The sequence below is a fragment of the Balaenoptera acutorostrata genome, chromosome 1 (assembly GCF_949987535.1).
Source record: "Balaenoptera acutorostrata chromosome 1, mBalAcu1.1, whole genome shotgun sequence".
NCBI lineage: Eukaryota > Metazoa > Chordata > Mammalia > Artiodactyla > Balaenopteridae > Balaenoptera > Balaenoptera acutorostrata.
In genome coordinates, this window is record NC_080064.1 from 58,838,877 (window position 1) to 59,127,234 (window position 288,358).

At 42.6% G+C, this 288,358-nt stretch overlaps 2 protein-coding genes across 8 annotated transcripts; one reads left to right on the forward strand and one right to left on the reverse strand.

Annotated features, from left to right (window-relative positions):
• The first annotated feature begins 18,654 nt into the window (after positions 1-18,654).
• Positions 18,655-21,828, forward strand: GADD45A (growth arrest and DNA damage inducible alpha). Of its 3 annotated transcripts, none has more exons than XM_057533439.1 (4): positions 18,655-18,918; positions 19,449-19,550; positions 19,777-20,126; positions 21,144-21,828. In XM_057533439.1, the coding sequence occupies exons 1-3, from the start codon at positions 18,875-18,877 to the stop codon at positions 20,096-20,098; spliced, it is 468 nt and encodes a 155-aa protein (XP_057389422.1). In that variant the 5' UTR covers positions 18,655-18,874; the 3' UTR covers positions 20,099-20,126; positions 21,144-21,828. The 3 variants fall into 3 exon arrangements, with proteins under 3 accessions (XP_057389422.1, XP_007171717.1, XP_007171718.1); XM_007171655.2 differs by having other exon boundaries at positions 19,777-20,032; XM_007171656.2 differs by having other exon boundaries at positions 19,795-20,032.
• Positions 21,829-36,285: 14,457 nt separating this feature from the next.
• On the reverse strand, positions 36,286-159,915 carry GNG12 (G protein subunit gamma 12). Of its 5 annotated transcripts, none has more exons than XM_057554312.1 (4): positions 159,499-159,915; positions 110,377-110,429; positions 42,438-42,555; positions 36,286-40,294 (listed from the first exon to the last, which is right to left on the reverse strand). In XM_057554312.1, exons 3-4 carry the CDS (start codon positions 42,528-42,530, stop codon positions 40,169-40,171), a joined length of 219 nt encoding a protein of 72 aa, XP_057410295.1. In that variant the 5' UTR covers positions 42,531-42,555; positions 110,377-110,429; positions 159,499-159,915; the 3' UTR covers positions 36,286-40,168. The 5 variants fall into 5 exon arrangements, with proteins under 5 accessions (XP_057410295.1, XP_057410289.1, XP_057410279.1 ...); XM_057554306.1 differs by having other exon boundaries at positions 159,475-159,915; XM_057554296.1 differs by having other exon boundaries at positions 159,503-159,913.
• Positions 159,916-288,358: the final 128,443 nt, after the last annotated feature.

The window sequence follows — 288,358 nt, forward strand, 5'->3', positions numbered from 1 at the left end:
CCACTTTAATCCTCTGTTTGAAACTACAGTGTGAACCAGACTGTTTTACTGTGTAAACCACACCATAGGAGCACGTTAAGCACCTTTAGATGCTGCTCTAATTCTTTCAGCACTTAGCACAGTGCCTCCGAGCGCGATCAGCTCAGTTATACATGTTTTATTTGCTGGGTTCCAATCATTTCAGTGCATTTGATCCACTAAATCATTAATAAGTGAAGTGGGGCTCGTAGTCAGTTCAATTCAACAAGCATTTATGGAACACCTATTATGTAATCCGATCATGTCACTCTCATACTTAAAATCTTGCAATTATTCCCTATGGTTTTCAGGATAAAAGTCAACCTCCTAATACAGCATATGAGGCCCTACCTAATCTATCAACAATGGCAGATATGTGATATGCAGACTCCCACTCCCCTCGTCTGCTCCCATAACCCATGGAGCTACTGTATCCCATCACTCTTTCCCACAGAGATTGGGCATGGCTTCAGAATCCTTCTTAATACAATGTTCCAGGCAGCCACTACCAATAGACCAGAGTTGAACTCTATTTGCTAGTCCCACCAATCTATCCCTCTAGTCTCCCAAAATGTCACCAAACACCATTTGCTTCAGCCACATTGCATGACATGTAGTTCCTTAAACATGTGAGACTTCCACACTTGGGTGCCTTTGCGTGTGCTATTCCCTCTCCCTAGAATAATCTTCTCTTTTTCAGTGTTTGCTAACTCCTACCCATTCTGCACAATTCAGATCAAGCTTCACGTCAAGATCTGGATGCCTTTCTTCTGTGCTCTTAAAGTAACTTTCACCTAGGATTTTATCATGTTGGACCATGATTGTTAATTGCTTGTGTCTCTCCCTGACTAAAATTAAATTCTTTGAGAGCAGAGGTCATGTTTTATTGCACTTTGTATCTCAGGCAGCCAGCACAGAACCTGGTGCCTGGTGCACGCTAGGTATTCAATAACTGTTCAAGGAACAAATATTCTAGCCACTGTACCAGGTTCCAGGAACACAGAAGAGAATAAGGTATAAGAATAGAAACATTTATTGAGTATTATGATACGCCAGGTCCTGTTTCAAGCACTTTACGTGGATTATCTTATTCAAACTTCACAGCAACAACACTTCAAGGTAGGTATTATGAGTATCCTCCTTTTGTGAAATGAGGAAACTAAGACACAGAGAAGCCAGCTGACCTCTCCAAGGTGATCCCCAGCCAGAGAGTCTGATTCCAGAGTTCCTAACCATTATGTTCCACTGCCTGGGCCCTTCATGGACCCTGTCCTCAAGGAGTTCAAAGACTGGTAGAGAGACAGGCAGATAGGTGACTCATCACCATATAGCTTGGAAGGATTATAATCGACGTTCGTGTAACACAAAGGGGTAGCACAGAGGAGGGAGGGGTTAATGTGGCCAGGGTAGAGGGACAGGTGTTCAGGGAAGGTTTCACTAAAGAAGTGGTATTCAAACTAGCTTTGAAAGACTAAGAAGAGCACAGGAGATGGAGATGAAGGGAAGGATATGCTAGGCAGAGAGAAGAGTACATGCAACACCCAGAGGAGGGAAGCAATGTGATGTTTGGGCACCGGGACCAGCTATGTAATTTGCTGAGCCCAGAGCAAAATGGAAATGCAGGACCCCTCGTTCACAAATTATTAAGAATTTCAAAATGGTATAGCAGAGCATTAAATCAAACAGCCCTTGTAAGTGCAGGGCACAGGTTGTCTGTCCATGAAGCCAGACTGCTGGGCACCATAAATGCTTCAACCTTGCTGCCAACAAGAAGTACCTGGGGCAGAAGTACTTTATGAGGCAGGAAATGACACTGCTGAGGTCAGCAGAGGTCAGATGGTATGCCCTGCTAAGCACCCTGGACTTTGCCCCATAATTAACAAGAGGCCGGAGAAGGCTTCTCAGCACTGATGCAACCTGATTGGATTCATTTGCAAAAAGATACTTCTGGCCCTCCTATTGGGAGCATATGGAGGCTGAGAGGAAAAGCATGGCAACAGTAGCAAGTATACCGGGCCAGAGAGGCTCAGGTCTTGAACTTTGCCTTTCCAGTGGGGATGTCTGAGAAAGGTAGATCTGAGAGATGAGTAGGAGGCACAGCTGGCTGGAGTTAACACTTGGGGTGCACAAGGAGCCTGTAAGGAAATAAGAGTGGATCAAAGGCTCAACAAAGTGTGTGGGGTTCAAGAGAACACATCACTGCTGTGCTTGGGCCTACCAGACCCATTGAAAGCCGTGCTTGATATAATTATTTTGCATCATTTATATCAGGGACACCCCCAATCCTTGTACAAACTGTAAGAAATGAAATCCTTGTGCAGATTTCCATTTCTGCAACTCCCACAAGCAAAGAGGCACATGAAGAGTCCATTTATTTGTTTCTTGATCTCCTTCCAAAAAACCATGGCTTTTTTGAGTCACTCAAGTTTTTCCCATGGAATACTAAAAGAAATGATCCTTAAACCCTTCTGATGTGATTTCTCAACTGCCAAACTGTTCCCAAAATCTTGCTGAGTTCTCTTTGGTTTTCTGGCACTATTTGAATGTGATCTCCAATACAATAAGGATAAAATTAAATAACACATTAGTATTTGGAAATAGAAGGTCAATGTAAACACAGCAATATCAGTTTCATTTACGTGAAGACAGTAAACACCCAGATCCTGGGATGGTGACGATGCTCCACAGAACTAATGTGTTCACACTACTTCTCCTCAATCCTCTGATGCTCTTTTCTTTTATTCAGTTTTTCAGCCCATTTGTAGAAATTCTCCTAACCATGTTAACTTCCCTTTCACCCCTTTGCTGATAAAACTTAGCGAACCATAATATCAGCAGACACAAACTGAAATAGTCAAAGCATGGACCTGCTCACGAGTCATAATCATCTTTGTTAAATAACAATTTTTTAAAATGGGAACATTGCAGATTGTACTTGGGTTTACTCTCTAGTTCCAGGACCGTCACTTAAAATTTTTCTTTAATGATCTAAGTGCCCCTAGAGAGGACAGCAATCATCTGACAATACGCCAACAATTGGGGAGCTTGGTGTAGCTGAAAGGTCATGGGCTTTCATGGGACAAGGGGTTGGTACAGGTGTGATCTTAGACAGGTTATTTAATCTCCCTGACCCTGGGTGTTACCCGGGGTGTGAAGTGGAGTTTATATTTGCATTGCAAGGTTAATAGAGGACTGAGTGATCTCATGGAGGTATAAATCAGTTGTCCCAAAGCAGACCTTCAATAAAGTGAGGTTCCTGAGTGGCCTGTATGTGTGTTTGGTAAGGGAAATTAAGTGATATTTAATATCTCTTTATTCTCTACCCAATTTTATTTATTTTTTAAAAAATGTATTCCTTTCTTTTTGGCTGTGCCCCATGGCTTGTGGGATCTCAGTTCCCCGACCAGGGATTAACCCTGGGTCACGGCAGTAAAAGCCCGGAATCCTAACCACTAGGCCACTAGGGAACTCCCTCTCTACCCAATTTTAATTGATTGGTTCTGAGGATACCTGAGTAGGTTTCTTCCCTTTGGGTGTAACCAAGTGGGAAGATCCTTACAGATCCCAGCTTCAGAACACCAACAAGTCACCAAGGCTGGCATACACTCTGCCAGGGTGGAACCTGAGACAACCCACCAGCAGCACTGGGAAACTCAGAATCTTTATCCTCCAAACAGCTGGGAGCTCTTCTTTTTCCTTACTAGGAACTGCTTTTTAGCCTTCACATTCAGTGCTCATTAATTTCCCCAGAAGTCTCCCCCGACCTCCCTGACCTCTCTACTGCATCAGATCCCCTGCTATAAGCTCGCCTGGCAACCTGTAATTGGTTATCTGTAGAACTTAGCACAATTATAATGGAGCAATTAATCCTGTAATTAGTTGTTTCATGTGCATTTCCTTCAACAGCACGTGGATTCCACTGGAACTCTGTCTTGTTCATCACTTGTGGGCCTGCTCCCAGTGCACCCTCTTGCACATAGTAGGTGCTTAACAACCACGTATAACTAAATGAATGAGTGAGTGTTGGGTCCTTGTTAACTGATAAACACAAATAGTATTCATAGTTATACATGATATGGGTTAGTTTGCTTGATTCGTATGTGTACACTTTGAACAGAGGACTAGGCTTCATACCTAAGGACGTTTGTGATCGGCAGCCAGTACAGTGCACTTATTGAATTGTTTTTCTCATGATGGGGATGTATTTGTGCAGTTCCAGCCATACTCTCCCCCTTAATAACTGTAGTGTCCAGTGGCTTACACTTACAAGTTGATGAGACAAATGACTATCTCACAAATCTGGCGTGTCCTCATGTAATGGGCAAGTGAGGAGGGGAATAGAAATGAGAGAAAGACCTTCCAAATCCACTGTGGTGGCACCTTTAAGCTTGCCTATTAAAATTGAGTACCCCGGAGAGTGACTTCCTGATGGTTCCCAGCAATGGAGCCAATGAGTGGGTGGTGGAGGAAAGCAATTAAGAGTGAGAAATTGCCATGTAGAAGACACTGAATCCACTGACATTGATATTATCCCCCAATTACAGTTGAAGAGACTGAGGGTCAGAGATCTTAAGTAAACTTTCCAAAGACACAGAGCTAGGATCTAAAATAAAGACAACTGCTAGACAGAGAGTGCAAAGAAAATACGGGAAAAGGACAAGGAAGAAAATAATAGGGGAAATAGAAATAGGATGGGCCCGGCCTACACAGGCTAAGGGCAGCCTCGTTTTTCTAAGAAATTACAATTGCAACAGCTGACACTGTGACCCGTCCGATCTCCCTATTATCCACCCCACTACTCTTATAAGGCAAAAACTCAAGGTATGTGGGGTTTAAGAGGTGGTACAAAGGCAGCCCACCCTAGAGCCACAATTATCAGCAATCACCCTAGCAGGGATGAATTATCAGATACCTGAAAAGGATATGAGGATTGGTAAAAGAAAAGGAGGAATGTGGACAAGATCAAGAAAAGGTACCCAAGAGAACAGGTTGTGGGCATCAAAATCCTTCCACCATCACCATTTTGCCCCGCACCAGCCATTCCAAATCACTACTTGTGCACCTCAGGTCTGCAATGGACACATTTTAGATGCATGGTCTGAGCTCTGCTCAACAGAGGTCTGACCCTCACCATGGTGAATCCATGAGCTTGGCATCTTTTGCATAATGATCCGAGAGAAAAAAAGTAAATGGTTCCACCATCAACCAAGATGGTGCTCATACCAGGACCTGGAGTCACTCTTGACACCTCTACTCACTTATTCATCACAGCCAATCACTTGTTAAGGCTCAGTTTTGTCTCTGAATAGGCCTTCACTCCATTTCTTTTCACTTCCTCTGCTGCCACCCTCCCCAAGGCCCTCAACTCCCTTTTACAACATTATGACAGCCTCTTGATCGTCTACTGTTGCCTCTGTCCAAGCTATCCTCTCTCTGTCCAAGATCCAGAGTAATATAGTTTTTAAAGATTTAATTTAATTTTTTATTTGTGGCTGCATTGGGTCTTCGTTGCTGCGCACGGGCTTTCTCCAGTTGCGGTGAGCGGGGACTACACTCTTCGTTGCAGTGCGCAGGCTTCTCCTTACGGTGGCTTCTCTTGTTGCGGAGCATGGGCTCTAGGCGTGCAGGCTTCAGTTGTTATGGCACGTGGGCTCAGTAGTTGTGGCACATGAGCTCAGTAGTTGTGGCTCATGGGCTCTAGAGCGCAGGCTCAGTAGCTGTGGCGCACGGGCTTAGTTGCTCCACGGCACGTGGGATCTTCCCAGATCAGGGATCGAACCCATGTCCCGTGCATTGGCAGGCGTATTCTCATCCACTGCACCAACAAGGAAGTCCCCAGAATAATATTTTAAAACACAAAATCGATCATGTCCATCCCCTGATTAAAATCCTTCAATGGCTCCCTGTTGCTCCTGGGATAAAATCCCCAATCCATCTGACAACCAGCAAGGTCCTATCTGTATCATCTTGTCCTTGGCTAACTCTGCAGCCCCACCTCCTGCCTCCTCACCCCTCACTGTACTGGCCTTCTCTCAGTCTCCAGGCTTACCAAGCTCCTTCTTTTCTAATCCCTCACTCGTGCCATTTTCTCTGCCTCTAAAACTCTGTTAATATCAGTCTTCCTGACAAGACACATTGTAAGCTCTGTGAAGTTAGGGACCATCTCTACCATTTTTAAGGGCCATTGTCTACCGTTCTATCTCCAGAGCTTAGCACAATCCATGACACATAGCAAGAGGTCAATAAATATTTGTTGGAAGAGTAAGTAAATATTTGTTGACTAACTAATAGTATCCACTTATTCAGCCCACAGATATTTCTTGAGTCAGTAGCTCTGCCAGGTAATGTGTAAGGCAGTGAGGATACACGAAACAAAATAAATATAGTCCCTGACCTCTTAGAGCTTATAGTCCAGTAGACTTTCTCCCTTTTTCTACTTGAATGAAATAATGGATCTAAGATCTTATAAAATCTTATACAATCTTGCTCTTCTCTGAGTTTTCTTGAGCTACATGATTTCACTCTTAAATTCTCTCTCCTAAGCTCTCGCTCTATTATTTTTCTTATCTCCTCACTGACAAGGTAGGGGACAGTGTCAATTTTTCTTGGGGTCCTATCTCAGTTTATACAGAAGTTTCTTTAAAAAACAGAAACAAAAATAATTATGCTGTTTGTTTAATTTAAAAGTGACATGTACATCTATGATGATAGAAATCAGAACAGTGGTTGCTTATGGGATGCAGAGATTGACTGGAAGGGGGTTAGAAGGGAGCTTTCTGGGGCAATGGAAATGTTACCTATCTTGACTGGGGTTATATCTTGATTGGACTTTATATGTTGCTTGGGCTGTATGAGTGTGTACGTTTGCCAAAACTCATCAAGTTGTATGATCTGTGTCTTTCACTGAAGGTAAATTTTACTTCTATTAAAAATACTTTTAAAAAGTAACACATGCTTATTATATGAAACATTATCACATAAAAGTAAGCAGGGGCTTCCCTGGTGGCGCAGTGGTTGAGAATCTGCCTGCTAATGCAGGGGACACGGGTTCGAGCCCTGGTCTGGGAAGATCCCACATGCCACGGAGCGACTAGGCCCGTGAGCCACAATTGCTGAGCCTGCGCGTCTGGAGCCTGTGCCCCGCGACGGGAGGGGCCGCGATAGAGAAAGGCCCGCGCACCGCGATGAAGAGCGGTCCCCGCACCGCGATGAAGAGTGGCCCCCGCTTGCCGCAACTGGAGAAAGCCCTCGCACGAACCGAAGACCCAACACAGCCAAAAATAAATAAATAAATAAATAAAATCAAGTAAAACTTTAAAAAAAAAAAAAAGTAAGCAAAAATAAGAAAATCAAAATGACCTGTAATCGTATCACTCAAAGAGGAACAGTGTTTACATTGTGATATATGTCCTTCCAAATTATTTCATTTTTTACACATCAACACACAAGATGGATTCATACAGAATGTAGTGCCTCCTAATTTTTTTTTTTAATGAACAGTATACTGAGAACAAACATAAAAGATTCTTTATATTTACTTCTTACAGAATTAATTTGCTAAACTAAGTAAAAATCAGGATCCTAAATTTGTTTTCAAAACTTTTAAAGCCTATGATACTCCATCATCAACACCACCAACAACACTTACTGAATGTGAAAGGCCATCCCTAAAGAGGTTTCTTGACCAAGAATGTTCTTCAGGCTGTGGTGCTAAGATTGCTAAATCTTAGCTGCTAGACGATCACTAACAGTAAATATTTAAGCTGGGTCCAAATTTATGATCAGCTTTAACTAAGAACAGTCTAGTAACTAAGTACATTAAACATCACCTCAGGATCCATTCTTCTATCCTCCTCAGATTATTAAGCTGTTACAAGATCCAATTTATGGCATGTTACTCTCATATCTATTGTTTAATTTGTGTAGATTCTAATCCAATACAGGGACCCATATAATTGTATGGCTAGACTGTTGTGATCTACAGCTCCATAAAATTTACCACAGCATGAGATCATACACACAAACTTCACATTTATATCAGAAATTCAAACCACATCAAACTTAAGACATAATATCTGAAGTCAACAAAGCCACAGCCCACCTCTAACACTTCCTAAAAAATCTATTACTAAATCTCGTTCACCAAGAAGACATCTGGGTAAATATTCTGGTGTGTCCTTTGTTAGTTTCCTGATGGTGGTGCATAGTAGACAGAAGGAGAATTATTTGGAACTACCCAGAAAATTAGAAAAGTAAGGACTAGAAGCAAAGATCTGTGAGAAAGAGAAATGTCGTTAGCGTTACACTTTTGGCAAGCGATAAAAGGCAGCTTTAGTGACAGCAGCCAGATGGAGATCAAATGACAACTGTGAGTTCATAATGGTCTCCAGCGTCCTGGCAAGCACAGGGGCAGTAGGGGAAGTGGGAGGGATCAGCTTTACTGGTACTACAAGTCAATCTGGTGCACATCAGCGTTATCTGACGTCAACTAAAACCAGTTCTGAGGCACTACATCAGGACCAGCTGCTAGATACTGAAAGCACCCTGGCCTGCCTCTGTGTGCTCCCCGAGCTCCCGCTCATAACATTTGCAGGACGCTACCAGTTAATTTATGTTCCCTGCAGCAGGAAGGGCCCAGATGTTGAGGCTGCACTTGCTGATTTGAAAGGAGTTCACAAATACAGGAAGCTCTCAGAGGATAAAAGAAACATTAAGAGTATTCTATAGTTTGAGGAACTCATTGTTCTGTATTAAAACACACACACGCACACACATACACACGAGGAGGGTTTTGAATAACATCAAGCCCTATTCCTTAGCACGCAGAAATACATCATTCAGGCTATCAAAACTGCATAAAGATCTAAAGTGCACAAACGGGGAAAGTTTGCTTCCTCTGTAGTTAGAGAGGAACACGTATGTTGGATTCATCTGTGACTGTATTACAATAAAATTCAGTGAAATTTTTCACAGCATTAGTTGAAGATTGGGAAGCCCAGTACTTTTACTATCAGCAAGGATGCCCCAAAGTTTAGAGAAAATGAAAATACAACATTTTACTTTAATGAAGGAATTGGAAAATGGATGGCAAATAATGAACACTTATGGCATTCTATGTGCCGCGCACTATAAGTGCTGTGCCTATATTATCTCACTTAATCATCATAATAAACTCATGAGATAGGTACTATTATTACTCAGGAAAGAGACAAAACAGGTTAGGTGATTTGCCCAAGCCTAACTCGAGAGTCTGCATTCTGAATACCATACTCTGATGCTGACAGCTGTTCTAGAGGAAGATGATCCGCTGCTAAAGAGGTGAGATCTGGAGTCTCGCAGACGTGCATTTGCATCCTGACTCTGCCCCTTAGCTGTGGGTCCTCTAAGCTAGTAACTAGCTTAACTCTCCTCCAATAGGCCACAGCTTCTTCAGCAATAACATAAAGATGACAGTATCCACCTCAAAGATGGTCGTGAGAGTCAAGTGATAGCATATAAATAAAAAGTGCCAAGCATATGATAAGCATTTAACGAAGCAGCTCTTTTTATTAATAAATCACAAGTCTAGTTAGAAATCTTCTGAAACATCCCTGGAAGCCAACTTGCTGTCACATACAGAGTTTAGGAGAAATTCTAAAGCATTGCACATGGGTTGAAATCTTGACGTCTCAGATTGTTGGAAATTCTTGCTAATGAGTGTTTTAGGTTAAGAGGAAGTTCTTTTTCTCAATAAACACTTAGAAAAGAGTAAAGGGATATTTATCCATGTCACGAATGACCAGAAGGCATTTGAGAAAAAGTTAATTACAGAGTACTGCCAAAGGCCTGCGTTTAAGAGCTCCTCACAGCTAGACCCAAAGACTTTAGGATTTACATTGTGGTTGGATTTAGGGCAAGTATAGCTTCAGGATCACAGATGGACGTGTTTTGATAGTTTATGTAAAAGATATAAACCCAAACTTATAAAATGGAGTAGAGGGTCCAGTTGCTAGGGATAATGAGAGACACGCCAAATTAACCAAACTTAATTTAGATGGTCATTAAACAATGACCCCACCTGGTTTTCAGTCGTTTTACCATCTGCTGTAGCTGTTTCTTCTCAGATGGGAGAGTTCCCACTAGCTCCCAGGTGCGACCTGTTTATTAAGACACAGTGCCAAATCATACTCCATTTGGTTAGTTAGCATTTGGTAACTGGGCAATATATTAAGGTTAATAAGGCAAGCTGTAACATAATCTCGACTAACCTATTGAAATGAATTGAGATTTTAAAAAATTGACATCACAGCAGAGGGATATGAATGTGTTTTTAATTCTTTAGACAGATCATCTGGTGACTAAGCTTTTAAGGTCCAGAAAAATAACGTGTTTTTGTGTGGTAAAATAAGATATTAAACGTTTTTTGGTGGCTGCTGAAAATTATAGAATGATTATTAGAATAACAAAATTATTAAGCAAAAAATGTCAGAGTTGGAAGGGTCTTATAGAACAAAGTTTTCAGTTTCCAACCGTGACCAATGTGTGTCTCCAAGGCTGTGAGTTGAGCTGGGGTGTTGGGGCCTTGGGAAGAGGAGGCCTAAACTTGCAGACTTCTGTCCCTCAGCCCCACCCCCATCTGGCCATGTCAGCCAGAACACTTCTGCTTTTATTTATCTATGTGTGGGATTATACCTACTACTTTGGGGAAAGGGGAGTTCTCTTCCAAAAAAATATTTGGTATATGAGGAAACTGAGGTACAAAAAGGGTAAACAACCTGCCTAAGATCATGCAGCATTCAATCCACATTCTTAGAAGGACATCAAGTTAGATTTATCATGCTGGCTATGCATGCAAAGTAGCCACATAGATCTTAATTTTATAGCATCACTTCAAAACATCCCTAAGATACAGACATAAAATATAAACAATCAAATGAATCTATAGACAGGGCTTATATCTGATGGTGACACTTCCCTAAAATAGGGAGGATGGCTTGCCAAGGGTGATATTCCAGCTGAGAAAGCAAAATCCCTGACACATTTCTGCTTAGTGGCCAGTGATACGAATAGGGCCTCCCCCTCCTCTATCTTAAAGGGGATGAGCTATAACATATGGCAAAAATCCTTATAGGTCAACAACAGAATGTTAAACACAATCCATCACTTTGCCACAAACTGATATGGTCCATGAAGCACAAGAGTAAAGTGTTCATAATGGACAGTCAGATAACAGTGTGCTTACTGCATTCTTTGGTTACTAAAAATGAGGCTACTTTGGACCTTTAGAATATAAAGTCAAACAGTAGCCAGACAGAGTACTGTCAGACAACCTCCAGACCAGCCATCAGAAATAGGTGTTTCAAAGGACTGTGTCCTGTACCCTCTGCAAAAGATCACAGCCTTATAGGGTTTAATTGTAAATTATCCTTTTTTAATATTTAATATCTTCCAGACCTGGAGACTGACATTTCATTGCCAAAGTAAAGGAGGACCAAAGCAAAATATAAGAATGCATATTATTCACAGAATAGATCTTACAAGCAATTTCAGAGTATAAGCTCTCCTGGCAGAAATTTCCAGTGAACAGAGATTAAATGCTTATAAGCACTAAAGCCAGAGAAAGAGGTAAAAGTTCAAATACTAGTAAAGAAGGCTTTTATTTTCCTTTGTGCCTTATTTCTTTTGTTTGCAGTATCCTAAATATTACTCAGTGTTTTCAATTTCATCTCCATTTGTGTTTCTTATATGTTGCTTCTATAACAAAACACCCCACCTCTGCTCTTTTAAATCTCCCACTTCAAAACTCACCTTCATAAAAACCTTTCAAGGTTGTTTTCCTCATCATTATAATCTTTTTATGCTACATTGAAAGAACAAGACTTGAAGCTTGGCAATTAAGCACCTTTTCATCTGTTGGGTTTTATAGGTGTATACAATACAGACTGGTAGAGGTCACGAATCCGTAGTTACACAATGGGCCATTTTATAGCTCCTGAAAATAATATATAAAAAATCATTGGGGTGGGTGTGAAAGGTGTACAAAGAAGAATATAATATGTAGATAAGGGTGTATAACCCTCTGTAATTAAAAAAGTACAACCAACAAAACTAGGATTCAATCAAAAATGGTTTCTATATAATGGTTTCTATTCTCTTCTATATAAGAAGAGACCAGAAGATGTACAGTTTTATGTTCTAGTTCATTAATTACATCTCTAAATCTGTACAACTTATTCGTTCAATAATATCTGACTCAGTAAATATTTATTGAGGGTCTACCCTGTGCAGGGCACCCTTCTAACTAGTGGGGATCAACCAGTGACCAAAACAAATCCTACTCCATTGAACTTATACTTGGGGAGTAGAGTGGGTAGGATAGCGGAGCCAGATAATGCAGACTATATATATATATATATATATATATATAAAATATGTATGTTAGAAAGTTTTTTAAAAAGAGAGAGAACAGGGTTTAGGGGAACAGTAATGCCAGGAGTAGGCAGGGTAGGCCTCACTGAGAAGGGAACTTGAAGGGAGCGAGCAATGTGGTGATCAGGAGAAAGAATATTTCTGGCTTTCAGTCAGTAAAAAGGCCCAGAGGCAAAAGGAAGGCCAATGTGGCTTGAGAGTAATGCGCATGGCGGAGGATAGTAAAAGAAGAGATTGGATTAGGGATTCCATATTTTTTTTAATAACAGGCTTATTGAGATATAATCCACATTCTCTACAATTCACCCTACATGTACTATTCAGTGGTTTTTAATATATTAAAAGAGTTGTGCAGTTATCACCACCATCAATATTAGAACCTTTTCATCATGGTGAACAGATTTTTGCAGGGTCTCTTAAACCTTAGTAAGGACTTTGGCTTTTACTCTAAGTGAAAAGAGGAACCATTAGTAAGTTTGGGTCAGAAAAGTGACTATGATTTGACTTGCTTTTTATAGAAATAGTATAAATAGTATATATAGTACTATATAGTATCTATAGTACTATAGTATTCTATAGTATATATAGTACTATAATATTCTATAATGTATAGAATACTTTGTCTGCTGGAGGTGATTAGAGGAAGGACAAAAACAGAGAGAGAGAAACCAGCTGTTGCAGCTATCCAGGTGGGAGATGATGGTGGTGGTGTTGGCAGCCCTGAGAAATGGTTGAATTATTTTACATTTTGAAGTAAACCAATAGCGTTTGCTGATGGACTGGATGTGGGTTGTGAAGAAAAGAAGTCAAGGATACACCATGGCTTGGGGGCTGTGCAATGGGAAGAATGGAGTTGCCATTGACCTATAGGAGGACAATCAGGAGGCCAACTTTTGTCATTTTAAGTTTGAGATGCTTATTGTATATCAACACAAAGATGATGAGTAAGCCTGAGGTTCAGAAGAGATGACTGACCAGATTGGAAGTATATTTGGGAGTCATCAGCATATAAATATTTAAGGCCATGAGACTGGATGAAGTCACCAAGAGAGTGAGTGTAGATAGAGAAGAACTAAGCTGTTAAGAGTTAGGAAGAAGAGAACTTTACAATGAAGTAGATGGGTGAAAAGAAGCACCTCTTCTATTTCAGAGATAGAAAATTTAGAAACCTGGTCAAGGTACCAGAACAAACTACAAAGGGCCAATTACCAACCCCAAACACCTATCTTTTTCACCTTTGATTAGCCCACCAAGCAGAGACATTCACAGAGAGAACGTTCTTACAACGATAGAAACCTCCTGACACACGCTTAACTCAGTGGGGAGGTGGGGAAATGGAGTGAGGGGGTCCTTGAAAAGTGCCCTAATGAGTCTCTTCATCTGACACCTCAACTACCTGGCCCCTGCATGGCTGGTGAAATGTGAACAGCTGATGGCAACACAAGGAGGTCAGCCTAAAGCTCAAAGCAACAACACGCCTCTATTGCCATGAATATTAATAGCTAAAGAAAATTTCCATAGGGTAAGAAGTTATTGAACACACAACAAGATGGCATTAAGGGTATTGTATTAGGCTTTGATGCTACAAAACAAAGTACAAATAACAAATTACTTAGTGGTTTAAAACAACACTTATTTATTATCTCACAGTTTCTGCAGGTCAGATGTCTGGGAGTGGCTTAGCCGGGCTGTCTTCTCAGGGTCTCCAAGGCTAAAATCAGTGTTGCCCAGGCTACATTCTCATCTGAAGGCTTGAGTGGGGAAGGATCTACTTCTAAGCTCCCTCAGGTTGTTGGTAAAATCCATTTCCTTGCAGCTTCATGGAAGTTGGCTTCTTCAAAACCAGCAATGGAGAAAGAAAGTCTCTGATGCTTCCAGCCTCTCTTCAGAGAAGGCTGAGGCCCTCTTTTTTTTTTAAATTTATTTATTATTTATTATTTATTATTATTATTTTTGGCTGTGTTGGGTCTTCGTTTCTGTGTGAGGGCTTTCTCCAGTTGTGGCAAGTGGGGGCCATTCTTCATCGCGATGCGCGGGCCTCTCACTATCGTGGCCTCTCTTGTTGTGGAGCACAGGCTCCAGACGCGCAGGCTCAGTAGTTGTGGCTCACGGGCCCAGCTGCTCCGTGGCATGTGGGATCTTACCAGACCAGGGCTCGAACCCGTGTCCCCTGCATTGGCAGGCAGACTCTCAACCACTGCGCCACCAGGGAAGCCCCTGAGGCCCTCTTTTAAAGGGCTCACCTGATTAGGTCAGGCCCACCAAGCATAATCTCCCTTTTGATTAACTCAAAGTCAATGAAATAGGGGGCTTAATTACACCTGCAAAGTCCTTTCACCTTTGCCATAGAATGTAACATAATCATGTGTGTGATAGCCCTACACCATTACCATATTCTATTGGTTAAAAACAAGGAATGGGTTCTGCCTATACTCAAAGAAGGAGGATTATACAGAGCTTAACACCTGGGGTTAGAGATCATCGAGGCCATCTCAGAATGTGCCCACCAGATAGTCCAAGAAACTAAACGTTTACGTTAAATTCCAAAATGGAAGTATTGATCCTAAGAAATGACACGTTTTTAGGTGTAAAGTCAATCTTGTCTGAATGATCTTCCTGAGAAAAACACTGAGGGAAATTTAGAGCCTGCCTTTAGAAACTAACTTCACCAGACTTACACAAAAAATACATCAGGAACCTTATGATTTTTAACAATAAAATATAATACAGTTCTAGATAGGTAGTTAGTACACCCGTCATAGACTAACTGATCTCCTTCAATGTGAACAATGATCTGTATAATGCTGCAATAATAAGCATCATACTTCTTTCAGATGTTAAAGGATTGACTAATTTTTGAAAGAAAGATAAGTTATCATTCTAAACTATAGAACCAGTAGTAGGAATATATGTATGATAATAGTGAAGAAAATATCAAAAAAGCCTTTTAATATGCAAAGCAGGTAGCAGTGCTAAAATAATTTAACAATTTCTGAGTATATATTTTCCTCTGATTTCCAAATATAACCATTTAGCATCCTTATAAATGTTACTAGAAGGTCATTCCAGTCCTGTGCAGTTGAAGTACTTGGAGTTACTGGGGATAGTTTTAAAAATGATTTTATATGCTGGAATTATTTTTTTAAATACAAATATATTAAAACACATGAAAAAAGTATATATACACGTATATACTGATCTAGGGATATTCCTCTGATTTATCATTGGATACCATCCTCTCCTAGGACTAATAAGCCCTTATGAAATGTATCATCTACGATCATCCTATTGTATAACTGCAATCTAGCTGTAGCTAAATTCAGCTTCTACTCCCAGTTGGAAACACCAGCTTTGAAAATAATCACTGATGAAACCGTCTAGGTAGACTCAGCAATGAGGCAAAATGGTGTAACATATCTGAGTCAGAAAGTATGACAAATGAATATTTTTGAATACTGGAAGACTAGGCTTATCTCATAGGGAAAAACCCAACAACACATGAACAAATCACTTTCCCTATAGACCAAATACAGAATGCAGTATAATTTTTGAGTGAGGGACTAGGCCTATATTAAGAAGTCATCCTTTTATACTGCATTTTTACTGCATATAGTTGACCTGGGTGGGGCATTATTAGGGCTGTGGTTCGTTTGAATTGGAATAACAATACAGGGGTTCTACTGTCCTACAGTTTCTGTTCAGATGACCAAAGTCATGGGACTTTCAGCATAGCTGGCTGATGACAGTGCATACTATTTTGTCCCAAAATCCAGTTCAAGCATGGACATACCAATTAGATGGTAAGCACTTTAAAGGCAAAGGACCAGGAATTGTACCATTCTTGGTATATTGTAGGACATCAAAGAAGTTTTTTCTTTGAATTAAATTTAAATATGGAATACCTTAGAGAGAATTCAATCATTACACAGGACTGCAGGATTCTGAGATCTTATTGTTTAACCCTCAGATTCTGTTTAACTCAGTGAACACTGACTGTGCTTCTACTAAATGCAGAAATGGTGCTACGTGCCAAGAACACCAAGTTGATGAAGTCACAGTCCCTGCTGTCAAGAAACTCACTCGATTCCCTAATTCACTGTCAGCTTGCTGTGATCACACTTCCTTCCAAAGAACTTCTAAGAAATACCTAGTGGATAGAACCTTGGAGTTCCACAGAACACAGTTCAACAATCTCCAAATGATGACTCAGGCCAGATTGCATAATTCAGGTTTTGTTTGCAAAGCTGAACGGGCTTCAGCATCTCCCTAAATTTCAATTTAAAGGAATTCTTTAACAAAGACACTACATGTTAGAATTTAAGATATAGATATGAAACATACCTTACACTCCTGGGTAAGTTATGCATTGATGAGCACCATTCCTTTACTCAAACCTTGTCCCTTGCTGACAGCGCAGTTAGGGATTAAGTGAAAAATGGCAGCTCAAATAAATGAGCCAGAAAACTGACCTATCACTTTTCTTTTCCACTAAATTAAGATCAAGAGAGCTGGAGAGTATTTTGTCTAGAATGATACAATCATACGGGAGTTTGCAAAAACTCCCAGGTAGCTTAGCAAAAATTTACTTCTGTGACCTTTGTCTGTACAGTAACCTTAATAATGCAAGCATTGTTTTGAATGCAAGCATATGGGAGCATCTTTACCACTTTTGGTGACTTCAGTAGGTTTAACACATATTTTTGCATTTATTGCATAAACTCATGAAACAAAGGAAAGAACTTTCAACCTATTCAGTGAAAGTCTATACACTGAAGTTTGCTTTTCAAAAATGTATAACTACTGCTTTCTTTATACCCACAAGTTGCCGTTAAACAATTTCAACTCAAAGCTGAAATTTTAGCATATGACTAAAAGGTCCGATTGCTGCCGCTTCATGATTCAGCATCTAACATCAATAATTCACAGTGAGGGCTTCCCTGGTGGCGCAGTGGTTGAGAATCTGCCTGCTAATGCAGGGGACACGGGTTCGAGCCCTGGTCTGGGAAGATCCCACATGCCACGGAGCAGCTGGGCCCGTGAGCCACAATTGCTGAGCCTGCGCGTCTGGAGCCTGTGCCCCGCGACGGGAGGGGCCGCGATAGAGAAAGGCCCGCGCACCGCGATGAAGAGTGGCCCCCGCTTGCCGCAACTGGAGAAAGCCCTCGCACGAACCGAAGACCCAACACAGCCAAAAATAAATAAATAAATAAATAAATAAATAAGAAAATCCTTTAAAAAAAAAAAAGTAATAATAATAATTCACAGTGAGATCACAGGCCCCCTGTGGAAGGTAGTGACATACTTGCCTTATGAAAGGAAGCTGAGGGCATATTGAGAGCATTTTGACTTTAGACGTGTAGCTTGTGTGGGTGTCAGACAATTGTCTCTTAGCTGGTGCCCTGCAGAAGGATCCTCCTTCGGGAAAGGCTGTCTGAGAAAGGTGAACTGGGCTTGTAAGGCTAGGATACACACATGTGGTAAGCAGCTCTTCCTGCACACGGTTTTCCAGAGGTACCCTGGGCAGGTGGGAAGCCTTTCTGCTTTCTGTGGAAGAGATTCCAACTTGGTTCCCTGCCACCACCAAACACAAATGTGTTGATTTTTCTTTTTTTGAGCTCCCAACCCTTGCAACCTTCCAAAAATAAATCAAACCAGCCATCAGGGCACCGAAATAATACTACTACTAATAAGCAGCTTTGCCTAGACTTACATAAACACTTCTGAGGTAAACTTTGCCCCAGAGGTCTGGACACACTCTTTTTATGTAACCAGCTTACTAATAATTACTAGACTTGGGTGCATTAACCCTGAAAATAGATTTTAATAGCAGGCCCCCAAAACAAAAGACATGAAACGACAATTAAAAAAAACAAATGTGCACCAACTAGAAAAACACTTGGCAGCCAGCTCCAGCCCAAGCTAAGACACCCTCCTCTCCCTGCACAAAGACCTTCTCTCCTACCCACCCTGCCAGCAGGATGAGAGTAGGCTCGGGACCCCGCCCTCCCCTATTCCCGCCCCCGCCCCGCCCCCGCCCCTAGGCTCGCCTTCCTCGTGGCCCCTCCCTCTTCCGCTCCTCTCAGCCTGGTTCCAGGAGCTGAGGTCAAATTGTCGGAGCAGGCTTATTTGCATAGCCCAATGGCTGCGCGTATGCAAATGAGGCGGGTGGTGGTTGGCTGGGGGTTGGCAGGATAACTCCGGCGAGCGGGGCCTTTGTCCTTCAGTGGCTGTGAGGCAGCTGCCGCGACGTTATAGTGGACCGTGGGGAGGTTGGGGGCCGAGAGCCGGCGGGCGAGCGAGCGAGGGGGGCAGGAGGGGCGGACGGCGCGGCGGCGGCTGGCGCTGGAGGAGCCTGAGAGGGAGTGCAGAAAGCAGGCACCCGCGCGCCCGCGGTGGCAGGAGCAGCCCGCAAGCCGCTCTCTCTCTGTAGGGCACCTGCAGTTGCAATATGACTTTGGAGGAATTCTCGGCTGGAGAGCAGAAGACCGAAAGGTAAGTCAGCCGGAGCCTCTGCCTGAACTCTGCTTGCCCACTGCGCGCACCCCAGTGCTGCCGGGCTGTGCAAGATTTGCGGGGAGCGAGCGGTTAAAAGTTTGCAGAGGGTACTTCCTATCCCTCCTTTCTTCCTCGGGACACTCCAGAGGCGTGCGTGGACAGAAAGAGCGTGCCCCCCACGCCGGTCGAGCCCCTCGAGCCTTTGCAAAGGGCAGAAGTGACCGTCCCTGCCGGTGCGGCTCCTGCGGCCGGCAGCCTGTGGCTTCGCCCAGCGCCTGGGACTGGCAATGCCCTCGGGAGAGGGTGGCGGGTGGCACTCTCGGGGCTTCTCACTGGACGCCCAGCCTTTGGGCGTGCGAGGGGTCACGGCGGGGGGGTGACAGCCCGGGGAGCCCCGGGTTTGCAAAGGCCCAGGTGCGCCGTGGCGCGTGCGCTCGGGAGGGAGGGTCGCGGCGCAGGGCGAGGGGGCCGCGACGGCCTCGAGGGGCGGCGGGCTGACGGGATCCCCTTGCTCTGCCTGCGTGTAGGATGGATAAGGTGGGGGATGCCCTCGAGGAAGTGCTCAGCAAAGCCCTGAGTCAGCGCACCATCACCGTCGGGGTGTACGAGGCTGCCAAGCTGCTCAACGTGTAAGTGGAGCCCTCGCGTGTTCCTCGTGGTTTCTCCTCCCGCCCCAGCCCGGAGAGGTCGCCTTCCAGGGGCGTCCCCTCGGCCAGCAGCGCCACTTCCTGCCGCTTTCCATCTGCCCTGCGGTTGCTTGTCCCAAGGGGAGCAAGCGGGCCGGGGCGCGACCCCTGGGACGTGGGCGCGGGCTGCGGGCGCCCACGCGGCGGGTCTTGCCTTTGGGCACACCAGCCCTGTCCCTGCCCGCAGCGACCCCGATAACGTGGTGCTGTGCCTGCTGGCGGCGGACGAGGACGACGACAGGGACGTGGCTCTGCAGATCCACTTCACCCTGATCCAGGCGTTCTGCTGCGAGAACGACATCGACATCCTGCGCGTCAGCAACCCTGGCCGGCTGGCCGAGCTCCTGCTGCTGGAGAGTGACGCGGGCCCCGCGTTGAGCGAGGGCGCCGAGCAGCCCCCGGACTTGCACTGCGTGCTGGTGACGGTAAGGGAGAAGGGGACTGCGGGCAGGACGCGGTTAGAGTCCTGGCAGGAAGTCCGCAACGGCTGAAAGTCGCCTGACTCCAGATGTGGAATGGGTGAGGGTCAAGAGCTGGGCGCCTTTGCCCCATTAAAGAGTGTGGCTGGACTTTCAGCCGAGATGTGCTAGTTTCATCCTTGGGATTTTCTCTGGTACGGAACGTGTCTAAGCACGTTGGAGGCCGCCAGAAGCGGAAGAGATCCTTGTGAGTCAGCATTGTCAGCCCAGCTCCTCCCTACCTACATCTGCACTACCTCCCGTGACTAATTCCTTTAGCAGGGCAGATTAGATAAAGCCAAATAAATTCCTGGCTCACCCTCATTAAGGAGTCAGCTTCATTCTCTGCCAGTCAGAGCTAAAAATAGAAATGGTGTAGGAGACAGACCTTATTAATTCCCTAGAAATGTATTGAGAGGATAGAGTGGAAATTTTTTCTTTGCAATCTTGCATATTTTAAAATGGAGCTTCCCCCCAACCCCCATAAAAACCTTTGGTAGGTATATAACTTGTGTTTACAGAGGTAAATGTGATCGTTTTGTCTTTTACATTTTACTACTTTTTGGCTGATCTCCTTAAGTGGCAGCCTAATTATTTTGCTACTCCTGAAAAAATACTACTGTCTCTTTTGGGAGGATAACAGGTGGCAGTTCTAGTTAACTGCTCTTCAGCTCTCACCTCCTGGTAGCCCAGCATGGAAATATTTCTCACAGTTGTTCACTCAGTTCTCTGCCAAGGTACCAGTTTGGTAGGGCAAGCCTGTGAATAATACTCTCATGCAAAACTGAATAAATATTATGAAAACATATATGTATATATGGCTCAGTGGGTTTCATGTACTCAGACTATACTCAGACTTTGCAGAGTACAGCTTAGTAGAGAATTACCCTGAATGATTTTGCAGGAAACCCAACTACCTAGAAGAAATTTTATTTCTTATGGTTGTAACAGGTCTCTATGATGTCACACAGCCAAAGTATAGAATGTTCGAGTGTCTTCCCATCCAAAGTGGTGTAATAAGTAGCAAAGGCTGACTTTTTTTTAATAGTAAATTTATTTTTTCTAAATTTGTTCCCAGAATCCACATTCATCACAGTGGAAGGATCCTGCCTTAAGTCAACTTATTTGTTTTTGCCGGGAAAGCCGCTACATGGATCAGTGGGTGCCGGTGATTAATCTCCCTGAACGGTGATGGCATCTGAATGAAAATAACTGAACCAAATTGCACTGAAGTTTTGAAATACCTTTGTAGTTACTCAAGCAGTTACTCCCTACACTGATGCAAGGATTACAGAAACTGATGTCAAGGGGCTGCGTGAGTTCAACTACATGTTCTGGGAGCCCGGAGACAGATGACTTTGCAGATGGAAAGAGGTGAAGATGAAGAAGGAAGCTGTGTGGAAACAGAAATACAAGTCAAAAGGAACAAAAATTACAAAGAACCACGCAGGAAGGAAAACAAAACTATGTATTAATTTAGGATGGTTGAGTTACATTTAAATAAACCAAATATGCTTTGTTAAAGTTTAAGTGCGCGGCAGTAGTTTGGGTAATTTTGGTTTATATGCCCTCAAGTAAAAAAGAAAAAAGCAGAAAGGGTTAATCATATTTTAAAACCATATTTTATTGTATTTTGATGAGATGTTAAATTCTCAAAGTTTTATTATAAATTGTACTAAGTTATTTTATGACATGAAAGGTTATTTATGCTATAAATTTTTTGAAACACAATACTTACAATAAACTGGTATGGAATAATTGCATCATTTCTTTATGTGTGTTTTGTTTCTTTTAACTTGGACTTTCTTTTAAACAAGTTTCTTTTTCATATGGAAAAATTAAAACCCTTGTGAAATCATATACATATAGTATATGTGTCTATATATATAGATGTGTTTGTGTGTTTGTATGTATATATAATTCTTTTCCACTCTTAAACATTTGGGCCAGACATGGGGGCATAATATTGCTTTTCATTTATTCTTTAGTGGACATTTTAGTGATGCCCTGCTCTACCCTACATCCAAAGTCAGAAAAACGAAGGTGATTTAAGAGGAGTTGGGGTTGGAGTTAGGGAAAAGGAGTGTTAGAAATTGCACTTGCAAAACCTGAATAAATATTTATAGTTCAATGATACTAGTGCTATAATAAGACTATATGCAACATATTAAGGAAGCAGAGGGGAGAGAGTGACCAAAGGTACCTGCAAGACCAGTGAAGTTTTTCCTGGAGAGAGATTATTTTATTTGGATCTTAAAACAGGAAGAGGATATTGCTAGCAGCAACACTAGTTTCTGCAAAGGTGTGGAGGCCCGAAGGGCCAAAACCTGTTCAGGGAACAAAGTGATTCTGTGTGTGCCTCTGGTGTAGAAAGATAAGGGAGAGATAAGGCTGAAAGGTAAGTGGCGATTAGGCACAGACTGTAAAGGGCATTCTGTGTCACCCTTAGCTTTTGGGCTTCCTTCTGTAAACTTTGGCCAGTCTGCAGAGGCCTTCATGCAGGGAGTGACGTGATCAGTGTTCTAGGAAGATAACACTGGGGACTGAAAGACGGGTTATTGGGATAATCGGCTATAGGCAAGAAGGCCAATTAGAAAGTGACTGAAACAGTCCAAGGCTGTGCATTTTGCAGAAGCATATTCAGGGAACAAACAGGGAAGTGGCCTGCTAAATATTCTGGTACCCTTATTCTCTTTCTAGAGCTGTGTGCCTTCCAGCTGAACATGTCTGCTATGGTTCCGAGGGGTTTGGTTAAATTAGATGGGAGAGGTGGAAGAAAAGAGCAAAAGAAATGAAAGGCTTCAGCAGAACAGTCATCTTTTACTTGGAACAGTCACTTGATAATTAACTGCAATAACCTCCTGTAGATACAGCCAAAGAAAGCAAAAATGCCTACTGAGGCGAGGCCTAATATAGCTTTGGTCTACATGATTTTTCTTTGCCTTCTTCTCAAACCATAACCCCCCATGGCTCCCCTGCCATCTGTCTCCCACCCTTGTCATGACTACATACAATCAGGAAAAAGTAGAAATCAGAGGAGAGAAAACCAGCTAACAGTAACTAAAAGCTCCACATTTCTGCATATTTTAGGAATAACATAGGCCCATGAGCCCTTCACCTTACAATTAAGTTTCTGTTTTTCACATCTACTAGAAATGTGGGTTTTTAGGCCTTGTTTAGACTTGTATCTTATTTAAGCTAGTGCCTGATCCAAAATGTAACTGGTATTTAATATTTGTTTCTTACATTATCAAAAGATTGAGAGCAGTAAGTTTTTTTTTTTTTTTAATTTTTATGTATTTATTTATTTATTTATGGCTGTGTTGGGTCTTCGTTTCTGTGCGAGGGCTTTCTCCAGTTGCGGCAAGCAGGGGCCACTCTTCATCGCGGTGCGCGAGCCTCTCATTATCGCGGCGTCTCTTGTTGCGGAGCACAGGCTCCAGACGCGCAGGCTCAGTAATTGTGGCTCAAGGGCCTAGCTGCTCCGCGGCATGTGGGATCTTCCCAGACCAGGGCTTGAACCTGTGTCCCCTTCATTGGCAGGCAGATTCTCAACCACTGCGCCACCAGGGAAGCCGGAGAGCAGTGAGTTTCAAACAGAATTCTTTTTCGTTCCCACTAAAGTAAAAATATTTTCAATTCTTTCCCACAACTACTTGATTAAAAACGCTTCTGCAAAGATGAGTGAATTAAACTAGGAAGGCAGAGTGGGGAGAAGCAGCATTGCTTGGTGGAAAGAGCATGGGGTACAGCCAGGATCAGTCCCAGTGCATCCCGTTTTCCTCATCAGCAAAACGGAGATAAAATTAACCATCTTGCAGAGTTGTTTCACTCCTACAGGACTGTAACTTCCCTGAAGGTAAGAAACAATGTCTGGTTCATAATTGTAGACCAGTACTTAGCACACTTCTCAGCAAGCAGTAGGTATTGCATTAATATCTGTTGACTAGGGATTTCCCTGGCGGTCCCGTGGTTAAGACTCCACCCTTCCAATGTAGGGGGTATGGGTTCAATCCCTGGTCAGGGAACTAAGATCCCACATAGCGTGGCAAAAAAAAAAAAATTGTTGACTAAATGATTTAGAAATAATAGATGCAAACTACCTGGCATCTGAAAGGTGCCAATACAGTGTGTCTATTACTAAAACTTAGGCGATAGCAATAGAAAAACTTTTAAGGCGTCAGAGAAATCTGTTGCTTATAACATGGTATATATATTTTAAGAAAAGTGTTTTGAATCTGTATTCTCAATTCATAGTACTTAGAGATACGAAGTGGTAGTATGCATCCTTCAGGCTGTTTGGTTTCAGAAAAATCTCAACAATTAATTCAGTGTTGTTGTTTTGGTTTTAAAGTTTTAACTGTTGTTATTTGTTCCTAATTGAACATAACCCAAAAGTAACAGGGCATTGAAAAATCCAATCTGAAACAATTGAGTTAATTGTAAACAAGTGTGCAATTACCAGGGCAGATTCTGCCTCTAAATGATGCTAATATTTTTTAGTTGTCGCTTTAAATGCCTACTTATTGCAAGTAGGTGAAAATGTTACAACAGGGACAAAAATCCCCTCGTCTACCTAAGGTGTGTTGTTTGTGGAAAATACCTATTTTTTTCCACTGGCAGCTTCACCTCAGTGTCATAAATAGCATTGACTTCTCCTGCCTACAGTTCACCAAGGCCCTCAGTAAGTTAAACTTATGTAATGAAAGGACTCATGAAGGTAACTAATCTCCCATAATACATGTTTTATTTCCCAAATAAAGAAAAAAGGGTCATGACTAGGAAAGAGCTGTTTGTATATTGTTAATTGGAAGTATTTTCAAAGCTTGTTTTGAGATGCCTTACTGTAACCCTTGTAAAATCATTGTTTCCCAATTTTCAACTATATGGGTTAAATTTTATTCTTTGATGTGTGGTAGAAGGCTGTAAGCAGTGAGATGCGTTTCCTTTAAATGAACAAAACTATCAATGGCATGATTTAACACCAAGCCTGTGTCCCTCAAATTGAGTTGAATCTTTTTTTGTTCCTTTTTAACAATCCTTAGGTAAACATAAGAAACTGTGTGAAAGGTTATATTCATGAAGATCACCAAGAAGTACTTAGTAAGAGCTTATTATGGGCAAGGGGCTATGCTGGTTATATTGAAGTCTAGGAAATATCAGACACTTACTCTGGCCTCAAGGAGTTCCCAGCCTAGTGAAGTAACTAGACATGCACATCAATAGATGTAATCCAAAGCAAAAGTGCCCAGTAACATAAGAAAGGCCCAGAAAAATGCTATGAGAATTCAAAGGGTAGAGATTTCTGGAGGGCACATGGGGATGACAAGTAGAAAAAGTTTGTAAGTTCTTTGATCAGAGGCTAGCATCGTATTTTGCAACCACACAAATTACTTAATTGATTGAATATTGAATATAATTCTGCTAAGTGCTGCGGAGAATACACAGATGTAGCCTATAAGAGCACTTGTCCTTAAGAAGTTTATCATCAAATAAGGAAATTGTGAAGATTAGCACATTCACTTCTTTAATGCTATTGATTGAAAGCCCATCATGTACGTGACACTGTGTTAGTTCCCGGGGCTACAAAAGTGAAAAAACAAGGTCTCTGCCTTCAAGGATGTGTGCAATTTAGTGTAGAAGACTGACACCTGTGATGCAGGGTGATCGGCGATGATGTGCTATGTTCAAGGCCTAAGTGTTCCTGGGAGTCGGGAAGGTTTGCCAGATCCAGTGAAACCCAAAGGATGAAGAGATCTGCCAGGGGACTGTGAAGGGCACCTCCTCCCGGACAGGAACTGCAGCTCTCGAGTGTATGTTTGAGGCATGTTTGGGGCGAGTTTCTGAGGCAACCACACCACTCACATAGGGCTTACTACACGCTGAGCACAGCTCTAAGAACCTTATGATAACTCATTAGCCTCACAACAACTCTATGGAAGTAAGTATCAGTACTATTATTGCCTCTATTTTGAAGGTGAAGAGACTGATACACAGAGAGAGAAATCTGCCCAGAGTTTGTTAGTAAGTGGCAAGTCCAGGATGCACGCTGAAGCAGTCTGGCCCTGGAGTCCATATTCTCCAATGACAGGTGATAATGTGGGAAAAGGTGGTAGGAAGGACCACGAAGGGCCCTGCAAGCCAGCCGTTTTTCATTAAGTGATAGAAAGCCATTTAAAAACTTAAAACTGAGAAAATAGGCAGGTGCTATTACCACCATGACAGAGGCTAGGAAAAGATGAACCTGTGGCTCACAAAGTCCTAATGCGAGGTTGGAAACTGGTAGCCAAGAGAAATTTGGCTCACATGATGTTTAAAAACAATTTTGGGGGGGAATCAGTTGTCAACGTTTAAACATGGAGAAATTTCTTCAAAAAATCTTTATTTCTGTTGTCGCTTGGAAGTTTGCTGTATGTGGCAACAGTGGGCCCACATTCTGCATGGCAGCAATTGGCTGCAGGTGAGGGAGGCTCTTCCCTTTTAGACAAAGATTTCCAGTTTGCCACAGACCTCACCCCTCCCTATTGTTAACTTAAGCCTGCTGGACTCACTTAGGCTTCCCTTCCTAATCCTTTTAGGCATGTGAGGTCCACACTTCACCTCCCAATGACAAATATCTCTCAGTCTGGGGCTCAGATTCTTCCTGTGTAAAATGAGGGATTTGCCCTCCAGAATTTCTCACATTGTTCCGATAATAATGAAGACCTAGCATTTTTAATAATGTTAAAAATACAGCTTTAAAACCCCTTCCCAGGAGTTTCAGATTAAGTGGGGCTGGGAAAAGTCTTAGAATTTATTTTTTTAACAAGTAAATTCAGGTAGTGCTTATTATCAGGGAAGTTTGAGAAACACTGCCTGCTTTCTTGGAGTTCTTCCAGCTGAAATTCAGCAGAATCACACTTAACGAAGCGTGGTGGGGGCGGGGGGGGGGGCGCAGGCAGGGAGCAACTTTCACCTCATCAGTTTCCAGTCTCCCTGATGTGAGCCCACCAGGAGCTGAGGGATACATGTTTCTCTGCAAAGGTTGAAGAGATTCTCAGGGAAGAGGTATAACCAGAACAATTTGCTATGTGTGGACAGAGTTAGAATTTACTAGTTTACTAAGGTGATTACTGTACAAGTTACAAGAACTACAAAAGGTGGGAGGTCCACAAACAGGTTGGCTCTTAGCACTGCCTTGAACTGACCGATCAACAGACCTGTTACGTGCCAGACACAGCGCTGGGCACTTGGACAAGAAGTTGACAGCATGATAAAAACAACCTGTTGTACAGAGTACTGCTCAACATCAGGCACAAGGTAAGGAGCTCGGAGAGTGAGTGGAGTTCCTATTTTTGTTATATCCATTAGCACTTTCTGGCTTATAGTGTGCTTTCACATTTATTAGTCCATTTGATTCCTTGCCAAAGCACCTGAGGCTCAGAAAGGTCAAGAGACCCCTCCAAAGCCACATGGAGAGGAAGGTGAAAATCAAAATTCTACTGTGAACTCCATCTCTCTAAGACGCCAACCAGACACAGGTTAACCCGGGAGGCTGAAACTAATTGCACCTAATCTTTTACTTACCCAGTAAATGGGACAGAGCCCCCAGAAAACTAAAGGAGACAAAAAAACAGGAGAGAATTCTAAGAATTTTTCTCTTTCATCCTGTAACCTCATCATGGGAGAAGTGATTTTTGTGTCCCTGGGTAATTTATGCTAACGTATTTTCTCCAAATAAGTGTCTGAGAACTTATTATGCAGAAAAGCTGCAAAGTTCCCTAGTATCCCCACTTAACACCTGATTACATCACCACACTGTAATCACATTGCAACCATCAAAATAAGCACTCTGCAAAAAGGCTCACCTGGAGAAGAGCCTTCTGATTTCACTTTGCTTCTTCGTATAACTGTTAAGGACAGAGCTGGCAAAAGATCAAGAATAAGAGTTCAGCAGTTAAGACAGTAGGCTTTTCTAGCCAGAAAGACCTGAGCTTGGGTCCTGGATCCCAGCTAGGACTTGGGAAAGTAGTGTAACTTCTCTCAGCCTCAGTTATTTCTCCCAGAAAATGGGAAAATAAACAAGGCTTATATCATTGATTTTTTGTGGGGATTAAAGGAAACAATGCAGAGAAAGCAAAGCACTTGGCTCAGTTCCTGGAAGTACTGGATATATGTAACCTAACGATAATTGCATCTCCCACGATAATTACATCTCCCACGAGTGGGTAATTTTCTATGCATGTATGTTATGTATGTATTTTGCATCATTATTCTATGTTTGTAAATTAGAGGGTGACTTAAGTGAAAAAGAAACCCTCCAGCAAACTACATAGCTGAACAGAACTGAATATGGAAAGACATTATCCAATTAAGTTATGTTAATTTCCACGAATCTAGTTTCTCCTCTCCATTGCCATTAACTTAATTTGGTCCTTTATCACTCATTTGGATTATCAGAGCAGTTTCTGCTCAAAATCAAACATTGAGCGCATACTGTGTGCCAAGTTCTGTGCTGGAACTTACTATAGAAAGATGATTATGGTGCAGTTTCTACCTGCAGTCTAGTGTGGGGAGCTGAGAGACACAGAATTTAAGGTGGTGTGGTGCCTTGGCATTTTGGGCATGGGTGTGTGTGTGTGTGTGTGTGTGTGTGTGTGTGTGTGTGTGTTTAGGGTGGTGGTGGTGGTGAGGAAGCCTTCCAGGAAAGGGTGGTGCTTGACCTGAGTCCTGAAGCACGGTTAGAAGAGAGTCAGGGGAGAAAAATGCGGTGCACGAGGGACTCTTTCAGTCTGTGGTGTTTGCTACAGAATTAACTGTTAAGGAAGGGAGAGGAGAAAGGTAGGCTGAAAAGGTAGACAGAGACCAGCTCATAGAAGGCCTTCTATGTCCTTCTAAGGAGCATGGCTTTGCCCTGCAGGCAATGAGGGGACGCCGAGGATTTTTTTTTTTTTTTTTGGCTGTGTTGGGTCTTCGTTTCTGTGCGAGGGCTTTCTCCAGTTGCGGCAAGCGGGGGCCACTCTTCATCGCGGTGCCTGGGCCTCTCACTGTCGCGGCCTCTCTCGTTGCGGAGCACAGGCTCCAGACGCGCAGGCTCAGTAGTTGTGGCTCATGGGCCCAGTTGCTCCGTGGCATGTGGGATCTTCCCAGACCAGGGCTCGAACCCGTGTCCCCTGCATTGGCAGGCAGATTCTCAACCACTGCGCCACCAGGGAAGCCCGAGGATTTTATATAGAAAAGTAAAATGGGCTAACAGTGGTCTATGGTTTACTCTTCTCAGAGGCATTTAATTGCCCAGTGCAATGGGATTTGAGGGGAGTGTAATGTAAAGGGACAGCCGTTCATTGTTCTTGTCTGTCCTGCTCCCCTCCTTCCTTCCATGAACCTTCTTTCTTGTTATCACCCCTCACCCCAGCCTCAAAAGTAGATTTGGAATATAGGCCTGGCTCATCTTCCTGGCCATGGTGATTGGTGTGGAGATAGATAATGTGACTTCAGCTGGGCCAATCAGAAATCTTCCTGAGACTTTTCTGCCAGAGTAGAAAAGTCTGTAGTCTCTTTGCAGTGCCACCAAGCTAATGGATGAGTCTAGGATTGCTGGCAGCCGCTTGCCTACCACGGAGAGTAAGTCTATTAAAGACTAAAGGGCAGAGGTGACACTTGAAAGCAGAGCTAAATCCAGCTGTACCTGAAGGGAGGCGCATGGATTTTTTAATGTGCGTAATTTCATTTTCAACTAAAAATCGGGTTTTAGTTTTATTTGCAACTAGAAGTAGGACTGAGGGATTTCCTGGATGTGAGACTTTCAGGGCCAAAACTGAGACAGTCCCAAGTAAACAGAAACAGTTGGCTATCCTAATACCAGGGGCAACCACAGAGGCTGGAGTCTAGATGGGACGTTTTCCAGTAGTTCAGTCAAGGGATGATACATGCCTGAACTTGCAGTTGATGAGGAAAATCAGGCGTGGATTTTAGAAATATTTGGGAAATGAAATAGGCAAGACTGGATGATCAGATGTAAGGAAGGAAGGGGAATTCTTGAATGCCTCTCAGGATTCCAGCTGGGGCAATTTAACGTTGATACTGATGTCAATTAAAGTTTCACAAGGGGAGATGGCTTTAGTCTTGGACACATTTTGTTTCAAGTCCTTGTGTGACTATCTGTTAAAAATGTCCAGTAGAATAGGTAAGTTGGATGCTTGGATAAAAGGTGGGCTGGATGTTTGGATTTGGGAATCCTCAGCATATACTAACAGTGAGAGTGGATGAGCTCTCCAAGAAGAATGGATAAAGTGAGAAAAGCGGCAGTGGGTCAAGGATAGAAACCTGGGACTAAGGGTGGGATTTTAGAAGGCAGACATAGGAAGAGGAGACAGAGGGGAAAAATGAGAGTCTGATGTCACAGAAGCTAGTGGGGCAGAATGGTGAGTTTACAGGAGAGAATAATTCCCACTGTTAGAGGGGTCCCTGAAGCAGAGACTGAAAGGTTCCATTGAACTTGGAAATTAAGAGTTCACTGTCTGGGACTTCCCTGGTGGCACAGTGGTTGGGAAACTGCCTGCCAATGCAGGGGACACTGGTTCGATCCCTGGTCTGGGAGGATCCCACATGCTGTGGAGCAACTAAGCCCGTGGGCCACAACCAGTGAGCCTGTGTGCCACAACTACTGAAGTCCGTGCACCCTAGAGCCTGAGCACCACAACTACTGAGCCTGTGTGCTGCAACTACTGAAGCCCACGCGCCTAGAGCCCGTGCTCCACAACAAGAGAAGCCACCGCAATGAGAAACCCGCGCATCGCAACGAAGAGTAGCCCCCGCTCGCCGCAACTAGAGAAAGCCTGTGTGCAGCAATGAAGACCCAACACAGCCGCCTCCAAAAAAAAAAAAAAAAAAGAGTTCACTGGCCGTTTTATTGGATGAAATCAGTTTTGCTCTGTTGGTGTGAGTAAAGCCACATTGCAGTTGATTGAGAGGATGGGAGGTGAGGAAGAGAAGACAGGGAAGGTGGACTACTCTTGGGAAATTTTGATAAGAAAGGAGAAAAGAGGATAAGGGGCTTCAGGAATAGCTGGAGGACTTGCTTCTCACCTGTGAGCCTGATGGAAGTTATTTGCTTGGGTGTGATGGAGACATTTGGATGTGGAAAGGTAGGAAGTTTTAAGAATTCAGGCCAAATGGCCCCAGCATGTTTTTGATGGGGAAGGCAGGATTATTTGCTTGATGGGAAGGAGATAAATAGGGAGGTTTGAGTAGGGTGATAAAGGTTTGGAATGGAGGAGTTGAACAAGGACCAATAAAAGAATTATAAAATGCCGCTGGAGGCTCAGCAGAGGTTAGAAACACTACTGCCACTTTTTCTCCACTAGTTCATTCTCCTTCTTCACTCTGTCTTTAAGAAAACAAGGCTTATCATGTCAAGACCCTGCTTAAACCACTCTACCAACTCCCTCCCCTTGCCTTTTATAATCAGTAGAAACTCTTAGCCTTTGTTGACTTGACTCAAACTTCCTTCCCGGCCTCATCAATATTCTCCTCCCTGGCCTCATCAATATTCTCCTCCCCATACTCCTGCCACAGAGATCTGTTATCTGATAACCCAGACTTTTTTAGAACTTAGCATTTGTACACACTTTTTTTGCTGCTGAGAATATCCTTTCCCTATTCTTCACTAACAAACTCCTACTCATCCTTCAAGGCCCAACTGATACAGTGCCTCCCCTGTGAAACCTTTTTTGACTCATTCAGGCAGGGCGACTTCTTGTAATAGCATTGATCACATTGCACAGTAATGCCCAACCCAATCCCCACCCTCACTATCTTGGGAGATCCTAGTTTTTTCTGGGTTTATCTTAGGACATACTTAGCATAGTGCTAGTAGGAGCTACCATATTCCCAGGAGGAGCTCAACAAATGAATGAATTCCTCTTTGTCCTGCTTCTAAAAATCAAATGCTGTGTTATTCACATTTAATGTCGAGGGGGTATTTTTCTTTTTGTAGTTATAACTCATGAGACATTGTTGATACTTTGTTGAAAAACTTTGCTCATTTAATTCTATTAATTGCTTATATACAAAATACCTTTCTACAATTCATTTTTCCTTAAAAATTCTTTCCTGCCCTGATGATAAGTCAGTAGCTGAAGTATTGGGAAGTGATTCTTTAAATATCTTTTAAATATCTATAATTATACTCGGCAAACCCACATACCCTTCTCTGACCCCATACTCTAAACTTTGGTTCTTTTCCTCCTGATTTTCAATTCAAGGAGGAAAATGTAAAATGACTGGGGGTGAAGATGGCAAAAAAGTGACCCAAAGTGAATTGCTCTCCTCCCCCAAATTTGTATAAGATTTAAAGCTAGAAGAAATGTTAACAATTACCTAGCCTAAATCCTTCTTTAAAAAACTCCTTTTTTTTTCTGGAAACAGGAACAGGAGTCATAAAAGTCTTAAGGTTGCACAGCAAATTAGTGGCAGTCCAACTAGAACCCATATTTCCTGAGTCTAAGACATGTTTTTTCTCTTACTTCATACTGACAACTCATGAAAAAATGCAGTTTTTTAAAAAAGCATATCAAATGCACTTTTGGATCTCTGCGGAATTCCATTTTCTCATATGTAAAGTAGGGATAATACTAGTAGTGACCTCATGGGTTTGCTGTGAGAATTAAATGAATTAAGGGATGCAAAATGCTGGGAATAGTACCTGCCCATAGTAAGTGCCTGGAGTCTAGTATTGTTTATTTTTATTTAAGGTCCAGGACATTACGCTCTTGATTACTAAGGAACTAATTTGCTCACTTTACTTAAGTTTATTTAAATTAAAAAAAATTTTTTTGTTATTGAGTTCACATGCAATATTATGTTTCAGGTGTACCACATAGTGATTCTATTAATTTTAAATGTTATATTCCATTTATAGTTGTTATAAAATATGGCTATATTCTCTGTGCTGTACAATATATCCTTGTAGCTTAATTATTTTATACATAGTAGTTTGTACCTCTTAATCCCCTACTCCTATATTGCCCCTCCCCCTCCATCACTAGTTTGTTCTCTATATCTGTGAGTCTGTTTCATTTTTGTTATATTCACTAGTTTGACCCCTCATATAAGTGATATCATACAGTATTTGTTTTTCTCTGTCTAAATGCACTTAGCATAATACCCTCCAAATCCCATCCATGTTATTGCAAATGGCAAAATTTCATTCTTTTTTATGGTTGAGTAGTATTCCATTGACTATATTTATATACCACATCTTCTTTATCCATTTGTCTGTTGATGGACACTAAGGTTAATTCCATATCTTGGCTATTGTAAATAACGCTGCTATGAACATTGGGGTGTGTGTATCTTTTCAAATTAGTATTTTTGTTCTTTTCAGATATATACTCAGGAATGGAATTGCTGGGTCGCATGGTAGTTTTATTTCTCACTTGATTAATTTTAAAATTCCCAAAGTTATTTTGCCTCCCTTCCCCCCACCATTCAAACCATGCTACAGTTATGAAGACAGACTATGGGCTGTAGAATCTAGCTGACGCGGGTGTGTGGAATTAGGGTCTGTACTTCTTAGTTGTTGGATCCTGCATAAGTTGCTTGACTTCTCTGAGCCTCAGTTCCTCAACTGTAGCATAGTTAAATAAAGTCTACTTTCCTTTCAAGAGTTGTTGTGAGGCTTAAATGGGAGGATACATGTGGAGTGTCCAGCCCAGTGTCAGTGTTTGGTCCCTCCTTTCCCCAGGGCGTCACACAGATGTCTGTAAATATCAACAGATGTATGAGCTATATTTAAATGTACTTCACTGATGTCAGATCTACAACGGTTTATCTACAATAAAGCAATTCTAATGCGTTGGCCATGGGAAAATGTCTCAAGGTTAAAAGTAGGAAGGATCTGCTGCACATGGATGATTCTTGGCATGCAGTTCTCCAAAGGGATGCTTGTCTTCAGATATACGGTAAAGCTTCTTTACCATTTTTGCTACATCCAAGTACAAGCTGTGCTATTATACACCCACATTTTTGAAAATATAAATTGGCTTACTTTTTATTTAAATCTGTTTTAGAAGGAAACTGTATATCACAACTTGCTCAGTGAGTGACTGCTTTTCCCCTGCCCCCAGCATATCAACTTACAGATCCACAGGGTCTTTGTGATGTCACACGGTTAATGTCCTATGTCAGGACCAGATTTCAGGTCTTTTTGTGGCTGGAGCTCTCTCTTCTATCACTAAGCTCTGTGTGTGTGTGTGTGTGTGTGTGTGTGTTAAGATGGCATGATTGGATCTAGAGACCAGGAGTAGCAATTTGCACATAGATGTCTCAGCTGCAGATTTAACGTGCAAATTCGAGACCTTACCATTATATATCTCGGCCATTCCAATTACTTGCTTTCATTATTGAATAGATTACCTAGGAGGATTTATAGGGTATAAAAATGCTTTGTATGTAAAATTAATTCTCAATACACCTAAAACTTTATGATTAACTTCTGCTCCTTTGTGCTAAGCATTGCTCTCTCCATAGTTCTATTTTATAGCGTCAGTTGTCTTCTACAGACTAATATATTGTCATATAGCATTTCAGGATACATTTATTTGGATTGCATTTTCTTCCAGTGCAGAGAAAATATTGGTTTCTTAAAAAATTAATAGTTGAGGTGAGGGTTCCTGAGACCAACTGTATATGTTTGCCCAGGACTGGCCTATAGCTAAATGGCCTTTAATAGATGTGATTGACTCAGATAAGGAAACAGCAATTGGGGAAGCATCTGAAGGGAAAGGTTATTTGCTGCTCACAGTGGCAAAGGGGTAGAGTAGCAAGCAGGGCCATGCTCTGAAAGCAAGCTAAAGGCAATAGTCATGCCAGGTTGTGCAAAGATGGCTTAGAGCTGACGGCAGGACAGGTTCTACACAGTCAGAGCCGTGAGCCCAAAGTCTGTAAATCTAGACATAGGGACTCAAAAGACTGTCTACTTAGCCCCAAGTAAGAAGGCTTATGGTGAAATGTCCATATGTATATGTGTAACAGACCCTTGCCAATGAGAAGCTGGTCACAGCGCATGTCCAGGAGAGCTGGACCTGCATCTCCACATTTAGCTCCCACGTTACCAGCAGGCTTGAGTTCTTTGGTCATACCATTAAGGTTGCATACCATTTCATCTGCCACGTTTACTTACTTAGTCTACCCATTTCAGCTTCATTGTCCTCCAACCCCTTATTCCTACCCAAGTCCCATCTACCACCCCCAATACAATCGTCTTCCATTGAAAGTCACAGGAACTTCTGGTAATTTGGTCTGAGCCAATGAAAGAGCTGGTCAGTTGCTGCCTATTTTTCATGACCAACGTGTCTAAATTCTTCAGTCCTTTCCTAGGAAGGGCTGAGTGGCGATCTATCTTTTGCCCCTACCCTTTGTAGTGTGTGAGTGCTGGTTCTCGGAAGCAGGGGCCATCTCTTTAGCTTGCCCAGCCCATAACCTTGTTGGCTGCCTTCTCCCCGGCTTTCTGGATGACGTTGTCCCTCCCTTCATCTCTGTGGGAATCCCAGCTCTGGAAGAAGAGACTGGGCAGGAGGCAGGGTACCTTCAGCAAACACTGAATATGAGTCTTCAAGTCTGATGACCTTTCCATTTGTTGTCTGTTTCTATGGTCACAGCCGGGTCTCAGGATGGGAAAGAGCCTTCCACACATAGTGAATCACTACGTCACTCCTCCTTAACAACTTCCACTGCCTTCCTGTTGCTTGCAGAGTAAGTGGTATGGGAGACGCTCTGCACACTAGCTTTGAGCTCACTTTTCGCCTCCTCCTGTCATTCCCTCCCAAGACTTCATTCCAATGCATACGGGGTTTCTTCGTCTCTCAAGACCTAGTTCAAACACCACCTCCCTTGGAAGCCTTCTCAGACTTTGCTGATATGGAGGTAGCCCTCCTTCCTCTGGGCTCTCACGGCACTGTGTGTTCACCTGAGCCCAGGCACTTTGCACACGGTACTGTAATTATTAGTTTATATATTGGTTATTCCCACCCTTCCTTGCCCTAGACTGTGAGCTTCTCACGGGCTGGTGTGAGCCTTATTCATTTGAGTGTAATCAGAGCCTGAGTTCCATACCTGGCTCTCAGCAGGTGCTCAGAAAATGTTAACTGAATGAATGCAGGAAAAGGGGAAGAGAATTGGTCTTCTGTTAATTTATTGAGCAAAATACAGTAGGAAGATTCAATAAGGCACTGATCCAGTAAAGAGAGCAACGGTGCTTTAATGAAACTTCTTTCAAATCTGTGAACACGTTAGCTATGAAGTAAATGCTTTTATTCTTTCCGCAGAACAGAATTTCCAAACAATGATCACAATGTTTAGGTTAATAAGATGCTGGACAGATGAGTAGTCAAAGGATGTTATAAAACAACAATCCCATCAACTATATATCAAATGCAAATTTACTGAGACATCAAGAGAATGTATGTTTATAGTTACATGGCTATAAACAAGACATTATTACAGTAATCAAGTCCATAAAACTAGAAAAAAAAAGCCATATAACAAAAAGGCCTTTCATAAGCTATTAAATGAGCACACACAATAGACAAACCAGTTCTATATTTGAAGCAGCATATAGCACCAACATGTTGGCAGGACCAGTAGAGGGGTAGTAGGCTGCTGGATGGAACAGGGGGATCTCAGCCATCATCTACTTCAAGGCCCATTTTACAGATGGTGAAATGGAGGCCCAGAGAGATGGAGTGCCTTGTTCAAAGTCACACAACACAGGGACACAGGATTGGCTAGACAACGAACGATCCAGGCCACCCAGCTCTAGGTAAGTGTTAATTTAACATACAGATAATTCTACTTGATTCAATGTATTTTCTTCCTATTAAAACAGATCTACCATAAAAAGTCAATACAAGTCCTAACACACTCTGGTATTACGTTTATTGAGAAAGGACTGACATGTACTGTGATTTACTTCTTGGGACTACATAGCTGTTAAAATGCGGAGTTATCACTCAGATGACACTCTCAGGTGCAAACTGACTGAGAAGAAGGAACCTGAAGGGAAAGTTTGGCACATCCTGCACTACCTAAACTAACTTACGCCTCAAAATTACTAAATTGTTGGTATAATTTTTTTTTCTGATAGTTGAAAGATTAGTAAAGCACAAAAGTAGTCCCAATAGAAAGCAAATCAGGTCTTTCCTTTAAAGGGTAAGTATGGCACTTTTCATTTTAATAGTAAGGTAAAGAAATGTAAAAACCTGATTCTTATTTAGAAAAAAACCTATAGCTTGTGAACCACCTGGTATAGAAAATGTTTCTCTATTTAAAAAAAAAGTGTTTCTGTAAAATACTTTGGGGTCATGAAATTCTGTCTAGCGTATCTTGCCATGGTCCCGAGGCCTCAATTGGACAGATTTATGATGCACTAATGAAGATATAAGAATGGAAAAAGAGATCACTGTTAACAGAAGCAGCACTAAAGACAAAGTATAGTGAACATATTTAAATAGCTTCATAGATATGAAGGCAAGAAGTTGCATGCACATAAGTGATTAGGTGTGTCATTATAGTGGTAGTTGGAAAAAGTAACACACACTGGGCATTTGTCTGTCATCATCAAAAACCAGTTGCTGCCGAATAGTTAAACTGTGGCTTTACAAGTAGAATAAAGCCTGATAAATAAAAGTGACTTCTGCATATTATATATATGTATACATATATTATATTTTTCTCACACAGATGTCTAGTTATAAGTAAATCAACATTTAGCTACAATTTTTCTCCCCCTTGGGTCCAGCATCAAAGGATTTGGTATCACTTTTCTTAAACATACCCTACACCTGGTTAGGAAGTTACATGATTTTCATACTTGTAGCCTTTATGATATCTGGCCAGCAAAAATAAAAATGAAATCTCCTGGGACCTCAAGTCCATTCCTTACCACTACAGGCATGTTAGCAAATATATAGCAAACCATACTTGTTTTCTGTTAGGTAAAAGAACATGTTTTAGTACTAAAGAATAAACTATGCTTGCTACCAAAAATGTGTACATAGCAGTATAATAAAAGTAATTTCATGAAAATATTTTGTAACAAGCTACATTATAAATATTTAAAGAAACATGGTAAAAATCAGAGTGAAAATAAGATTAGTGTTCTGAAACTATCAGTAGAAAAATATACTTATTAAAAAAAAGAATGTCTCATTAAGTGAAGCTGTAAATGTAAAGTTGTCTTATTAATGTACATTTCAAATATCACCTTTTGAAAGGAAAAACCGTTCTCTCTCCAACAGGTGCCTATAATTTACTTGGAAACTGGGCGTTTTGCAGAACTAAGGGTAGATGACAAGAGGGTAATAGCGGTGGCGTGATTTCCACATGGTCCTGGAAGAGTGAGGGCCGTTCACAATGCTGAACAGGCAGGTGACTTGGGGAAATACGGAAGATATTTGAGCAGTTTGGAAACAGTACTGCATTTCTTCACCCACAATTAGCATAACACTCAAAGTTCAGACATTAGATTTTTAAAAGGGGCTTGCACTGCAGGGCGAGGCTGTACAGAACTAGGGAAAACCGTTGTAAATAATTCCTTCTTGGGGAGGAATCCTTTCTGAGAATATTTTAAATCGTTCAGTAGTAGTTAGTTTTAATGAACTGAAGCTGAATTAAAATATCAAAGGTCTAGTGTATGGTTTGGGCCCATAAGCAAGCCTTTAAAAAGACCCTCTCTTCCTCTTTGATAAAGTTAACATACCCTCTGGCCACAGGAGATGCCTTCTTTTGGCATCCCCACTGGAAATTCTGAGGATGTGTGGCAGCGCCATCACGCCCAGAGGGAAATCAAGGAGCCCAACACCACCCAGCGGCTGGAACCGTGGGCCCAGGTAGCGAACCACCGAATCCCAGCCTCTCTCAGATGGTGTGAGGACAAGCTAGGGATGACGCTGACGCTGCAGCTATTTGAAAAGAGCTTAAGTAAGTAAGTGTCTGATACCTTTACGTTCTTTTTGTATGTATGTTTCTTCCCCATCATGATCTGCCCACTTGGGGCTGGGAGGTGAACATGACCTCTGAGGACATGTTCTGGCGGCAGAGGAAAGATGGAGGGGAGGCAGAGAAAGTGAGCTAAATCACAAAGTTGGGCCAAGGAGAGCAGCTGTTTTTCACGCATTCCGCTCCTCTCTTGGCTGGGCTCACGGATGCTTTGTCTCGCTCCCAGCATTAGAGTGGAAATTTCAGAGGTGTCTGTCTGTCTACCCCTGCTCCAGAGAACGTGAGCCCCGGGGCACAGCTGCCCAGGGTACTCCCCAAGGGCCTCCTCCCCTTTTCTAGATGCAGGATCACTGAAGCCCGAAAGCCCTTGGTGAATTAATACTCATATCATAAAAGGGCTTTTCGTTCAGTTTTTAAATTTTAATTGGCACAGTTTACTGTAGCCTGAGAGGTCAGCAAGATTTCAAGAGGAGAGAGATGACTTCATTACTCAATTACAATGAATGCAGTCTTTAGGGTGTTCTTTACTTTTTGTACAATAACTATAAGAAAAGAATTTAATTCTACCCCCACACAGCTCAAGATAAAGGTATAACTTCTTCTGGAGTTGAACTGATGGTCTGGAGAGAGAGAGATTTTAATAGGGAAATAAGCTTTGAGATGTGTATATACAAACACACATATATATACACAAAACACTCCTCACCCACATATACTGTACAGATTGGCATAACCCTATTAAGAACATACTATGATAGAAAGGCTGTAGGACAAGTTATTCTTGGCATTTTAATCGAGACGAGTCCTTAGGTAATTTAGGTCTTAACTGGATCATTCACATATTTGTTTTTTTAAAAGGCCAGACCAACTTTCCTTCAGCAGTAACCCAATATGACACCAGAGTTAACAAATGGAAAACAAGATTGTTATTCTGTATTAATTCACTAAAGGGCATTTTAGAGAAAGGACAACTTGGAAAACAAAGACTTCCGAGTCCATGATTCCAAGTTAAGAGCATTTTAGTTATTAGCAGTGGTTACCGAATAAGCCGAAGGTAAATCTTTTCAAGGAGCTGCTCATCGTTTGCTTTGTTGAGAAGAGGGGAGGAACCACTTCACTACTCCTCTATAAGATGATGCAGGTCTTTTTATCCTTGAAAGGGTTTTCTGAAGTTGGTATCCCCATCAGCAGAGGGTCATTCCTCGCATGTTCCTCGCAGTAGGACATGAGGTCCGCTGATGCCTTTGAAACCTGGTGTGTAGACAGACCAAAGCAAACAAAGGAAATATTTACAGGATACAACGAGAGATGATCACACTAAGTGAAGTAAGTCAGACAGACACATACCATATGATATCACTTATATGTGGAATCTAAAATATGACACAAATGAACATATCTACAAAACAAACAGACTCATAGACATAGGGAACAGACTTGTGGTTGTCAAGGGGGAGCGGGGGAGGGAGAGGGATGGACTGAGAGTTTGGGGTTGGTAGATGTAAACTACTCTATATAGGCTGGATAAACGACAAGGTCCTACTGTATAGCACAGGGGACTGTATTCAGTATCCTGTGATAAACCATAATGGAAAAGAATATATAAGAAAAGAACGTCTATATGTGTATCACTGAGTCACTTTGCTGTAGAGCAGAGATTGGCACAAAATTGTAAATCAACTATGCTTCAATAAAAAAAATAAAAAAAAAAATTTACAAACCTGAAAGGTATTTGAATGCTAACCCACTGGGTGGAAGACTGTTGGAGAATAGGATAACCAAAGTATCACTCCCAGATTGTTACTTAAAGAGCGAAAACGTACTTCTAAATGGAGAAATCTGGCAGATAAGGCCTTCCTTAACCAAGTGATCAAACTGACATCAGATGTCTCTTGGAGTGAGGGCAGAAGACTCGCCACCAGCCAGCTAGTATTTCTGCCCAAACTTTTAGCCTGAATTTGATCGTCAGCAAACAATCCCATCTAAAGTGAGGGCCATTCTGAGAAGTGAGTGGCCTGGAATCGTCGAAACTGGACTACGTGTGAGATACTATTAGCAGCTGATCCTGAATTAATCGTTGTACTGTGGTTACGTAGAAGAATGCCCTTATACTTACTTAGGTGACAGATGGTGAAGTATTAGGGGGTGAAGCGTCACAATGTTTGCAAATAACTTTCAACAAATTTAAAGAAAAAATTATGTCAGTTTTGTATGTGTGTGTGTAGAGACAGAGAGAAAACAAGTGCGGTAAAATGCTAATAATTGGTGAATCTTGGTAAATAGTATATGGGTGTTTGTTGTTATGACTCTTCCACAGGTTTGAAATTTCTCAAAATAAAAAGTTGGTGGGGGAGGGGGAAAAAGAAAAGTGTCTGTGATTCAAAGGAAGGTTGTATCTTAGTTTCTATCCAATAACAAATCGATTAGAATGCAGAACAGAGTTAAAGAACCGAATTATGGGCTCGGAGCCAAAACTCAGACTAGAGCCAAATTCTAGTAGAGCTTCAAGATTTACTGTTAAAGATTGGGCTTGGGGGAATAAAAAGAGGGACAAAGCCAGCATGGGAAGATGCAGTACCTTACTGTGGCATGAGTTAAAAATGGAAATACCACACCCTGTTCAGAAGTCAGTCTGGGTGGGAGACCCGTTAGGATAATCAGATCAGTGTCCTCAGGCCAGGGGCACAGGCAGCCTCCTGTTTTGAAGACAGGTGACTATCTCTAGGCCCAGAGGAATTTATCAGGTGACTGCTTCAGTATCTAGGAAACGGCCATTACTCACAACATTCCAAGGCACTCACCGCCTAGCCCTCTCCAGGGGTCTGGGGGAAAAAAGACTTCAAAGTCAGGTGACCCAACAAATGCCTTCTGGTTTCCTCCAGATCTCAACTAAGGCTGGTGATACTTACCCTGGGTTGCAGACTGTGGTCGTCAAAGTCCGCACACACTGAAAAACCCACCTTCTCCTAAAAAGGACACCTGGTTGTTGACTTGTTATACGAGGCCACCTTGGCTGCACCGATAACGCTAGAACACTTCATACATTCCAGAGGGAGGACGAAGGTGTTTATAAAGTCCACCTGGAAGCCCTGTCCCGAGGGAGAACACAGTGACAGAGGGCTCGACCATGTGCGCTCAGGGAAGGCAGGTCCCCAGGAAATCCTGTCACGGGCTTTAGGTTTTCTGTCCACACAGACAGCCTCACTCAGACACTCTGGCTCGCCGGTGCTATGTTGAAATGAGAGTGAAGATTCGGAGACTCTCAGCTGGCTCGGGGAAAATCCTGGCACCTGGTCCAATTACGTGGCCTCCACCTTCTCAGAAATGTGGCCCAGCCTTGGGAGGGCAGAGGGAGCCGGTCAGAACACACGTCTGACCCACTCAAGGCTCTTACCTTTATTCTTTCGATGGAGGCTTCCATCCTCAACTGCTGCACAGTCCTTCTCGCCTGGGCGATGTTGTTGGTGCTGGACGTCTTGCTCGACATCTTCAGTTACGGTTTCACCTGAAATCTGAAGAGAACTTTTTTTTCAAAAGTGAAGAACAGTCATCTTTAAGTTGCTTAGACATTCATAATGCTTTGAGGGGGAAAAGGATGCACTTCCGGTCACCACAGCCTCTTGGAGGCTGCTACCACAAAGCCCCTCAGCAATGAGAGGGGCGGCCTCAGTTTCTAAGCTTGTAATCCTTTTGAGCACCTTCATGAATCTTTCGTCTTCAGAAACCCAGTACCAGTAGTTTAATCCCTGCGCCCCATATACAGCATAAAGTAGCATTTTCTAAGGGGAAACAAACACAAACATCTGTGGTAGTTACCAGGCCTCCGGCCAACGTGGGCCATGTTCCACGTGCAGGTTAACATTACTGCCCTGTACGTTAATAGGAGGTTTGATTTCATTTCGTTTTGGCTCTCTTACCCAACTATTACACTGATACAAATCCTGGCAACAGAAAAGGGCAGAAGAGAGTGCTTCTGGAGAAGTCTGCACAAAGGGTGCATTTTTAGGTGCTATCAAGATTTGCAGTCGTTTGGAGAATGTTAGGCAGATAAGGAAGCCTTTATTCAGGAAAAAGTGGGAACCTTTCAGCTGAAAGACTCTCAATGACAGATCCACAGCAAAAGTCACATGGGATACAGCCTCAAGCCTGAAATATTTAATGGAACTACATCAGCACCTCCCCCCTTGCCCCACCCCTTTGACCTCTCCGGCTTCATCCCGGGGGCCAGGGCACTGGCTAATCCCACACCCCCATCACATGTTTGTGGGCCTGCCCTCTGCCTCTCTCTCCCGGTGAAAAGCAAAGGAAACATCCCGGACCTTGAGCTTCGACCGGTCTAGTTGCCCAATGGCACAGTTCAAGGGGAAGGCAGGCTGGGGAAAAGCATTGCCTGGTGCCCCTGCCATATATGGCTAAGTTCTCCCTTGGCGCGGTGGCATTGGAAGCCTTCGCAGAGCTGGCAGCGCCGGCAGTTTTATGAGTCAGAGCAGGTGGACAGGAGGTGTGCCTCGCCGGCGCTATGCAAGGGCTCAGCAAAGTCTGAGGGCACCGTGGCGCCAGCAGCAAACGCAGGCTGACTCAACCTTCTGGAGGGGCTGCAGGTGCACAAGGCATATCTGCCATAAAGGCTTACACTAGACAAGGCTGCCGAAAACAGCAACCCACAGCTCCTGCGGGGTCCACCGGAGTTCTACCGCACTCAGAATGCTTCTGATGGCTGAGTTCAAGGACTTGGGTAGGGCTTGTACCTTCTGAAGTCAGAGGCAGCTTTGGGTCAAATGCCCAAATAAAACTGTGCTTTTAACTGCGTGCAGAACTTTGAAATCCAGCCTAATTAGCAAGCTTCATGTTCCTGGTTTGGACCCTACCTCTTCCAGTTACTTAACCTCTATGAGCCCATGTTTTCTCATTTGTAATATAGGGATACTACTGTTTTTGAGGATTCAATTCACTGGTGCACATGCAGCGTTTAGCATAGGACCAAGGCACGCCATACACAGCAGCTGCTATTGTATTTATCCTTGGGGGTCACACACAGCACAATGAATGGGAATCCCCTGTGCACCTGTCTGCCTCCCCCCGGACAATGGGCCTCCAAGCGTTTTGACCGACTGGTTTGGGGGTGCTATGGGCATGGGCCCCAGGCAATCCTGCTGCACTCTGGTGTCAGGGCAGAATAGAATGGCTGGAAACAGCCCACTAAGGATTTCCCTAGCATAAGGGAGCCCAAGCCGTGCAGGAACCTGGGAGGAGCCTTCGTGAGGCAGGGCACGGTGGCCTTGCCTTGGGCGACCTGGTTACAACACACTTCCCGACAAGCTGCCTCTTCCTCAGATTCCTGGGGCACTCATCCTGCCCCACCCAAAGGAGAGGCTGAGGGTCTCCTCCCGGTGACTTTGCACACACCCAGCGGTCTGGCCCAGCCCTTCTGTGCTCACAGCAAGCACCTGTTAACAGAGCCTTTGAAATGGGTCTAAGGCAGCAGGCAGCCTTTCTGCGAACAGTTTGAAGTGCCCTGATTCACAGCGCGCTGGTCCTCGTTTTGTTCCCTGTAGCACGTTAAACTGGGCTCCCCTCCCAGCTGGCACCGGTTCTGAGGATTGGCCCCCAGCCTTCAGAGTGCGAACGTGACACCTTTTCTGAGTTGCCTGTGGTTTCCAGGCTGCACCCTTAGGACTTTCTAAATGTTCCCTTTGCAGGAAAATAACGCCAAGCAGTCTCTTCTTCTCAACCTCTAGGGCATAAAGTTTCCAAGGCCTGGGCAAGTTTTCCTGTAACTGCAGAACATTTCACACACGTATCAGGACTGGGTCAGCCATGGCTCCTCCCACCCACATGGCTGTAAGCAAATAGTCCACAATTAGGCTTTAGTTATAAAATGCTTGGGTAGGTCCTCCTAAAATTGGTGAGAAACTCTGCATCTGGTACACGGACGACTTACTTCCTGACTGTATTATAGTCACGATTATAAACAGCCAGTGGTTCACAGTTCATGCTTGCCAGCTTGGGGTTCTTACAGCTTTCCCCACTTCTGACATCTGTGTTCTGACCTGCTCCTTCACAGACAGCCCTCTCCCTATCCCTCAGATAGCTTCCTGCTCCCTTCTGCTGGGGATCCCTCTAGAAAAAGTTGTACACTGGGCCACTGGTAAAGAACATAATTTCTTATGATAACATGCTTCCAATGGAGAAGTCAAATCAAAATTATGTCATTTTAACCTAAGGAGCCTCTGCAAGGAACTCGGTGGGCTGAGCTGCCTCTCGTGTATGAAAGCAGGGTCACGGCTGCTTGATGTCTGAGCGGTGGGTGGTGTTTACAGGAGCAGGAGGTCTCGCTGAGGACGTCCTCCCCACTTGCAGCTGCTCTGCATTGCCTCAACGGCTGGGCTGGGGCAGAACCAGACCGAGAGGCTGGGACACAAACATCTCTGAGCATCTCTGCACCCTCAGAGGGTGTCTTTGGTCTTCCCTCAATGCACGGGTGTCTGGCTGTTTGTCTGTGCTACTACTTGGATAAAAAACTTGCTTTATTCTTACTCCAAAAATAGCTTCCAAGACAAACAGCACCCGATGTATAGAACCTTAGAGCGCACACATACTGTCATCTGCATTCACCTGTGAAGCCTCACTCTCAGCCTGAAAGGTATATTACTTTTTCATCCTCGTTTTATAGATGAGGCAACCAAAATTAGAAAAACTTGCTCCAAGTTAATCCAGCTCACAGCCTTGAACTAGCTTTTAAGCCTCTCCACCCCAGAAGCCACACTTCCTATTGTATCAAGGAAAGGATGCAATTCCAATTAATTTGATTCGCAAATACTCTGGACATCACTGAACAGTCTACAATGTGGTTCTCATCAAGGGCGACCTTGACACTCCATAACCTAGAGTTGTGGCCTTGCTGATGGCTTCACGTTTGTGCAACACCCCTTCTGGTGCAGAAGGCATCTGCTTGTCTGTCTAGTGCCCTGGAAGACAGGTCTCCCCTCTCATATCCATAAGCTAAGTGAGAATGTTCTCACTGTGGCTATTAGGCAAGGACTGAGGTCAACTTCTGGCATCACTGGATAACCCACCCAGAAGGGCCCAGGCCTGTGCCTGCCTGTGCAGACACCCAGGTTTGATAAAACTCTGGCTATTGCTTCTGCAGCTTTGTTTCCACTTTTACATGTGACCGAGAGATTTGAATAAACATAAGTAGTATTTAGCTATTCAAATACTTTGCATTGGTTTTAATGCTATTATTCATCTGAATTCTCAGCTTCCTAGAAATTCCTAGGAACAAGGTGTCACATTAGGGAAATGTGGGCATTCTAATCTTGTCTAGAGGGGCCTGAAGCAGGGAGAGGAGGGTGGGGATAGAAAGTGTGTCACAGAGTACACTCTGGGAGGAAGGCACCAGGAAGCCCCAGGATCTGAATCACAAGTCATCATGGCCTCGCCAGTAACTGAATCACTGGAGTGAAGCCAACTTTCTGAGCAAACACACCCCTTGTGGCTGTAATAAAAGAGCAGGATGCAAAAAAAAAAAAAAAGACAGCAGGCTACCACTTACCCTCTGATCCTGCCTTCAACTATCAATATCTTACCCCAGCTCTCTGCTCCTCATCTGCTAAAGGGGACGGCAATCTATCTCACAGGCTTGTTGGGAGGACAAACAGGAGCACCTAGCACTAATGCACCTGGAACACACAGCCGTTTAAGTGCTGGGCCCCTAGGCTTGTTAATAAGATGAAAACCACGTGTTCAGTGGGAAACAAGGGAAAAATTCAGACAGTAAAAGAAGAGTTTCAAGGTAATGTGATCAGGTAGCAACATCTACTGATAGGGTCTTGGAAGGAGTTCAGGGAGTGGACAGTCAGGACCCCCAAGAACTGGTTTTCTATTTTCATGAACACTTATTATCTTCTATCAGAGCCTGCAGGCTGAATCCAGACTGCAGATGTGTTTGGTTGGGTCCCACAGAGGGTTAACTAAATTGTGTGTGTGTGTGTGTGAGAGAGAGAGTGAGAGAGAGTGAGAGAGAGTGAGAGTGAGAGAGAGAGAGAGAGAATGTGTTTTTTTTTTTTGAGAGCTCTCATATGTATCACTAATATTTTATTCTAAAACAAGATACCAAATTGTGTGTGTGTTTTAACTTTAATTGTCAACACTTGAAGAGATTTCTCCTTAAAAAGAAAAATCAGAAAATCTTACACAGGTGGGCTGGATCTGAGTAGAGGCATGCCTGCCAGCCCCTCTATCTGAACTTGTGGCACAGCCTTTACACTGTGCCTCGGATATTTAGTTCCTGGGACATGCTCAAGGATTAGGCCAGGGGACTTGGACTCATCCCTGCCCCCGCCCCTTCCTACCTTTGGCGCCCTGCGCGGGACCTGTAGCCTATCTCAGCCTCCGCTTTCTCATGGGAAAAATGGGGATAATAATACTTTTCTATCTCCAAGGACTGTTAAGGCATCAGATAAAATAAGCATGTGAGTGTAGTAAACATAGAGGACACTCCTGCTGAGCATTTAGTAGCTGCATCCCCTGATCACAGCCCGTGGGAAGTCTTCCGAGCACCCGCAGGCCCTGACGTTCTCCCCTCCTCCTGCTGTACCTCGCTAGTGCAGGGTGGGAAAGTAAACTACCTCTCCCAGTGTAACCAGCTGAATTGTATCCCCCCAGAATTCACAAGGTGTAGTCCTAACCCCCACCCCAAACAAAGCTCGCAGGCAGTGAGGCCAAGGGTAGTTGAACCTGTGACCGGCTGCCTGCATGTCCTGCCCTGCTCCTGTCCAGTTCCGAGAACACAGAGCGAAAGGAACAAGTTGCTGGCCTAGGGGGATGGAAAATAAGACGGACAGATGAGGGAGGGCTGCACAGAACGGTGGAAAACGTGCTTTGGGATAGGGAAGAGACAACGAAGTGACAGTGATATTCCTTTCTAAGACAAGTATGTGTAGGCTCAGAATCAGCAGAGTGAAAAAGAAAGAGAACAGCTCTCTCTCAAAACCTCAACAGAGCTCCGCCTCTAAAAGCAGATGCTTTTAAACTTGCTAACCCTTCAAAGTCTTTGTCTGCTATCTTTGATTAGTAGATTTTACCTGCCATCCAGGGCACATGTCCCTGAATAATGATGATGGTGATGAAGATGTTATTGCTATTGTTATGATGATAAAATTCAAAAAACTACCACCACTTACTGAGTACTTAGTATGTGCCAGGTAAGTAAATTCCAAGAATCATTTCATTTAATCTTCTTAGAGGTGAATGCTTTTATCATTTCTGCTTTATAGATGAAGCACAGAGAGGTTAAAAAATCTTGCCGAAGATCACACTGATTTACGTAGCAGAGCTGGGACTCAGGGCCACCTGACTCTCAAGGTCATCCTCTCCGTCGCCACTCTATACTGCAGGCCTCTGAACATCAAAGACACAAGGAAGGAATCGGGAGAAAGCAAGGCCAAGCGTCAGCCAGAAGCACTGGACAAAGAAGACAAGGCCTCCCTTTAGGGCCTCCAGCTCCTTCAGATAGGTGGTTTCCATAGCAATGACGGTAGAAGTGGGGAGTTCAATGGCCTTGAGAGAAGATCTAAGCGAAGGACAACTGGTTGCTCTTATTTAAAAGAAGGACTGCCCCAGATTCCAGGTAGGGCTACTGCTAAAGACGCAGGATGGTCCCATCATCCTCCTGTACCCTAGCGAAGCTGGCAGGGAGCCATGAGAATGAGCCAATCCTGGGTAATAAATCCAGAGGAGAGAGCTGCATAGCCTGAGCAGCTGCTTCCTAACTTCACTGTGTATCTAGAGCACCTGGGGCATTTGTTAAAGAAAATCTGATTCAGTATATCTGATGCAGAGCCTAAGAAGCTGTATTTACAAGCTTTCTAAAGGATTCTGATATAGGTCCTCCTGAGAAACACCACTGATGATTATTAGAATCTCTGCCTCTTGGTTCGACCCATGTTTATTTCTGCCTGGGTCTTAGAACAGGTCAGTTTAAAAGAATGCCACTTCCTACCTATGCTTAACTTTTCAAAGCTCTGAACAAGTCCTGGAAAATTCTAACTTCTTCTAATGACCTTAACCTACAGGATTAACCCTCCTTCAGTCTGAAACAGTTCTTAGCATTTAACATCCTTTGTAACTCAAGTCTAAATTTGTTTTCCTAACAGCTACTTCCTTTTGGAAAGTGTCTCCTCCCTGGCTTCCGTGACGCCAGACCGTCATGTTCTTGCCTGTCTAATGCTCTTCCTTTCTACAGCTCTTGTTCCTTCTTCTGAGTTTGGTTTTCTCAGGGGCCCAGTCCTGGAGGGCTGGTGTAGCAGAGTGAACAAGAGCCTTGAGAGTCAGATAAATTCGAATCCTGGCTCATCACGGACTACCCCACGTTGTTTCACTTCTCTGACCTTCAGTTCCCTCATCTGTAAAATGGGAAGGGATAATAATAGTACCTACCTAACAGGGTTGTACCAGGAGGATATGAGAGAACATATGTAAATTACTCAGCACCTGCCTGACCTGCAGTGGTCCTCAGTGACGGTAGATGCCCTACCCATAAGGATTGTAGCTAAGACCAACACACTTCGCATGCATACAGCCCTGACCCTTTACCTTAATTCCAATGTCTAAATAAAAAAGCCTATTTCAATTTACACTCGAATGCTGCACAGCTGCTTCAAACACAACACACCTAAAACCCAATGCAACATAGCCGCCTGCCCCCAATCTTTCTCATGTCCCTTTCTCAATGAGTGACACCACCGTTGTCCTGGTCACGAGGCATCCTTTTGCATTAGCCCTCCTTCCAATTCCTAAAACCAAGCTTTGTCCAATAGAAATGTGAGCCACATATGTGAGGTTAAATTTTCTAGTAGCCACATGAAAAAAATTAAAAAGTGAAATTAATATATTTTATTTAGCCCAATACGACCAAAATTAAAATGTAAATCAATGTTAAAAAATCGAGATATTTTATTCTTTTAGGTACTAAATCTTTGAAGCTCAGCGTGCGTTTTGCACTTACAGCACATCTTGATTTGGATGAGCCACATTTCAAGTGCTCAGCAGTCACAGCGGCCTTATTGAACAGCATAGCCTTAGACTCTGGCACTTTCTAAATTCTTTTGATTCCTACTTTGACAAACCCCGCATTTAAATTTTTCCCCATTTTCTGGTCTTGGCTCCCAGCACCTCAAGTTAGGGCTATTTCAACAGCCTCATAACCACTTATGTCCCTTATTTTCCTCCAGTCTAATCTATCCTGACCAGCATATGCTCAGATAAAGTACCATTTTCAGTTTATTTCTCTCTGGCTCAAAAAAGTTCCAGGGATTCGCCAGTAACTCCAGAAAAAGTCCAAAGGGCTCAGCTTTGCAGTCAAGATCCTCCCTAGTATTTTGGCCCCATAATAAAAATGCTCATCATAAAAGCAGCTTATTGCTACATAGAGCTTACACCAGACACCAGCCTATATGGCAATCATTGTCAATACATTATCCTGCTGAATCCTCACAATCACCCTGTGAGAAATTCTATGTATTTTCATCCCCATTTTATAAATGAAGAAACTGAGGCACAGAGAGGTTAAATATGTACCTAGCGTCAAACAGCTAGCAAGCTGCTTGGCTGGGATTTGAGCCCAGGCAGTCTGACTCCAGGGGCCCAGCTGGAACCTTGCCTGCTGTATACTGCTGTAGCCTCAGGGGGCTGTCACCCCATCCTCTGGCTTTGTGGGCTGCGTTTTCAAGTCCCATCTGCAAATCTCCACCCAAGTTCTCTGCCTGCTTCTCTTGGCCAATTTAAATTCTCTCTTCTTTTAGGCTAGTTCGCATTTTTAACTCTTCCAGGAAGGGCTCCCTATCAATACTTTTGCTTACAGTGACTAATTCCCCTTACGAATTCTTGCTATATGCTTGAAGCTCAGGGGTTTCAAGGACCCCTAAGGGATGGCCCATGCATGAGATGGAGGGGCAGGGGGAGATGTGAATGAAGCCCCTAAAACTGCATGCAAAATTCGGTTGTGCGCCTATGTTTATTTTTTCTGAAGTGAGGATTTACAGCTATCATCAAGCTCTCAAAAAGGGTCCGCAACACCATGTGTTTATTTCAATGCTTAATTGTATGTTATTTAATGCTTATTGTTATGTAACTGACTTTGTGTGTGAAAATCGTCTTCCCACTAAACTGTGGGAAGTTTAGCTCAATAATAATAGTATAGCAAGTACATTTATTCATTACTTACTACGTGCCAGCTACTATGTCAAGTACTCTCTACAGATAATACTTCACTTAATACTGCCAGCAAATATAAGAGGTTGCATTTATTATACCTATTGAGACTGAAGCTCAGGAAGGTTAAATAACTTGCCAAGATCAGACACCTGGAAAGTGGTAGAAACAGGATTTGAACCCAGAACTCTCCTACTTCAAAGCCACGCCCTTAACCAGGCAGGTGCGTCATCCGTGCCATCTTCTCTCTCATACTGACTAATGCAGAGAATGGGGCCTCAATAAATACCTGGGTTAGGTTAAGACACTCAATATAGCAACCAATACAACACATCAGCCAGTGTGAACCTATCACCCTGCGGTGTTCATGTGTACAGTGTCTGTCTTCTTAGAAACGGGATACACCTTGCTGCTCCTTCCCCCATGTACCCTGAAAAATACTGCCTGTTCCAAGCCAAAGGTTACCCTTCACAGCTCTGAGGAGCTGGGGCGGAGTCCCTGGGACTCCGATGCACCCGATCAGGGCCAGTTTCTGGGACTGTGAACATTCACCTCCAGCGTGGGCTGGCCACTTGCGTGGTGCCCAGGTTCTGAGGGCAGTGCTGCTCTGCACCCCCAGACTGTGCCCCAAACAGGTTCACAGCCAGTGGAGGTGGGCCGAGGGAGCAGCTCTCTGACGTGCACTGCAGAGGTGCAGGGTCCAGCGCCCCCCACCGTGTATGCCAAGCTAGGGTCCAGCCATGCAGAGGCACGTGTTTACCATCAAGACTGAGCGTGACCTTCACAAACAAGTTTTACTCTCTACCTAGCATAGCGAGACTGGCTGAGAAATGATTTGCTCATATCTGCGTGGCTGGCTGAGGACAGCTGGATGTCCCATTTGTTTATTCATGAATGAATAAATAAATGAATGGATGAATTCCGCAACTATTTAATACTGAAGACAAAGGCTGACACTAACAGAGTGCTTTTCCTGTGCCAGGCACTGTGTTCAGGGCTTTATGTAAAGTTATTTTACTTACTCTTTACAACATCGCTGAAAAAGAAATCACTATTATTTCATTAACTAGTTTTGAAAAGAATATATGTGCATAGTCAAAATTTTAAACAGTCCAAAAGGGTAGGCAACAAAAACTAGCTGTCCTTCTAGTCTAGACTTCCCAAGGTAATCACTGTTACCAGTTTCTCCTGTTTCCTTCTGAAGACATCACACGCATACACAAACGTGATTACCCACATACCTGTTCCAAAAAATACAAATGGGAGCATGTCATGCATTGCTCTGTACCCTGTTTTTTTTATTTTAACTAATATATTTGGGGGTTATGGTGAAGGTGGTGTTATTAACCCATTTTCCAGATGAGGAAACTGAAGCTCTCCAGGGCTGAAATCAACCCTGGTGTTCCTAGCCATCACTGCACACATTGCATCTGTCTGCAGGTTCTACAGGACAAGCTTGCTGGGGCTGGAGAGAGGAAGTGGGAATGATCAGAGAAGCAGAAGACTGAATTCCTGCCTTCAAAGGGCTCACTGCTTTGGGGAGCAAACAATGCTATATGAAGTGAGGAAGCCCCCTGGAACAGTGCTTCTCTAGCCCTGAGTTTCTGAGTCAGTAGGTCTGGGCTGGGGGGAGAACTTGCATTTGTGCGAAGTTTCCAGTGAGGCTGACGTTGCTGGTGTGGTGTGGAGACCACTTGTGGAGGAGCAGTGATCTAGGGGCTCCCATCTGGAGTCGTCCCCACCTGCCGGCTCCTTCCCTGCACAGATACTGAGCACCTTGGAGTGCAAGGAAACGGTCTCTGGGCTATGTTCTCATGTCGTTTGGAAATCATCCTCTCACTTCCTATAGCATCGTTTGGTTCCAAAAGACACAGGGACTTTGCCTTGAGGAAGTGATTCCTGGCAAGGGACACAGGACCAATCTAAGGAAGGAGGCAGAACATTCCGAATGCCCATTCATCTCTTACCTGTGGTTATGTGGTTGATGGCCCTTTTGATACCCAAACCCAGAAAACAGGTGCCTTCTTTTCCATCTATGTGACAGCTGGAGTCCTCCCCATCAGCCTTCCTGAGGGATCTGCCTTGCACCCCCTCTACCCCCCTAGCTGAGCAGGGCTGGACGCTGTCTGCAATGAGATCCCTTACCCGGGCTGTTGTCCCCAACATAGCCATTCTACCCTCATTCCTGGTGGGCTGACAAAGCAGCAGAACAGAGGTATTTAGGATTCTGGTCATAAAGGCCTAGCATCTCACTGACTTTGAGCAGAGGACATGCTTTCTAATACTGCTAAGCAGAGAGTAGCTCACCTACATGCCCAGAGTGAATTAAGACAAACAACCGAACACCTAATGGGAGAGTTGAAAGTGAGGCAACAGGTAAACGCTGTTACATCCATTTTAGATTAAGAAGCAACTAGGTAGTCATTCTCCTGCTTTGAACAGCACAGCTGCTTGAAGGCATAGGAGTGGGGGGTTTGAGAGAGAGAAAGACTGAGGAGGACTGAGACGTGTGTGTGCAGCTCACTGACATTTACAGTCACCAGCTGGGTTGGGCATGGCCGACAAACAATGAATGTGGGCTGTTACACTGGTGATTAAAGGGCTTGTGATTCCAACAAGATGGACTAAGTCCTGAATATGAATAAGGAATATCAGTGGGCCAATAAGGCATGCCAAGTGCAAGCTTTAGGAGCTCAGAGAAGACAGAGTCAGTGAGGGCTTGAGCAAGCAGACATGCACGAAGGACACAGTTCTTAAATGGATCAATCCCTTAAGGATACGAACTGGATGGGCGGTGGCAAAGGAGTGGGGAGAATTTAGAACGGTTATTGAGGGGAGCAGTAGAGAGTGGAGGAAAGCTGATTCTGTTACGTGAAAATGGGAGCCACTGAAGGTTTCTGACCAGAATGACAGGCATAGGGAGTGCTATCAGAAAAACAATCCAACAACCTTTTGTAGGATGGAACAGAAGTGGGGGACAGAGAGAGACAAGTAGAGTATTTCCATGGAAGGTCTAGAGGGCAGGCAATACGGTATAGGTCATATTTACGATCAGATGGCACTGGGTTCAAATCTGGGCTGTGCCACTTCGTGTGTATGTGGAATGAGCCACTTAGCCTCACTGAACCCCGAGGTGCTCTATCTGTAAAATGGGGTAACAAGAGTGCCTACCTCACAGGACTGTAATGATTAAATGGGATCATATAGAAAAGAGCCTGGCACACGGAAACCACCCAGTGTTATCTATCAGCATCAGTACTGCCATTAGGAGTTAGAGCATAAGGTTTCACACATATGGAGGCAATTGGAATGTAAAGAAAAAGCTGGATGCAAGAGACAGGTAATGTAAGAATGAACAAGACTTCTTTCTTTGGGCTGGACAGGGATCAACAGCCCGGAAATGGTGGCTGAGCGCTACACTTTGGAGGGAGAGCATGAAGGAAAGAGCAGGGCGCACCCCTGGGCCTTCCCCGTGTGTCGGCGGACAATAACGGCAGCTTCAAAGGAGCAGAGAAGGGGCAGGGCGACACCATCACAAAAGCTAGGGGAAGAGAGGCAGGAAGGGCACGTTAATGCTGTGTAAATACGTTTAGTCAGTTAGTTATAAATATGTTTAGTTAAAATATATCCAGAAAACACATTGGAATAGTCCACAATGTAGCTCTAGATAGGCGGTGAGAATTTTAGGGGATTTTTAGTGTTTTTATGCACTCCTGCAGTGTGCACGTTTTTATTTATTTTTTTGCTCTTAATAGCTAATACTTGTACAGCACTTACACTTGCCAAGCATTGTTCTAAGAGCGTTACAGATATTAACTTACTTCATCCTCAAAACAACACTATGAGGTTGTTACTATTGTTTTTCCCAGTTTAGGATTAAAGGAACTGAGGGAGGCAGACGCTTAGAACACAGCCAAGGTCAGAGCAAAGGTAAGTGCGGGAGCCAGCACTGCGATCCCGGCAGCCTGGCTCCGGAGTCTGTGCTCTCAACCACATGTGATGCTTTTATGATTAAAAAAAAAAAAAAAATCCCAGTAATTGTTATTCACAAAACCAGGAGGAGGGGCAGTTATTAGTCACTTTACAGGGATAAAGGAAGGAGAGAGCAAGCATAGCTCATGGAACTTGGTGATGGGAGGGCCCCTGAGTGAGTCGTTTCCACAGTGTGAAGGGAAGGGAGGTCGAAGGATAAGGGGCCAAGAGAGAAGCATTGATTCAGGAATGGGGAGCACAGGGGGATATTAGAGAAAAGTGGCTGAAAGCCTTCTAATAGGTGAGGAAAAAAGGGAGACCAACTACCGATGCACCAACAACATGGGAGAATCCCTTAGACATCATGCTGAGCGAAGGAAGCCAGTCACAGAAGAGTGCATACTAATTCCATTTTCTTACAGTTCAAGGCAAAACTAATCTATGGTGACAAACGAGAAGGGTAGGGAGAGGGGTGAGGAGGTAGATGAAGGAAGACTGGCTATGAAATTTGTTGCTAATTGTTGAAGCTCGGTGGCAGGTATGTGGAGTGCATCCTACTTTTGTGTATGTTTGAAAATTTCAAGGATAAAAAGTTAAGAGTAAAATTCTATGATCCTAAACACTTCCTAATCTATAACATGATAATGACCAACACCATAAGATGAGCTCTGTCATGAAAGAGTGGAAGATATGTTAATTATTATCTACTGTTTCCTCTTCCAGATCACCATCTAGCAAGTATGGCCAATGTCCACAATACAGAGGAAGTAATTTAATTGCCTTTTTAGGAGGCGCAGAGGGGATTAAAACAGCCATGATCTGGGCCCTGTGCCTACTGTACGTGGCACTCAGGCCCTGAGTCACAGGTGCCAAAGTTTAACTTGCCAGAAAGCTTCGCACCCTCCTTGCATTCACTGACTAAGAAAAAAAAAAAAAAAAAAGGCCCAACTCTGGTCCCAACACCCATAACTTGTACATGCTACCGACTACATAATAGGATACTTAATTTTTCTTTCTTTCTTCATCTCACCTTCTCCCATGAAACGATAGCCAGGGAACATGCCCAACCTCCTTTCCAACACGTCTGGACTTGATAACTGCGTTGGGGAAAAGCAGTGTCTATCGAATTCCTGGAATGACCAGCAAGATGAACCTTCCATGCTGGCCCTCACACGTAAAGTATCTGTTTGTTTTGAGCCTCATGGAACCTAAAAGTTTATATATTTTCAAAGGGAAAGAACTGAAGATACAAGGGGTCCCCAAGGAAGCTTCTTGTAGTTCTAAGTCATTCTCTATGTAAAAGGATTAGAGCTCTCCCTTTCAAAGCAAATTTGTTGATTCCCTCCTTTTCCAAAAAATGTTACTTGAGGGAAAACATGGACTAGGAAACCAAGCCAAGTCATTTAAGGTCCAAACCTCATCAGCAACATCAATGCAAGTTAAGTAATTTGGCACCCAAAAGACACACTCCTACTGCAGCTCACTGAGTTCTGTAAAATTTCAGAATATCTCTGTTCACCTTAACAGGTGATATAAAATTCCTCAGAAATATGAATTAATTCAAATCCATCAAAATTGTTCTTTCAATGAGATATAGAACTTTTGAGAAAGAGGGCTGAATCAAGCAGAAGATATATCATGACAGAATGACACTCAAGACCACTGGAAAGAGGACATCAGTTCAAATACACAGCATGTTACTACCAACAACTTGCTTGTTAAGGTTTGTTCTCTTAAACATAAGAATTTCACAAAACAAGATGATCAAATGGAATGCAGTGGGAAAGGATACTGCCTGTTAAGCCCAGATAAAGAATTTCTATGGCCACTCTCAGCCCCAGATTTTCCAGGCCAGAACTATTTCAAATATTCTGCTTCTCTTGGTGTACTAGTAACTTACCAGACCACACGTCCCAAGGGCTGGCTTTACGACTACAGTCATCATACTTCTCACAAATATTTTGCATCTACTTCACCCACCAGAGTCCTTCTTTAAGTCTAATTCTCTCTCTGATGGTTGGCCCTTGAGGCCAGCCACCCCGTATTACATAGTTCTCTACTTCTTCCATATACAATACACACAAAATAACTACATACTGATTTGGTTTGTTACGAGACATATGGATAGCCCTGGCAGGAAGCAATGGCTTTGCGATTTTTCCTTTTCCTAATTCAGCAAACAGAAGGGGCAATATATTCCTGGGGCTGGACACACAGCAGGAACTCAATAAATACTTTCTCTAATAAAATTATGACACAGGGATCTGTGGCAGTATTTTAGATGAGTGATGATATACCCAATGTATAAAACTCAGAATTTCTGAAACAAATGGGGATCATGTCACATTACAAAAGGATTCCTTCAGGTAATACTTTCCCAGATGCGTTATCTCTGGATGAAGAGGTCAAGTCAGAGAAACTCACTGTATTAGCTCGGATTCTGATTATATATCAATTAGGAACCATAACAAACATCTCTGAAGTGTAACATTTTACACAACTCCTTCTTATGTCTTAAGCACAGTTTTACTTGAGTTTCCAAAATGAACACTAGGGCATATACTTTCCTCATTCCTGTACTTATGAAAGTGAGGGTGACATAGATGTTGGTTTCAGGCTACCTGCTACCCTTGGTTTCAAAAGCAGCTCCTTATCTGGACTCTGGCCTCGGTGGCACATTTCCCCTTATATTAAGGACGAATATAGGAAAGTACAATTGTGATGCTGCAAGCTCTGGAAAGAAAGAACTACCCCCAGATGCCTCCATTGCTTAAGTCTGCTTCTGCAGGTCAGGTGCTTATAGTGGAGGGAAGGGGGCTGCTTCCCAAGGGTAATTCATCTTATGAGTGGCACTGGGAGTAACATACACCTTCCAGCAAATGCTAATACCAATATGACAACATTAGTGCCTGTTATTTATTCAGGCATTTAACTGTAAATCTAAACTTTTCTAACACTTAATGAGTCCAGGGACTAAATTCCTGGGAGAGATCATAAGAAAGCAGCATTTAGTTGTCTGTGACCAAATACGAGTTTCAGAAGGTTGAAGTAGATTCTATCAAAAGTTTGTCCTTGGGGTATTTTCAGAAGCACATGAGATTCTTTGGAACAATTTTATGCATAATATAAGTCAAAATAAATGACATGTGTTTATATTACATGTAGAAATTACATGTAGAAATTATGAGACTGATTTTAGTAGATTGAAAAAATAAACATATCCAAGTCTTATAAACAGCCATTATCTGTCAGTGTCAACATTTATAAATGAACTGACCCAGTGATCACATGATCACAGGATGCTTGTGCCTTCATTTATAAATGAAAACCATCCCCAGCTAAATTCTGGGGAAACATACCTATGTGTCACATACAGATGCTGCCATATGTTTGTATGTCATTTCTGCCTTGATCCAATGTCGAAATCTGGTATTCTATTTCTCATGGGGTAAGTCTGGTATCCCAATAATGACCCCAAGATGGAAATTTATGAAGTGCTTTCTCATATACCATCTATATCAGATGCGGTCAACTAAATACTTAATTTCATTTTAATTTCTACTTATGGACTTGTGTGAACCTCTTGAATTTAGCATGCAAATGTATGTGGTCAATAGGTAAGATATTTTTGCAGAAAACCGGAAAAGTATCAGAATCCTTTGCCTCACAGGACTCTTATTTCTTAGTAGCCTATCAGGTGCTTCCCTTCTTAATATTTAGTGTAACATTCACTTTTAGTAATTCCATATACTTCTTAAATAGAGGAAAGTATTGGTTTTTCCTCTCTGAGAGACAACCCGTTTAATGACATTTTCTTAGACGCAGATTATACCTGCACTTAAGAGGCAGCGTGGAGTGAAACACAGAAACCACAAAGTGACTAGACATTGGACTCCTAACAGGGTTGCTTTCAGAATCACCTGGGCAGTTCTTTCAGTGCGCCCAGGTCTGAAGTTCACCCCCAAACCTCCAGAATCAGAACATCAGGGTAAATCCTGGGAAAAGTACATTCTGAAGAAGTTCCGGGTGATCTGGATGTACATTTGGGTAAAAGAGCCGCAGGGACTAGAATACATCAGGGCTGTTCAGCACAACACCTGGGACTCCCTGACTCCTCATCTGCCAAACTGGTGGCCATTCATTTGCCCTCTCTGGGTCTCAGCTTCCTCATCCTTAACAAAGGACAACAATGTACACGCTCTGCACCTCTTCTTTGCTTCTCTCTGAGTGGTCCTCTCTTTCCTGCTCTTTAGAATTACTCAGATCATTGGTTTAAGCACTTAATATTTATATATTGTCATAATGATCACGGCAGGGACAAAGTCACTAAAGTAAACCGTGTAGGGACACAAACAGGTGAATCTAGTGCCCTGAAAGAATTACGCACATGGGAGGGGGGTGTGTGGTCAGCACAGAGCTACTTCTGAAGCCCCAGAAGACTTTATAAGAGGGGATCAGCCCAAATAGGGGAGGGATGGGGCAGGGGAGCTTTCTTTACCAAGTGGGTTCTGAAGCAAGCAAGCATATGGGAGAGAAAATACTGTTCATGGATGTTTTAAAATAAAGCCATGCTCACAAATACAGTAAGCTTTCTTAGCCAGAATGTTCTGGGAAGGGCTATCAGAGTGAATTGAAATTTCTGGGTGAGTTACCATGTGCAAGGGCACGCTGTTGCCAATTTTCAGAGATAACAGCACAATACACACATAACCCTGAACATTACTGATGGTTAAGAAGGCACTTCCGTGAAATGTCATGATTCCAGATAAAGCTGAAGAACTCTTGGAACAAGTCCATTTTTTGACACTGACACTGCTGGACTGTCCCACCCTCCTGACTCTGCCCTCGGTCTCTGAGCCCCGATCCTCCCCTGGGCATGTCTGCAGGCCTCTGACTGTCCCGCTCTGTCTCCCGGGCTGACATCTTTCCCTCTCCAAGTCCTCCAAGCTCAGCCGTCCTTGAAGACTTTGCCTGCGTGCTTATTTTTCCTCTCTCTGTCCTCCCTCCTTCCATCTCCCTCCAAGGGCTTGCAGAGGATTCTTTTTTTTTTTTTTAATTAACTTATTTATTTTTGGCTGTGTTGGGTCTTCGTTGCTGCTCGCGGGCTTTCTCTAGTTGCGGTGAGCGGGGGCTACTCTTCATTGCGGCGGCTTCTCTTGTTGCGGAGCTCGGGCTCTACACATGCGGGCTAGCTGTAGCTCGCTGGCTCTAGAGCGCGGGCTCAGTAGTTGTGGCACATGGGCTTAGCTGCTCGGCAGCATGTGGGATCCTCCTGGACCAGGGCTTGAACCCGTGTCCCCTGCATAGGCAGGCAGATTCTTAACCACTGCGCCACCAGGGAAGTCCCTTACACAGGATTCTTACATCTGTGTCTGGTCCCGGAGCTGTCTGCGGGACCCCCTCATCCATACAGCCTGCCTCCTCCTTAAACTTGTCAGAAGTCAGGCTCCCCTTCTTCTTCTCCCCGGGGGCCCTTCTCTGGACTTGGCTTCTCAATCTCTCTGCTAAGAAAGCAACCTTTATTACGGTTACCTAGATTCAAAACTTTAGTTCTGTTTCTGAGACCACCCCCTTGCTCCCTGACATCCAAAGAGGTGACCAGTCCTACAGGTTCTATTTTCCTATCCACACCTTCCTCTCTGGTACCCCTGCCATCAACCTCTTATTAAGGCCCTCCCTCGATATGTGTTTGGAGATGACTACAACCACCTTGCTTTTCTTGGTTTCCCTGAGCTCTCCCCCAACAGCTGTCAACTTGTCAGACTGCTGGCCATGGACCAGTAATCCTAGATAATGGCAGAAGCTAATGAAACAGATAGGAGCACGCCTGCTCTGTTGGAGGGTGACTGTGAATGAGGAGCTCAGAGCACTGCCACTAACTCAGCCTCCCTTCTCTCTGCCCGGTGGCAGCCCCTAAGGGGACTCTGCAGATTCCCAGGGCTCTCCGAAACCATGCTCAGAGACATCAAAGATACCACAGCCAAATAAATCTTCCTAAAATTCAACTCTGATCTTATGATGCCCCTCAAAAATCATCAACTGGATGGGGGGAGGGAATACAAAATATGGCAATAGTCACTTGGGCAGAACATTTACATATTGCCATTCTAGTCCTATATCCGCCTAAAGACGTGCATTAGAATGTTCATAGCAGACCCCAGATGGAAACTGCCTAAACGACCCAAGCAGGAGAATAATAACTCACTCAATGCAATATTCCATAGCAAATGACAAGCTCCAAATACATGCAACCATATGGATGAAAGCCCCGAATCCTAGCCACTAGACCACCAGGGAACTGTGTAACAATATGGATGAATCTCACAAATATAATGTTGAGTGAAAGGAGCCAGACACAAAGAGTAAAAAGAAGTACCTACCACACGGGGCCATTAAGCACAAAAACAGGGGAAACTAATCTATGCTGTTCGATGTCAGGCCAGTGGTTACTCCTGAAGGGAAAGGTGGCAAAGGGGACACAAAGGGACTTTTCCAAGTGCTGGCTACATTTGCGTGTTTAGCTTGTGAAAAAAATCATTATGCATACGATTTGGGTCAGCAGCTGCGAGATATAACACTTCAAAAGAAAGTAAGAAACAAAAAACATCAACTGCTCCCGATTAACTGTTGAAGTCAACGCAACTTTCACTATGGCCCAGAAACCCTTCACAATATGGCTGTAATCTACCTTTCCAGTCGTTAACTATTTTTTTTGCTTTGGGATTCTTTCCCCGAAAAGGTCCAGGTACCCTCTATGAAATGCTGTGGGTATGTACATTTTCTGGGGAGAGGGTCCACAGCATTAATCGAAGGGGGCCCACAACCCAAAAGAGGTAGGAGAAAATAACCTGACTTGTAGCTCCTCAAATGGTCCCTGGAATTGAACTCTGACTTGCCCTTCCCAGGCCCCCTGTTGAGATGCCACCCCTGCTTCCAGATCCTGTCAGGCTGCCTCTATCACCAAGTCTCTGTTTATCCTCCAACCTAAAGCTCCCCCCACCTCCATCCCACAGCTGTTTATCAGGAGGCTGCTCTGATGCTTTGGTAGGCACTGAGCATGTACAAATAAACAAACCCTCAAGGAGCTTTCCATCCAGCAGAGGGAAAACTGGAGCATCCACAAATAACTTGAAGCAGAAAAGCTGCATCAGGAGAGACAGAGAGGTCAGTACAAGGGGGAGTTCAGAAGAGGGAGGGATTCGTTCTGGCTGGGGGAAATCTGGGCAGGCTTTATGGGAGAGGTGGCACCACACTGCAGGCTTTGGAGCTGGGAGGGTAGGGCATTCCAAGTGGAGGGGCAAAGGCTATGAAAGCCCTGGTGCTGTGCAGGGAAAGGCAGGTAGCGGTTAGGTTCGGCAGAGCAGAGACACCATGAAGAAGAGCTGGAAGGGGTGTGGAATAGAGTCAGAAGGTTGGCTGCCAGGCTCAGGAGTTTGGATTTTATGCTGGAGGCAACTGAGAGCCACCGAAAAATTTTAAGCAGGGGCTGATATGATCAGAGATGTGCCTCCTTGGTAGGTCAGATGGATGGAGATGATCTGTTTCTCCTTTGAGGGTCTAGAACACACTGTCCTGCCTCTGGCACTTAACTGCCTCTTGCTTTGTAATGCGGTTATCTGTGTGCTTATCTTCTGGTGCTCCTCACCCCCACTGGACTTAAGCTAATGAAAGACAGATATGGTTTCAGTGCTACTGTACTGTCATACGCACAGTGGCACTCAATAAATATTTACTTAATAAATGAATACGCAACGTCTCCTTAAAATGGGTTTTGAGTGAATGAGGAAAGAGAGTGGGAAGGTGGGACAGAAAGAAACCACAGGGCGTAGCATAAATGAGCTGGACAAGTTCAGGTGCGCCATTCAACTGTACGATTTGATGTCTAGGCCCAGATGTTCACTACACTGAATGACTGACATCTGGAGGGAAAACCTGTCATCACGAAGGAGAACGTTTAAAGTTCCTTAAACCCTAGAGGAAGTGTATGTGAGGAGTGGGGTCCCACTCTGTGTCATTCTTCAACCAACACTGACATCAGTCAGTTAGAGGTGCCCTCAGCATAAAGTGACTGTTGAAGCAGGACAGTCCTGTTAAATGCTTAGCACCTAGAATGTGGAATCCGAGAGTCCAGCCTCACCCTGGGCCCTGTTCCCTGACTTCCGGTGGGATCTGAGAAGGTAGGAAAGAGAGACAGCCTATTCACCCTCTCAGACCCTCCTCCTGTTTCTTATCAACAAAGAGGGGATCCCTAGGACAGCAAGTACTTTGAATACTGCAAAGGAAGGGGCTCTGCCTCCAAGTCAGTGCAGAAAGTGAACGCTGTGTTGGGAGAGAAATCAGCTCAGGCACTGAGTACCCTGCCTGCCCCGCCCCCAGCATAGTACCGCTAATAATAACATCCAGGGGGCCAGTTTTTCTTTTCAAATCCCCACCTTTTACCTTTTGAAGCTCTTTCACTCCTGTTATCACACCTCACAACCACCCTGTAATTAAATTACTTTGTATGTCTAGCATCTGAGAAAACTGAGGCAGAAGGAAATCTGATTTGTCCAAGGCCCCTCAGAACTGGAAAAAGACCCCAGTTCCTGACTTTGAGACAAGGTTCTCTCCCCACTCGAATCTTTCCCCGCTGGGCAGGGGTCCAAAGTTTGGTGGTGGAACTCTCACGGGGAGTGAGGACTCTGCAGAGGTGACCCAGTGATAACAATGGCCCCTCCGTTTGGTTAGGGCCTGGGTGATTAAAGTGCTTTATCATGGCCAAGGGCAATACAGGGGGAGCTGAACCCCTGAAGACCTGAGCAGCCTGGGTGGCTTACCAGAGGGAAGGCGTGGGAAAGGAAAAGCAAAACTTAGCACCACTTGTAACTGCACAGGCTCCAAAGCCACCCACTGCACTGCTGAGCCGAGCCTGTACCATACTCACTAGGACTGGAATTGGCCCATTTTCTGGTCTGGTCTGTTTCCTTCCTTCTTACTGCAAAGCCTCCCAGCCTAGGCAGACAACACCCATTATTAACCACTACTATTTAGTCTAGCCCTATTTTTGGAGTCTACCTCGGGGTATTTCCCTTTTATTATTTTCTTCTTCTTCTTTTTAATAACAAAAGGAATGTGTTGAAAAATTCAATCTATAGGCATGTGAATCGAATAAAGAGTTAAAACTCTTTGCTTCTAATTTCACTCGAAAGGGCAAAGGGGTAACTACTGTCCCTAGTCTTTTTCCTTCCTTCCACACCTTCCTCTGGTCTTCCCAAACACACACATCATACACATATATGTGGATTTTCAAACAAATGGAGCCATATTTACATATAGTTCTGCAAATTTCACTTTTTCACTCAATAATAAAAATATTACGGGCAACCAGCCTTGCTCACATAGAGGGTTGGTGCATTTTTCTAATTTGAATTTCTCATTTTGAGACATTTAAAATTTAGAGAGGACTTCCCCAGTGGCACAGTGGTTAAGAATCCGCCTGCCAACGCAGGGGACACGGGTTCGAGCCCTGGTCTGGGAAGACCCCACATGCCGCGGAGCAATTAAGCCCGTGCGCCACAACTCCTGAGCCTGCGCTCTAGAGCCCGCGAGCCACAACTACTGAGCCCGCGTGCCTAGAGCCCGTGCTCTGCAACTAGAGAAGCCACCGCAATGAGAATCCCCGCGCATCGCAACAAAGAGCAGCCCCCGCCCGCTGCAACTAGAGAAAGCCCTCCCACAGCAACGAAAACCCAACACAGACAAAATAAATAAATAATAAAATAAAAGATATTAAAAAAAAATTTAGAGAAAAATCACAAAGGGCAATGTACACATATGGTGCTCATTTTATTTTATTTTTTTATTTATTTATTTATTTATTTTTAATTTTTTTTTATAGCTACTTTATTTATTTATTTATTTATTTTTGGCTGTGTTGGGTCTTCGGTTCGTGCGAGGGCTTTCTCTAGTTACGGCAAGTGGGGGCCACTCCTCATCGCGGTGCAGGGACCGCTCTTCATCGCGGTGCGCGGGCCTTTCACTATCGCGGCCCCTCCCGTTGCGGGGCACAGGCTCCAGACGCGCAGGCTCAGTAGTTGTGGCTCACGGGCCCAGCCGCTCCGCGGCACGTGGGATCCTCCCAGACCAGGGCTCGAACCCGCGTCCCCTGCATTAGCAGGCAGATTCTCAACCACTGCGCCACCAGGGAAGCCCGGTGCTCATTTTAAAACCTAGTAAATTCCTGTAATTGCTCTACTTCTCTCCAATGGACTTCTCTCTGATCCTTCCCGGGAGTCAACGCACAACCAACTTTGGAACGTGCAGAGGAGGGGAAGAACCGGCCCCACCAAGCGCTATCTGTCTGCTGCAGGACTTTGCATGAGGCGGCTCAGGCTGGCTGGGTGCTGAGACACCAGGACCAGAAGCCGAGCCTGCAGAATTGCAAGGCTTCTCATCTGGCGCCGGACCCCCTTGCAGGAGCTGCTCTGGTTAGTGGCAGGTGACGGGGGAGCAGCAAATTCAGTGAAAGCGCAATGCTTTGCAACAGTTTCCCCTTCTGGAAGTCCAGGAGCCAACAGTGTGCAAGGGCAGCTGCCTTGTTTAAACACAGGGAACTTGAGGTTCCTTTCTTACCAGCACATTCTCTCTGCAGATTCTCCTGGGTCCACCCACAGGCATGTGGCTAATGACGATAGCTGTCCCCTGTCCCAGCAAGAGTGCATGCTAATCCTGACTCAAGGGCAGAGACCTAAGCCTAGCTCTGAGCTGCTATCTGGACCAACCAGATGGTGAGAGGCAGAGAGAATCCAGGGCAGCTAGAGAGAGCACCAAGGGAAAGAGGGAGGGCAATGCTTCCTGTCTCATGTGTTTTCTAAGCACCATGAAATAGCATTTTGGCTTCGGCCAGACCCCACAGGTAGTAGCAAATGTTTTGATACATCCTGCTACATTTGGAACATCGAGTACTTCTCTATGTGTACAACACTCTCCTAGGTCTTCTAGATGCACTAATTTAGTCCTCACCATCACCCTGTGAGAGAGTGCTATTATATTTCCCCATTGTACAGATGGGAAAAGTGAGGCAGAGGAAGTAGCAGATACAGTATTCGAACCCAGGTACTTTGGCTCCAAAGCTCTCAATCACCTGGCTATACGCTTTCGTATACTAGCGTGGTGTTTCTCAAAACACATTACAACTTAATAGGTATACATGGAAATAAGGGTCCATATCACATCTATTTTGGAGAGTCCTAGCTCAAACAAAGATAAGTAGGCTTCTTTCACACAGGACTACACAGGGTCTTCCCACACTAAGATACGTTTATGATCTGCAAGAGGCACATGGTTTGCAGCCTTTCCCCCAATTATTTGAACACAGTTACATTTTTCTAGGAACATCTCATGAGGTCAGTGCTCTGCTGACCATACTTTGAGTAAATGCTGGCAAAGAGAGTGATTAGAAACGGGGCTTAAGGGCTGGCACTTGCCATTCAACTAACTTTGTGACTTTGGAAATTGCTTAACCCAAGCCTCAGTCGCCTCATCTGCACACTGGGAATAACAGTAGTCCCTCTACCTCATGGAGCTGTTGTGAGGATTAAATGTATATGTGAAGTTTTTAAAAGGGTGCCTGGCTCTAAGCATTCCATACATTATTATAATGATAATTTAAGAACAAAGGGATTATGAGAATTCCATTAAGAGGAGCAGAGAATCCCTCAAATATTATAAATTCTCAGTTGATCTTCATAAGCAACAGTTCCTGTCAGAAAAACATGAAAAATGTTTACACAAAAGAAAACCCTAAGACACCATACAGTGCGTTACCGTCCCGAGAAGAGAAACAAGGGAAAATATTTGAATAAAAACAAAACAAGAATCAAAAACCAAACAAACAAAACCTCAGACAGAAAGTTTCTCTGGCAAAGAGGGTTCTCTGATACCGTCACAGACACAGCAGACCAAGGACACGGCCAATTTCCTGAGCACTAAACCAAGCTGGGCCCCGGGCCGTCCTTCACAGGGAACACAGCCAGTGCCGGACCACTGTGCTCGGGGAGACGCATGCCGAATGCGGATTTTTTGTCTTTTTTGGGGGGGGGCAGGGTGTAAATTCTCATAACTGAACTGAAAACGCCTTGGCATCAACAGGATGTCTTCCTGTTCCCGTCTCACAGGGTGACTCACGCCTCTGCCATTTCACTTGCAGCCGCTGTGGGAGAACTATGCAGGAACCCTGACTCCACAAAAGGTACCCCCTCCCTCCCTGCCTTCTGGTCACGCCTGCCAAGCATGTGATAGCGGACAAAAAGCAAACCAACCTCTCACCCCCTAAAACACTCAACCGTCCCCCACTAAAGCCCCACCAAGCTGCTGCAGAAGACTGCTACCCGCCCCCCCCGCCCGCCCCGGGGCAAACGTGAGGGGAGGGACACAGCCACAGCTGCAGGACCCAGAGCACCTGGAGCTACTGCTCTCCGTGGGCCAACGCGGCTCCGAACACCGGCCCTGCTTCCTGTTGTGCCACAATGTAAACGAGCCTGTGCTCAGGCCGGGGCCAGCTGCGCGGGGTGGCAGGGACGTGTGAGTAATGCAGCGACCGGGGCAGCCTCTCAGCGGAACCCGCTGGAGCAGCCCACAGGCTCAGACTGTGATGCCAGCCCCGGGGGCCTGCGCCCCCAACGGGCACTCCTCCGCCAGGGAAGCTGTCCAGGAAGTATGGCTGGGCAATTTCCTGGCAAACGCAGCCTGAGGAAGTCAGGAGCCAGGAACATCAGGAGACGGTGACTGAGCTGGAGGGTAGTTAAAAGCTAGGGGATTGGATTGCGGGCTCAACTCACAATGGTTTCTTTGGGTTACTTCTAACAGGCCTCAGTTTCCCCACATGTAAGATGCGAGGGATTCCTCTCTTTCCCCAGGGCCTCGTCCGTGCAGGCATCAGATGGGTGTGCTTTCTAATGTCCTCATTAGAAAGGGAAGTGTCTCCCTCCCCATTTTGCAGATGTGTAAACTGAGGCTTGGAGGAGTGAGTTAGCTTGGCCAACACGGTCTGTACAGGTAATTGAGTTGTGGAGCCAGGATTTGAACCGAGAGTTGTGGATATTCAGATGTGTCCCCTCCTGAAGGCCTACATGGGCTTCTCAGCTTCCTTAAAATGATGTTTGCAGCTCAAATCAAGTTTTAATTTTTCGACACGAGAATTACTCACTTGGTAAATTATCTACTGCAAATTAAACATTTTACTTTCAGCGACCCTTCTTGGACTACTTATTCTTTTGCATTGCCAAAAGGAACGTGCTTAGGGAATTGTAAATGGATTTTGAAATTAGCTAAAACAAAGTCTAATTATAATTCTCATATTAAATTGCCTGCAAAATAGATCACTAAAATAATTCCATGGCCAAAAATAAATGAGTTCCATTCTAAGGCAATACCTCAATTACTGGTCTGAAGAAAGTTGGTGCTGAAAGTCAGAGCAGGCACATGTGTGGTGGTAGGAGTTTTGGGCTCAGGTTAAGGAGACCTAGGAGTCCATCTAGGCACAGTCATTAATTAGCTGTGTCATTTATGCAAATCACTTAACCCCACTCCCCTTCCTTTCTGTATCAGTAAAACAAAAGGCTTGGATTAGATCCGAGTTTCCCACCCATTTCAAGACAAAGACTCCTTCTAATGTACAAACACTCACTAAATTCTCTCCCCTCCAAAGACAGTCGGTCTTTGGGAGCTCATTGGTTACGAGAATATGTTGTTCTCTCTTATTTTACTAATTGCAACATCTTCATATGCTTGAACAAGAGTAGTGCATTGACGGTCAAGACATTATTTATTCAGTTTATTGTCAGTGTGCGGACACTGTCTCACCCTTGGCAATCAACCATCTACTCCCCTTACCATCCCCTCCTCCACAAAATTTGAACTTTTGCATTAAATGGCCTCAAAGGTTCCTTTCAGTGTCAAGCTTTGATTTTATCATATGCCAAGTATTTCTTAAGAAACTACACACCAGGTTTCTATTTTTGGTTTGGAATAATAAAGCAAATTTTCAGTTAGTGCTTTTGTTTTGCACGAAACCACATTCATCATGTAACAGTTTAACAGCCACAGATTAATTTACTCATCAGACACATACTGAATGCTCATGCTGTGCATACAGAGGTCAATGAAACAGACACGGTCCCTGTCCTCACACGGCTTTGGTCTCTGTCAGGTCTTTCCCATGATCCCGAGTCCTCCTTCTATTTATGTCCATCTTCAACCTCCCCCTGGACCTCTGGCTTTTAATATCCACCTGCCTGCTCAACATCTGCACTTGGATATCTATCGATACAATGCATATCAAACTTAACATGTGTAAAGCAACCTCTAGATTTAGGTCTCCCTGCCTGCCAGAATCCATCTTTTCTCAGCATTCGCTGTCTCTGAAATGGCAACATCCAAATGCTCAGACCCAAAATACCTGGAGCATCGACTCCTTTCCTCATCTCATACCCAGCAGTTAATCCCAGAGGAAGCTCTGCTGGCCTTACCTACAGAAACACATCCTGAGCCCAGTGGCTTCTTATCAGCTCCATGCTCCCAGCATGGTCCAGGCCACCCTCGTCTCTCTCCTAGATGCCCGAGACAGCTTTTTCGCTGTCCTTTCCTATTTCTTTTTTGCTGCCCTACAGTTTATTTTATAATCAGCAGCTGGAGTGAAGCTTTCTAAATGTAATCTGATCACACTGTTCTTTTTGCTCAAACCATTCGGTGGTTTTCCATCATTTCCTGGAATAATTCCAGGATCTTAGCATGGTTTAGGAGACCCTAGATCTGGCCCCTGGCCACTATTCCACCTTTCTCTCCCAATCCTTAAGGTCTACTTGCTTTTTCATAAATATGTCTGACTGCTCCCACCTCAGGGCCTTAGCATTTGCTGTTCCCCTGGCCTGGAATACTCCTCCCTTAGATATGTGCATACGGAATTCTTTGTTGTTTTTTTTTAGGTTTCTGCTCACATCACCTTCTCAGGAAGACATTCTTTGATTGCCATGCCTGAAACATCCAACACCCTATTCTACCTGTCACTTTCGTTCCCCTTAATTCTGCTTCAATTTTCTTCTGAACAGGGGTCACTTCATGACATTATAGTCTACATGTGTTTGGTCTGCCTTTGCCCCCAGAATCTGAGCTCCATGAGGAGAAGGTCTGTGTTTTTCAATGCTGTCTGCCCAGCTCCTAGAACAAGGCCTGGTATGTACATGTTGCATGAAGGACTGGGTGATACAATACTCTAAGTACCATTAACTGTGTCTTATATGCCGGCTTCTGTTTTCACATTATCTCTAATCCTCACACTAACCTGACAAGGTGTATAATACAACCATTCCATAGACGTCAAAACGTGCTCAGAAAGTGTATGTAAACTGTCTGCAGCGTCTCAGGCACTGACTGGTGAAGCAGGGGTTGATCCAGGGTTTAGGCTGCATGTGTGAGATAAGAAAGCCAAGGAAATGGCAGTGTGTCTGGGTAGTTCAGTGACTCTGCTGGGTGGGCCTGCAGTTAGCGGGATCCTGGCGTTCTGTGAGAAGGAGATCACAGAAATTATTCTAGCAGCTACTGAAGAAGCAGGAATAACTCCTGAAATACACTTGGTGGTGACTATGGGGTCCGGAGCTCTGAATTCCTGGCTGCCCTGTGGCTGGACCAGTCTAATCATCCGCAGGTTCTCCTGCAAGTCCTGTCTTCCCACAAGCTCCCGCTCATGATGGCTTCTTTCTCCCTTATTAATAAGAGGTTCTGGGTTTGCCTTACTCCATAGCCCATTCTCTGACCACACGGCCAGCTCTCCTTAGGGCTGAGTGACAGTCCTCAGGCAGGTGGAAGGGGTCACAGGAAGTGCCCCAAAGGAATACGACCAGCCACCCTGCTGCGTGCTTGGGCTGGGCAGCACCCAGCGAGGACCCTGCCAGCGGGTCTAGGCCTCAGCTGGGCAGGTTCTGAACCACAATCAGGGCCCCCTGAGGGGGTCCTCTTGGGAATGAAACATGTGTATCAAGCTCAAAGAGACAGACAGAGACACCAGTGGGGACCCTCTTCACCGCACAGGGCAGCCCTCCATAGGATCAGCTGTCTCAGGGAACGTGCCAAACGAGACACTGGAAGGCCTCGTAGGGAGCACACAGTCTGAGCAAAGCTGAGACGGCTCAGCTGGGCTGCAGCAAGACCCACAGACCTCTGTCCCTCCAGCAGGTCCACCTCTTCGGTGACCTCAGATCAGCAGGTCTCTGTCCTGCACAACTGCGCATCATGTGGTACTGTAGTGTTTACTATTGAAAAAAATCTGTGTAGAAGTGGACCTGTGTAGTTCAAACCCATGTGGTTCAAGGGTCAACTGTCTATGTACATAAATCAGTGGTCAGAACATGGGAAGATGAACTTATTTGCTAGCTAGGACTATGAATACTCTTGCTATTGTTTGAGCAATAAGAATAATTAAGAATATAGCAAATAAGAAATAGAAAATATGAACATACCAATTACCAGTACTGAAACTGAATTAGTAATTTTAAAAAACTCCCAACAAACAAAAGTCCAGGACCAGATGGCTTCACAGGTGAATTCTACCAAACATTTAAAGAGTTAACACCTATCCTTCTGAAACTACTCCAAAAAATTGCAGAGGAAGGAACACTTCAGAACTCATTCTATGAGGCCACCATCACCCTGACACCAAAACCAGATAAAGGTATCACAAAAAGGAAAATTACAGGCCAATATCACTGATGAATATAGATGTAAAAATCCTCAACAAAATACTTGCAAACCAACTTCAACAATACTTTGAAAGGGTCATATACCATGATCAAGTGGGATTTATTCTAGGGATGCAAGGATTTTTTAATATCTGCAAGTCAATCAATGTGATACACCATACTAACAAACTGAAGAATAAAAACCATATGATCATCTCAATAGATGTAGAAAAAGATTTTGATAAAATTCAACATCCATTTTGATTAAAAACTCTCCAGAAAGTGGGCATAGAGGGAACCTACCTCAACATAATAAAGGCCATATATGACAAACCCACAGCTCACATCATACTCAATGGTGAAAAGCTGAAAGCATTTCCTGTAAGATCAGGAACAAGACAAAGATGCCCACTTTCGACACTTTTATTCAACATAGTTTTGGAAGTCCTAACCATAGCAATCAGAAAAGAAAAATAAATAAAAGGAATCCAAATTGGAAAGGAAGAAGTAAAACTGTCACTGTATGCAGATGAAATGATGCTACACATAGAAAATCCTAAAGACACTACCAGAAAACTACTAGAGCTCATCAATGAATTTGGTAAAGTTGCTGGATACAAAATTAATATACAGAAATCTGTTGCATTTCTATATACTAACAACAAAATATCAGAAACAGTAATTAAGGAAACAATTCCATTTACTATGGCATCAAAAAGAATAAAATACCTAGGAATAAACCTACCTAAGGAGGCAAAAGACCTGTACTCTGAAAACTATAAGACTCTGATGAAAGAAACTGAAGATGACACAAACAGATGGAAAGATATACCATGTCACTGGATTGGAAGAATCAATAATGTTAGAATGACTATACTACCCAAGGCAAACTACAGATTCAATGCAATCCCTATCAAAGTATCAGTGGCATTTTTCACAGAACTAGAACAAAAAAATTTTTTAATTTGTAAGACAAATAAACAGACCCCGAATAACCAAAACAGTCTTGAGAAAGAAGAACGAAGGTGGAAGAATCATGCTCTGTGACTTCAGATTATACTACTAAGCTACAGTAATCAAAACAGTATGGTACTGGCACAGAAACAGACATATAGATCAATGGAACAGGATAAAAAGCCCAGAAATAAACCCACGCACTTATGGTCAACTAATCTACGTACGACAAAGGAGGCAAGAATATACAATGGAGAAAAGACCGTATGTTTAATAAGTGGTGCTAGGAAAACTGGACAGGTACACATAAAAGAATGAAATTAGAACGTTCTCTAACACCATATACAAAAATAAACTCAAAATGGATTAAAGACCTAAATGTAAGACCTGATACTATAAAACTCCTAGAGGAAAACACAGGCAGAATACTCTTTGACATAAATTGCAGCAACATTTTTTTGTTTCTGTCTCCTAGAGTAATGGAAATAAAACCAAAAATAAACAAATGGGACCTAATTAAACTTAAAACCTTTTGCACAGCAAAGGAAACCATAAATAAAATGAAAAGACAACCTACAGAATGGGAGAAAATATTTGCAAATGATGCAACCAACAAGGGATTAATTTCCAAAATACACAAACAGCTCATACAACTTAATATCAAAAAAAAAAAAACCAACCCAATCAAAAAATGGGCAGAAGACCTAAATAGACATTTCTCCAAAGAAGACATACAGATGGCCAACCAGCACACGAAAAGATGCTCAATATCATTAGTTATTAGAGAAATGCAAATCAAAACTACAATGAGGTATCACCTCACACCAGTCAGAATGGCCATCATTAAAAAGTCTACAAATAATAAATGCTGGAGAGAGTGTGGAGAAAAAGGAAGCCTCCTACACTGTTGGTGGGAATGTAAATTGGTACACCCACCATGGAGAACAGTATGAAGCTTCCTTAAAAAACTAAAAATAGAGTTATCATATGATCCTGCAATCTCACTCCTGGGCATATATCAGGAGAAAATTCTAATTCAAAAAGATACATGCATCCTAATGTTTATAGCAGCACTATTTACAATAGCCAAGACATGGAAGCAACCTAAATGTCTACTGACAGACAACTGGCTTAAGAAGATGTGGGGTGTGTGTGTGTGTGTGTGTGTGTGTATATATATATATATATATATATATATATATATATATATATATATACACACCACATATATATATGCAAAAAACTGTAAAAAGAATGAAATAATATCATTTGCAGCAACATGATGGACCTAGAGATTATCATATTAAGTGAAGTAAGTCAGAGAAAGACAAATATCATATGATATCACTTATATGTGGAATCTAAAAACAAAATTGATACAAATAAACTTATTTACAAAACAGAAATACACTTATAGACATAACAAACTTACAGTTACCAAAGGGGATAGCAGGGGTAGAGAGATATATTAGGAGTTTGGGACTAACATATATACACTATTATATATAAAATAGATAAACAAGAAGGACCTACAACAAGGGAACTATAGTCAATACCTTGTAACAACCTATAACAGAAAAGAATCTAAAAAAGAATAGATATAGATATATGTATAACTGAATCACTTTGCTGTACACCCAAACTAATACAACATTGTAAATCAACTATACTTCAATAAAAAAATGATTAAAAATAATAAAGTACTTTTCCAAGTTAAAAAAAAAAAGAATATAGCAAATAAATTATCCCTCCCATACTTCTTCCTCAGTTACCTAGAACAGGGGTCTGCAAATTACAGCCTATGGGCCAAATGCCGCCTGCTGACAATTTTTGCAAATAAAGTTTTATTGGAATATAGGCATGCCCACTTGTTTATGTATCACCCATGGCTGCTTTTGTGCTACAATGGTAGAACTGAGTAGTTGTGACAGAGAATGGATGATGTACCAAACCTAAAATAGTTACTATCTGGCCTTTTATAGAACATATTTGTTAACCTCTGATCTAGAGTAAAGAAAAATCATGGCTTCATTCAGAAGTCTACCACATACATAACCTAACAGGTACTCCATGAATATGGATAAATAAATAGGGAATTGCCTGTTTTATACTTTCACCCACTAGTTCTTTAAAAAAAAAAAAAAAAATTAAAATGAACTACCTCCCCAAATACTTCTCCCTACTGTTTGTTTCTGCTTCAACTTGGAAAAAAAGGTCCTGTATTAATCATATAGTTTATTATCTAATTTGGACTTCAGTTCATTTTTATAAAATACACACTGAGGAAAGGAGACAGAGAAATGCATCGCATCTTAAGTTAAAGATTAGTGCTGTGAACTGAAAAAGCGTTTCTTATGCTTTAAATTTTTTTTTTATTTGTTTGCTTTTTAAAGCTTCTCTGGCTTTTGGGAACAATAAACAAGTCAGAGTTCCTGGTTATTCCGACTGATTGCACACCTGGACTTCAAGGCCACTACCTTCTGGTGTAAGGTCATTGACACGTGCAGCCAACATGGACTTTCCTTCCAAGTTGTTCCTTATTGCTCTACAAAAATGCATTGACCCTGGAAGAGCGTTCACCATATTCTAACCAAAGTTCCCACCAAGTTACCTGTGCTGTTAACTGCCTGGCATCTGTTTCCTTTGTTTGCAAAGAGGGGAAAGACTGGAGCCCAGGCTTTAGGGTCAGTAGCTTATTCTCCTGTTTTGGAGGAGCTGGGACTCCCCCACAGAAACTGACCACCAAAGTTACAAATCGTCCTTTGATTCCAGCATTCTTAAAAGTTTAAAATAATTAAACTAGCTGTTTGACATGAGAATAAATTACTGAAAAAAAATATTGTATGTCTACAAGATAAACTATCAAATCAATCAAGGAAGCAAAATCTAAGTCAAAAGTCGCATACTGGCAGCTGGAGAGCTGGAGCTGGCAGCAGACCTGTTTTATTTGGCCCACAGAGAATTATTTAACAAAACAAAACAAAAACAAAACCAGCAACAGAGCCAACATTTAGATATTGGGAGTTTTCACATAAAAATCCAGATTTCTGGCTTTTTTTAGAGAGAGCACATTCCCATGTGGATGCAGATTCGGGGTAGAGCCCAGCCTCATTCACTGCTACGCCGGGCTGGCCCCTTCAGTATCTGAGTCTGTGACCACGGGGTAAACGCCCTTTTGGAAAGTTGTTCCAATGTTTCAAGGGGTGATGGGACCAATGACAGTTTAGGAATCAAAAACCTCAAAGTCCTGAGACTGAATTTCAGTTCTTTCTCCTTCTCCACTTCAGGGTGGTGTGAATGAGGGGGAACTAGCCAGAGACAGATTCTCTAACATCCTTTCAGAGATGACTTGAATAAGGGTAGTCACAGAAAAAGACTCATCCACAACAGTGTGCATTAATAAACCTACATCAAGAAATGTGTTATCCTCATGACCCCAGTGTCTGTTTATTTCCCCGACTATTCTACAACTACCCAACTTTTAATCATTTGATAAATATGTGTTGGGTATTTACTGGAGGCAAATCAGTATGCTATATACTCACAAAGAATTCAGGAATTCTTTGATCCCTAGGATTTGATAAATTCAGCTGGGAAGAAAACACCCACACAGACCAGAGAGGAACTAATAGCCCTAACTCTGTGCCAGGCACTGTGCTCAGAGCTTTCATCCTCCAATTACTCTATGAGATAAGTATGATTATTATCTCAAAAGAGGAATACATTTTAGAGCCTTAAATAGTAGGTAGAGTCCAAAAAGACTGAAGAAAAATAGTGCAGAACAGTGTGTGCAAAGTGACACACACTACCTAAAACAAAGAAATATTTTTTATTATAAATAAAGTCATTGCAGTGAGATTGCTAGCAAATTGTACCATTTGATCAGTCTCTACATCAAAGAGAGCTATTTTCCACTCTTTGGAACTTACAATAATGTTTGGTAGTATGCAGACATACATTCTTCATTTTAATAATAATGGTTAGTATTTATTTTAATGTTTGTTAGAAAAAAATAAAGATAATTATACATCAGACCAGTGGTATTATTGATATCGTTTGAGAAAAGACTAAAAAGTGAGTTAGTTTAAAAATAGATTGAAAGAAAAACATTAAACACAGGACGTCAGATGATATACAGGTATGATAAATACTCTTGATGGTGGTATGCAAGATACTGGTGTTTTATATTCATTAAAAGAGTAAAGATAGGGCTTCCCTGGTGGCGCAGTGGGTGAGAATCTGCCTGCCAATGCAGGGGACGCGGGTTCGAGCCCTGGTCTGGGAAGATCCCGCATGCTGCGGAGCGGCTGGGCCCGTGAGCCACGATTGCTGAGCCTGAGTGTCTGGAGCCTGTGCTCCGCAGCAAGAGAGGCCGCGATAGTGAGAGGCCCGCGCACCGCGACGAAGAGTGGCCCCCACTTGCCGCAACTGGAGAAAGCCCTCGCACGGAAACGAAGACCCAACACAGCCATAAATAAAAATAAATAAATAAGTAAAATTAAAAAAAAAAAAGTGAGCAAAGGGAAATCAAGCAAGACTAAATTATTAAAAAAAAAAAGAATAAAGATATAAGCTGTCTATTAATCAGGAAGAACAAAGGTCTCTGATTGCTTAGTGCAAAATTCACAGCCACACAGGATTCACCAACAATAGCGTCTCTGGGTAGAGCGTTACCAATGAAGCTACTTTCTGGGATCTGAAGTAGGGAAGGAATGGGGGAAGCTGGGTGAAAACAAAATGCTGCCTAGTATTTTAGGAATTTGAATCTTGGATTTGCAGCATCAAGATTTAGTATGTATTGTACTTAGTACCTGAAGCAGAAGCAAGGTTCTTATTGACCATGTCAGCTAGGTAGGCAAAACAATGTCAAAACACAGCTAAATAACACAAAATGCAACAAGTTTTTGTTAACAAACCATAAAACTGTACCTAATCCCATGGCACAAATGTTTCTATATAGCAGATGACAGAGTTTTGTTTTTTTGTTTTTTTTTCCTGCTAACAAGGCCTAAGGCAACAGAATGAAAGTGAAACCTAGATATGGCTGGATTAGATAAGGAGGGTAACAGGCCAGAATGCCTTTGGATATAAAGACACTTTGCAAGGTGAGGCCCTGGGGAAAGAAGACATTTAGGTTTCCTCACATCTGCCTATGTTTGAATTTGCTTTTTGACCCTGTCACCGCCCCCCCCCCCCGCCCCAAAACAAAGCCCTATTTAAATGTATGACACATATTTTTTTTAAACCTCAGAAAACTCAAAGAGCAATGAATAAAGGTTGCTGTGATGCTTAAGATACTTTTATATTTCTATTTATCAATAAACTGAATTCTTTGTTTTTGGAAACAGGAGCTAATAAGTTAAGAGGCAGGCCAGTCATTTAGCTTTCTTCAAAGGTATTGGTCCCGAAGCAGCATGGGAACATCAGTCAGGTGCTAAATAATTTTCTGGAAATATATCAAGATGGAAAAAAATGGTATTTATCTTTAAGTAGAGTACTGAAAACGGTGAGTACTATAATAACGTCAGAAGCCACTTGGGGTGTGTTAGTGTGTGTGTGAGTGGTGGGCGGGAGAAAGAAAGAGAAAGGTGTGTAGGCGGGGAAGGGAGGGAGGGAGGGAAGGAGGGAGGTGGAGGACCCTCCAAGGGCTTTGCTTGAATGATAATAATACTAACAATAATCCGAACAGTATTTACTGGGTTCTTACTAAGCAGCAGGCACTGTGCTAAGTGCTGTACAAGGACTACCTCATTTACTCTTCACCCTAATCCCATGGGGGGAACCTTGACCATCTGCATTTGATGTATGGAGAAACTAAGGCATGGGCAAGCTAAGTAGATTGGAGCTAGTAAGCCGCAGCGCTGGGATCTGACCCTAGAGAGACTGACTCCAAACCTTCACTCTTCAACGCTGGTCCCTTAGATGCCTTCTAAGCAAGATGGGTCTGGGTTAAGTTGCAGGGTTTTGCAACTGCCAGCTGCTGTACACAAGTGTAGGGTCCGAGCTGAAATTCTCAGGGTTACCCGTGGTGTTTCTTCACTGTGTCCCACACCCTCGCAGGCACCTCTCTAAATAACTGATTTTCAGATATGTGAAGAATGTTCCTGAGAAGGGGGGCCAATCTGTGGTCTGCCGAGAGAGACCACATATCTTAGTCCAGGTTTATGGAAACGGATAGGCAAGGCACAGTTCCAGAATCACGAATGTGTAACCGCTACTCAACGGGCAGCTGCCATGAGGACCCAGGTGTCTTTGTGAGGGGCTCTGTAAGTGCTGTCTCATTTCCTCGCTACAACCCTACAAAGTGTGCATTAGTCCAATGTTACAGATGGAAGAATGAGGCCTGGAGAGGTTCAATCACTTGCAGCAAATCACACACCTAGTTATGGGTAGACCCAGGATTTGAACTTAGGCCTCTCTAGCGTCACACTCTGTCCTCCTAGCATTTCGCCTAAGGGAATACGTGATCCCATTTAAAACAACAGCAAGGAGTAGTGGCTACATTCACAGGCTATCAGGACTTGATCTGCCACCTACTAGCTATATAAGTGAGGGTAAGTCACTCATTTTCTCTGTGCCTCTCTCCTCATCTGTAAGATGAGAATAATAATTGCACGTGTCCTCTCGGGTTGTATTGAGGAATGAATGAGTTAATATTTGTAGAATGTTTATTTACGTAAGTGTTTGGGACATAAACAAAAAGACAAATCTCTCTCTTAAGTGAGCACCTATATACAGATGACACACCAGGCAGAGGCGGTGGATATATTATCAATGGAAGAAATATCTAAATTAGTTCTCGCAGTGGCCAACACAGCAAGCCCACCACAAACACTGGCTGTGGGGCTGGTTTTTGATCTGAACTGCTGAACTGAAGAATACATTGGGAATAAAGTCCTAGTCTTTAGTCCCAGATTGGACATGAATCAGCTATGTGACTTGGAGAAGGCATTTCATTCTTTTGGGCCTCGGTTCCTCCCATGGAGACCAGGTGGCCTGTCACAGGGGAGAGAGGACAGAAACGGGTCCACATGCTCTGGGTTCTGGTTCTCCTGCATAGGAATTTTATAACTTTCAACATATAACTTCATTTCTTTGAATTTCAATTTCTTCTCCTCTAAGAGGAAGAAAACAGAACCTGTTCCCCATATTTCACAGGGTTACAGACAGATAAGAAAACAAATTTGAGAGCCCTCTTCATAGATGGTTCTACAAGAACATCTCATTTCTGGGTAGCGGATGGACACTTAACAAATATTATTGAAAAAGATTTTATCATTTACCACGACCTGGAATAAACCCGCCTTATTTGTTTACTTGTCTCTCTGTCAGCCTAGAATCTAAGGTCGCTGAAGGCAGGACATCTCTGTCAATATCCCTGTAAGCACTTAAGAAATATTTGATTGAATTTGTAGAAAGCGGGAATATATGAATCAATGAATAAATGATTTTGAAGTTGCATGAGGAGCAGAAAAAAAAGAAAAAAAAACCGACCTAAAGATTTTAATTAAAGCCCAAAGTACCGAGAAAGAGAAAGAAAGATACGCAGGTACAAAGCTCTCATGTATCTCCAGACTCCTCTGAATTCTTTGAGGAGGTGATTTGGGTGGGAGACTGGCAGAGTTAAGATACTATAAAGTGGTTAAATTAACATACTCAGCAGGTACTCTGACTTTGTAAAGCTGAATACCAACTGGGATAATTAAAGGCTACAGCCTTCTCCTTTTTTTTTTTTTTTTTTAAATTGACTCCCCTATAAACTACCTGCTGACAAAGGCATAATTGTAAGAATACCGAAGGAAACTTTTCTCCTCCATTCTTAATTAAAAGAAAGTCCCACGTTACCCCTAAGCTCAAGGAGCACACAGATCCACTACAACTAAAAGGAAAGTTACAGCACATTTTTTTCCCTTGGTTTGTTTTTTTTTAAATTAAGCCTGCAACATCCTTTCTTCCCAGTAACCAGTTCAACCGAGGCTCGGAAGTAGCTGTGCTGGAGAAGGCATCCGGAGAGAGGCAGCTGCCCGGGCAAGGAGGTGGTCAGCCCAGCTCTGCACTGAGGGATGGAGGAATGCCCAGGAGCCTCCTCCGTTGCTACTCGGCTGTGTGGCCGAAAATAAAATCTGCCATTTTTTTTTAAAATACTGTTCTAAAAATAGGGGGTTTGGCTTAAATCCGCCAGTTGGTGTTTTGATTTTTAAATTATGTGCGGAGGATCATGCTTAAACCCTAGTGAGTACCGGTAAGTAATTCAGGGAGGTTGCAATTTTATTTTGATTCCAAGGTTCTAAACATTTCTTCTCTTAGAATCCAAAGGTGAAAGGAGATAAAAGGAAGGTGATAAGGATGTAGAAAGGCTTAAATTCCAGTTTGAAAGCAAAAGGTAGCTGGATAACCCTAAAGCAAATAACATTTTAAGTTTTTTTTTTTTTGCAGGGGCAGGGAGGGCCTATAATTCACTCAAAATAAGTGGAAGAAAAACTGGTGAGTTTCAACTTACTCATACCTTTCCTAACGTCATTTCTGGAACCAAACTTCATGCACACAAAACTGCAAAAATGCACCTTTAAAAGCATAAAGACTGTTCCAAACGTTGGGTGGTACAAGATTTGGTTTTGGGGGGAACAGTTTTAAAGTTTCCCTGACTAGGCACCAATCATAACCAGAAGATATTTCAAGAACGATGTGTCACTATAGCATCTTAATTAACGAAGATTAATTTCACGTGAAATGGGGCTATATCTAAAAGGCTTTCATATAACGGGACGGGCGTGATCGGGGAGTGTTATAAAGAAGCAAGTATTAATGCTATCTGCTTCTGGACAAAAAGACTTAAGTACATTAAATGTTTGATTTCACTTGTGAATTTTAGAGATGCAATTTGCAGCTAATCTCTAGAGAATAAAGATTTGGAATTTGGGCTGTGTGTGGGTAGCATCATGTGTGAACCATGGAAGTCACCATCTCCTCCCCCTCTCACCGGAACAAACACCCACAAACCGACGGGGATGCTCTGAAGGTTAAATTGGATAGTTCAATTGTCCAGGAATGTACGCTATGCAAACAATGTCGGCTCCCTGTGCCAAGGCAGAGATATTGTGGGACTTGAGGCTGCTGGCCATGAGGACAAGGATGGTGGGGCATAGTTTTAGTCACTGGGGCCAAGTGGGATCCCTCGGAGAGTGGCTGCAATGTTTTAGTCTCCTAATCTGCAAAAGACAAATAATTACAGAACTTGGTATATTAAAACCAGAGACGAGTGAGTCCCCTTCCTTCCTTCCTTCCTCTCTCTCCCCCTTTCTTTCTTTTCTTTCTTTCTTTTCTCTCTCTCTTCTCTCCTTCCTTCCTTCCTTCCTTCCTTCCTTCCTTCCTTCCTTCCTTCCTTCCTTCCTTCCCTGCATTGGGTCTTTGTTGCTGTGTGCGGGTTTTTCTCTAGTTGTGGTGAGCGGGGGCTGCTCTTCGTTGCGGTGTGAGGGCTTCTCATTGGGTGGCTTCTCTTGTTGTGGAGCTCAGGCTCTAGGCGGGCGGGCTTCAGTAGTTGTGGCGCACGGGCTTAGTTGCTCCGTGGCATGTGGGATCTTCCAGGACCAGGGCTCGAACCCGAGTCTCCTGCACTGGCAGGCGGATTCTTAACCACTGCGCCACCAGGGAAGCCCAAGAGCCTTTCTTTTAGGGAGGAAAAGACGGGGAGAAAACCTGCAAAGTGGACTACAGTTCAATTTTCAAAGGACTCTTCTGCTTGCAAAATGGTGCTTCTGAAGAGGGGAAGTCCTGGGTATTTAAGAGTTGGGTTAAAGATCAATAAAGAAATCCCCGGCTTTTCAGACACTGGTGGCAGAGGAGGTAGTGTGAGGAGGCGGGTTGCCAATCAAAGATCGATGCCACAGGAAGGTCAGAGAAGGCCAGGGAGGATACCATAGGCTTCTGGGAAGATGGAGTCTGCTTTACAAAAATCTCCTTTATGCATTTTTTTTCTTCAGAGAAACACAAAGGATGTGGGATCTTCAACCCAGGCGGCAAGACAGGGTGGGGAAGGGGGCGCCCAGCAAGGAGAGAGGGTGGAGAAGAGCTGCAGCGTCTCTCCTTGGGATGGCGGATGTTTTATTTGCACCCTCTAAGAGTTCCTGAAATAATTAACATGCGCTGCCATTCTTGTTTTTCCAGTAGTGATTTCATCCAGTCCCTGCAGAAACTCAGAATTAAATGTCATGCTTTTGTTTTTTGGAGAGCAAAACTCTCCCCCAAACAAGGGAGTTCTGCATACCTCGGAGAGCACGTGAGGCCTGAAACGTTCGCAGAGCGCTAATCATTAACACGTTGCTTTTGAAGGCAGGGCTGCCCCTTTCTTTGCTGACTATCACATTTCCTTCTATTGGATCCTGCCCTATCCTGGTTTACTTTCTGTTTCTCCCACTCATTTCCATGCATTCTTCCCTAACACATGAGTCCAGAATAGCCTCTCCCTTTCTGCTGGCCAACTCAACACTTCCCTCACAAACCCTCCTTTTTCAAAATAAGTTCATCTCTGACTTATTTTTTCTAAGGCCTCTCCCTCTTCTCACCACCCTGGGGAAAAAAAGTTCCTCTCCTTCCCAAATTATGCAGGAGAATTAAGTAGGAGTAAGATCTGTAAGAAACTGTAAACAGAAAATTGTCTGAGAGCAAGAATCATGGTGGAGGTAGACAGATCTGGGTTTGTATCCCAGCTTTGTCATTTACTAGCAGTAAGGCTCTGGATAGGTTACATGACCTCCCTAAGCCTCAGTTTTCTCATCTGCAAAATGGAGATAATAATGTAAAAACCCTGCTAAGGGCTATAAGGAGAATTAAAGGAGACAAAGCACATGAAATGCTTCCAGTTCCTGGAACATAGTAAACACTCAACAGATGTTTGCTGCTGTATGATTATTATTATTACTTACACCTTTTGGATGGGAATGTCACCCTCCTTCCCCCAAAGCATAAAGAGTAGCAAGGACTCAGTGCTTCTAAAAGCTAAAGAACAGCACCATAAGGAAGGCTTGGGTACAATTATTTGCTGATCCAGCCCCTGGGTAGCAGTTCTCAGAGAAAGTGTACAGAAGGGAGCAACGGGCCTATTTTTAGGCATTTCCAATCAGGACACGGCGGTTGCTCTGGATGCTTTACCTGACAGGCCGGCCTCAGCCATATCCCCCTCTCTGCAGGCTGTCAGCATTCCCAGGGGGATATAACACAGCCCCAGACTCAGGAATTTTACAGTCAATTTGCCCCCCTCCTGATGTCCCTTCTCCCTCTTGGTGACCTCGAGGCTGGCGCTAAATGAAAAGCAATAGCTCTGCCTCACAAATAAGGCAAGGAAACTGCCTGCTGGTACTGAGTCACTGCTTAAGGCCTGCCTCGTTTGTAGAGTCTCCCAGAAAATGACACACAAAACACACAAAGTCAGGCTCCAAATGTCAGAAAGACTCTGATTCACTAGGGTGTGCTTCCGAACTGGAATTTGGGGCACAGGAGGTACACCACTGCCCAGATTGCCAAGAGCCTACCTATGTTCTAAAGAGAGAGAGAGAGAGACAGAGAGAGAGAGAGAAGAAAGGAAGGAAGGAAGGGAGAAAAAAAGAAGGAAAGAAGACCAAACCTTTCCTAATAAGGTAACGCCACATGCCAGTTGTGGTTTTGAATTGCTCAGCATCCTGGGATCATGTGACATTCACTGCAGCCATCGCTTCACGCTTGTGCGAGGCTCTCCGGGGAAGAATGGGAAAGTCTTTGGTGTGCCTCTGGGGATTACAAATGAATAGGGACATGCTCTGCCAGTGGAGCCCCACATTTTCCTGATTAACCACACGGTCTCACATCCCTCCTTCACGCTGCTGCCTGCAGGACCCTTGCTTTGTAGCTCAGGCACTGGGAATGCTCTCAGGTTGCTCTGCATGCATACTTTCTCTCTCCAGCTAGGTATGAGCTTCTTGAGGGCAGAAACGCCCCTTTATTTCTTTTGTTTCACCCTGCCATGCTTATCAGAGTGTAATCCACCCAGCAGTTACTCAGTAAACGCTTGATGATGGACTCGGGCTGAGAATTCTACACATCAGTAGGTGATCGCTTTATATCATTAACCCCCAACTTATAAATCGGCAGGGTTTCAAAAGTTGGTTTCAAAGAAGGCACTTAGGGAGCATATTTTCCCATAGAAACAGTGTTATAACTGGGGGTTAGGTTTCTAGGCCCACTCGTTTCTCAGAATATCCTACACATATTTATATACCTTCTTATTGAGCCACATCATTTGTCTCAGACTCACATTAGACTGGCAGGTACCTGTGCGGAATAAACTTCAGTTCTTTCAATTTAATGATTCATTTTAGTACAGCATCAGGGACTTGTGCAGATTCCCGCCTCGACTGGATGTATTTCATATTTTATGACACTTTATGTAGCATCAGGTAACACATTAGATACTTAAAAAAATAACATTAAGAGGAAAAGAAATATTTTTGCTCATCATTAAAAAAAGATGCATGCATTTTTGTTTTTGCTTTTGTATTAAAATATTTTTTCAACAGTTTTTAACTGCTTTATTACTTGGGCCACCTGGACTTACCCAACCATTCACACACACAGACACATACACAAACATACAACCACACACTCACCCTTGTAGTAAGAACCACAGCCTCCAAGAATGGCCATTTATGTTTTTGTATAAATATGAATCTGCTCTGGGGCAGCTCTGTCCAGGATGGGGCCTTCCAGCCAGTCAGGGTTGCTGTGTTTGGGACCATGAGTACAAAAGTACATGCACCAAAAAAAAAAAAAAAAAGTACAGGCATCAAATGACTGCTGTTGTACTGCTCCCTACAATATTCCCTGGACACTTAGGTAACCAAAAAAGCCATACCTTGGCCCTTGTTCTCATTCAACAGCATCCCCCAAAGATACACCTAATTGATTTTCCAGCATGAAAAGCAAGACTGGTAGAAAGGGTTCTCCTGTGGACACTCTAGAAGAGCCAAACCAAAACAACAGGCAAACAGGAACCTCTCCCAAACCGCACATGCTAATAAACTCACGTACTAAATGTGCCTCTCCCCAGGTTTCAGAATTCACGGCTGCCTTTCTAACCCAAATCAGCATTTAACGCAGCACAGCAGAGATGTCAGGTTAATGACCGTGAAGTGTGAGAAGTACCAGTGCATTTGTATCACATCTGTCTTTCAGCAAGAGTTATTACCAAGACACAAGGAACTGTGGTCTCTTCTCCACCCCTTTGCGCCTGGCTCATCCTTGATTGATTGATTGGGCTGACCCTTTAATGGGAAGCTCTGAATAACTGGATGTTCTTATTAGCAGCCGTCTCCTTACATCAGCACTTAAAGAAAAGCTAACACACGTTCCTCTACTCCTCCACCACTGGGAAAAATATAACTTAATCAGGATAGGGATTAATTACCCAATATTCATCTTTCCTTGGTGTTTCCGGATGTTGCTCTGCTTCCAGCTCTGATCAGTGACAAGAGGGCAACTGTCTGACAAGTATAGGAGACTGGGCTGAAAGAACCTGAATTCCAACAGACAACTTTGAAAGTATGATTGTTTACTTTTAAAAATTTCACACATGAACAGGGTACTGCTGTCTCTGAAAAATGCCAAGTGTGCGTGGGTGGAATTGATAGGTTTTATGTAGTCAGATCCCAGTTATTTAAACTATCATTCTAATTTGAGGATGGCAGATGTTGGCATGCATGCTGCCCCTCCCCCCTGCACCCCTGGCAGACATCACTAATGGATCACAGTGCTCTTTCTTGTTGGGCCCAGACATGAGTTAATGAATACCCTTTTCAACACCTGGCTCCAATCAATTGTAGGTGACACATAAGTTGCAAACAATTAGCTAGTCCTGTTCTAATTGATTTAGTACTTTAATTTTCTACCTTTAATGCACCTGACAGTTGACTAAGGTATCATTATTTTAGCAACAGCCTCTCTGTTCTCAGCTCATCCCTCTGCTAATCTGAGCTGCAAATAATATTAGCTATCGGCCACTGTATGTTTATTGTGTGCCAGACACTTAATGTCTAAGTGCCAACTTATGTCTGTGTGTCCTTACAAAAATCCCAAAGCAGGCAAGGGTACCTTGAACCTGATCTGTATCACAGCGTCCAGCAACTTTCCCTGGTGACTCCCTGGCTGAGCTGGTGGCCTCCCTTTAGCCTCCTCCAGTGCCACCACTGACTGCACTGCCCTTGTTGTATGACAAAAGCAAGCTCATGTGGCTGTCTTGTCTTCTCTATTCAACTCCATGAAGGCAAGACCCGCGTCTTAGTCACCTTTGGATGCACAGCCCCCGGCACGTGGCTGAGTTCATAGTGGGTGTTTGATAAATATGTTGTAAGAATGTTTTTGTTTCTGTGTGTTTTTTTAAAGCTCCTGTTTTCAAATAAGCTCCAACTCATGCTCTACACTGAACAGATGATCCGTGACAACTGCTACCTCTGGTGGTTATTTAACGTCCTAACAGCAAGGCGTGCGGGGGCGGGGGGGGGGCAGGGGGGGTGCAGAACTGAGGCAGGGGCCGGGGCAGCCCCCAGTGGCCTGCTGGCATCTGCTCTTGGCCTCACTCTCCTCTGAGCCGTCCAAAGCGCCGGGGTCCCTCATTCTCTGCTTCTATGTTTCTACCTTCACTGCAATTTTTTGTGTGTGCCTTTCTCTGCCTTCCAAATGGGATCGTGTTCGCCTCAGTTCTGTAATCCTAGCACTTACTAACGTGCTTGTGCAGTGCTGCATAAAGATTCTTTGCAGAGATTTTTAGTAAAAACAGCACTGGCCTGAGTGGGGAGGGCAGGGAGCTGCTTCCGGGACCGCCCTGCTGCCCCTCCCGCGCGGGGAGTTTTCTTGTGCCGTGGTTTCTGCGCTTGTTCACGAGGGAACACCTGCCCCAGCAGGCCCGGCGGCGCCCGGAAAATGTGATAGTGCCTTTAATCACTGTGCCAGGTGACAAGCAGGTTACGGCTTCTCCTTCCCATGGACGGGGCCCCGGGCTGTCACCAGCACATCCCCATGCCCCTTGGGTCCGGCTCGCTGTCCTCCAGTCCCTGTGCAGCCCGCGCCACCGTCACGTGTGAGAACCGGCCGTGCCCTGCCCCGCAGCCTGCGGAGCTGTGGCCTTTCTACCGCTGCTCACAGCGTCTTCTCGCCTCCTCTCCTCACCACCTCTCCGCACAGATTCTTAGGAGGATCACGCGGAGCCTCCCAGGGGGGCCCTCGGAGCCCTGCGCTGACTTCCGGCCCCTCCCGCCGCCCACGCTAAGCTCGGGTGCCACCTGCACAACTCATCCTCCACGCCCACCGCCGTGGATCCCGCTCCGGGAGTGGCGTCACCCTCCGCCATCCGGGCAGCTGCCCAAGCAGCCGCTCGGCAGTCACCCCGGCCTCCTCCCCCTCTGCACCATGGCTTCTTGCTCCTAGTCCTGCTCGCTCGACCTCCCCGATATTTCTCAGGTGGGTACGTTTTTATCCCCATTGCCACCACGCTGGCTGGGACCACGGGCAGCTCCCCACGGGATTACTGCAACACTGTGACAGCTTGCTGGTTCGTCTGCCTTCCGAACCCCGACCAATCCCTTCCTCACAGCCACTGATTCCTGCAAGAAAAATCTGATCGTATCCTCCCCCTTTTTAGACTTCTTGCCCAACGTAGATGTCGCTTCCTCCCGGAAGCCTTGCTGATGTGCTTCCACAGCGCCTGTAGGAGCATGCCTGTGGGGTCTTCTCCACCGAGGGCGCACCTTGTTTTCCTCTGAACAACATGAGCTACTTTATCATTCCCTCTGTGGCAGGCACTCTAGCCTGCCCCTCAGTAGCCATCTCCCCTGTCCTCCTCGCGGCAGAACGAAGGCACCATTTCCTCATCTGATAAGGGCAAATTCAGATGGGTCTAGGCTAGGGCACGGAAATGACCCCATCCTATTTGTCAGGGATGAATTTAGGGGTGAGCATGTCTCAGTTCTGGCCAAGAAGACATAAGGGGAAGTTGGTTGGTGGCTTTTGAAAGGTCTCTTCATTCTTAAACAGGGATGCATAAGAAACCATTCTTTATCTGCCTTGGAACTGGTGTGAGAGGATGGGATGCCTGTAGCCTTTCGGTACCATGAGGAGAGCTAGCTGATGCTTTGAGGTTGACATATAGATAGAACTTGGTGTTGTCAATGAGCACTAAATTGGTCAACTGGGGACAGCCTACATCTGGACTTTTTTTTTTAGATGAGATACTAAGTCCCCTTTTGGTTTAGGCCCTTTTGAGTTGGATTTTCTATTACTTGTAGCCCAAACAGATACAGCTTCTTAGGGCATTTTCACTTTCTATTTTGTCTTAGAGGCACTTAGGTAAAAATCTTGTTTCTCCTGTGAGACCATGGGCTTTTTAAAGGCCATGTTTGCATCTGATATATCCTTGTAGCCCCCAAAGGCAGGCTTGGTTATCGCACTCCTGTGCTTAAATGAAGAGGAAGCACTGTCTTCTGGTTCTCATACTGTGAGGTGCCAATACCCTTCAAATGGGTCTCACCTTCTTCAGAGGCTTAATTTGTTTTGTTTTTGCTTATGTTTTTCAAATGTTCAACAAAAATATAAAAGTTCTATGGTCAACTCCAGGAGGCAGAACCTAGCTCATCCGTCCTTATACACCTCATAGTGCCGAGCACATGCTTAGTGCAAGGTAGACACTCAAAATGTTTGCTAAATGAATAATTTGCCTCTGATGAGTCGAGGGCACTTAAGACTTTTATAGTGTCCTAGGCTCATAATGATGAACAGTAATTATGAACAAACTGTGCTAAATACATCCTGGTCCTGGGACATCACTAGTGGTTAAGTTGTTGTTTGTTTATATGAGAGCCTTGATACCACCAAGATGCTAAGGCTTTAAACAACAAGCAGAGCCAGGCATTGGAGAATGAAGCAAAAACTAAAGTTCAAGCAGCAGACGTGCCTGCTGAGTGCGCACTGAATGCCCATCTTGTTTGTGCCAGGCCCTGGGGTCACAACCACAGATAAGACAGGCCCACTGTCCTAAGAGGCTTTGCACCTGCAGGGTGGGTGAAGAAAAACAGACAACTTCCAGTGTGGTCAGTGTTATAAGAGGTTAGGTAGAGGGTACACAGGGATGCCCAGGCCAGACTTGGTGAGTCGGGGAGGCCCCCCAGAGGAACATTTATGCTGCATCTGAATGCAGCGGGGGAGCTAGTTAATCAAAGGGGCACAAAGAAAGGAGGACAAAGGAGTAGCATGCTCAGGCTTGTAGTTTATAACAAGCCCATTCTGGCTACATTATGGGGTGCAAGAGGCAAGGCTGGACTCCGGGAGACCAGTTGGGAGGCTGCTGCAGTAATTTACTGCAGAATAACAGGGGTCTCCTCTCAGGCTGGAAACAGGCTGATGACAAATGACATCAGGCATGGGTCTTTAAGAGCTCGTGGTGCTGTGGACGTTGCCCAAAGGGTGAGAGCTCTGGACACCAAGCCTCCCATCTTTTGAGTTCAGGACAGGGAATGGGTTTGAGTTGGAGGCAACATGGCACAGCCTAGTGGTTTAAAATTTACCTGGTTGTAAAACTCTTTGTTAGAATGAAATATGAGAACCTGATACTTTGAAAGAAGCAGAGTAGCCCTGTTGAACCTGGCGTGTGTGTGTGTATATGGATGTACATGTGTGCACACATGCCCGTGCGTGTGTGACGCCATGCCTCTTCATTCACACCTATCCCATGGTTACCTGCACCGCAGGGACGATTCTGGTCCCAACACAGTGACCCAGCTCAAGCCTCTTTGACCCTCAGTTTTTTTAAAAGTCCCATGAAGGGGCTGGACCTCAGAATCTCTAAAATCAAACACCTGCCTTGAACTTCCAACTTTGGGCAGCAAAAGGGTTTGGTAAATGAAGGGTCCTGGATAACTGAGCACAGGGGTGATCTGCACTTGGAGGTTGACGATTCTCTAGCTCAGAGCCTCTCAACCAGTCCCCCTGGTTAAGGTTCAGGTGGGCACCAGCCCCAGGCGGCCAGGCAGGGCCTGGCCGTCCGGAGCCTCGATCTGGGGCCATCTTCCTCCCTACCACGGTATGGCGATTCTAGGTGAGCCATTACGAGAGAACAGGCAGGAAGCACTGCTCCAGACAGGAGACGGGAAAATACCCACTTGAGCCCAGCATCACCTTCGGCCTCTCACTTCCGCCTCTTCTGCCTTGAAAGTGTCTAGTAGCTTTGTTAATGACACACAGCAGACATCCACCCACTTCCAACTACATCCTGGGAAGGTGAGTACAAGACCAGCACGGCCAGAAGGTGACAAGTCATGTGGCCGAAGGAGCAGTGACAAATGGGAGCCCTTCTACCTGTGCCCTCAACCTTCCACCTCTGCCTGCTCGGGGAATCTGCTCTATGGACTACCACCTCCCCCTCCAACAGCTCCAAACTCTCCCTGTGTCTCCTTTGACATGCGTACTTTTGGTTACAGTGAAAAAACATCTCCTATTTCAAGAGAGAAATATTCAGAGAGAAATCATTGCTTTCCTTTAGAAGGTTGAACCCGGGGCCTGTAGTTCACACACGCCCACAGAGATGCTGAGAAGCTCTGAGGAAGATTCAAGACGGCACAGTTCACTTACAGAGAAGCGGCAGCGGCAGCGGACGGAGGGTTCCAAAAACAAGCCTCCGTGCTCAGAGTCACAGGTCTGAGGGGGAGGTTTTAGTCTAACTTCTTTTGGGTTTCCTGTTGCAGTGACACATAAAAAACAAGCAAGCAAAGCCCTGGGACTGAATTATTATAGCCACAGAATGATTTATGAGGCCTGGGTCCTGCTTTCCTTCCTCAGACCTCATCGGCACCGTGACGACCAAAAATACTGGCCGGTCTCAGCGGTCAGCTCACTAACAGAGGCAGCGGGTCCCCTCAGCTGCTCACGTCCCCTGGCACCGGCCAGGCGTCAGGACCAGGGAGTGGGCCTGTCCGAGGGTTGCTTGGGTGCACACACCGACGGTACAACCTCCAGGGCTGGCTTGACACCCTGCAACCCTCCGGCCTTGGCTTTTTGAGGCTAAAGAGATGCTGCCAGACACCACTCTACCAGAACAAACAAGCCCAAGAAACACCTGCCAGAAAAGCGTGAAGCAGATAAAATGCACTGAGATGCTCCCTGTGGAAGTGTTTCCTGGAAACATTTGCCACAATGACAGCCTTTTCCTCACTGTTCCAATGAAAGAGTATCTTTCTACCAACAAAGAGTTAGGAGCAAAATCCAGTTCATGGAGCTGCATATGTATCCCATAATACTAATGGAGGCCGGTGTGGTTTTGAGTGGGAGTGTGAAGACCTGTATAGTTCTTCCTTAGGGAGGCTTCTTTGTGTTGGCTAATTATAGGCTGAGAACTACTCAATTCAATAAACACTTATCACGTTCCTACTGCATACAAAGCATTGTGGGTGACAGCATAGTACAGAGGTAAACAAACAAACAACTCTGGAATCAAGTGGGCCAGGGTTTGTGTTCTGACTTCCACTCATTCCCTGTGTGACCTTGACAAGGTTACATAGCCTCTCTGTGCCTGTTTCCTTATCTGTAAAATGAAGGTAATAATAGCATCTACCTTATAGGATGGTTGTAAGGATGATACTTAAAGCACTTAGAGTAACTCCTGACCTCTAGTAAGTAAGTACTCAATACCTGTTGGCTATTCTTATTATACTCTTTTTGCACCTCAATTTCCTCATCTATAAAATGGGCATAATAACCAAACCTACCTCATAGGGCTGTTGTAAGGATTAAACAGAATAATGAATGTACGGTGTTTAGCATAATAGTTTGTACATAGTAAGTTGTGTAATGAATGCTAGTCATTGCTATTCCTAGAAGATCCTCCCCAAATTATTATAAAAATAAGACACCCAGATCTCAATCACAGTCCATGCAACAAAGAAATTCTTTCTTTGAACAATTTGAGCAAAGGACATTTTGTGACTATCCCCCCATCACCCCCTTCCACCCAGTTATGCGCAAAACACTGTGCTTTGTATTGAGTAAGCTCCTTTACAGTGACTCTCTCAGGAGTTCTGATGTCCCTCCAAATATTCTAAACTTCCCTTTAACCTGATACTGACATGCCATCCACTTTTCCCTTTAAGCAGCTATTTAAAATTCTGGCTTTGTAAAACAGGGAGCAAGGCACACGTGCTTCTCCTGCAAATGCTTCTAAGGCCTGTCCACTTGGCTTGGCAGGGAACAGAAAAGTGGTGTTCTGTGGTATCAAACACCAGAAGTAGACTCATAGCTGCTAACCTTATAGAGCTCTTCCTCTACCCTGGCAAAGTGCTGAGCGTGTTATATGCATGACATCGCTGAAACAAGGGCCCCGGGGAAGCTTCAGGGTGTCTGAGGTCCGCTGGTGGGAGCAGAGCTAACCTAAATCCATGCACACAAACCCTGGGATACCTGCCTCCCTCTCAAGGTAAGTCCCCCCAACTCATCCAAGGCTATAAGGGTATAAGATCACTCCCATTATTCTCTTGGTAGGGCAATCGGTCCATTTTTTTTTCTTTGTCCAACCCTGCCACCTAGTGGCCATTCAAGCACACAACCATAGGTCTTCCCAAAAGGCAGGAGGGACCTGACGGATCAAATCCAAGGTGAAGAAAGAGAGAAATGAAGCACGTTGCCTAAAGATAAAGGGAGAAGGAAGCCAACATGAACAGTGTGGAAAACCTGCACCCTAGAGTTAGGACATGGTTCTGATTCAGACTTTGCCTAAATTCCACCCTCAGCAAGATGCTTCCTTCAATCATTCAACAGACATTGGCTGAGCACCTACTACGTGCCCATTGCTGTGGCAGATGGTGGGGACATGACAATAAGCAAGGAGGACAAGTCTATCTTCATAGCCAACGGGAGAGGAAGACAATAAAACTGGGAATCAACGTGACAACACTAGTTAATATAAATCAAGGACTTATTCTGTGATTATTACTCTCGCTTTAAAAATGAGTCGGAGACAACTACTGAAGCCCGTGCGCCTACAGCCCGTGCTCCACAACAAGAGAAGCCACCCGATGAGAAGCCCGCGCACCGCAACGAAGAGTAGCCCCCGCTCGCCGCAACTAGAGAAAGCACGCGCACAGCAACAAAGACCCAACGCAGCCAAAAATAAAAAGATTTGTTTTTTTAAAAAAATGAGTGGGAGAACATGTAAGCTATGATTAATAAACCTTTCTAAGTTTCTGAAAATGAGGTTGTTGGACAAGATGCTAAAAAATTTCTAAGGCCTCCTTCCAGCTGTTTCTTTTTACTTCTAGGACTTTTGGGGTAGAGCTTAGACTAGAAACCATGTCACTTAACCAAGAATCTAGGGCTTTCTCTTCATACACAGTGCTAATCAATGCTTATTAATAATAACTGGTAGTTATCAAATGCTTACTATATGTTACATCCTGAATTAATATCAGCTCGTGCAGTCCCTTTTCCAAACTATGAGATATGTTTAAAATGGAAATAATACATGAGTAAAAAAAAAATCATGCTCTAAAATGGTTAAAAAAAAAAAAAAAAGGTTCCAAGATAAATGGAAAGAAGCTTCCAACGCAAACCAGGTGTAGGATTCTTAACCACTATTTTGTCTCTGATCTAGTTACATGGTGGATTAAAAATACTTATGTACTGGTGTCCTCAGGCTCTGAGGACTAGAATGGAAAATGGGCCCAAGCAAACGATGGTTCAAAAAGCAGTTACTGCCCAGGAAAATAAGGAGCACACTTCTCAACAGCAACATTGTTTTCGGGGTAACTCTGGGACTCCAAAAACAGTTGCAGAGCCTGCGAGGCCACGTGCAGGCAGACCGACCCCCTTGGCTTTATTTCTGATACCAAATGAATAAAGCACGTTCCAGAGTTCCACTGAGTACATCAGAGATCAGCAAACTCTCCAACATGGTATTGCCATCACCTTTATTCTGTCCCCCCTGGTGTATCTATGCTGTATCCATGGTGGGAGCGATCAGGCAAACTCCCACAGTGATTCTGCAAATGGAGGCATTGGGTTCATAGGGGTCCTTGCTCCAGAGCCACAGGGAGCTCCTCCTTCTTTCTGCAGCAGGACCACTTCCTCCTAAACCTGGGAAAGCAGACCCTGTGGGACCTGGAGCTTCCCAGTTTTGTGAAACCCTCACCTCCCTGGCCAGGGTCTCCAGAATGACACTCCAGTGGGCCAGAGTGAGGACATACGCTAGATACACTGAAATGTTCAGCCTGCAATGCTCTGCTACCCTTCTCCGAATGGCAAAATCTCACTTAACTTTCTAGGTCTAGAGATCCATGCCTGCTTTGCCCAACCACCACCCCTGCCGCAAGCCACGTCCGCCCATCATAAGAGCTGCTATGCTCCCACAGTACCTAGCACGAGATCGAAATCACTGGTTTGTCTGTCTGTGGACTGTGAACACAGAATATGGACTGAGTGGCTGACCCATCCTTATGCACTCAGTACTCAGCACCCTGTCTGGACTGCAGAGGTACTGACTTGCAAAGAACTGGAAAGTAGAGCAAGGAATTCCAGGGCTGGACGAGGCTTAAGAGGTCATTTCGTTTCAGCTCCTGCCCAATATAGGATTTCCTTTGAAATGTCATTAAAGAAAAACAAAAGTTTAAAAAAGTATGTGTGTACATTCGTACATATACGGCATCCTTCTACCAGAATGAAGCGCATGGTGGTAAAGACACAAAGAACAAGATCCACTCAGGTCTTCTTTCTTTGAGAGTTAGCCATCATCTTTCTTGAGAAGTTTTGTTTCCTCCTTATTTTTCAAGAAATACGTGCTACTTAGAGAAAAATGTGTGAGATAAATTAACATGGATACAAGATAAGGAAAGTTAACATGTTGCTGTATTTCCTTATCTTTTCTCTATGAGTTTTTGAAGTAGCTGAAATCACACTCTATTATACAATTTTATGTTTTGCTTCTTTTCAGCAGTGGCATTTCCTAAAGTGATTATAATCTCTTCATAAGCATCCTGTTTTAAAACTTTTATTTTGACATAATTTCAGACCTAGAGAAAAGTTGCAGGAATAGTACAAAGAATTCTCTGATACCCTTTCACCCAGATTTGTATTCCTCAAATGTCAACATTGTATTATATTTACTTTAATCTCCCTGCACTCCCCCTCTGAGGGCGGGGTGGGCAGGGCGGAAGAGAGAGAGATGATGTGTTTTACCCCTAAATACTTAAGTGTGTATTTTCTACAAATAAGGAGTTCTCTTAAACAACCTCACTACAGTTAATATACTGCTGTTATCCAATCTGCAACCTTACTCAGATTTCGGCAATTCTCCCAATAATGTCCTTTACAGCAAAAGAAAATCCAAAATTCTACGTGGCATTCAACTGTCTTATCTCTTTAGTCTCTTTTAATCTGGGACAGTTCCTAAGTCTTTGTATTGATATTTCACAGAATTGATATTTCTAAGAGTAAAGGTCCAGTTATGTTGTAGAATGCTCCTCAATTTGGGTTTGTCAGCTGTTTCTTCCTGATCAGATTCAGGTTTTGCACTTCTAGCCCATAGAAGTGAATACACATAATTTTTAATGATTTCAGTAAGATTCCATTTTACATAGGCATTTCCTGATTGCAGAATCTTGGGCTCTTTTATAATTTTGCTATAATTGCAAAATGAAGCTCTTTCTCCTTCTACCTACCAACTATCTCTTGGCCTTTCTCCATTCACTTCTATATTTAAGGATATGATATTAACAACTTTTTCTAAAATGCTCCTGTCAATGTGCAGTCCCACAGCTGATAACCAGCCTTGCACACTGGCATATTATACGATGTATTTTAATTTAGGGAGACAAAAAATAATATTGCACTGCTGTTTCAATAAACTTTGTCTTAAAGTATGGTTACAAACAGCACTGCTCCTCTCATGATGGATCCTGAATACACGTGTTCGTTTGTTCACTTGTTCATTCTTTTGTTTGTGTGTTCCGTCATTCATTCAAGAAATCTTCTGAGTGTCTGCTTTGTGCCAGTATTCTTCTAGGTGCTGACATCAAGCTCTCGTGTAAAGAAATAAACACGGTAATACAGATTATTCTAAGGGCTACGAAATACCCCAGTTATCAAATAATGAGAGGGGGCGCTCCAGGTGGGGCAGGCAAGAGCCTTGGGCTCTGAGACAGACACAGAGGCGGTATGGCTGCAGCTGGGATGCACAGAGGAAAAAGGGAGCCTCTCCAGTTCCATCCCATAATACTTATCACGACTATCCTCACAATGTCTGCAAAACCTGCCCTTTACCAAAAACATGAACCCCCAGATGGACCAAGCCCAAATATGCATTTCTAAAGTGTGCCCTTTTCCTTCCTGTTCATCTTGGTCAGCAGAGTCTGAACTTCAGGGTGCGGCCATTTGTGAATAATAATGAAAGCTTGAAAATGCCCAGAAATTAGAGGGAATTTACCAACCATTCTGATGTGGCTCAGCCTTGCAGTTACCTGGACATCAAGGAATCATTAATGAGTCAGGCTGTCTCAACATTAGATTAATGGCCGGTTTCAACAGTGAAAAGGGGACAGATGGCCAGGAAGAGGGAAAGGGGTGTGGCTGTGTGGGTGTGTGTGTGTGTGTGTGTGTGTGTGTGTAATCTCAAATAACTGGAGTGGTGGCTGCAGCCATGAGCAAGGAAAGAAAAGCAACCAGTGTGTGCTGTGGCCTGAGGCTGGGCCAGCAGCAAGTCCAGCTCCCCAGGCCCATTCCCTCCTCTGGGTTGTGTCAGAGTGAGTCAAAAGGCAAGCAACTACAGGATTCTCCCAGGAACTAATCCTGGGAGAAATATACCCCCTCCCCCCAAATAATGCCTATTTCGTGCTTAGGACAACTGGTTTCCATACACTTGGGGAAAAAGCAAACAGATGATACCATCAAAAAATTGTTTTTCTTACATAAAAATTTCGCGAGATAAAAAATTAGACAATATATATAAAAATATGATCAATAATCATTAGAAAACTCTATTAAATATTGAAAACAATTACAATAACCTACAAGGTGTGTGCGCATTCATTTTCTTTCACATCTTTCTTTTGAGGAAAAACAGCCCCAAGGCAATTAATCTGATGTATGAGTAACAAACAGACTCTTACAATGCCAGGCTCTCAAATCTGAAGTGCACCTAAGGGTTTCTGAGAGCAGAGAAAGGTTAAAAAAACAAACAAAAAAAAACTATTAAAAGTATTACTAATATAAACACTACGATTGTATCCTCCACTTGGGGGATGGAGATCCAGGACAATGGAGATGATAAACATTCACCAGGGACACGGACTACCACGTGGTGAACGAAAGATAGCAGATGAGATTTCTATTAGGAAGGCTCTTATTATTGAAGACACAACAGAAGCTAAACAATCAGGTCAGTTCTGGTAATTAAAAGCAGTTGAGTAATTAACAAAAGATTGATAAAGGTGTCAGGATAAAATCATATTTCAACAGAAGATGACATATATGGGAAGGTTTTTATATTTCAAGCATTATCCTTCTGTTTTGCATTTTCCTTTTAAAAATATGTAGGAAATAGTAGTGAAATAGCTATCACCTAGTTAGCCCAAATCTGACTTTCTGGAAGCTGTGAGCAGTAAGTGTAAATGAACTAAGGCAAATAATTTAAACTAGCAGCACTAAAGCAAAAGACTTCAACGTGGGCAGTGGTGAGCTGGAGTCTGAAAGTCAGGATCACTAATAGATATCCAGTTGGTGGCTGAAATTCCTATTTTCTGGTTGGTTCTATGTCTCTGCCACAATCTCAAGGAGTAAAAGAAGCCTACAGACTGGTAAGGATTGGCCATAACTAGCACTGGTGGCAGAGCTTTGGCAAAAAAGTCCACTGCAGTTTAATAGGTGTGAGCCTTAAACCTAGTGGCATTTTAACCATTTTACTCTTTACAGATATTAAAAAAAAATCTAACCCTAAGTTTAGAATAACTGTTTCAAGGCAAAAAACCCACCCCCAAACCCAAAAACCTTATACACCCAGCCCCTTTCCCTGTCCTAACTCATCACAGGCTGAGAATTTCCAGATTATCAGTCATGACAATGATGCCTGATGGCTCATTTTACACAGTTCTCTACTTCTCCACCAGGGGGTGAAGTTGGCCAGCCTTTGATTGAAAGAGAAAATTAGTTTCAAACTTGGGTATCCTTTTGCATAGTGGTAGAAAGACATTCACAGACAAAAAGGGCCTTTCCCCTCCTTTCCCTTCTTCTCAGGACATTTAATCCTGACTGATTAGCAAAGCACTCCAGCCCTTGTGAGGCATGAGAGGGAAGGGACATGATTATAGCTGAGAGCAAGCCAGCACACGTGATCGGCACAGCCCTGTAGGTTGGCAGGCCCATTCTCCCAAAACTTGAGATCAGAGTTATGGTTTTGCCAAAGCTGATACAGTTTCAAGGATATTACTTTTTTTTTTTTTTTTTCTTAAAGGAGAATTTTCCACCAGGCCTATTTTAGCCAGCTGTTGCCTCGCACAGGGCTGGCTCCCTCCTGCCCGGCTCCTTTGCAGGGCCTCCCTCCCAGCAACCACAAAGCCATGGGAGGGCTGAGAGCACCCGCCCTGCCTTCCTGCAGGAACGGTGGGACCTTTCCACCCCAGGGGAGGGTGTCTGGTAGCCAGGAAGAAGCCCAGACAGCAATTCTTGGCTGGGCCTCCCTCCCCCTCACTCACGGGGTTAGGAGCTCTGGGTGGGAACTCAGGTCTAGCTGGGTCAAGCCGCAGCAGAGGACACACACACACACAGGGCCAAAGCCTGTTCCTGAGTTCAGAAGCAAATTGGAGTTTTAGCGTCTTGGTGAAGGCAAAATGGGGTGAAGGGAAAGACCCGGAGCGTGTGCTAGTTCTCCCAGGTCCGGGGACAGATCCAGTTTTTTGTGGCTCCTGAGCCTTATACAATTTGGGGGCCTCTTTAAAAAAAGAATGCAAAATTAGGGATGAGCTATAGGACATCAGAAGGGGTCCTTGCCAATGACAGATCCTGAGGCTTAAACTTCATAACCGCCATCAGCTCCTTCGTGGGCCCTGGAGTTGAGCATGTGTGGCGGGCGGGGGGCTCTCGTGAGCCTTATCCACAAAATGGCAATGGGGGGTTTCTCTAAGGTCACGTGCGTTGCTTCAGTCCCTGCCTTAGGAAGCGGGCTACGGAGCTGGGCAAGGAAGAAGGCAGGAGGTTCGGTTCCGCTCCCTCTTCATCCTGCCCGCACGCATGGCAGATGCTCCGTACACACTTGCTGACCCACCAACTCAAGTGGCCCCACTGCTTGGTCCCCTACCCGTCCCTCCCTTCTTTCTGGCTTCCCAGCCACATTTCAAGTTTCCACATCAAGGAAGATTACTGCTGAACTGTCTGTCTGCAGGGGTGAGTAAGTCAGACCCAACCTATGAACAGGTTTCCTGCTCACCTGGATCATTCCTCACCGAAGGTGTCCAGGCATGAGTGACACAAACTTCAGAATCAGCCCAACAAATAATGATGTTATCATCATTCTTCGCAAACCTGGTATTTGGTGTGGCACGGGCACCTGGTCAGTAGGAAGCAAGGGGATAGGAGCTCTGTTGCTCAGGACTGCCCACTGCTCCAAGAGGACCCTAGGGACGAACTGCTCAATGGAGTGCAGGTGTTGCCCTGTGAGAGGAGAAAACCTCCCTGTCAGGAATCCCTGCTCTGCCCCGGCCAGCTCGCCACCCTCCTGACCAAGCCCCGATCTCCAGTTTGGGTCATCTTGTTATAGTCTGGCCCTGTCTTCTCCTCCATGGCCCCCTCCAAGACCTCCTTGGATGCCAGGAAGGTGCCCACCATGCATCTTTATTGCAAGAGCACAAAATAAATTGATGTGAATTTAGAGCATCTAGCTAAATATAGCTATGTTTGCATGTTTCAACGGGACTTGTAAAAATAATACATAAACTCTCCTAATCTAGTGGCAAAATCACTTACTCAAAACTTAACAAGGAGATGAGGTGAAGCCTAAAAAAATGGAAAGCCATTTGGTTTAGTTATATAGCTTACTTTCATATATGCTACAGTTTGGCATTTATAAGCAAACCAGCTACTAAATGTTCTTCTTTCTTGAACAAAACAGTGAGAACAACTTCTTACATATAAAAGTGTCTTCATGAAGCCATTTATCACAAGGAAAAAAGTGTCCTGCAAATTCTTATCTGTAAAATGGAGCTAATATTGTGATGGGAATATATTATTAATGGCCACCATTATTTGGGTGCTTACTATGTGCCAGGCCTGTGCTGAGCATTTCAAATAGATTATTTCACTTAATCCTCTCAATAACCCGGTACAGGATTATCCTCCACTTATGAATGTGAATTTGAGACTTTAAGAGTAAGTGACTTGCTCAACTATTGCTGGAGGATTGACACTTTTTTCAAGGCTTTAAAAGTTTTTTAGAAATCATCACAACAGTCAAATGCAAACAATGATAATAGCCCATTTATTGAGTATATACTATGTGACAGGCCACTGTGCTGAATTCATTACATTCATTGGTTCCTTTAATACAGCCCTCGTGCAAGGCAACTGTCATTATCCCCATTTAACAGATGAGGAAACTGAAGCACAAAGATGCTAAACCACTCTGCCCAAAGCATCTCAAGCAGCTGAGGAATGGTCTGAACTCTAGTCTTTCTGCTTATACTATGCCACCTCCCTACTGTAAAATGTACACAAATATTGATAGAAAGTTTGTTTTCAGTAACGACCCGTTAGCTATTTCATATATAGAAATTTTTGAATGGCCCAGTAAAAATCACTATATTCTTTCAGGCCAAGAGAAGAAGATAGGTGAGCAGTGCTAGGGGAGATGAATTCTGCCCTCCGGGCCTCTGTCTCCAGCATCATCTGGGCAGGAGGGAGGGCATAGGGGCGGGGGAGAGAGGGAGGGAGCTGCATCTCACCATCTTTGTAGACAGCATGAAAAGTAACACTAGCATGTAAACCAGGTTCACATCTGGATACATAAGGCTGAGACTTGCCAGGGGAACCAGTCCATGATGGAACGACCCAAAACGCATTTAGTATTTTCTTAGGCCATTGTCCCCAAAGTGACTTCAACTTTAGCTGACCCAAGCGTCTTGCTAGCACATGGCGCTTGCTCATCTGAGACGCTGCCTTCACCATGGGGTGGGGAACATAAACACAGAGTGATCCACTTGTTGTGGGATCCACCGTCACAGTGGCCCAACTTGCACATGACAAAGAAGGTCACCTGGCAGAGAGGCCCAGTTCACAATGCTGGGGAGGAGGCAAACCAACCAGCTGAGTCCAAAGGACACTTAAACATATGAGAAAAACTGCAAAAAATCAGGGATGGGGTGTCTTTGGAGGGCAGTAGGGCACATTCGGCAAGGCTTGATTTTAGAGAGTTCATCAACTGTGGATGGACCCCTGATCCAGATGCCCCCATGAAGGAAGGCAAATCAGCTCTCAGATCAAGAGAAAGGATGTTAGGGTAATGAGCATGAGAAATGGTGCTTGAGCGCAGAGTTTCCCAATACTAGCTTTCTGTTGGGGTTATGTGCTGTTGGCGTGACAGCAAAGAAAACCGGCCCAGAGACAAGGTCAGAGGCTTCCCTGTGGTCTTAGAGAACAGAGTGTTGGTGCAAACCTGGCTGCCACTCGAATCCCTGCAGCCCAGGCAGATTTTCTCGGACGAGCCTCACGTGCACACTTCTGATCCCATCAAAGGGAAGGTTACGGGGACTCAGGCTTGGCTTCATGGGAGCAGCATCTTTCCAACAACTCCAAGCATCTGAAAATTGGAATGGGATGCTTCTTGGGAGGGAGGGAGCTTGCCATGCCTGGACAATTTTCAAGCACAGGCTAAAGGACCGCTTTTCAGGGTGTTACAGAGGAGTTCCTTGAACTGGGCCAACAGTTAATATAACAAGATGCTCAAGTGGAAGTTTCCATTGTGGCAACACGATTCAACAGATGGGAAATTCCAAAGCCGGGGCCAGACACTATATGGAAATTTCTAAGAAGTTGATCTAGCTGCCTCAAAGGTCCATAAGGAGGATATAAACAGGTTCAGGACAGTGGAAAGTGATGGAGGATTTTGTGGGGCAGATTCCTCGGAAATGCTTTGATTCCCGGCCTCCCCGACGTGGGTGGAGTGGTGGGAGTCCGCTTTTCATCTCAAACCTGGAGACAAGAGTTTCAAAGGCAGCACCTGGAGGGCTCCTCGAGTTTGGGGGTTGGTATGTGACACCTGCTTGAGGGACCAAAATGTGGGAGGGGAGCTGAAGCAATATAAGGTGACAGAGTAGAAGAAAGGGACTGCTCGCCCCCTCCCCTGATGGGGGGTTAAAGGGCACCAGGAATGCCAGCTCTGGTCTCTTTGAAACAGGCTCTACCCACCAGGGCTTCAGACTGAGGGTGAGGGAACCCCAAAGAGAGAATCTGTATGGGAACCAGAAGTTGCTGGAGGAAGGAAGCAACCAGAAGGAGAGGCACTGCCCAAATCCCGGGAGGTCCTGGTGGAACGTGCTGGTGCGGGAGTCCTCAGGACAGCCGTGGAAACAGCCAGGAAAGCAAAAGAGAGTCCACTCACCCACCAGCCAGGCTCAGAGAACCCAGTGCCAGGCATGACAACAGTGGTCAGGTAAGAACCTTTCTCTCTCTCTGCCTCACCTGGGCAGGCCTGGAATGGTGGGCAAGATGGAGGGAAGTCTTCTCTTGGAGTAAACACTGACCGTTCATAGACTAAAGTGAGCACTTCCAATTTCCACAAAGTATGTGGCGTGTGTGTGTGTGTGTGTGTCACTTATAGGGGCCGTAGGACTTTTTGTTACCTAAGAGTAACCAGAAACGTCATAGGCCTGATCAAGTTTTTATCAGGAAATGGGGAAAAATACACCCCAGTGAATCAACTTTAAAGGCACAGTGAGAGACAAGAAGAAAGCTGTGTCTTAATTATGTCTCACAAGCTGCGCCGTGCAGTGTCCTAGTCACAGCTAACCTTTGCAGCAGTGCCTGTGTGCCAGGCACTGGGACGAGGACTTTACAGACATGACCTCATCCAGGCCCCCAACAGCTCTGTGAGGCAGGTATTATCACCCCTTTGACAGAAAAGGAAACTGGGCTCAGAGAGGTAAGGCAACTTTCCCAGAGTCACACAGGGAGGTGAGCAGAGTAGTAGCTCAGACTCAACCACAAGTCTGACATTGAACTCTGGACTCTCTTTTCCCAGATGAGTAGTTTTCAGCAGCCAGTGGTGACCAGAGCAGGATAGGGGCTTGGGATCTTTCCATCCTTCCCTCTAAGGAGTCCCTGAGCTAGAAAAGCAGAGAGCCGAGTTTGAAAACCACTGAACTGCATGATCTCAGCAGTCTCCTCCAACTCTGGGGTTCTAGGATTCTATCATCTGGGGGTTGGGAGTGGAGAGGTGTGGACCCACAAAAGAGGACACGGGGAAGAGGGAAAAGCCAGACTTTGTGTCCTGTGTTCCCAGAGAGGGAGCTGGAGGAGCTGGTTCCAGCAGGTGGTACCATAACAAACCTGAGGTTCAGAGAAATACAGTCACGTGTATAAATATATAGTTCAGATAATGCACATAAAGCACTCAGCACAGGGTGAACACCAGACTAAAAGCATTAGGTAAATGGCAACTACGACTGTGAAAAGTTTACATATATGCCTAAAACCCTCAACATGCAATTTGATGCAACATACCCAGCCACTGACATCACTGTGTCTGTTCCATAAGGAGCTGTGTTTATCATGGACGCTAAACTCTACTCATTGAGCCAAGAAAAGAAATGAACACATAAGATTAAGCTAGCCAAATCTAAAACAATCTGAGTAAGTCTGCTCTTAAGCAGTAGGGGACTGGGGAGTCCTATGAAAAAATCATGGAAGCATGATCCCTTTCTCCAGTCAAAAAAAAAAGTACATACACAGCATTTTGCAAATAATAAGAGAAGCCCATTCATTGATTCATTCAATGGATTACAGATCCATTGAAGCCTATTCATCGTCTTCAGGATAATAATCTAGATCCAGGGGACACGACATGAGGTCGTCAGGCCAAAAGCTGCCTACGTGACCCCACAGTGGGCTCACCCACACTCCTCCTCTCAGTATGCTCACTGTTACTAGTCTCGATCATGATACTAAACTTGGAATAGGTAGTCAACGTAACTGAAGCTGAATCTAATTTTAAACCTTTCAAGTTTAATGGACCCCAAATTAAGAATTTCTAAATCAGTGCACTCTGGTACCTAGAAATTTTAATTGCTTGGCATGCTCTGTCTTTCCTTTCTTCTGGTAACAAAATTCCTCCTTTTTCCTAGGGACCCTGTGCCATGTGCTTCGGGTACGACTCATCCTCTGTCAAGGAACACATGGACAAGCCCCGGCCAAGCAGATACTGCTTATTGTCTACTGCCTACTTCTGGCCAGGTTGATTCAGGCAAGGATTCCAAACTGGGCCAGACCTCCTTGGTACTATTGTTAGAACAATGACAAAAGAGGCACTCTCTTTTCTCTGAGATCCACAGCTGTGAAGATGATGGAAATGTAACGCTGATGGTTACCTCTGCAATGTACTGAGGGGGAGACTGCCTGAGAATGAAGCTGACAGAGTTAAGCAGAATCAAGAGATGGAGAGAGTGAAGGATAATGGCCTCATGTTTTCTGGAACCCCTGGATACACCTATGCCTGAAGTCCATGCCAACACGGACATGTTAGTCATTGAGTCAAGACACTAGTTTAAGTTGGACTTCTGTTACTTGCAACCAAAATAATTCTAACTAAGAAACCTGATCTAAATGAAAACAAAGCCCAAAAGGAAATTCCCATTTATGGGCAGTCCTTATGGAATTCTGGGCTCCTCTCTGACAATGATCCTTACTGAATTAACTTTTTTTTCATCCTATGCACATTACTTTCATACCACCCTCTTCTCCTGATGGTTCATCTTACCAGTGCTGCCAACCAATCAGACACTATTCCTGCAAAAATTATTAAAGTTACTGACTAGAAGAAGAAAATCACGTAAGTGGACAATAGTAGCTCAGTTTATAGTTTGCTGCCATCCAATACATCCTTGGAGTCTCCTAATCTTATTCCAGTGAGCTTCTCAAACTGCCCTGGTTCCCTCAAAAGGTACAGAACACTCTGGTATCTAAAATGACGTAGAGCCACAGGGCTCAAAACAGAAGGAGAGATACACGTGGAGCAAGCGAAGTGGGCCACACAGGTCACAGTGGACAGCGTCAGTGTAAATTCTGTGCAGCAAAAAGCCACTCCGCAGACTGAGTCAGGGCATAGCATGATTTGGAGTTGGGAGAAATAACTTTCACTGAGTACTTCCCAAGAAGTTGTTTATTATTCTTTTAGAACTGGGATGGTAAGGAGATTTCAACTCGTGTGCCAAGTTTGGGCTGTAGCCAAATGTCTGGGCTCAGCATCAAGAGCCATGACAGTCTGTGACACGCATCACAGGGGAGGGAGGAGGGATGAATATATATACTTGTTATTACAGCTGAAAATATTACATTTTATACTTGGGTGAAGCAAGACCAGCCGAGAAATGCACACCTGGGCTGGAAGGCTCTTCTTGGGCAGCACTCAGGTGTCACACATCGTTGGTCTACATGGAGGGTGGTCCTCATCAGTCATTTCTATAGGGATGTTGTTTGCTGCCTTATGTGGCATCCTCCTCATGAGCACCCAGGGGGAAATTACTCTAAGTCTCGAAAGAATCACAATTCACCTTGCTTCTTCTGAGTAACTAGCGTGCTTTTATCCTCTAGCCACCAAGAACTCCTGACTGAGCATGTTTTCCTAGTACTGACTGCTCAGAAACTCAGAGGCAAGACCATGGGGGTTGCTAGTGTGCGTACGGGCTCTCACTTAAGAACTGGGGGCCTATCCTTATCTCTGATTTCACCTTACTTTTCCTTCCCCACAAATTTCCTTCCTTCCTTCTTTGTCTGAATCTTAATATATGTGTATTTAAAAGCCACCTCAAAACTCTTTGAAAGAAGACAGGCACCTACACTAGATCAACAGCAATCAAAATAATGTACAACAAATCAGACAGTGAATAGAGGACAGTTTTATAAATGCTGCCTGTTGTGACAGCTGTTATGGGGAAGTTCCAAGTGAGCAGGGTGAGCATGTGGTGGGCCTTAGACCAGAAACAGCCCTGGGCCGAACTGTCACATCAGCAAATGTCTCAGACCACCCCCTCCCGCCCTCCTGCACACCTCTCCCCCTACTCCATCCTTCCTCAGGCAGTTGGGTGCCCTTTGGTCCATTCCTGCACGTCCCACACCTACTCTCTCCCTAGTACTGTTGGTTGCTCTCCCTTCCCCAACTTCTCCCACCAAGCAAAGCAGCTCACACTTCTACAGGTCCTTGTACTTGACACTGGTAAGCTGTCAATGGTTGATAGCAGCTTAACCAACTATTTCTCTCAGGAATGAAGAGGGAGAAATCAAAGGACTAAATCACTAATGGTGGAATAGGCTGTAATTATGATACAGATGCAACTGAACAAGGGGATCTTCTTGTAAATTTCAAATAATTCTATGTGAAGCAGTTACCACAGTGCCCAGCATACAGTCGGCATTCAATAAACAGTAGACACTAATTATGACTACTCTTGCTGTAACTATTAATCCTTCCACCACTGGATTACTCACTGTCTATTCCTCTATCACTACCATGACTACCACCACAGAGGTAACTGCCCCTTTTGAAACGCTGGCTAGCCACAGATCCATAATCAATTAATGTATTTTAATTACATTCTATGGTTTATAAAGCACTTGCGTATACATCATCCTTTTTCTTTTCTTTTTTTAAGAGGAGGGAACACTTCTTTTTATTCTTTTTTTAAACAACTTCATTGAGATATAATTCATATACCATACAATTCACCCATTTTCATGTACAATTCAGTGGGTTTTAGTACATTCACAGGCACTGTGCAATCACTGCCAGAATGAATTTTAGAACGTCTTCATCACGCCAAAAAGAAACCCTATACCTTTTAGCTATCCCCCCATGTCCCCCATTTTCACCTCCCAGCCCTAAGCAATGAATAATCTACTTTTGTCTCCATAGATTCCCCTATTCTGCATTTCCATATGAATGGAATCATATTATATGTGGACATTTGTAACTGGCTTCCTTCACTTAGCATAATATGTTCAGGGTTTATCCATGTCATAACATGTATCAGTACTTCATTCCCTTTTACATCATCCTTTTTTATCTTCTTGGCAATCCTCACGTTAAATATTATTTCCGTTTTAGAGATGAGGATACTGAAGCTCAGAAAGGTCACATTTATAAGGTCCTAGAGCCAAGAAGTAGCAGAGCCAGGACTCAAACCCCAGTCTCATATAAATTTCTTGTTCTTTCCTCAACAAGTGGTTGCCAACTGTGTAGCTATTACATCAGAATCGCCTGAGTGCTTCAAGATCCCCGGGGTTCACCTAATGAACGCAGACGGCCCAGTGAAGGGACTGTGAACTTGTATTTCAACAGGTATCTCGTGTGATCCTGAGGAGCTGCTGGCGGGTGACCAGGTGCAGGGTCCTGGCTGACTAAGTACCCACTGCCCTCTCGGCCCTGTGCTGAGTACTGCAAGGGAGACACAGGGAGCCTTCTGACAAAGCTACTGAGGAGGTAAGACTAGCGAAGGTGAAGAAGAGTGCATGACAGAAGACAGTGTTTGGCTTTGAAGTATTCAGAGCAGAGAAGATCACAGATGGTGGGAAGAGGCAGGGAAGGCCACGTTACAGAGAAGGGGAGATTCTACGGGGCCCTGCAGAATGGGAAGGATTTCCAAGCAGAGAAGGGGTGAGCCGCATGAGGTGTCCTCAGGAGAAACGGTAAACAGGCTAGTCTGGCTAGAAGAAAAGGAATAGCGGGAGCTGAACAAGAGAGGACTGGGCCAGATAATGGAAGGACTGGGTCCGAGAAGCCAGAGAGGAGTCTCGGCTGGTGTGGTGGATGACACGGGGGCACTGACAGTTTCTGAGCAAAGGAGGAACCTCCTGAGAGTTGAATTGAAGGGTGACTGGTGTGGCAGTGCTGCGTACCATGAAGCGAGGCTGGGAGTGGAAAGCTGGTACTGGCAAGACCACCCAGGATGCTGCTGAACTGACCGGGATGCCAGGCGGCAGACAGCAAGACCAGGATCCCAGGGTCTATCGATCAGAACGGGCCGAGGGGATGGGCTATGAGATGGGAGCGTGACCTGAGCCCTCTCACTCTCCAGGAGCTTTTCATTCCATCACAGCTGTTTTCATGAGACCCATAAACACTGTAGGGTGGATTGTGAAAATGGCCGCAAATCTTCCCCTCTCTGTAACCATCCTCCCTGCAATGTGATTCCGCAGCTCGTCTCACCAAGAGGTAGAATCTATTCCTGTGCCTCTTGAATCTACACTAGCCACATAGCTTCTTTTAGCCAACAGAATGTGGTGGAAGCAATCTTGTGGCAGTTCTGAGCCTTGGCCTCAAGACGCATCTGCTGTGTCTCTTGGTACCCTGCCCAAATGCCATGTGCACAAGCTCAGGGTAGCCTGCAGGACAGTGAGACACATGTCTTAGTCATTGTCATCACTCCAGCGGACAGCCAGGTGACCCCCAGCCTAGGTGACCTGGACCTGCAGCTGATTGAAGACACATGAATGGTCCTAGCTGAAACCAAAAGAATCACACACCTAGGCCCAGCCCAAATCGCCAACCGACAGAATTATGGGATAAAGAAATGATTGCTATTTTGAGTCAGTAAATTTTGAAGAGGTTTGTTATACAGCAAAAGCTAACTGATACACAATGTAAATAACATTATCACCACATATCAGGGAGTGGTGCCACCTGAAGCCTCAGAAGCTTTTTCACTTAAGAAGTACATTACTTTCCCAGCTCTAAAGGAAGTTTTCTACCACTACAGAACTGTTATCTCATGACAGTCACATTTAGGTTTAAAGAGAGACGAGAGAAAAAATAGGGCAATAAGAAAGCTAATGTTACAGCTATGAGCCAATCTTCATTACAACACACTGCAAGGAACTGTCTGAATTCCTTGGCTGAAGTATCACTTTGTTGTTTTGGATACTGTTTGAAACAAGCAGACTATCAACAGGGGCCTGGAAATAGTTTCATCACAAAAAAAGTTTTTATTTTAATAGTGTTTGGCACGTAATCATAGATCTTTTCCCTGATCATGTTCTTAGCAAAAGAACATGGATTGATCTGTTTTTTTAAGGCAGGGACACATCGTAAATCATTTCAGAGGAAAAAAAAATGTAAATAAATAGACATCTAATCATAGTACTAGTAGGGATGCATCTAACTTAGAAGTGTGAATATCATTTCAAAAGTAATGTCAAACGGTCACTTTGTTTTAAAAATGAAAGATCACTTACCAGTGAGACTCTGTGTGGCCCACCGTTACCAGGTTTTAGGTGATGGAATGAATCTGAAATAGAATGAAACAAGCATTCCGTAAGTAAATCACATTTGGAAAGGGTGTGCCTTCGATCCCAGTGACTGCCATCACATTGAGTATTTATTCTTTTAGTTAAAGATTAGCAAAGCTTTTTCTGGCTCCTGATGGAATAGGGAGAGTTTTTTGCCTACATATTTCAACTTCCTGAACAGAGAGCATTCTCTCATCTCCTTCAGGGAGTGTTCAAAGTCTGAGGCCAGTATAACTATAAATGGTAGTGTTTTCGTCCAAACCCCTCCAAGTCAGCGGAAGCCTCCCGGGTTGTTGTTCTTGCTTTGGTCCCTCCACTCCCTTCTGCTAGCACCAAGCCATGACTCCCTTTACGGAACCGACTGAAAAACGGATGGCCCAGTATAACTTGAAGGGCAATAGGAGGAGTGTACCAGGCTTTCCAATAGCGATCACCTGATCACAGATAACCACACCTTTTTATTTTATTGATAATGGTGAGCCTAAAGCCCTGCTGTTCAACAGAAATATAACACAAGCCACATATATAACTTTAAATTTTCTAGTGGCCACATTAAAAAAGCAAAAAGAAACAGATGACAATTTTAATATTTATTTAACTGAATTTACTCAAAATATTATCATTTCAACATGCAACCAATATAAAAAATGATTAATGAGACATTTTGCTTTTTTTTTTTTTTTTTTTGTCATACTAAATCTTCAAGACCCAGTACATTTCAACTCGGGCTAGCAGCAGTCCAAGTAGTCAACAGCCACAGCAGCCAGTGGCTTCCATATCGGACAGCACGGGCCTAGGGCATCTATCCTTGGCCCTTCAGGTACTGGCAAGGCTCCAAAGTGAGTGAAATGCACATGGAGATTTTGTTTATCTATTTTCCTGCTCTTAGGAATTCATCATTAATTACCCCATTCCATGATGTCATTTAGTAGAAATAATAACAATAATAGCGAATACTATATAGTACTTGCTGTGTGTTCTCGGCAAGCTCCCATGTTACCTTAATGAACCCTCACAATAACTTCACGAGGTACGTATATTATCATTCCCATTTTGTAATGAGGAAACTGAGGCACAGAGAAGTTAAGTAATTACTCAAGGTTATAAGATACTGACAGAGCTGGGATTCTAATCTACGTAGCTGGTCTCCAGAGCCCATGCCCTTAGCCACTATACTCTCAATTAAATTTGAACGGGTCAAAATAAGATAATTACTTTCAGTTTTAATTATAACCGTCAAGCGATCCAAGGTTGCTCCCATCATACACGGTCAGATAATAGCACTGATGGCAGATGCAGGACTGATGGGATGTACTAGCAAATTAAATTTAAAATAATTTGGGGTGGGAACACAAAAACCACAGGCAAGGCTGGGGTCAAAAAGACTGTACTGTGTCTAGGGGGTCTGTCTGGATGACCAAGATGGGGGTGCAGGGAAAGGTTAAGATGGGGTCTTTGGAAAATCGTGTCTTTGTGATTTTTCTGAGGGAAGAGTCTATCACTTTCATCTGATTCTCAAATGAGTCTGTAAGCTAGACATCTCTGTATCTGTCTTAGCAGGGGTAGGGAGTAGAAAGGAATTACATAAACGCATCCTTTCACTTTATTAATCTGTGCTCCCCCCCCCCAAAGAAATCATACCCAATGAGCAAAATCAAATCCACACACATGAATTTCCTGCCCAAATGATAGGGAAGGAGGCTGGTGAGGGACATCATTTAGAATCAACAGGCCGTGGGCTGAGGCCACTGGCGGTGCTGCCTCCCAGTCTCCCAAGGCGACCCCTGAACCTGCTGAAAATCCTTCAGTGGCTTCCTCTAGGTGGTAGGATTAAGTCCAAGCTCCTTAGCCCAGTCTCCAAAGCCCCAGTGACCTCATGCCTGCCCCTCAGGCACTCTCCTGTGGGCATCTTGCCCTTTACCCACACAAACCTATTTACGGGTCCCTAAATGCTACCCCCGGCCACTCTCACTTCTCTGTACCTTTGCAGATTGTGTTCTTTTTGTCAAGCACGTCTTCTCCCTACAGTATCTGCCTGCCTTCAAGTCTCAATTAAAAAATCAACACTTCTGGGGAGCCTGTGTGAACTCCCTCAGCTGGCTTAGGGGCAACTTCTCTGCAGTAACAGTAGTAAAGTAGTATTCACTCAACTCAACTGATAATTATGTACCACTACTACTGATAATAATTAAAAGCTGATTTTTATGGAGCATTTCAAGCACTTTACGTGCTCCTTTAATTGTCTCAGTAACCTTATGAAATGGGTTATTACCCCATTTAGCAGGTGAGCAAACTGAGGCATAGAGGTCAAGTCAGTAGCCTAGGGTCACACAGCTTATAAATGGCAGAGCCAGACTGTAAACCCAGACAGCCTGGTTCCAGAGCCTGCACTCTCTCTTTTTTTTTTTAAGTTGACGTACATTTGATTTACAGTGTTGTGTTAGTTTCAGGTGTATAGCAAAGTGATTCAGTTTTCTATACTGTATATATAAAGAATACACATATATTCTTCTCAGATTCTTTTCCATTATAGGTTATTACAAGATATTGAAGATAGTTGTCTGTGTTATACAGTACGTCCTTGTTGTTTAATTTATATATAGTGGTATGTATCTGTTAATCTCAAACTCCAAATTTATACCTCCCCCCACTTTCTCTTTGGCAACCATAAGTTCGTTTTCTGTGCCAGAGCCTGGACTCTTTAACGCTATACCGGGCCTGACTCCCTCTGTGTTCCACTGCCTTCTACTCTCATTGCTCCTGTACTTCCCTCTGTTAATCCAAGTGGCTCCTGTGTTGCAGTTTTTCATTTACTGGTCTCTCTGTCCACTGGTTTGCAGAATCTCTGGAGGTTGAGAATGTGTCTAACTCATCTTTGTCTTTCCAGGACCTTGCAACGTGTTTGGTATACAGCAGATGCTCCATAAAGGCACACACATGAAAACACTGGCACAACACTGGAAGGACAGGGGCCAGGGGTACAAACTTGGGCCTAATAAAAACACACCAGGGGCTTCCCTGGTGGCGCAGTGGTTGAGAATCTGCCTGCTAATGCAGGAAACACGGGTTCGAGCCCTGGTCTGGGAAGATCCCACATGCCGCGGAGCAACTAGGCCCGTGAGCCACAACTGCTGAGCCTGCGCGTCTGGAGCCTGTGCTCCGCAACGGGAGGGGCCGCGATGGTGAGAGGCCTGCGCACCGCGATGCGGAGTGGCCCCCGCTTGCCGCAACTGGAGAGGGCCCTAGCGCAGAAACGAAGACCCAACATAGCAATCAAGCAATCAATCAATCAATCAATAAAAACTTAAATAAAAAAAAAAGAAGAAGAAAAAGAAAAAAAAATGCAATTGGTTAAGATTACTTGAATGTTTAAAAAAAAAAAACAAAAAAACACACCAGGAGAAAGAGTCTCCAGATATGCACTTGAACAAAGCAAGCTTTAACTTCATCTTTTAAATTCAGCCTGTGCTGAGGGAATGGTCATTTCCTAGGTCTGTTTAACACCAGAGGGAACAGAAGCAATGCAGAGCATGGCTGACTTGATCACACCCCCAACAAGTTCATCAGTTTCATTTTACATTGCACATGGATTTAAGTAATAACATGCCTTGGCTGGCCACTATAAAGAAATACCAGAAAAGACACTTTCCTTTAAAAAAATGCAATATTCAAGGAAAAAAGGACAGAAAATGCTATTTCCTAAAGTTTTCTTGGTTCCCAATAACTGGCTATGAGTATGTTCCAAACATCTTTTTTTTTTTTTTCAAAAAACAACAGCCTCATGTTGAAAATCTCCTTTTGCTGTTCAGATGTGGTTGTGCCACTTTCTAGCCCAGAGTTCCATAAGATGCTTCCTTCCATCACTACCTACACTTCCCCTGGATGGATATAGAAGTCCTTGTAGGAGGATACTCTCCTCTTTCTCTAACAATAGGAAAGAAAAAAGCTTCACGATCTGGGACATACATAGACTTCTAGAGAAAAAGAGACCTCCTTATGGCTCATGTCAGAGATTGCATCAGGACTGTGCCCAGCCCACCCACTCAGAGATAAATACAACTAGCCACAATACCCACCCTTCCTACTTGCATCCAGAATATAAAAGAAACCACCAACTTCCCATGGATACGGACGTCAGCATCCTCTCAGATATTAACAACCAAATTATAAATCTGCAGTTTTGATCTTGCTATTTCATCTCCTTCCACAATGAACAGTAATTTAATTATTCTTGAGAGGTTTACTGAGTGCAAGTTAAGGGCCAGGCACAGTTGCAGGTGCTGGAGATACAGCAGTGAATGAGGTAAATAAGGTTCCTGACATAGGGGCCCTTACATTTAACAGGAAACAGAAAATAAACAAGTATACAAAGAAGAAAATAAGAGAACTTCCAACAGTGATAAGTTCTACAAATTCTTTCATACAAGCAGGGAGTGATGCAACTCACTGGAGAGCTTAACAATGTCTCTTTGGCAGCTGAATGGAGAAGTTTCAAAGAGGCAACAGTGAGTGAATGGATCAATGGTGGCCAATTCTGAAGCTACTCAATTGTGCAGGTGAGATATAATGGTACCTTTGCCTAGGATGGTAGCAGTAGAGATGGAGAGAAACGGATGGATTCAGGACAGGTTCTGGAGGTAAAACAACTAGGACCTGCTGATGAAGTGGATGTGGCCAATGAGGAAGAGGAAGGGGCTGAGATGACACATAGGTTTTGGTTCAAGCAACTGGGTCAATGATGGCTTCCTTGAGGGAGAAACGGGTTGAGAGAGGAAAGAAAATCAAGAATTCTGATTTGACCTTGTTAACTTGGAGACATCCAAGTGGAGATGGCAAAAAAATACTGAGAAGTCTAGAACTGTGTTGTCCAATACTATAGCCGTTAGCACACGTGGGGATTTAAATTTAAATATATACAGTTACAAACTCATTCCCCCAGTGCATGAGCCACATCCAAGTGGTCAGGTGGACACAGAAGCAGCTACTGTCCTGAACAGCACAGGTGTAGACTGTTTCAATCACCATAAAAAGCTCTCTTGGGCAGACTTGTCTAGAATGAACATGATAACCTGCTAGACTCCTTTCATTATTATAAAGCTTATTGCAATTATAAAATACAAAATGATAGTCCTCGGAGACCTGTAGCTTTGAATGATGATTGGATTATGATCTGTCTGAACATATTTGTCTCTAGTCTCATTTTAATTCTCTAGAAAATAACATAATACAGGCACTGGAGGAGAGTGAACACTAGATTTATAAGCCTGGCTTCCAGCTGTCTTCACTGCCAGGGATTTCCAGCAAAATCACTAAACTTCTATGTGCCTCAATTTCCCCACCTACAAAATTGGGAGTGATCTGGAATGGATTATATTGAGAAGTATGTTGGAGAATGTTTCCAGCTCTCCAGATGGCTCCACTGTTCTCTGGTCAGGTCTATGATGTTTTCACTTGCAAATACTGACATGATGTTATCTCAAATGGCAAAACAGATATAAAAGGGCCTTTGAAACATATAAAGGACCCTACAGTAGGCATAAAAGGTACATGTTCCATAAAGGTGAGACAAAGCAAAAGAAATATGCCCTGTGCCTTGAGTCCACCACAGAAAGTCGTGTGTTTTGACACATTGGCAGGGCTACCGACTTGATAAAGTAATGCCATATGCGTAAAAGCATCAAGAATCAAGTGTTGATCCCCAAAGGTAAAAGACAGTAGTCACCAAAATGGTGACATTTTCCTTTATTGTGCAAGGTTTCTGTCCCTGGGAAGGGCACACCTGGAACGGGTGAGCTGGCCTATTTTAGCCAAATGGTACCACACCCTTTTCCCCACCTTAAGACTATGTCCTGGCCAAAAGGGCTGGTCTGGGCTGTTCACTGGGAGAAGCTCTTCTACCTGGTCACTGCTCTTAATCTTCAGAGAGCTTCTAGTGACTTAAAGTTTGTTTTTAATTGAGGAGCTGGTGGTATATGTCCTCAACTAATTTGTGGATAAGTTGGGGAGAAAGTATCCTCATAATGTCAATGCCAGTGAGAAATCTTTAAAAATACACATGTATTCCTAGTTTGCCAAACTTTAAGAGAATATAAAGAAGTCACAGTGAACAATTAATTGTGAAATATTATACTCCACATATTTTTTTTCTCCTTTTCTATTGAAAGGGCAATGGCAGTTTTTTGTTGGTTTGTTTCCCCCAATGGCAGTTTTAAAAGGATAGCATTCTTGGAATGACCCATATTCCCACCATACTAGTGCTACTATTTATTTTTTTCTGTTACCCTCGATAGACATATGTGTTATATGACTGTGGCCATAGTTTATATGCTATTGGTAGCAAAGGCTTTGGAGTTGGACAGATCTAGGTTTGATGCTGGCTCCTCAGCTAATGACCTGCAAGCCCTGGGACAATTTACCCCTAAGCCTCAATTTTCTAACATGTAAGGTAGGACTAATATGACTTTTGCACATTGTTGCTCTAAGGATTAAAAAAAGAGAGGACGCTAGGATAGAGCCATCAGGAAAAAAACCCATATATGACGCTGTTATTTTCTTTTTCCATTTTACTTTCAATTTCAAATATTTTTTGTGTGTTTCTACACACATTCATAATGACTGCTTAAGGGACCTAAATCTCTCCCCTAATGCTGGATATTTAAATTATTGCCAGTTTTTATTACTATAAATAAGATTACATTGGAAACCTTCATGCTTCAGATTTTTTCATCCCTTTAACTTATTTCCCTAGCTTCCCTAAATTCCTAACAGTAGAATTAGTAGGTTTTGCTTTTAAAGGGGCTTTTAAATTAATGTATGATAATACCACCAACAAAATAATTGAGAATTTCTGAGACCTTGACATTTTATACATAAAATGGTATTCCTAATGCTGCTTTAATTTTTATTTCTAAGATTATTAGTGAGGATGGACATTTTTTCCTGTTTATTAATGGTTTGTTACCTTGAGAAACAGTAAGTCTATATTCTTTGCTTATTCGTGTAGTAGGGTCTTGATATTTTTCTTTTGAATTTGCATGAGTTCTTTATAGTGCATGATAATCAAGAGTTAGTATATGTATTTGCTACAAATATATTACTGATATCTGGCAATTTTAAGATAACCATCTTTTCCTTTATACAGTGTTTTAATAATAAGCAACAGCCATATTTTGTATAAACCTCCTGAGCTATGACGTGGCTTCATGGCAAAATGTTTGGCTTTTGACTGCTTTTCACTGTCCATTTACACCCACTTTGATTTTCCCAGCTACCCTGTGAGTGAGCTCGGGAGGATGACAATTCCCACCTTACAGCGGAGAAGAGTGAGACCCAGACAGGCCAGGTGACTTGCAGAGGGTCCCCGAATCCTGGACTTGGCCAAGACTGGCCTCAGTCCTTTGCTCTCTGAACCCAAGGCCTCCTCGTGAAAGGAAGGTCACAAGGTAAAATGAAGAGATGCATTTTGTGCAAAATGGATGATTACACAAAGCACCAATTCCACATTGTTTCTGATTAAAACTCCTTTATACGGAGCATCAGGGCCCTGTGCCTGCTGCACTGGAAGCACTCAAGAAATGTTAGTATGGTTTTAGCAAATCCACCAAAACCATGGCTTACATAACGGACCACCCTTACGCAGTTCTTACGTAGTTACAATAAGTTCAATAACTTAGAGCTAAAGCAAGTGTTGCTTTATTACTATTGTTTTAACCTAGCTCAAGTATCACTTCTTCCCCCAAATATTCCCTCCCTCTTTGGCTCCAAGAAACCACTCTTCTCCTTGAATTTCTACGACCTTTACCACCTTCTACCTGTCATTACAGATGCTTCAGAATGTGTTTCAGCTCTTCTATTGGATGATAAGGTCCCAAGGGTCCATATATTATTTGTGTTTGTATCTCCCAGAGAGCCTAGCACCCTGCTCAGCACACAGGTGGCACTCAGTCAGTGTTTTATGGGGAGATGGGGGAAGAATTTTATATAGCTAAGAGACAATGATAAAAGCAATTACAGTTTGGTTAAAAATCATAGGTTGCATGAACTGTGTGCTTTTTGCTACACCACTCCTTATTTTGGCAAGCACACTATCATGGGACAGTTCTAATGCAGTCTTAAGCCAGCAGTCTGCATTAGCTAAACAATACTAAACTACATTAAACAGAATGTCCAAAAGCATTTCCAGCCTTGGACAAATCTGTACAATTCTGCAGATATATCTGTTATGGTTTTACTTGCAAATTCTGATATAACTCATTCCTCAAAAATTCACTGTGTACACGTACACACACACACACACACACACACACACACACACACACACACAAGTCCTGGTTCAGCATCTGGAAAAAACTCAGATAAAAATATGGAACATCTGTTTCCTAATATCAGGAAAATTCACAGGAAACGATTAATGTCCACTAGGGAGAAAGAAAAATAATCTGGATCACATTATGAAATGAAACATCCAAAATTCACAATTTAATACAGTATAGCCTGCAAATCATCAGATCTTCAGAACTGAGGGGAAGATTTCACATTTTATTAAAACTTGAGAGAGTAGAAATATCTTTATGCCATGTATATACAAATAAACATAAAATTGAATGCCCTCACCCTACATATATTCTTGGGTCCTATGTCTCCCCACTGATATTTATGCAATGCTTGGCAGCTGGGTGGTTTACTGCATGTGTATTTTCATAATGTGTTCAGTGTCTTACAGGGCAAACGAAGACCTAACTAAACTAGATGGTGGTCCCTGGATGAAGAGGCTGTAGCTCTTTTGAGAAAGATCTAGAGTGGCTTATGTCTCCCAAGGAGGACTGCAAGGATAGTCAGGGCCACTGCAAAGCCAAAGCCAATTGTACATAAAGATGGTCTGCTCCTTGGCGGCTCTTGCACTATCCTGATCCTTATAAGCCTCTCTATACCTTTTATGTGCCTGGCAATGTGGAATGTTCTGGGGGTTTAACAGAGAACAAAACACAGTCCCTCTCTGCAAGGAGCCTACAGTGAGTCATACGGACAACTGATCAGGCAATCACAGCTCCAGAGGCACATAACCTATCGTGCTAAGTACAAGGAGCTCTGAGAGCACAGAGGAGAGGCACCAATACCAGTCTGGGATGATCATGGAAGGCTTCCAGGGGGAAGTGGTATCAAAGCTAAAGTGTGAAGAGTGACCAGGGTTAGCCAAAAGATGAAAGGAGGGAGGCATGAGCAAGGCAGATGGAACAGCTTGTACAAATGCTGGAGAGGAAGCAAGTACCTGTGTGTGCTTGGGGCTGCGATTTTAAAAGTAAAGAGTTTCAGTGAACACTGGGGTGCGTGTATCTTTTCGAATTGTATTAAAATATACACATTAGTATATATAAAATAGATAACCAACAAGGACCTACTGTATAGCACAGGGAACTACACTCAATGTCATGTAAAAACCTATAATGAAAGAGAATGTAAGAAAAGAATATATATATATATATATATGTATAACAATCACTTTGCTGTACACCTGAAACACTGTAAATCAACTATATTTCAATAATTTTTTTAAAAAATCAGAAAAAAATCTGAAAAATCTTTGAGCATTTCTCAACTCAACTGTACATGCCAAGTGATGCGGTAAACTGAAATACTTAAGGACTTCATATATTAAAAAAAAAAATGAGTAAAGAGTTTCAAATCAGCGAGAAGCCTCATTACATAAGAGGCAGTAGCATGTAAAACCCAAAGCGGGTAACCACAGTGAGAAGCATAAAGACAACAGAAAGAACCCGGGATCTCTAGCATCCTCACATCAGAAACAGCTGGCACTGACCCATCCCCAGGGAACAGCCAAGGCCTTCTTAGGCAACAGGCCTCTGGAGGAGGGCAAGGAGAGAGACTGCCCGTCAGAGGTGATGCTGGTCCCCAATTCCAAGGAAAAACACATAGCCAGCTACCCAACCCCACAGACAGGAGTAGTGAGTAGGCCTTACCACAACCCCATGAGGAAGAGAGAATTGTCCCCACTCTACAGATAAGTTGCTGGTTTTAGAAGACAGTATTTATTGATATTCCTTTGTGTTAACTGACTCTTCTTCTGACTAGAGAAACCAACTCATCTTGGTATGGCTAGGACGTTCCAGTTTTAACACTGAAAGTCTCATGTCCCAGGAATCCCCTCAGTGCCATATAAACCAAGACGGATGGTCGCCTACTCAGAGTTTTTATGCCCTAGGTTTTTATATTAGAACCAGTGCAAAGTTAAATGTGATCTAACTCCCTGGAAGCTAACCTAGACCTTTTGAGCTTCAGGAAAAGCTTGGGGGCTTGCCTGGGGGTCCTATATCATTTGCAATAATTCATGCTCAATTATATTTGCAAAGCACAAAAACTAGCTCAGGGCCTAGTGATCACTAGCTGTCATGCTGAAGGGAATCACTCACTGAACGCTTACTGAAAACTGTAATCAGGCAAAAGAGGGTCTGAATTTAATTTTTGTGCTTGTTGTTGTTAACTGAGAATTAACCAAATACCTTTCAAATTTAATACTGAAAATCATCCTTAAATAAATGAATCTACTTCCCTATCCAGAGCAGTAAACATATTTTCATATATCTTTGTTAACTAGGGACCATATCCATTGCAATGGCTTACATTCTTACTGGTCAACAGACAGTTAAGAAAGTTGAGAAGACAAAGAAAAATAGTAACACAGTTTCCAAGAACTACAGGCCCAATAGGATATTACTTTATGGTAATATTTGACAGGCAGAGGGTAGCTGATAAATCTTTATAGAATGACTGACGGTAAAAAAATTGGGCCATGGAGAACCACAGAAGAGAAAATTACCAGGGCTTGTGGATGAGATGATGGCAATCCTTGAGCTTTTGCTACAGTGCTGTTGACTCGGGCAGCTGCGGCACACGGTTCTTGTCTGATAAAAGGGAACGTAAGCTCTTCAAGAGCACTCCTTTCCTTGCAACAGGGTAATGAGTAAAACAGCCCCTGCGGCCTGCAGTCAGCAGAAGATGCAGAAAGACTTAAAATTGGTAAGAGCCAAGGGCCCACCATTAAATCCTGATTCAAAGGCACCCCTGCTCCCGCCCCCTACCCCCCAAAGCTCAGCTAATGTTAGCCAGGCTCAGTGCTCTTTGTGAGAACTCCTGAAGCAGGAATGGATGAAGATACGACCTTAGACTCTTTTTCTGGCAACAGACAATGATCTCCAACGTATTCCTGATTAGTTTTCAAGGAAAAAAATATTTTTAAGATCCAATCATGCCTGGAAAAAAACTATTCAATAGGGTTGAATTTTATTAGTCTCAGAAAACTTAAAAAAAAAAAAGTAAAATTTAGTAGCATTTATCACCAGTAATATATATTAGAACTATGTTTCCCTCTAAAAAGTCCAGTTTTATGGGCGCATTCTGGGTAACTGAGATTCTGCTTTTATGTTGAAAATAATCATGTTGTCCACGAGGCTTAGCTCTCTAATCGTATCACTCCTTTCCATGACACACTTTCCGTCAGACACTGAGACAGAGAGATTCATCACAGAAATATTCAGGTTATGTCCGCTGCACAGAGTCAGGCAGCATAATGAGGGCAGGATGCAGCAAAGGGCACTGCCCTGAGCCTGAGTCAGAAAAACAAGAGAGAGGTTTTATTTTCACTCTGCCAGACCGCTGCTGCGGATGAGCATACTTCTGCAGACCTTGCACTCAGAGGCAGGAGGCAGTAAGTAGTAGTCCTCAAGTGAGGCTGTGAGCGGCTCCCTGCAAGTCCCACATGTTTACAGGCACTTACAGCACATGCTATGAAATATATCACCCTGGTTTCGGGACTTGGACTCTACTGGATGGTTCAGTAGAGTCTTTCATTGCAGCTACCAAAACAAGGCTGGGCATGGAGAATCTTCTAAGGATTGTCCATCTTTTTCCTGTATCCTCAAGAAAGAGATGAACAGCGCTTATGCAAACAAACAAACACACAAACAAATCCAGCTATGTTCAATATAATCCACTTAACGCCACAATTCAACGAGAAGACAGCGCCCAAGAAAATCAGTACAACCTTCCTGTACTTAAACCTACCACTTGTACTTGCTTCCTGGGTAAAGCCACCTTTGCTGCCTCTATTCTAACATTAGTTTGCACCCCCTCCAGATATTCTCAGGGAGCTTCCCGTTTTACATACATTCTGAATGACACAACCTGCTGACCCTCCTTGAGGGAAATATACAAATATATACCCGCTGCACCAGGAAAAAACAAACAACAAACAAACAAAAAACCAACAACCACCACCCAGAGCCAAGAAAGAAAAAAAAAAAAATCTGTCATTCCCCATACCACTGGGAGGACTTTAAAGGCAGCCCAGGGCATTCAGCAATGTTCTAACTGTGGAGCTAGTCATTTCCATGCTCAGCCTTCTCCTTGGACCCTCATGTTTCTCATTTGTTCATGTATCTGCATGGACAACTTGATTATAAGGTCTTCTGACTGCACAGGCTGTACTTTAAACTTCCATGTATTTGTTTTCCTTCCCACAAGAATGAGTTCTTAACATACCTCAGGCTTCCAATAAATTAAAAAAAAAATCTGTACATGTTTTTAGACAGATGTACATGTTTCTATCTAATTATCTATACCTAAGATGTTCACAGTGGCCTAGCAAAAGAGTAACAGAACAGCTAATTCAGAAATTCGGTTCCTATTTATCTTCTATTGGCAAAGCTGGCTTTTGTTCCTATGAATATGTCTCCCTTAATTCTAGGAACAGCTGTGGATACTGATGATGTAAGACAGTCCTTCTTAACCTTTTAAAACTCACACTCATTTCTGATAACCATAAAACCTTCCCCTTCCCTTCCCCAACCAGATTTTGATGTGCCTTTCCTCAGTTGTTTCGGGAAACTATGACATGCATTCTCATCCCCTTTCCTCTTCCCTAAATCTACATCTCCATTCCCAGTCTTTTCTCTGACTTACCATCTCCCCAGTGATGCCTTATGAGGCATCTGAAACTTGTAACAATGGCCACAGCCAAATTAATAACCTCCTCACACGGTTCCTCCCCTGGGGTTCCTAGTGCGAAAAGTGGGACACCACCATTCATGCCCCTTGTTCAAGGCAAAATCCTCAGGCATCTTTGGCTCCATTTTTACCTACTCTACATCCAGTCAATGTGTCAGCACATCCTGTCAGCCCTACCATCTCCCCAATTCTATCACATCTCCACACTCCTCCCCTCCCCGCTTCCTTGTCCAAACTGGCAGCATCTGTCACCCGGAGGATATCAGCCTCCACGCTGACCTCTGGGCTTCCCTCTTGCTCCCCGCCAGCAGGGGGCACTCGTGTCCTCAGATGACGTCATTCTTCGCTCAAAACCCGCCAATGGCTTCCCAGCAGGCTTAGCGCTCCCACCCTTCGCCTACCAGGCTCTACCGGAACCAGCCCGGTCACTCGATCTGGCCACACCGACCTCCCCGTCTCCTCAGATACGCCATGACACTGATCCTTCCCGCTGCTGGACTTCTTCTCACAAACGCCGCAGGCCTGCACACTCCACGGCCTCACTTCCTCTGGGTCTCTGACAAGTGTCACCTCCTCAGAGAGGCCCTGCTCTCTCTTCCCTTACTCCGCTTTGCCTTTCTTCATAGTACTTGACACTGTCTTTTCTATCCTACTGAATTATTAGCCCTGCCCTCCACTGGCATGTAAACCCCGCGAGAAAAGGACGTTGTTTGTTCCCTGCTGTACCCCCAGTGCCCGAGGCGACGCCTGACACAGACGAGGCATTCAATAAAATAATCTTTTTTTGTTACTGAATAAATGCATATTGTCAGCGAACCAGAAGTATTTTGTTGAACTTGATTTTCGGATGTTTGTGTTATGAAAATAAATATTTCCCCTTTTCCCAAATGAATCATAAGACATCGTTTTTAAACGACCCCCCTGCACACACACACGTACTTTAGATTCTGATAGGTCTGCCCTCTCTGAAACACCCCACCAGCGGGTGGGCTAGGGCGCCCCATTCCCTTGAGGGTCAATGGTGTGGTCCCCCAGTTCAATGTACACAAACTCGTGGCTGCACCCTGAGTTTTTACTAAGCATCTGACATGTTTTACAGTCTCTTGCCTCTTACTAAAGCCTTAAAGCTTTATTGCCTTCAAAAAATGCTCAGAGAATTCAACTCATAAAGAAACTGTCTGCCTTATTTATGGCAGTGGCAGTGTTTCTTTCAGTTAATTCTGAATACAGCTGGCTCAGATTTTAGTGCCAAGTGGCTGGCTAAACTACTTTTGTTGTATGCTTCCAGTCAGTTTGGGCCCAGTGGCCACAGGAAATACTGTGGAATATTAAGAAAACTCTTTGGAAGAGACAGAGGGAAGGAGGAGGCACAGAGCCTTCTTGCCAGGCACCTCCTATACATCTGGGTTTTCTGGTTGCTTCTTCAATATGGGTGCTTTTCAGAAGAACAGTGTTCCCTTCATGAATGAGCCCCATTTATGATGAGGCACTCTGAGGGGACGGCCATTCTCCCAGCCCTCTGGCATTTTCCCAGCGTGGCCTTGAATGCAACCTCACAGAGACCAGTATCTCTCTCTGAATTCCACCTTTCTCTCCTTTACTTGGCCTCTTAGCAAACCTCAGCTTCAGAGTCTAGTCAACTGGCATTTATCTACTGTGTCTTTTCTCCTTTTCTTAAAGCATCATCTGTCTGGAGCTTTTGTATGTGAGACTTTGAAATTCTTGTATAAAAACAGGATATTATTAATCTCCCGTCATTTGAGAAATAGCACAGTTCAAGGATATGGTCAAATTCTAAGAGTAGAGATAACATAAATAGAAAGCATTGATCAGTATCAGTTCTGCCCCTTTACCTCCTCAATAAATGAAATGCAATAAATCAAATGCAAGTCTTGGTGAACTTTTATTGACATGTGTGAGTACTTCTTTAAATCTTAAAAGTTTTGATGTTTGCGACATGAAATCCTATTTATTTAGGAATATTTGTTTAGGAATGTAAGTGGTTGGGTGGCTTCTCCAAAAGAGGAAAATGGCAGATATTGATTATTAAGCATTTTGTCATCCAAGTCAAAAGCTCCCACGAAAATATTTTGATATATATATATTTTAAACCACAAATTTGGATTCCTAGAATGTGTGTGTGTGCAATTTAACTCTGGACTTAATCCCGCTGTAGTCTTTCCATCCTTCTCAGGCTAGGCAAGTGGTTTCCTTTCTTCCTCTGCTCTCTGAGCACTGAACCTGGGCAGAGCCAATGTAAACTACACACTAGTGTACAACCCTCAAATTCCTACACTCTCCTGCAAAGCTTCACTGCCAACCCTCCTTTCAGAACATCTGCCCCCCCCCAACCCCGCCCCAATACTGTTTTATATTTTCTTCTCTTCACTTAGCTTGGTCGGGAAGTATTTTGTTAACAGTCTTTTTTGGCCAGTTTCAGCACAGGGCTTCTGGCAAAAGTCAGGGTTGCAGCATTTCAGAGGCCTAGCACTAACTCCAGAAAATATTTTCCTATTTTAACTCTCTTACTCCTCTTTGCGTCTACCACTCAAAAAAGAAGAAGAGAAAAAAACAAAACAAAACAAAAACCCTCACACACACAACCAAGAGACAAAAACATTTCTACCCAGCTTAAAACCAGCAGAATCATTACACCCCAGTTGGGGGCTTGCAAATCCTGAAACTCCTGGCGCAGATAACACAGTTTTACAAGCAAATCATCTCCATTAAACTTGAACTTATGCTTTTTTTTTTTTTTTTAACCAGTTCACTTATATGAAAATGAACGTAGCCCTCAACATTTCCCTGCCAACAGAACCCCAGTTTGTTTGGGTGGAGATGCTGTGAGCTCAGGAAAGGTGGGAGCCTTGGCCTAAGGGAGGCTGTGTGCTCTGTCCACCCAGTGAGGCCCGAGGGGACATGTTGTGAGTCTGCCGGGAAAGGATTTTGCCTCCTCACGAAAGACATGAGACATGTGCCAGGTGCCTCCTTGGTTCTCAACTTTGAAACTGGTAGTAAAGCACAGAAGAGTGATCACCATCGGTGACCATGAGAAAGCAAGTCTGAATTTCAAAAACAACACAGCAAAGAAGGCAGATCCCATGAACGAAAAGAGCACAGCTCTTTAGTGGCAAATGGCAGAAGTAACTACCTCGTCTACACTTTCTGAATATGTGGAAAATAACCCCCTACTTGTTAGGGTCACAATTAGTCATGTTTTCTTTTCTGTTACTTATAGCCTTGATATACATGAGATGACAAAAGAGAGGTTTATGGCTTCTAAATTTGGTCCCCACTAACTTAGAAGTGAGAAAATTTGCTTGGCAAACCTCAAGCCAATAGGGCAAATATGACTTGTTATGAACGTACCTATATTATTTAGCACAGAGGCTCTCAGTTTTTACCAATCCAGAGTAACTGCTCCATCCATCCATCCATCCATCCATCTATCCAACCATCCATCCATCCTTTCATTTTTTCTGCCAACAACCAACTGCTGAGCCTCTATCCAGTGCTGGGCGCTGCACTAGGCACTGGAAATATAAACAATGCCAAAAGACAGAAAAAACTATACCCATTTTAGAGATAAGGACATTTGAGTTTCAGCAGCTTTAAATGTTTTCCCCAAAACCACAAGTCTACAAGTGGCAGAGTTCAGAGTCAAATCCGGGACTGTATGAATTCACAGGCCTTGTGCTTTTCACTCTACCATGCAGCTTTGAACCTAGCCATTACTTTGTTAGCCCAATTTAGAAATAAAACATTGTATTGCTTTTTAATATTCTACAATTTTGATTGTCTCTCACCCCACCATCTGCAGTTAATCTAACGTAGTTACACTGTATACTGTATCTAGACCCACCCAGACCAAATATCCACTTTTCGCCTTGAAGTCTGCCACTGTGCTTACAGGATGGCAATGTCACCATGATGACGTCTGCTTCCACAGCACTCATCTTGCATCTGTTGGCCACTGTATGCACCATCAGTTGGAGACCTTTTCGACCTTGCTCACCAGCACCTGGTACTCCATTGCACATGATAGGTCCTCCCTACATATCTCCTAATTATATAAAGAAAAATAAGCCATGCTGTCTCAGGAACTCTGGAGTGCCGGTTCTTAGGACTCTTAGTTTAATGAGCTGATATCACTTCCAAGACCTTGCCAGAGAGTGCCATTCCAGAAGGTACATAATAAGTCGTTGACTAAGCAATCTGCACACTGTTTATAGCAAGTATGTTCCTCACTGTGGAATGCTGGCAACAACCCAAATGTCTAGTATTTGGATACAAAGGTAAACCAACGGCTACTTATCAGTAGAGGAGATCATTTTACTGCCATCCCAAGGAGAAAGAGGTGGAGTGTAAGGACACAAGAAAAGGGCAACATCAACCAAGGTTAGATGCAAAAGTAGACCAACAAAGAAGAAGTACATACTGACCCAACTATGCAAAAATACGCACATTGGGAAAACTGGCACTAGAATGTGAGGACCTAAGTGTCCGATGAAGATTCAGAATTTAATAAAACCACTCACAATTGGCTCTTCTATTTTATCTCCACAGCCCTTCTTAAGATCCATATTACAGAATTCTTACAAAATGCATATTCACAATTTAACATGTGACCAATTTTGAAAAACATGCCTTCTGGGTTCCTATCATGAAAATGAATGACGTAGTGATAAAAGACACCCATTTATTTGCCAGCTTAAACGTATACATTGTTCTCGGTGCCTGAAGGCCACATGATAAAGTTGTGTGTGTGTGTATGTGTGTGAAAAGCATAATACATGACTCTTTCCAAACTGTACATTCAGATAACCCAGGCTTTGCTTTGCAGGGACAGCCCTTCCTTGCTGAGGCACACTCAGGATGCTTTTTGCTTGAGGCCTGGATTGCTATACCTTTCCTCTGGCTAACTCTGGCTTGTTCAAGAATTTCTGAACTTGGGTACACTTCCCTCAATAACAATAATAACAATGGGTACCATTTATTGAACATTTTAGTATATACTAGGCGCACTTGTAAGCACTTTCCTGTGAGCCCCATTTGAATTCAATCTTGGTTTCTACTATAACCCCAAGCACAGAGTATATGACATAGAGCAGATACTCAATCAATACCTGTTTACCAGTTGAGTTACACTTTAGTTCATTTAACTCTTATGTCCACACTAAGAAGGAGGTATTATAATTATCAACTTTTTATAGATGGTATGCAGAGAAGTCAATTGCTTAGTAGCTAACATTTTGCTAAGGTTAATAAAATGAAATAGTTAGCTTCCTGCCTCAGCTCACCCCAACTCAAAAGCCAGCTCATTCTAACTTGGAATATCACACTTTTGTGAGTTAAAAACTAACTGGCAAAACACAAAAAGTCATGCTCACCAGAATCATCTCTAAGATTCTTTTTCTACTCATCTCCAACTTGTCCTTCCATCAAAATGCAGGCCCTTGAAAGGCAGGGACCCCCTACCCTTTCAACCTCACTGGAAGGATGAAACACTCTCCTAAGATGTCACCGCATACAAGAGGAGCATGTAGATAGAGGAAGGTAGTCCTGCTGCACTTAAATTCATAAGCACAGTTGAGTCAGGCAGCGCAAAACCATAAATTAAATTGGCTGTGAACAACAACAACAACAACAACTCAAGTATGGGTAACACAAAAATAAAACTTTAACATTTCACGCCTGAAATCTCAAGAAGCCCAACCCGGAGTATGTGGCTTCGGGAAAAGGACCCCTTGCTGTCGCCGTTCTGCCTTTTGGAAAATCCCCAACTGACTGTATTCAAATGACTCCCCATTAAACTTTTCATACTTTTCCTGAAGAAGTTCTTACCTAGAAAATGGGGTGGGAGGTGAAAAAGTCCCGTTCCCGTCAACGTGGGTGCTGTCTCTGGGATGTTCCTAACGTGGCCACGAGGCTTTTAACAAGAAAACCAGTCCCTCAGAACCAAGACCTTTCCCGGGTGACCAAACAGGCCAGGCTCTTTAAGTTCTATCGAAAGCAGGGCTGAGGCGACCAGCACGTCCACGGACACTATAGGGTTACCGCAGTGGCACCGAAACCAGGGTCCCTGACTCAAATGCTCTCTCCTCAGACCCTTCCCCAGTCACCAGGCCAGTCTCATTTCCCCCCACTTCCATTTTTAGTCCTCTGTTCAAGAACCTACAGGAGGTGCCTTTCACCATCTGCCTCAGTCTGCCCTCCTCTGGTGCTTTCCAATGCTCTCTGCATGAGGCCACTTGAGCTAACCAGCTTGAACTAACCAACCAATCCCTTCCTTACTCTACTTTGGGGACCTCCCCTGCCATCCTCTTCCTCTCTTCACACATGCCTCTCGGTCATGCTGGTGGCCCAGCCTGGAATGCCCTCTGTCCACTCAAGTCCCGTCAGGCCCTGCTGATGCCATTGCCTCTAAGGTGTCTCCCCTACCCCACCGCTCCGACGGACTTCCAATCACCTGCGTATATGCTCAACTCTGCTGCGGAAAAGAACAGACTCCCTCCAGTGACCTCACATATTAGAGGTTTACTGTAAAGATATACAAAACAATGAGGGCCATGGTGACAGGCCTCCCTGAGACCAAAAAAAAAAAAAAAAGCAGTTCAAGAATTGAGAGGAGCCAGGGCAGCTTTGGGGATTGAATTCCCTGGTCTCCCATTAACGGCAGCAATTATGGGATCCCCCAAACTGATGACTCAGCCTTTTTTTCCTCTGCTTGGATTGCTCCTGCCATGCATCTTAGGTCTCCCCTCTGCTTCTGCTTCCTCATAGTTTCTGCTGACTCAGAGCTTGTGATGTGGCTTCTGTGACTGTCTTCCCAGCCACAGATGAGAATACCAACTGCCAACTCTCCCAGTCCTATGTGTCTTTCATTCACAAATTCTTATAAAGAATCCGACTGGGCACATGGTGCCTTTACACTGGGCTGAGACTTTCACAGCAGACCAGAATGCTTCTTAGACTGGCTGCCGTAGGGTCAGGGCCTCTTCCTGACCCAATCATCTGAGGCTAAGGAAGAAGGGCTGGGGGAGAAGAAGTCATACTAGTTAGGAACATGGCCACCCATTTTTAACTAATAGTCTGGGCTGCTTCCCTCAGCTGAAACTGGACTTCTTAGAAGGAGCTGTAGGCATGGCAGACACATTTATTAGTCTCTTGGGTGAACTGCTTTTCTTCACATCTCTAACGTACTTATATTAACATGCATTCCAGGCATGGTATTGATGACAGAGCACCATATACTAGTCTATAATCATTTCATGCCTATTTGAAGTGATTTTGTACCTAGTTAGATCGTGCTGGAAAACCCAGAACCACAGTGACATTCGTGGATAAATTTCATCATAGGAGGGATTTAAGTATTCACTGATGTATGCCAGCGACTAGAACTGTTCTAATTCAGCAGCTCTCAAAACTGTTTAGTTTCAGCATCCCTTCACAGTCTTCAAAATTGAGGATCACAAAGGACCTTTGTGCGAGCCACAACTACTAAGCCCGCATGCCTAGAGCCCGTGCTCCGCAACAAGAGAAGCCACCGCAAAGAGAAGCCCGCGCACCGCAATGAAGAGTAGCCCCTGCTCACCGCAACTAGAGAAATGCCGCACGCAGCAACGAAGACCCAACGCAGCCAAAAATAAATAAAAATAAAAATTTTTTTTAAAAAAAGGGCCTTGTTTATTTATCTTACTCTATCGATACACACACACACACACACACACACACACACTATTGGAAATTAAAACAGAAATTTTGAAAATATTTATTAATGGACTAAAAATATAACAATGATAAATCCATTAGATCCTAACAAAAACAGTACTTTATGAAAAACAACTATGTTTTCCAAAATAAAAGAAGATATAGTGAGAAGTGTAGGGCTGTTTTACCTTTTTGTAAATCTCTTTAATGTCATGTCTGTGCAAATCTCTCTAATAGAAGACAGCTGGATTCTCATTTCTGGCTTTAAGCCCCATCTGTTGTGATATGTTGTATTGGTTGTAGTATATGAAGAAAGTCTGGCCTCACATGGATATAGATGGAGAGGCTTTTCAGGTAATGGTGGATGCTTTTGACTACACCAAGACTTACACAAGTGATGATTTCTTAAAGGTTAGCTGAAACCCTTTCAATGAACTTTTCATGTTCTGCTGTATTAAAATTGCTTAGTCCATCTTGCATTTGAATAGACCTTTATACAGGGCTTGTACATCACACACTGGTCTTTGAAAAACATCAGTTCACTGTGTCATGCAGGTTTTCCATATCTTGACACATTTCATCACACAATACCAAGAAAAAATACTCATTAACATTACCACAGATCTCATTAGGGAAGTCGTTAAGTATACTTTCTTAAAAGTATGTTTGAGAAGTTGTCAAGCTCATGGGGGCAGACAAAAGTTTTCCAAAAATCCTCATTTTTTCTTGAAAGCTAGAATTTTATCACTGGCAACAAATACTGCCAGTCATTTTTCTTGAAGTGACAAGCTGACTTTGTTCTTTTTTTGAGAAAACATCTGCCAAATATTCAAGTCTAGATAGGCATAGTTTGTCTGTCAGACATTCTTTCAAAAAAAGCGGCTAGTTCAGCTTGTAACTCAAATAATTGCACAAGTGTTTTTTTCTTGAGACAATCATCACACTTTAGTTTTAGCAGAAGAGCTTTATTTTCCCTTCTGTGTCACAAAGAATCTTAAAAAGATATGCGTTCAAGGGTTGAGACTTAATAAACATAATAATTTGTATTGCTTCGAGGACATTCTTCAGTGAAAATGGCATTTTGTTTTGTTACTTTATTGTGGGTGTGTAGTGGTGAGGAATATGGTAGTACAGTTTGGTGCCCCTGTCTTGATTAATAATTAGGCACAAGGAGTCTTAGCCTCCACTGCTTTTGCAGCATTATTTCAAAAGTCTATACAATAAAAAAAGTCAAATATCATCTTAATACTATAAAAAGAAATCTGACCTTGTGGACTCCCTGAAAGATTCTTGAGCCCCTCAGGGTCTATGGACCACACCTTGGAAAACACCGTTCTAAAAAGTGTTTGATAAATACTCTTGAATCCATCAATGAATGAATAAAACTTCATATTAAGCAGGGAGGTTCTAGAAAGGTTTACTGGATAAGATACCTTTTCAGTTGGGCAATCAAGAGCACATAGGAGGTTTAGAGGTTGGGAGGAGTACAAGCAAAGATACAGAGCTAGAAATGTGCAGGGAACCTTCCTGGAACAGAAGCAGAAGAAAATACAACTTCAGATGACCAGCACCTTCCACGTAGCAAAGCATGTTCATGCCCGTCATGTCTGTCAACTCCCACAACAGCCCAGTGAGACTGTCATCATCGTCCTTGTTCAGATGAGGAAACTGAGGTCAGTCTGGAAGCTCTTTGAAGGCAGAAACCATGCATGTTTTCTTCACTAATAATACTCAAAACCCACACAGTGACCAGCACATCAAAGGCACACAATACATATTCACTGAATAAATAAACAAATGAGGCGCAGGGAAATGAATTGTCTGCTCAGGATCACACACCTAGAAAGTGGTGGCTAAAGGACTGAACCCAGGTCTTCTGGCACCAAACTCCACGTTGTTCCCGCCATACCCTGATGCCTTTAAAGTGATAAAAACCAGGGCCATGCTGCTGTGGGGCGCTTGGATGTCAGTACTAGTGGTTTATAAATTGAGGGATTTTTAGTAAAGGATTTACATGATCACATTTGTGCTGTAGACGATCAAACCCAGCCGGATCTGGGAAGGCTTGGAGTGGAGAGGGACAGGAGGAGAGACCCATTAGGATTCTTTCAGTGGTCTACGTGAAAAGCATGACCTAATTCTGACACTTAACTGTGTGAATTTGGAAAGTTACTCTTCCTGTTTGATCCTTACCTTCCTTATCTGCAGAATGGAATAATATTGGGTTGGCCAAAAAGTTCGTTCGGGTTTTTCCGTAACATGTTCCAAACGAACTTTTTGGCCAACCCAATAATAATACGTAATTTCATAGAGTGATCGTGAGTGTTAAATGAAAAAGATGCACACAAAGCAACACCACAGTTCTTGGCTCCATATTAGCTACAAAAAAAAAGAAGGAAGGGTGAGAGGGAGGGAGGGAGGGTGGGTGCAGGAAAAGAAGGAAGAAGGGGAAAAAGGCGGGGGAAGGAAAGGAAGGGGAAGAAAAACCAGGGAGGAGAGGGAAATATTTGTTGAATGCCAAGTGAACGTGGGCAGTGCCAGAGGGAGAGAGAATCTATTAAGCCCTGCTTGTGGTTTCTTAAGACAATAATAAGAGAGAATAAGAAAGAAGATCATTCTAAGGTTTCAAGCCTGGGGGACCGTAAGAATGAGCTGATAGGCAGGTACCCACAGGGCATCCAAATGGAGGTGCCAAGGAGGCTGGCTCTGTGGACGCCGAAGGCTCAGACTTCCAACAAAGATCCAGACAGTCAGGGAAGGGCACAGAGTAAAGGATCAATTAATGTCTACGGGACATGTGGCACAGTAAATGAGGGCAAATGGGAAAAAAGGAGAAAACCGGATCAGAGACACGAAAAGGAAGCACCTGCTTTAAACCACGCATCGGCTCCCAACCCCTGTCTGCAAGGCACATTTAGGCTCTCCCATCTCTAGCCAGCCCCTCCCGCTCCGCCAAACCTGACATTTGACGCGTTCACAACACCAGACTTCTCATACACTGTCCTCACTGTCTGAAAGGCATTCACTGCTCTTCCCCAGAAGCAGAGTTTCTCGAAGAGCGGTACTTGTGATTTTTAAGGTCATATGTTAATATTACGGCAAAACAAAACAATTACGGAGAGCATTGTTCACAGTGGTACTTTTGAAGCTCTGGTTCCCTCATCACCCCCTGGGTTAGTCCTGCCTCTCTCCGCCCTGCTGCTGTGTCCTCTGAGCCCCACCACACACTTGCCTCTCCCGGCTCGTTTCCTAGGTTTGCTGGACCTTGTTCCTTCTGCCCACCACTCTTCTCCTGCTGTAGTAGAAGGAGGTGTGTCTCTTCCCCGAGATGTGACCCTGTCCTGGAAGTCTCAGAGGCTCAGTCCCACTCAGTTGGCTGAGTGGGCCAGGAAAACAGATACAGAAGGTCCCAGTAGAGGAGCCGCAGGCAGAGGACGGGATACCACTGGCCAGAGGTGTGGGGAGAGACCAAGGATGGCAGATCCAGAGGAAGCTAGTGGGTTTCACAAGTAGAAGACTATTAGGGATCTAAAGCATGCACTCTCATCAGAAGGGGTATTGCCCACTCCCCGTCCCCAGTGTGGGTGCAAACTGGCTCTTGGGGGGGAGTGAAAAATTCTTAATATGACAGTGGTTTGTGGCCCTCTAAAGCTCAACCCTACTTAATGTGTGTTCCTTAATATTTAATTTAATTAAACCAATGAACTTAAACTTATTTTACTCTTTCTCCTTATGGGGTGATAATGAAAAAAGGTTGGGAAGCACTGATCTAGAAGGTGATTCAGTGAAAGGGGTGAGAGGAGGGCACCCTGTAAGGACTGAAGGCAGAAGGAAACGGTGGAGGAAACTGCAGTGATAAAGCCTTTTTGTTCCTTCTGTTCATGGGTAAGCCTCTTGATCTATAACCACAGAGTACTTAAACACGTCAGGCCCTGCAGGAAGTACTGTACCTGTAGTGTTTTATCTTCACAACAGCCTTCTGAAGTTATGTTCCCTTTTTAAAGATGCTTAGAGATTGTAGGTAGCTTATCCAAGGACCCATGAGTGGTCAGTGGTAAATGATGCAAGTTTAGTCCTTAGCCCAGGTTGGACACATCATAACTATGAGCGGAGCTGTTAGGCCTGGACACATCTGTGCGGAGAGGAGAAGAAGTGTCTGCTACATGGTGAGTGTACCAAAAAAAATGTTATTTGAATGAGACGGCAGAGAAGCGAAAACGCAATTGGGAGAGGAAACAATTGACGGGGAAGGAATCCAGGCAACTGGACATGACAGCCTCCAGCAGCAGAGCAGGGCGGAAGGAAGGAAGCGCAGAAAGCGGGTTCAGGGCTGGAGGAGGTGATGGGGCAGGGTCTGGGGGACAGAAGGAGTGGACAAATCCTGTCCTCACTGGGGCCGGCAGCTGAGGGCAGACTGCACGAGTCCCTGGCGGAATCAATCCACACAACTGCATTACTCTCTGCAGCAATCTTCTTGAATGAGAATCTGTTCATATTATGTCTCCCTCCTCTTTCCCCAAGGCCCAGATTTAGAAAAGGTAACCGGACACCTTGCTTTAGTGAAATAATTCCCAATCTTTTCTAGACGACTTCTTGCCATCAGAAACAAGAAACAAAATAACTTCCCAGGCCCTCAGTAATAGTAGCTGTCGTTCCAGGGTCCACTGTGTGAGAAGATGCTCACTCCACATTAACTGTGTCCAGCTGAGACACTTCATATGACTTCACAGTGCCTTTATCACAAAAATGCATGTGTACAACAGACATCCAATACGTGAGACATTCAGTCTGTGGGCCATGCAGACTGGATCTGCAAACCCCATCCCCATTTGGACCATAGGTTGGGAACAAGTGGTCTACAAGAAAGGCACGTGACATCCTAGATGGGGAAGGGGTCTGGCATTACCCAGACCTCTGTTCAAATTCCAGCTCTCTGATGCCCAGCAATTTAATGATGGGTAAGTTACTGAAACTTCAGTTTGCAATGCCTCGGTTTTCACCTTTGTAAAATGGGGATAGTCATATAAGGTTTTTAGCTTCAAATGGGACGGAATTTATCACATGTAACACAGTACCTGACACAGAAGAGTTAGTCATTAATGATTACGTCAGTTCTCTACAATCAGTGGTTCAGTTTTCAAAGTGTGGTCCCCAGACCAGCAGCATCAGCATCGACTGGCAACTGGTTAGAAATGCAGTTTTCAATGCAGACGCACTGACTCACAGTACTACGTGTTTTAACAAGTCCTCCAGGTGACTCTGGTGCTAAAATTTGAGAACCACTGCTCTACAGTACTGGTTTTCAACTTAAAAAAAAATAAGCCGGGGCTTCTCTGGTGGCGCAGTGGTTGAGAATCTGCCTGCCAATGCAGGGGACACGGGTTCGAGCCCTGGTCTGGGAGGATCCCACATGCCGCGGAGCAACTAGGCCCGTGAGCCACAATTACTGAGCCTGCATGTCTGGAGCCTGTGCTCCGCAACAGGAGAGGCCGCGATAATGAGAGGCCCGCGCACCGCGATGAAGAGTGGCCCCCACTTGCCGCAACTAGAGAAAGCCCTCGCACAGAAACGAAGACCCAACACAGCCAAAAATAAATAAATAAATAAATAAAGACACATGGGACTCACTGTGGGATATATTTTAAAAAAATAAAAATAAAAAATAAGCCGAGGAATGCCTTCTACAAAAGGTTCTTCAGAAGGTTGATTTGTGAAATATGAATATTTTAAAAATTTTATTTATTTTTATGTATTAATTTTGTATTAATTTATTAATTTTTGACTGCATCGGGTCTTCGCTGCTGCGTGTGGGTTTTCTCTAGTTGTGGCGAGCGGGGGCTACTCTTCATTGCGGTGTGGGGGCTTCTCATTGCGGTGGCTTCTCTTGTTGTGGAGCACGGGCTCTAGGCACACGGGCTTCAGTAGCTGTGGCACGCGGGCTCCGTAGTTGTGGCTCGCGGGCTCTAGAGCACAGGCTCAGTAGTTGTGGCACATGGGCTTAGTTGCTCCGCGGCATGTGGGATCTTCCCAGACCAGGGCTCGAACCCGTGTCCCCTGCATTGGCAGGTGGATTCTTAACCACTGCGCCACCAGGGAAGCCCAAAATATGAATATTTGAAACAGCTCTGAAGGTTCTGGGTAGGGAGAGCTCCGACAAGTACCCTCAGATCCTGCCTCATTCCCCGCAGCCATCCCGAGGGACCTCAGGGGCAGGAAACAGGGGTCTCTGGCTTAGTTACAGACGCTACAATTTTGGGTGGCACCACTTGAAAGAATTAAAAGACTCAACACGACACTAAACCGTTCAACCATAATCACAAGGCACACTCAGCTGCAGTAAAATAATGCTTCCCGGGGTTTCCATGGCATCTGCAGCTAAGCCACTTCGCCCTGGGTCACCCCCCCAGAGTCACCCTCCAACACCGACCGCATTGCTGGCCCTACCCGGTTGTCTCATGTGCTTGGGGGCAAACTTCCCACAATTGCCAACCTAGCCGTCTTTCTTTGGCCCCAGCTTCATGTTTCACTGCCTGCTGCTCAGAGCAAGTTTTACTCCACTCACACCAGGCTAGAAGACCTACTTATTCTGTGGTAGCCAAAGTACATTTTATGCCTTGACCAAAGTTTGGTGGCACACTTCTGAAGAGACTCGAGGCCCACCAGTGAGCTGTGGGCGTGCCAGTGGCGAATCACCACCTGGGAACAAGGTTTGAGAACCACTGATGGAGAGGCTATCGCTAAGGAGTCCTGGGAGGGTTTTATCTGTTTACTGACGATTACATTCCACCCGGGGCTTACATAGGCTGCCGTGAGAAAAGGAGCACAAGGAAGAGAAGCCAAGAGGGGAGGCCACAGCTCCCAAGAGAGGGGATCCACTTTGTTTTCTCAGATGAAACAGCTGACTATGCAGAGAGGGATTAGGGAATGCCACGTTAAGCAAGATTACTAGGAAAAACTAGCACCCACTGATCAAATCAGTCATCTGTCATCAGGACAATGTCTCCCAGCTTGTATTTCATAGGGGTTGCATGGTATTTGTCTCCACCCTGGCGATGAGGATCACCTCGACACAGTAAGTTCATCACCTGCGGCACCTTAGAGAAAAGAAAACCCACCCACGACTTGCGTCAAAGCCAAAAATATTTCCAGACACCAAAGACCATTTTAAAAAAAAAGCTTGCAAAGGGATTTCTTCTCACTGATTTCCTACTCTAAGACTCCCCCGATATTATTGAGATGAGGGAGCAGAACAGGTATCAACTTCAGGTGACAGATGAGGAAACTGAGGCAGAGGTAGGCTAAGCACCCTTCCAAAGGTCACACTGCTGATCAGTGGAGAGCCACGTCTGCACACAATGAGACTTTGGAGGGAGATACAATCCAACCCACTACTTCACAGAGGAGCCACCTTTCATCCAGAAAGAGGGGGTGATTGGCCAAGGCTGACTCCCCGGGGTTGGCACAAGACCAAGTGTACCTGAGCCACCAGAAAGGTGAGCCTCTCGCCCTGTGAGAATATAAGGCAGAAGGTGAGGACAGGCCTTTTTCTCCTCCTCAATGTCTCCAAAGCTGGACTGTCCGAAATGGTTGTCACTAGCCATATGCAGCTATAAAAATTTGAATTTTAATTAATTAAAATTAAATAAAGCAAAAGACAAATCCAACTCCTCAGTTTCACTAGTGACATTTCAAGTGCTCAGGAGCCACATGTGGCCGGTGGCTACCATCCTGGACAGACTGAACATTTCCATCCTGCAGAAAGTGCTACCGCACAGAGCTGCTCTAAAGACACACTTACGACAGGTGTGTAGTTGGGTAGAACAGGCAGCTGGACCTGGAACCAAGTCCCGGGGGTGCCACCAATTAGTTCTACAGACTCAGGCCAATGTCTGGCCCTCAGTTTCCTCATGTGTAAAAAGCAGGAGTTGGGCTCCATGATCACCATGGCCCATTTCCACTGTAACTTTCCTTAATTCTGTACCTAAAACTCCCGACGGTAGGCTCCTAACCCTCCCCACTCTTCTTTCCTAGGACCTCCTGGCTGACCCTTTATCAAATTAGAGCAAGAGAACAATGCACCTGGACTTAATTATTTCTTGTAGAAGCACAGTCACTGAATGAGAATTAAATAACATCCTTCTAATTACTTCAAGAGTTAACAGGAGAAATGGCCACAAGAACAGTCTCTCCAAATGGTCCCCAGGAATAACTGCTGAAGATACTCAGGAATCCATCTCCAGTGTCCCTCACATAAGGACCTACATGACAAATCTGTTGGCGTTTAGGGCCAGAAAAAAGCATATTTCTCCAGAAAACTGCAGAAAACATTTCCTTTCACCACAGAATGAAAACTACATTGTTCACTCTGACTTGGGGGGAGCTGGTGGTGAGATATTGGCTTCTCAGAGGAACAGATGATTGGGGCCCTTCTGCCCAGCACCTGGGTCAATGACGTATCTTGCACAGAGCTCCTGATGGCTTCCGGCTGTAGCTCTGCCCCACTGACTATACAGTTTCAACAGAGGTCGCATCTAACCCTTTTTGAAAGTACAGATGGAATTACAACACGTTTCAAAAATAAATAGCTTAATGATCTTCCCACTATACTTACTGTAGAAATATAAATTTGGAGTACTGTGAGAATTAAAAACATGGACTTCAAATCATCGTGCTGAAGAGAATTACCTATTCTGGCAGAATTCTCAAAAGGCTGGCCTGGGAGAACTTTAACATCCTTCTCCCTACCACTGCCTCCATCAGACCTTCCAATTAGATTAATTAAACTCCAATTAATTAAAAGAACAATGGCAAACATTTATTGGGTGTCTAGTTTACTCAGTGTCAGGCACCGTTCTACGCACTTTATATATATTAACTTACTTACGCCTCAAAATAACCCCAGGAAGAAGGTGCAATATCATCTCCATCTTCCAGGAGAGGAAACTGAGGCACTGAAAGGTGAAGTAACTTGTTGAAGGTCACACAGCAGCAAGTGGCAGAGCTGGGATTAGTCTCTGCCAGTCAGGCTCCTCCTCTCTGCCACTGCAGGAACCCTTTTTTCAATATGGACAGTAAACACTGTCTCACTTTATAAAGTATAAAATTTAAAACATCTTTAGAAAACATTACAAAAACATGCAAAGTAAAAAAAAAAAAAAAAATCGTTCTTGCTTAGCAAACACAACTTCCAAATTTGTCCCCTCATACCCCTTGTAGCCTGCCAGCCCTGTGCCTTTCCTGTTTAGAAATTCTGGAGAACGCCAACACTTTAATTCTGTCACTTTTCCAACATTTACTCTAAACTTCCTCAGCATTGTTTTCTGGTGAAATAACCAAAACGCATGCATTCAATGCAATCATCAACCAAAAGCCTATTAACAATCAGCAAAGCTGTTCCTACCTATTACAACGCTATATTTAACAAGGGCAAGTCACAGATAATAAAAAGACAATTGAGCTGAGAACTGATAATTCCAGTCTTTGCAGCTGTCATGAGCCAGTTGAAAAACAAATTCACATGAGTGATTGCTGGGCTCTTTATAAACATGGTACCTGCCAGGAAGCAGCTCCACTTTCTCTTCTCTGGACTTTCTGTCCTGCCATAGATGCTGACTCCGTTAAGCCTCAGGTTTTACAATGCTTTTATGCGCTTTTATGTTTTATATGTTTCTGAGGACGATCTTCTGTGGACAATAAAAGAAGTCTCTGAAAGGTACTAGAAAATTAACACTTAAGGAATTAAGTGCGTCTTGTTCTTGTTGTTGCTCTTTTTTTTTTTTTTTTTAGTACCAGAGATCAGCATGGTATAGTCTAACAGAAACAGGTTTGAATTCTGGCTTTGTTCCTCAGGAGCTGTGCAGCCTTGGACAAATTACTGAACCTCTCTGAGTTGTAGTTTCCTCTTCCGTAAAGTGAACTAATTATACTTCCTTTATAAGGTTGTAACACTTGGTCAAAAGCAGGCACACAAGAACGTTACTTCCCTCTCCTTCTCATCGTCAAAGCTGTAAAAAGTGAAGTTAGTTTCAAAACCAAGTGGCACTCCTGAGATTCTATTTTTCGTTTTAATTTGGCACGTGACCATAGAAGTTCCCGAGGGACTCTTACTTTACGATGCTTCTGGAAAGCATTACCATATGGAAGGCTTCTAGCTCTCAAGGGGGAATGGGGAAATCTATGGGGAATGGACATTCAATCCAAAACAACCTCTCTCTAGAAATGAAATTGTATTTGTATCCAGCTAAACAAATCCACAAATCATTTCTATGAATTTTACAGGTCACCTTCCCTCAAAATTTTTCCTTTACTAAATCCCTGATAAAAATAATATATGCTACTGGACATAAAACAGAATGAACGTTGATCATTAAAGCCATTTCTAGTCAAAAGTCAAGAGCCTGCAATATGCTCCTCAAAAACACTAAATTGCTCCTAGGCTCCACGTGACGAACCTGGCCATGAGTAACACATGTTGAACATGACTCGTGAGTAACATGAGTTGAGCGGATTCCCTTTCTCCAGAAAACTATCCATGGGGTGGTGTGATTTGCCGCAGAGAGAGAGGCCTGGACCGAGAGCCCTCTCGCACCCAGAGTTGCCGTGCTCTTCCGCTGTGGGTGACTGTGTCCAAATGGGAATGGTGACATTGTCCCTTCAAGGACACTCCGTTTTGTTTTCACCTAACAGGATACACCAATAATTTGTTCAGAAGTGGGAAGAGCTGGATTAGACAGCTCAAGGGTAGAGCTCAGCGTGTTTCAAGGAAGGGGCTCTGTGAGCTGATGCGGAGAAAGGATTTATCGCAAAGGCTGCTCCCAGACCCCATAATTAGATGAGGAAATGAGCCAGAAGCCGTAAAACTCACTGGCGGCCAAGTCACGGCTTCTCCTCGGGTCAATCATCCGCACTGCAGAGAACCAGCCTTACCTCGGGCATCAAGAAGACCACCCTCGGGGCACCCCTCCCAACCCTTCACTGTGCGCTTGGGGCCACCTGGGAGCTTTACAGGAATGGCCACCCTTGGGCCCCATGCCCGCGGGGCTGACTTCACAGGTCTGGGTGCAGCCAGGTCTCTCTGACTGTCAAAAAATCACTCTCCAGCTGATCCCAATATGCAGACAAATCTGCAAACCATGACCCTGGGCTCTTCTGCTCTCCAGGCTACCTGAGCCACTAGATCCTATTCCCTTTGAGAATTCTTTTCCTTTTTTTTTTTTCCTAAAGAAAGAATAAAAAAAAAAGTACGAAGTCATAAATTTTAAACTTTTCTCAAGAAAGTTCGAGGTCAGAGTCCTCGTTGTGAATTCACCACTCTGCCCTGCCTCCATAATAAAGACTACAACCCAGTCGAAGTGGTTAGAGCACAGAATGTATTCCTCAGCAGAGTGTAAAGGGTGCCCCTTTCATAGAGGGTGTGAAGGGAGATGCATCAAGATGTTTCTGGAGGGAAGAAGAAGTCTAAGAAAGTTTCACTGCCTTTGGATATCCTTATAAGAGTTTTCCCAACTCTCCCTCTTGACTTCACTGGGCTCCTCCTCCTTGACTCAACTCTGTAGCCTTGTTACAAATCACTCACTCTTAGACAAGGCCCTCCCTCTCTCCTCCATTCTCCAGCAGCCTCCTGCCTGCCACAGGCCGCCTCTATCCCCCACCTCCACCCCAGGTTTCCAGGCAGATGCTCACTGCCAAGGGTGTGACCCATAAATACCACTGGGGCAGCAGTGAGCGAGATGGGTGGGGAGAGAGGGTGTGTCTAGAGGTCTCTCCAGGCCTGGTTCCTGCCTACACAGCCATCCTGATACAGGTGGGACCAGGTGACAGGAGCTTCTGAGTCTGGCCAGCAGCCAGACATTCCCCCAGCTCACAGGGTGGATTTGACAAGGCAACACAAAACAGGAAAACAAGAGACGTAGGGTTCTAATCTCACCTCTGCCCTTCACTAGCTCCCTGACCTTAGGCAAGTAACAGAAACTTTAGAAAGAGCCTCAGTTTCCCCATCTGCAAAGTGGAAACGAATGTTTGACCACTGTTTTAGTCCATTCAGGCTGCTATAACAAAAATGCCATACACTGGGTGTCTTAAACGACAAACATTTATTTCTTACAGTTCCGGAGGCTGAAAGTCCAAGATCAAGTTTCCAGTAGATTCAGTGTCTGGTGAGAGCCTGCTTCCAGGTTCACAGATGGCCATCCTCTCACTGTGTCCCCATACGGCGGAAGGGGCAAGGCAGCTCTCTGGGGCTTCTTCTGTAAGTGCGGTAATCCTATTCATGAGGGCTCCACACTCATGACCTAATTACCACCCAAAGGCCCCTCCTCCTAATAGCCTCATACTGCGGGGATTAGGATTTCAACCTACGAATTTTGGGAGGACATAAACATTCAGTCCATAACAACCAGACTCTTCACAAAGCTTTTTGACAAGAAGTGCTCAAATTTAAATACAATATAAATTCTCTAAATATTCATTGAGTCTTCTATGAGTTGGACGTTGTCTGCCACTGGCAATAGACAGAGGAAAAAATGTCACTGGCTTCAAGAGGTACAGTACATTCTGGAGGGGAGGCAGAGATATGCAGGTAAAACTACACAATTCAATGCAATAATCAGTGTGCTGGTTGAAAAGCCTGCCACGGGAAACCCAGACAAGGGAAAATTTAAATATGTCCCTGAGATAGGGGTAGGAAGGATAGGAGAAAAAAGGTAACCGCAAGAGTGATAACATCTAACATTTATGGAGCTGTATATGTCAGGCTCGGTTCTAAACACATTATGTATATAATAATTTCAGGCGAGCCTCAAAACAGTCTTGTGAGGTAGACTAGTACTGCTATCCCCATTTTACAGATGACGAATCTGAAGTTCAGAGAGTGCTATGGTTTGAATGTGTCTCCTCAAGATTCAAGTTGAAATCCTAAACCCAATGTAATAGTATTTGGGGGTGGGGCCTTGGAAGGTGATTAGGTCATGAGGGTGAAGTCTTCATAAATGGGATTGGTGCCCTTATAAAAGAGACCCCATATAAGTGATATAATATTCTCTAGTTCCATCCATTTTGCTGCAAATGGCAGTATTTTATTCTTTTTTATGGCTGAGTAATATTCCCCTGTGTGTGTGTGTGTGTGTGTGTGTGTGTGTGTGTGTATGTGTGTGTGCATGTGTACATTACACCTTCTTAAGCCAATCATCACAATACTGTAAATCTATACTTCAATAAAAAATAAAATAAAATAGACCCCACACAGTGAGAAGACTGCTGTCTATGAACCCAGAAGTGGGCTCTCATCAGACACTGAACCTGCAAGGTGTCTTGATCTTGGACTTTCCAGCCTCCAGGACTCTGAGAAATAAATTTCCATCATTTGTAAGCCACTCAGTCTATGGTATTTTGTTATAGCAGCCTGACAGAGGGAGAATCAGTCATTCAAAGTCACATGACTAGTGAGTGGTAGAGCTCGGCTTTGGGCCTGGGCTTGACCTCAGGACCTGGATCTTCAGTTTTTGATGACACTTCCTCCATTGCACCTGTGAAACCGTATCCCAGCTCCCAAGTCATTGCCCGGCCAAGGGAAAGTCAGACACACCCTCCTCTGTACTTCACACTTCTTTATTCACATAGCTCTCTAACCCTCCCATCCTACTGTCATTGTTTTTGTGTCTGTTCACACGTGTCCTGCCCCCCCATTAGCTTGGTGGTCCTTAAGGGCAGGAGCAGAATGCATCAAGTGCCTCATAAACAGCTGGTATTTAATAAATGTTTTCTTAATGGGTGAAAGAAAGAACAAAATTATTCTAGGTTTCAAAACACAGGCAAGAACTCACTGGGTAGTTGGAGGGAAACTTCCTCAAAGTAGAGGCAGTATCTTCCTCACTCTTATATCCCCAGAACCTAGCACTTATAGGTGCTGCGTAAATGCGTAATAAACTCTGGGCAGAGGAAACAGTGTGAAGAAATCCAGAGAGATTTAAGGCTACACAGTGAATATGGGTAATCTGGCCAGGATGAATCAACTAGCCAGGGTGTGTGGGAACAGGGAAGTGCTTTTCAAACTATCCGTGGTGAAAGATCAGCTTTTCGGTTTTATTTCTAATTCACCATGGACCAATACTTTTATAAGATGCAATAAAAAGAACTGATAGAAAAATGAAATATAAAATGCAAGCCAAATTTTTCATTAGATTCAAGAGATGTAAAACTTGCTATGAAAATGTCTAAATGTGTTCTCTCCATGTGGGTACTTACCTAGTGTCTGATCATTAGCGAAGAGTCTGTCTGCAGAGCAAGCTTTGTGTGGCACTGAGAGGGTGGGAGGATGAGGTGCAGAGCAGTAGGGAAGGTGAGCTACAGTCGTGGTACCAAGGACTGTGGGTTAATAATGTTCATGGAGGGCTTTCTGTGTGCCAGGCACTGTCCTAAGTGCTCCATGCATATAACTCATTTAAATTCCACAACCTATCTGTGAGGTTGGTGCTATTATTACACCCATTTTAGAGATGGGGACACTGAGGCGCAAGACAACTAAATAACTCTTCCAAGATTCCAGAGCATGTAAGAAGCACAGGCAGCCTTGAACCTGTACAGTGTGAACCCTTAACCACTAGCCTGTGATGCCTTTGGGGAGCTGCCAGACAGGAAGTGACATATTCAAACCCATGTTTTAGAAAAATCACCCTGGTGGCAGTGTGCGGGGGAAAGGTCAGTTAGGAAGCCACGGCGACAATCTGGATGAGAGGCAGTGGGGGTAGAGGACAGCAGACCAGGCATGTGGACTAGTTTGGAAGTGGACGTGGCAGGCTATGGTGGAGGCCAGGGGTATCTGAGCTGGAGAGAGGGTAAGAGGAGGGAGGGGTTTCGGAGGACTCAGGGGTCCAGAGCTTGGCATCCTGGGTGGATGGAGATGTCTACAGACTTAAAGAAGGCAGGAAGAAAAGCAGGCTTTGAGGGCAAGATGATGAGGTTGGTTTTCAAGAATGTCTACCTGAATTTGAAGAGCCTAAGATAATCTGCAGTTGTGTCTTGGGAAAATTCTGCAGACTGCAATCTTAGAGTAGTGTATTGCATTCAGGTAGCTACTATTTTTACTCCGGTTCTGCTAAACCACTCTCCTCCTCTTCTCCCTTCCCCTTTGCCCCAGTTACACTTAAAATAGTTTAAAAAGCAGAAATTCCCCAATGCTAACTCTCCTCCCTTTGAAAGTCACACACAGTATATAAAAGTGTTCTGGTCACCAATTCCAATTTGTGGCGGAGGCTTCCACACTACCAAGCAATTCTTGACACCAGCTGAGTGTCCTACAATTCAACTCAATTCTGACATTATCTACCTGGAGATAGCATCGGATTCCACAGGTTAAGGGCTCAGAGCGGCTCACAGAACTTAGAGAAACATTATACTTACTAGATCACTAGGTTTATTATAAAAGGATATGACTCAGGAAGAGCCAGATGGAAGAGATGCAGAGGGCAAGGTGCAGGGAAAGGGCACGGAGCTTCCATGCCCTCTTGGAGAGGACCACTTTTTCCATAACTCCACTTGTTCATCAAAGGGAAGCTTTCCTAACCCTGTCCTTTTGAGTTTTTATGGAGGCCTCATTACATAGCTATGACTGATTACATCACTGGCCAGGGGTGACTGATTCAACCTTCAGCCCCTCTCCCTGCCCTGGAGGTCTGAGGGGTGGGACCAAAAGTTCCACCCTTCTAATCACATGGTTGAGTCCCAGGGAAACAGCCCCCATCCTTAGGTGTGGTCCCAAAGTCACCTCAATAACAGAACAAAAGACACCTTTATCGCTCTCATCACTTGGGAAATTCCAAAGGTTTCAGGAGTTTTGTGACAGGAACTATACAAAGATCGTATATATATTTCTCATTATAAATCACAATATTGTTCATAGCTGTATCCTCACAGAGTAGGTAACTGATAAAATACCTGTTGAATGAAAAAAGATCATTTTTGTGTTTATTGAAAACTGAAAAAAAGGATGAAGAGAGAGGACCTTTATCCTTGATAAGCTAAACAGTTAATAGCAAAGAAACATCTGAGTACAAGAGAGACACATCTCAGGGCAATGCCTCTTCCCTTGTGTTCCTTTCCCTTCCAGGAGGCCACCCCCTCCAGCCCCCACACCTGGTGGACACCAGGACAGGTAACAGGGTGCCCCAGAGAGCACTGACTGCAGAGCCAGCAGACCTGGATTCAAAGCAAGATGCCACCACCTCTTACTGCTGAGCTCCTAAGCAGTATTCAACCTCCCTGAACCTGCTTCCCCACCTGTAAATGGAGCCAGCACTGCCTACCTCAGAGGGCTACTGCAAGGCCTGAGAAAGTGTGTAAAGGTCCTAGCACGTGTCGGCACATAGATGTCACTCAAGGAGTAACTATCACCATCACTGTCATCAAATTAACTGCCCACACACTACACTCTCTCAATTAGTGTTTGTCAAGTGCATCTAACTGTGAGAATAACTTCAACTGAAGTTAAAGGTGATGGGTATTATATGAGCACTATGATCATACTATTAATTATAATAATAATAGTTAATGCCTGAGCACTTACTATTGACCCCCTGAATGCTTTACATACATTAGTAGCTCTTTAATTTTTAAACCAAAGATAGTATTTAATCAATTCTAAGAAACATATTCTGTTCACATTTTAACATCCCTGATACTAGGATGACTGTAGTAGTCAGAATGGCGCCCCAAAGGTGTCCCTGCCCTAATCCCTGAAACCTATGAATATGTTATGTTACACAGCAAAAAGGACTTTGCAGATGTAATTAAGGGAGAGTAGGCTGGAATATCCAGGTGGGCCCGATCGAAGCAAATGAGCCCTAAAAGCAGAGAACTCTCTCTGGCTGGAAGCAGAGGGATGGAGGAGAGGGGACCTCAAAGAGATTCCAGGCATGAGAAGGATTCATCATGCTGTTGCTGGCTCTGAGATGTAGGGTCCAAGTGCAAGGACCCAAGAGAGGTCTTTGAGAGCTGAGGTTGGCCCCCCGCTGACAGCCATCAACAAGGCAAGAACCTCAATCCTACAACTGCAAGGAACTGGATTCTACCAACAACCTGAATGACCCTGCAAATGGATTCTTCCCAGAACCTCCCAATAAGATTTCGGACTTGTAAAACCCAGAGCAGAGAAACCAGCTAAAACCGTGATGACTTTTGATGTCAGAATTGTGAGATAACACATGTGTGTTGCTTTAAGTGGCTAAATTTGTGGTAATCTGTTATGGCAGCCATAGAAAACGAATGCATTCTTAGCATTAATGGGAGCTACAGTTGAATTGGCAGCAATTTCTTTTTTCTTTCTTAGTGGCTCATAGAATAACAGCACATCTCATAATTGATGGCACCTTAGATCTGTTGAAATATGGTGTCATTATCTTTATTTTGCAAATGGGAAAGCAGAGGCTCTTCGAGGTCAGGTGACTTGCCCAGGTGAACCAGACTGCAAGCCTGAGCTCTCAAGCCATCATGCACACCGTCAGAGAGTGCACAAGGGCTGGAGCATCCTGCCTAAAGGCCAAGGAATGGCTAACGTGACCCCCAGCCCAGGCCCCAGTCTAACATGGGGTCCCCAACATGGTTGACCACAAAGACCCAGCCAGGTCCAGAAGGCAGTTGCCCTCAGCAGCATTCATTTATCCATTGATAGAGCACTCCAAGGTGCCGGATACCCTTCTAGGTCCTGGGCTAGAACAACAGACCAAGAGCCTGTTCTTACAGAGCTGAGACTATAGTGCAGGAGCTCAACACTACAGCGACAGGAGCACTGGAAGGAAAACAAAGCATCCAGAGAGCTGAAAACCCACCTTCACAAGGTAATAATCCACACAGTTTGGAGCTCAAAAGAGAGCACTGGGGGTGGAAGATCATAGCGTCCTTTCTAGAGATTTCACGGGCCTCTGCTAAATGTGGGAACTCTGAGAAGGAGAATTTGTTGTGGTGCTGGGGTTTTCTTGGTTTTGCTTTTTTTGTTTTGTTTTTTTTCTCTTTTTTTTTGATGGAGATGGAGGTTAACTTTATACAGGACTGCCTCATATGAATTTCTAAAAGCCAAAAATAAAAAAATAAGCCACACACAGTCATCTTTTCCCTCAACCAAAATTTCTCTTTCAGTGGATTTCATTTTTAAAAAGATGAAAATTAATTTTATATTAAAAAAGCATCCCAAGAGCTGAGTGAAAGAGCACCTCACAAAGAAAGATGACTCTGTGGAACTCCAACCCTGCACCCTTCGTCGAATCCTGAACTCTGGCCAGTCTCTTTACCTTGTACTTTTACTTCCCTCTTTTCTTTCACCCTGGAAATAAGAGCAGACAGCTCTCTGATGGTTAAATCAAAGGACGAACAGGAGCCCTATTCAGCAGGTCAGCAGGTACGCACACAAAAAAATGTGGCATGTATGACTTTTCAGGAGATGCATATGAAAGGAAAAATCTAGATTTCTTAGAAGATTTTGCAGGAAATGCCATTGGAATTTATATATTCTCAATCTCTCTTGTTTTTGTTTGAGAGGGAGAAATTCTAGACTAGAAGGTCATCTTCATAATGGTTTTGGAGAAGCCCCAGTTTAATGATACCATTAGCTGAAAACTATTTATAAATCAGACATTAGCAACTGGCATAAAACCCTACTTTCCACTTCTCTCGAATTTGTACTGACAATTTGGCAGCCCACTCTACCCTTGGGCCCAAAAGAGCTATCACATTCTTAAGTCTTTATTTTAGAGATTTTGACAGTGGTGTAGGCAAGAGGCTTAGCTTCAGGAGGAAAGGTCAATAAACGCCCACGGGGGGACCAGCAGGCCTGGTCTGCCCACAGGAGAAGATGCACAAATGGCCCCAATCCTCTCACTCACTCACAATTTGAAAAATTTAACCAACCCTAATTACCATTTCTCATCAATGAGATTAGCAAAAATAAAAAGAGCTGACACCCTTCGTGCCGGTGGGGCTATGGGGAGACAGGCCATCTGACACGCTGCTGAGCAGAGGGCAAAATGAGCCAACCCTTCCCAAGGGGCTGACAGGGCCCTGCGAGTCAGCAGTCCCGCTCCCGGGAATCAATCCTCTAGGTCCACCCACACAAAAGCAAGATGACACCTTTATTTGTTGCAGCGCCGTGGGTAATAGTGAAAGACTGGGAACAATTCAAAGGTCCAGCCACAGGGGACTGGTCGAATAAACCATGCTACATCTACACGATGGAAAACGATCGTGCTGATAGAGATCTCCAGGACAGACTGCTAATTTTAAAAAGCAAGACACAGAACAGTATATATAATATACCACTTTTTGTGAAAGAAGGGGGAAGCATTAAATACACACACACACACACACACACACATACACACACACACATGCACACATACGCACACCCTCATTTGCTTGTATTTACAAGTTGCAGCCTGTAGAGAATGTGGAAAAGGCTTGGACGGGAGCAAGATTTCTCAGTGTTCACCTTTTTATATGCGGGTAAACCATATAAATACATTACCAATTTTTTAAAAATGGAGAGGTTGTATAAACCATTTTTCACAGGAGTGTGAAGAACAGGACAATCCCAGCTTGGAAGAAACAAAGCTGACGAGGCTTCTGGGAAACCTGGGTTGATGCAGGTGAATTCTCACGTTGGCATCAGTAAATCAGAGGAACCTGGATCCAGAGCTCAGGAGGCGTGCATGGAGAGGTGGTCTCTGCCCTGTGCAATATCACCTGCTGGGTGTGGGTGTCCCTGAGCCCCTTCACATTTATTACAGCAGGAGGAAGTCAGAGAACTGGAGGTGAATGGGAGGCAAAGGCAGAAACGTGAGGATTCCCTCCCAGGCAGCATGCCAGGCGCATTATTTGCTTTCTGGATTTGGACAGTAATGGCTGAAGCATGCTGCTCATCAAATATTTATGTCAAAAAAGAGGGCAAAGCATGTGCCGGAATATCCTCCTTAATTCAACAGAGAGATATTCCTGAAAAGTTGAGAATCCTGGAATTTTGTAAAATCAAATCATACCGTAAATGCAACAGGTAAGTTTGCTCTCTCAAGAAATTCTGTGAGGGACTTCCCTGGTGGCGCAATGGTTAAGGATCCGCCTGCCAATGCAGGGGACACGGGCTCGATCCCAGGTCCAGGAAGATCCCACATGCCACGGAGCAACTAAGCCCATGTGCCACAACTACTGAGCCTGTGCTCTAGAGCCCACGAGCCGCAACTACTGAGCCCACGTGCTGCAACTATTTAAGGCCGTGTGCCTAGAGCCCATGCTCCGCAACAAGAGAAGCCCGCGCACCGCAATGAAGAGTAGCCCCTGCTCGCCACAACTAGAGAAAGCCCACGCGCAGCAGCAAAGACCCAACGCAGCCAAAATAAAGAACGAAAGAAATTCTGTGGGAAATCCTTATTAGGAATTGTTATCTCCTGCTATTCCTGTTTTGGGAATCTGAGTTTGCCTGAAGAAAGCTGCATTTAACCAGACTAGATGGGAAAGGCATTCACGTTTCTGCACCTTTGGGCATTTTTCACAAGGTGCGGCCTCTCCATAAAACAGCAGAAGGCCAAAGTCCTAAGTGCAAGCCAGCACCTCTATGCATAGAACCACTGTCTTAGCAGTTTGACCCACTAAACGTGGCTGATCCTACCTGCTGTGCGGATTGCCCCTCAGGAGAGGAGCCAAGAGGAGGTTAATTCTGAGAGTCTGCTTTCTAAAGGATCAACTTACAAGAGAAGCATGCAAGCAACAGCAGCAGCTAGCACTGCAAGGGACACAGACAAACCTCCTTCCTCAGTTGTCAGTGGCTTTAGCAACAAGGCTCCCCACTTCTTACCCTAAACTAGAAAAGTCTTTCTACACAAGAAGCAGCCACTCATAGGTAAATTCCAAAGGCTCCTGCAGCCAGTGTCCTTTGCATCCTGTCCCCTGGAGGAAGGCCCACAGCTGGTCAATAAACACCATGGATCCCTTTGTCCATTCCCAGGAGGCACCACTGCAGGAGCCCCGCAGGTACCAGGCAATGCTGAGCACGTTTGTTGGTGCTGGACTCAGAGTAAACAACGTCAACAACCGCTCAAGTGCTGGGCTTTACCTGCCCCTTAGGAAATGATGAACTAAAGAGGAAGAAGCCTGTCACAGGGAACACGCACCACTGAATGTGCCTGTCCCAGTAGATACCATCAATTTTACCTTTTTGATTAAAAAGAACACTGGCTCATCCACTTCACTGGCACACACTACAGAGAATGTGGTTGTATTCCTTCATTCCACTGGCATTTATTAAGTACCTACTACGTGCCAGACTCAGCCGGCTCATGTCATTTTGAGGGTTATTGTGGCTGAAGGTGCTGGGAGAGGCAGGGCTGCTGCTGCCAGATTGTGCCTTTGTGTGACTTATGAAAAGGCCAGCCCTCCAAGTGCACCCAGCCTTGCAGGCTTGACGGAGTCAGAATGAAGTGCCTCGTCCTCCTGGCAGAGGCAGTTCTAGCCCAGGACACATAGTTTTTGGAGAGATCTGAGCCCCACTTAACTTCCTTGGCCAGCTACTCTTGCGCAGTGAACAATCTGTACAAGAGTTCAAAGCAGCCCTGTCAAGAAGTCACAATCCAACTCTTCTGCTTCTTGGCCAGACATTCAACCTTCCCCTGACAACCTGTCTGAGCAGCCAATCATGACCTTACACACCCACATGAAGCCTCATGGTCTAATGTGCAGGTCACGGTCTAACAGTGCAAAAGGTTTGGGTAGTTTAGGTACAGGACAGGCACCAAGTCTGCTGGCTTCAACACTTTCCCAATCTGCCTGAGGTTCTGGTTGAATAAACCTGGTGTGATGGTTTCATATCAATAAAGTCCTCACTACGCCTCGATAAAGTCCAAGCAGCTTTTGGATCTTGATTCCTCTTTCCATCCTTAGATTTGTTTAGCTCACACTGAGAGCTGAACTGCAATCATTTGTCTCTGAAAAGCAGGCAAACTTTGAGGTCACTGCAAGCTTGGGATCTTAGTCAAAGGGCTCCAGTGAGGTCACTGCAAACTTGGGATCTTAGTCAAAGGGCTCTTAGTCAAAGGGCTCCAGGGCTAAAGTTTAATGTCCAGTGCTGAGGGACATCTTGGCTGGTAGCATCTGTATCTAAGTAAGAGCCTGAGTATCCAACATGGGTAAAGTTAAGATTCCACCCCCACGGGCTCATGTGGGTTTGCACACAGCCACTGGGGATGGAGGCAATGCTCTCTACGTGGCACGCAAGCGCGGCGATGACCGCTGATTCAGAGCCCACCCGGGGAGCGTTTGTGATGACACCAACCCAAGTTAACTCAGAACTTACGCTCCTCTTCTCAGTCAACCAAGGGGATCCTGTGTCAGTTACATGACACTGACTGCAAGAGGAATGGTAGTCTATTCTGTAAGAAAGCAAATGGAATATAAGGCCTCCTGACCCTCTGGCCCCAAAGTCACCTGCTTACAGTCAATGAATGTGAAAAATTACAAAAGATTCTTAGCAACTGATTCACTAAAGCTGACCTAAAAGAAAACCTTCTTTGAGCTACTAATTCTCCAGCAGAGTTGAAAATATCAAGTCTCTGAACAGTCTACAACACCCTGGTTTTTATTATACAGCAATCCTCCAAAATGCAGACCCATTAAGAGAAAACAAAACCCTCCTTGTCAGGGGATGGCAACCATGACACTCCCACCTAAGCACTTTTACGACACCCAATAAAGCCTGACACAATAAACCAGACATTTAAGTGACACTAGAAATGATTTTCAAGAGAGTCGGCACTAAATGGAATAATCCATCTAGAAGTAACCTTCGGTCAAATCACCTCCACCCTCTGCCCTGGGTCCAAAGTGCCGGGCTCACCGCTCTTCCCTTTATTCCTGAGGGAGAAGTGGGGAGACGGGGCCTGTCGCTGTGAGCTGGCTCTAGAGCAGGACTTAGCTGGTGCCCCCATCTCCTCTCAAGGCCCTCTTTGGGGATCCAGGCACGGGAGAGACCGACGCTACGGATCCCTTCAGGCCTGCTGGGTCTCCGAGGCAATTCTGGCAGCTTCGACTTCTATGGCTGCAGAGGGCAAGGAGCCCAATAAGCCCAATGGCAAGGCACTGGTAATACTCCTCAGGCAGGTCATCTCACCCCTAAGAGGAGACCTCTCCTCCTGTTTCTCTTGGTTTGAGTTACAGCTTCTGAACGAAACTTCCTCCATAAGGAAGCACTTTTAGCTGGAAGCACCTCCATTGCAGCTCCTGGCAGAGCTCTTAGTGCGCAGTACATGGAGTCAGAACAACTCTGGGTCACATCCTCGTCTTGCCGCTTAGGGAGCCTCAGGTTTCTCACCTGGGCTGCTGTGAGGACTGGGCAAGATCATAAACATAAAGGGGTTAGACTGGGGCCTAGGATGTAGAACAGCTCCGTAAATGGAGTCGCATGATTGAAGGTATATTCTTTTACCTATTGAACTCTCCCATTAAACTAATGGCAGGTATGTCTTCTTCGTGACTGTCTTAGAGGCCTCTGACACGTGGTAGGTGCTGTGTACACACAGCTCCTCAGTGCAGGGCTGGGACATGACGGATCTGGGAAGTGACAGTTTCCATAAAGTCAAGGTTGGTGAACCGCGTCTGCAGGCAAACCCAAATTTCAAACATCTCTTAAGGAGATAAACCTGCAAACTTCCAAAAGGGCCTCTCTTTCACTGCTAAATAATTCTCACGTGTAACTCAAGGACCTTCGATTGCTATGCAAGCTGGTGGTTTTTCTAAAACAAAACCAAAATCCTGCTATTTGTAGCTAATAAACCAGGTTTTACTGAGTAATTGTTACACAAATGGATTATCTTTTATTTTTTATACATGCTCATCGGCGAAAATATGGGGAGAAGCGCCACAATCCCACCATCCATTTCTCTGTACTTTCTTCTCTATGCATAAACTTGTTTTAAATTAGTTGTAAGCGTAATAATGCACTGTAACTGGGCAACCACCCTTCCCCTACTTAACCTATCCTAAGGTGGACTTCATGGATTATCGATTTTTTTTTCAAGGTTCTAATAAGAAAGGAAAATGGGACTGAGATCTAGGAGAATTAATTTGTTGAACAAATTAACACTGCACTCCATTTCATGTTTAAAAGACACAATGACAATTGCCTGATTGTATTCTCTTACTTCTTAAGCACTGCTTGACAGGACTATATAAATTACTGAACCTTTTTAGATTTGGGGGAACCATTAAAATTTCATATAGTTGTTTTCCTGTTACAAAAATAATGTATGCTTATAACATTTAGAAAATTTTAGTAAGTAATAATTTAATGTTAATATTTGTTGAGCATAGACTATGTGTCAGGCACTGTTCTAAATGCTTTGGAGAGATTTAACTCATTTATCCCTCCCAACACCTCATTGAAGCACAGAGGTATTAAGTAACTTGCCCACACACTACACACCTAGAAGCATGAGCCTGGAATCCATCACTATGCTATGATGTTCTAAGACAGAAAAGAATCAATAATTTATTCAATCGAGTCCTCCGCTGCTTCAGAGTATAATGTCATAGGCAAGAAATGATTCATAATAATACTGTACCCTTTACAGTTATTTAAAAATATTATAAGCATGATCTGAGTCCCTGCGGAACAATTAGTAAACGAGAAGTCATCTGTGGCACAAGCCACGATTCCAATTGGCCCAATCCTATGCACCTGACATGCATTAAGAAAACAACAGACACTGAAAAGGGTTTGTTTTCAAGATGGAAGCGTTTTTTAAATTTTGCACATGAGTTAATGACATGATGAGTAGATTCCCTGAATTAACGGAACACCCAGTCTCACAAAAGTTTACCATCAGTCACAACGCTTTTACAAAACGTTTATGAAATGCCGCTGATCCTTTCCTAAACACTTTAAAAAAATATATTTATTCATTTATTTATTTATTTTTGGGTCTCCGTTGCTGCGCGCGGGCTTTCTCTAGTTGCGCGAGTGGGGGCTGCTCTTCGTTGCCGTGTGCGGGCTTCTCATTGCAGTGGCTTCTCTTGTTGCGGAGCATGGGCTCCAGGCAGCGGGCTCAGTAGTTGTGGCTCACGGACTTCACTGCTCCGCGGCATGTGGGATCTTTCTGGACCAGGGCTCGAACCCATGTCTCCTGCATTGGCAGGCGGATTCTTAACCACTGCACCACCAGGGAAGTCCCCCTAAACACTTCTTGAGGCTTATCTGTTAGCACTGGACATCAGTACGTGAAAAATAACTGTATACTCCAGGTCACATTTTTTTCATACTTTAATTAAAAATCATACTAGGTAAAAGACAAATATTTCTGTTTCTGTTTTATGTCCTACCCAGGGCTAATAAGCATGACTATTTTAAATATAAATTCTCTTCAAATTTAAAATATGAGTAATGAAATGATTGCCTGGCTCTAAAAATATTATACAACTATAACTTCACACTAAAAGCACATTAGAACTGTTACTCCAGTAATCATAATTATTCATACTGCTGTGGTAGAAACATGACACACATATGTAAACAAATATTTTAGATATTTTAGACAGATAGATGGATAGACATCTTGCTCTATATATCTATAAAACCAGGTAACTTCTTTGGACTTTAATTGCTCTAGCATTCCAGAAGCTTTATCTATCTACCTACCTATCTACCTATTCTATCTACCTATCTATCTACCTACCTATCTATCCATCTATCTGTAAAATCAGGTACCTTCTTTACCTGATTTATTTGCTCTATCCAGTGTTTCCAGAAGGTTCAAACTGCCATCTTTTAATTTATCCGATAGCCGGCTGCTGGTCAGTAGATAAAATATCTAATAATTCTGAACATTATCTGTGTATTAGGTGCAAAATGTTTTCCAAAGACTGTTTCATATACTTTCACAAAAACCCTCAAGACAGAGACCACTATCATCCTCATTTTACAAATCAGACTGAAAACGGTTAAATAACTAATATTCCCAACCACATCTGTCCAACACCAAAACCATACCTCAAACCACTGTTAAGCTGCTTCTCTTCCAAATCAGACTCCAGAAAAATTTGACTTCCACAACTTGCCTCCCTAAATTAAGCTTAAGCTGACATATAAAACTTAAAAAAAAAACCCAATAAAAATCCAACACAATAAATGACATAATTCCAAATTTGAAATTTTCTTCTCTCAGAAAGAGGTAAACAAAACTAATCTGATATTAGCTAGCCATTTCTTCAAGTGTTTCGACTAAGCAGCTTTTTGCTGTCACAACATGATGACCACCCACGTCCTTCAACAAGTGACAACGTAAGCTCGACACCGCAAATCTCATTGTTAGAGAGCGAGGCTTTCAAATGAGACTGGAGCTTGCGACACTGAAAATTTTTATAGTATTAATCTTTCCGGTTTCTTGTGAAACACAGATCCACATTTTTATGTATTTCTACACAAATCTAAATGCTGTCCAGATTCAACACCTTCCTGAATTACCTGGGTTAAAAACAGTAAAAATACAACTGCATTTTTTTTTTTTAATAAGGCCTAAAGACGCAGCCCTTAGATTGTTCAGCATTTTTTGGACTTAAACCAGGGTTTTATGATGTTAGTTTACCGTTAGAGAAGGCAAAGAAACTGAACGGTTGATCCCAAAGTCCTTTTATCACTGAAGTCTCTGTAAAACGTTTGATTACTTTAAAAAATTATGTGTGAATCACATGTTTGTTTACTGAAAAAAGGTCTTGCTGACACATACACTTTGGTTTTTTTTTTTTTTAAAGAATCAAAACAGCTCCTTACTTGAATGTGACTGTTTTGGCAACAGTTAAACGCAACCCCGTCACTCTAGCGCTGCCGGCCTTCCTGGTTCTCCTAGGTGAGGGCCGCCATCCTGCGATAATTTACACGCAGGGCTGAGAAGCACCAGCAATGGTGCAGTGTGGTGACTCGCACTTTCAAAACAAAGCCAAACTCGGCTTTTAAAGTAGAGAACACACAGACACAGTTCCTACCTCTGACAAGGTCCAAAAGATTCCTTATAGACAGTCTATTCAGACGAAGCTACAACAGCCCCAGGAAATATAAAGTGTCCACAAAGACAGTAGGGGGGCGGGGGAGGAAACAACTGATGGGAAGGAAGCTAATCATGTGAAGTCTGCCCAACTCCACAAGGTCTAATACATCCCGGTTTGTTTCCACTCAGAGCAGCCATTAAACGTGCCCTGACACGTGGGCGCGGGGGACCTCCCTTCTCGCCGGTTTTTGGCCATTTCCTTCTCTGTGCACTTGTTTGTATACAACCTCGCCCGGACAGGGGTGACCACAAGATGACAGGCCTTGGCAGTTCCTTCACTCAGATTTCTAGTTGCCCAAAGTTTCACTCCACGGCGGGGTTTTAACGAGAATCACGGGGTCCTTTTCCAAAGTTATGAATGGTTTAAGTCAAGTTTACAAGACATAAACAGAAGGCGAGGGACAAGTGAGTGTCGGGCGACTTCAGTGACAGCGTTTTAAAATTAGCTTTAACTGATATGCCCTAGTTAAAATTTAAAAAAAAAGAAAGTCACTCTGATCCACGCAGTAAGTGTCGGGGCAATACTTTTTAAAAAATCACGCAAGCCTCACGTCTGAGTCTTGACCTCCTCATACCATCTGCAAATACAGTCTCCGGGCCACTCACTGCTCGGGGGTCCCTCGCGGGATGTGTGATCTGAGTCCTCGCTGTGACCCGCTATTTCCCCGCCAGACCCCCAGCGCCGAGCGGGTTCCAGGTCTGCGCACACGCCGCCTAGTCCCCAGAAAGAACGGAAGAAAGTAGGGAAGAGGGGCGTGGCGCCCCGGTCTCCCCCAGTTGTCCGGCCTCCTCCCGAACCTGGCACCACCGCAAGCACGAGCGGGGAACGCCGGAGCCTCCCAGCCCCATCCTGGTGCTGGGCGCACGGCCGCGGGCAGACCAGGAAGCAAGCGAGCGAGCTGGGAGACCTCTCCTCCCACTCCCGCCCTCGTCCCGGGGGCCGCATCCCCAGCCCTGGCCCCGCAGGGCCCCTGGCTTCCTGCACCCTCCGACCGCCGCCCGTCGAGGGCGAGAGCGCCGTCTGTCTCCGGGTCTCGGCGTCCCTTGCCCTCCCTCCCCCATCCCGGTCTCCGGCGCCTAGTGCCCCGACCAGTCCCCGCCCTCCGGGACACTCTTTCCTCCTTCCTTCCTTCCTCCGTTCCCTCCCTCCATCTCGCTTCCCAGCACCGGGAAGTCGGAGACGGCTCCCGAACTGGCCAGCCGACGCCCCGCGATGCGCCCCTGTCCCCTCCGGGACCGGACTCGCCACCTGCGCCCGCCGCTCGGTGCTCACTCGCCTGCCGGTGCGCTGCCCCTGCCGTCACCGCCGCTGCCGGGGACTCTGTCTCTAAGGGCTCCTGGAGACGACTCCGACCTCTCCTCCTCCTCCTCCTGCTCCTCCGGGCGGGCGCCGGCTCCGCCTCGCTCGGGTAGGCGGGGCGGACAGCCCGACGGGCGGGGCGGCGGCAGCCCCGGACTCCTTCCTCCCGGCCCGGCCCTCCTCCCTCCTGCCCAGACGCCCTGGCTGTTCCCTGGTTCGGCCGCCGAACCCGTGTCAGGTCTGGGCCGGCAGAGGGGAGAAGTCGGGAGCGTTGAAGTCCTGCAAACGTCTGGCCGCCTTGGCCACCCCCAGTTTCCCTTCCCCGACTTCCCCGAATCCTTGGAAGTTCAAGGATTCTCGGGCCACCCCACTTCACAGCCCTCCACCGGGCCGCTCTGACTCCTGAGAAGTTTCCTTCGCGTGCGAACGCTCGAACGCTCGGCAACTCTTAAGGCAGACGTCCCTTAGGCCGCCAATATGCACGCCGCCAACCCCCTACACAAAAGTTAGGCTCTGCTCCAGGAATTTCTTAAGAAAACAGTCACAGTAAAATTTAAAGGGCCCTGGGGCCACAGAGAGATTTTGCTTTCCAGAAAATGGAGCTATAACTGCGGATTGTTGAATTTTTAGTACATCCACTCATCAGGCGCTTCCCCTCCATCTCTCGCCGTGAGATTTGTGTTTCCGAACGCCCAGTACCTGGTAGAGTTCTGCTTAATGAATGGATTCAGGGTGGGGTAGTTTGAAAAGCCACTTCTGTTTCCACAGACTTCTGACTATTCGTATATACAGCCATTCAACGAACGCCCATTGAGCACCTGCTGTGTGCCAAGCATTGCAATAATGGTGATTGGAGAGACACAAAGATGAATCAGATGGGGGACTCACCCTCAAAAAGTCCAGAAAGAGTCCAGAAAGAGTCAAAAAGTTGGGTGTGCAGAAATCTCACCACTCAGCGGACTTCTTGCAGGTTCCTAGGTATCTGCGTTCTTGTTTGACAGGGTGGAGATAAAAGAGAAGAGAAGGCCAAAGTAGCTCACTTAAAACCAGTGTGGGCAGAGTCCAGACTTGAAATGGAGTCTTAAAGCGTTGGTGAAGGATGTCTGTGAGTTGAGTTTCACCAACTGAGGAGAAGTGAGGCCTAGGGAAGCCAGGAGCCAAGGATTGCAGTGAGGACATTATCTTCACTCTTTCTTCCCTCCTGACCCCTGCTCAAGTATCATTCTCGGTGAAATCTTTTGACCAGGCTGCAGAAGGGGTACTGCGGGTATAGGAAATCTGTGGTTGGATGCTTTGCCCCAGGACTGTGATTCTTGCAACCTGTGGATGGCGGTAGCTGTTGGTGTGCAAGCCACAGGCTGCCAGGGGAGCTCTTTATTCCCCGCTTGGTACAGTGGCAGGAAAGGCTTGACTGATTCACAGACACTGACAGTTGCAGGAATACTCTAAACAGAGCAGCCTGATGCCATCTGGGACTGAGACCATCATACACTGGAGTTTGTATCTTTTGGCCACAGACTACAGAATCGACTCCTAAAGCCCTACCACTGATTTCCACTTCTGGAGCCCTTTATCGTCTAGTAAATGCTTTCATGTGTGTAATTCTCATCTGGAAACTGAGGCACCAAGAATTGAAGGGGTTCATTGAAGCTTTTCTAATTTAGTGCTATTCAAAGTGTGGTCCACCGAACAATGACCATCTGGGAACTGTTACCCATCTGTAATGGGATAAGCACAGAAATTGAAGGTGAGCATGTAAAAACTTTTATAGCAATTTGAGTAATTTTCTGCCTGTTGAACTTAATAACTAAAAATATGGCCTTGTATTCTGTATGTTTCTTTCATTTTTCTCGTTATCCATTTTGTATTTATCATGTTGGATAAAAGCATCAGCCTGCAACAGATTGAAAATAAAATCCCACAGATAGTTTGAGATGCAGTGATCTAGTTAGGAGCAAGGCAAGAATAATAAGAGCTAACACCTTCATGGCAGATGTTGCTTTAAGTGCTTAACATATATTAACTCTATTAATCCTCCTAACAACCCTAGCAGGTAGGCTCAGAGAGGTTAAGCCATGCAGTCCAAAAGTGGCAAAGCCAGAATTCAACCCAAGGGGTCTGGCTCCAGACTGTGTGCTTTTACCCATGACCCTCCATCCAGTCATTCTTTCTGCTCTGCTGTGTCCAAACTTCAGTCATTCACATTTCATCTACATATGACTGTGCCTCCTATATGATTTTTTTAATTTATATTTTTGATTGACTTACTTTTGTTATTTCTTACACATAGGATGCTTGCTGTTAGTAATCTCACCTGTGAAATCATGACTTTGATGAGCTAGCATCAGTCTCTTACTCTAGATCACATCAAAGTAGATGCTTAACACCAGCAGTTGCTGTCAGTGTTCTGCCGTATCCCCTCTGATCCTTCTCCAGTTTCGTGCACACTGGCTCCAGGTGTGCATTCATTCCCATCACCTGATCCTGGCACCTGCATCTCATTGTCAGAACACCACCCTCAGCTGCAGGATTTACTTTGCTGGCTCACAGGGCAGCTGGAAGTACCTGGGAATGGATGTTCCCCCATCCCCGCTTCAACCTTTAACCAGGACCAGTGACTATGGCCATATAAATACGCCAGTTCCTTTGCTCTCAGTTGGAACAACTTCAGGGTGAATCTCCACTGTCTACAGGGCTCCCTACGAGATTGAGCCAAATTCTCTCCCCACTTCTGTGGGACCTGATGCCACATTCTTGCTTGTCCTTCTTACCCTTCCGGGACCTACTTCCCACTCCCCCACCTAAGAACACATCCTAATCAGGACCAACTATATAATTTGCAGAGCCTGATACAAGATATAAAAATGCTCATAAATCATTAAGAATTTCAAGATGGCAACAGACTATTAAACCAAGTATGGGGACATGTGTGACTACACACGTGTGTGACTTTACAGGCTGCACCACAACGATATAGGCCTGGATGCTAATAAGTCATTTTCGCTTTTTTTAAAAAATAAATTTATTTATTTATTTTGGGCTGCGTTGGGTCTTTGTTGCTGCGCGCGGGCTTTGCGATGAGCAGGGGCTGCTCTTTGTTGTAGTGCGTGGGCTTCTCACTGCAGTGGCTTCTCCTGTTGCAGAGCACGGGCTCTAGGTGCACAGGCCTCAGTAGCTGTGGCTCGCGGGCTCTAGAGTGCAGGCCCAGTAGTTGTGGTGCACGGGTTTAGTTGCTCCGCGGTATGTGGGATATTCCCGGATCAGGGCTCGAACCTGTGTCCCCTGCATTGGCAGGCAGATTCTTAACCACTGCGCCACCAGGGAAGACCTCACTTAAGTTCTTATCTCAGGGTCGGCTTCTGGAGAATCCCAAGCTAAGATAACAACTATTAAAGTAAAAGCCAGCGCAAAGTACTACCAAAATCGTCTTGTATAATACACTGGTGGTCAGCATCCCACACCTTGGGAGCCCACCTTGTAGAAGGATGGGTCATGTCAAGTCATACATAAAGAGCTTTAGCCACAGGAAGAGGTATAGCAGTTGAGAATGGCTTAGGTTAACAAATGATGGGGCAGAAAACCTGGGTTTTCTTCTCAATTCTGACACTGAATGATACACACAAGTGTGAATTTGGGTGGTATCTTAGACTGAGTTACCTGGAAACATGCCTTGCATGAAGAAGACTTATTGGCGAGTGGTTAAAAAGATAAACCTGTAAGGAAGCAAGGCAGGCAGGATAGGGCAGAGGACAAGGATGCCTCTCACCACGGTTACAGCTGGACCCGCAGTCCAGGGGGGACTGGCGGTAGGTGGATCTTCAGAAATGGACCATATTGAGTCCAGTGTATCGGACCTTTGTATCTCCATATCCTGTATTCCTGGGAAGAGATGTCTCATTGGGCAAAGCAGTTCACTAAGGGTAAGGCCCACTGATGGACACAGCTGTGAGTGGTCAGGAACCAATATTCCCAGCAACTCGGGAACAGGTGTGTCACCTGAACAGGGGGTCTGGGAGAAGCTCCAGAATATACACTATAGGTGGGTTATCTCCAAGGTCTCACTTGGGCTTATAGTCAGTCATACCTGGCATTCTCAGCCCAGCCCAGGAGGACCTGACCCCTTGGTCTTCCATGTAGCACCTGGACAATGCTTGGTTGCATTTTGCCTTCTTTATACTGTGAACCTATTTAATTTCCTATTTTTTCTTTCTCCAGACTTCTTCAAAACTCTTTTTTCTTTTCCTTTCTGTTTTCTGCTCCAACTATCTTCCACCCTCCCATGGCACTCAAGACAAATCAATCAATCAATCAATCAGTTGCTTATGAAAGAGTGATGGTGTAGTGAAGTAAAATTTTATGTATGAGGCAAGGCCTTTGAGATTAAGTCCTGGCTTTGCCACTAACAATCTGTGTGAATTTGGAGCAATCATTTCACCTTACTGGGCTGTGGCGTGTCCTTAAAATAAAGAGATTTACAATGGTCTCTAAAGTCCCAATTCTGTGAAATTTAAACATTTTTTAAAAGATGGCTTTCTCTGCTATATAATCCCTTATAAAGCAAGCAAGAGAAATGGTTTTATAACTCAGAACAGCTGATTGTTTTTAACTTGATTACAATTCGTTGGTGAAGCTCTACTTCTATGAACTTCTACTCAATAGTCAATAACAACACCCTAACTAAAGGCTCAGTCAGAAGGAGATGGGGAAAGAGAAATGAAAGAAATGAGGCAAATCAGTCAGTCTGTGGGCGATCAGGTCTCCACGGACTTCACACCAATTTATCTGGGATATCAGCGTTGCTTCCTAAGGATTTTATTTCTTCTAATGCACATGGCCACACTCTTTGTCTGAACCTGCCCTAAAAGTTATGAAGGGAGCTTCCTCTTTTTGAATAGGTTACCTGGGTAAGTTTTTCACAAACTGGTTTTTCTGCTCAGTCAGAGGCTGCCATCTTCTCATGTAGAAGTTAGGTCAGGGAAAAGCACCCACAATCTTGGAAATCCCCAAGTAACTTGTTGAAACACGTATCGGCAGAGGCAGGAGCTATGACCCAAACTGTGACTATAGATCAGTAGTCAATTCAATGCAGTTCCATCCTCAAATGGATGGAAGCCTCCAGAGGCCTGGGTGGGAGTGGCCCAAAATTGAGTCACTAACTCAAGTTAGTTGATTACTAACTCAAAATTAGCTTTCTGGCTTATTACAGAGCTAGGCTCTCTAGCTCTGGAGAATGGAAGTCCCCAGACACTGTTGTATAGAGGCCAAATGTGTGGGCTCAAGAATGAACAAATTTCCCATCATTGAAGGGGTTCAACCAGTGGTCAACTAGGAAGTAGAGATGTAGAGGTTATCAAGGGAAGCAACCCAAATGTTCACCAGGGGAGATATGTTACCTCCATCTGAAGTACTCTGTGAAAAGAGGTAGATCTAAATATATTCACATGAAAAGATGCCCCAAATATATTTTTGAGCATAGAAAGCAAGTTACAGAAGACCATGAATAGAATTTCCCACTCATGTGTAAAAAAAGCATACACACACAAGCACAAATGTCTGTATGAGTATATCTGCAGTGATGTTTGGCAAAATGTTAAAAGTGATTTTATCAAGGTGGTAGGGTTTTGGGTAACCTACACTTTTTTTATATTGCATGAATTTTTTTTTTTTTTTTACCACGAAAGTATAGCTTTTCTTTGAATAATGTGGAGTTTTTCCCCATACTATAAATATATCTCTTTTCATATTATAAAAAGAAGAAAAAAGGTATTGTGTTGACCAGCAGTTGGCAAACTATGGCCAAGAGGGGCAGACCATCGGCCATCTGTTTTTGTGAATAAACTTTCATTGGAAAACCACCACACCCATTCATTTATCTATTGTCTTTGGCTGTTTCTACTTACAGAGCTGAATGGTTATGACAGAAACGTTATGGGTCACAAGGCCTAAAATATGTATCTGCCTCTTTAGAGTTGTGGTAACCCCTGGTGCAGACAATTAGACTAGAAAACTTTTTCAGTATGGCAAATTGCAGCCTAGATTTTACTAATTCTTCAGATGTTAACATATCTGACAAAACCCAAACATGGTCTGTATATTTTAAAGTACCTCCCAGTTCTGAGTAGTGATTAGGATAGCGCAGCAAAGAGATGATACATATTTTCCTTCTTCCTCCCCCTCCTTCCTTTCCTTCTTCTCTTCCTTCTGTTCCCCTTTTTCTCTGTCTGTTCCTCCTGCTGTTCCGTGTCCTCCTCTTGCTGTTCCTTCCCATTCTTCCAATGAGATAGGGTAAGCAACGTGTTCTCCATTTTGCCCTCGGACACTGTCCCACCTGAGCGAGGAGTAGGCAGAGGACTGAGGTTCCTCTCTCCTTCTGGCTGGGTCTCTCCAAGATAAAATGATTGAGGAAGCTCTGGAAAGAATAAACTATCCTGCGGGAGGAGGGTAAGCTCCCAAAGAATCAACCCAGACTTGGAGGAAAAAAAGCCAGGGGAGTTGTGGAGGACAGGAGACTACCAGGCTCCAAGGGGGAAGGCTGGGAACTGGATAGAGCAAATCCCCTCTCTCCCCCCGCATTCCTCCGTCACACTCTTCTCCAGTTTTCCTTTCTGCATAATCCATCTGGTCTCCAGGTAGGTACACAGAGGAGGTTTGGGATGTTTCTCCTTCACCGTCAGTGGTACCCAGCATCAATACTCTCACTTACTGAAATCACACAAGCGAGGGTAGCTAGTGCCAGTCTGGCCATGCCAGGCCCTTGCTCATTGCCAGAATTTGGCCAGAAGAGCTGGATGGTGGCCCTGATGTGGGATGTACTCAGATGCTAAGAAATTAAATGGTTCAACAGAAACATTCTCTTTGTCAACCACTCGCCCCAGACCTTCCCTGAAGAAAATATAAGGCCCCTGCAGTGTCAGAAAGAGAAGCAGCCTGGTAGATGATTAGATTATCGGTCCATCTATAGCCTATGCTACAGGGCTTTGATTCAGACACAGTCTAATATGTGGACCTGTGAGCTAAGTTGTGATGGGAATGGAAAGTATTTTCTCTGGCACTCTGATATCAGACCTGTTAATTTCATTTAGCTTTATATTCTGGTGAGAATGGAAAAAACCAAGCCTGCAACCTCTGTGACTCCAATTTACACTGCATGGTTGTCAAAATATCTAAAATGTTTTCTTCAGAGTCTGGGGGAATCTCAGAAAAATGTGATAAAAATGCTGGTTTTTTTTCTAGTATTTCAGTATTACTCTAGAAATACTGAGATAATGGAATAATACCAACAACGATGCCAGGATTTAAGTACAAAACCTGGCATTGTTGTTGGTATTATTCCATTATCTCAGTATTTCTAAAAATAAAAATATGGACTGTTTCTATCCTGAGACTACCCTGCGAATTACCTACACTATCAAATTTTGAATGTAATAAAGGTGCATTCGTTTAAAGAGTGTTCTGACCACATTCTTCTCCTGTTTAAACACTCCCCAGGTGTCTTATTGTTATTTTCTTTCCTATTTCCTGGGTTACTAGGAAGATTGAGCATCTTTTCTTGTATTTATTAGTCATGTATGGTCCTAGTACCAATTTGGGCATGGATCTACTTCCAGAGGTCTCTGATGAACTGTGCTCGATATTTTTGTATTGCTATAAATAGCCTTGATCTTTGTTCTGGAATATAGTTAAGTTACTGGAACCAAATTTATCCTTTTAGGTCTTGCTTTTAACATTAATTTGGCAGGATTAGGGCAGTTATCACTCTAGGGCTAATTTTTCCCCCTACTGAAGGCAAATTGTTTGTCTACCCAATGATCCATAAATCTTGAGGTTTTCCAGTCTGGCTGGTGGGAAGAGGCAGCATTTCTGGTCCTGGTCCTGTGTCAGCATCAGGCACCATTATGTCTAACCCTTACAGCTGGTTCTTCCCTGGCCTTGAGTAGTTGCTTTACCTGCATGAGTTCATCCTTACTCATCATACCCATCATCATACTCAGTGGGGACCCTCAGCTAGTCTCTGGGTTCTCTTTCTGTTCAGCTCTCTTCTGTCTGGTGCTCTTTCCAGTGGATCCTAGGTGCCTTGATCTTCCTGAGCTTGCATCCCCATCTCCTCAACCCAAGGAGCCCACCAGCTCTTCCTGAATTCCTCCGTCTCTGCTTTGCCTGGAAACTCCTTCAAAGCAGTCAGTTAGGGGACTTGTAAGACTCCATTTGTTTTCCATCTCTCAGGGATCACTGTCCTTTTGTCACCTGATGTACAGTGTTTTGCAAACTGTTGTTTCATATATTTTGTCTGTTTTTAGGTTACTTCAGGTAGGAGGATAAAACCAGTTTTTTTTACTCCATCTAGACTATAAGCAGCAGTCTCCCCTATCACTCTAAACCATGCCTTATTCTTCTTTTCCACTTATCATTATATAACATTATTTTGCACATTTATTTTTTTAGTGTCTGTCTCCCTCATCAGACCATAAGCTATATGAGGGAACTTACTATGTCTGTTTGGTTTACTGTTGCGTCCTCAGCTATAGTAACTTTGCCTGATGTATTCTAATGCTCATTAAATACTGAATGAATGAATGAATGAAAGCTAGACCAGAGCCAGATCATGGGAGGCTTTGAATGCCCAGCAAGGAAACTGAACAAGTTTTGCTGAGAGCAGAGGCTCTACTCCAAGACTAGAATGACATAAGTAAAATTCTATTCATTTGCAATTTGAGGGCATTGTGGGGTGCAATGCTTGTGACTTCACTCAAGTTCCTCTCCGTGTAAATCTGCCCAAGCTCTTGGTAGATTAGGTCACATTTTTTGGAATCTGCTTGGAGCTTAGGAACCTGGCAGTCATAATGAATCTTGCCTTTGACCCTGCCTCTTAATCTGATTGGTTCTAAGCCCTTTACAAATATTAATTATGTCTCACAATAGAGTTGCCACCTTGACCTTTTTTCTTAGGCTGCTATCACTGAGACCAGTGTTCAGCACTTCTGTCCCATAATAGCATGCTTATTCCTCCTTCCTAAAAGAGAAAGGTTAGGGTACTATCTTTACCAACATCCTTAAATTAATTAGTTAGTGTCCTAACGATAAGCTTGACAAGTAACTTTCTTAAACTTCACATGATAATCGTAAAAGCCTCTCCACTGGTCTTTCTGACTTGTCTTTAAGACAGTCCGCTGGTGGCAGGATAAAAATATTAGAAATTATAGCTACACTTATTTTGTGTTTTTTCCTTTTGTTAGTACAATAGTTCAGGGAAAAATATATAAATAAAAACACATATATTGGGCTGCATACTCAAAATCTTTACTGATGAAGTGCACAATAAAAATGTTTAGAGATCACAGATCTAGTCTCCCTCCCAATCCACCCTAAGTGAGGCCAGATTACTCTTCCTAGAAGGCACCTCTAATTGTGCTCCTTTCCTCTGCCAATACAAACAAATAAACAACAGCAAAACCCAAAATCCCCAAACCTTCTATGGCTTCAATATAAGAGAACAATTTTTATAGTAGGTGACAGTTGAAAAGAAGGAAGCTTTTCTATGCAGAGACGCATTCAGTTCACAACTGTTAATAAGCCCTCACATCTGTACAACACATTGTAATTTTAAATGCACTGAATTTTGCCTACAGGCCTTCTGATTTCAGAAGAACATGGGTCTGCTCTCAGCCAAGATTTGTGTATATTTAGTTCTACCCTATGAAGCCTGTTAGGCCCAGTTAGAGACTGGACCCAGAACAATAACTGCAAGGCCATGGCTATTTCCCGAGACTCCATCAGTGAGTGTTAACAGACTGAATTACTGAAGAGATGATGGAAATAATGAACTTTAGACATGCTAAGTATACAGAAATAGCAACTGAGTAAAAACCAAGCCCAGCACACTGTGTGTTTGTGTGTGTGCGCGCGCACGCGTGTGCGAGTGCATAGGAGGGGGGACAAGGATTACCAACACACCAGACGTGTGAATGAAGAAGGCTATTGTAGAAGAGGAACTTCTGGCCCTGGCTAGATACCACCTGACACCAAGTGGATTAGAAATGAACTGTCCAGTTGAGCCTTTCCTGAATTCCTAACATACAAGCTCATGAACAGAGTAAAATGGTTCAGTTGTTAAGTTTGGGCACAGGAGAGCTGAGAGTTGTAGACATCATTTGAGTACCTGGATCCAACTCTGCCTGAAGCAGAACTACCCCTGAATTTTGCAGTGAGCCAGTACATTCCTTTTAGTTTGTTTATGCTAGTACATGTTGGGTTTCTGTCATTTCCAGTCAGGAGAATTGTGAATAATACAGTGACACTCTGGCTTTTAACTTAGGTGCAGAAGCTTCAGCTAATCGTAATTCTCAGTTCTTGACTTACTCTCATCATTAATCGTTCAAGGGCCTTCTCTTACTTGACTGATTGATTGAATTTTCATTCATACCCTTTTTACCCTATTCCTACTCCCATTCCCTTCCTATTCACAGGCAAACATTCTAATTCTGTTGTGTATCTTTTTATTTGTATGTGTCCTTATAAAATATATATTGTTATTTTTTGTACTTGTATTTTACTGTGGTATATTAATGGTATTGTATACTCTTTTATATATGAATAATACTTATGAGTTTTTCCAATTAAATGTTATGATGGGCCATAGTTTTCTCCAAAAATGCATCTCCTGTTATAAATTTCCCCTCTAAGAATTATACATTCTAATTATGTCCATTGTTACTGACAGTTATTTTTGTCTTCTTGGAATTAAAAAAAAAACTCTTTTATTCTCTGTCTTCTTTCTCAACCCTGTCCCCTTCCATACACACTTATTTTTTAATAATAAATGTTTTGGTTATAAGGATGCAATATCTGCTCATCTCTTTGAGAGTATTAATGATTTTTTTGAGTTTTTTCTATTATTTTCATTGTCTCTGTTGTTTCTTTTCTCTTTAAAACAATTTCTATTTCCTTTTTAAAATCTGTGTCTTTCGTGTTGGCAGCCTTCCTCAAATGTCTACTGATCCTTGGCTGATTCTGATTGGAACATCTGTGTGTGTGTGTGTGTGTGTGTGTGTGTGTGTGTGTGTGTGTGTGCAGGGCTTGTTGCATAGGGGGAGTTGGTAATGTAGCGTAGATCTGGCTCTTTTGTCTGCCTACAACCTGTATTGGTTTCTGTAGGCCCCTTTTCTTGGGCTAGTCAGATACACCAGAAAGGATCAGACACTGCACTTGTGCAGTGGGGAAGGTTTAAGCCTGGCTGCCATCATTCTAGGAGCCTGGAAGATTCATCATGTTTTTTTTGTTTTGTTTTGTTTTGTTTTATTTTTTAAATCTAGATTTTCAGTTGACCTTGTTTTTTGAGTACCCTGTCCTCAACTGTGACTCATGTTATACTTTCTGGATGCCTGATCATTTATTCATTCAACAAATATTTATCCAGTACCCCCTGAGCACTTTGTGCCAGGCATAATCCTAGGTGTTTGGGATCCACCAGTAATCAAATCAGATGAAAATGCTGCCCTCATGGAGCTTACATTCTAATAGAAATAACATCTCCAGTCTTCTGTCGGAGTGGGGGTGGGGATGGGGTGGCTGCAAAAGGAAGTGGGGGGATTTGGAGGTCTAAGTGCTCCTTATAAAGACTTTCAACCAGTCCTCCTATTTTCAGTCCCATTTTTACATCCCTATCTTCTAAAGTGCTCAGTGACTCCAATTCTGAGCCTTTCTGGGTTTTGGTGGAATGGACCAGCTTTATGTTCACATCCTCCACCCTTCACAGACATTCAGATTTCCACTTTCTTGGTTCTGCTAAGCCGGTTGCCTTGTCACTTGTTCATCTACTTTCTATTTCTTGTCTGCTTTAATCTTCTCTCCCATTTTCCTTTTTCTTGTGACTTATACCTTTTTGTTTTTCATTGAATATTATTTTAGAGGGGATTTTGGGAAGGAATAGAGATAATTCTGTGTTTGACTAACTTTGTTTAGTCACATACCAGCAACTCTTCTCTACCGGCACAAAATTGCTTGCTTGACAGGTAAAAATGGTGTTACCCTGGATGGTGGCAGTATCAGGTTTAGATTTTCTGATAGTCACATCTCTGTGAAGCTGTATTGCTTGAATTTAGAATGAGATCACACACTGTTTCTAGGCCTCTATTATCATGGCTCATTTTCTTTCTCTTTTTCTCTTGGCCCTTAGAACCTGTCTCATTTAACTTTCTTATTCCTTGAATCATATTTTTCTTTTCTTTTATTTCTAATTTTTTTAAAAGATTTTTTTTGATGTGGACCATTTTTTTAAAAAGTCTTTATTGAATTTGTTACAATATTCCTTCTGTTTTATGTTTTGTTTTTTTTTTGTTTTGTTTTGGCCGTGAGGCATGTGGGATCTTAGCTCCTGGACCAGGGATCAAACCTGCATCCCCTGCATTGGAAGGCAAAGTCTTAACCACTGGACCACCAGGGAAGTCCCTTATCTTTGACTATCACCTTTTCCTTGCTTTGATACCCATGGTGAGAAAGTACTTCAGACTACATTCCTAGTTATCACATATATGTATTGTTATACAGTAAAATAGTATTTTTTTAAAAGTTGGAAGGAAGCAATAGGAAGACTAGTAGCCAACATTTATGAAGTTCTTACTGTGTGCAAGACACTGTCCTAAGAGTTTTACATGCATTATCTTATGAAATTCTACTATTCTCCTATGAGATAGATATTATTATCATCTCCACTTTATGGATGAGATACTGGATTCTATCACCTTATTTTATAAATTCAAGACTAAGAGATTCTGCAACATTGTAAATCAACAATACTCCAATTAAAATTAATTAAAAAGAAGACTAAGAGAGATGAAAAACTTGCCTAAAGTCTTAACAGCAAATGAGTGAAGTTTTTAAATATTCATGAAATGAATCTGGTTTCTTTATTATCAAAGTCACAGGTACTCCTTATTAGGAATTTGAAGTGGGGTTTTGGTGCCCCAAACCTCTAAGGCTCCCTGCTGAGGGAACTACATATCAATAACCAATTAGAAAACAAAGAACCAGATTTATCTAATAAAAGAGCAGGGATGTCTGGTTAGCTGTGATGGAGGGTTGGGTATAGAAACCAACAAGGGGTTTCCTGGTCCCGCAAGTGGAGACTGGCTGAGTCTAGAAGGGCGAGGCCAGTGCAGCAGGTTCTAATTCACTCACCTAACCCGCTGTGCAGGAGAGAAAGGCTGGCTGCCTCACCCTCACATTGCGGACCAAAAACCTGGGCAGAGAGCACAAGTATTGCTCGGCCTACCTCCAATGGGGACAGCTGTGTCCAGGGTGTGATTGCCGCCGTGCAAGGGCACACGACGTAGACGAGAATGCTGGTAACAGATCAGGCAGCCGTTAAGAAGTGGCCCAATGTGAATTAGCCTCCAACCTTTTGCATTAGCACCTGCTGGTTTCCTCCTTTGGGACAACTGTGAAATGGCCTGGAAGTGTGGGTGGGGATGTTCTTTCTTCTGAGCCAGGAAAAAGCATTCTCTTTGCTGTGGGTTGAGGTGGAAATGTGGGAAGAAGAAAAAAATAGTTTCTCTTCTCAATGTTTCTGTTTAGTGGAGATAAAAATGCTGCTATTTTAAACATCACTTGTAGCTAGTTCTTCTGTTTTATCCTTTATATCAGTGCTAGCTGCAACCCAATGGGTTTCTTGACCCACTAATGGGTTGGGACCCTCAAATTGAAAACATTGTTTCGGGAGGTTTGTTAATACAATTTTGGAAGAAAGAACGACTTTTATTTGTAGAACGCTTCAGTGAGCCCTTTGGTTACACATAAAACAGGAATTAGAGACTAGAATGGACATGAGTGGCTGACAAAGACGTAGTTTGGTACAACTGTGAAAGATAATTCAATTAAGATATGAGTAGATATGGTTAGAGAGATTATTAACACCTAATGTCAAACGTATTTTCATGTGCTGATTTGCCATTTGTCTTAGTCCAGGCTGCTATACTAGAATAACATGTACTGGGTGGCGTAAACAACAAACATTTATTTCTCACAGTTCTAGAGGCTGAAAGTCTGAGATTAGGGTGCCAGCGTGGTTGGGTTCTTGGTAAAATCCCTCTTCCTGGTTTACAGAGGGCCATCTTCTCTTTGTATCCTCACATGACAGAGAGAGAAAGGACTGTCTTCCTCTTCCTATAAGGGCACTAATCCTATCATGGGGGCTCCATCCTATGACCGAATTATCTTCTAAAGGCCCACTTCCTAATACCATCACATTGGGTGTTAGGATTTAACATATAAATTTTGGAAGGACAAAAATATTCAGTCCATAGCACCATCTGTATATCCTCTTCGGTGAAGTGGCAACAGCATTTTAAATAAAACAGGTGCTAAAGGAAAGTGGGATATTTTTATTAACAATGGTAGTAATATTGGTCACAATAAGTTTCAATCTTTCTTTTTTTAAAAAAAACTCCTGTGCATAAAACTCTGTGCTAGGCACCAGAGATACAAAGGTTAACCAAACAGATCTGGCTCTTTCTCTCGTGGAACTTATACTCATGAGGTGGGTGAGGAATTGGAAAAGTTTTTTTTTAAAAACAAATACACAAATGTGTGATTACAAAAATGATGTGCCCTAAAAGAAAAAAAAAAAACCAAGATGTCATAAAAAAGAATACTGGAGACTTAATTTACGTTGAGAGTCAAGTCAAGTATTTCCAATTTGTAGTTGAAAAATGAATGGGTGATATTCAAGTACTTTGGGGTCAAGAGCAACTAAACCCATGAGAACAGCATGTGGGAAAGTCCTGAGGCAAGGAAAGAGCTGAGGATGTTGTATAACTCCAAAAGCAGGCAAGTGCAGCAGGGATACAGAGCAACAGCAGAAGAGTAATGTGAGATGAGTTTAGCAACGTAGGCAGGACCCAGATAAGAAGCACGAAAATCAGTTAGGAGGCTACTATATAGTTCAAGCAAGAGATGGTGGTTTGAATCAGCATTGTAACCAAGGGAATGGAGAGAGAAGTAGATAGTTTGAAGTATATTTTGGAGATAGGATTGACGAGACATGGTGAGGGACTGTATGTTGGGGGGCAGAGAGGACAGGTGAGGAGGAAGGAGGTGTCAAAAATAACTTGCAGGTTGATGGAGGTGACTTTACCAAGACGGTGAAAACAAGAGGAGGACTTGATTTGCATGGGGGGTGGTAGGCAGTGGATGGTGGTCATGTTCCTTTTAGATGCATGTGAATTCTGAAGACTGGTGTGTGTCTACAAAAAGAATAAGCCTATTTAATAGCATAGCACATGCAAGAAACCTACAACTGAGTCTGAAAGAGTTGAGGCTAAAAGAGAACAACTCAAGTTCAAAACACATCCTCACCCTTCCCCTTGCTTTTGAGATTTTTTCATGGAGATTTTTAAAAAGTGTGGGCAGGTGTCCACCAGATGGCAATATTTCTTTATAAAAGCCCAGATTTAGAAACCATACCTTCGCCACCACTACATCAAGGTAGATTCTTGGTGGGGCACAGAGCCAGAGTCTAGTCCAAATCATTGAAAGTGGAGCCCCGCCTGCTGACTTCTAGTAATGTGCACAGGCAGTGGCAGTTTTATGAGTAAGATCCTTCTGAGGCCTCTTAAAAGGAGACAAAGACGTGTGTGTGTGTGTGTGTGTGTGTGTATGTGTGTGTGCGCGCACGCGCGCGCGTCTGGGCTAACTGGGACCAGGTGCTTCGTATCATAAACAGTCCCTTAATCCGAAGTGCTAGCACATGAGTAACATTGGAAGCCTCACATCACCTCTCCCAGCCTCTTTCTTCATCTGTAGAATGATGAACATATTAGTACCAACCTCACTAGGTTAGGGCGAGTATGAGATTAGATAATGCATGCCTACAAGGTGCCTAGCACAGTCCTGGTACAAATAATTATCATATTATCCCCACAGTGACCCTTACCCCCTCTCTCCCTCCCTCGAGGCTCTACCCTTTGCCAGCCTCGGTCATGGGCAGGCTTCCAGGCATGAACTCACAAGGGAAGCACGTGAGTCCCAGCAAGATGGTAGACTCCCTTCCAGGTCCTCTTAAGCTTTGCCTCATGGCAGGTGCTCCTCTTTGATAATCCTTCCTCCCCACTGCATTTACAGGAAGATAGAGTCCTTCTGTAATTGACTTGTCTGATTGGACAGGCAAGCCACGAAGATGGAGAGGGAGGAAGCGCCTGAATGGAACACAAATGCCAGAAAATCAGCCCTTTCCTAACACGCTGCATTGAATTCAATTACTCTCTGTTTAGCTGCTTTTCCTAATCTACTGAAACATGTACAATTGCTATCAGAGGACTTATAATTATATATTCCCAGCCTGCCAGGTGGGATAGGTCCAAGCACTCGTTTTGTTTGGAGGCTGACACAATATGAATGCAGCTCCGATTTGTCTTGGGAGGAAGCCAGCACGATGCTAGTGCCTGTGGTTCCGCTACAGGGAATATTTCTTCGGCAGGGGTCAGCCAGCACCCACCCCCCACTCCCCCACTGTATTTATCTTCCTCCTTCTCTTCTAGCTCAGCCTGCCAGATGCTTCACTTTCCCTTAGAAAAGCCTAAAATATTTGTGTGCTTTAAAAACATGTTTTCAGACATGCTACCAATTATTATTATTATTATCCAGTAACATTGCTTTATAGGTGTTTGTCAGCTTCTTTTGATTTCTTGTGGGGTTTTTGAGGGACAGGTAATGACGGTGTAGTGAGAAGAGGATAGGAAATATACCGTTGTGGAGGGAAGGAAGAGATTTTTTTGGTCTCTAACTTGTATTGCAGGTAGCAAAACCAATTTTTATGTTTTCAGTCCATGTAAAAGGCTGCTAAATGAGCAGAGTGTCAAAGCGTGGCCACGTGGAAGTCAGGTTCTCATACTTCCTTACACTTATACAGCATAGCTCAGTTTACAAGGCACAGTATTTCACTGGCCTCTTAGGTTAATCTTATATTGTAGGCATGGGTTATTTCTAACGTTTATTCAACTGATATTCAGAAAGATTAGGCAACTTGATTCATTAAATGAATATTTATTGAGAGCGTACTATATGCCAGGCAATGTTGTAAGCAGTGAGCAAAAGGCCCCACCCTCACACAGTTTTCATTCTAATGGGGAACATACATGTAGATAAAATATATAATATGCCAGATAGTGATGAGTGGCATGGAGGAAATCCAGTGGGGAATCAGGCAGGGAGTTGTGTGTGGGTGTGTGTTTGGGGGTGGTGGTGTTGCAATTTTAAATTTGGTAGTGAGATGGTGTTTTGTTAAAGACCTGAAATGGTGAGGGAGGAAACCATGTGAAAACCTAGAGGAAAGAACCTTCTGGAAGGAGACGAGCAATTGCAAAACTTGGAGGAAGAAATCCTGCTAGAGCAGAGTGGATAAATGAGATAGAGCCAGGGGATAAGGTTTGGCGAGGTTAGAAGGAAGATTGTGTGAGGACTTATGGACGATCACAAGATTTTGAGGAGGGGTGCATGATCTGATCTCGATTTTTAAAGGATTACTCAACGCATTGTGCTGAAATTAGAATGTAGCGGGGCAAGAGTAGAAATGAGCCAGCCAATTAGGGGGCTATTACAATAGTTCAGAGACGAGGTTGGCTCGGACCAGGGTGGTGGTGGAGGTATCAGAAGTGGTCAGATCTGGAGCCAATAGGGTTTGCCAATGGATTAGCTGTGGGGTATAAGAGAAAGACAGGAGTCCAAGGCGACACCACGGTTTGTGGGAGGATGGCGTTTCCACTACCTGAAATGGAGAAGACTATGGGCAGGCTTGGCAGAGGGAAGATGAGGAATTAGATTTAGACCTGATAGATTTGAACCTGTAATTAGACATCTCAATGGAGATATTGAGACATCAGTTAGATATATAAGTCTGGGGTCCAATGTAGAGGTTCTGGCTGGAGAAATAAATATATCAGTCTTCAGTGTACAGATATTATTTAAAATCTTGAGATTAGATGGACTCACCAAGGGAATGAGTGTAGACAGAGTAGGAGTCTGAGGACTGAACCCTGGGGCTTGCCAGCATTTGAGGGCTGGGGTGATGAAGGATCTATCAAAGGAGAAGGAACAGCTAGTGAGGAAGGACAAAAACCACAAGGACATGATCTTCTCGCAGCCAAGTGAAGAAAATGCTTCACAGAGAGGGAGTGATCAATTGTGTCAAAAGCTGTTGACAGTTCATGTGAAATGAGGACTGAGAATGGGCCATTGGACTTAGCCAAGCAGTAGGTCTCCCGAGTTATTCTCTCTCATAGCAGTCTCTTTTCTCCATTGAAAAAAAAAATATGGTAATGCCTGCCTGTTTCACTGGATAGTAACTCCTGGGAAAGCTGGTACATATTAAGAACTCATTGTGAAATTTATCTTTCTTTGGGTTTTTGTTTTGCCACAAAGCATCCATTCCTCCTTTCTTGCCTTCCTAATAGCGTCCCAAATCTCTTTGGGTAATTCTCTCTCTCCTGTTGTGTGTAGCCTTGATAGGATGGCAAATTCAGGCACTTGTCTCCTACTTTGGAGGCCAAAATGGGCAGAAGCTGGCCAGGACCCCTACACCAGGGGGCAGGCTCCATCCATCAGAGGCTCCTAAGTTTACCCAATGCAAGAGAAAGTGTTAAGTACCAGTATCTCTGTCCTAACCAGGCCCCTCCTGGTGGGAGACTGTTGCCATGGTTCCTGTTTCATAGGCCTCATGCTCCTCTGGGTCCTGCTTCTCCAGACTCTCTTTAGTGCTCTGAGCTCCCAATACCCTCCCTTAAGTAAATCTCCAATTGTTTAAGTTAACCAGAGCCAGTTCCTGTTCCTTTTAATAAAAAGTTGTAACATTTAAGCACAAATAAATATTTGTTGAATAAATGAAAAAGCCTGGTTTTCATTTCACAAATGGAAAGTCTGAAGTTCAAAGAAGTTTAGCCTCTTGTTTAAGACCTCACAGCTTCCATCTGTCACCGATTCTTTGATGCACCCTTTTCACATTCTCAGATCTCTGCAATCAGGATGCATTTTACAATTGATGATGTCTTGTAGTTAATGCGCAGTATTTTTGTTTCTATTGATATATAAAATAATGCTGTGTCTTACATCAGTTTTGAGTCAATGAAATATAGTACTAAGTTTTGGAGTTAGGATTCAAACATATCTCAAAAGTCTATACACCTTTGCTTCCCGAGAAGTTTACTATCTAGTTGGAAGAAAAAAAGTGGAAAAAGAAATATCTCCCTAAAGCTGGAGAGAGGATCTAACCAAGGTTTCCGGGCTATATGAACTCTGAGGGGTTGGGCAGGGGAGCCTCTGGGTGGGCATCTAAATTGATCCTGAAAGGATAAGGAAGATCTTGGGAGTTTGGGATTAGCAGATGCAAACTATTATAAATAGAATGGATAAACAACAAGGTCCTACTGTATAGCACAGGGAACTATATTCAATATCCTGTAATAAACTATAATGGAAAAGAATATGAAAAAGCACATATATATGTATATATACATATATATATATGAATCACTATATATATTCATATATATATATATATATATATATATATATATATATGAATCACTTTGCTGTACACCAGAAACTAACACAACATTGTAAATCAACTATACTTCAATAAAAAATAAATTAAAAAAAAAGAAAGATCTTGGTCGATGGAAAGGTGGGAAGAGAGGAGAGATGAGAGGCTATATTCTAGATGCTGGCAGCAAAGCAGACACTTAAACGCATGTCTGAGGCACGAGGCTGAGGTTAGTGAGGATGGTTGCTCAGTGTCTCCTCCTCACTGCCTTCTCTTTCTCTAGAGTAAATGATTCTTCCAATTCTCCCTGCGTTTCCTATCACAATTCTTTTCTGCTGCAACCTTTTTCTGGCAGGCTCCTCCTTCCCACCTTCTGTCCTTTCCTCCCAGTCAGTTCCACTCGTATCTGGTAGACAGAATCCCCCTGGGAACCATGAACAGGGGAGAAGGTATACTATGAGGAGGGGCAACAGTGCATGAGGGCATATATATATACATACATATGTATGTATATATACATGCACATATGACAAAATGTCAGATGGTATAAGAGCAATGAAGAAAAAACATTAAAAGGGTTAGAGAACCGAGGATGATGGGGTGGGAATTGCTAATTCAAATAGAATGGCCAGGGAAGTCCTCTTTGATAAGGTGACACATCAACAGGGACCTGAAAGGAGGAAGGTGGAAAGTGTACCAGGGTGAGGGCACAGCACATGCAAACATGTGGAGGGGGGATCACTGTTTACAGAATAGCACGTCTACAGCAGAGTAGGTGCGGGGCAATGCAGCAGCAGATGCAGGTAGGGAGGTGATGCCTGGCCAGATTCTGCAGGTTTTATCAGTGTTGTTAAGGGTTTGGGGTTTTATTCCACGTGGATGGAAAGCCTTGGGGAAGATCTGAGCAGAGGAGAGAGAATGGGAGATAGATGGGGCATGATCATGGAGAAGCTGGAATGCTGCTTTAAGAAGTTTGAATGTGATTCTCTAATGTCCCTGCGATGTTCATTTCTGAATCTTTAAAAAGAGTATGAAATCTACTCTAATGAATAAATATGATTTTTTCTGTGGAACCCAGAGAGGCACCCCCACCTAGAACAGGTGTAATGATGTGATAGTTTGTTTTGACAGAAACAGGCTACAGAAGGTTACACTCCCTCCACTCTGCCTTTGGTTGTCAAGGAGATACCTCTGGAAACCTCTTCTCTTGTATCTAAATGTCACCATGTAGCACTTAGATTTTTCATGTTCTCCTTTTATTATGTTATTGTAAAGTTCACCATGTAATTTTGTGCAGGAGTTAACAATTTCATCACCGATGCATCTATTCATTGCAAATTCCCTATTCTTCTTGTTAGTCCTTCTCCATCCTTCTGAGGCTGGTTTCCCAGAGGGGGCTGCGCCTGAAAGATAATCATGTCTCCAGGAGGTCCTGAGATCAGACAGGCTAAAAGAGGCAGGTTCATTCTGAGACGTTGATGGTAAAGTGGCAAATTGATGGATTCAGCTACAAAAAAATGGTGCTGGGTTGTTTTCAGCAGAGTGCATTATTTCAACTGCTTATTAATCAGGGTAGATGCCGCTGTGTTCATCTTATAGAGAAGGAAATTGAGACTCAATGGTAAAGAGACTTAACCAGGTAACTGGTAGCCTTGCAACTAACATCTCCGAGTTCAGTGTGATTTCTACAACCCTGCACTTTTTCAAAGCTAGGAGCCGGAGGTGATAGATTAATTAGTTCATCCGTTATTCATTCACACATTGTGATTGAGCGCCTTCTGTGAGCCGCGCACTGTTCGAGGCCCTGGGAGCACGGAGGTGAATGAGTCAGACCACAGCCTACGCACGTCCCTCCTGTGCCTACGCAGACATTACTCCTGGCTGTCGGCTGGATGTAGATGCAGAATCCGTTATTGATCAGAGTTGGCCCTTTAGATGAAAATCTGTTTGCTCTCCCTGGCTCAGGCGGACGTGATTCAGAGTCTGACAGAGCTGACTCCTAATCAGTTCTCCCTATGAGAGGAAATTGAGGTTTTTCAATAAGTTCCAGACTAAAAGACATGCAGAGACGGATCTGGAGATTAAGACGGCCACGGATATTGTTGGCCAGGGATCAGACTCTCCCAAAGTGTTGTTTCATAAACTGTTTAACAATTCTGCTGAGTGGAATGTGTTTCTCCCAGCTTATTCAAATTGCACATCTTAAAGCATTACATCTCTGTGCTGTGATGCTCAATCAAGAGTAATGACGCATCCTGCTATCGCTTCCTTTCAGCATAGAGAGGAAACAGGTTGATGTCTTTGGACCTAGCGCATCATTTACCCACAGTAGCAATGCTTTCCTCTTGCTTCAGGAGGTCTTGAGGGCTTCCATCTGCTAGCAATTGGCTTTTAACAAATCTTTTTAACCAAGGAGAGTTTAGAGTTTCTATATCAAAATATCTTCCTGAAAGCTCTGTCAGTAACCAACATATTTAAAGAAGAGTTACACTATCTATATTACTATCTGCACATCTTAATTATTCAAGCCTTCTAGAGCACACCCAAATTGGACAAAAGAGGAGATTAATGAAATGTATTATGATGTTTAGACAGATCAAATAAAAATGTGTCAGATACAAATAGCTCACACTGCATTATCTGATTTTGTCCTCAGCCTTTGCTTTTTCATCTGAAACGTCTGGATATATGTATTATCAAGCGAGGCTTGTCTGTCTGCTGTGCTGTTTCTTGAGTGGCCCCTTTAGTGGTTTAATATAGAGCTAAGAAGCAGCCATTGTTCTGGGTTTTGGGCATATCTGAATTTTGTCAATCCAGCAAACCTGCTACTTGGGGAAATTGATTTGGGGTGAAGGTGACAATTGATTTGCATAAGAGCCCAAGGTGTTTGGAAGACAAGAGGCCAAGGTTCCAAATTCTGCTCCCTGAGGTCTGGTTGGGTAGAGCTGCTGAAGAAGGGTGGGTAGAGGGCTCCCATTAACCCAGGACAGGGAAGGGCTATGAGATTCCTAAAATAAAATCAACATTATGGAGAGGAGACGTCTAGGCTGATGACCTGGGACCAAGACCTTAAAGTTTGTGACATAGGGCTAGGTCTTACACAGTGCATCAAATGGCTCTTCTGGACCAACTATCCTAGCACAGTGAAAAGAATATAGGAGAGAATTCCTGAGAGCAAGGGTGTCATTGGAAAGACCCGTAACTTCAGAGTTAAAATAAGGGGACAGGCATGGGAAGGAATGGGCAGAACCAGCCCCCATGGTGACACTGGGTAGAAGACATAGCAGCTCTGGACACATCCGTCCACTTGTTTCAACTTGGTATGGAGGGGCAGGTCTGAATGTTGTTGCTTTGTGTAAGCTCCTGGGAGATCACTGGACTAATTAGAGTTGAGAATATCCCTAGATATCACTTCTTGCTAATAGGGCATGAGGGTGTATTCAAGTAAAAAAGAAAGGTGATGTGACCATATCTGTACTCTGAATTTGTGGGATAGGACATACTAGTTGCAGTGTGTGTGTGTGTGTGTGTGTGTGTGTATGTGTGTGTGGGTGTATGTGTGTGTGAGTGTGTGTGTTTTGGGGGATTCAACTGGGATTTCACAACTCTTTGGACACCCCATATCTGCATCACAAACTGATCACCCTCCCCTAGAAATGGAGCCGCCTAGTGACTGAGATAAGGGCCACCACTCTTATCATGGAAAAGGCGCTGTTGACCGGGAGGATTCCAGGGGACTGTGCTGAGCACAGCCTAGAAGGAGCCCTAGGGAAAGCTCTAAAACCCCTGGGTAAATAGAGAGTGGTGGGCAGGATATTTAGGGAAGAAGAAAAGACAAGAACAGCAAACTAGAGTGGTAGAAGATGTAGCTTTAACTTCAATCTTCAATCTCTAAGACAATATGTGGAGGGTGATTATTAAGGATTCCTGCTCAAACTCAATTTCTAAATATCATGAAATCTCTCCTTGGTGGAAGAGCACGCAAAATCTGATGTTGTAGGTCCTGGGTGTGAAAGGATCCCTGCCACTCCAAGTCTGGACATCTCCAGAGATACAGGCTAACGCCGAGGCCAGGCAGGAATGAGGACACGCGGGTCACGATGGAACCCTGAGGTACTGAAACACCCCAAGAGGGTGTGTTTTGAGGAATGGACTTAGAGCCCTGGGAGGAAAACATTTGAACTTTGTTCAATGGGACATACTTCTGAAATAATGGTAAAAATAATAGGTTTTTAAATATATATATATAATTTAGAACTTTTCATAAGCCAGTCCTTGCTCTAAGGGTTAGGGTTAGGGTCATTCAATTAATTAATTAAATGTAATTCATTTAATCCTCATAATTATCCTCTGAGGCAGGTCCTAGTGTTATGTTTTCTCATCTCCCTTCGCTCCAGGCTCACTTATGCTCCACGTGGTGCCCAGGCTGGGCCAGACCTGCTCCTCACTGAAAGTCTTTGCTCTTCTCTTCCTCCCTACGTGCCCACATGCCCCGTTCCTTGACCTTCCTCAGGTCTTTTCTCCAATGTCTCCTTCTCAGTGAGTCTTCTCTTGCTACATTTTAAACTTGACATTCTCTCTCCTCTTCCCTGCTAGAATTCTCTCCACAGCACTTATTACCCTGCAAGATATATATATGATAAACACACACTTATATGCCTTACTTATAAACACACACTTATATGCCTTACTTATTTTCTGTCTTCTCCATCAGGATCCTAAAGGCATTTTTGGCTGCTCCTTTTTCACTGTTGAATCTAGAGGCCATATTAAAACACAATTAACGATTTCTCCCGCACAGGTACCCACAGATGCAGGCAGGAGCACTGGGGCAGTCTTCTGGAGGGTCCATGCTCTACCATGCTCATCCTTTTAGTCACTAGATTCTGGGAAGTCCAGAGGATCTAGGGGTAGAAGTTGAGGCAGACACGAAGTTGGGGCTGAGGGTGGGTGAATTTCTTAATAACAAGTGACACTGTACATGTGTATTCTGGCTGAATCCCCAGTGCCTAGAATTATGCTGGCATATAGTAAGTGCTCAATAAATACTGGTTAAATGAATGAACTCCCATTTTATGGATGAGGAGGCTAAGTCACAGAGAATTAGGGAACATGTGCAAAGACACAGCTATTAGATCAATGGAATAGGATAGAAAGCCCAGAGATAAACCCATGTACCTATGGTCACCTTGTTTTTGATAAAGGAGGCAAGAATAAATAAAGGAGGCAAGAGAAAAGTCTCTTCAATAAGTGGTGCTGGGAAAACTGGACAGCTACATGTAAAAGAATGAAATTAGAACACTCCCTCACACCATATACAAAAATAAACTAAAAATGGATTAAAGACCTAAATGTAAGATCAGACACTGTAAAACCCTTAGAGGAAAACATAGGCAGAACACTCTATGACATAGAAATCACAGCAAGATCCTTTTTGACCGACCTCCTAGAGAAATGGAAATAAAAACAAAAATAAACAAATGGGACCTAATGAAACTTAAAAACTTTTGCACAGCAAAGGAAACCATAAACATGACAAAAAGACAACCCTCAGAATGGGAGAAAATGTTTGCAAGTGAAGAAACTGACAAAGGATTAATTTCCAAAATTTACAAGCAGCTTATGCAGCTCAATATCAAAAAAACAAACAACCCAATCCAAAAATGGGCAGAAGACCTAAACAGACATTTCTCTAAAGAAGATACACAGATTGCCAACAAACACATGAAAGGATGCTCAACATCACTAATTATTAGAGAAATGCAAATCAAAACTACAATGAGGTATCACCTCACACCAGTCAGAATGGCCATCATCAAAAAATCTACAAATAATAAATGCTGGAGAGGGTGTGGAGAAAAGGGAACCCTCTTGCACTGTTGATGGGAATGTAAATTGATACAGCCACTATGGAGAACAGTATGGAGGTTCCTTAAAAAACTAAAAATAGAACTTCCATACAGCCCAGCAAACGTACTACTGGGCATAGACCCTGAGAAAACCATAATTCAAAAAGAGTCATGTACCACAGTGTTCATTGCAACACTATTTACAATAGCCAGGACATGGAAGTAACCTAAGTGTCCATCGACAGATGAATGGATAAAGAAGATGTGGCACATATACACAATGGAATATTACTCAGCCATAAAAAGAAACGAAATTGAGTTATTTGTAGTGAGGTGGATGGACCTAGAGTTTGTCATACAGAGTGAAGTAAGTCAGAAAGAGAAAAACAAATACCGTATGTTAACACATATATATGGAATCTAAAAAAAAAAAAAATGGTCATGAAGAACCTAGGGGCAGGATGGGAATAAAGACACAGACCTACTAGAGAATGGACTTGAGGACATGGGGAGGGGGAAGGGTAAGCTGGGACAAAGTGAGAGAGTGGCATAGACTTATATATACTACCAAGTGTAAAATAGATAGCTAGTGGGAAGCAGCCACATAGCACAGGGAGATCAGCTCGGTGCTTTGTGACCACCTAGAGGGGTGGGATAGGGAGGGAGACACAAGAGGGAGGAGATATGGGGATATAAGTATATGTACAGCTGATTCACTTTGTTATAAAGCAGAAACTAACACAGCATTGTAAAGCAATTATACTCCAATAAAGATGTTAAAAAAAAAAAAAAGACACAGCTATTAGGTGACAGAGCTGGGCATGGGTCCAGTCCCTGCCCCAGTCTGGCCCCAGAGTCTATGCTCTGAACTGTTAGGCTCTACCTCTGCAGGACGGTTTCTGTGAAAAGAGGGAAAGACACGAGGCTACCATTCCTGTACCTGACACATCATCCTTATCATATTCTTAAGGACCCTTAAGGGTCCTTAAATTCCTCTTAGAACAAGTTGGGGATATGCATAAATGCAATAAAATACATTTCTAAAAAATTGAAAATAAAATTAAGTCAAGTTTTTGATTTTTCTCTTCCTCCCATGACTGAGCAGCTACTAGGAGAATCCAGCTACAAAACAGGGAGTAGGCACCATTTTAAAACATTACTTCTAATAGATAATATCTATGGGATATCTCATGTAGCTGTCAGAATAACAGCCCTCCAAAGATGTCCATACTCCGACCACCAGAACCTGTGAATATTACCTTACATGGCAAAAGAGACTTTGCGTATGTACTTAATTAAGCTAAGGACCTTGCGATGGGGAGTTATCCTGGTTGCTCTGGGTGGGCCCAATCTAACTGCAAGTGTCCTTAGAAGTGGAGAACCTTCTCCAATTGTGGTCAGAGAGAGACATTCAATGATGGAAATAGGGTTAGGGAGACACAACACTGCTGGCTTTGAAGATGGAAGAAGGGGCCACAAGTCACGGAATGTGGACAGCCTCTAGAAGCTGCAGAAAGCAAGGAAATGTATTCTCCCCTAGAGCTTACAGAAAGGAAAGTAGCCCTGCCTGGACTTTTGTTTTAGCCCAGAGAGACCTGTGCAGGACTTCTGACTTACAGGACGGTGTGGGGTTTTTTTTTCAGTTTTACATATATATTTTTTATTTTTCAGATTCTTTCCCATTACAGTTTATTACAAGATATTGAATGTAGTTCCCTGTGCTATACAGTAGGTCCTTGTTGTTTATCTATTTTATTTTATTTTATTTTTTTAGTCCTAATCTTATTTTTTAAATTTTATTTATTTTTTTATACAGTAGGTTCTTATTAGTCATCAATTTTATACACATCAGTGTATACATGTCAATCCCAACTGCACAATTCATCACACCATCACCCCCAGCCCCCTGCTGCTTTCCCCCCTTGGTGTCCATACGTTTGTCCTCTACATCTGTGTCTCAATTTCTGCCCTGCAAACTGGTTCATCTGTACCATTTTTCTAGGTTCCACATATATGCATTAATATACGATATTTGTTTTTCTCTTTCTGACTTACTTCACTCTGTATGACAGTCTCTAGATCCATCCACATCTCAACAAATGACCCAATTTCGTTCCTTTTTATGGCTGAGTAATATTCCATTGTATATATGTACCACATCTTCTTTATCCATTTGTCTGTCGATGGGCATTTAGGTTGCTTCCTGTAAACAGAGCCATTGCTACGGTCCAGGCAAGAGACTGTGGTGGCTTAGACTAGGGTGGTAAAAGTAGAAGTAAAGAGAGGTGTGTAAAAAAAAAAAAAAAAAAAAAAAAAAGAGAGGTGTGTGAACAAATCCAGAACACATTTTGAACTTATGACTGATAAGACTTGCTGGTGGATTGGATTTATAGAATTAGGCAAAGAAAGTGACTTTTGGTTTTTTGGCTTGATCCACTGGGTGTTGGTGATACCATTTATTTTGATGAGGGCACTCAAAATTATCCACTGTGCTTTCTTAGTTTATGAGGTATCTGGGGTAATTTGCACTGGTATGAATAGTGCAAGACTACTATGCTTTATAAGACTATTCCTAATCTAAAATAGAAAATTAAAAAAAAGAATAAAACAGTATTTAGTCAAAATACTCTAAGTGGGACAAATTTAAAGTTTTTAAACTATAAATAAACTATAAAACAAAATTTAAAAATAAGGCTATTTCTAGTTTGCATAATTTTATAGTACTTTTTTTGGATAGGATTCCCACCAAAGAAATTTCCCCTTTCTCCCGAAACCTGTCATGGGCTAGGAAACCAAATACAAATGTTCATTAAAATCGCATGTAAAGGGACTTCCCTGGTGGCGCAGTGGTTAAAAATCCACCTGCCAATGCAGGGGACACGGGTTCGAGCCCTGGTCCGGGAAGATCCCACATGCTGTGGAGCAACTAAGCCCGTGCGCCACAACTACTGAGTCTGCGCTCTAGAGCCCATGAGCTACAACCACTGAGCCCACGTGCCACAACTACTGAAGCCTGCGTGCCTAGAGCCCGTGTTCCACAACAAGAGAAGCCACCGCTCGCCACAACTAGAGAAAGCCTGCGCACAGCAATGAAGACCCAATGCAGCCAAAAATAAATAAATAAATAAAATTGATTCTTAAAAAAAAAATTTGCATGTAAAATAAGAGTAAACAGGGTCTGTTATACATCACTTTGCTCTACACCAGAAACTAACACAATATAGAAAATCAACTATACTTCAGTTTAAGAAGTTTCAAAAAGAGTAAACAGGGTCTGAATGAGGAGATGAAAAGTTTCCTATGAGTAAAAGATAAGCATTTTTTCCACAGGCTTTATGACAATGATTAAGATTGCTCAGAAGCCTTGTTTGCTTACTTATGGAGCCAAAGAGACTACTGAATAAGACTACTCTGGATAGATAAGGAGTTACTGACTTCAGTTTTGATATGTTTATGAGTTGCCTGTCTGCCTTTCCCAGATGTCTTCTCTACCACCAGCTGAAAACTTGATCTCTGTGAGTAGGTTTGGTCCAACCATTGTGTCACACTTGCTGCTAGTTCAAAGCTGCTTATCTGTCCCAGTTTTAGTTACTGCATTTCTACCCTGTTATTATGACCTGATCTCCTACATGTACCTTGTTTCTGTATCTGTGCCTTTGCCTTATTTCCCTGAGTGCATGCCTTGATAACACGGTCTACGTAGAACTGTGACTGTAATTTTTCCTTTTCAGTTCTCATTCATGTTGGAGCAGGCATTCTATTCCTGAACCAAGGAAACAGACTCTACTACATCTCTTACTACTAGCTAGCATGTTCTGAACATTTATTATGTGCCAAGCATTGTGATAAACACATTACACACATGATCACACAAATCTGACAGCTATCCAATGAGTTACGTTATTTTTTTTTAATGATGAAGCTGAAGCACAGAGAGAATATATAACTTTTTCTACTTCACACAGCTAGTTAGTGGACGATGGAGTGAGGATTTGGACCCAGAGTAACTGAAAAGTCCCTGACCCTCATCACTATCCTGTAACTGCCCACTGTAGACCGATACACAAACTCAAGCCCCCTAGCTTGCTTGATCTGGGAATAACTTCCCTTCCTGTGTCCCTTCTGCCCCTTAGTTGCTGTCTCTCTAAGGGGATGTTAGAAGGCCAGAAGCCAATTCTATGGGGGAAATTTGTATTTTTATTCAGCTCCAGACTTTATAGATACTGAGACAGCAGTTAATAGAGAGACAGCTCACTGGTTAGCCGGCCCTATAAAGTAGGTGCTATTGTTACTATTTTTGAAAAGATAAAGGTACAGATCTTGTAATTTGCTCAAGATCATGTAGGTATTTTATGCTGTGTCCTAGATTTCAACCCATGTCTGACTGATTTCAGTGTGTCCTCTTACTTAATTTCTGGGAACTGTCTCCTAAGTGAATCTAGTTTGGTGCTCACAGGTTTCCTATTTTATATGCAGCATTGTGTTTCTATTTTATTTCCTTGTAAATAAATGTCCCTATTTGAGTTTTTATGGTAATGGAAATTTTTTTAATGCAGTTTTCATCCTCTTGTCCACTCCCTTGAAATAGTAAAATTGATAAGTTGTTTTTGTTCATCTCATTTTGGAACACAGTTAATCTTTTTCTTATTTTGGATTTGTGCTTTTGAATGCTTATTTTCTCTGATTCTTGCCTTGGAATATTTTTTAATCTGAATATATTACTGTCTTAGGAAATGGAAGCTTTTTCTTAATAAAACTGAGTAATGTAATTTCTATGATAACAATTGCTTAATTATTCCAAAATAAACACAATATATCATGTGTAATGCATCACTGAACAAATTTACCACATGAGTGTTTGAAACCAAGAGAAAAATTTATAAAGGCCAATTTTATGGAAAACCTGAAAGGGTTTTGGAAATTTAAAGAAAAAAAGAAATCCTTTGGCCACATTCCGAGTTGACCTGTAGCTGAAAGAGCCAGCTTCAGAGACGTTAGAGGCTAAGGGGAAGCTTTAGATTCTGAACTTAACTCTACATGCATTTTTCAGACCCCTCCTGTGTAATTAGCCAGGTTTTGTGCTGGGTGTGCAGAAAGTAGTAAGACACAACCCTTCAACTCAGAGTCTAGTAGAGGGTAGGTGGCCATGACAAACAACACAACAACAATAACAACAACAACAACAATAATAGCAATATAGTATGATAAGTGTGCCAACAAAAGCATCTACAATTTGGATCCTGCTCCCTGGTGCTACCTCAGGCTTTTATGGATATATTTCCTAGTATCCTTTGACTTTGATTACTTTTTTGTAAAATGAAAATCAAAGACTTACTTTTAAGCCGTTAAACTTAGATTAACTGGAAAGGACCATTTTTGTTAATTGATTTTTTGGATTGGCAAGAAATCAAATTTTCATCTTGTTACCTGTTCCATTCACTTTAATTTTTTTACGCCTCCAAAACATTTTTGTTGAGTCACTTCTACAGTAGTCCCCAAATTTAGTTATGTATAAGAACCTCTTCAGAGACCTGTTAAAAATAGACTCCTGGGACCCCAACCTCATCAGTGGGGTTCGGATTCATCAGGCCAAGACTAGGGCCCAGGAATCTGCCTTTTAAACAAACTGCCCAGGTAATTGTGACGCTGGTGGTTTGGGGGAGGACACAGCTCTGTATGTCACAGTGTCACGGTAGTCTGCCAGTCCTGGGGCCAGTTTGCTCTTACTCTCATCCACTCTGCTCTGCATCCTGGAGAGCAGGCTGGTTTCCCAAGCTCCTGTCAAGTGGTTACCAGCTGGTTCTGGCCAAGGGAGGCACTGGTGGGGACTGCAGGACAGGAGGAAGGAAGAAGCCTCTGCGTGCCTCCTGTGGAGTCTTTGGGAGAGGCTAAATGCCCTCTATGGCTCTAGTGTCTGCCAAACAAGAACAAGCCCACAATGAGCATTCCAGTTTCTACATGTATTCCTGGCTTCCAGGACCCCGTACTCCAGCCCCAGACTCTGGACGTCAAGGTCAGCTATTGATTCTGTTAACTTCTGAGTTGCCTCACTATAGCTGATGCCATCAATGCTCTGTCCACATCTCTGAGAATCCACTTACCATTTTAGTCAGCCAGGCTGACTTCTGAAGGTAAGCTCCTGCCTGTATCTTTGTTGGAGAGCTACCCGCAAGCAGCTGACACCCACTTGGTGTGTAGAGCAGGCTGTAAGTGCCTAAGAATTAACATTTCCTCAGGAGATAGCCCTTAACCAAGGACTGACTAGTGTAAATACCCAAGCTCCCTTACCCCTTGGTGAGGAAAATTCTGAGATGTGTATTTTGTGCTATTTTCTGGAGTGTCCATGTGGAATTAAGCTCCAGCTGCCCACTTCGGTATCTGGCTAAATAGATGCCCTTGTGGGCAAGTTGCCTTGCCTTCCTTTCCTGTAGCACTTCTCCCCATCTACCTATATTCCTTGCATTTTCTGATAAATTGCCTGCATTTGAATCTTGTCTCAGAGTCTGCTTCCTGGAAACCCAAACTAAGATGCCCACTGTCCCTGGTTGGTTTCTCAGCTTCTTCTGTCACTCATGCATCCAATTCCTGGCATTACAGTCCTTTTGTCTGAAACTGCTAGAGGGATTTTTCTTATCCTGGTTAGATGAAACTAGGTACTAGTTACCACAACTATTCAGATGAACAAGCATGATCTTTATCCCCAAGTGGCTCATCTGCTAAAAGGGAAGACAAACAAGTTTATAGATCAGCAACATGTGAAGAGGGGTTGGAGACAAGATGGCAGAACAGAAGGATTTGAGCTCACCTTCTCTCACAAAAACATCAAAATCACAACTAACTGCTGAACAACGATCAACAAAAAAGACTGGAACCTACCTAAAAAGATATTCTACATTCAAAAACAAAGAAGAAGCCACAATGAGTCAGTAGGAGGAGTGCATTCATGATATATTCAAATCCCATAACCACCAAATGGGTGATCCACACACTGGAAAATAATTGTATTGCAGACATTGTCCCACAGGAGTGAGAGTTCTAGCCCCACATCAGGCTCCCTAGTCTGGGGGTCTGGAATCAGGAGCAGGAGCCCCCAGAGCATTTGGCTTTGAAGGCCAGTGGGGCTTGATTGCAGGAACTCCACAGGACTGGGGGAAACAGAAACTCCACTCTTGGAGAGCACATACAAGGTCTCGTGCACACCAGGACCCAGGGAAAAAGCAGTGACTTTGTAGGAGCCTGGACCAGACCCACCTGCTGGTCTTAGAGGGTCTCCTGCAGAGGTGGGGAGAGGCTGTGGCTCACTGTTGGGACAAGGACACTGGTGGTGGAGGTACCAGGGAGTACTCATTGGCATGAGCTCTCCTGGAGGCTGCCATTTTGACACCAAGACCTGGCCCCACTGAACAGCTTGTAGGCTCCAGTGCTAAGATGCCTCAGGCCACTACCAATCAGGAACACAGCCCCACCAATCAGCAGGCAGGCTGCCTAAAGTCTTTCTAAACCGACAGCTGCCTCTAAGCACACCACTTGACACAACCCTGCCCGCCAGAGGGACAAGAGCCAGCTCCACCCACCAGAGGGCAGGCACCAGTCCCTCCCACAAGGAAGCCTGCACAAGCCTCTAGACCAGCCTCACCCACCAGGGGGGCAGACACCAGAAGCAAGAGGAACTACAATCCTACAGCCTGCGAAATGGAGACCGCAACAGAAAGTTAGACAAACTGAGACAGCAGAGGAATATGTTCCAGATGAAAGAACAAGATAAAACCCCAGAAGAACAACTAAGTGAAGTGGAGATAGGGGATCTACCCAAAAAAGAATTCAGAGTAATGACAGTAAAGATGATCCAAGATCTCAGAAAAAGAATAGAGGCACAGACCAAGAAGACCCAAGAATGTTTAACAAAGAGCTAGAGGATATAAAGAACAAAAACACAGAGTTGAACAATAAGTAAACTGAAATGAAAAATACACTCGAAGGAGTCAATAGCAGAATAAATGAGGCAGAAATATGCATAAGTGAGCTGGAAGGCAGAGTGGTGGAAATCACTGCTGTGAAACAGGGTAAAGAAAAAAGAATGAAAAGGAATGAGGACAGTCTTAGAGACCTCTGGGACAACATTAAATGCACCAACGTTCACATTATAGGGGTCCCAGAAAGAGAAGAGAGAGAGAGAAAGGGCCTGAGAAAATATTTGAGGAGATAATAGCTGAAAACTTCCCTAACATGGGAAGGGAAATAGTCACCCAAGTTCAGGAAGTGCAGAGAATCCCATACAGGATAAAACCAAGGAGGAACACGCCAAGACACATATTAATCAAATTGACAAAAATTAAAGACAAAGAGAAAATATTAAGAGCAACAAGGGAAAAGCAACAAATAACATACAAGGGAATCCCCATAAGGTTATCAGCTGAGTTTTCATCAGAAACTCTGCAGGTCAGAAGAGAGTGGCACAATATATTTAAAGTGATGGAAGGGAAAAACCTACAACCAAGAATACTCTACCCAGCAAGGCTCTCGTTCAGATTTGACAGAGAAATCAAAAGCTTTACAGACAAGCAAAAGCTAAGAGAATTGAGCACCACCAAACCAGCTTTACAACAAATTCTAAAGGAACTTCTCTAGGTGGACAAGAAAAGGTCCCAACTAGAAAGAAGAAAATTACAAATGGGAAAGCTCACCAGTAAAGGCAAACATACAGTAAAGGTAGGAAATAATCTACATACAAATATGATATCAAAACCAGCAATCATGAGAAGAGGAGAGTACAAATGCAGGATATTGGAAATGCATTTGAAATTAAGAGACCAGCAACTTAAAACAATCTTTTTTATATATAGACTGCTATATCAAAACCACATGGTAACTGTGAAACAAAAATCTACCCTAGATATACATACAAAAAAGAAAAAGAAATCCAAACACAACACTAAAAATAGTCATCAAATTATAAGAGAATAGAACAAAAGAGGAAGGGAAGAATAAAGTCCTACAAAAACAAATCCAAAGCAATTAACAAAATGGCAATAAGAACATACATGTTGGTAATTACCTTAAACAGATTAAATGCTCCAACCAAAAGACACAGACTGGCTGAATGGATACAAAAACAAGACCCGTATATATGCTGTCTACAATAAGCCCACTTCAGATCTAGGGACACATACAGACTGAAAGTGAGGGGATGGAAAAAGGTATTCCATGCAAATGCAAATCAAAAGAAGCTAGAGTAGCAATAGTCCTATCATACAAAATAGACTTTAAAATAAAGACTGTTACAAGAGGCAAAGAAGGACACTACATAATGATCAAGGGATCAATCCAAGAAGAAGATATAACCATTGTAATTATATATGCACCCAACATAGGAGCACCTCAATATATAAGGCAAATACTAACAGCCATAAAAGGAGAAATCAACAGTAACACAATAATAGTGGGGGCACCCACAATGCAATATTAGTCAGCCATAAAAAAAGAATGAAATAATGCCATTTGCAGCAACATGAAAGGACCTAGAGATTATCAAACTAAGTGAAGTCAGACAGAGAAAGACAAATATCATATGATATCACTTATATGTGGAATCTAAAAAAATGATAAAAATGAATTTACTTACAAAACAGAAACAGACTCACAGACTTAGAAAACAAACTTATGGGTACCACAAGAGAAAGGTTCGGGGGGGGGGGATAAATTAGGAGTTTGGGATTAACATATACACACTACTATATAAAACAGATAATCAAAAAGGACCTACTGCATAGCACAGGGAGCTCTACTCAATATTCTGTAATAACCTGTATGGGGAAAGAATCTGAGAAAGAATGGATATATGTCTATGTATAACTGAATCACTTTGCTCTACACCTGAAACTAACACAACATTGTAAGTCAGCTATACTCCAAAAAAAAAGAAAAGAAAAGAAGAGCAGCATGTGATGAATGCAGCAACTCACAAATGTGCACAGTTCAGAGGGGAAAGATTATTTGGAGGACTGGGCTAGCAGCTGTGTGAGATCAGTGAAAACTTCACAGGGGAGTTAACAGTTAAGCTGGATTTTGAAGATGAACTTTTTAAGTGGCTAAGGGGAGGAGCAAGTGGCATTTCAGACATAGGAACAGTGCTTGCAAAGTTACAGAGGAGTAAAACAACCTCCATATTTAGGGACTCATAAGCCATTTTTCTGGAACCTAATGTGAGGGTTGGGGAAATGCAGGATATGTGATCAGAAGGGGCACAGGGGCACAGGAAAGCTGTGTGTATCATGCTCCAGAGTTTATGCTTGTAGGCCTGAGACAAGTATTAGAGAGTTTAAGGTATAGGAGGGACATGTAGGGTTTTCCCTTTAGCGATATGACTCTGGGGCTCTGTAGAGGATGAACAGTTTGCTCAGGCCTTATTGAGCACAATATAATTAACCTAACTAGATTTCCCTTTGATGAGCATGGTTCTTGCAATGCCTTATGCAATTCAGACTTTCAGGGATGAAATACACAGATAATATAAACATATTCCTTCAGTGCCTCCATTTATTGAGTGCTTTCTCTGTGCCAGGACTATTCTAGGCATAGGAGATTGAATGGTAAGTAAGACAGGCAATTTCTTGCCCTCAGGGGCTACAATACATATGGGCACAGAGGTGACATGGTCTAATTCCCCTAAAGGTGTTTTTGGGACACTTAATACTCTCTCTCTCTTTTTTTTTTCTTTTTTTTTGAGATTTGATAAAGTCATTATTTTTTAATTGAAATACAATTGACATAAAATATTATGTTAGTTTCAGGTATACAAAACAGTGATTCAACATTTAAATACATTACAAAATGACCACCATGATAAGTCTAGTAACCATCTGTCCCCGTACAAAGTTACTACAATATTGTTGACTATATTACTTATGATGTACAATATATCCCCTTGACTTATTTACAGGCATACATCAAAGATATTGCAGGTTTGGTTATATACCACCACAATAAAGCAAATATTGTAATAGAGCAAGTCACACAAATTTTTTGGTTTCCCAGGACATATAAAAGTTATGTTTACACTATGTTGTAGTTAAGGGTGCAACATACCTTAATCAAAAAATATTTTATCACTAAAAAATGCTAACCATCAACTGACAATGCAGGGTTGCCACATACCTTCAAGTTGTAAAAATGCAGTATCTGCAAAGCACAATAAAATGAAGCACAGTAAAACAAGGTATGCCTGTATTGCATGACTGGAATTTTGTACCTCTTAACCCCCTTTACCTATTTCAAGCAATTTTTCCAGGACCCTCCCCTCTGGCAACCACCAATTTGTTCTCTGTATCTATAGGTCTGCTTATATTTTGCTTTGTTTATTCATTTATTTTGTTTTTTAGACTCCACATATGAGTGAAATACCATGGTATTTGTCTGACATACTTCACTTAGCATAATACCCTCTAGATCCATCCATGTTATTGCAAATGACAAGGCTTCCCTTTTTTTTACGGCTGGGTCACATTCCATTTTATATAGAGGTATGTAGTATATACACCACATCTTTATCCATTTATCTATGGACAGACACTTAGGCTGCTTCCATATCTTGGCTATTGTAAACAATGCTACGATGAACACAGTGCTTATATCTCTCCAAATTAATGTTTTAGTTTTCTTTAGATAGATACCCAGAAATGGAAATGCTGGATCATTTGGTAGTACTATTTTTAATTTTTTGAGGAACCTCCATACAGTTTTTCATAGTGGATGTAACAATTTACATTCCTACTAACAGTGTACAAGGGCTCCTTTTCTTCTACGACCTTGCCAACACTTGCTATTTGTTGTCTTTTTGATAAGAGCCATTCTGATATGTGTGAGGTGATATCTTACTATGGTTTTGATTTGCATTACCCTGATAATTAGTGATATGGAGCATTTTTTCATGTATCTGTTGGTCATCTGAAGGTCTTCTTTGGAAAAATGTCTATTCAGGTTCTCTGCCAATTTTTTAATCAGATTGTTTTTGACACTGAATTGGGTGAGTTCTTCATATATTTTTAATATTAACCCCTTATCAGATATATTATTTGCAAATATCTTCTCCCGTTAAGTAGGCTGCCTTTTCATTTTGTTGATGGTTTCCTTCACTGTGCAAGAGCTTTTGGTTTGATGTAGTTCCATTTTTAAATTTTTGCTTTTGTTCCCCTTGCCTGAGGAGACAGATCCAAAAAGCATGTTGCTGAGACTGCAGTTAAAGAGTTTACTGCCTATGTTTTCTCTGTGAGTATTGTGGTTTCAGATCTTACATTTAAGTCTTTAATCCATTTTGAGTTTATTTTTGAATATGGGGTGAGAAAATGGTCCAGTTTCCTTGTTTTACATGTAGCTTTCCAGTTTTCCCAACACAATTTATTGAAGAGGCTGTCTTTTCCGCATAGTTTATTCTTGCCTATTTTGTCATAGATTAATTAACCATATAAGCTTGGGTTTATTTCTGGGCTTCTATCCTATTCCATTGATCTATGTGTCTGTTTTGTGCCAGTACCATCCTGTTTCAATAATTATAGTTCTGTACTATAGTTTGGAATTAGGGCATGTGATACCTCCAACTTTATTTTCTTTCTCAAGATTGCTTTGGCTATTTGGGGTCTTTTTTGGTGGTTCCATCCTAATTTTAGGATTATTTGTTCTAATTTTGTGAAAAATGCCATTGGTATGTTGACAGGGATTCCACTGAATCTGTAGATTGCCTTAAGTAGCATGTACATTTTAAAAATACCAATTCCTCCAATCCATGAGCATAGTACACCTTTCCATTTGTTTGTGTCATCTTCAATTTCTTTCATGAATGTCTTATAGTTTTCAGAGTACAGGTCTTTCATACTTCCTTGGTTAGATTTATTCCTAGGTATTTTATTCTTCTTTATGCAATTGTAAATGGGATTGTTTCTGATTTCTCTTTCTGATAGTTTGTTATTAGTGTATAGAAATGCAATACATTTCTGTATGTTAATTTCCATATGCTGCAACTTTACTGAATTCATTTATTAGTTCTAATAGATTTTGGTGGAGCCTTTAGCATTTTCTATATATAGTATCATTTCATCTGCAAACAGTGACAGTTTTACTTCTTCCCTTCCAATTTGGATGCCTTTGCTTGTCAGACTGCTGTGGCTAGGATTTCCAATATCATGTTGAATAAAACCTGCAAGAGTTGGTATCCTTGTCTTGTTACTGATCTCAGAGGAAATGCTTTCAGCTTTTCACTGTGAATATGATATTGGCTGTGGATTCATCATATACAGCTTTTATTACATTGAGGTATGTTCTCTCCATACCCACTTTGTTGAGTTTTTTTTTTTTATCATAGATGGATGTTGACTTATGTCAAAAGTTTTTTCTACATCTATTGAGATGATCATATGGTTTGTATTCTTCATTTTATTAATGTGGTGTATCACATTGATTAAATTGTGAATACTGAACCATCCTTGAATCCCTGGGATAAATCTCACTTGATCATGGTGTATAATCCTTTCAATGTATTGTTGAATTTGGTTTGCTAATATTTTGTTGAAGATTTTTGCCTCTATGTTCATCAGTGATTTTGGCCTGTAATTTTTTTCATGTGGTTTCTTTGTTTTTTATTGATATCAGGTGATGCTGGCCTCATAGAATGAGTTTGGAAGCATTCCTTCCTTTTCAATTTTTTGGAATAGGTTGAGAAGAATAGGTGTTAATTCTTCTTTAAATACTTGGTAGAATTCACCTGTGAAGCCATCTATCCTGAACTTTTGTTTGAAGGGAGTTTTGTGATTACTGATTTAATTTCATTACGGGTATTTGATCTTTTCATATTTTCTATTTCTTCCTGTTTCAGTCTTGGAAGATTGTGTGTTTCTAGAAATTTATCCATTTCTTCTAGGTTGTTTAATTTTTGGTACAAAATCATTCATGGTAATCTTTTACTATACTTTGATTTCTGTGGTGCTGGTTGTAATTTCTGTTTCATTTCTGATTTTATTTATTTGGGCCCACTCTCTCTCTTTTTTTTTGATGAGTCTGGTTAAAAGTTTGTCAGTTTTGTTTATCTTTTCAAAGCACCAGCTCTTGGTTTCATTAATCTTTTATATTGTTTTTTGGCCTGTATTTTATTTATTTATGCTCTGATCTTTATTTCCCTCCTTCTACTAATGCTTTTTCCCCTAGTTCCTTTAGGTGTAAGGTTAGATTGTTTGAGATTTTCTTATTTCCTGAGCTATCCCTGTATTGCTATATATAAACTTCCTTTTTAGAACTTCTTTTGTTGCATCTCATAGATTTTGGAACATTGTGTTTCCATTTTCATTTGTCTCAAAATATTTTTTTAATTTCTTCTTTTATTTCTTCTATGACTCATTGGTTGTTTAGTATCATATTGTTTAGACTTTGCATGTTTGTGTTTTTCCCAGTTTTTTCTTGTAGTTGATTTTTACTTTCATACCCTTGTGGTCAGAAAATATGCTTGCAAGGAGCTTCAAGATGGCGGAAGAGTAAGACCTGGAGATCACCATCCTCCCCACAAATACATCAGAAATACATCTATATGTGGAACAACTCCTACAGCACACCTACTGAATGCTGGAAGAAGACCTCAGACCTCACAAAAGGCAAGAAACTCCCCATGTACCTGGGTAGGGTAAAAGAAAAAAGAAAAAACAGAGACAAAAGAATAGGGATGGGACCTGCACCAGTGGGAAGGAGCTGTGAAGGAGGAAAGGTTTCCACACATTAGGGAACCCTTCGCGGGCGGAGACAGTGGGTGGCGGAGGGGGGAAGCTTCGGAGCCACGGAGGAGAGCGCAACAACAGGGGTGTGGAGGGCAAAGCGGAGAGATTCCCACACAGAGGATCAGTGCCGACCAGCACTCACCAGCCCGAGAGGCTTGTCTGCTCACCCGCTGGGGCGGGCGGGGGCTGGGAGCTGAGGCTCTGTCTTCTGTCGGATCGCAGGGAGAGGACTGGGGTTGGCTGTGTGAACACAGCCTGAAGGGGCTAGTGCACCACAGCTAGCTGGGAGGGAGGCTGGGAAAAAGTCTAGAGCTGCCGAAAAGACAAGAGACTTTTTCTTGCCTCTTTTTTTTTTTTTTTTAATTTTATTTATTTATTTATTTATTTATGGCTGTGTTGGATCTTCGTTTCTGTGCAAGGGCTTTCTCCAGTTGCAGCAAGTGGGGGCCACTCTTCATCGCGGTGCATGGGCCTCTCACTATTGCAGCCTCTCCTGTTGCGGAGCACAGGCTCCAGACGCGCAGGCTCAGTAATTGTGGCTCATGGGCCCATTTGCTCCGTGGCATGTGGGATCTTCCCGGACCAGGGCTCGAACCCGTGTCCCCTGCACTGGCAGGCAGATTCCCAACCACTGCGCCACCAGGGAAGCCCTTTTTCTTGCCCCTTTGTGTCGTGGTGCGCAAGGAGAGGGAATAAGAGCGCCTCTTAAAGGAGCTCCAGAGACGGGTGTGAGCAGCAGCTATCAGCGCAGACCCCAGAGACGGGCATGGGACACTAAGGCAGCTGCTGCCACCACCAAGAAGCTTGTGTGCAAGCACAGGTCACTCTCCACACCTCCCCTCCCGGGATCCTGTGCAGCCTGCCACTGCCAGGGTCCCGTGATCCAGGGACAACTTCGCCGGGAGAACGCATGGCGTGCCTCAGGCTGCTGCAACGTCATGGTGGTCTCTGCCGCCGCAGGCTCGCCCCACATCCATATCCCTCCCTCCCCCCTGCCTGAGTGAGCCAGAGCCCCCGAATCAGCTGCTCCATGAACCCCGTCCTGTCTGAGTGAAGAACAGACGCCCTCAGGCAACCTACAGGCAGAGGCGGGTCCAAATCCAAAGCTGAAACCCGGGAGCTGTGCGAACAAAGAAGAGAAAGGGAAATTTTTCCCAGCAGCCTCAGGAGCAGCGGATTAAATCTCCACAATCAACTTGATGTACCCTGCATCTGTGGAATACCTGAATAGACAACAAATCATCTCAAATTGAGGAGGTTGACTTTGGTAGCAACGATATATATATTTTTTCCCCTTTTTCTCTTTCTGTGAGTGTGTACATGTATGCTTCTCTGTGTGATTTTCTCTGTATAGCATTGCTTTTACCATTTGTCCTAGGGTTCTGTCTGTCTCGGTTTTTTTGGGTTTTTTTTTACTTAAATTTTTTTTTTCTTAATAATTATTATTTTTTTTAATTTTAATAACTTTATTTTATTTTATTTTATCTTCTTCTTTCTTTCTTTCTTTTTTTTTCTCCCTTTTATTCTGAGCCATGTGGAGGACAGGCTCTTGGTGCTCCAGCCAGGCATCAGGGCTGTGCCACTGAGATGGGAGAGCCAAGCTCAGGACACTGGTCCACAAGAGACCTCCCAGGTCCATGTAATATCAAATGGCAAACATCTCCCAGAGATCTACATCTCAACACCAAGACCCAGCTCCACTCAACGACCAGCAAGCTACAGTGCAGGACACCCTATGCCAAACAACTAGCAAGACAGGAACACAACCCCATCCATTAGCACAGAGGCTGCCTAAAATCATAATAAGGGCACAGACACCGCAAAACACACCACCAGACGTGGACCTGCCCACCACAAAGACAAGATCCAGCCTCATCCACCAGAACACAGGCACTAGTCCCCTCCACCAGGAAGCCTACACAACCCACTGAACCAATCTTAGCCACTGGGGACAGATACCAAAAACAACGGGAACTATGAACCTGCAGCCTGCGAAAAGGAGACCCCAAACAAAGTAAGTTAAGCAAAATGAGAAGACAGAGAACCACACAGCAGATGAAGGAGCAAGGCAAAAACCCACCAGACCTAACAAATGAAGAGGAAATAGGCAGTCTACCTGAAAAAGAATTCAGAATAATGATAGTAAAGATGATCCAAAATCTTGGAAATAGAATGGAGAAAATACAAGAAACGTTTAACAAGGACCTAGAAGAACGAAAGAGCAAACAAACAGAGATGAACAACACAATAAATGAAATTTAAAATTCTCTAGAAGTAATCAATAGCAGAATAACTGAGGCAGAAGAACGGATAAGTGACCTGGAAGATAAAATAGTGGAAATAACTACTGCAGAGTAGAATAAAGAAAAAAGACTGAAAAGAATTGAGGACAGTTTCAGAGACCTCTGGGACAACATTAAACGCACCAACATTTGAATTATAGGGGTCCCAGAAAAAGAAGAGAGAAAGAAAGGGACTGAGAAAATATTTGAAGAGATTATAGTTGAAAACTTCCCTAATATGGGAAAGGAAATAGTTCATCAAGTTCAGGAAGCACAGAGAGTCCTATACAGGATAAATCCAAGGAGAAACATGCCAAGACACATATTAATCAAACTATCAAAAATTAAATACAAAGAATAAATATTAAAAGCAGCAAGGGAAAAACAACAAGTAACACATAAGGGAATCCCCATCAGGTTAACAGCTGATCTTTCAGCAGAAACTCTGCAAGCCAGAAGGGAGTGGCAGGACATATTTAAAGTGATGAAGGAGAAAAACCTACAACCAAGATTACTCTACCCAGCAAGGATCTCATTCAGATTTGACGGAGAAATGAAAAGCTTTACAGACAAGCAAAAGCTAAGAGAATTAAGCACCACCAAATCAGCTTTACAACAAATGCTAAAGGAACTTCTCTAGGCAGGAAACACAAGAGAAGGAAAAGACCTACAATAATAAACCCAAAACAATTAAGAAAATGGTAATAGGAACATACTTATCGATAATTACCTTAAATGTAAATGGATTAAATGCTCCAACTAAAAGACATAGACTGGCTGAATGGATACAAAAACAAGACCCATATATATGCTGTCTACAAGAGACCCACTTCAGACCTAGGGACACATACAGAATGAAAGTGAAGGGATGGAAAAAGATATTCCATGCAAATGGAAATCAAAAGAAAGCTGGAGTAGCAATTCTCATATCAGACAAAATAGACTTTAAAACAAAGACCATTACAAGAGACAAAGAAGGATGCTACATAATGATCAAGGGATCGATCCAAGAAGAAGATATAACAATTGTAAATATTTATGCACCCAACATAGGAGCACCTCAATACATAAGGCAAATACTAACAGCCATAAAAGGGGAAATCAACAGTAACACAATCATAGTAGGGGACTTTAACACCCCACTTTCACCAATGGACAGATCATCCAAAATGAAAATAAATAAGGAAACACAAGCTTTAAATGACACATTAAACAGGATGGACTTAACTGATATTTATAGGACATTCCATCCAAAACAACAGAATACACATTCTTCTCAAGTGCTCATGGAACATTCTGCAGGATAGATCATATCTTGGGTCACAAATCAAGCCTTGGTAAACTTAAGAAAATTGAAATCATATCAAGTATCTTTTCTGACCACAACACTATGAGACTAGATATCAATTAGAGGAAAAAATCTGTAAGAAATACAAACACATGGAGACTAAACAACACACTACTTAATAACCAAGAGATCACTGAAGAAATCAAAGAGGAAATCAGAAAATACCTAGAAACAAATGACAATGAAAACACAATGACCCAAACCTATGGGATGCAGCAAAAGCAGTTCTAAGAGGGAAGTTTATAGCTATACAAGCCTACCTTAAGAAACAAGAAACATATCAAATAAACAACCTAACCTTACACCTAAAGCAGTTAGAGAAAAAAGAACAAAAGAACTTCAAAGTTAGCAGAAGGAGAGAAATCATAAAGATCAGATCAGAAATAAATGAAAAAGAAAGGAAGAAAATGATAGCAAAGATCAATAAAAGTAAAAGCTGTTTCTTTGAGAAGATAAACAAATAGATAAACCATTAGCCAGACTCATCAAGAAAAAAAGGGAAAAGACTCAAATCAATAGAATTAGAAAAGAAAAAGGAGAAGTAACAACTGACACTGCAGAAATACAAAGGATCATGAGAGATAACTACACGCAACTCTATGCCAATAAAATGGACAACCTGGAAGAAATGGACAAATTCTTAGAAATGCACAACCTTCCGAGACTGAACCAGGAAGAAATAGAAAATATGAACAGACCAATCACAAGCACTGAAATTGAAACTGTGATTAAAAATCTTCCAACAAACAAAAGCCCAGGACAAGATGGCTTCATAGGTGAAGTCTATCAAACATTTACAGAAGAGCTAACACCTATCCTTCTCAAACTCTTCCAAAATATAGCAGAGGGAGGAACACTCCCAAACTCATTCTACGAGGCCACCATCACTCTGAAACCAAAACTAGACAAAGATGTCACAAAGAAAGAAAACTACAGGCCAATATCACTGATGAACACAGATGCAAAAATCCTCAACAAAATACTAGCAAACAGAATCCAGCAGCACATTAAAAGGATCATACACCATGATCAAGTGGGGTTTATCCCAGGAATGCAAGGATTCTTCAATATACACAATCAATGTGATACCCCATATTAACAAAATGAAGGAGAAAAACCATATGATCATCTCAATAGATGCAGAGAAAGCTTTCAACAAAATTCAACACCCATTTATGATAAAAACCCTCCAGAAAGTAGGCATAGAGGGAACTTTCCTCAACATAATAAAGGCCATATATGACAAACCCACAGCCAACATCATCCTCAATGGTGAAAAACTGAAACCATTTCCACTAAGATCAGGAACAAGACAAGGTTGCCCACTCTCACCACTATTATTCAACATAGTTTTGGAAGTTTTAGCCACAGCAATCAGAGAAGAAAAAGAAATAAAAGGAATCCAAATCGGAAAAGAAGAAGTAAAGCTGTCACTGTTTGCAGATGACATGATACTATACATAGAGAATCCTAAAGATGCTACCAGAAAACTACTAGAGCTAATCAATGAATTTGGTAAAGTAGCAGGATACAAAATTAATGCACAGAAATCTCTTGCATTCCTATACACTAATGATGAAAAATCTGAAAGTGAAATTAAGAAAACACTCCCATTTACCATTGCAACAAAAAGAATAAAATATCTAGGACTAAACCTACCAATGGAGACAAAAGACCTGTATGCAGAAAACTATAAGACACTGATGAAAGAAATTAAAGATGATACAAATAGATGGAGAGATATACCATGTTCTTGGATTGGAAAAATCAACATTGTGAAAATGACTCTAGTACCCAAAGCAATCTACAGATTCAATGCAATCCCTATCCCTAAAAATCCCTAAAATCCCTAAAAATACCACTGGCATTTTTCACAGAACTAGAACAAAAAATTTCACAATTTGTATGGAAACACAAAAGACCCCGAATAGCCAAAGCAATCCTGAGAAAGAAAAACGGAGCTGGAGGAATTATGCTCCCTGACTTCAGACTATACTACAAAGCTACAGTAATCAAGACAGTATGGTACTGGCACAAAAACAGAAATATAGATAAATGGAACAGGATAGAAAGCCCAGAAATAAACCCACACACATATGGTCACCTTATCTTTGATAAAGGAGGCAAGAATATACAGTGGAGAAAAGACAGTCTTTTCAATAAGCAGTGCTGGGAAAATGGGACAGCTACATGTAAAAGAATGAAATTGGAACACTCCCTAACACCATACACAAAAATAAACTAAAAATGGATTAAAGACCTAAATGTAAGGCCAGACACTATAAAACTCTTAGAGGAAAACATAGGCAGAACACTCTATGACATAAATCACAGCAAGATCCTTTTTGCCCCACCTCCTAGAGAAATGGAAATAAAAACAAAAATAAACAAATGGGACCTAATGAAACTTAAAAAATTTTGCACAGCAAAGGAAACCATAAACAAGACCAAAAGACAACCCTCAGAATGGGAGAAAATATTTGCAAATGAAGCAACTGGCAAAGGATTAATCTCCAAAACATACAAGCAACTCATGCAGGTCAATATCAAAAAAACAAACAACCCAATCCAAAAATGGGCAGAAGACCTAAATAGTCATTTCTCCAAAGAAGATATACAGATTGCCAACAAACACATGAAAGAATGCTCAACATTATTAATCATTAGAGAAATGCAAATCAAAACTACAATGTGATATCATCTCACACTGGTCAGAATGGCCATCATCAAAAAATCTAGAAACAATAAATTCTGGAGAGGGTGTGGAGAAAAGGGAACCCTCTTGCACTGTTGGTGGGAATGTAAATTGATACAGCCACTATGGAGAACAGTATGGAGGTTCCTTAAAAAACTAAAAATAGAATTTCCATACAGCCCAGCAAACGCACTACTGGGCATATACCCTGAGAAAACCATAATTCAAAAAAAGTCATGTACCAAAATGTTTATTGCAGCTCTACTTACAATAGCGAGGACATGGAAGCAACCTAAGTGTCCATCAACAGATGAATGGATAAAGAAGATGTGGCACATATATACAATGGAATATTACTCAGCCATAAAAAAGAATGAAACTGAGTTATTTGTAGTGAGGTGGATGGACCTAGAGACTGTCATACAGAGTGAAGTAAGTCAGAAAGAGAAAAACAAATACCATATGCTAACACATATATATGGAATCTAAAAAAAAAAAATAAAAGCAAATGGTCAGAAGAACCTGGGGCAAAGACGGGAATAAAGATGCAGACCTACTAGAGAATGGACTTGAGGATACGGGGAGTGGGAAGGGTAAGCTGGGACAAAGTGAGAGAGTGGCATGGACATATATACACTACCAAATGTAAAATAGATAGCTAGTGGGAAGCAGCCGCATAGCACAGGGAGATCAGCTCGGTGCTTTGTGACCACCTAGAGGGTTGGGATAGGGAGGGTGGGAGGGAGGGAGACGCAAGAGGGAAGAGATATGGAGACATATGTATGTATATAACTGATTCACTTTGTTATAAAGCAGAAACTGACACACCATGGTAAACAATTATACTCTAGTAAAGATGTTAAAAAAGAAAAAAAAAAAGAAAAGATGCTTGGTATGATTTTAATCTTCTTGAATTTACTGAGACTTGTTCTGTGGCCTAGCATGTGGTCTATTCTGGAGAATGTTCCATGTGCATTTGAAATATATATATATATACTGCTAGTTTTGAATGAAATGTTCTGTATATATCTAAGTTCATTTGGTCTAATGTGTCATCTGAGGCCAGTGTTTCCTTATTGATTTTCTGTCTGGATGATCTGTCCATTGATGTAAATGGGGTGTTAAAGCCCCCTACTGTTATTGTATTACTGTCAATTTCTCCCTTTATGTTTATAATATTTGTTTTATGTATTTACATGCTCCTATGTTGTGTACATGTATATTTACAAGTGTTATACCTTCATGTTGGATTGATTCATTTATCAGTATGTAATCCTCATCTTTGTCTCCTGTTAAGCTCTTTGTTCTAAGGTCAATTTTGTCCCATATAAGTATTGCTATTCCAGACTTTTTGTTTGTTTACATTTGCATGGAAAATATTTTAAAACCCCCTCATTTTCAGTCTGTGTGTCTTTAGAACTGAACTGAGTCTTTCATAGGCAGCATGTATATGGGTCTTGTTTTTTTCTTTATCCATTTGGCTATTCTATGTCTTTTGATTGGAGCATTTAGTCCATTTACATTTAAAGTAATTATTGATAGATATGTACTTACTACCATTTTGTTAATTGTTTTCTGGTTGTTTTTGTAGTTCTTCTCTGTTCCTTTCTTCTTCTCTTGCTCTCTTCCCTTGTGATTTGATGCTTATCTTTAGTGTTATGTTTGGATTCCTTTCTCTTTATTTTTGTGTATCTTTTATAGGTTTTTGGTTTGTGGAGTCCATGGGGTTCATATATAACAATCTATATCTATATCTATGTTTTTTAAGTTGATTATTCTTAAGTTAGAACTCATTCTAACAGCCCTACATTTTTACTCTCTCCACCTACATTTTACTTTTTTCACATTATATTTTATATCTTTTTATTTTGTGTATCCCTTAACTACTTATTGTAGACATAGATGATTTTATTACTTGTCTCTCTTAACATTCCTACTAGCTTTATATGTAGTGATCTACTACTTTTACTGTATGTTTGCCTTTACCTTTACCTAGACTTTTCCTTTCATAATTTTCTTATTTCTAGTTGTGGCCCTTTCTTTCTGGTTAGAGATGTACCTTTAACATTTCTGGTAAGGCTGGTTTGGTAGTGATGAACTCTTTAGCTATTGCTTGTCTGTAACACTGTTTATCTTTCCTTCAAATCTGAATGATAACCTTGCCAGGTAGAGTATTCTTGGTTGTAGGTTTTTTCCTTTCATCCCTTTGACTATATCATGCCACTCCTTTTTTGCTGAAAATCAGCTGATCATCTTATGGGAGTTCCCTTTTATGTAACTAGTTGCTTTTCTCTTGCTGCTTTTAAGATTCTCTCTTTATTTTTAGTTTTCGACATTTTAATTATGTCTCTTTGTGTGGACCTTTTTGGGTTCATCTTGTTTGGGACTTTGTGCTTCCTGGATATGGATATCTATTTCCTTCCCCAGGGGTGAGAAAAGTTTTCAGCTATTATTTATTTCTTTTTAATAAGTCCTCTACCCCTTTCTTTCTCTCTTCTCCTTCTGGGACCCATCACTATAATGTGAATGTTATTACACTGTATGTTGCCCCAGAGTTCTCTTAAACTATCCTCTTTTTTCTTAATTCTTTTTTCTTTTTTCTGTTCAGCTTGGGTGATTTCCAGTACTCTGTGTTCTAGAGTGCTTATTTGTTCTCCTGTATCATCTAATCTATTGTTGATTCTCTCTGAAATAGTATTTTTCATTTCAAGTATTATATTCTTCAGCTTTGGTTGTTTCTTTTTAATATTTTCTCTTTGCTGAAATTCTCACTGTATTTGTCCATTCTTCTCCTGAGTTTGGTGTGCATTTTTATGATCATCATGTTAAACTCTTTATTGGGTAGATTGCTTACCTCTGTTTCATTTAGTTTTTTTCTGAGGCTTTGTCTTGTTCCTTCATTTGGAACATATTTTCCTGTGTCCTCATTTTGCTTAATTCTCTATGCTCATTTCTATGCATCGGGGAAGTTGGTTACGTTTCCCAGTCTTGGAGAAGTGGCCTTATGTAGGGGACATCCTATGGAGCCCAGCAACATGCTCCTCTCTGGGTACCAGAGCTAGATGTTCCAGAGCTATCCCCTATGTGAGTTGCCTGTGCCCTTCTGTTGTAGTGCAGTCAACTATTGTGGGCATGCTGGTAGGTGGGGCTGGCTCCTGGCCCAGTAGCTTAGAGGCTGTGCCTTGGCTTGGTGGTTTGCAATGCCTGGTGACGTGCAACTGCTGTGGGCCTGGTTGTGTGTGGGGTAGGTCCCTGGCTCTAATAGCTTAGAAGGAAGATTCCAAAATGGCTCTTGCCAGTGCCAGTGTCAGCATGGTAAGATGAGATCCCCAAAATGGCTGCTGCCTGCATTTCTGTTCTCAGGGTGAGTCCCATCTGCCTCTTGCCTCCTGGTGGATCTCTAAGATCAGCAAGTGGGTCTATCCAGGAATGTTTCAAAGCACTGCCTCTGTGCTGGGACTCAGAGCTTGTGAAATTTTGCATGTGCCCTTTAAGAGTGGACTCTGTTTCCTATAGCCCTCTGGTTCTCCTGAACGTAAGCCTTGCTGGTTTTCTAAGCCAGACATTCTGGTTGCTCATCTTCCTAATGCAGGACCCCTGGCCTGGGGAGTCTGACGTGGGGTTCAAGGCCTTTGCTCCTTGGGGAGGACCTCCGTGATTATATAACAATATCCCTCCTCTTGTTCGTAGGTCACCAACCTGGAGATATGGGTCCTGACTAGTCCACATCTCCACCCCCCTACCCATCTCATTATGGCTCCTTCTTTATATCTTTTGTTGTGGAAATTTTTTTTCTGCTAGTCTTCAGATCATTCTCATAGATAGTTGCTCTGTAAGTAGTTGTAATTTTGGTGTGCCCGTGGGAAGAGGTAAGTTCGGGTCTTCCTATTCTGCTGTCTTAATCACTTATTAGTCTCCTGAAATATTCTGTTGAAAAAAAAAAGTTCTTTGGTAAAATAATTGAGAAATGTTCCATATTTTATCTCATATTAAAAATTAATAAAAATAAAATTTGCTAATTAAAGCCTCTGAGAAGTCCTACAGTAAAGAATCTAATCCCTAATTAATTGTTCTGAGTTAGCCATCTGTTATTTTTACCTGTTTAGTATGTGTTCTTATTTCTGGGAACAGTACCCTAATTTTGTTCTGGGGAACTATTCCTCTTGTTTGGATACAGTGTTGGAGTGCTATTAATCAGATTGTTCTGCCCTGGCCAATGTATGGACATATGGCCCAAGAAAAGCCAATCAGATGCTTTCTCTCTGGAATTTGTATCTTGAGTAGAGTGATGTAGTAATTAAATATAGTTGAAGTTCATTTATCCCAGTGGCGGTGTCCTGCTTCCTGGACCTTTCAAATTGCTGTTTTTCTTGTGCTTTTAATATTTGGTTATTCAGCTTTCTCTTGTATGATTGTTCATGTTGTGCACTGTATAAGGGCACTATGTCTAAGAGAAGGAAAGCATTCACCTTATGGATTTATTTTAACTCCTGTGAGAATGGGGGTGGATTATGGAGAGTCTGGGACTTCTGGCTGCATCTTGAACCACAGGAAAGCTCTCAATACAACAAACTTGCACTGGCATCCAGGAATGTACATTCACTTTGGAGACCTGTATGTCCATTTGTTGATGCCTGCACATGCACAACAGGTCTTATTCCTATGCAACTCTGGGTATTCCCTGAGATTGCTTCTCTCATTCCCCCACTGCCTTCAGATGCACTGACACATCTGAGAGACTACCCATCTAAACACAGTCCCCTTGGCTGGGGAGTAGTCCTGAGGGCATAGAGTGTGCCTACTGCCAGGGTGTGTATGCTCTGGCATCAGGATGTGGCTGAGCAGCTAGAAATATGAGCACATACGTGTGTGCATGCCATTACCACTTCTGCTTGCCAGGGCCCTTGCAAACTTCCTTTAGAAGGGTCTGGAAAACCAATGGTATGTGTCTGTATTACTCTGTTTGAGCTGATAGAACAAAATACCACAGACTGGGTAGCTTATAAACAACATAAATATATTTATCACAGTTCTGGAGGATTGAAGTCCAAGGTCAGGGTGCTAGCATGGCTGGGTCCTGTGAAAGTCCTCTTCCAAGTTGCAGACTGCCAACTTTTCTCTGTGCCCTCACGTGGTAGAAGAAATGAGGGATTTCTGTGAGGCCTTTTTAATAAGGGCACACATCCCATTTATGAGAACTCCATCCTTATGACCTAATCATCTCCCAGAGGACTCACTTCCTAATAGCATTAGGATTTCAATATGTGAATTTTGTGGGGCACAAGCATTCAGACTATAGCAGTGTCCAAGCAAGAGGCTTTAATTTTACTTTATTTTGAGTGGACATATATATTTGGGCCAATTTGAAAAATAAGTTTGATTGATAGAATCCTGCCCTTCCTTTTACCTATTCACTCCTTTCCCTTCCCCTACTCTTCTCCTTCCTTTACCGATGAGACAGTTACATGCCTGGTTTCTACTTTCCCTGGGTGGTATGGTGTTTATTTGTACAATAATAAACTAACAGCAATTTTTTTTATTGGAAGGAGCATCTTTTTTCATTTGTACTAATTGCAGCCTTGTCTCTGAGCTGCCCCATATCCTTCTAAAATACGTCGGCCAGAGTCAGGCAAGGTTGCTCATATCTGAACCTTAGGTAATACATCCCATGCCATATTTTAATACTCCTCTAGTTCCTCAAAACGTTTGGTTTCCTGGTCCCTAGCACAAGGCTAGGAAGGAAGAGACCTAATTTTATTGATGAGAAACTGAAGGCTCATTAAAATGAATAAGAGGCAGGATTTCCAGAAATGCAGAGTAAAGAAGATGACAAATTCTATCCCTCAAAAACAACTGTAAACAATGATCCCCAACAACCATTGCAGGGCTCTGAAAGTTGACAAAGGCAAATAGCAAATTGATAAACATTTATTCATGAGACGCTGCTGAACTTTGGGTAAGAACAACGGGAGTCTGTAGCTTGCTTGCCTGGGACTGATCCATACCCCTGCCCCGGATCTGTTGGAACAAAAGTGTTGCTACGGCTGGGCTGCCTGTGAAAACCTGCAGCTTAGCTGCCAGAGGGGACTGACTTGATTTGGGGTGGAGGGCACTGTCCGTAAAATTAGAAAACTCATTGGAAAACAAATAGGAAACACCTATAGCCTTGCCTGCCTGAGGTTGTGGCCAGAAATCCAACAGAGAGAACTTGGAAATTAGACAAGCCCTCTACATATCACTGGCTGACTGAGAGGATATGCACACACAAGAAGTCCTGGGGGTGCCTAGTGGAAAGTGAAAGCTGGGACAGCCTTGAAACCAACCTGCATACACATAATGACAATAATAGCACCAAGAACAAGGAAGGCACTGGAGCTATACTGGAACAAAGCTGCTATATTTTACCAGGATTAAGCCAGCATTAACATGACATAAATTGTAATAAGATGTACATTGTAATCCCTAGAGCAATCATTAAGAAAATAACTCAAAAACAAGAGTTAAGAAGTGAATTGATTTGAACAGCATCGCCTAACCAGCTAGTGGGGGTGACGAGACACTTCACCTATCTGCCTTAGCTTCTTCATATGTCAGTTCAGGATATTAATACCAGCCACACATCCTCACTGTTAGGCTCTGACCTCCCATCTTACATCTGACTTAGTTCTTTGGAGCACCCAGTATACTGCAGGCCACTTGTGTAATGAGCAGGACAGACCCCTCCCCATATCCTCTGCTTTAGCTCCTCTCTGAAGTACCTAGTTAATAGTACCTGATGTACATTTCCTGAGTCGTTTTACAGACACTAAAACCCCCACCAAATGGGAGCTGTAAACTCCTTAATGACCATGAGCACGTAGCCCCCAGGCCTCCTGGAGCCCAAGGATTGATAGTGTTAACCCCTGTGACACCGCCCTGTTACCTCACCATCAACCAATCAGAGAACTGTGCATGAGCTACTCACATACCCTGTGACTCCTCTCCCTCACCTGGCCTTTAAAATTGCTTTCATGAAACCCATCGGGAGTTCAGGTTTTTTGAGCATTAGCTGTCCCGGACTCCTTGTCTGGTGCCTTACAATAAACGCCGCACTTTCCATCACCATAAGCCGTTGTCAGTAGATGACTTTACTGCATGCCAGCCAGCAGACCTAAGTTTGGTTCAGTAACACTTGGCCTCTAGCCAAAATCAGAAAATCTGCTGTGGCTGGGCTGTTCATTCTCAATTGTCCCCCTCCCCACGCAGGCCATGGACTTGGCTGCCGCTCCCTGAGGCTGAAGGGCTCAGCAGTGACGTCAGAGAAGTCAGGATGCTTTGGGGCAACTTGAGTACCATAGGATTTTCCATCCTCTTTTAGTGCAGTACAACCTAGGGGAGGCCTTGCATGGTATTTCAGTGCATTGACTGTTGCCTCCTGCATTTCCTGTGGTTCCTGTTATTCCAGGAGATGAATTTTACTACTGTTCCCTCCACCCCATACACATACACACTGTCCCCCCTCCCCACATCCTCCATTCTCCACCTCCAAAGCTCACATTTTATGTTCCACCATATCAAACTCTCTTCCGCAGCACCTTTCTTCTCCACTAGCAGGACAGTACTTGGGATTTATCATACTTTGCTTGCACTAAGTCTCTGATGCCAAAAGCCCTGGCTTTTCATTCATTATTATCTTGAATCTAGACCAGTGTTTCTAAGATTTTACCATGTATAGGAATCATCTGGGGTACTTGTTAAGATGCAGATTTTGGCTTAGTGGGTCTAAGGAGGAGCCCGAGACTCTGCATTTCTAATGTCTACTGAAGAAAAACACACAATCTAAAAGTTGTGAGTTAAGTTTTATTCTGGGACCTTATTGAGGACTTTAGCCTGGGAGCATAGCCCCTCAGATATCTTTGAAGAACTGTTCTGAAGAGGTAAGGGAGGAACCAAGATTTACAGAAGTTTTTTTGCTGGGGGAAAGAAACCAAACATGTGGTCAAACATCAAAAGATTAAAGCTAATCATAAAAACCAGACATCTCAAGTTAATGATTTTAGTGCTCTTCTATGTACAGAAAGATGCAAGAATCCAGGCTCATTGAAATTATTCCTTAGATATGCATCTTAACTGTCTAGGGCCAGTATCCACAGCACATAAAATTTCCTGTGTTTCTCTACCCTGAATTCCCCTCTGGGTGCACCATGGTGGAGGAGGGCAGCTGCAGTGGCTGACGGCTTGATTCTTGTTTTCTGGAATGGTAGGCAACATTCCCTGTCCACACGAACATGGTGCCAGGACATGGGGATCCTGCTGTTCAGTGGACCATACTTTGAGTAGCGGAGTTCCAGACTAGAGCACAGCTGTATTCAAACACCCTCCTTAGAGCACATATTGACGTGGTATTATTTAAGGGTATTGAAAAATAAGAAATGAAAAATAAAATTTAAAAGTATTATAAGAAAAACTTCAGGGCTTCCCTGGTGGCGCAGTGGTTAAGCACTGCGCCTGCATTGGCAGGCGGACATGGGTTCGAGCCCTGGTCCAGGAAGATCCCACATGCCGCGGAGCAACTAAGCCCATGTGCCACAACTACTGAGCCTGCACTTTAGAGCCCGCAAGCCACAACTACTGAGCCCATGTGCCACAACTACTGAAGCCCACGTGCCTAGAGCCCACGCACCACAACAAGAGAAGCCACCGCACTGAGAAGCCCGCGCACCGCAACGAAGAGTAGTCCCTGCTCGCCGCAACTAGGGAAAGCCCGCACGCAGCAACGAAGACCCAATGCAGCCAAAAATAAATAAATTAAATTAAATAAATAAATTTATAAAAAGAAAAACTTTGAATCCGGGTTATTGACTTCAGAATGTACATTTAAAAAAAACTTTCAATACTAGTATGTTTTGTTGTGTTTTGTCTGGGTTCTACTATCATCCCTGGCTCCTCCTGTCTCTCTTTCAACAGAGTTTAATATTAGACAGATTTCTCTTGAAGCCCTTCCAAAGGAGTGTATTGATTGAGATAACAAAAATAACTTACCGTATTCATCCACCCGGCCATCTGCGCAACCATCTGTTTAATCCTCCACCCCACCATCTCTTCATTCATCCAATGGTTCCTAGAATCTACTATGGCACGCAGATGCTGTGAAGGATGTAGGTGTTAATGAGACAGTTTTTGCCCCCAAGAAATTTCATCTCTGGTGGAGATGACACAATTCTTGAGATGAATTCTCAAGGATAGTATTGAAGTAAAGCCTTAAATATTGTCAGAGTGATAGTTAAGGGCTTGGCTGTAAACTTGAGTCATTCATGATCAGACCATTCAACAATATAAACAGTATTTTCAACAATATAGACAAAATAGAATTTTATTTTCTGGTAAATATAACTTTTCTGATTTTCTCCTGCCCCTTTTCACAAAGGACCAATTTGAATTAAAAAAGAAATTCCGAAGTCTTCCTTCTTTGTTTTCAGAAAGATGTATCCTTTTCTTTAGCACAGGCAAAAATGAGGGGAATCAGCAGGGGTGTCTTTAAGGAGGTAGTTATTACCTGTATAGAGGGTAGTGTTTGTTGATTTATTTGACTCAGGAAGCTTTTTAGAAACTGCAAAAACTCTGAGATGCTTCCAGTTTGGAGTACAGAGTAGAAGTGCAAAACTTTAGAAGGGACTTTTTAAAGTTCATCTTACCCTCCTGGATAGGTTAAGTCAAACATCCTATTATAGGTACATCCAAGATTTCTCCTTTTACTCTCTCCCTCCCAGAAAAATCAGTATATGTTAGCAGTGCCTCTACTAGTATTTTCACTAAGGCCAATGAATCTTAAAAATTCATACACATTTCATGATGATCATCAATACCTCCTGTTTTATTAATACCACTACCCACAGGTCAGCTTCCCCACCACTTTTATCTTCCTTTCCTTCACACACACACTCTCATTTGTTACAAGCTCATGAAAACTGAAGGACTTAGCTCTGCAAGTGACTTTGCAGGGACAGAGCAGATGTAAACCTACTTTAGAGCATTCACATGGGGCAGAAGAGGAGACCGTACACTCATTGAGGGAGATTCACTAGACCTTGCCCCTCTGCTCTGCCTGGCCAGTCCCTTTTCGTGCATCCCCCGCATTTCCCACTGCTGACCCAGTTCTCTCAGTGCCTTGCCTAATTCCCCCATGGGGAGAGCTGTTTGTTTGCGTGGTCAGGGTCCAAGACATCTGATTGGGCCATGGTGACTAGTGGGTGAGGTTACTATACCTTAAAATGCATGAACCTCTTCTCTTACTCTCCTACTTCTCACAGCTCTAGATGAGTAAGTGAATTCTAGATAATTCGGTTGGCTCACTCTCTCTTCAACTTCTTTCTTGCCCGTGTTCAGCCAAAATGATGTCAAGATGGAAATGTAGGGCAGGAGGTCCCAGGCCCCACTGTAACCTTTATCAAGGCCTTGCACTTGGGTTTTAAGCTTGGGAACAACAATTAATAAAGTGGTACTTTGGTTTTTACTTATTATTCCTTTTTTAGATGGCTCCCTCAGACACTCTAGTGGAAGGGGGGAGATGTGTGGAGCAGGATTTGGGCATTCCTGAGTCCCTGGCCATAAAATCATTAATATCTCACTTTAACTCCCTGCTGCTACTGGGGCTAGAAAGTAGTATAGTGTATTGGTTAGGGTTCAGTGCAGGAAAGAGAAGCCACTTCAGCTATTTATTCAAGAAGGAATTTAATGAAGGAAATTAGGTGCTAGTAAAAGTCACTGGGAGGATAGGGGGAGCAAAATCCTTCTTACAGAACAGCAGGACCAATCCCTGGATACTTACCACCTCTGAGGCCACCCCCAGAAATTGTGAGTGGAAAAACTCCCCACCCTAGAGCCAGGACCCTGCATTGCATGATCTGAGAGGCACTTCCAAGGATCAGGAAGCCAAAGTCAAGAGGCTACCCACCCCACTGCCTCTCATACAGACACTGGGACCCTGCTATAGCAAAATCTCCCATCTCTGAGATAGTGTTTGCCAGAAGAAAAGCAGTCTGAAAGGGGCAAGGAGAAGGCCTTTGCCCCATTTCTGCCTTCTATATTTTGCACAAGTGCCTCTAATTGGTGAGACATAATTTGTGTCCACACCCTAGCTGCAAAGGAGTCTGGAAATGCAGGCTTCCAACTTCTGCAGTACAGACAGGCCTGGCAGCAGGAGGGAGGAAAGCAGGCTGAACAGGGAGTCAGTCCATCAGTTCATCACAGGGAGCAAATGAAGTGTAGTGTGGTGTTACGGACTGAACGTTGGTGCCCCCCCCAAATTCATGTGTTGAAATCCTAACCCCCGAAGTGATGGCATTAGGAGGTAGGGCCTTTGGGAGGTGATTTGGTCATGAGGGTGGCGCTCTCATGAATAGGACTAGTTCCCTTATAAGAAGATACGAGACAGCTTCCTTCCTCTCTCTGCTTTCTGCCATGTGAAGATATGAGAAGACAACAGTCTGCCATCCAGAAGAGACTTCTCACCCGAACCCAACCATGCAGGTGCTCTGATCTTGGACTTCCAGTCTCCAGAACTGTGAGAAATAAATTTCTTTTGTTTATAAGCCACCCAGTCTATGGTATTTTGTTACAGCAACCCAAACAGATTAAGATATGGGGGTGTGTTACTTAAAAACATGCTTTAATTAAGTATTACATGCTCAAGGTTCTCCTGGAAAAAAAAATGAAAAGTATAAAGAACATAATAAACATCAGATATTGGTTGCAAGTAGGAGAAACCCTTTAGAGGGTTTCTAACTAAAAGTAACAGAAAAACACTTGTGAAAAGAACACTGCAGTAGCTCCTGGAATAATGAGAAGGTTTTTAAAAGGACAAGGTCAGCTGTCTTGGTTCTTAATGGTTTCCCGATTCCTGTTTCAGGCTCCTGTGAGATTTTGCCATTCATCTTTTCTTCATGAGATTGGGTGGATGCTGGGACATTTTTCAAGATCAAGAATATGGAAAAAATGACTCCTTAGATCCTGCCATCCTTGATTCTTCAGTTTTGTATCATCAATTATATAATGCTCTGATGTTTAATAATTTTGATCCTTCAAAGGGTTGTATACTTTGCAACTTCAAAAATTATGCTTAAACAAGGTTAAAGGTTTAAAAGCCAACCAAACTAAAATAATATAGAAGTCTGGGATGGGTGGGGAAGATGGTCAGGTGGTTGGTTGAAAATAAGAGTCAGGGGCAGAGTGATATGCTTGGGAACAATTAGCACTGATGTTGTGGTTGGAGTCTGTTGAGGCTGAAGGGGATGTTAGCTCATATTCCTCTTCCTTTGAATTAAGAACTAAGAGAGAAATAAATAAAGATGTCAGTAGATGGAGAGCAATGTTCTGTTTCATTACTAACAAGACTGGCCTGGTGAATACGGTGAATGCGGCTTAGATCTGCTGCCACAATTGGGTTTCCTAAAACTCTCCCATCTGATTTGAAATGACTAAGGCCCTACAGTTAAGCTTAGCATATGGAGGAAAGCAGGACTTTTGCTTTCCACACAGAGGCTGGTACAAAAAGAGAGAGGACAGGCCACATGGGAACCACAGGCTTCAACATCTTAACCTCTCCCTAATAAAGGACTGTATAAAAATGGGTGTCAGATTTTTGTCACTCTTCAATTACATACATCAATTCTCCTTCCATGGGAAGAAAAGGTTCCTTTCACGTGGGGTTTTCCAATACTGTTTCTTCCCTGAATAGAAAGATGTTTATCCAGAAACATGAGGCTAGGAGAGTAAAGTTTTCTCTAATAGAACTGAAATAATGGATGTGGGAAACTTGGGAGAACAAGAATAAAAGAGGACCAAAATAAAGAGTCTAGAGAATTCTCCAAAATCACATGATTTTAAAAAAAAGTTAGACCAGCCTAAGAAACAGTGAGAATGGTCAGAGGAACAGGTGAAAAAACAGAAAAAACTGATGCTCAAGAAATCAAGGGAAGGAAGAATTTGGGAAGTAGATGGTTGGTCACCGGTGGAAAATATGAGTAAGTTGAGGACTGAAATGGATTTTTAAAAATTGAAGTATAGTTGATTTACAATGTTGTGTAATTTCTGCTGTACAGCAAAGTGACTCAGTTATATACATGTATACATTCTTTTTTACATTCTTTTCCATTACGGTTTATCCCAGGATATTGAACATAGTTCCCTGTGCTATACAGTAGGACTTTGTTGTTTATCCATTCTACATGTAATAGTTTGCATCTACTAACCCCAAACTCCCAGTCCATCCCTCCCCCACCCCCCCGAAATGGATTTTTTTAACGTAATTTATTGAGGTGAAATTCACATAACATAAAATTAACTATTTTACAGTGAATAATTCAGTGGCATTTAGTACATTCACAGTGTTGTGCAACCATCATCTCTATCTAGTTCTGAAACACTTCCATTACTTTAAAGTAAAACCCTGTATGCATTAAGTGGCTTCTCCCCATCCCCCTTCCCCATGCCCTGGTGACCACCAATCTGTGTTCTATTTCTGTAGATTTAACTATTCTGAATATTTCTTATAAATGGAATCATACAACACGTGCCCTTTTATATCAGGCTTCTTTCACTTAGCATAATGTTTTCAAGGTTCATCAACATTGTAGCATTTATCAGTACTTCATTCTTTTTATATGGCTGAATAATATTCCATATGATTTTTTATCCATTCATCCATTGATGGAGGTTTGGGCTGTTTCTATCTATTGGCTATTGTGAATAGTGTTGTTATGGATATGCACGTACATGTACTTTTTTAGAGTATACCTGTAGGAGTGGAATAGTGGGGTTACATGACAATTCTGCGTTTAATTTTTTGAGGAACTACCAAATTGTTTTCTGAAAACTTACTTCCGATTTAGCAATTTGATATTAATTGTTGATCCTAGCTAGAAGAGTTTCAGGAGAATAATGACTGGAAAACATATGGTAAGGGATTAAGAAATAAATGAGTTTAAAAAATTTAAAATTTCTAACAGCTTTATTGATGTATACTTGACATATGCTAAACTGCACGTATTAAAAGCACAGGTTTTATTTAGCCTTGGGGAAGAGTATAGGCACTTCTTCCTCTGAGATAGAAGTAGACTAAGGGTGGGTTCTATAAACAGATAAGTTAGAAGTGGAGGGGAGATGTAGTAAGGGTTTTGACATCTGATGGTCTCATTTCTCAGTAAGAGTTATCTGATTGAAATGAGAATGGTAGTGTGGGAGTTGAGGTGTTAAGAGATGTGACAGAGTCAATTAGATGCTTACCCCAAATCCATTCTCCTCTTCCTCCTTAGTAATAGAGTCTTGATTTTGTTTAGGTAAGTGACATAGATAGCTAAAAGACTTCATTTCCCAGTTTCTCTTACAAATAAATGTGATTGTGTGACTATAGTGTTTACATATATATGTATGTGTGTGTATACATATATTATATGGAACTTCTAGGAAGACTTCTTAAAGGGAGATAACTCAGCTTTGAGGGGAACCCTTTTGCTCTTCTGGCCTTTCACTTTCCGGCTGTTTAGGACATGATGACTGGTGCTCCAGCAGCCATTTTTGTCATGAGGTGATCTTCAGGATAGAGCCATCTGCTGAGGATGGCAGAGCAGAAAGATAGATAGCTAGGTTCTGATGACTTTGTGGTGGTGTCTCCATAGCACATGTGGATTGCCAATCTCTGATTTTCTTTTACCTAGTTAAGAAATAAACTTAGATCTAGTTTAGGCCACTGTTATTTTGTGTTTCAGTTATATGTACCTAAATACAATCCTAACTGAAACAGGAGCTTATTAAAGCTTTAGTACATTCTCTATGGTGAGTGGGAAAGGGATTCATGAGCTGAGGCCTCAGTGGAGGGAGTCATCAATCTTTTTTCTACTATAGGCAGCCTGGAAGCAGAAGCGGAGGCACAGACTTGATGAATTCTCCAAGACTTGGGAGCCATTCTAGCAGAGGCAGCTAAACGATAGTCCAGTGAAGAACTGATGGTGCAGTTATTGGGTGTGCAGCCTTTGGCCTTGGGATCCAGGTTGAAAAGGAAAGTGAAGGCAGATGAGGACTGACGACTTGAGGGTACTGGATTCTTGAAGAGGACTTTGGGATGGTTTTATGGCTCTACAGGTAGAGGCTCAAGAAGCTGTGATCAGACAGTGGGCTTTCTAAATCTTGTATTTCTGAGGTGGCAATCAAGAGAATGGTAATGCTAAGGCCTGGGTGTGGCCATGGGAGCGAGGAGATTACTGTAATAGGATGGAAATGAAATTATTGGCACGAAGAAGGGCCAGAAAATGTAGGCTTTGTTTGAAAGGGGGTGGGAGTGACTCTGATCACGGAAGTGACCCAGTAGGATATCAATTTGAAGTCTGCTAAGATAACTGAAACCAAGAGGAACAGCAGTTTCAGCTCCTGTCTTAAAACAGGCAGGTCACATTGAAAATTTCTGGAAAGAACTCCAGGTGGGCTGATGGGTGCTTTAAACAGGGCAGCTAGAGACACGAGAAGAATGCAGGAACAACCAGCGCAACCAAAATACATTGCAAACATCTCCAGTTAAGTGAAAGGAGCTGAGGGATGTCTGGCCAAAGATCCCTGAGGTGGGCAGTGACTTCTGGAAAGGCATCAACAAATTAGACATATTTTCTGTTCAGACATCTTCTGAACATGAACAACATTTCAATCAGTGGCATTCAGGGAGGATCATTTCTGTTAAAATAAGTGATTCTTCTCTAGCTCTCAGGGATATGATGTTGAAGGAAAGAACAGACCAGGGACAGGAATGTTGTGTATGATTTTAGAGAAATCATTGTGATTTTGTATTGATTTGTACCAGAGAAATAAAGTGTAGTTTAATGAAACACATAATGTTCTCAGCTAGGGTAGCACATCAGCCTGGAAATGAGGGGGAAATGGTTGGTAGATTGAATTCTACAGATGATGGCAGTGCTTTTAGAGCAGAGGCTATTAACCTTTCCAACATGGAGTTACCCTCTCCTCAGGACAGCAGGAGGCAGCGGGGCATGGTGGTAAGGCTGAGTTCCATGATTAGACTCCCTAATTCTGAATCCCTGCTTTTTGAGATAGTCACCAGGTGTCCTCGGGCAAGTTATTTAACCTCTGCGTGTTTCAATTCCCCTATTTTAAAAATTCGCCTTCTTGTCATTTTAACCATCCACACTGTAACCCTCCCCAGAGGTCAGCGATATCACTGTTTTTGGTGTATACCTCTGAAGATATTCTATGTACTTAACAGTCCACAGGTGTATTCATTTTCTCTCTTTTTTACAAAAATGGAAAAGCACTTTTCTGTACCCTTTTCCAAAAAAAAACTAACAACACTTTCTTAGAGCTCATTCCAAGCGTTACACAAAGAGCCTCCTCAACTGTATTAAAACAGCTTTCACATTCGTTATCGTATTTGGAAATGACTGGTTTACTCTTTCCTTGTTGTGCGACAAGAAGCAGGGTTAATAAACTTGCCTGCTGACACACAGTGCGAAAGTTTCGGAGCTTGAGCCAGGACACAAGACTTCCAACACCACATCCATTGTTCATTTCTTAGATCAGCCTACCTGTGAAATTGATCTGAGACTCAATGCTTTCTCTATAACAAGTCCATCTGGATGTTTGCGTTTAGTGGCACCGTTACCCTAGCCCAGTGTCTAACTAAATATAGTTGTTCTATAAATGTTTGCTGAGTGGAATAGGATTGGTTAATTCCTAACCCTGGATGATGATTCACATTTTTATCATTAGTCCCTCATGTTTCCTAGGAGATATATCCTTAGCATATGTGCTAACGGAAATACTGGGCATGGGTGCAAATACAAAATGTCCTGGTCCCAGCCAAGTGCAAATTGTTTAGCAAGTTGGAAACATATGCACTATCCTACAGCTATCACACCAGTGAATCAGCTAGCACCCCTCCTGGCCCACAAGGCCTCCATTCTATGAGTTCTACTTCTCAGAAACAGTGTCAATCTCCAGTTCTGTCTTCCTGTGCTTCCTGTATTTATTGAGCAGAAAGATGAACTGGGTAAATTGTGCACTGCTTAGAAAAATGTGCTTGTTTCCTTGGAAAATGATTACAGAAATTCACCTAGCTGTGTGTTTGTGCAAATATGTGTATTAAGAAGGGGTGACACTCCCCTGTTTAGTGTGAACATATGCTCCCACGTGAAGACGGAAGCAAAAGCCCACGATTCTGAGAGTCCTGCATCGCCCAGTTATCTACGTGTGATGGCTGAGGGAGGCATCCATTAGGCAGCACTTAGTTAGGCTCTCTGCTTAGGCAGCTTTTATTTATTTTTACTGATAATTGAGGTATACAGTGCACATAGGAAAACCAGGTAGACAAAGCTTGAGTACCCTATTTGAGCCATGGGTTGCCTAATTTCCAATCAGTTGGGGATTTTCTAGTAGTCTTTTTTTTTTTTTTTGATAAATTTATTTATTTATTTTTGGCTGCATTGGGTCCTCGTTTCTGCACGTGGGCTTTCTCTAGTTGTGGTCAGCGGGGGCTACTCTTCATTGTGGTGCGTGGACTTCTCATTGTGCTGGCTTCTGTTGTTGCGGAGCACAGGCTCTAGGTCACGGGCTTCAGTAGTTGTGGCACGTGGGCTCAATAGTTGTGGCTCACGGGCTTAGTTGCTCTGCGGCATGTGGGATCTTCCTGGATCAGGGCTCGAACCCGTGTCCCCTGCATTGGCAGGCGGATTCTTAACCACTGCACCACCAGGGAAGTCCTCTAGTAGTCTTTTTATTATTAATTTCTAACTTAATTCCAGGGGACATACTTTGAATAATTTCAATACTTCAAAATTAGTTGAGGCTTGGTTTATGATCTAGCTTATGAACAATTTTGATAATCCTCACAGCCACCCTATGAGAGAGATATTGTCATCCCTCTATTTTACAGATAAGGAAACTGGCACTGGAGAGGCTAAAAAAACTTACTCAAGGTTGACTTGAAATTTGAATGCAGGCATCCTGGCTCTTAAGTCCATCATCTTAACCACCATGTTACAATGCCTCCACCCACAAGAGGAAAAAAAGGCAGACTCTATAAAAGGTCCAATATCTGATATCTTATGATATTTGTTCTGGATGACAGCCTGTACTTAGCACAGGTGAAACATGATGAACTTGTTTTCAGGGTCTTATGATGGGAGCTGGTTATGCAAACTTATCAGTGGGAGGGATGGGTCCATTGGTCCAAGGATCCTCATGGGAAGGAATTCAGTATAAGAGGAGAGGCTACTGAAAGAGGCATGCTTGGGTTGTGGACAAAGGATCATTACTGGGGGTGAAATATGATAGGAGGTATCCTACTCACACTTCCGTTGGTTCTACCCTTTGCACCAGGTCTTTTTGCCCAAGACCTGGAAAGGGGAGTGGAAACAAGAATAGAATTACTTTGTAGGTGAGAAGTATTTCCCCATTTGGCCACATCACAAAGGGTGAGAACCATGGAAGACTGGTCAGGGAGCCACACCTCCCAGATCACCTCCCATGAGCCACAACATAGGCCCCAGTGTTCCTCAAGGTCACTGGTAGCCATGTGAAGGAGACATCAATCTAGATTCCATTTGCACACCCCACAAGAACAAGGGTGCCCAAGCAGCAGTGGAGGAGAATCACAGTGACCCAGAGACCTGGGGTCCGAGCAGGCAGAGGTGTCTGCTGGAGTTTTCTCAGCTCAGAAATCACAGGCAGAGCCAGAGGCCTACAGCTTGGTTACATGCCCCGACCTCCCCTCTAGGCTGCTAAGGCCTGAGAAATATGGTGTGTATGTTGCATTTCTATGGCAAGCAGAGCACCCAACTGTCCCCAAAGGTAGAAGGATAAAAGCAACATTGTGTTTGTAAAACACATGGAAGATTTTTTATGCTTTTCAACACAAATTTGTAATATATTGTAACTGAATTGTAATATAAGATAACAGTGCTGTAAACTCACCTAATTATCAAAATTCACTCCTACTTGCTACTGGAAGGACAACTTAGAGGGTGATTGATACTAATGTACTTAACTGTTTTTATGTTTTTAGTCTTTGACCTAGCTCGCTGAGCATGAGAGTGTTCTTGTCATGGTACCAGATAAAGAAATTCTTTGAATGCTTTTAAATACAATTTACATGGAAAGCTTTCAAGTCACCATTTGATTCCTTCTATTTTTTTTTTTTTTAGGTTCTTTACTCTAAAGAGAGTTCATAAAGCACTCTCACATAAAATATCTCAACTGATCTTCAGAACAACCTTAGGTAAGGCAGCTTCTATTATCCTCACTTTTCTTTTGGAGAAATTGAGACCCAAAGAGGCATAATGGCATGTCCAGGGTCACAAGTAGGAGAAGTAGAAGAACTGGATCTGAGCTCCATTCTTTGGAATTTAAGTCCACAGTTTTTCCACTTCATCTCATGTTCTCTACCTGACCATCCATCCATCCATCCACCCACCCACCCACCAATTAATCATTAATTCATTCAATGAAAATATCTGAGTGCCTCTCACGAGCCGGGCATTGTACTAGGTGCTATGGCAAATAGAAAAATGAGGCAGCCACAGATCCTGTTCTCAAGGAATTTCTAATACACTAGAGATACCAGCTATGGAGCTGAGTAATTCCAAACTGAGGCAGAAAGTGGTAAGTACAAGAGAATCAAAATGTTCTACGGGAGTTCTGATGCAGGAGGGATAACTTAGAGCTGGTAGACAGAGGAATAAGAGATGGAACATGACATGACATATTTGGAAGGAGGCCATAGTATGGGAATGCTATGTGTAGAGAAAAACCTTTTGAAATTGATTGGCTATGAGAACAGTCCAAGGAGAACCTGAAATCTCTTAGGGGAGCAAATACAGAGAAAAGAGAGAGAGAACATATCTAAGAGGGAACAGAAGTGGGAGAGTTCCAACCAGCGAAATGATCTTTTATTTATTTGTTTGTTTGTTTATTTATTTATTTATGGCTGCGTTGGGTCTTTTTTGCTGCGCATGACCTTTCTCTAGTTGCGGCGAGCGGGGGCTACTCTTCATTGCGGTGCACGGGCTTCTCATTGCGGTGGCTTCTCTTGTTGCGGAGCACAGGCTCTAGGCACGCGGGCTTCAGGAGTTGTGGCACGCAGGCTCAGTAGTTGTGGCTCACAGGCTTAGCTGCTCTGCAGCATGTGGGATCTTCCTGGACCAGGACTTGAACCCGTGTCCCCTGCACTGGCAGGCGGATTCCTAACCACTGTGCCACCAGGGAAGCCCTGAAATGATCTTTTTAAAAGAATGTATATAGTATGGAAGCAACCTAATTGTCCATCAACAGATGAATGGATAAAGAAGATGTGAGATATACATATATACACACACATACACACAATGGAATACTACTCAACCACAAAAAAGAAGGAAATGTTGCCATTTGCAGCAACATGGATGGACTTGGAGGGTATTTTGCCAAATGAAATAGGTCAGACAGAGAAAAACAAATACTGCATGATATAACTTATATGTGGAATCTAAAAAATACAACAAACTAGTGAATATAACAAAAAAGAAACAGACTTACAGATATGGAGAACAAACTAGTGGTTACCAGTGGGGAGAGGGAAGGGAGGAGGGGCAATACAAGGGTAGGGGATTGAGTGGTACAAACTATTAGATATAAAATAAGCTCCAAGGCTATATTGTACAACATGGGGAATATAGCCAATATTTTATAATAACTGTAAATGGAGTATAACATTTAAAAAGTGTGAATCACAATATTGTACACCTGTAACTTATATAATGTTGTACAGCAACTATACTTCAACTAAAAAACAAATAAAAATTTAAAAGGGATAAGAAAAAGAATGTGTATAGATTTGAAAGTTCTGAGCCAAAGAAAAAGAGCCTGAAAAGTGGCCACTAACATCTAGGTGGTATAGAGAAATAGTACTTCTAAACTCAGGGAGCATTTTCTGCTCAGTCTGCATATTTGGAGTATCTCATGGGCAAGGGCAACATAAAAATCTGATATAGGTACTTCCAGAGCAGGTTTGGGTAGAATCTAAATCAACAAATATAGCAGAGTTAGGACAGCTAAGAAAATTGGAAATCTGGGATTTTGGAAATGAGTCTATTAGGCGTGTTAGGGGTAGCAGTTTGGTAGGCAAAGTGAATGAGGTTTAGAAGTTGGGATCACGAAGGGATTCTCAGTGTCTAGATGTGATCTGCATATTTAATATGAAATGTGTATGTTATATAGCATTTTCTCTTAAGTATACATTTTAGTATGATTTTGTGACAGCTATTTGCCCTGTATATCTAATATTTCCTACAGTGGTAAGAAAAGAAATTAGGGAAATATACCAATGAGAAATTATTATTAGGCCAGGAAACTAACTGCCTCGAGGAATTAATCTAAAAATTGTCTGGATAAAGGTATTATGTACATGTTATCTCATCAAAGGGCCTGAGTTATACTGACTAGTTCAGGCATTAGGTGCAAGTGACCCCAAAAGGACCAAATGATAATACTTCCAACCATTCAATTCACCCAAGGGAGAAAATGTGGCTAAATTTGTGTTTTCCTAGACTATAAAGAACCCATGAAAGGAGGGACCCTTTTTGATCATCTCTGCATTCCCTATGCCTAGCACTACACCTAGAAGGTAGCGCTGTTTCCCTGAACACATGCATACAACTTCATCTGTCAGCACCTCATATATTCCTTGTAGTTCTTCAAAGACTACATAGGTGGTGGGGTGTTTAAGAGATACAGACATTAAGTGCCCTAGGAACTCAGACTAGGAGAAATCCCTTCTGTGGGGAGGCCCCGAAAGGCTTCTTAGCCAAGGTAGGACCTAGTGAGATTTACATTGGCAAGGAGAAACAAGGGGGATATTCCTTAACACTTCAGTGCCCAGAGGACAGCTGGGACTTTGGCAGGAACCCAGAGAGATGGAGCTAGAGAAACAGAGCTTTGGAAGGAATAGCCTTGCGTCAGAATTGTATTGATAGTCTGCAAGGAATCTGAGACCACTTGCCTCCGAATAGAAATGAAAATTTGAGCATGGAGAGATTCCCTAATGGAGAGGAAGAGAAGAAAGGCAGGGAGTAGGCACAGATCTCTGGGTAAAACCTCCCTCAGGGGATGAGAAGTCCACTAAGTCAAATTCAGCAAAAGGTGAATGGGATAAAGCCCTCATACAGGTCAGAGCAGCTCCTGGTAAAGGAGGTAAAAAGGAAGCAGGGTTTCAAGTGAGCAGGGAGGAAAAGTTGATAGGCTGGATTTGGAATGTCTGGTCTTCCTACTTGCAAAGCAGAAGTTTAAAAAAAAAAAAGTATGTTAGAGGAAGCAACTGGAGATAAAAAGAAATAAACAGATCTCCAGTAAGGCGCTGCACACTTCCTAGAGCCTGCGGCTCTTCGCTTTCCTCCCCGTTTCCCTGAGCAACGATTCACCGCGGGAGTCCTCGGTGTAATTTCCTTGTCGGGGCGGCGCCAATTTACCAAGCTCTAACATCAGCCCTTCCCCCATCCTCGGCCGTTGCCTCATTAGTGCTGTGAGAAAAATTAATTTATTGAGCAGCATTTTCTTTGTGGTTGCCGGTTAAATTCTTCCAGGGCTAAAACGTCCATGCGTTTCGGAGAAGAAGCTGAGAAAGACCGTCTCTGAAGTCTCACTAAACACTTGTCTGAAACAAAAATGTGACTCTCCTTCACTCTTTGCCTTCCCCACTTCTGGCCCCCATCCCACATTCAGCAGGGCCTGGGGATCTTCCCTGAAGAAGAGGAAAACAGGTTTTCTGGAAGAAGCGACCTGCTAGTCGGCAAAGCACCATTACTAAGCTTGAAGACCGAGGTTTGCAGATTTCCCACGATGCTGCGCCTCAGAGGCTTGAGAAAGCACGTGTGCTGTGTCATGTTGACCCAGGAAGCCGACTGCAGTGATCACTGCATGAATGGAGAAGGAAGGGACTTTTAAAGGACTTCCCAGAAGCCAGGGTAGGTAACATAGGCCTTCCACAGCAACGACAGAGCTGACGCAAGAAGACATGCCTGGGTAACAGGCAGTTATTAAATCTCTGTGGCTAGAGATGACAAAAATACTACCAGTGACATGTGTTTGAATACTTACTGTGGGACAGGCACTGAATGCTTTACGTATATTCACTCATCTAAAACTTACAACTGTATGAGTTGGGCACTGTCATTAAGACAATTTTATGCAAAAAGAGGGAAAAAGAAAGGAAATAATGCAGATAAAGCAGTCCACTTTTTTTTGGTCATGGCCACGTGGGATCTCAGTTCCCCGACCAGGGATCGAACTCTTGCCCCCTGCAGTGGAAGCCCGGAGCCCTAACCACTGGACCTGCAGGGAACTCCCAAAGTAGTCCACTTTGACCACCACATACCAGTGCCCTTGGAGTTCCAGATGTTTCTCTATGCATTTACATATAGGCATTTGATGGCTATTTAGAATTTGCCCAGTTTTTTTCCGTTGTAAACAGCACGGCATTGCAAATCGTTCTTCAAGGTAGAGACCAGGAAGTGGAATTGCTGGTGGGAGGGAATGTAAATTAAAAACAAATTTATTAGCTACTCCAAATTGTCCTCCAAAAAGGCTTTTTCAATTTATTTCCTCACCAATCGTGTGCAAGAATACACCTTTTGCTATTCCTCAGAGAGACCTGCTGTTATCAATCTTTTTACATTTTGTGCCAATCTTGTGTGAAAAATGATGCCTTGTTATTATTTAATTTGTTTTCCCTTGATTAGTAGTGAGGCTGTGCATCTTTTCTCATTGGCTATTTGTCTTTCTTCTACAAATTAGCTCCTCATGTCTTCATTTGCTTTTATTTGGGGTTATTTGTCTTTGTTTTGTTGATTTATTAGACTTCTTTACATAGTCCACATTTCTGTTTCTTATATATATGATAGATATTTCCTCCCAGTCTATACTTTCTTACATTTGTAGTCTGTGGGGTCTTCTGCCACTTAAAAGTCGGATGTATTCAAAGGTATTTGCCTTTCTTGCTTTGGCATGTTGTGCCTTTGTGTATTCTGCTGTGTTTTATACTTTTATGCTTTTACTTTCATGGTCAGCTCTTTAAAACATCTGAAACATATTAAACACAGGTGGAAGGTTCTCTCTTCTTTACCCTAGACGCAGAACATCTGAAGAGAATTCTAATTATATAGCTACACCCAAACCCAGGAAAGGTAAGCAGCAGTGTCCATCATCTCATCTGGGGATGTGCTGGCAGGTGCTGGAACTTTGCAAGAGAGTGTTACCGAAGGCATAAATCGACATCCCCAAACAGCTTAGGGAATCAAATTCTTCAAAATTGTTTTTTTCAACGTGGACTCTGAATGGAGTGTTTTCCAGAATACATCAGTACTCTGGGTTATTAATAGGATCTTCATAACTATCACAGGAGGAGAGGTTTTTGTGGTCACACCTGATTGGGAGAGGCTTGGTTAAACAGTGTTAAATGGGTTTCTTTGGGGACGGCTCACTTAGTAAACATTTATATTGATCAGAGGCTGCAAGTTGTCATCAGATGGAAGTTTACAGTGTTTTGAAAAATCTAAGGGATCATTTAGTTCAGAGCCAATATTCTCAATCTTGGCTACATTTTCGAATAGCCAAGGGAGCATTAAACAAACATGGGTGGATCTGAATCTTGCAGGCCCAGAGATTGGATTTGACTGGTGCAGGGTGCAGTTTGGGCACGGGAATTTTTAAAAGCTCCCTTGGGGATTCTAATGTGCAGCCCAGGCAGTGAACCACTGATTCGTCCAATGGCTTCATTTAATAGTCAGGGGAACAAACATTTGAAGGGTGGTGAAGTTTCACAAGCTAGTTTGGGGAATAGCTGGGACCAGACACAGATGTTTGGAACCCTAGGCCTGGCCTTTCCCTGTACACTACGCTACCAACACAGCATTAGGTGTGTAGGGTCCAACCTGGAGCACACATTACAGGCATCAGCTTTGGTGTATATCATATGCTTCCTTAGAGTGCCGTTGCTTCTGAACGTCCTCAGTTTCCTTATCTCTAAAAGGGGCGTAATAATACCCCTTCTTCCTCACCTCAGACTTAGTCTGAGAATTGAATGAGCTAATGCATACTACCTCATTCCAAAGTGTTTTGAAACATGTACGTTGTACAAATGAGAGTGATGCAAGTAGGCAGGTAAAGGCAGATAGTGGTGCCTGACGCAGTACCCAGTTCATGAAAGGGGTTCGGGAGCTGTTGGTTAACAGTGATTGATGGTAGAAATAAAAAGCAGCTGCTTACAGAACAGTTCCTTCACAAACACACCTGGAATCCCTCAGGTCTCAGGCAAGTTGTCAGCATTACCTCCCTCAGGGAACCCTTGATTAAAGTTACCATATTTCCAGCCCCAGGCGGTCAGAACATAAATTTCATATAATTAACATTCACATGCATATGCATGAACATTTGCATAATTTTGCATGCTGTGTTCAATAATCTCTGACTTAATAAAGTAGTGTACCCTGTGGTGGTCATGCTGGGGGTGTCTTTTTCCCTGGGCTCTCCCCTAATATAGAGGATAATTGTCAGGGTCCAGAGAGACAGGACAAATGGAGGGAGCTAAAAGAGAAGTTGCAGGCAAAGGAGGAGGCATCCAGGTGCCTGAAAGAGAGACCTCACTCTTGCTACAACAAAGCAGTTGCTCTGTGGCTTGCCTAGAGCATCATGAAACTGTCATGCTTTCCTGAAGAGGCTTTGGAAACATTTAAGGTTTGGCAGGAATCTGGAAAACCAGCCTGCAGGAGGCCATGTGCCTGGGAGACCCGCTACCTGCTTAGCCACAGAAGGAACTAGAGATGCAGGAGTCTGATGGTGGCATAAACATCACCACAGGCTTTCCCTTCAGCTGTAGCCCCTGACTCACAACCGCCGTTTGTGCCATTCATAATTAATTCAAAATATTACACAGTAGATGCTGGAACACAACGCTGAACATACAGACCCCACCCCTGTGTTTGTGGAGAATACACTGCATAGAGGATATGGACAAAAAGCAAGTTAATGAAAAAAGAATCTAATTTTGCAGCATTATGAAGGAAGGGCTGGAAAGGGATGGAAGGATGGGGTGGGGGTAGGCATCTGTTTTACTGAGGATGGTCAGGAGCCTGATGGGTGAGAAAGGAGCATTTCAAACAGAGGGAACAGCATGTATAAAGGACACAGGGATGACAAACTTGGCATGTTCAAGGAAGTCGAGGAAGACCAGCGTGGCTGGAGGATAGAGTGAGGAGGAACATGGCAGATGAACAGATGCAGATGGGGATACAGGCAGGGGCCAGATCACGCTAGCCATGGATAGGTGTGATACATCTGTTCTCCCAGTGAGGGATTCTGCTGCTGGTATTAGAATCACAAACAGATGCTACCTCAGTTGTTTGGGGCTTGGCTAAAATCTATAATTAGTTATATAGGTTCATACTTGTCCTTTCCTTGGGGGTGAGTGCCTTTCAAATGGTCACAATCTGTACAGACAAGTTTATATCAAAAAGGAAAAAAATAGTAGCAATAGGAATCATATAACGTATAACAGTTTTTGGTTTGCAGATGCCTTTTACATTTGTTTCCTTATTAAATCTTCAGACCAAAGCCATAAAATGTTGAGTGTATCCCCATACAAGAGAGGAAGAAATAGTGTCAGAGAAGTAACTTCCCCCAATCACACAGCTGCAGCTTGTAATACTTTATTTATAAGTATTATTATAGTATAAATAGCAGGGCTGAGGCTGAATCCACATGTTGTGCCCCCCAGGCCAGTGCTCTTTCTACCATGTATACCGTGGTTCCTTCCCTCATACCTTTGCTGAAAGTGATTGTGATATTGAGCTAGATTTCTTCCAAGATGCTTGTTGACCCTGTAAGTTTGCAATAATAACAATATTTATTGATGGCCAGGCGTTTTGCATGCTTTTCCTTACTTAATCCTCACAACAGTTATACAAAGTATGTATTATTTTCTGCTTTTGATGCACCACTGAGGTAGGAGAGTGTTTACTAACTTGTCTAACACGATACAGAAAATGAGAGAATCCAGGACAGTTTTCATTCCAACATCCGTGCCAAATAGCTCCACTAGCTACTTCCCTGTGATTCTAGGACTCGTGAAACTTGAGCTTTGGCCTGGCACGTTCTTAAGTTTGTCCAAATAACTTAATCTCTCTGCATCTTGGACTCCTAGTCTGTAAATAGGATGGTGAGCAGATTTCGTCTCAACTGGCAAACTCCAGTCCATCGGCTGTGGCTGCCAAGAGCTCTGTGTTGACAAGGATTTTTCTATTGTATCTGAGCTCAGCAGGAAGAGTGCAGTGATTATTCTGTGACGGCTTCCAGGGACAAGAGATAGGGTCAGTGTCTTTAATGACCATGACCTAGACTATGTGTAAAAGAGTCCTACTCTAAGCTCTGATGATCAAGAGCTCTTCTTAACTTACTTCACCTGGCACCGAGTTTAATGTTACCCAGGAATTCTACATGATCTGAACCAGGCTACCCTTTACTTTTCTACATGATTTATTCTGTACATCTTGTATTCTTAACAAGACTAAAGGATGTGAAACACAGTCATTTACTTCTTTTGCATACTACACAGTGGGCCTAGGACAGGGCTAAGCACATGGTAGTTGTTTTCTAAATGCAGATTTTTATCTTGCATAATTAATTATGCCTCAATTATGAAGAGGCAAAGCAATGCAGCTGTATGTTTACATTTGTCTTCAATAACTTATTAACTCCTGGAACCCCTTTGCAGAGTAGAAAGATACATTTTAAAGATAAGGAAATATCTCACTGACATGTAGGTATAAGGAACTAAAATATAAATTGTTTAACAATAGATAAAAGGGGCAAATGAGAGAGAATTCGGTCTGAGGCTTCAGACCAATGGGATATTTGCTTTCCCTAGACTGGAGTTTGCTTCTGAATGGATTATGCTGGTATGAAGGATCAAAATAATTTATAAGCTGTTGGTGATCATCGTTAATGGGGATAAATAGTAGTTGTGGCAATTTCTAATTTACCACTTTTATTTATGAGGGCTTGTGCACACGTGAGGACACATATACACCCCAGGCAGCCCTCTATACCAAACACTCCCCATGCTGTCTTTCTTCTGTTCATTTGTGCACATAAATCCTGTCATCTGCAATGCCTTTCATGTTGTCACTGCATGTCTTACTCAACCTCATGTCCCAGCTTAAATACCTACCTCTTTGAAGCACTCTTGATTTTTCCAGCTAGGTGCAAACTTTTCCTCTTGTGAACTCCCTATCACTGTAGTTGGCCTTCACTGTGGTACTTTCTTTTTTTGAATTAGTGGGAATTGCAAAACAATCAGTCTTTCCTACTAAACTGTGAAAACAGTACCTTAAGGCCAGATAACATGTGTTATTTATCTTCGTGTATCTCCCAGTGTAACCTGTCTCACACTCTGATGTAAACAAGCCTTGTTAATAGTCTGCAAAGAGAGACTATTTATCAGGCCTGCCAGTCTGCACACCCAATATTGATGTGAGGCTCCAGGAGAGTTGAATATAGGGGTTTGGGGCTCCTGAGAGGTTCTAAGATAAAGATGGATGAATCGCAGTCACAGAGACGGGAGGTGACGTCAATAGAGCGAATGAGGTCACTTGCTCACAGAGAGACTGTGAGGATTAGTAAGAAGTGAAGCAGGCTAAGGACCAAACCCTGGGCAAACAACATTTAAAGAGAGCAAAGAAAAAGAGGAGCCTCTGAGAGGGAATAACTGAGATGCAGAAGGAGAATCAGGATAGAGTGGAGCCATAGGAGCCGCAGGATGTGGTGAACGGTGTCAAAATTCAGAGAGCTCGAATAAGATGATGTTTAAAAAGTGTCCATTGGATTTAAAAATGGAGAAGATATGATGACCTTTGCAAAAAAAGATCCTGTGAAGGTGTGACTAAGTCGACCAACTGTTCCCATTGCTTGGGACTGAGGGGGCTCCCAGGACGTGGGACGTGCAGTGCTAAAGCCAGGAGGGTTCTAGGCAAACCAGGATGAGTTAGTCACTGTAGGTGAGGCAAAAAAAAAAAAAAAAAAAATCAAACTCCGGGACTGACGGGTGACTGTGAGTGCAGTAGTAGCCACAGAAGTGGAGTTGGTTCTTTTAACTGCATGTGAAAGGGTGGAAAGAGATCTAGGCTGGATATGTGAAATAAGACAGAGATAGACAAATACTGTATGATCTGACTTATACATGAAATATAAATATAAAAATAAAAATTTAAAAAGCCCACATAAGACCTTACACCTGTTAGAATGTCTGTCATCAAAAGCAAGAGATAACATGATGGAGAGGCTATGGAGAAAAGGGAACCCTCATGCACTGTGGGTGGGAACGTAAATTGGTGCAGCCACTACGGAAAACAGTATGGAGATTCCGCAAAATATTAGAAGTAGAACTACCATATGATCCAGCAATCTCACTTTGGGGTACATATCTGAAGGAGATGAAATCACTATCTTGAAGAGATATTTGCACTCTCATGTTCACTGAAACATTATTCACAATAGCCAACATATGGAAACAATCTAAGTGTCCATCTAGGAGTGAATGGATAAAGAAGATGTGATACATACACACACACACACAATGGGATATTATTCAGCCCTAAGAAAGAAGGAATTCCTGTCATTTGAGACAACATGGATGGACCTTGAGGGCATTATGTTAAGTGAAATAAGTCAGATAGAGAAAGACAAATAGTGTATGATCTCACTTATATGTGGTATCTAAAAACACTAGCCTCATAGAAACAGAGAATGATGATTTCCAGGGCCTCAAGAGTGGAGTAAAAGGGGAGATGTTGTCAAAGGGTATAAACTTTCATCTATAAGATGAATAAGTTCTGGAGATCTAATGTACAGCATGGTAACTACAGTTAACAATACTATATTGTATACTTAAAAGCTGCCAAAAAAGTAGAGCTTTAATGGTCTCACTATAACAAAAATAATTGTAATTTTGAGAGGTGAAGGATGTGTTAACTAACCTTATGTGGTAAACATTTCTCAATACATACATGTATAAAATCATAACATTGTACACCTTAAACTTACAAAATGTTATATGTCAATTATATTGCAATAAAACTGGGGAAAAAAAGAAAACACAAAGGCAAAAATTGAAAACTAAGAAAATTAAAAAATCCAAACTCCTAGAAGAGATCAGATTTGTGCACATTTGTGGTTACCAGAGGTGGGGGATGGGAAAGGGGGAATTGCAGGAAGGCGCTCAAAAGGTACAAAATAAGTATGAGGAATGTAATGTACAGCATGGTGATTGCTGTACGGTATATATGAAAGCTGTTAAAAGTGTAGATCCTAGGAGTTCTCATCATGAAAAAAAATTTTTTTTTCCTTTTCTGTCTTTTTTTGTATCTATATGAGATGATAGTTGTTAATTAAACTTATTGTGGTAATCATTTCACAATATATGTAAGTCAAATCATTACACTATACATGTTAAACTTATAAAGTGCTGTATGTCAACTATATTTCAATAAAACTGGAGAAACATCTAGGCTGGAGAATAGAGACTTAGAGGTTTTCAGAGCCCAGGAGAGAGCGGAAGCCCAAGCGAGGCTGAGGTCAGGGGAAGAACAATGCCTAAAGAGGGAAATGTGAGGGCTGAAGGCCAAGGAGAGGATCCTCGATAAAGCAACATTTAAGTGATAGGAGAAAGGAAAAACGTTCCACCTGGTTAATCCTTTCACTTCTCAAATCATGGAGCCATGACAGCACGTGGCACAAATACATATTTGTCCGATGAATGTACCTATGCAGTTGCACACATGGTTCTACGGGACCACATGTAAGTATGGGTGCACCAGGCATGTGTCATACACACTTCATATGTGAGAACGGTCAGAGCATGGGTAGAGAAAGGTGCATTGGAGGTGGCTTGGGTAGGTGCTGGCAATCAGGGGAGGCACAGTGTTGCCTGAGAATGCTCTCCCCTTAAGTGCGCTATGATTCTGCCCTCTGGGGACCTTTAAAAAAATCAGAGTGTCAGAGTCTTCTTGGGAACAAGAACAGTGACTCCACAGGGTCAGTGACTCATCTCGGCTTCCTTAGTCATGGAGGGGATCTTGGGAAGACAGTGTGGCCCAGTGGGCGTTGTCCTGAGTGCCAATGACCACACAGGAGGCTGGCTTGTGCCCTGGCTTTCCCCAGCCACTGGCCCTTCCTTTCCTCTCACTCTGGGACATTTATATTCATATTAATTCGCATTATTTGTATTCATTAGCCTTATATTAATCAGTGTGTTTTGGTTGCAAGTTACAGAAGATCCCAACAGGCTTAAACTATAGGGAAATTTAGGGTGGCACTAGGGTTGGTTAATGGAGAAATGTAACAGTCTAAGTTTCTATTCGTCCATCCTCGCCTGGCTGTCTTTGTGTTTTCCAAGATAGCTTGCTACCACAGCATGGCTTAATGGAGGAAGAGGTACTATTTCTGTTCATGTGTCTCTCCCTCTCTACCTTTTTATTTTCAATAGACTTTTTTAGAGCAATTTTAGGTTCACAGCAAAGTTGAATGGAAAGTAGAAAGTTCCCGTATACCTCCTTCCCCCATAAAGGCACAGCTTCCCTCTCCATCAACATCCCACTTCACAGGGGTACACTTGTTACAATTGATGAACCTACACTGACCCATCATAATCATCCAGAGTCTGGAGTTTACATTAGGGTTCACTCTTGGTGTTGTACATTCTATAGGTTTGGAAGAATGAATAATGGCATGCATCCACCACTGTAGTATCATACAGAGTAGCTTGACTGGCCTAAAAATTCTCTGTGCTCCACTTATTCATCCTTGACTCCCCTCTGACCTCTGGCAATAACTTTTTACTGTCTCCATAATTTTGCCTTTTCTAGAATGTCATGATTGGAATGTCGTACAGTATGTAAACTTTTCAGATATGTGTCTTTTTTTTTTAATACCTCTTTGCTGGAGTATAATTGCTTCTCAATGCGGTGTTACTTTCTGTTGTACGACAAAGTGAATCAGCCGTATGCATACATATGTCCCCATATCCCCTCCCTCTTGAGCCTCCCTCCCATCCTCCCTATCCCACCCCTCTAGGTGGTCACAGAGCACCGAGCTGATCTCCCTGTGCTATGCTGCTGCTTCCCACTAGGTAGCTATTTTACATTTGGTAGTGTATATATGTCGATGCTACTCTCACTTCACCCCAGCTTCCCCCTTCCCAACATGACCGGATACCTCCTGCAGAATCCGGCGCATATCTCACTGGGCAGAACCAAGTCACATGGCTGCCTGTAACAAATCCACTGGGGGATGGTCAGACGAATCACGTAATCACAATTTTGGTGATGATGAAATGGTGGATTGGCCTCCCTTACTGCCTCACAAGTAATATCTGTGAAGACTGCCCTTGGTATGTTCTTCCTTTATTTAAAAAAAAATTTGAAATAATAAACTCTGAATACTGAAAGACTAGTATTAATAAAAAGTATAAATAGAAGGCACACCTATTCCAGAAGTGCTTTAGGTACTGCTGTACCAAGGTGTGTTTATAATTATTTTTTAACCTGTCTTTATTTAAGTCTCTGCTGAAGTGTTACCTTCTCTGAAAATCGTACTCTGACTACTTAAAAGTCATACCCTCTATGACTCTTTGAACCCTTATTCTCCTTCATTTTTGTTTAAAGCACTTCTTTCCATATGATACAACATTATGTATTTTTATTTGTTTGTTATCTATCTACCCTCTAGTCTGAGGGAAGGGACTGTGTTTTGTTGCTGCTGATTCTCCAGAACCTCAAGCAGTGTCTGACACATAGTAGATGCTCAATAAATATATGTTGAGAGGGAAATGGGGATCAGGAATGACAAACTAATTAGGATTTTCCTTCTGATGCAAGGAAGGGATTAAACACCAGAATAAAATGTAACCCCTGTTTGCCAGGAGAATGGGAAAATAACTGTTGAGTAGAAAATTATCTTTGTGAGTCAGAATGAGATAGTTGCTTATGTTTGGAGCTTCCTGGCTCTAAATAGCCTGTGACCCTCCACCTTAAAGGGGATTAAAATAACTCGGCATCAAGAGAACCATCTCCTTCATGCTCCAATCCATGCAAACTCTCCTTCAAAGTATCTGGCCCATGAGGCTGCCATTTAATTTTTTTTTTTTTTGTCTTATCTAATTTGAGGTCTTTTCCAATCTGTCATAAAGTTGGCAAGAAGGAGCCAAGGCCATGACTCAGACATACCTTATCAATGAGTATGTTCTGGCAAAAGCAACAGATAGATTTTCCTGCCTGTGTTTCCTATGCTAAAGCACCCATTCAAATGAGAGAGTATATTGAGTGCTTAGTACTATTATCAGCAGCAAAAATAATAATTATTATTCCTTACACTGATTTACCACCATATACTTTTCAAAGAGATTCCATCTCTATTCTCTCACTTGTTGACTGTAACAATTGGCAAAGTAATAAGGTAATCAGGGCAGATTGTTTTTTTTTTTTATTTAAAGATGAAGAATCAAATACTTCTTCCCTCCCTCCAAAGTGACTTGTCTACACAGTTAATAAGTGACAGAGCTTGGATATGAACTCAGGTTTTCTGACACCATGTCCATTCTTTCCACAATACCCATATTGACAATTTCTTCTTCTCTGACCCATGCTAAACAATGAAATTATTTATTTTGCATTTGGATTGAATTCGGCAAACATTTGCAAACAAGTCTATACCTCAACCATAAGGAAGGAGATCTCCCCAGTGCCTGAAGTATTTATCCCTAAATAAGTCACCAAATTTGATTCTTTCTTAAGCATTTACTGTATGCCAAGACTAGGGCTTGGCCCTGTGGATACACAAAGAGTAGAAGAAAGTTGACATAGGATGACTTTTGACTTCTTTTCCCACCTCTGGGCTGCCATAGTGCTTCATTTTAACCTTATTTTATCTGCTTAAACCTGTTGGGTATTGATGGAGCTATAGAGTATGGGATAAATTCCAGGTCTGCTGTCCCTTAGGAATGCCCCTGTTTATAGCCATTCTCTTGCCTTGGAGCTACTCACTGCCTTCTGGCATTTCTGAGACCCCTCCTGGGATGTCCTTAACTTGTTTAGTGTCTTGGATCCTGCCTGCTGGCACAATACACACTGATTGAAAAAAAATGTTCCCATAACTTTCCCCTACATACTACTGTAATTCAGAGGGTTAACGTGGGAAGAAATTGTGAGGGGTAATCAAATTGGAAGGGGAAAGGATACATGGCAAACTTCATTTGCCTAGAACTTTACATAAGATTGAAAAAATACCAATTGTCCCTGCAAAGTGTAAAGGGCTGATGGAGATTTGGGGGGAAGACAAAGACTGCTTCAAACTACCTGTAACTCTCTAAATAAAGCCCTGTGCTTTCTGCAACCTAAATGAAACTGAGATGCCAGAAATGCATTGGTATAATATAGCAAAAGAAATGAAATACTTAGGGGAGATAGGAATCCTGGAGTGGATCTGTTATGCATGCCTCATTCATTTCCCCCACAATGGCCATCAAAAGATCTCAGAAGATACTTCTTTCCACAGGACATTAAGATGAAATTTCTGTGTCTGGAAGTACGGCAAACTAGATGTTCTGGCTGACCCTCCTACCAAAACTAATTGAAACATCTGAATAAAATATTTAAAAAAAAAGTGAATAGAGAATACTTGGAGTCCAAGACCAAAGTGAATAAAAAGGAGCAGACTATTGATACATACAAAATAGATTAATCTCAGCACCATTATGCTGAGTGAAAGAAGCCAGGCAAATAACAGCACATACGGCACGATTTCATTTCTATAAAAGTCTCGGAACTTCAAATGAATGTACAGTGATAGAAAGTAAGCTTATAGTGATAGTTGACAGTGCAGTGATAGAAAGTGGTTGCCTGGGGATGAGGGTAGATGGAGGGATGTGCTACAAAGGGGCAGGAGGAAACTTTTGGGGGGGATGGAGATGTCCATTATCTTGATTATAGGGATGGCTTCATGAGTGTAAACTGCTAAAATTGATCAAATACGTGCAGTTTATGGTACTTCAATTATGCAGCAGTAGGGTTGTAAAAACAAAACAAAACAAAAACAACTAACTGACAAAAAACAAAGTGATACCAGGAACTCAAACTTAAACTTCAGCTGTGAGGTGGGTCTTTACTCTGAGGACATACACTCAACTCTAGTGATCTTGATTTTCCCTTTCACGGTTTCACAGGGTGATGGGAAATGGAGAAAAAGCTCAAACTGGTGAGTAGAGTAGGAGAGCACCTGTACAAAGCTAAACTGCAAAGTCCTACACCTTTAATGTAGGGGTGACCAGAAAAGAAACCAGCCTCTCACTCTCTGGCCACTCAGGGGATAATGGTTTTTTATGTCTCCGTATAGTTATTTTATCTTGATAGCAAACACCAGTTTTCTGGATCAGGGATCAGACCAATATTTACGTATAGCCAATAAAGTGCTGGCTTCCCAGCCTCCATTTTCCCTCTTGGGGGGATGTGATAAGAGCAGGTGTTCACCCTGCATGTACAAAGGGGTCTCTATCCTACAGGAGAGGAGCCCTGAAATTATGACTCTCCAAGTTTACATAGGAATTGCTGCACAGTGGCCACCCTCCCCCTTGCAGAGAGGGAGGGAAATATTTGCTGTCTGATGTAAACAGATCCTCTCTGGGAAGAAAGGGGAAAGTCCCTAGTTCTTCAAAACCCTTTGAAATTTGGACAAATAGCTCCACGGGAGATAAACTTGCAGATTTCTCCAGGGTTATACGCCATCTTTAACTAATGCTTGCCATTCACTTATTCTTTGCCAAACATATCTGCTCATATACAAACACGAAATTAGTCACCTGCTTCCTGACCAAGGACAGATGAGGAAACTGCCTAGCGTGAGCTTAGATGCATATTAGAATGGGGGAAATATCTGCTTGAACATTCAAGCACAATATGGCCTCATTTAGACTGAATTCCCATCACCTGGATGGTAATACTAAATTAAATTAGATACTTAATTGATGATTTAACACTGATGAGGTATAGCTGAAGACAGAACTGGAAAATAAATCTAAAGAAATCAACCAGTATGCAGCAAGGAAAGACAAAAAGATGAAAAATACAAAAAAAAGTTAATAGATATGGAACGGAGAGTGAAACAATTTATCATGAGTCTCACTGGAGTCCCAAAGGGAGAAAAGAGAGATAATGGAGAGGAAATTTTTGAAGAATAATGGCTCCAGAATTGAGGAAAAACTCTAATCCTCCAATTTCAAAAGGCCAATGAATTCCACGCAGGTTAAGTTAAAAGACATACACTCCTAGGTACATCATAGTGTGTATTAAATCAACAAGTGAGAAAGACATATTATCCTCAAAAAAACACCTAGAGTACTAGACCAAGGAGTCAAATGATTTTGAAAAATTGAGATCTATTTCACATGCCATAAAGTTCACCCCTTTAAAGTGTACAATTCAGTGATTTTAAGTATCTTCACAAAGTTGTATAACCATTAGCAGTTCCTAGTTCCAGAACATTTTCATCAGCCCCCAAAGAAATCTCATACCCATTAACAGTCACTCTTCCTTCCACTCCCTTCCTCAGCTCCTGGCATCCAACAATCTAATTTCTGTCTCTATGGATTTACTTTTTTTTGACATTTTATATAAATGGAACCATACAATATGTGGCCTTTCATGTCTGGCTTCTTTCACTTAGCATCATGTTTTCAAGGTTCATCTGTGTTGTAGCACGTATCAGTACTGGTTTTTTTTTTTTTGGTCTCTGAATAATATCCCACTGAATGGATACACCATATTTTGTTTATCCATTCATCAGTTGATGAACACTTGGGTTGTTTCCACTTTTTGGCTGTTATAAATAATACTGATATGAACACTCATGTACAAGTTTTTGTGTGAACATGTGTTTTCACTTCTCTTGGTACATACATAGGAGTAGCATTGCTGGGCCATATGGTAACTATGTTTAGCTTTTTAATGCACTGCCAAACTTCTTTCCAAAAGTGGCTGCACCATTTTACATTCCCCCAGCGCTGTACGAGGTTTCCAATTTTTCTACATCCTCACCAACACTTGTTATGGTCCATGTTTTTGATTATAGCTGTTGTAATGAGTGTGAAAGGGTATTCCATTGTTATTTTGATTAGCATCTCCCTAATGAGTAACGACACTGAGTATGCTTTTATATGTTTACTGTCCATTTATATATCTCCTTTGGAGAAATGGCTATCAAATTCTTTGCTCATTTTCAAAACTGGATTGTCTTTGTATCATTGAGTTATGAGAGTTCTTTATATATTCTTGATACTAGATTCTTATTAGATACATGGTTTGCAAATATTTTCTCCCATTCTTTGGGCTGTCTTTTCACTTCCTTGAGAGTATCCAGATATTTTTTTTTGGAACCATGGAATACCAAGTTCAAAAAGAACTTTTTTAACTGTTTTTGTGTTGTCCTGGTTTGCTTGTGCCCTCTTTTCTTCAGCCTTCAGTTGGTATATTTGGCAAATTTAAGCCAAAGCTTACCTTGGTGCATAGTGACATACCACAGTGTTGGTAATCCTGAGCTGGTCCTTTTTTCCTCAACTCATTGCCTTATATAGACACATAAGGAATACAGAATGACTGCCCCTAGCTGACGGCAATTTAAGAGTGGTTAGTGAGAGAAAACAAGTAGCAGTTTGGGTATATTTGTGTAGCACATGTGCACATTGCATGTTGCACATGTATGCATGTGGGCACATGTATGTGCCCATACATTTAGATGCAGAGTTATTGGGACACGTTGGTGTAATGACTGGTGGTCTTCCCTGGGATGGTGATCAGTATTGGGTGTATGTGGATGATTGCCTTGTGGTTCAATTTATTATTATTTTTTAATTCACTTCACTGGGTAAATGGGAGAGAGAATAGAGTTGATCCTTTCATTTCTCTCCAAACAAACAGATTGAGAAATTCTCCTATTTCCTCATACAGCCTCTCCTTTCGATCCCTTCCCCCACCCCCCATCCTATGGACCACTGAGTCTTGGCCAGCTGGGTATCTCCCACCCAACCATGTCTTCCTGCTGTTTCCATCACCGCTCCCCACTCATTTTCTTGCTGCAGTCACTTAATATTCCATTTCCACCTCTGCATTCATTGCTGCCCCAGCGTCCTTCCCAAAAAGCCTGCATCTTGTCATTTATGCCCTGAGAACCCAACAAAAGGGTTTAAGTCTTTTTCATCTTTATGAATATTTGTCCTCAGTAAAGTTTGTTAAAAGAAAACGTTAGTGAATGTGTCACTTATTTGCACAAAAATCTTCATTGGCTCTCTTTGCTGATGTCTGAAAATCGTGGCATGGCATCCAAAGTGCCTTCTGAATTTTGCGTAATCAACACTTCCTGCTCCAGTCCCCACCACCGTCTTTTCCTCTCATATCCTGTAGTCACCTACAACACAGCCACCCTGCATTACTCTGTCCCTTGTCACCCATGGCACCTCCATGTCTCTGGGCCTTTATTCATTTAATCTCTCTTCTAAGAATGTTTTTGATTTATTTTTTAAGCTAATTGGAATTCTTCTTATCCTTCCAGGAACACTCCAGCATCTTTCTTCTCTGCAGACCTCCCTGAACACCTATCGGGGACCCTCTCTCTTTGTTCCTGCTGTGTTTTGTTTACTTCTCTCTGACAACTGTTACTCTCCTCCTGGCTCCTTCCTAGAAGGCTGGGATTTTGCCTAATTTGAATGTATCCTTCGGGGCCTGGTTCAACTGATATTCAATAAATGTTTGTTGAATTGAGCTAAACTTTTCTGTGCAAGCTCAATAGTTGGTTATATCACCAAGGGAGAAAAATTAGGAGAGGAAGTGGGTATAATAATTCCATAGAACTATGTTCTCTTGATTCCCCAGAATTTTAAAATATTTCAGATCCCACCAAGCTGAAACCCCTTCCACATGTGGCCCTTGCTCTGTCCGTTTCTTTCTTCCCTTCCCTCCCAGTCTCTGGCTTGCTGCCACCTCATCTACATGACCAAGTGGGTGTGGGATCAGCCTCCTTCCCCCTCTGGTTTGTTTGATAGGCCCACAAAGAAGGAGGGAGGAAGGTGAGCCTCCCTGGGACTGTCTCCGTGGTGACCTGGAATGTCTTAGATGGTCATCCAGCTGCAGGCAGGTGAAGGAATGGGAGAGTGAAGCAGGTTTTCCGGCCCCCTTTTCCCTCTTGTTCTGTAGTGAAATTCACATGTGATACTGTGAGAGGAGATAACTCAGAGCAAGGGGTTCCTCCTCTGGAATTCAGGATACTACTCTAGCATTTCATCTGTCCCTGCAGTCTCTGACAGTTGCTCACTGCTCTCCAGAACTGATTGCCTTTGGGGTAAAATCTAAGGTTCAGCCAAAGGTTGTGAAGCAAGATCACAAAACTCTTATGCATCAAACCGTCCATCCTGCTGATGTAGTTCATTCGCAAGGACACCACAAGGATGTTATACTAGATAACCTAGATAGGGCCTGCACTTAGCACAGGTTTCTGGGGATGGTTTTCCCTTCCTTGCACATAGTAATGATCATCTCCATCCTTATGCTGGGGTGTGGTATCTGCCCTCCTTAGCCCCTATTCTCTTGCTGCCTGGCCATTTGGCCCTTCCTTATTATAACTTCTTATAACCGCTGTACGAAGACTCAACCTTTCTGGACAGCTTTGAAAACAGATCTCCCAGTCCATTCCGCCTGCCCCTGTACATACTCCCCAAGCTCCTCCCCATCACACAGGCTTAGAGAACGTAGCATCTACCTGCACTGTCCAACATGGTACCCACAAGCCAGAGGTCATTATCTAAACTTAAATTCATTAAAGTTAAAAATTCATACTAGCCACATTCCAAGTGCTCAGGTGCCACATGTGGCTAGTGGCTACATGTTGGTCAGTGCAGATTTAGAACATTTCCATCCTCATGGAAAATTCTATTTGAATATACTGTCACTATGAGGAGCTTGTCTTTCTAGGACTTGTTTATGAATTTTTATCTTAGTAAAATGATTTTTCATTTTAGTTTTTTTTTAATAACTTTTAAAAATAGAAGTATAGTTAATTACACTGCTGTGTTAGCTTCAGGTATAGAGCAAAGTGATTCAGTTTTATATATATATATATATATATATATATATATATATATATATATATGTATTCTTTTTCAGATTCTTTTCCATTATAGGTTATTACAAGACATTGAATATAGTTCCCTGTGCTATGCAGTAGGTCCTTGTTAGTTTTCTGTTTTATACATAGTAGTGTGTATATGTTAGTCCCAAACTCCTAATTTATCTCGCCTGATTGTAGCTTTTCCTGCTCATCTACTAGTTTCTTCAGAGTGTCATTTCCTAAATTGGGACTTGGTTTCTCCAGAATGGGTATACAAATGGAGACGATAGCCACTACTGTGCAGGGCCAGCTACCATGCCTGGCACTTTCTATATGTACTCTTGATCCTCACAACAACCTCATAGGTTAAGTATTTTTGTTTCTATTCACAGATACAGAAATTGAAGCTCAGAGAGGTAAAATGTGCTTAAGACTACACATCCAGTCGGGAGCTGGGATTCAAACCCAGGTCTGTCTGGCTTCAAAGTGATCTCTGATATATATCTCAGTGCCTCTTCAGCATGAAAGACTCTTTGAAATAAGGACTTGCTCCAGCAAGGACTTGGGAGATTTAGTACACAATCACTGTTCTCAGAGGTCTTTCAGTCTACCTGAGAAGACAAACAACCTCATTGCTACTGTCATCACACTGCAAACATTTGTCCAACACTTTGTAATTTACAAAGGGCATTCTCAGGATTTCAATATCCCAAGAGGTGTTGTAGAGCTGGGCTTATTAAGGGAAACATAGGCATACTCAACCAGATGATGGAAATGCTGAAGAAGGAGCAATTAACTGTGATTGACCGGCAGACACAGAGAGGGTGCCCCAGGAGCTGAGTCCTGATGGATGAGGTGGATTTCTACAGGTGGAAGGCAGCACTGGCAGGGACAGCCACATGATGAATGGTAGGCACCCAAGCTGCAGCCTCATCCCCCTCTGATCTGTCCTCCTCCCGGCAGCCAGAGTGAGCTTTCAAAAACACGAGGCTGTCATTTCGTAGCTTAAAGGTTTCAGTGGCTCCCATGGCCCTGGGATATAGTCCCAAGGCCCTGGGACGGTTTGGAAGACTGCGCAGTCTGGACACAGCCTTGTGCCCACTATTCTCAGCTCACACCTACCAAGCCCTCTCTCACCTTGGGGCTTTTATTTCCACTGTTCTCCTTAACGTTGAGTATCCTTCCCTTTACTGCCCTCCTGCTTTTCTGGCCGATGCTTCTTTATTCCTTCAGGATCCAGTTAGCTGCCTCCTTGGTGTTCTGTGGGTGTCCTGTGCTTGCCTCTGTCTTAACTGCTTCCCCCGCCATTGGAATTGCCTCATTTGTGTGACTCCCTGCATCACCCCAGACGATAAACAACTCAAGGGCAAGGGCTGTGTCTTGTTCATTATGTACAGAGCATGTAGCATATAGTAAGTGATCAATAAATATTTGATGGGTGAATAAATGAAGCAGTTCCCACTTAGTAAGGACACTTAGCTGCCTTTAGGATAACACTGTTCCCTGGTGAGTGTATAAGAAAGACCCTAGGCTTCCCTGGTGGCGCAGTGGTTGAGAATCTGCCTGCTAATGCAGGGGACACAGGTTCGAGCCCTGGTCTGGGAAGATCCCACATGCCACGGAGCAGCTGGGCCCGTGAGCCACAACTACTGAGCCTGCGCGTCTGGAGCCTGTGCCCCGCAACGGGAGGGGCCGCGATAGTGAGAGGCCCGCGCACCGCGATGAAGAGCGGTCCCTGCACCGCGATGAAGAGTGGCCCCCACTTGCCGTAACTAGAGAAAGCCCTCGCACGAACCGAAGACCCAACACAGCCAAAAAATAAAAGAAATAAATAAAGTAGCTATAAAATTAAAAAAAAAAAAAAAAAAAAAAAAAAAGATGGGTAGAGGGAAAAGATTTAAAAAAAACACAAAAACCCATCTTTAAAAAAAAAAAAAAAAAAGAAAGACCCTAAAGTAACCAGTATGCTGATGGTTCATGACTCATGGGATTTAACTACAAATCAGTTTTATTTATGTCTCCCAATGTCTCCATACATTTATTCATTAGGCCTTGTTCTTTCCCTGCCTCTGGATAAAAATGTGGGCAGACTCATGATTTTTCTGGTTATCCTTAGGTTAAACAATCCATCTCAATTTAGTAGTTAGGAAATCAGCAGCCAAGTCCTAGCTTCCCCAGTGACTTGCTAATCTGGTCCCCTCCATTTAATTCTATTACCTTCTATGATAAACCCCCATTATCTTTCACCTGGAGTGCTGCAGTAACCTCTAACTGCTCTGACTTTCTAAAGGACAGGTGAAGTTCTTTCCACAAAAGTTTTCGATGGCTTCCAGTTGTTTACTGAATCAAATCCAAATTCTTAAACTGGTATTCAGACCTCCATGACCAAGCTCCAGCCCATTCTTCCAGTTTATTTCCCATCAACTTCATACAATCTGTGCTGTCACCACTGTCTCAGTGTTTGCTGAACATACCTTTACTCATGCTATTCCATCGACCTGGATGCCTTGACCCCCCTTTTTGCCTAAGAAGACTAACTCTATCTTCCAGGATATGGTTCTAATGCCCCCTTCTCTCAGAGGCCTTCCCCAGTTCCTCATAGAAATTACTAAATTATTCTTCAGTAATCCTGTAGCTGCAGTAGGGCTTTAAACGAGTCCAATGCATGTCACTTCGATTTAACATATAATTGTTAAAAGCCTGATTTTATAGGATGCATCAGCTGTTGGATATTGCAATGCAGGGGTTTTATGGGGTGTGGGTTGGACAGGAAATGAAGATCTGTGGATTGGTGAATTGTGAAGGCCTGCAAAAGAAATGGGAAGTGATCCTCCCTTTTTGTGGGGTGGTGAAGAGTATTCTGGGTAGAGATAGTTGGGGGACAAATGCAGGGGACAGAAGATGATAATTGGCTAAGAAAGCCTCTATTTCCTTTTCTTGAAGTCCACAGATAGTCTGGACCCCTGGGTTCCAATAACACACTCAGTTGAGGATGTGTCCCTGACAGCATAATGGTTTGCTAGCTGAAAATTGGGAATTCAACTCCAGGCCTGTATCTCATAGGTGAAGTGAAGGGCACTCTGAAGATCAGAAATTTGGCAGCCTGGGGAAGGGGCTTGCCAAGTGTCTTAATCTGTTTCCTGACAATGTCTTTAGATTATTTTAGGGTGATAACATTTTATAATAAAACTGTGTGCCAAGATTGCTTCCAAGATGTACTGCGGGGGGAGGGGAGAGTGGGGAGTGTAAAGGAGCCCTGCCTGGCTCAATGTAATAGATGGTCCCAGCCACCTTACAAAACTAGCAAAATGGGGCTTGCACTAGCATCTTTATGGGGCTCCAGAATAAGTAAGTGCAATTCATCACCAGGTTGCACAGCACTTACTTCATCCCATGTTGTGCTTTATAATACTAGTTCTGTGTAGATTTGATGCCCCATTAGACTGTATGCTCTTCAAGGACAGGCACCCTGTAAGATCCACTGTGGTGTTGTAAAAAAAAAAACCAAAACAGAAACCTTAATTAAACAGAGTCAGGTGACCAGGAGGGGGAGCTCTCAGGCTCTGTGACAATAGCAGAGCCCAACAAGAGATTAAAGACCCCTCTTCGCTCATGCCAAGGACTCAGCTAGTGAAAATCCATGGACTCTTTTTTTCCTATAGCCTTCCCAATTTCCTTTTTTCCTCTATAACAGCATTCTCCTTCCCTTGCCTGTGGGGACTTGTGCATGACTACCCAAGGTTGCAGACTCCAAATTGTAATTCTCTGCTGATCCTGAATCAACCTATCTTTGATGGAGAAATATCTGGTAGTCTATTTGTTTTAGGTCAATTTTGGTGGCCTGTACAGGGACCAGAGAAGACCCCTGATGGCTCTGGGGCTGGTGAGCAAACAGGTGCAGTACCCACAAATGAGCCCATTGTCACTCACTGCTTTTCTCTCCAACCCTGGAATTTGAAGATACATCTTTCTCCTGGATCCAAGCTCATGCCCTCTTTGCATTTGAAGCTCTCCAGGGTTTATTCAGAATCTATTTTAAGGTTTCATCTTTCTGGTTAAGACCTTGTTTTGTATGCAAGTACTCATTTGATACTTTGGTCTGATTTTGAGATCAAACTAATTCAACTGAAGCTGGATGAGAAGCCATTGGCCCATTCCTTTGGGAACAGGAGTCACTTCATTGAAACTGTGCCAGTTCAGCTGGCAGCCCATTCCTTTGGAAAATGGGTTACTCTCTGGAAATTGGCTGAAAAGCATTTGGCCTGGCTCCTCTGAGACCTAGCTGTTTCCTTAGAACTGGCTTGTACTAGCTTGCAAGCTGTTTAAATTGAGCTGTTTGAATGGTTTGAAAATTATTCTTTTACACTAGAGAAAACCCACTGACAAATGGAATCCTAGTTATCTAAATATTTTGAGGGCACCCCCTGCAACAGGGACTCCAGCTGATTTTAGGTTTAAAAACCACAGTCCTTCCTCATGTGCATTTCTAACTAAATGAACCAACCTGACCAAAGGCAACTTAGAATATCAATGGCCATTGTGGGGAACTTGCAAAATCCCCAAACTCAATTTTCTTAAAACTAATTTGGATTACAATAGCTCAGAAATTTCCAGAATTGAGTGGAATGCCTATTCTGATTAGTATTTTGAGGCTTCTAAATGTTACCAGGAGGCTAAAGCTACCTCCCTGCAAAATAAGATTTTAAGATTAACTTAGGCAAACAAATGATAAAGAAAGGTAAGATGGCTCTCAAAGCCTCAGGCTCTTCTTCCCTGGCTTCTTTGCCACAGGCTTCACCTCCAGCACCATCTTGTCTCTGTCTCCTTTGGCTTCTAATGGCTAGACTCTGCCTTCAGCATTATCCTCCTCCTTTGCTTCTGTACCACCTACACTTCTTCCGTACCCTCATCTCTCATACTAATTCTCCCATCAAACTTTCCCTTTTCTCTTAAACTCTCCCCACCCCCTTTTCCTGTGAACGTGTCAGAACCTGTCCCTTTAAGCATTCTGAGGATCAGAGGCTATACCCTTAATTTCTTATATTCTCTGGACTAAACCTGAACTGCAAGCCGTAGTCAAAAATTTTCCCAAAGTTAGCTAAAGATCCTCACGGATTTGCTGAGGAATTTAATGTAGTAATTCAAACTTATCAACCTGGTTTCTCTGCGTTTTATCAGCTAGTTCATATGCTTGTTGGTAAAGGCCAGGCCAGTATTGGATGAAAACCGCTAATTGGGAAAATCCTGAAGGATCTCTAGAATTCCAACCGGGAGACCAGCCTGCTAACTTATATGATCAGACTCAAGCAATTGCTAGATGACTTCATCACGCAATACCTAGGGCTTTTCCGAAGCCTGCTGACTGGAACAAAATTCAAGCTTGCACACAAAAATCTGATGAACATGTTCATGACTATTACAGTTGACTTCAGATTATTTCTAAAGAAAATTCTTGTCTTCCTTTAGATGCTGATTCTACCTGGGCAGCTTTTAACTCTATGTTTATTAATGGGCTGTACTGGGACCTTTCCCTTCTCGTATAAAGGATCAGGATGGAATGGGAAACTATGTCTCCTTCAGATTTAGTTAATCTGGAAAACCAGCTCTCTCACACTCTAGATGAGTCACCAGAAAGGAAGACTGCCAAAATTCTTAATCTTCACCTCCAGCAAATGAAGGCTTCAAAACCAAAAACAAAACCCTCCTAGTTTCTGCTATTATTGCAAAGAGCCAAGACATTGGAAAAGACATTGTTACAAATTTAAGCACTTTAAGTGCCTTCAGCCTCTAACCAGCCTTTCCAGTGTCCTCCCAATGCTCAATGATGGAGCTCTAAGAAACTGCAGGGGCTCTGCCCAATCCTCCCTCTTAATCAGCTTGGAGAAACATTTCTCCAGATTGGGTATGAATCTATTCCAGTCCTAATTAATACTGGAGACACACTCTTGGTGCTCAATCCCACTACTATAAAGCAGCAAGCCCCTGCCTTGGATTACTAAAAGAGTTTAAATAGTGGGGATCTCCAGTGAACCCCAAAAGGTTCCTGTTTCTCAATATATTCCATTTTGATTAGGCCCTTTGAAAGATACATACTCTTTTCACCTTAGTTCCTCTGCTCCTACCCAGTTGTTAGGTTGAGACTTCTTAGTGAACTATTGTGTCAGAATTTCTTCCTCTCAAAAGGGGGAAATAATTCTAGAATTTGACAGTAACCAACCAGCTGAATTAAATGACCCTTTGACATCTTTTATTTGTTCTGTCTCTGATAGTGCTAGAGGTGATTCTGGAAACACTGAGCATTTGTCCCTATTGAATCAATTGCCATCTTCCTTATGGGCAAAATCTCCAACTGATATTGGCAAAACTCACAGCACACCTCCCATCAAAGTTCAAATAGATGTCTCAAAATCTCTTCCTAGAATTAATGGATACCCTATAAGTAAAGAACCCCTTCAAGGCATAAAGCCCATAATGGAAAATGACAAGGCTCAAGGCCTCATTATTTCTTGTACTAGCTCCTGTAACACTCCCATTTTACTGGTGAGAAAACCTAAGGACTGAGGGTGGAGGTTTGTTCATGACCCCTGAGCAATAAACACATTGTTATTCCTCAACACCCTGTTGTTTCTAACCCTCATGTAATACATTACTAACCTCCAGTCTCACTGGAAGCAAATTCTTTACTGTAACTGATTCATGCAGGGAATTCTTTAGTTCCAGTTGATGAAGTTAGCCAAATACCTTCTTGCCTTCTCTTGGGAAGAAAAACAATTCACCTGGACGGTAAGGCCTCAGGATTTTACTGAGAGTCCTTCTTATTTCTCGCAAATCCTAAAGGCTCATCTGAATGATATAAAGTTCTCTGAAGGTTCTACTTTGTTGCAATATGTGGATGATTTGCTTCTTTACTCTCCTTAAGCTTCCTCAAAGGAAGAAAACATCCATTTGCTAAAGCTCTTAGCCTTAAAGAGACATAAGATTGTCAAAGAAAAATTATAGTTTGCCCAAACCCAAGTTTGATATTTAGGGCATCTGATATCAAAACAAGGGCTACACCTAGATCCAGATGGTCTTCATGGTGTTCTAAGTTTCCCAAAACCCAACACTAAGTGCCGACTGCAAAGTTTTCTCCAGCTAGCTGGTTATTGCCAAAATTGGATCCAAAATTTCTCTCTGATGGCCAAACCTCTGTATATTTTACCAAACAATAATAACCCTGACCCAATTTTATGGGAAGAACATAGCTTTTAAGGCCTAAAAGGACAGTTTGATGAACCCACTTATTCTTAAGCATCCCAATTATCAGATTCCCTTTTTCCTTTTTCTATATAAAAAAGAAGGAAATGCTCTTGTAGTAGTCACCCCAAATCACAGGACCACCATCAACCCACAGGGTATTATAGCCAGAAACTGAGGCACAGAGATTCCCTCCTTGCCTTAGAGCCATTGTCCTTTTGGTTAAGGCCACTAAGAAAATTGTTGTGGTATCCCATTTAACCATTTTTGTACCTCATGCGGTAGAAGCTTTCCTGAATTCTTATCACACTCAACATTTCTTAGTCAGCTGCCTTACCTCCTATGAAGTCCTTTTGCTAACTGCTCCTCACATAACTCTTTTATGTTATAATAACCTTAACCCTGCTACTCTTCTTCCCTCCATCACGACGAAGTCCTTCATGACTGCTTGATGCTGATGGATCACCTCTTACTCCTTGTGACGATCTATAAGAAATTCCTCCATGTAATATTGAGTTCTCATGGTTCATTGATGGTTCTTTTTTAAAAGGTGCCAGTGGCAAATATTGTTCTGGGTTTGCTATTGCTACTCCTTTCGAGGTTATTGAGGCAACATCTTTACCTAAGGCTAATACAGGCTGAATTATATGCTCTTACATAATCTTATACTTTAGCCAAGGACAAAACTGCCATTATTTTACTGATAGCAGATATGCTTTCAAAGTATCTCATGATTTTGGAATGTTGTAGAAGCAAAGTGGGTTCCTTACTTCTAGCAGAAATAAAATTTAAAATGGCCCCTATATTCAGGAATTATTGGATGTGATACTCTTACTTGCTGCTTTAGCTTTTATTAAGATTCTGGGGCATTATAAACTTGACTCTATGGAAGCTAAGGGAAATTGCCTTGCTGATATTGCTGCAAGGAATGCTGCCCTTAAAGAGACCAACAGCAGCCAAACCTCTGTCATGGTTCAAAGGGATATTTCCCCAAATGATAACTTGGAAAAATTAGCTAGAGAAACCCAACAATTGGCATCAGAAAAGGAAAAACAAAATTGGAAATTCAACAATTGTTGGTTTGATAAAAAGAGAAAGCTGTGATTTGGACCAAATAACAACACAGTCCTATCTGAGATTCTAAAAATCCCTCTCCTCACCACTGTATATGCATTAAACCATTGGTCTACTGACAAAATGATAGTATTCATGATCAATATTGGTTTGGAAACATTAGCAAGGCTGCAAAAAGTCCCTACATCATTTGTCCCGTTTGTTTGAAGTACAACCAGGGAAGCCTGTTTTACTGCCTCTGGACATTTTTAACTGTCTAATGGATCATTTAAGGTCTGGCAAGTAGATTTCATACAACTTCCTTTGTCTCATGTATATAAATGCTTTAGTCATGGTCTGTATGTTTTCACACTGGACTGAAGTCTTTTCTTGTAGACAGGCTACTGCCTCTTCTGAGGCTAAAGCTCTTTTGGAAAAGATTATTCCTACCCAGGGAACTCCTCTCAAACTTCATAATGATCAAGGGACCCATTTTACTGGCCAGGCACTTTGACAAGTCTGTGATGTTTGGATGGTTTTACAACACTTTCACTGTGCTTACCATCCTCAATCCTCTGGTTTAGTTAAATGTACTAATAGCATTATTAGGACTCAACTGGCAAACTTTGTAGAGGTCCTCCAAATACCTCGGCCAAAAGGATTGCCAGCAGTCCATTTAAGTCTCAGAGTCACCTCTTTCAGAACTCATAAACTCTCACCCTTTAGATGGTCACAGGAAGCCCAATGCACTTGACTTCTGTGTCTTTTGACCCACAACTGATAAAAGGAGTTACTCCAATATTGCAAAGGCCTAATCGCTTCTATTAAAAATAACTGTGTTTTGGTAGAGCAATATTTTCACTGTGTGCTCCTAGAAGACAAAGGTCTTAAGCATCACACCTTGTAATCTGGAGATTTCATCTATGGGAAAGAGACACCTCCCAAAGAATTCTCTTCCACCTCACTGAAGAGGCCCCTATCAGGCACTGCTAACTAACGTTTGTGCTGCCAAACTCCAAGGACGAGACTCTTGGATTCACACGACACACATAAGAAAGCACCAAACACTGACTGGATCCTTCATATCATCTGGTGACCTGAAAATAAAGATTTCCCAGAATGGAAGCAGGTGACATCTGATGAGACAGCTTTCCCAAGATATCTGAATCAGGCCTGTTCGAAGGTTGTTGCCAAACCTTTGATGATGATATAGTGTTTCAGATGATCTCCGGTGTCTATGATCTTGATAACATATGGACTTCAGATAAAAAGTGCCCGAGAGTTCTCACTCCTACTTCGCCTTGTTACTCAAATGTGACCTCAATAGGTTTCCAATCTGTGAACTTTCCCTCTGAAGTGAGACACTAGTCCCAGGAAAGGTCCTTCCTGGCACTGGGGGACAAAAGCCACTGAAACTAGAAAACCCAACTCTTGATCAGTAATGCTTTCAGAGAAAGATCTTGATCAAAAGAGGGAAATGTAAAAAAATAATAAACAGAAACCTCAATTAAATAGAGTTGGGAGACAAAAAGGGGGAGCTCTCAGGTCCTGGAATGATAGCAGAGCCCAACAAGAAGATCAAAGACCCCTCTTCGTTCCGGCAGCAAGTCATCCAATGAAAAGCCATGGTCTCTTTGTTTTCTTCCCTTGCCTCGGGGACTTGCATGTGGTTTGCCGTGATTGCAGACTCTGAATTGTATTTCCCTGCTGATCCCAAGTCAACCCATCATTGCTGAAGCAATATCTAGCAGTCTATTTGTTTTAGGTCAACAGTGTTCACAAAAAGAATGCTTTTTACACTCACTTGTGGTGTTTGTTTATTGAATCGTGGCTGCTTTCTTTGTTCTGGCTTCCCTGCTGTTCAAGGTTGGTTCACTCAGTTGCCTGAAGCTGAGGTCTATTTATGACAAGGCTACAAGTTCAAGTCACGTTTGGGTAGATTGGCATCATGCTGTTACTTGACCCTTCAGGAAAAAGCTTAGTCAGCAATCAGTGATCAAATAGTGTGATAGGGACAGGGATGTTGAGTTATATCAAGAAAAGTTTTGGGCTTCCCTGGTGGCACAGTGGTTAAGAATCCGCCTGCCAATGCAGGGGACATGGGTTCGGGCCCTGGTCCGGGAAGATCCCACATGCCTGGAAGCAACTGAGCCAGCGCGCCACAGCTGCTGAGCCTGCGCTCTGGATCCCGCGTGCCACAACTACTGAGCCCGTGTGCCACAACTACTGAGCCCGCACGCTGAGAGCCTGTGCTCCGCAACAAGAGAGGCCACTGCGGTGAGAAGCCCGTGCACCACAACAAAGAGTGGCCCCCACTTGCCGCAACTAGAGAAAGCCCATACGCAGCCAAAAATAAATAAATAAAATAAAGAAAGAAAGAAAGAAAGAAAGAAAAGTTTTACATTCAGGGACTGGATAGTCAAGTGTGAAATATGCAATGAGTGTATAAATAGAATTTTCTATGCTTCAATGTGTGTTTTTATAATACCACATAGCTCACACACGATTGATTTAAAAAAAGAGAGAGAGAATGTGTCTATGTAATGTTCAAATTGTGCTGATTCTTATGTAATTTTCCTAGTCAATGGGAGCTGGATTAGTGGTAGTAGAATTATAACTACAGTAGGAAAGAAAAAGCCCTCAGCTTGGCTGCTGATCTGAAGAAGCCCTCTCAGCATATTTTGGGAAAATTAAATATGAGCATCTGCACCTGGGACTTGCTTCCTGGAGTACGCACCGCAGCCTTGCACATTTCCGGGCAGGTTACCTGTCCTCCTGTACCCACTTTAATGGCAGTGTAACTGCATTGTTTTTGTGCCTGAAAGCTAGCATTTTCATTCTTGTTCTGTGCATTTTTAATACCCCTTTAGTCAGTACAATGCTTTGCACATGTGATGTACTTGATGAATAAATGGAAAATGAGAGACTGGACTCTGAACTTGACATCTCTATTGTATTCCAGGTAAGAGATCCTCACCAGAATAGTCATGATTTGAATACATTATCAGTAACATCATGCTCAATTCTTTTGATATGCTAAACAAGGAGGCCACTTGTTAGAAAAGACAAGTTTGTTCTTATATGCCAAGGAAAGACACAGAAGGATCTGAATTTAGTCCACTTGTGCTCTGCCAGCTCTATTTTTCCAGGCCCTTGGAGACTGGTCTTTCTTGACCACTTCTCTAAAACCTAGTACTCCCACAATCTCTACCTGCTACTCTACTTCACTGCTACACACTTTATACCAAAATTATAACATTTATTTATTTACCTGTCTACTGATTGTCTCCACTGGAATGTGAGCTTAGTGTTACAGCCCAGCTCTTAGAATAATGCTGATGCATAGTAGGTGTTCAGTAAATACTTGTTTAATGATTGAATATATTCAGATTTTACCCTCTGGTACAAACACTTGGGAGAATGATTTGGCATTGCCTTGCACAAATGAACATATGCACAGCTTGTCAATCAAGAGTCTTACTCCTAGGTATGTACCTGTGGTAAAGCCTTTCATTTCTTTCCCAATATTCATTCTCTTCTTACACCATGGAAGTAGAATTTCTAGCTGGTCGTATGCCTTCCCAGAATAAAGACTTTATTTCTCACCCTCCATTGCAGCTAGGCATGGCCACATAATTTCTGTCCAGTGGGATATAAATAGAAATATTTGTGACATTTTCCAGGAAACTTCCTTAATGTGTGATTTGTGTGCTTTGTACCTGCTTTTTCCTTCTTCCTTCATCTCACTGGCTGAAATACAGAATGCCATCATCTTGGACTGTGGGAATGAGAGCCACATGCTAGGAATGGCAGCACTATGAGCTAGAAGGAACCTGGGCCCCTGCAGACTTAGGAGAGCAGAACTATAAAACTAGTCATGCACCACATCCACCCAGACTTCACTTAAGTAACAAATACGTTTCTGGGCTTCCCTGGTGGTGCAGTGGTTGAGAATCTGCCTGCTAATGCAGGGGACACGGGTTCGAGCCCTGGTCTGGGAAGATCCCACATGCCGCGGAGCAACTAGGCCCGTGAGCCACAACTACTGAGCCTGCGCGTCTGGAGCCTGTGCTCCGCAACAAGAGAGGCCGCGATAGTGAAGAGGCCCGCGCACCGCGATGAAGAGTGGCCCCCGCTCGCTGCAACTAGAGAAAGCCCTCGCACAGAAACGAAGACCCAACATAGCAATCAATCAATCAATCAATAAATCTTTAAAAAAAAAAAAAGAAAAGAAATACGTTTCTATCTGGTTTAACCCATTGCTATTTTGGGTTTCTATCACTCATGGCTGAAACCAAGCCTAACTGAAACAATACTTGGAGAAAATCTTGCACGTGTACAAGAATAACCATAGCACAATTCTTCATTATAGAAAGAAGCAGGTAAATGCCTAAATCCATCAAAAATTGTATGGATAAATTTTTTTTCTGTAAAGTCATAAAATATACTTTGCAGTAATGAAAGTGATTAAACAACTATACAGCATCAATACTGAATCTCCAAAACACATTATTAAGCATAATAAAGTGACTCAGAAGAATGCATACAGTATGACATGAAGTATAATATAAAGTTTAAAAATATATGCTTTAGGGATACTGTATACACATAGAAAGTATAAGTTTAAGAGAAAAAGGGAATGATTAACACAAAGTTCAGGAGGGTGACCATCTGCATGGAGAAGGGGAAGTCCATCAGGCTGGGGCACACAGAGGACTTAAGAGGTACTGGAATTTCTTTGAAACTCTGGGAGGGTACATGGCATGTGTGTTTTCTTATTAAACTAGACAAATACACATATGTACTCTTTTGAATGTAGGATATATTTCTTAATAATTATAAAAAAGATTCTACTCTGTCCTCCAATGATGCCTATTGTCTTTTGCTTGTTCACCTTACCTCTGTTATAACAGTCTTAAAACACCTAGGAAAACCATTAAAGATTTAAGCAGATATATTCATAGCAAACATTCAATTCACTGGTTGATGATGACAGTAGTAAAGAGGAAAGTCTGAAAAGCAAATGAATGCCTACATGCAGTGAGTTAACTTTTTCATTTAACATGAGTATCTATCAATTACAACTTAATCAAACTGTAGCTTTCTTTAATTTAATGTTAAAATCTCTTCCTAATAGAAAACAGAAATTTACTAGTTCAGCAAATATTTATTAAGTGCCCACTGTGTGTTTTACACTGCAGATACTACTATGAGCAATATGGACATGTATGTACAACGAATCTAAAGTGCTTGACATGGTGCCTTCAGTGTCATCAGCAACAGTAACAATGATATTACTATTAACGTTACTACTACTTATTAACCTGAAAGCCTTAAAGCTCTGAAGCAGTTTAGCATCAAAATCTCATTGAAACAGCCTCTCCCACCTTCAAAGATTTATCTCTGTAACACTGTGTTAGCCAGAGTAAGCTTGTTTAATTATACAAAATCACCCCCGACCAAGAACTTTAGTGGCTTTAAGCAAGAGTCTATTTCTTGTTCATATCCATCTTGCTTGAGTCTGGGCTGCTTTTCAGTGCAATTTTCCTCCATGTGCAGGCTCAGAATTTCAGGTATTTTGTGTATGTGATACTGGATGTCAAGACTTGCTCTCACAATCACTGCTGCAGAGGAAGTGTAGCTTGAGAGTCTTCAATCATCTTTGTTGGCTAAAGCAAATTATATGACTCCTTCTAACTTCAAGAAGGACAATTTTCCTGTGGGTTTGGAAGGAGTGGGTACCAAATACCTGAAAATGGTGGCATGGCCATAGGTAGTCGAACAAAAGTAAACACTACAAAGTGTTCTCATGTACCACCTCCTCCACCTCTGTGTAAGTTCCAAGCAACCCTACAAAGAACTTATTATTATTTCAATTCTCTAGATGAGAAAGCACATCTCGCTTGCCTAAGATGGCTTTTGCCATAAGGGGCAGAGAAAGAAATCAAGTCCTGCGCTTGACAATAGCAGTGTTTTATTGTCCCTTTCACAACTCACATAGAAGAGTGAATCGTGAACATAATTCATGCTCTGCTTTTAAGCTCCCAAACATTAGCATAATAAGAGTCATACATCTTATGCCTGGAGATATTCATTATTCAGAGCAATCATCATCAGCTACAATTGGCTACACCATACATATTGCGTACTTCAATATATAGAGGAACCTTATTCAACTGATTTATCAGTGCTACTCTCCTCCCAAATTCTTCTTTTAAAAGTTTTTAAATGCTGAGATTGCAACCTGCTTTAATAACATCCATGGTACTGTCCCTCCTAGTTCAACTATTCACTAATGGACAACCATTAGTAGGGGTAGCAGGCTGAATAATGGCCCCCACAAAGATGTCCATGTTCTAATACCCAGGAACCTATGAAAAACAGATTTTGCAGATGTGATTAAGCATCTTAACCTGGGGAGATTATTCTGGATTATCTGGGTAAGTCCAATGTAATCACAATGGTCCCTATAAGAGAGAGGAAGGAGGGCCACAGTGAGAAAAAGGAGATGTAATGACAGAATACATTTTAGAGATGGAGGAAGGGCCCATGAGTCAAGGAGTAGAGGCAGCCTTTCAAAGATGGAAAAGTCAAGGAAATTGATTCTCCCCTGGAGCCTCCAAAAGGAATACAGTCCTACCACCACCTTGATTTAGATCCATGAGACTTATTTCAAACTACAAACCTCCAGAACTCTCAGAAATTCATGGTGTTTTTAGCCACTAAGTTTGTGGTAATTTGATATAGCAGCAATAGGAAACTAATACTGTAGGCAAACAGAAATGCAGCATCCCGGAGTTACACTTCATTCATGGCTCTCCATAGGAGATCACTTATTTCTTCTCCCCATACTGGTCTCCTTTAAAACTTTCTTATTTTTTCCCTTTCATGACTGATGAATCCTCCTCTATACTTCATATTACCTATTAAAACACAGAACTTGGGGATAAAAAATACTTTCAACTCATGTTAGAAATAACAGTAGGATGCCTCCTCTAACCTGGTTTGGAAGAAGATAGGGTATAAAATTTAAGTTAGAGGAAGAAACAAGGTAAAAAAAAAAAGTCACACGGGCTTGGGAATCAGATCTGAGCTTGATTAAAAGCACTACCAGGCCAGGGAGATCAGTACGGTGCTTTGTGACCGCCTGGGGGGGTGGGATGGGGAGGGTGGGAGGGAGGGAGATGCGGAAGGGAGGAGATATGGGAAAGTGTGTATATCTGTAGCTGATTCACTTTGTTATAAAGCAGAAACTAACACACCATTGTGAAGCAATTATACTTCAATAAAGATGTTTAAAAATAAAATAAAATAAAAAAATAAAAATAAAAAAATTTAAAAAAGAAGAACATGAAAAAAAAAAAAAAAAAAGCACTACCAGGCAAGGGCAGTGTGTGCTCAGGTGCTGTGGACTGAATGCGTTCCTCCCAAGTTCATATGTTGAAGCCCTAATCCCCTTTGTGATGGTATTTGAAGGTGGTGCCATTGGGAGGTAATTGGGGTTAGATGAGGGTCATGATGGTGGGCTCTCATGGCAGTATAAATGTCCTTATAAAAAAGGAAGAAAAATGAGGTCTCTCTCTCTCTGCCATGTGAGGACAAAGCAAGAAGATGGCCATCCGCAAACCAGAAAAGAAGGCTCTCACTGACACTGAATCGCCAGGCACCTGGATCTTGGACTTTCCAGGCCTCCAGAACTGTGAGAAATAAATTGTTGTTTAAGCCCCCAGTCTACAGTATTTGGTTATAGCAGCCCAAACTGAATACGACATTGGGCAAGTTACTTAACCTGAGTACACATTAGTTTTTTTATATGTAAAATTGAAAATAGTGCCTTTGTTCTCAAAAGGCTGTGTGAGAATTAAATGTTGCATAGAGTAACTTAGCACTCATATATAGAAAAAAATAGCACATTGCCTGGGGGTTATGGGCAAAATTGTGTCCCACTCCCTGCCCCATGCCACATTCACATGTTGAAGTGCCAACCCCCAATACCTCAAAATGTGAGTGTGTTTGGAGACGGGGTCTTAAAGAAGTAATTAAGGTAAAATGAGATCAGCAGTGTGGGACCTAATCCAATATGATTGGTGTCCTTATTAATAGAGGAGATTAGGACACAGAGGTACAGAAGGAAGGCCATGTAAAGACACAGGGAGAAGACAAATACCTATAAGCCAAGGAAAGAGGCTTCAGAAGAGACTGAACCTGCTGACACTATGATCTTGGACTTCTGGCCTCCAGAATTGTAAAATAAATTTCTGTTGTTTAAGCCACCCACACTGTGATACTTTGTTATAGCAGCCTTAACAATATTTCCAGTATATCTGGAATCTGGTAGAAAAGGACTGAGATAAAATGTTGACTATTAATTTTAATTATTCTGATGGTAGACTTCACTTCCACTCCATCGCAACCATTCACTTTTGTATTGGGTTGGCCAAAAAAGTTCGTTTGGGATTCTCCATAAGGTGTTACAGAAAATGCCCAAAGAACTTTTTGGCCAACCAATACTTGTCACTATTTGAAACCATTTTACCTCCGAAATCTTAAATTATGGGAATCCCTTTCTCTAATCACAAGATGTAGCCCTCTATCCCCTTTTAACTACTAGTCTTATAGTTTGTCCTCATTGAGGACTCAACCTCTCCACAAGATGGGAAGATCCAAGATGTCAGCATCCACCTGGATCCATCTTCTTCCCTACCCAGTTTGGACCCAATGGTCAAGGAAAACTTGTATTTTTACCAATTCTTCTGTATAACTCATTCTCTTTACCCCTTGCAATTGGTCCCCAACTTAAGAGATATCCAACCATTTGCTTTTTTTTGACAATCTGTTCCCAGATTGTCAGATAATGCTTAAGAAAATCTTACTACCATGTATCTTGATGCCACATCTGTTTATGGAGTGTTGAATACACAACACTGTTCTAGGTTTAGCTGTCACAAAAGACAGTTGTGAAAGGACAACCATCCTTTGTGACAGCTATTCTCACTTTATAGCTAAGAATAATCTCTATGTTTAATAACTACCTACTAAGAAAAGTCCATAAAACTGGAACAAATAAACCTAAAATTTGTACAGATTCACAAAAGACCCCAAATAGCCAAAGCAATCTTAAGAAAGAACTATATTACAAACTAGAGTAATCAAAATAGTATGGTACTGGCACAAAAACAGACACATTGATCAATGGAACAGCATAGAGGACCCAGAAGTAAACCCATGCTTAGATGGTCAATTAATTTACAACAAAGGAGCCAAGAATATATGGGAAAAGACAGATTCTTTGATAAATAGTGTTGGGAAAACTGGACAACTACATTCAAAAGAATGAAACTGGACCACATTCTTACACTATGTACAAAAATAAACTCAAAATGGATTAAAGACGTTAAGTATAAGACCTGAAACCATAAAACTCCCAGAAGATAACATAGGCATTAAGCTCTTTGTCATCAGTCTTAGCGATATTTTTTTGAACATGTCTCCTCAGGCAAGGGAAACAAAAGAAAAAAAATGGGAGTACATCAAAATTATAAAACTTTTGCACAGTGAAGAAAATCATCAACAAAACAAAAAGTCAGCCTACTGAATGGGAGAAGATATTTGCAAATGATATATCCAATAAGGGGTTAATATCCAAAATACATAAAGAACTCACACAATTCAACATCAAAAATACAAACAATCTGATTTAAAAAATGGCAGAGGACCTGAATAGACATATTTCCAAAGAAGACAAATAGATGACCAACAGATACATGAAAAATGCTCGACATCACTAATCATCAAGGAAATGCAAATCAAAACCACAATGAGATATCACTTCACAGCTGTCAGAACGGCTATTATCAAAAAGACAAAAAATTACAAGTGTTGGCGAGGATGTGACGGAAAGGGAACCCTTGTACAGTGTTGGTGGGAATGTAAATTTGTGCAGCCACTATGGAAAATGGTATGGAGGTTCCTCAAAAAACTGAAAGTAGAAGTACCATATGAATCCCACTACTGGGCATATAACCTGAGAAAACCATAATTCAAAAAGAGTCATGTACCACAATGTTCATTGCAGCACTATTTACAATAGCCAGGACATGGAAACAACCTAAATATCCATCGATAGATGAATGGATAAAGAAGATGTGGCACATATATACAATGAAATATTACTCAACCATACAAAGGAACGAAACTGAGTTATTTGTAGCGTGGTGGATGGACACAGAGTCTGTCATACAGAGTGAAGTAAGTCAGAAAGAGAAAAACAAATACCGTATGCTAACATATAAATATGGAATCTTGAAAAATGGTACTGATGAACCTAGTGGTAGGGCAGGAATAAAGATGCAGACGTTGAGAACAGACTTGAGGACAAGGGGGGAATGGGAGGCTGGGATGTAGTGAGAGAGTAGCACTGACATATATACACTACTAAATGTAAAATAGATAGCTAGTGGGAAGCTGCTACATAGCACAGGGAGATCAGGTCAGTGCTTTGTGATGACCTAGAGGGTTGTGGTAGGAAGGGTGGGAGGGAGGCTCAAGAAGGAATGGATATGGGGATATATGTATATGTATAGCTGATTCATTTTGTTGTACAGCAGAAACTAACACAACATTGTAAAGCAATTATACTCCAATAAAGATGTATTTTTTAAAAAAAGAAGTACGATTTGATCCAGCAATTCTACCTCTGAGTATTTGTCTGAAGGAAACAAAAACACTAGTTTGAAAAGATACGTACACCCCTATATCCATTGCAGCATTATTTACAATACAAGTAATGGAAGCAACCTAACTGTCCTTTGATAGATGAATGGATAAAGAAGATGTGTTTTACGCGCACACACACACACACACACACACACAAAATGGAATGGAATATTACTCAGCCATTAAAAAGAATGAAGGGCTTCCCTGGTGGCGCAGTGGTTGAGAATCTGCCTGCCAATGCAGGGGACACGGGTTCGGGCCCTGGTCTGGGAAGATCCCACATGCCGCGGAGCAGCTGGGCCCGTGAGCCACAACTACTGAGCCTGCGCTCCTGGAGCCTGTGCTCCGCAACAAGAGAGGCCGCGATGGTGAGAGGCCCGCGCACCGCGATGAAGAGTGGCCCCCACTTGCCGCAACTAGAGAAAGCCCTCGCACAGAAACGAAGACCCAACACAGCCAAAAATAAATAAATAAATAAATAAATAAATAAATTAAAAAAAAAAAAAAAAAAGAATGAAGTCTTACCATTTGTAACAACACTGATGGACTTAGGAGATATTATGCTAAGTGAAATAAGTCAGAGAAAGTACTGATGACTTCACTTACATGTGGAATCTAACAAACGAAACAAACAAACAAAACAAAATACAGACAGACATAGATACAGAGAACAAGCAGGTGGTTGCCAAAAGGGAGGGAGGTGGGAGTGTGGGGGCAATAGGTGAAAGGGATTAAGAGTTTCAAGCCTCCGGTTATATGATAAACAAATCATGGGAATGTAATGTACAGCACAGGGAATATAGTCAGTAACATTGTAATAACTTTATACGGTTTTAGATGGTTATTAGAATTATCGTGGCGATCAATTTATAGTGTATATAAATGTCAAACCACTATGTTGTATACCTGAAACTAATATCGTATTGCATGTCAACAAAACTTCAATTAAAAAGGAAAGAAAAGTCTGTAGAAGGCCAAATACTAGTGTGATTTGGTAACCTAACTATGTTAGGATCAATATATCTGTGATTCTCTTGATCTTTCCCTCCTCTTGTTACCTCATGGTTATAAGATGGCTGCTGATGTCGTAGAATTTATTTCCATGTTCACAGCAATAAGAAGGGGAAATCTTTTACCTGACACCATCTCTTTTATTGTCTCACCAACTCAGTCTACCCTTAAATGTTAGGGTTTCTCCTGGCTCCATTCTTGGTTCTCTTCTATTCTTGCCACACACGTCACTCCATGTATGATCTCATCCCATGTTTTCTATGACCTGCCACACCATGCTGATGACAGAGCAATCTCTATATCTGGCCTTATCCTCTTTCCTGAGCTCCAGCTCCTAAACTGCAATTGGATACCCACCAAGACTTTCAGAGGGAACATGATCAAAGAAGTTTCTTTGTCTTTCCCGTACTACATCTGTTTTTTCATATTTTCGATTAATGGCATTGCCATCCTCCTATCCTCCTATGCTAGACCCTTCCATGGTCCCTCATCAGCTCTCTGGTTCTCTCTGCCTCCCCTCCACCTCTCACCAATATCTAATAAGCAACAAATCCTGTCAGATCGCCCTCAGATAACTACAGTCTCTTCTCTACTCCTATTGTTCTGCTTTAGCAGAGGTCCATATCATTTCATCTCCCCCGAAGCCTTCCCTTGTGCCCACATGTGGTCAGGAGCTCTCTGGAGGCAGCCTCACCAGAGTGGCTGAGAGTACAGAGTTAGAGCCCAAGTTCACATCCTGGCTGTGCCACTCACCAGCCACATGACCTTGGGCAAGCTGTTTAACCTCTCTGGGCCTGAGTTTTCTCATCTGAGAAATGGAGATAATAATATTACTTACCTTTTAGGGCTATCATCATACAAATAAATAAATTAATGCATGCAAAGTATTTTGAAGATTGCCTGGCTCCAACCCTATAAGTGTTGTTACTATCATTAAAAATCAGATATATGTATAAAGTGCTTAGCAGTGCTGAGCTCATGGGGAGAGCTCCGTAAATGTTAATTGCCATTATTTTTGTCTGTGCTCTGTCTTTCTAATGCTGAGTTCAGGGTCCTGTTGAAGCACTTCTCACTGTGTTTTATAATTTCTCTCTTAACATCTGTCTCCTTCACTAGACTGTGTACGTCCCCTAAGCAAAACACAGATAGTGTTTTAGTTATCTGTGTGCGCAGCATTTAGCACAGTGCCTGGTACAAAGAAGAACACCAAAGTGTGTTTTCAAGTGGGTAAGAAAGAAAGGCAACAAACAGTCCAGTAGTTCCCAATGGTGTACAGGCTCCTTTGATCTAATTCTGCCCTTCCTTCAGGCCTCGGATACTCCCCACCTGGAACTCCTCCTAAAGTCCTGCCCTGACAGAGCTGGATACTCCTCCCCTGTGTTTCCACACACACAGTGCCTAAGTCCTCCTATTGTTTTTTTAATTATCTGTTTACTCATTGATACCCTTGATAGATCGTCACCTCCTGCAGGGCATGAAAAGAGTCTTATTCAACACTAAACGCCCAGCCAGCGCACAGCATATTAACTGACACCTGGTACTCAATATATATCTGTTGAATAATGCATGCATGAACTAATTCTTGCAACAATGCTATGAGAGAGGTACTAATATCATTCCTTTTAATATTTGAGGAAACTCAGAATTAGTGAGATGAAATACCTTCCCAAAGGCATAGAAACAGAAAATTAGGTTGAAGACATACGAAATATGGATATTAAATTTGTAAGCAAATATGTGTAGCTGCATTAGACAAAGTCCCAAAGTTAACAGTGGCTTAAGCAAGGTAGACGTTTATCTCTGATGTAAGTCTGAGCTGGAATGGCAGCTCTGCCCCACAAAATCAGCAGGGAGCTTGCTACCTTCCATTCCATGGCTCTGCCATTCCTGGGATGCTGTCCTGTTTGCGTGGTCCAAGATGGCTCACACTGTGCCTGCAGTTCAGGCAATGGGGAGAACTAGGACGGGGAGAGCCTCTGTCCTTAAAGGATACCATCTTGAACTTGCAAAGTTCACCGTCACTTTTGCAGACATGGCCATATCTAACTACTAAGGTGCCTGGGCTATGTGGTCTTTCTACTGAGCAGTCAAGGGCCCAACTTAAAACTCCATTCCTTTGAAGGACAGAAATGATGTTGGTAACCAGTGCTCTCTTCCATGGATATTCAAGCTCCCCTTTTCCGGGGTAGGGAGGAGATGATGGAAGAGAAAGGGAATGATACTAGAGATCTACTTCTTCTTTAAGGTAGCATAACTTATTTTCAACATGTCAATGGCATGAAAAAAATAGAGGAGAGGGTACTGCTCTAGATTAAAAGAAACTCAAGAGACATACAACTAAACGATATGTGTGGCCCTTTTTATAGAGTCTCACTTGAATAAAACAACCATAAAAAGAACAATTGGGGAATTTGAAAATAGCCTGATACTATAAATATGATAACCAACTATGCGTTATGATGTCATACTTTGAGTAGTACAATAGTATTTTGGTTATTTTTTTTTTTAGAGATGTATATTCAAGCAGGTAGGCACGAAATGACATGATGTCTGGGGTTTGCTTTAAACTACTTCAGCCAGAGAAGGGGGAGGGGAGATGAAACCATGTGACAAAGCCTTGATAATTACTTAATTATCTTACTTTGGGGTATATTAGAAATTTTCCAGAGTGAGAAAATTAAAACAAAAACAAAAAATAACCCCCATGCCCACTAGCACAGCCCCATCACTGGATATATTTCAGTCCAAAAATGGAGGTAATAAACAAAGGCGCTGTTTCTTTGAAAGTTCCAGGTCCTTGCAGAGCTCAGGGCATGGCAGGTAACATCAATACGTGTGTCCTTATGACTAAGCCTCTCTCCAAATGCTCCCCTGGGGACTCAGGTTCTTCTTGCAGATTACACCAGCATTGACGTTTTAGAAAAGAAAAATAGCACCACGAAGTACTTAGTATGCTGGACCTGCCACTGACTCACACGGAGAGAGAATTAGGAACATGCTGCTGCAGCCTGGGCCTCTCTCTGGGAGCTGCTCCCTCCCTTCCTCCTTAGAATATGGAAATTATCTAAAATCCGGAAGAAAAATCATATCATCTGAGGGAAAATTTGACCCACAGCAGGTCACAACTGCTGAGTTTTTTTCTTTCCAAAAGGATAGGTAGAAGTAATACTTATTTGTCTCTGTGTTATGCCACAATCAGCCAGGGTGCAAAGATGACATTTGTTGCCACTCTGTTTTGTGGGACCAGTGCTGGGAAACTTCAGGGCAGGCAGGGCAAAGAGGGTAACAATTTACATGCTGAAAAGGTCACCTGTAAGTGGCTCTCAGCCTCAGCAGCAGGGCTGATTTTCTCCTCATCACAGTGTTATTGGCTTTCAGAAAAAATTAGAACAAAGCAGCACTCTATCCTCTGTGTTGGTGATAAAAAGTTCCTTATACAGGCAGTGTCAGAGATACACTAGGACAGAATGCTTATGATGAATTAAGTGAATGCAGTTGCTCACGCATAGCAACCTATATACACCCATGTGAAGCCTGCAATATGTGTGCAAATCCGTGCATTAAATTTATTTCAACAGACATGTCTTGAATACCAACTTGTGCGGGATACTGCCCCAAACACTGAGAAGGTAGAGCTGACCCTTACCCTCTGGGAACTGAATATCATTATTCTTTGAAGGTCAATGTCACAGAATACCATAAAATTCAAGTTTACTTTTTCCCTAAGGGACACACTGTGCCCTGCCCTCCACCCAGTTCTGCTTGCTGCCGTATACTACATCCCCCACTAATATACACATATTAACAGGTGATCCTGGCCAAGGTCAAAGGATCATCTGGAAGATTTCCCAAAACGGCTTTAACAGAAGACCAGGTCTATGATCTGCTTCCTAAAAACTGTGTTCTGTTGATCTAATATAACACACTATTCCTTCTCTTAGAGACCCACACTTCTCATTAGCACATCCATCTCTCCCAGACTTTGCGATAAAGAAACCTATTTGACCTAGTGTTTCCCGGACTTACTTAACCTCAGAAACTGTTCATCAAATAACTCTTCTATACGTGTTTCATGGAACATACTTGGGGAAATGTCAATCCAGAGGCATCTTAAGCAGTTAGAATTGTTGACACTGGTCTGAAACTAAACAGAATAAGAACGTGCCCAAGTGGGAACTTCTGTTTCAGCTTTGACTTTTGACTTATTTAAAGCTAAAATCTAAGAGACTGAAACTCTTCTAGGACCTTTTTTTAAAAAATTTAATTAATTAATTAATTTATTTTATACAGTGGGTTCTTATTAGTTATCTATTTTATACATATTGGAGTATACATGTCAATCCCAATCTCCCAGTTCATCTCACCACTCCCCCCCACCCCCCCTTTCCCCCCTTGGTGTCCATACGTTTGTTCTCTACATCTGTGTCTCTATTTCTGCCCTGCAAACCAGTTCATCTGTACCATTTTTCTAGATTCCACATATATGCATTAATATACGATATTTTTCTCTTTCTGACTTCACTCTGTATGACAGTCTCTATGTCCATCCATATCTCTACAAATGACCCAATTTCATTCCTTTTTATGGCTGAGTAATATGCCATTGTATATATGTAGCAGATCTTCTTTATCCATTCATCTGTCAGTGGGCATTTAGGTTGTGTCCATGACCTGGCTATTGTAAATAGTGCTGCAATGAACACTGGGGTGCACGTGCCTTTTTGAATTATGGTTTTCTCTGGGTATATGCCCAATAGTGGGATTGCTGGGTCATATGGTAATTGTATTTTTAGCTTTTTAAGAAACCTCCATACTGTTCTCCATAGTGGCTGTATCAATTTACATTCCCACCAACAGTGCAAGAGGGTTCCCTTTTCTCCACACCCTCTCCAGCATCTGTTGTTTGTAAATATTTGGTGATGCCCATTCTAACTGGTGTGAGGTGATACCTCATTGTAGTTTTGACTTGCATTTCTCTAATAATTAGTGATGTTGAGCAGCTTTTCATGTGCCTCTTGGCCATCTTTATGTCTTCTTTGGAGAAATGTCTATTTAGGTCTTCTGCCCATTTTTGGATTGGGTTTCTTTGATGTTGAGCTCCATGAGCTGTTTATATATTTTGGAGATTAATCCTTTGTCCGTTGATTCGTTTGCAAATATTTTCTCCCATTCTGAGGGTTGTCTTTTTGTCTTGCTTATAGTTTCCTTTGCTGTGCAAAAGCTTTTAAGTTTCATTAGGTCCCATTTGTTTATTTTTGTTTTTATTTCCATTACTCTAGGAGGTGGGTCAAAAAAGATCTTTCTGTGATTTATGTCAAAGAGTATTCTTCCTATGTTTTCCTCTAAGAGTTTGATGGTGCCTGGCCTTACATTTACGTCTTTAATCCATTTTGAGTTTATTTTTGTGTATGGTGTTAGGGAGGGTTCTAATTTCATTTTTTACATGTAGCTGTCAGTTTTCCCAGCACCACTTACTGAAGAGACTGCCTTTTCTCCATTGTATATCCCTGCCTCCTTTGTCATAGGTTACTTGACCATAGGTGCATGGGTTTATCTCTGGGCTTTCTATCCTGTTCCATTGATCTGTATTTCTGTTTTTGTGCCAGTACCATATTGTCTTGATTACTGTAGCTTTGTAGTATAGTCTGAAGTCAGGTAGTCTGATTCCTCCAGCTCCGTTTTTTTCCCCTCAAGATTGTTTTGGCTATTTGGGGTCTTCTGTGTCTCCATACAAATTTTAAGATTTTTTTGTGCTACTTCTGTAAAAAATGCCATTGGTAATTTGATAGGGATTGCATTGAATCTGTAGATTGCTTTGGGTAGTATAGTCATTTTCACAATATTTATTCTTCCAATCCAAGAACATGGCATATCTCTCCATCTGTTGGTATCATCTTTAATTTCTTTCATCAGTGTCTTATAGTTTTCTGGATACATGTCTTTTGTCTCTCTAGGTATGTTTATTCCTAGGTATTTTATTCTTTTTGTTGCAATGGTAAATGGAAGTGTTTCCTTAATTTCTTTTTCAGATTTTTCATCATTAGTGTATAGGAATGCAAGAGATTTCTGTGCATTAATTTTGTATCCTGCAACTTTACCAAATTCATTGATTAGCTCTAGTAGTTTTCTGGTGGCATCTTTAGGATTCTCTATGTATAGTATCATGTCATCTGCAAACAGTGACAGTTTTACTTCTTCTTTTCCAATTTGTATTACTTTTTCTTCTCTGATTGCCGTGGCTAGGACTTCCAAAACTATGTTGAATAATAGTGGTGAGAATGGACATCCTTGTCTTGTTCCTGATCTTAGAGGAAATGCTTTCAGTTTTTCACCATTGAGAATGATGTTTGCTGTGGGGTTGTCATATATGGTCTTTATTATGTTGAAGTAAATTCCCTCTATGCCCACTTTTTGGAGAGTTTTTATCATAAATGAGTGTTGAATTTTGTCAAAAGCTTTTTCTGCATCTATTGAGATGATCATGTGGTTTTTATTCTTCAATTTGTTAATATGGTGTATCACATTGATTGATTTGCATATATTGAAGAATCATTGCATCCCTGGGATAAATCCCACTTGATCATGGTGAATGATCCTTTTAATGTGTTGTTGGATTCTGTTTGCTAGTATTTTGTTGAGGATTTTTGCATCTGTATTCATCAGTGATATTGGTCTGTAATTTTCTTTTTTTGTAGTATCTCTGTCTGGTTTTGGTAACAGTGTGATGGGGGCCTCGTAGAATGAGTTTGAGAGTGTTCCTTCCACTGCAAATTTCTGGAAGAGTTTGAGAAGGATGAGTGTTAGCTCTTCTCTAAATGTTTGATAGAATTCACCTGTGAAGCCATCTGGCCCTGGACTTTTGTTTGTTGGAAGATTTTTAATCACAGTTTCAATTTCATTACTTGTGACTGGTCTGTTCATATTTTCTATTTCTTCCTGGTTCAGTCTTGGAAGGTTGCATTTTTTTAAGAATTTGTCCATTTCTTCCAGGTTGTCCACTTTATTGGCATAGAGTTGCTTGCAGTAGTCTCTTAGGATGCTTTGTATTTCTGCAGTGTCCATTGTAACTTCTCCTTTTTCATTTCTAAGTTTATTGATTTGAGTCCTCTCCCTCATTTTCTTGATGAGCCTGGCTAATGGTTTATCAATTTTGTTTATATTCTCAAAGAATCAGCTTTTAGTTTTATTGATCTTTATTATTGTTTCCTTTGTTTCTACTTCATTTATTTCTGCTCTGATCTTTATGATTTCTTTCCTTCTACTAACTTTGGATTTTGTTCTTCTTTCTCTAGTTCCTTTAGGTGTAAGGTTAGATTGTTTATTTGAGATTTTTCTTGTTTCTTGAGGTAGGAGTGTTTTGCTATAAACTTCCCTCTTGGAACTGCTTTTGCTGCTACCCATCGGTTTTGGATCGTCATGATTTTGTTGTCATTTGTCTGTAGGTATTTTTTGATTTCCTCTTTGATTTCTTCAGTGATCTCTTGGTTATTTAGTAACGTATTGTTTAGTCTCCATGTGTTTGTGTTTTTTAATGTTTTTTTTCTCCTGTAAGTGATTTCTAATCTCATAGCGTTGTGATCGGAAAAGGTGCTTGATATGATTTCAATTTTCTTAAATTTACCAAGGCTTGATTTTTGATCCAAGATGTGATCTCTCCTGGAGAATGTTCCATGTGCTCTTGAGAAGAAAGTGTAATCTGCTGTTTTTGGAAAGAATGTCCTACAAATATCAATTGAATCTATCTGGTCTATTTTGTCATTTAAAGCTTGTGTTTCCTTATTAATTTTCTGTCTGGATGATCTGTCCATTGGTGTAAGTGAGGTGTTAAAGTCCCCCACTATTATTGTGTTGCTGTTGATTTCCTCTTTTATGGCTGTTAGCATTTGCCTTGTGTATTGAGGTGCTCCTATGTTGGGTGCATATATATTTATAATTGTTATATGTCTTCTTGGATTGACCCCTTGATCAGTATGTAGTATCATTCCTTGTCTCTTATAACATTCTTTATTTTAACATCATTTTGTCTGATATGAGTATTGCTACTCCAGGTTTCTTTTGATTTCAATTTGCATGGGATCTCTTTTTCCATCCCCTCACTTTCAGTCTGTATGTGTCCCTAGGTCTGAAGTGGGTCTCTTGTAGACAGCATATATATGGGTCTTGTTTTTGTATCCATTCAGTGAGCCTGTGTCCTTTGGCTGGAGCATTTAATCCATCCACATTTAAGTTAATTATCGATATGTATGTTCCTATTACAATTTTCTTAATTATTTTGGGTTTGTTTTTGTAGGTTCTTTTCTTCCCTTGTGTTTCCCACTTAGAGAAGTTCCTTTAGCATTTGTTGTAGAGCTGGTTTGGTGGTGCTGAATTCTCTTAGCTTTCACTTGTCTGTAAAGCTTTTGGTTTCTCCGTCAAATCTGAATGAGGCCCTTGCTGGGTAGAGTAATCTTGGTTGTAGGTTTTTCCCTTTCATCACTTTAAATATATCATGCCACTCCCTTCTGGCTTATAGAGTTTCTGCTGAGAAATCAGCTGTTAAGCTTATGTGGATTCCCTTGTATGTTTGTCATTTTTCCCTTGTTGCTTTTAATAATTTTTCTTTGCCTTTAATTTTTGTCAGTTTGATTACTATGCATCTTGGTGTGTTTCTCCTTGGGTTTATCCTGCCTGGGACTCTGTGCTTCCTGGACTTGGGTGGCTATTTCCTTTCCCATGTTAGGGAAGTTTTCAACTATAACCTCTTCAAATATTTTCTTGGGTCCTTTCTCTCTCTCTTCTCCTTCTGGGACCCCCTATAATGTGCATATTGGTGCGTTTAATGTTGTCCCAGAGGTCTCTTAGGCTGTCTTCATTTCTTTTCATTCATTTTTCTTTAATCTGTTCTGTGGCAGTGAATTCCACCATTCTGTCTTCCAGGTCACTTATCCGTTCTTCTGCCTCAGTTATTCTGCTATTGATTCCTTCTAGTATATTTTTCATTTCAGTTACTGTATTGTTCATCTCTGTTTGTTGGTTCTTTAATTCTTCTAGGTCTTTGTTAAAAATTTCTTGCATCTTCTCGATCTTTGCCTCCATTCTTTTTCCAAGGTCCTGGATCATCTTCACTATCATTATTCTGAACTCTTTTCCTGGATGGTTGCTTATCTCCACTTCATTTAGTTGTTTTTCTGGAGTTTTATCTTGTTCCTTCGTCTGGTACATAGTCCTCTGCCTTTTCATTTTGTCTATCTTTCTGTGAATGTGGTTTTCATTCCACAGGCAGCAGGATTGTAGTTCTTTTTGCTTCTGCTGTCTGCCCTCTCTTCTAAGACCTTTTTTAACAGGCTTCTTGTTAATTACCTTTTTTCAAGTGAAAGACAATCTTATTCTTGGCTTACCTGAAGCACTTTTTCAAACTGAACTGAATGTTATTGAAAGCTGAGAAACATGCCAAGCACGACCACTGCATAGCACCATTCCTTGGCGGTGGGGGAGGCAGTGCAGTGGTTGTGCTCACTCTTCATGTGGTCACAATGTGAATGTGCTCCCTGGGTTTGTGTGACACAGACCACTTGAAGAAGTCCTGCATTTGGGAAGACTGTGATTGTGAGTGCAGGGAATCTGATTTATTCACCTTTGCATCCCTGGTGTGTAATGCAGTGTCTGGTAAATAGTAGGTACTTGATAAATGAATGAATAGATGAATGACCCGTCTAACTTCAGGTACCAGGCTCACTCAGTATTTGTTCTTCAGGGAAACCAAGAGGCAAACTTAAGTAAAGACAGGCTATAGTTGACAACCAGCAATCACAGTAGTCATCACTTGCAATGCAGGCCTGAGGCAGGAATCGAGCTCCCAACAGAAACGTACAAGCCAAGCGTACTCCTCTAGCCTAATCCTAAAGTTAATCTTAACTTTTCAGATGAAGGGGTTCAGTCAAGGAGGATATGCAGAGCTGGTTCCATGGAACAAAGCTCATGACCAGTGCAGGGATGACATTCCAGCTAACTCTAACTAAGAAATTAAGAGAATGGGGATGGGGCAGAGGAAGGAGGGGAGATCAAAAGCTGCAGAGACCCTGAGAGGAAACTTCTGACCATTTGAACATGAGTCTCTCTTCAGAGTAATATTTCCTGCAAGGTTCAGAGGGGTAGAAAGAGAAACACAAATTGTTTTTATCTTTGAACATCCAACCAAGGTACTGAGGCATCATGCTGGTCAGTGACTTGAAAAACTAAACTTGATTCTGCTAGAGTCACAATATCACAGTTGAGGTGTACCAGTGATGTATGATGTGTACTTTAGAGACCATTTATTACAATCTTCTTTTTATGATGAAGAAGTTGAGACCAAATAAATGAAGTGGGTTTTTTAGACCTCTGTCTAACAGTTCATGGCCTCACTAGGACTAGAAAACTTTTCCTAGTTTCACTTTTTCCTAAGCTTTCTGCTCATATGACATCACCTCATCATATAGGGATGTCAAAAATTCCAGCTACAAAGCCCTGATGGTAGATGATGTTAGGAAGATTGCAGTCAGATAATAAATTTATACAATGCTGAGGGATTTAGACAGTGGGTTGAGAGTGGAAAACCACTGAAACTTCTAAGCATGGAAATAACATGATTCGTTTTTCTAAAAAGTTTAAGAGTGGAAAAAGCTATATAATGCAAACACTAACCACAAGAAAGCAGAGTGGCTATAGCAACATAAGGCAATTGTAAGTGGAGTAGATTTACCAGATTCAAACCCAGAGCGTCTGGCATGCCACTCCAGTATTGGAGTTGTTAAGGGAAATAATTCAATATAAAATTTCGTGCCAACCCAGTGAATCCTAAGCATTAAACCAGACTGTGATGCATATCACAGGCAATCTGTTAAGGAAATTGCCAAGAAAAAGAAATCTCACTCTTTTATATAGCCAAGCAGATACAATTCACTACATACATGTTTAATTGTCTTTACCAAAAGGAAAAATAAAACTTCCATAATTATGAGAAACAAAAAGTTACATCATGGAGCCAAGCATAGGCTTAAACTCCCAAAGATGCAGACACCACCCTCCTTGATGTTCAGAGATAGCCCTGAGGCCTCCAAGGAAGACATTCTTGGGATGCAAAACTGGTAAGTGACTTATTTAACTTTTAGAAAGATTTGCATACATCTCAAAGAAACAGAGAAAGCATTTACAATAGTATCAAGTTTTTCTAAAGAAAATGTTAAATTGAGAGGAAAGGGGAAACTTCTCTTTTTCTGTTGCCTAGAGGGAAATTTTTTTAATTTAAGTAGTTTTTGAAATTTTGTTTACTCTTACAGAGTTTCTTCTCTTGGATTTTATCACAGTTCCAAGATCTTTTATGGTGCTGTATTAGTTTCTTAAGGCTGCCTTCACAAAGTGCCACAGACTGGGTGGCTTAAAACAATAAAAATCTATTCACTCATAGTAACTCTGGAGGCTAGAAGTCCAAAATCAAGGTGTTGTCAGGGCCATACTCCCTTTGAAGTTTCTAGGGGAGGATCCTTCCTGGCCTCTTCTAGCTCTGAGTAGCCCTAGGCTTTCTTTAGCTTGTGGCAGCGTAACTCCAGTCTCCACTTCTGTCTTCTTGTGACCGTCTTCCCTCTGTGTCTGTGTCTCCTTCTCTCTTAGAAGGACACCAGACATACTGGATTAGGGCCCACTGTAATCCAGTATGACCTCATTTTAACTTGATCACTTCTGCAAAAATGCTATTTCCTAATAACATCACATCCACACGTACTGAAGATTAGGACTTCGATGTACCTTTGTAGGGGACACAGTTCAGCCCATAACGGGGGCCAATATGTTCGTGCCTAATGAGGCCTGGGGAGTGTAGAATGGTGTCTTGTTCTCCCCGCAAGCCACTGAAACTTCATCACCCCCTTCAGATTCAGCAACACTCTTCCATGCCATGCTTGGGACACAGGGATTTTTCTGGGAAAATCTAGGGTCCAGAAGGCACCACTCATTTTGCAGGTGTCTCCTCTTCACCTCTGTAGCATTCCAAGCAGCACAGGCAGTGGCCCTCTCCTCTGTGGCTCTGACACATCGTCTGGGACTCCCTTTATTCTAAGATCCACAGACCTCTCTTCCCTCATCCTCCTCTTCTGTTCAGCCTGGCATGTCTCTGAAGGATAGACTTCTCCCTCCGTGACCCCCCATGACAAATGGACTATCCTAGGGAGACATTTTGAGGGTTGTCTTGCCTTCGGTCCTGCCAGAATCGTCCCCCTTCCCCAGAGGCAACTGTCACAGAGTTTGCTACCTGCTTCAACATCAGGATACAGAGGGAGTTATCCATGATAGATTAAGACATCAAAACTGCACCCCAGTTGCAAAAGAATTGAGGTATTGAGTAAAAAGAGACTGCCCTCTGTTAACAAAAAGTTAAAAAAAAAAAAAAAAACCAACAGCAAAAGGGTAATTGATCTCTCTCACATAGAGATACACTCTTTTCTTCTTGCCCCTAATCACTATGAGCTGATATTGCCTTTGGATATACAGTATGGAGAACTGGTTAATTCACCATTTCTCCCCCACCACTTCCTTTCTTCCTCTTCATGAGGAACATTATTTCTGTGTTTTTTCTGCCATTTGCTGCTTACAAACCAGTTTCCTTCATCACCAGCCACCTCCTTCTCACACAAACACGTACATCTCCTTTACAAGATCCTTTTCTGTCTCTTACCTCATTATATCATGAAATGCTCTCTCTCCGGACTTGTCATGAGTGCAAAAATGGCCCTAATTACAAATGATGGGCATAAGGATACTCTAATGATACACTTATAACTAAAGAGAAAAGAGAGCCATAAGTGTTCCGGGAAAATGAAGACATTATAATAACGGTGCCATCACTTGCAAAGTCCTTCAGAGTCCTCAGAAGTCTCCTTCAGAATCTCCCAGAAAGTTTCTGTCTACCTCTCTATCTTTCTCTAATCATACCTGTCCCACTTCAAGTAGCATTGTACAAGATAAGTAAATTCAAGTATTCCTCCATACCATTTGATCTCTGGGAAGGACTTTAGAGATATTTTGTACTGAGGAAATTAAGACTTAGACAAGAAAAGTTACTTGCTGAAGAACACGTGGCTTGCAGACGAAGGGTAATAGGCATATGCCACACTAAAATATACCACCTTGGCATAAGGATTATTCTGAGCTGAAGGCAATTGAGGAGAAGCAGAAACAAGAAAAGCTCTCTGCCTTTCCCCTATCTGCCTAAAAGCAGGACATAAATTTACAAGGTATCCCTCCCCTCTAAATCAGAGGGACAAAGGTTAATTCCCAGAGCTGACCTAAGATCCTTAATAGAGAAAAGGCACCGATACAACAAATCTTACTCTTTTTTAATGCCTTTCCTAATGGCCTTCCCGTAACTGGCATTCCCTACACATTTCTTTCTTTTGTCTTTAGCTGAAGATGGTATTTAAGCTGAGGTTGTAAGCTATCTCAGAGAGTTTATTCATTTCCCCCTGGGTATCTCCTATGTAGACATGAGAGATACAGACAAAGTACATATGTCAATAAACTTCTGTTTGATTTTCTCCTGTTAATCTATCTTTTATTACAGGGGTCTCAACCAAGAACTCAGAAGGGTAGAGAGAAAATTATTTTTCCTCCTCTACACCAATGATAGGAGATTTGAACTGGGCCTTCTTCCTCTCCTCAGACTGCTCATTCTAGCACCTCATGTTGCCTTCTCATACCCCAGTGCTTAAGTTTTATGTCTGATTTACTAACACTGGTGGCCAATAGGGTCCATTCATTCATTCAGTTAATATTCACTGAGTCCCTACTGTGTGCCAGACACACAGTGCTTAACGTAGTTAAGCACTGGCAAAGCAGAGGTGAACAAGGAAGGCACAGTGCCTGTTCTTGCTGAGCTTACAGTCTTTTGAGAAAGGCACGCACACAAAAAAGCAAATAACTAATTAAATACAATGTCTCCTATGAGAGTTGATAGGTTTATAATGGGAGCACTCAGTAGTGCTTACTGGGGACAAGGCCTCCCAAAATGAAATTTAATATTTTTAGTAAGGCAGCATTTTAGCCAGACTCAGAGTTAAATGATATTTGTTGGCTACTCTACAAACAATGCAAAAATGTATTCTGAGTTGCAAAGAAGTAACTTAGAAAATGTTGGAACACAGTTTATCTTACAAGGTGAAAAGGAGACTTGTTTCCTAATATGTTCCCTACAAGGATTTGACCACAGGCATGACACAAAAGAAGAGCTACAATGCTGATGATGACCTGAAATTCTCAAGAGAATAAGCCATCTACATGTCCTCAAGCATTTGTACACACAAACACAGATTAGCAACAGAGCAGGCATTCAAAAAGTATTTTTAAATCAATGAATGGAGAAATTTCCATAAAATTTTAAATCTCAATAGGCAGAAAGAACAATGAGAGAAATTCCTATCCTACCCTATCTTAATTCTCACTGAAAAGGAAAAACCAATTGTTACAGTGCATCATTTTCAGATTATACATTGCAAATGTATAGAAATACAATTGATTTTTGTATATTATCTTATATGCTGCACTCTTGGTGAACTTGCTAATTAGTTCTAACAGTTTTAGTCATTCTTTAAAATTTTCTATACACAAAATCTCATCATCTGCAAAGAGAGATTATTTTACTTCTTGCTTTTCAATAAGCATGCTTACATTTTTTTCCCTTGCCTATGGTGTGGTTAGAACCTCCAGTACAATGTTGAATAGAAGTGATGAGAGCAGGCGTCTTTGTCCTATTCCTGATCTTAGGGAGAAAGCACCCAGTCTTTCACTATTAAGTGTGTTATTAGGTGTGAGGTTTTGTAGCTGCTCTTTATCAGGTTGAAGAAATTACCATCTATACCCAGATTGTTCAGTATATCTTTGAATCTAAGATGTGTTTCCTGTGGCAACATATAATTGGAGCATTTTTTTAAAAATTCAGTCTGACAATCTCTGTCTTTTGATTGGAATGCTTATCCATTCACACTTAATGCTATTGATATGGTTAGATTTACATATGCCATTTTACTTTTTGTTTTGTCTATGTCTCATATCTTTTGTATCACTCTTCTTCCTTTGCTTCTTTCTTTTGAAAGAACTGAGTGAATATTTTCTAATATAGCATTTAAATTTCTAATATATCATTTAAATTTTTTAATGACATTTTTTACTGTATTTTTTTTAAAATTTATTTCCTTAGTGGTTGCTCTAGAGCTTATCATACATGTCAACTTATCAGAATCAGCTTTATATTTATACTAAATTAATTTAGTGAGATACAGAATGTTACTCCTATATAGCTCTATTCCCTTTTCCCCCTTTTTGTGGAATTATTTTTATACCTATTACATCTATTAATGCTGTAAGCCCAATAATACATTGTTATAATTATTTACATAACTTTATGTCTTTTTTTTTTAAGTGAGAGAACAAAGGAGAACAAGTATACCATTGACCCTTGAACAACATGGGTTTGAACTGCACAGGCCCACTTATACGTGGGTTTTTTTCAATAAAAAAACCTACTACAGGACTACATGATACAGTACTACATGATATAGTTGGTTGGATCTGCTGATACAGAGGGCCAACTGTAAAGTTATATGCAGATTTTCAACTGTTACCCAATGCTAGAGCTGGATGAATCTTAGGAACTAGGAAGCAGTCTCTAAGAGAAAGATGAGCCACTTGTCCTGATGGCTTCCTCCTTCCTTCCCCTCCTCCTTCTCCTCATCTTCCTCTCCCTTCCTTTCCTCCTTCCTTCTCTCCCGACCATGTGAAAACAGAGGCGGAGATTGGAATTCTGCTGCCATAAACCCAGGAATGCCAAGGAACGCCTACAACCACCAGAAGCTAGAAGGGGCAAGAAAAGATTCTTTCCTAGTACCTTCAGAGAGAGCACAGCCCTGCTGACACCTTGGGTTTGTACTTCTAGTTCCAAAACTGTGAAATAATAAATTCCTGTTGTTTTCACAGCCACCCAGTTTGTAGTAATTGTTTTACAGTAATTTTTGTACTGAAATGAACACAGGCTGGGTGCTTAAAACTTCTCTGAGCCTCAGTTTCTTCCTCTATGAAATGGGGATAAAAGCAGAAACATATAATAGAGTTCCCTGAAGCCCCTCTTTCAATCAACGTGAGTTCACTTTCAGAAGATTCAGAGGGAAGAGGTGCCCACGGCTACCCTGCCCACGTCTCTCAGCTACAGTCAGGGCTCTGGGAACAACCAGCAACTCCCAAGAAAATTAGCGCTGGTCTGTTGGTGTGAGCATTTTCCTCTTTTCACTGCCTTGGCTCCCTCTGGCTCTTTCTTTCCAGACAGAGAAAATCATCTGGGGGCACCGATTGCTCCTGGAAGCCAGACCAGTTTGAGCTGGTGATAAATGGATTTGCTGTCCACAGGAGCGCTGCTGCCTGACGTCAGAGACGGCGGGCACTAATTAAGGGGCTACTGTGTTTACAGGAAGATGGGGAAATAAATGTCAAGACTGCAGTACTCCAGCTGCTGTTTCACAGGGTCGAGGCCAACTCTAGCACCTTTCATCTGAGAAGGTGGCGGGTCCAAAGGCTCAGGGCCACCCAGGTTCCTCACGTGGCCATGGCAAGCAAGACCTGGTACCCGAGGGGTCTCTCTCGTGCTCTCAGCCCCTCATCTTTTCCCGGCTGGGACTCTGTTGAAGGAGGGGGAGAAAAAGAAGGAGAAAAATTCTGTCCAGTTAATTGAAACATTTATAAAGAAACCACGTTTCCAGTCTCTAGCCCGGCTGCTCATGATCCCCCGCAATCCTGCTGTTGGTATTTGGAACTGATAAATCAGTCTTTCTAAACAGGTCCTAAGAGGCTGCTTGTATTTGGAAGGACAGGAAATTAAAGAGCCTTGGGAGGGGGGCTGACAGCCTGTGCTCTCACACACGGCCCCCATGCCAGACAGTGGCTATGGCAAGAGAAAGCAAATGAAGGAGCAGAGCGGGGGAGTGAGGGGGAGGTTTGGCATTCACATCACTGCCCAAGATCCAGAAAGACCCCCAGGCCAGGACTGACAGCTGCGGCAAGGCATTGATTGCCCAGAGTGCCTAGTCTACAGTTGGCTGCAAATCAAAACCTCATGCCTTCTGCCAGACACTCAGTCAGGAGTTTAATTAGTGAGAAAGGGTGAAAGGACTGAAACCCCACCCTGTCATCCTGACCTATAGTTCCTAACTCTGGAAGCCTTTTGTAGCATGGAGCCCCCAGATATCCCACACAGAGCCCCAGGTTCAAAGGAAAATGGGAAAGGGGGAAGTGGAAAGGATGCCAGCAGCAGTATGGGAGGTGGTACCCCCGGCCAAAAGCAGTTCCCAACAGGGCACAGTCCTGGGAAAGGGGGTCTGATTAAGAAAACAGTCTGGTAGCCTATTTGGATTCAGCTGAATTAAACTAAAAAATTGCAGAAATGCTTCCAAAAATGTTTCCATTTTTCCACGTAGGAGGACTAACAGCTCAGCAAGAACTAAAATGATAACCGTTATAGGTGCCATTTATTAAGTGCCACTACTTGCCTGCAAGTCTGCATACATTTGGTATATTTCTTACAATAACCCTGCAATGTAGGTGGGATCATTCCCTCCGGATAGATGAGGAAACTGAGGCTCAGAGAAACTAATTAAGGTGCCCAAGATCACACAATGCGGAAGGAAGTGGGAGAGCCAGGAATCAAATTTGGCCCGATTCCATGGTCCATGATGGTTCTCCTCTCCTGGGGTTCTAGTTATCTACTGCTGCGTAACAAGCCACCCCCAAAGTCAATGGAGTGAAAGAACAACTGTTTTATCATGTTCATGATCCTGTGTGTAGGGATTTAGGCTGGACACAGTTAGGGATGGCTCATCTCTGCTCCACAATGACTGGGGTCTCAGCTGGAGTAGCCCCAAGAGCTGGAGGTAGCTCTACTGGGGCCATGTATCTGGGGTCTCAATTCTAACTTTCCACTAGTTTCCTTGTTTTTTTCCTCCATATCACATCCACTGATGTCCAAAATAGTTTCTTTCCTCTCACATCTAGTGCTTGGATTTGGATGGCCTGAACAGCATCTCCGTCCCTCCACCCAGCCTCCCTCTGTGGCTGGCTTGGGCTTCCGCAAAGCAGGGTGGTCTCAGGATAGTCAGAGTTTTTACATGGTGACTGGTTTCTCCAAGACCGACAGGAAGAGACAGAAATCAGAAGTTGCTGGTGTTATAGGTATTAAGCCCAGAAACTGGAGCAGTATGACTTTTGCCGTATTACATCGGCCACATGAATCACAGAGCCTGTCCGGATTCACGACTAGCTCATTAGATCCTCTGCTCCTTACCAGCCACCGTGCCACAGAGAAGCTCTTTCCTTTAAATTACACTGTTTTGGATGATAATGATAATGCCTCAATTCTGTTTAGCCTTTTAGATTTACAAAGAGTTTCCAACTGGATCTTATTTGAGCCTCATAAAGGCAGAGCAGGTTGTACCATCCTGATTTGAAGAAAACCAAGATTTCAAAAAGCAAAAAACCTCACCCAAAGTATACGGTGGGTAAACTCCCAGCCCACCCTACTCCATGCAGCCTCCCTGATTACAGCTGAGACCTTTTTCTGCCATGCCCTCTGCACTGCTAATGCATGCTAATTTGTCATGTATTATTATTCTGCAGCTCAAAAAATTTCTAGAGGGCTTTCAAAATAATAGGTCTATTAATATAATATCAGGCTAGAAATAGTAACTCCCTTTTACCAAATTTAATGATGAAGAAAGGTATGTGTTTTACCTTAAATGAAGTTAAATGTTTCTTTCTTTCTTTGTTTTTTATTGAGGTGAAATTCACAAAACATAAAAATAACCATTTTAAAGTCTACAGTTCAGTAGCATTTAGTACATTCATAATGTTGTACAACCTCTATCTAGCTCCAAAACATTTTCATCACTCCCAAAGGCCCTGTGTTTTATAATATAAAATTTATATGATAATTTCACCTTACACTTGGAATCAAAATGCTTTGTAGGTAATTATACGTAGGTAATGCTAGGTTTTATTAAAATGAAAAATGCTCTGTCTTTGGACACAGAGTGACCTGGATTTAAATCACAGCGCTTCAATATTCTAGCCATGTGGGTTTCAGAAAGGTGTTTAGCGGAGCCTGTTTCCTCATTCCTCATTAAAGGGAATAATGATATCTACTTAGAAGGGAAATTGTGAGGACCGGTGAGATAATGGATTTCAAGCACCTCTTACAGGGCATGGTTCTTAGTGGTTGCCTAAATGATGGTAGTTGTTATTCACAGTATTAATAACCAGAAAAGAGTTACAGGACCTTAGGAAAACCATCACAACTCTCTGGGTCTCAGACTCCAGGATGGAAACTGAAAGTGAGTCTATGTGATTCCTAAGCTCTGATATTTAAGATGGTAAAATAAAAGATCTATCCTCCTTCCCCCTCTTTAAAAGGTCTCCTACCACTTTCCTTCTCCCCCCTCCTCTTACACACACACACACACATCAAATTTCTCATCTTCTTTATCAGAAGAACTTAACTTTTAGCAGCTGTATTGAGATATACTTGCTGTGCAATAAACTGCACATATTTTAAGTGTACGATTTGACGTTTTGACGTAGGCGTACACGCATGAAATCTTCATCATGACCAAGATGCTGATGTATTATCACCCCAAAAGTTTCCTGTTGCTCCTTTGTAGTCATCTCTCCCATCTTCCCCAACCCCCTAACTATGTGGTATTTGAGATGTCCCTGTATTTGGCAATCTTGTTATCCCCCATGTGTAGACACACGGATTCCCTTGGGGCACAGACTATGGATGCTTTGCTCATTATTATATCCCCCGCAAACTGGTGGAATACAGGAAAACAGGAGCTGCTCAACAAATATTTGTTATATGAATGAATAACCTCTTTGTCCCTTTACTCCTGATGCAGTGATACTGAAGCTTTTATTCTCTGAGCGCTGTGGTGATTGATGCCAAGACAGAAGAGAGCTCTGGGGGCTGGAGTGTCTGGGAGCATTTCACAGAGGAAGAAAATTGCTTTGAGCCTCTGATGATGAAAAGGGCTTGTTGAGGAAGGCAGAGCTAATGGCTTGAGCACAGGCCAGGAAGCAATCTGGGAAAGATGAGAGAGCATGGAATGGATCGGAGGCAATGTGGCAACTGACATGACTGACAAGTGACAAGGATTAGGCTCCCTGGAGCTGTAGGAAACTTGAGACTTTGTGAAATAGGAAAACAAAAATAAAGGCAAAGCAGGAGCTGCTAGTACCTTGGCTGAGACTCATGCAATGTTAGAACTGGCATAGATATTCAAGGTTAGACAAATACCGTCATAATGCAGATGAAAAAGATGAATTACAGAGAAGTGAAATAAATTTCTCCAGCTCTCATAGTAGAATAGTGGGAGAACCAGGCATAATCCAAGTTTCTTAGTCTTTGCCTGCTTTGTCCATTCATCTTTTAATGTTTATAATTTTTAATAATAAATTAATGAATAATTAATTTATTGAGCTCCTACAATATGCAAGCAAGCACTGTGCTAGGCACTGGGATCATAGAGGGGTGAAAAATATCAGTGGCCTCATAGCCTAGTGGAAAAGACAAAACAGGTCAGAGAGATGCAGTATAAGAAGCATTTGACCTACCGGTTATGGCTTTGTAGATGGAGGAAGGGTCTGAGAGCTAAGGAATGTGGGCAGCTTCTAAAAGTTGGAAAAGACAAGAAAACATTCTCTCCTAGATCCTCCAGAAGAGAATGCAGACTGCTGACACTTTGATTCAGCCCAATGAGACCCACTTCTAACTTCTGAACTACACAGCTGTAAGATGAAGTCCAAGATCAAGGTATCTGGCAGGTTTGGTTTCCCCTGGCCTCTCGCCTTTGCTTTCAGATGGCCACCTTCTTGTTGTGTGCTCACATTGCCCTGCCCCTGTGCGTACATCTCTGGTGTTTGTGTGTCCAAATTTCTTCTTCTTATAAGGACACCTGTCAGATTGGATTAGGGCCCATCCCATTGGCCTTATTTTAACTTAATCACCTGCGTAGTTTTAAGCCACCAAGTTTGTGGTAATTTGTTATAGCAGCAATAGGAAACTAATACAACCCTTTTCTAGCTAGAGAGCTTTAGAGTTAGTTAAATTCTCTGGACAAGTTTCTTTACCTAATAATCGTGGTACTTAACCCTTTGCTTATTGTGAGGAACAATTGAAGAAGCAGAAATAAAGTCACTAGAGCAACGTCTGGTGTTATGGACAGAACTGTGTTTCCCTCCACCCCCAATGCCTCCAAATTCATATGTTGAAGCCATAATTCCCTACCTCAGAATGTCACTGTATTTGGAGATAGAGCCTTTAAAGAGGTGATTAAGGCCAGGAGAAACCAAACCTGCCAGATACCTTGATCTTGGACTTCCAGCCTCCAGAACTGTGAGAAAATAAATGGTGGTTTAAGCCATCCGTCTGTGGTACTTTGTTACGCAGCCCAAGCAAACTAATACACCACCCAGGTCTGCCCCCGGGCTGGGATACTTGGGCTTTGATCTGCACCTGTTTCAGATGTCCATCTTCTGATACACAGATTTCTCAAGATGTGCTGCTTATAAGGGGACTCATTTTGAGAGACACATTTGGGGTTGCTGGGCTGCAGACAGACTGAGGGTACTTCAGCCATCCATTCATCCATCTTCTCCTCTCTGGCTACATCCAGAGCATATAAAAAAAAAAACCATCTGGCAGATGAGGGCCCCCGGCGGGCGGTTACCATGGTGAGGCAGAGTGGAGCCGGGAGACTGGGGAGTGTGTGTTGCTGTCTGACACTTGAGCCCAGGGAAATGTCAGCCTGGCTCGTGTTCATTTTGGACAATATTTTTATCTACCTTTTTTTCCCAGCAAGGTTGTTTAAAAAACTTTTGTAGGTCCAGTTCTGATCACTTGGTGTTTTCACCTCCAGATAAAAAGCTCTTTGAGAACAAGGACTGAGTGTTTTCCCATTTTATTCCTGCTTTCTGGCCTTTCCCCTTTCCTCCCACACCCCTCACATTCCCTATAGCATTTAAACCTGTGTCTGTCACTGACTTGATACTCAAAAAGTATTTGTCGAGTTGAGTTGAATTAATTAAACTTTGGAGAAACTCTATTTTCCTGTTTGCT

Coding starts and splice junctions, on each gene's coding strand:
- GADD45A (XM_007171655.2), top strand. CDS start 18,875: ATGACTTTGGAGGAATTCTCGGCTGGAGAGCAGAAGACCGAAAG. Junction 19,551..19,776: donor GCTGCCAAGCTGCTCAACGT/GTAAGTGGAGCC, acceptor TGGGCACACCAG/CCCTGTCCCTGCCCGCAGCG. Junction 20,033..21,143: donor TGCACTGCGTGCTGGTGACG/GTAAGGGAGAAG, acceptor ATTTGTTCCCAG/AATCCACATTCATCACAGTG.
- GNG12 (XM_057554312.1), bottom strand. CDS start 42,530: ATGTCGAGCAAGACGTCCAGCACCAACAACATCGCCCAGGCGAGAAGG. Junction 40,295..42,437: donor CCTCCATCGAAAGAATAAAG/GTAAGAGCCTTG, acceptor TCTACACACCAG/GTTTCAAAGGCATCAGCGGA.